This window comes from Equus asinus, chromosome 4, assembly GCF_041296235.1.
Source record: "Equus asinus isolate D_3611 breed Donkey chromosome 4, EquAss-T2T_v2, whole genome shotgun sequence".
Classification (NCBI taxonomy): Eukaryota; Metazoa; Chordata; class Mammalia; order Perissodactyla; family Equidae; genus Equus; species Equus asinus.
This window is the reverse complement of record NC_091793.1, coordinates 98,613,160-98,901,517: the sequence shown is the minus strand read 5'-3', so window position 1 is coordinate 98,901,517 and position 288,358 is coordinate 98,613,160. Positions and strand designations below refer to the sequence as shown.

General features: G+C 40.6%; 1 protein-coding gene, 1 long non-coding RNA gene and 1 other non-coding gene across 12 annotated transcripts; 2 read left to right on the top strand and 1 right to left on the bottom strand.

The window, feature by feature from the left end:
- The first annotated feature begins 61,778 nt into the window (after positions 1–61,778).
- Positions 61,779–61,883, top strand: LOC123285388 (U6 spliceosomal RNA). The gene has a single exon (XR_006527138.1). It is a non-coding gene; the product is annotated as a U6 spliceosomal RNA (small nuclear RNA).
- A 34,826-nt stretch (positions 61,884–96,709) lies between these two features.
- Positions 96,710–143,744, bottom strand: LOC139045111 (uncharacterized). Of its 3 annotated transcripts, none has more exons than XR_011502823.1 (4): positions 143,149–143,744; positions 142,465–142,551; positions 99,212–99,349; positions 96,710–98,979 (listed from the first exon to the last, which is right to left on the bottom strand). It is a non-coding gene; the product is annotated as an uncharacterized lncRNA (long non-coding RNA). The 3 variants fall into 3 exon arrangements; XR_011502825.1 differs by having other exon boundaries at positions 143,161–143,650; XR_011502824.1 differs by lacking the exon at positions 142,465–142,551.
- A 204-nt stretch (positions 143,745–143,948) lies between these two features.
- ACVR1 (activin A receptor type 1) lies at positions 143,949–266,496 on the top strand. Of its 8 annotated transcripts, XM_044768888.2 has the most exons (12): positions 143,968–144,096; positions 192,438–192,628; positions 193,784–193,971; positions 212,765–212,838; positions 229,958–230,221; positions 232,650–232,861; positions 237,335–237,434; positions 241,049–241,195; positions 248,204–248,479; positions 252,371–252,568; positions 264,358–264,488; positions 265,282–266,496. In XM_044768888.2, the coding sequence occupies exons 4-12, from the start codon at positions 212,772–212,774 to the stop codon at positions 265,414–265,416; spliced, it is 1,530 nt and encodes a 509-aa protein (XP_044624823.1). In that variant the 5' UTR covers positions 143,968–144,096; positions 192,438–192,628; positions 193,784–193,971; positions 212,765–212,771; the 3' UTR covers positions 265,417–266,496. The 8 variants fall into 8 exon arrangements, with proteins under 8 accessions (XP_044624821.1, XP_044624820.1, XP_070363910.1 ...); XM_044768886.2 differs by lacking the exon at positions 192,438–192,628 and having other exon boundaries at positions 143,949–144,096; positions 212,765–212,862; XM_044768885.2 differs by lacking the exon at positions 192,438–192,628 and having other exon boundaries at positions 143,949–144,096; positions 193,784–194,088; positions 212,765–212,862.
- Positions 266,497–288,358: the final 21,862 nt, after the last annotated feature.

The window sequence follows — 288,358 nt, the reverse complement described above, 5'->3', positions numbered from 1 at the left end:
TGGCCACTACCTGATGCCCTCTGCAATGCCAGAGCTGCATAATGTTCCTAAACCTACCTTCCAGGCACACCAGCCCCAAAGGATTTGATAAACAGGACTGTAGCCTGCAGAAGGCCGTCTCAGACCAGCTCCCCTGAGGCTGGGCTTTTTGAATAGTGTTTAAAGGAGACCCCAAAGATCTCTCCTTGAAACACTCAGCAGCTCTGTGATTTATTTGGAGAGAAACCAGCTGCCCCAGCAAGAGCGGAGAAATATGTGGTTTGCTAACAGATTTTATACATTAGAGCTTAGACCTTCAAAGGGGATTTTCCCAAGGGGATTTCTCTTCCCTTTCCTCAATGAGAAGCCACGAGCATTCAGGACTGCCTTAAATTGTGGTGAAACGAGGCTTTGAGACTGTCAACGTTTGGCGTGGGTCTTTGTGGACGGTATGCAGGAGATTTGCAGGTCTGGGCCTGACAGGAGAAGGTTCAGCAGGGGCCACTTTGTTGTAAGAGGACTTCAGGGTAGCAATCACTCACTTTCTCAAAAAGCATCTTCCCTAAAAACAGTATGGCGCCTCCTTCCTCTCCAGCCAGCATAGCAGTCTCTCCAGAGCCACTCTCTCTTTTTCTCTCTCTCTCTCTTTCTCTCTCTGCTTCCTCTTCCCACACACTGTCCTCTTCTGGAGGAAGAAGAGAACAAAGCACATTCTAAAAGATCTACCCAATTTCTCAGAGCACAAACCTCCTGTCATCCTAAGGTCTGACTGTGGAAACTGGGAGCAACCTGGTCAACGACGACACGACCAGATCATTTAAGGATCCCCTTAAAAGGCCTATTGTTTGTTTAAATTTCTGCGCACAGCTGCCTGTTTAGGAAATGTAACAAAAGCACCATGAAATCCTGTTTGATCTCAGCCGTATTCACTGCTAATCCCACAGGCTGGAAAAGTGGAGCTTGTTTCAAGATGGAGGAAGGGTGGCTTTTGTGATCATGACAAACATCAGGCACTTCCCCTTCCAAACATGTCAGGGGTGATATGGGTTTTGGGAGGTGCTCAGGAAAAGAAGGGGCCGCTCTTTCCTGGCCTGCTTATGTCTTTAATCATCAACTCTTCTTGCGGGCGGAGGCCTGAGAGGAAAGAACTCCACAGGCCTATATTCGAGGGCAGGGAGAGGGAGAGGCGCTCTTCCTGGACTGACGCTTTCCCTGCACGTGGAGAACTTATTGCGGTGCCTGCCCCACAGGAGCCTACTTCAAAATGGTCTTGGACCTGGCTCCTTGCCTGCAGAGGGAAAAGTGAGGAAACATCACTTGACCCTCCACTCATCAAAGAAACTTGGACACATCTTGCTCTAAGGGTATGTGGCTCCTGGAAACCCAGATTTATGAAATTGAGGTTAAGTCAGAGATTAGGTAGGTTTTTCATTTTACTTGAGGAACATCGAAGGATACCTTAAAATAGGATCTCCCGAGGCATCACAATCCCTGACTTCAAAGCATACTACAAAGCTACAGTATCAAAACAGCATGGTACTGGTACAAAAACAGGTGCACAGATCAATGGAACAGAATTGAAAGCCCAGAAATAAAACCACACATCTATGGACAGCTAGTCTTCGACAAAGGAGCTGAGGGCCTACAATGGAGAAAAGAATGTCTCTTCAACAATGGTGCTAGGAAAACTGGACAGCCTTGTGTAAAAGAATGAAAATTGATCATTCTTTTTCACCATTCACAAAAATAAACTCAAAATGGATCAAAGGCCTAAAGATTAGACTTGAAACAATAAGTCTTCTAGAAGAGAATATAGGCAGTACACTCTTTGACATCAGTATCAAAAGAAACTTTTCAGACACCGTAACTCCTCAGACAAGGGAAACTATAGAAAGAGTAAACAAATGGGACTTCATCAGACTAAAGAGCTTCTTCAAGGCAAGGGAAAACAGGATTGAAACAAAAAAACAACCCACTAGTTGGGAAAAAATATTTACAAGTTATTTATCCTACAAAGGGTTAATCTCCATAATATATAAAGAACTCATACAACTCAACAACAAAAAATCAAACAACCCAATCAAAAAATGGGCAGGGAACATGAACGGACATTTCTCCAAAGAAGATATACGGATGGCCAATAGACACATGAAAAGATGCTCATCATCACTAATCATCAGGGAAATGCAAATCAAAACTACACTAAGATATCACCTTACACCTGTTAGAACAGCAAAAATATCCAAAACAAAAAGTGACAAATTGTTGGAGAGGCTGTGGAGAAAAAGGAACCCTCACACACTGTTGGTGGGAATGCAAACTGGTGCAGCCAATATGGAAAACAGTACGGAGATTTCTCAAAAAATAAAAAATAGAAATACCTTATGACCCAGCCATCCCACTACTTGGTATCTATCCAAAGAACTTGAAATCAGCAATTCCAAAAGTCCCATGCACCCCTATGTTCATCACAGCATTACTTAGAATAGCCAAGATGTGGAAGCAACCTAAGTGCCCATCAACTAATGATTGGATAAAGAAGATACAGTATATATACACAATAGAATACTACTCAGCCATAAAAAAGGATAAAATCGTCCCATTCACAACAACATGGATGGACCTTGAGGGTATTTTGTTAAGTGAAATAAGCCAGATAGAGAAAGACGAACTCTGTATGACTCCACTCACAGGTGGAAGTTAAACAGATAGACAAAGAGAACTGATTGGTGGTTACCAGGGGAAAGGGGGGGTGGGGGGAGGGCACAAAGGGTGAAGTGGTGCACCTACAACATGACTAACAATAATGTACAACTGAAATTTCCCAAGGTTATAAACTATCATAATCTTAATAAAAAGTTTAAAAAAATAAATAGGATCTCCCATTGAAGAGTGTTTGAAATATGATCTGATTCTTAACAATTTTTTCCCAAATCAAATTCTTGGGAATTGGATTGTGTATAGTTTTAATGGGAGTAGAGGGATTCATTAGCTACAGCTATGCGGTTACAAGATTGGGTGGGAAAGCAAAAATTCTCAAGACAGAAAAAGATTCACTAATTAATTGACCACTTTTATAATTATTTCCCATTTAATCATAACTTCCCATTTTACTGGGTGTCTATCCTGACACATAGCATCAAGATCTTTGTTGGACACCCCCACGTGGTCAATAATACAATGCAAATCAAATGCAAATTGATCGCAACAAAGTAAAATTGCATATCCTGCAAAAGATGCAGGTTTTCATCCAACTTGGGTGAGGACACAATTTGAGCTTCAAAAGAGAGTTATTTAAATATCAGAGAATTAAAAAAGGCCCTTGGGAGAGTGAGTGAAGTCCTTTAATACTTTTGCAAAAAAAAGACCCATTCAATAATTGTGTGGCCAAAGTCAAATGTGAAGGTCCTAAAATTTTGTCAGTCAAGTTAAGCTAAAAGAATCAACACTTGATTCATTTTTTTGATTCCAAAACTTAGCAAATAATTATAATTATAAGATAAGATTCTAGTAAATATGTCAAATACTAACTTATTTTTATGTTTCATTTTTAACAATAAAATTCAATCAATACTTTAAAAAACACCATTGATGGTGAGATTTTGGTAGTTGTTTTAAGCGATTTCTCCTTTAATTTTTTAAACATCAAATATCCTCAAGTAATGAGGACCGCCTGTGGTTCTTTACCATTTCATGTATATTTCATTTAATACTCAGAGTCATCCTATCTGTTAGACTGAGCAGCTATTAGCACCATTTTACAGGAAAGAAAATTGAGGCCCTGGGAGGGTGATTTGAATAGCACAATATAGTAAATATTAGCTTCAATTACGTAGGCAGTGCAAGTATTCTTATTTTGTACATAAGAAAATTATGTCCCTAAGAGGTTTAATGACTAACCGTTGGCCACGTGGCTAGTAATATTAGTCACATTCGAATCCATGCCTTCTGACTCCCAGATAAGGCCTTATCTTATTGTACCACCAGATCTCTTTACAGATAAAAATAGCAAATCATGATATAACTAACATTTTGAGCACTTACTATCTACCAGGTACCATCCTAAGTGTCTTATATGTTCATCTCATCTAATTCTTACAATAATCCTGAGAAAAGTACTGTGCTTTATTTCTAATGCATAAATGAGAGAACTGAGGCACAGAGAGGTTAAGTGAATTGCCCAATGTTACACAGCTGGTAAATGATGTCAGCTAGAATTAGAATCCAAGTCTGTCTTTGCACTCTTTGACACATTACTGTGTACCTCCTCAGGAATACATCTATTCCACAGAATGAAGCTCAGGATCTTTGCCCTTAACAGTTATAGTCATGCCCTTAGTGTATAATACATTATATGTTCTGGGGAATATTGCCCTACGACTCTCCTTCCTCAGCTGGTTTACTGGAAAGGAGAAGCCGGAAAGAACGAGGCACAGGACAGTTAAGTTGTACTGAGTTAGTTGTTCAAGAGCATGGAGGGCAAATACGCTTCCACCATGTCAGATGGCAAACCCCCTTGATGGTAGAAGTTGCTAGAATGCAGCCTAAAGTCTAACCTGCGCTCTGTAAGCTTTGAACAAAGAAGTGGCCCACATGGGGCAACGTATTTCCCATCTTACCCTAGGGTAGAGGGCCGGGGAACGGGCACTTGAAGATTCAGTGAATTCATAAAGATTATATCCCCTCTTATTTCACACCACAGTGAGAGCACAGGCTGCCAGAGACGGCGGGAGGACGACACGACGGACGTGACGAGGACATAAAAACCGTCAAAACTCCAAATTCAAGAAAGAACCACTGCCTTTTGATCACAGGAACTGATCCCAGTCAGTTAATGACGACCCTGATTGGTAACCACGCTTCCGAAAGCCAGCCAATCAACAACAGCCACGCCCGAGTACCAGCTTTCCATGGCAGCAGGTCAGCCAACCCCTGAGCTCTCCCTCTTCTGAGAGGCCGCCTCTCCGAGCGGTGCTCCCCCACACCCCAGAGGAGAGCAGCCGTCTGGTTCTCCAAAAACATCGTCTTACGAACACAGTTGTCCCTTACTTAGCAAATAATGCGTTCCTTTCTTTGTTTCAGATAGTGAGTAGTGGTCTCTTCCTTGTCCAAGGGAAAGAGCAGAGAGGGAAAAACACGAAAAAGCCATTGTTATCCCGTCTGAAAAGGTGAAAAAGAAATTTTTATCCAACACACATAATGGAAGCACAAAAATCCCTAGAAATAAACACACATACGAGCGTGTCAACTTCTGCACTAACAATGTCACAGGGGAATCTCCAGCATATTCAGGAAGCAGGGCTCTGTTGCAACCTCCATTGCGAGGGAGGGACATTCGCTGTCGGATAAAGTATATGTTTAATTCATTTTAGATTGAGTTAAATTGGCACTTCAGTCGTGAATACAGCAGGCTATATTCTTCTTCTTCAGTGACCCATTTGCCCAAAGTACCACAGTGATTAAACACTAAGCAAATACACACATAGGTAAGATAAAAATAGCACTCAGATGTTGAAAACCTAAACTTATCCAGCACATTAAGCCTAGTGCGGCAAGCATATGTGGTATCTGTTTTTATTAATGGATTTCTATTTCTGGCTTCTTTCTCCCTTCCTGCTTTGGTAATGCTAGATGTATGTACAGAAATCTAGATATTTATTCATAAATTGGTACTTTCTACTGATGAGTTGATACAAACAATATAACTAGGGCCATTATAATGTTAAGTGAGTTTTGAACAAATACAGTTAGAAATCCAATTATCTTTCCATAGAAAGCTTTTGTGCAGAATCATTGTTAAATAAGGGAGGGAAGCCAGTGAGAAAGAACAGGAATTTCTCCTGCCTGCAAAAGGACATTGGAGAATTTCATCCTGCACATGCATTAATTCATTCATGATCCCCCCCTCCCCCCAACCCCCATGCAGTCAGCCCACAAAGATCTCTTCCGGCTACTGGAAACTTCCCTTTTTTTAGGATTTGATCGTTTTTTAAAAAAAACTGAATATATTTGACATATAACTATAATGCATAGTTTGACATATACATATAATTGTGTAAATTTAAGGTGAACAACAGGTTAATTTGGTACTTTTTAAATTTTTATTTTATTGAGGTCATATTGGCTTATAACATGTAAGTTTCAGGCGTACATTACTGAATGTCAGTGGAAGCTTCCTTTTGGAAGTGGAGCAGAGTCAGGAGCATTGACTTGGGTAAGAAATTAAAAGATGAAATGTAGATCCTTGCGCAGGCAAATGGCTTAGAAGGCAGAGCACCTCTTCTGGGACCTCAGTCTAGAACCTTCAGAGCTTATCAGAGGTGACGGAAACAGAAATCCCTTGCAGTGGTTCCAATTTGACTGGCCTTGGGTCAGCCTTGAATCAGTGCCTCTCAAAATTCAATAGGCACGTGAATCACCTTGGTACCTGGTTAAAAATACGGGTTCTCATGAATAAATTTGGAGTGAAATCTGAGATTCTGAATTTCCGAAAAGATTGCTGGTGATGCCCATGCTGTTGGTCTATGGACTTTGAGTAGTAAGAATCAAGATTATCCTAAACTTAGTTGGGGCAGAGTCTTCCACTTGACTCTCAGCAATGGCCATTAAAACTACGGTGGGGAGGGAGCTTAGAGATCCTCTGATCTTTGAAAATTACTAGCTACAGGACCTCCGGCAAGTTACTTTGCTTTGTAAATCTAAAATCATCTGACTTCACTCCTTCATTTGCAGATATAAAGATAAGTCATTCTGAGATGAAGAATCTTGCTCAGTGTGACACAGCTTGCTAGCGCCAGAGGTCCAGTGGGAACACTATCTCCTGACTTCTAGGCAAAAGCCCTTTCTGCCATTTAGTTAGAGCCCACTGCTAACTGAGAAGGCTGGCCCCGACGTGTGCCCAGCCCCCTTCCCTGCCCAGCCTCAGACACCCACAGAGCGACTGTGGCTTAACCCACACGCCCAAATATTTTTGCTACAGCCAGTCCTGACAGCTCAAGTCTTCTGCTGTTAATTATGAAGATTACCCAGATAATTGATTTAATTGGGAACAGAGAGTATCTCAGTGCAACCTGCCAAAATGGATTAGATCTCCTTATTGCAATATGCGGAACCCTGCAGCTCTCAAGGGAGAAGGTATTTTCCCTCTGGGGAAAATTACGGATGCCCCAGTGGAAACTAAGGTATAGACTATGCATAACATGAGTCTTGGTGACCTGGTCCCCAGGGATAAAGTTAAATCTAGTCCAAATGTTGGGCACATACAGTCCTCTCTTCTTCCCTGCCATCTTTATAAACTCTCAATAGAGTTCTTAAGGCCCACACTTGACAGTGATGTCTTTGGGGAAGTCAGAAAGCAGAGAGAGTAAGAAATTCTCTCCCAATGTGGTTTTGCAAATGGGCATTAGCCATAGGCTGTTCCAGCTCAATGGTGAAGAGTAGCACAAACTCTTTCATTTTTCTGCAGTAAAAGGAAAGAAATGACTTCTTTCTACAGCAGTGCTGAGATATGAATAACTGAACTGGAAAAAAATATTAGCTGTCTGTCTAGTGTTGCTGCATAATACAAAATATATCATTCCAGTATCTAATCCAGTGAAAAATTGCAAACACACTAGCAAATGCATGCTACAAGGTATCATCACTTTGGTTGTCCTCATTATTGGTGAATTCAAAATGGATTATCAATCTAGCTCTTTGAAATCGACTATTTTAATATCCACTTATCCTAAAGACATAACCCTTTTAACAAATCAGCCTCACATCACTTTTAACCTCTGTGGAATATTTGAGCCTTTGTATTTTAGGGGACTGTTGACACTCTAATCAGAGATGAGTTGGAAAAATAATGGGACAGAAACACTTCTATGCATTGTGGATACATTATTGGATGTCTTAGTTTCTTTCAAAGTCCCCATGAACCTGCCACCACAAATCAAACCTAAGATGTTAGCTTACTCAGTTTGTTAACCTTCATTATTTGATGGGGTCGGATAATTTCTCATTCCCTATTATGGGTTGGATGGTGTCCCATCACACACAAAAAATGTCAAAGTCCCAACCCGCAGTACCTCAGAATATGAGCTTATTTGGAAATAGGGTCATTGCAGATGTAATTAATTAAGACGAGGTCATACTGGAGTAGGATGGGCCCTTAATCCAATATTACTGGCTTCCTTATAAAAAGATGGCCATGTGAACACAAACACAGACAGAGAACACCATGTGAAGATGGAGGCAGAGATTGGAGTGATGTACCTACAAGTTAAGGAAAGCCCAGGATTGCTGACCATCAGTTCCTGAATGTCACTAGAAGCTAGGAGAGAGGGATTCTCTCTCAGAGCCCTCAGAAGGAACCAACCCTGCTGACACCTTGATTTTGGACTTATAACCTTCAGAACTGTGAGAATAAATTTCTATTGCTTTAAGTCACCCAGTTTGTGGTACTTTATTATAATAGCTTGAGGATACTAATATATCCCTCTTCTAAGGATTGTTATATTTCCATCCTCTATGTCAGGTTAGACCCTGGTTGACCCTCTGAGGTAAGAATGAATCTGAAATTCTAGGAAACAAATGAGCTTGAAGATAGGAAACTTTCCCAGCCTGATACAGGCTTTGGACTGAACCAGTATTTTGTCAGATTTGTGTCACTTTTTTTTAAAGAACATACGGATGACCCTTGGGTCTCCTGACTGTCTGTCTGGGATCTGTCAGTGTGAAGCAAAACGCATTTGGAAATGTGAAATTTGGACTGCAGTCCTTTCAACTGATCACCATTCTTTGATTCAGTCAATGAATATTTATCTTCTGCCCACAGGGACAGGAAACTGACATGCTGAGTACTTAGAAGTAACTGGTCTTATCTTCATTTGCCTTTCCATAAACATTTATATTCACAGCATCAGTGTCACAATCTATAGTTGATTGATTTGGAAGTTGTGTGTTTCTCTGAGCCTTACACTAGCTTGTGAACAGATAAGAGCTATCAAAATTTCTTCTCAGAGTCTTTACATAAATGTGAACCAATGGTAATAGTTTATGCTGGAAAACAGCTTTCATCTTGCATAGCACACAGTAGGCCAACAGTAATGGACTGGTAATGAATGCCAAGGCCAAGAGCTTTGTATTGAGGTCGGTTATGAGACCACCCCCAGACTCAGCAGGAACACGTGATGTCTATGCTTAGCATATGGAGGTACAGCAGTGGTGAATGGGCTGAGTGCTGCCCTGCTCTTCAAGCTCAAGTGGAAAGACTTAGGTTAGACCCTGAAAAGAAAATTGCAGAACACAAAATATAACTTTAATAACAGAATATGTGACACTATGAATCTTGGAGAATGGCTTAAGAAACTTGGCATGCACTTTTCCTAACCTTTCTCTAATGATAATGCATCTAATATCTCAGACTAAAGAAGTAAAGTTGGTATTTTGGTTTTTTGACGATCATTTTTACTTTCCAAGCTTGTGAGCCTGGTTTCTTTCGGGGTCCATGTTCAGGATCCTTCTCCTCCTGCCTGAGTAACTCACACGTCAGAGCAGCTACAGCATCTCCAAGTGCTTGGAAACTATTGGCCAACTATTTCACACAATTCTTGTCCTTCAGAACTCATTAATCTAGGCTTAATGTGAATATCAACTTTCTAGACATCCCCTATCTAAGTAGCTTGTAATGATAATAGCTACTTATCAAGAAAAACTAGTTTCAATGCCTGTGCCTTTGAACAACAGCATCCCGTGTATAATAAGAACATCTCTGGATCAGCCAATCCTTTCCCTGGGGAATTTCATGCTGGTTTTTATATAGTGTTAAGTATGTTGGCAGATCAAATATCATCAATCTATGGATTAGTTTCACTCCTTTGGCTGTAAGAAACAGAGAACATCCATATACTGATGCCAGTGTAGACTCTCATTAGCCAGCCTAGGTTACAATCCCCTCTCTGTGGTAGTGGGGTGTGGTGCTCCACTGATAACCCCATCAAGAGCCTATAAAATGGGGGAGGGGTTCCTCTGAATGGAACCAGCACAATAGGGATGGGATAGTATGCTGATCAACAACTGTGAATACAAGGCCACTTCAAGATCCTGATCCCCTCAAACTCAGGCACCCCAAATTATATCTCAATGTATCTCCCACAGTTTCCAGCACTGCACTTGAAAATAGCAGTCTTTCAATAAATTCTGATCAAACAAAGAGGATGTAGTGAGGTAAAGAGCTCGTCTCCACGCCTCTGCCTCACCTCTTCTAGAACCTGATCTGATACCAAGCCAGAAACAGGACTCCAATCCAAGGTATCACGGCTCCAAGGCTTCTGATTTGCACAGTTTTTTGTGGTGGAGGGTCACCTTGGTGTAGAATGGAGTCCACTAGGCTGGACTGCCTGGGCTCTTCACAGTTACCTCAGTTAAGGCCTCATTCAGGTTGAATGAGAAACCTCAGACTGGTTTAACATGCTTCCTCTAGGTAAGGCGAGAACGGAACTTGCTCTGTGGCAGTGAAATAGACAGCATGAATTGCTATCTGGTGCCTCGCAATCTCTGCCTTGTCAATCATCATGCGTTTCTCAGCCTGGGCTCTATAGCACAGACTTCCCAGGATCCTCAGACATGCAACAAATCTCTGCTCTTCTCTGCAAGAAAGTGGGCTTCCATTTCCCCTCCCTGCTCTCCTCTTCAGAAGCTCCACTACTCAAGGTCCTCCCGTCAGTCACTTTCCCTCTGAGGTCTTTGAACGCTAATCTGCTTTGGAAAAGAACACACTTGATTGTCAAGCCAGGCTCACCTCACATCTTAGAACTTACTGACACCTGCTGGACAGTTTCTCTCTCTCTAGAAAGCATCTGAGCAGAAGCCTTTGCTCTCTGTGTGATGGTCCTAGGACGTTGGCTTCTAGAACTGGGACAGGAATGGAGAAATTTCCATGCCCTGCTGAGTGCTGTGTCTGCTCAGTGAAAACGTGCCTCTTCCCCACAGAGAACAGACTTGAGAATCTCCAGCCAACTTCAAAGACAAAGACCCTGATGGTAAAAACGAATGCAAGAACACCAGGCAGAACAGGTCAAGGGTGAAAGGGTAGAATTGGTGATCATGATCACACTCTGGATTCCTATGTTTTTCCCTCCTGGAGAGACTGAATATAAATCTGGGCATCAAAGACACCCATTTCAAGGCATCGGCTTTATCCTGGCCTCTGGGTCCCCAGAGCCAGGAGATGCTGCTTGACTGGGTCTGTGTTGGCCCATGGTAAATGCTAAAGGAAGTAAATGTGACCCTCAGTGCTCTCTGTTCTCTCAATTCAAAACATTTAGTTGTCTTCGGCTGCTTCTCCAACTCCTAATGCTTTCAGGGCAGTGCACTCCTCTTATCAGGGAGGAATGAGCCAATAGAATAATTTATTGCATCCTGGTGAAACTGCATTTTTACAGAGAAACACCGGGTGAGATTATGCTAAAATGCAGTAAATGCATCATAATGGTAGCATTTTTAACCTTAAAGTGGGCTAATGTGGACACTATTGAGGGGCTTCCAGAGTCCCTCAAATTAGAATACGTTGGGCAGCTGTCTGCAAGCAGCTCGTGTACAGAGCAGGGTGGTTATTGCTGCCATCCTTGCCAAGGAATCACCCTGCGTAGACCCTGACTGCTGGACTTCCCACTTCCCAGCTTCCTCCCCTCCTCTCGGGAGACAGAAGTGCGTGCTGGCTGGTGGGCTGGCTGCTCACAGGCTCGCTGGAAGATCCCTTCTAAAAAGACTGCCCTTCAGCACTCCCTGTCTGAACCCTCCCTCCCACTTGGGGTAGCGGGTCACAGGAGCAGCCCTGAGTCTCATCTGAGCTTCCCTCCCAAGGAGCCCAGCTAAACGCAGAAAGAGGGAGAACAGGCGACTATGGTCCTTCACGGAGGCGGAGAGGCCAGGAGCAGACCTGCAGCTGGTGCTGAGGAGAGGGTGGCCTCCCTGGGAGTGGAGCTACACCCCTCCCTACTGGAACTCAGCCTGCCCAGGCCAACCTCAGAAACCACACGCCTTCATTTCAGGCAGGAAATGCCAACCTCAAAGGACCCCCACCTTTGGGCCCCCTCCCATCTCCAAAATGCTTCAGGCCAGAATTTAGGGAGAGCTCTTGAAATTTGAGTTCTAATAGCTGGGTGTTGCCTACACTTGCTGTTCTAAATGACCTCTGGCCTCCTGGGGGTAATTATACAGTGGGCTTTGAGGGTTTAGGGGTGGGTAGGCCGATACTGGCAAATGCCAAAAGAATGTACTATTTCCCTTAAAAGCCTGTTAGGGCTAGAGCCTCCAGTGATGAAAGGGGTCAGGAAAATGCCATGACATTCCTTGCCTTCTACCCTAACATTTGGCCTCTCTGAGACACTACATAAAGAAGCCAGCACTGCCTTGTCAAATATGAAAGGCATTGCTATTTGTCACTTCAAGGACAAGTGAAAGATTTACTGCAACAACCTAGAATTCAAGGATTTCCAGAATCTGGCCTCTATAGAGATCTCTAATTTTCTCTATGAGACCACTCTTCACAAGCCCTCGTCTCTACCCTAGGCATACTCATTGTTCTAGCACAATCCTTTGTTCACAATGTTCACTGTGGCCCCTGCTACACCTCTGGAATCTCCCCCACGACTTATCTGAGTCCCAGTCATGTTTCAGCACCCACCCCACAGCCCACCTCCTGATGAAGCCTTCCCCACCCACCATGTCCCTCCCCATCTGCAGCTCTCAATGTCGCCCCTAGTCTGTGCCATGTGCTTTCTGCATTGTTACTTACATGTTTACTTAGGCATCTTTTCTTCTGGAAGACAGTAGACCCCACGAAAGTATGTGCTTTGTCATACACCTATTTGTACCTCCAGTTCACACTCAAACTCTTTCACTGCAAGTTACCCTGGGAGGAGCCCTGGTATGGCATCCCTGAAAGATGCTCATCCCGTCTCTCCATGAACGTTTCTGGGGACAAAATGCTCATGAATTCATCCCAGCCCATTCTAATACTTAAGCTTTATTCCAATACAATAGCTTTAAGTTTTATTAAGTTCTTCTTTCAACAAAGCCAAAATGAGCCTATCTGGTCCCAATTCTGCATTACGGACAGCTGCTAGCTCTCAATTGTTTTTTTCAAGATTTTATTTTTCCTTTTTCTCCCCAAAGCCCCCTGGCACATAGTTGTGTATTTTTAGTTGTGGGTCCTTCAAGTTGTGGCATGTGGGATGCCACCTCAGCATGGCTTGACAAGCGGTGCCATGTCTGTGCCCAGGATCCGAACCGGCCAAACCCCGGGCTACCGAAGCAGAGCCCGCGAACCCAACCACTCGGCCATGGGCCTGGCCCCAAGCTCTCAATTTTTAGCTTAGGATTCTCTTCTCCAGACTAGAGATCCTCAGTTCTTTCACCTGTTCATCATTTATCATGGTTTCCACATCCAGTGTCATCCTGGCAACTCTCTCCTGGGAACTTTCTGGTTTCCAACAGCCCTCATGAAATGTGCTGCCCAGAAGTGAACGCAGCATTCAGCTGTTGAAGGTGTGCACTCTGAATGATGAGCACAATGCACCAGGCAGGAGGCACACGAGGGGGTTTTTGATGATAATTATGATGACCATGATCTGACTGGATTCCAACAGTCTTTGCTTAAAACAGGAGGGAACGCTTTTTAAAGAAAGAGCAAATATTTTACCCAACCAAGCATTTCTGGTTTTAAAGAAAACCAAAAGTGTAGGAATTAGAATCACCTGGCTTGTGGCAGACATAGAATCTATTTTCTCCAATTTATCTCATAGCCTTCTGATGGCAGAGTTGTGGTTTGTGTGAGTTCTACAAAGAAGTTCAGGTAAATGGTCATCCAGCTGTAAGTGTTACTAACCAGAAAGGTTGCTAGAGCAAGTTGGAGTGTGAAGGGTGCCAAAGTTCTAAGCCTGCCAAGCTGACCCTGGCTCGCTCTGCGGATCCTTGTTAGAAGGCAGCTGGTCAGCCAAGTGCCCTCGGCCTCCTGGAGGTGCTCCTACTCCCCGAGGCCCCCATCGCCACACACCTCACCCATCCATAAGCCTGCTCCTAGCACCTCAAAATCTCTACAGTTCCTTTAAAGGACCAAATCAAGAAAATGGAGTCATCAAATGTAAGAGGAAGGCCCCGGGAACACAGGATTTCTTTTTTCCCAAGCCACTCAACATACCAAGTAACGCCTGACTTTAGAGTTTGGGAGGCCAGATCATTTTCTTTAGTTCTTGAGGGCCTTGTATGCATCTGTATGGCCTTAAGTAAGTGAATTCTGCTCCCTGACCCTCCGTTTCCTTCCTACTCCAAAATCTATGAAACTAAGTGTCCACAGCTAACGTAGCAGGGAAGCCTAGTTCCCTTTTGTCATGGAAGCCTAAGAAGCCAGAGGATTTCCCTCCTCGCTCCAACCCACGGTGACCTTTTGTCTCCTTTTGCTTCTGAGATGTCCATTTTCTGTACCGTTTATGTTCCTCTTTCACTGTCCTTCTATTTTCATAAGATAAAAGAAATAGTCAACCCTGGAAGGAAACTCATGTAACTCCCTCAGAAAGTTGAAGAGATTTGCCTCACTTGGAGAGCTGGTTAGTACAAGAGCATGCCTTATCCACCCCAACTAGATACAAAGCTCCCAAGAGACCAGGCTGACACATCCTTCTTTCCAGATCCACCCAGTGGCTGGCTTTTGATAAATGTACCCCAGGCCACCTTAAGACCAAACTAGGTTAGGGTTTGGGTCTATGATTGAGGCTTCTTAGAAACACGTGATGGAAAGGAACTGCCACTGGGCCATTCAGTGTAGCCCTGAGAGGCTTCCCATTGCAGAGACCTTGGTAGTCATCTACTAACCTTTAGGATCTACTCCTACTCATGATCTCTTACCCCATGCACAGTGGCATTTTGGAAGACAGCAGGTGGGCTTAGGATAAAGAAGATGTAACTCACAGGTGCAATGTTTTGCTTTATCACCTGGAGTCCTGATGCATTTTCTGCCCAGACAAGAAGTCAAGGGGTCCCCTTATTCTCCCAGCCTTAATCCCAGGAGCCTGTCACTGCAAACCTACAGAGAACAGAAACCCATATGGTGATTACAACATATGCCTGGACATAAGCTGACCCCAAACACGAGGTGATTCCCCATAAGAAGGTCCAAAGGAAAGTTTTTGACCAATTTGAATATAAAAACTTTTAGGGACATGGTGGGGCTGGTCCCGTGGCTGAGTGGTTAAGTTCGCGCGCTCCGCTGCAAGCGGCCCAGTGTTTCGTTGGTTCGAATCCTGGGCGTGGACATGGCACTGCTCGTCAGACCACGCTGAGGCAGCGTCCCACATGCCACAACTAGAAGGACCCACAACGAAGAATATACAACTATGTACTGGGGGGCTTTGGGGAGAAAAAGGAAAAAATAAAATCTTTAAAAAAAAAAAACTTTTAGGGACATGGATGAAATATTCAAGTGTCTGCTCATAATATTTAATTTGTTAATTAAGTTATGTATTGATATTAAAAATCATGTATTACATTAAAAAATGCTTAATTTAGAATTTTTTCCACTCTCATATTCAGTCTCCACATATATTTTCCATCTTCATTGTCTCTTTCATCACAATGGCCGTTTTTTTTAATCTGCTACTGAGTTGTCCAGAGCACATGTCTTCATGCCCCAGCTGTTTGACATATAGCACTTTGAAAAACTGTATATGAGGATGTTGCTGAAAAATTTCTTCCAAGCCACAAGCTTTCATAACAAAAAGAGTTTCCATCCATCCTATAGGTTGATAGCACAACCACTTCCCATTCTGCTTTTTTAAGTGTTTGCAAAATCCAATGACTAAAATTTTGAGGGAACACCCCCAGGAATAATGACTAAATCTGTGTGAAATTTCTATGCCTCCTTTTTAGAACTCATTTCCATAGCTGACCTCTATAAAAATACAAAACTTGCGGTGATTGAACCATTTCAGGATGTCTTACCAAATAGCATTTTGTAGTTAAAAAAAAGAGAGGAATTTGAAGTGACCTAGAATGTGAGAAACTTCATGAGAACTTGAAAAATATTTTTATTTATATCTGCATCTCCCTCCTGTCTGTGAAATAACTTTGAAGAAGCAAACTTTGCCCTATAGGTAAGGAGGTCCTAGTCTGGACAATAAATTATATAGTTACTCTACTTATAGCAAGAAGTAGATTATATATTGTAATTCTGTGGCCTTGCCAAGGCATTCAACACATTGGCCGTTCTGTGAGTTTCCTGTGAGACTAATGTCTACGCAGCTGCCAGACGCAACTCAGAGGCACAGTAGTTGGAAATTAAAGTAATGCAGCTAATTATCGAAAGTGATATTAAAATGTCTAAGATCCTGGTAATTTCACTAACAGTCAACACAACATCTGCTTCCAAAGGAAACATTATTTTTTTAAATAACTCTTTAAAAAAAAGTCTAATTACAAGAAACTCAATTAGTTAAGAAGGACAGCTTTGATCTGAGAACAGTGCATTTAGCTCATTATTAGTTTAAACTAAATATTTAGTTTAATATTTTTAAATATTTGGAGGGAAACTGTCTTTATTTCTTATTTTATGGTTTAACCATTCATACTTAAAAAAGCATCTCATTTAAGGCCAAAGTCACTTCCAAGCAACTATCTTGCAAGTGAGTGTGTTGTGTGTAACAAGGGCTGTGGGAGCAGGCAGAGCAGCTGCTGAGAGCTCAGGGTGCATGAGGCCCACGTCAGAATGCCAACCCCTGTGCAAGCCCACGAGATTTCTTTGCTTTCTTTGAGTTGGCCTGACTGTCTGGACAGTACTGACGGTTATGCAGAGACTGAAGAGAAGAATATGGACAAATCCATGCAAATCCACTCCCACTCATCAGAAAACCACTCTGAGCACCAACTCTCCTCACCGGGCATCAGAAACCTCATCTTCAAACATGAAGTCTGCCATGCAAGGTGAAAACCAGCAAACAAACTCAAAAAGTTGCCTCTTAGAACTAACCTCCTTTACATTTCTCTGCTCCTGCCTCTAAGAGTTGACACCTGTGTTTAAGTAAATCAGCCCAAGTCAGTGAGACATATACCCCAGACAGAAGGCATTTATCACACTGGGTGTGGGATATGGGTTTTATTTAGAGGGTCATTGAATCAACTGCTTGCCTTTATAGCACTTACTGTATTTTATGTGAAACATGGCCCAGGAGGCTCATGAGAGTTGGCAAGATTTGAGCTCTTTTTGTGTGTTCAGCTTTGGGCAGCCCATCTCCCTGGATCCATGGATAATGCAACGGAAAAGGGGTCTTGCTGAGGGGGATGTCTCTTAGGTATCCTCTCTCCTCAGCCATATAAGCATCTCCTCCAGCTGCCCTGCAGCACAGGGAAGGTTCTCATGGGATACAGTCCTGGAGACACACTTGCTCTCTGGAGAGAACTTCTAGCCTCTCTGCCAGAGCTCTCCTCTGATTTTCCCTGCAGCGAGTGGGCCTGAACAAAGATGGCTGTCCCTCAACACAACCAGGCCCTCCAGGCCTTTGCCCTGGCCCCACGCTGTGAGGATAAGAGGGAAGAGAAAGGAAGAGAACATTTCTTCTCTCCTGCTGTCTCCAAATTCCTAAGAAAATGGCCCCCTCAGCTCTTTCTTCTTGACAAGAGTTTTCTCCCTCCTGCCATTTCCTATCCTGATCAAGAGCATGATGGGAGAAACCAGGAAAAGTAAGAGAGCTGTGGAGGCCTGTTCTACTTCCTCACAACCTTTTTTATCCTGGAGGCCCTTTGTGCCTCCTTGAGTGCTGTCCTCCTGCCTTCCAGGGTTTCTTTTTCCAGATGAAGCTAGAATGAGAGGGTAGGATGTGAGGCCAACTTTCCCAAGTGTTCATGGAAAGTGAGGAGGTGATTTTGACCCCTCCACATCCCCCTCCTACTGACTTCCCTAGACACATTTTTCTTGCATTCAAATGTGTCAGGGACGTGCTTACTGTGAGGCCCTCCCTGGCCAGGCACCGCTCCCTACACTAAGTGTGCACAGATGTGTGCACGTATGACCCAAAGCCCACTAAGTGACCAGCAATGCTGTCCCCCACACTCTCTGCTGGCCTGAGACCCTTGTTGTCTTTCGCAGCCTATCCCTCGGGAATGGTGCCTTGGCCTCATTGTAAACCCCAACCACTGGCATCTCTGTCCCTGAGGTCCCACACCCACAGTGACCTTGCCAATTCTCGGCCTTCCGGTGGTCTGAGGCTGTGCCGCTTGGCTCAAAATTGTGCTGTTGTGAGCCCTTGAGGCCTCCCTTCTCTGCTTTCAGCCCACTGGCTTCCTCACCTGCATCTGCCCCTCCGAGGGGAGAAAGGCTCAGGTCCACACCAGCAGAGCCGCTGCTCCACTGTCATTTTGAGTTCAGAACTGCCCTGGTGTTATTATGCTCATCCAGAGCTTTTTTCCCCTCTCTCTTTCATTTTCTGATCCTGACTATAGACCAATAAAAAGGAAATTTTACTGGATGATGATTTTCTATTTTTTAACGACCAAATTCCACCTGCTAGTTCTCCAAAAGACCAACTTCTCAGAAAGCTTTTAAGACACTTTCTTTGAGCGACATTTTTCATTTTGCAAAGACCACAGCCTTTTCTTAAACAGATTTTTATCTTTTTTCTGGGATCTGATGTGGAAATCTCACTAAATTCCTCCATCCGCAGCATGTCAGTATTTCATTGAAATGCGAGTTTGAAGCCTCGCCTGTTAAACCATTTCTCTTTGCATCCTTTTAAAATTAATGCACACTTTTAAAACTAATGATGTATTTAATATTGAAAATGTTAAATCTCAAGATAACTCGTAGAGCGTTTCAAATAGATGCAGAAGATCGCCACCTTGTGGCCACTGTGGAATCTGCCACTTAGACTTTTGCTGGTTTTTCCCAGGGTTTGGGGCCCTATTGCTAACTAAATGAAAGGACTTCTAATATGATCTTTTCCCATGCAGTTCACAGCCCAATCCCGCTCCTTCGAAGGTCAACTTGTGGAGATTTCCTGGCAGTTTGAGGAAAGGAGGCTATTCTAAGTGGTCTTAGTGGTTTAACTGAAGGAAGCCTTTTCAGTCCTTAAACTTCGTTTTTGTCAGGAGAAGAAACAACCTCTGCAGAGCCCGGGTCCTTATTTTATTCAAATCCTATATGCTCTTGCTCCTATATTTTTTCAAAATGTACTCCAAGAAGACACATGTATCAGCATCCTTGAGGAAGATATTAAAAACGCAGATTTCTGGGACCCCCTACCCCAAGACCTCCGAATTGGAATGTCTACGTATGGGTTCTGGGATTTGCATTTTTAACAAGTCCCTTGGGTGATTCTTATGCACACTGAATTTCTGACAATGCCACATTTTAATTTACCAAAGGAAGACATTAGACAGAAGCCTAACAAATTAAATGGGTTTGACCCTAAAGAGTCTCCCCCAGGCACTGGGAGGGAGGGGATCGGGCTGGAGAGAGCTCAAGAGACCAATGTGGCAAGATTCAGAAGCTCCTGCCAACCCGAAGGTTTGCTGCTTGAGCAAAATAGTCTCCACTACTGACCTCAGTGACCTGTTGACTTCAGCTGGACCCTCTAAACAAGAAGCCATCATCTACCAATAGGGTAACCCACTTGTGTAGGGCGCCTCCTTCTGGCCTACATAGGAAGCAGTGAAAGACAATGAGACAAAGGAGAGGCTACCCACGCTCACCATGCCTACCCCCTCCAGAAGCTCCTCGTCATGTAGTCATGGGGCGGCACCCAGGCATGAGGCAAGAGACCAGCTTCCAGGCCTGGCTCTCCCACTGACCAGCCCTGGGGACTTGGGCAGCTCACTTCAGTTGTCCTTATCTGTGAAATGGAAGCCAATGGGTGACCAGTACTGAATTTCTTCCCAGCATTAACATTCTGTGATTTCGTAATTCTGAGCTTTCAGAGAGCTTTCATGAAGAAGATGCTCTTCATGAGGAGTGATCTTGGGAGTCCTACATTTGTTCCAAGCTCAAGGCTAAGTCTTTTCAGGAATTAGTTCTTAGAAAGTGTCAAAAGGATTGACAAAATCCTCTGTCAACATGAAAATAACATACTTTTGCAATGTCACTTCTCTGTGGGAGAAAAACTGAGCAATGGGCTGAGAGCCCTCCAAATTTCCCCGCAACCCCATGAACTCATTGCTGCCTCTCCCCTCCTCCCAGTATTCTCCAAAGACTTCAGCTCGCCCTGTCATCACAGACTCCCTTCCCTGCCCACCACCCCCAGGCCTCTGGTCTATGGACCTACTTCCTACCCGTGAGCTTATTTTGGAGGGCACTGAGATGCCTGCACGAGACTGTCTAGTCAGAGACTTCACCCGGCCCATCTTTCTTATCCTTTCAAAGTCACTGCCACCAGGTGCCACCCTTCTGTGACTCCATCACTACCTGGCCATACCCAGCTCAGTTCTTAGCATATGACATTATGATCATCTATGTGTGTTCCTGTAGCCCTAGCTGTAAGACCTGTGCCTACCACATAGTGAATATTCAATAAATATTTCATTGAATGAATGAAACTAGGAATGAAAAAATGAATGAATGAATAAATTAAAGAATTAAGAGAATAGAGACTGGTTACCATTCAGAACCTTTACATCTGTTTTTCACACAAGGCTGGATGAAGAAAGAAGGACCAGGTCCAGACTCCATGGGCCCTGGAGTGTTCTGGGCAGAAGCTGGGAATGGCAGGCTCCGCTTGGGGAAATATGGTGACTTATCATTACACTGCCTGTCAAAGTGCAAGTCACAGCACATTAGAGGGCCATAAATCAATTTGGTGGGTTCAGACCAACATTTTAAAATGAAATAGAACAGAATAGAATAAATTAGAAAACATGTCTCTTAGACCAAGTACTATTTCATGGAACTTTTGTTTTTATAAACATATGTGTGTACATTGTGTCATGTATATATGTATATCATGATGCAAAAATATCTGTCTCTTCTACACACAGTGGTCAAAAAACTTAGAAGCCACTGATCTAGGAAATCTCATCCATATGCACTTCATTGACTCCGTTTGAAAAAAATAACTTACTGGCCTTATGGTATGGCTTCCATTTATTGACATGTGGTGACCCATTTGTAAGTAAATGTATATGGATACCATGACTCTTTTGAGATATCAATATATTTTCTAATTATATGACATAACTATCTGATCTTACCCAAATTCAGTTATGCTCAGAACAGGAAAAATCTTTTCTAGAGATTATTATGGTGAGAAATTTTCATTGAAATAGGGACTTCCCCTCTGTTTTTCCTTTGGTCTCTACCCATGTATTGCCTTTCTATGATGCTAGCATGACACTAGCTCTCCTCACTTTCCCATCAGGGTGAAAAATCTATTTTCTAAGAATTAGTAGAAAGAAGTGATGAAAGCAAATAAAAACCTTAAGTTCCAAAGCCAAACTTTAAAAAAGCTATCTGAACATCTCATTGGGGAATCACAGCGGAAATTGAGATGCTAAAATTAAAACCACAGGGGCCGGCCCCATGGCCAAGTGGTTGAGTTCACACGCTTCGCTGCAGTGGCCCGGGGTTTCGCTGGTTTGGATCCTGGGCACAGACATGGTGCTGCTCATCAGGCCATGCTGAGGCATCGTCCCATGTGCCACAGCTAGAAGGACCCATAACTAAAATAGGCAACTATGTACTGGGGGGCTTTGGGGAAAAGAAGGAAAAATAAAAAAATCTTTAAAATCACAAAGGGAGGAAAATAATGACTGACCTTGTCATGATCTTGAACCCAAGCACGTAGGAGAAATGTATTCTCTCTGCCATGTTTTGTCCTCTTCTATTGGACAAATGGCCATGTGTTAGGCTTCCCCTAGTTTGGCCATGACACTGTCCCCAGTCTTGTCTGTTGACATATATGGGACCATCGCTCTTCCTTGTTTACAGAGCATCTCCTATAATCTCTAATATGGAGGTTTCAAAGGGGTGACCAGCCGCCAAACCTAACCCAGGCATGTGCTTAGGTAGACTGGCTCAGTGTTTAAAAACTCATTATGCTGACACTTAAAAATCAGAAAGCTTCATTTAAAAATTTGGAACTTGGCTTCTCTTAGAAAATCAAGATATTTGGCATGACAAGGCCCATATTGCTGCACAGGGACACCTGCTCTTAATGTGGATCTCTGGGATCCTTGCACTTTGACATAATTAGTTTCCTTTGTAATCCCATGTATTTTATTTCATTTAAAACTTCATCCTGAGAAGGGAGCCAGAGGATTCACCACACTGCAGCAGGGCCCGTGGGCGAATAGAGGTTAAGGACCCTAGTCTATAACCAAGTAGCACTCTCCCCTTTCCCCATAATTGACCATAATTCTCATCATTCTTTAATTGCTCTGAGGCTATGCATCCATTTCTATTTTCCACTGCAGTGACGTTTTTCCTAGAGTCATGAAATATTTCCCTGTAATCATGTGTCTTTCAAACGTTGGAAAAAAAGAAATGAATCAAGAGAGTCTTGGAATTCTTACCTAAGCTGTCCCACTTATTTACACTGCCTTAAGGTGTCTGCCCCCAGGGGTTCTGTTCAACATCATTGAACATTGGTGGAGCATGGCCACCAACCAATCAGAATGGTTGCCAACTTTAAACAGACAATTCCGATGCATGCCATCTGAACTTCAGCCCTGCGCCTGGAGTCTTTTTCATCTCTGCTCCAATGGGCTTCTCTAGCTCTCCGCACATTATTCTCTGCTGCATCCTCCCTTCTTCCCAGGATATCAGAGTCTTTGAGTAGGGGGCTGTTTAGAGCATGTTTGGAAGTGTCAATGCTCACAGTATCCTGGGAAACTAAGAGAAGACCAACTTCTTTTCTAGTTCTCCTTTTCAGCAAAGGAGCAGAGATGGCACTTCGACCCTGCTGTCCAGTCTTTGGACTCGAGGGTCCACAGAGCTGGTCCCAACAATACCCATACTTGCATTGCCAGATGCAGTTTATACAGCTCTCCCCTTGGACCTCACCTGACAGGATCCTCATACCAGCCCTTCCAAGGAAAGGAAAGGCATTAACCCCACTTTGCAAAGGAGAAGCCCTGAAGTTCAAGGAAAGGGAGAAGCCAGGTCAGAAGGAGAGTACAGACCTCCTGAGTTTTAATCTGTTCGAACACCCTGAGGGAAAAACAAAACACCCACTCTTCAAGAAAGGTGACTTTTGGGGAACTCCACAGCAAGCATTTAACAAGTGTTGTTTAATTGGAGGCAGTTACGTTTTAATAGAGCAAGTCTGGACCTCTCAAGTAAGTCTGGTCTCTCTGCAGCAGCCACCTTAGCCTTTGTGCTAATTACGGAGAGAGAGAGAGAGAGAGGCAGAGAACTTGCAACTTATGAGGGAGCCGGGCTTTTTTTTTTCCTTGTGGCAGTAAAATGTCATATTTTATTTTACTTTTTAAAATTATAATACAGTGAAATTGACATTTTTTCGTTTGGTATATAGTTCTATGAATTTTAACATATGTGTAGATTTGTGTAACCACCTTTAGGATACAGATACATCACTCCGAAAAGCTCCTTAAGGCTAGCCCTTTGAAATAGTTTTTAAAATAATTACCCTGGTGTACACATAAATTGAAAGCTACGGGAATATTTGTAAAATAAAGTATGCATTTTGTTTGCAAGACAGAATTTCAGAGTGTGTGTGTGTGTGTGTGTGTGTGTGTGTCTTAGAAGATTTGATTTCCAGTTTGGAGGATTTAAAAATTGTTGAGAAATAACCCACACAGGCCCTTGTTAAAGATCTTCTTCAGTAATTTTTTAAGGCAAAATGATGGTTTGATTATTTTCAGATTGTGACAGAAGACATTAGAGAAGTACTGCGGACAATGGATGATGCCTAAAGAAAGATGCCTAAAGAAACAAGGCCTCTCCGCCTTCTCCCCTTGCCACCACCCAGTGGGGTCCCACCCTCCCCACCTCCTGAGCCCCCCACACTCCCAGACTCCCTCCCTAGCATTGGATCCTAGCATCTCTCTAGCTTCTTCCTCTCTGCCTCTCACACCTCCCTCCTGCATATCCTATCTCCTTGCTTCTTTCTTACCTTCTTTTTGCCGCTCTTCTCTCCTCTTTCCATCTCCTACTGCTCTGGGGAGTAAGATAGGAATGGAAAAATCTATTGACAAAACAGAAAAGATTTCCTTTTTCCCTCCCCCTAAAACTTCACCCTGGACAGACTTACTGTTCACCTAACATTACAGCATTCCCTGAAATAAAGGGCATCTGTCTGCACTGCCCACCTGCTTTCCAGCCAGAGAACTAAGCAGCACACTTCCCCCAGACACGTGGGAAACAACTGCGCCCAGCCTTCCAGCCTTGCAGCCCGCTCTTCTAAACTCAGTTGGCCAAGTCTCTTCCCTTAGAAAGAAACTAAGGCTGGGAGTTGAGAGAGAAGAGAGAAAGAAGAAATTGAGGACAGATAAAAACGAAGCTAATGCTCACACGATGGATTCCTGCTGGGAAAAAATGACACCATGCCATGTTCCCTGCCCTCTATAAATATTGAAACAGAGGATGTTGGTGTCAACCAAATGGTCTTAGCAAGACCCTTGAATTCTGTAAACAATTGCATTCTTACTAAATATTTTTGGAAGCAGATATTTCATGGGAGTTCACAGAAAATAGAACTTTCAGTCAATCAGTAAAACTAATGTCCTTTGGATAATGCTAAATATGGCATCACATAAAAGAAACTGTTCACTAAATGCTTTTCGTTGGTTGTGATACAGTCTAGTTATTGTACGTGACTACAGTGGGAAACAGAAGAAATAAATAGATGAGTCGTATTCTTATTTTTTAGACACTATTGTCATTATAGCTAAATGGGGCTGCACATACTGTATTAAGCTGAAGGCCATACTGTGTGTGTACCTATATGTATGTGTTTAAATATGTATGTAGTATATATATTTAATAGACTACAAACCTTCTCAAAGAATGTAGCTTAAAAAGAAGAAACAAAGAAAGGTAGAAAATGAATTGTTTGGGCTTCCCTGAGAAATGTACAGGAGCTTGACGTAATCAGAGAACTGCAACTCAGTGATGAAACTGGCAATAAATAGAAAGCATTTGAGTATCTTAATATCTTAATTAGTTTTTGGACTTAAATTTACTTCTCCTCTTTTGGAGAACTAATCAGCTTTTGTACGTCCAAAAACAACAACTCTAAACCAGGTGCTGCGGGTATGAACTTTTCACAATTTCAACACTCAGATATACAAATATTTGCCTTTCTCTAAGTTTCCATCATAAGCGGCCTTAGCTTTCGAATCTTTGTTCAACTTGGTGACAGAAAATTTGTTTGCCCCTTTGAAATACAATTCAGTCACTTCTGCAGTTAAAATCAGCATGTTTGGGGCAAATGGTCAATTCCAGACTCTTCCCTGTTGCCGCTTCCACCCAGGAGGGATGTAAGTGCCAGGACGGCTCATGCATTGTCTGGAGAGGGGCATTCCATAGCTTAAATAAGTTGTCCTATTATTCACAAGGTACTTCTGGGTCACCTTCACTATAAAAATGGAGAATATTTTTTAAACAAAGTTAGGGCACGATCCATAAAAGTTTTACAACTCACTTAAAATCATAGAAGAGCTGTCTATTTCCTGATGAAGATTTAAACTCTGATTATTTAGCAGGGTCTTGGGAGGCAAGAATTGCTGTGTCAACTAACGTTGTGCTCTATATTTCATTACTGCCTTTATGCTTTTTTAAATACCTCAAGAATAAAGTTTATTTAAAATGTCACACTTTGCCAGCAGCACATTATACCCATAGAATATACTGGTCCTATTGCATTACTCTTATTTATTACAGTAGATTAGTTATGGACCCTCTGCCATAATATCTTGGCTTATTAACATACTGCATACTAAAAAGTGTAATGAATGGCCCTGTAATGAGCAGTTATAAAGTCTAGTCACTCTTTCTTCCTTGGCCTTCCCTTTTGTGCAGAGGGAAAAATTGAAGAGGAATGGTCTTATGCCTGAAACATCAACCATCTGATTCAGCTTGCGAGGTGAGGAGAGAAGGGGACCATCCCAACACTTCACTGTTGAGAAATTCTTGGTCTCCCTTCAGGGTTAGAGATGAATGCTAGCAATCATCAAGGTTGCCTGAGCTAATCTCACGTTCAAATTCCACAGGAAGAGGAGGTAAACTTGGGGAATCCAGACCTAGACCCACAGCGTTTGTTTATCCAAGTCGGTTTAAAAGAACAAAATGGCAGAAGCACACTAACAGCGTAGAACTCCACAGCACTATCTAGTTCACAAAAACTGTTTTTGCTAACTTAAATTGCCCATCAACTTCTGCACAAGGTGAAGCCTTTAAGAGACAGCTCGATCCCCATAAGGTACTCAATAAATACCAAGGACACTAAAAGAGGGTCTTAATAGAAACGGCTGATAAAAATCTTTTCTCAATGGACATTAAAAAAAAGAGATCTGTCATTTAAAAAAAAATTGTTTTTTTTTTAATGACCATAATCAAGATGAATTACATGACACTCAGAAGATTTCTTATGGGGTAGAAATGCAGGTGATTTTATTATCCATACTGTTGCTACACCAAGTTTTCTGCCTCCTACAAATCAACTTGGCTAAGGATTCTGAAATACTCTTTCACCATAGAACCTAAGGATTGTTTTGGACTATAAGCATTATTTTCAAAAGAATTTGTGACTCAACAGTTACCGGGAAACCAAATTTCCCCAGGAAACTCAGTGGTTTGGCTGTTTTGTTGGGTTGGAGTGAGAGATCCAGAGGGATTTGGTGCAACTCTTTTCAGGGGGCTGCTTTTGTGTTTTTGATAATAGTGAATAACCATATCCATCAGTAGCAAATTATACAAGGCACATGTCTTCTGTTTCATTGCTTAGTTTTATGCTGTGCAGCAGCAATTTGCTAACCACAGTCCTGATGAAATATAGCTGTGCAGCAAAGGAAGCATTTATTATCAGAAACACATTTCTTTTCTGATATTAAGGGGGGGGGAAGTCCAAATTAACTGTACTTTTAATAAGAGATGGAGTGCTATTAGAAAACTGTTAAGGAAACAGTGGCTTTAGCTTGGATTCTGGGAAGCCCATAACAAAATTTTACTACCTTCCAGCTAAATACTGCAGCAAGGCCCGTTCTGCAGAGCCCACCACTGCTCGAGTGACTCTGGGGAGCACTGCTAGACGGCACTGTTCTACGAGAGGCGATCATCCACTGATGGGCTCCCCTGCTTAACTTTCCTAATTGATTCCACCAGATCCTCCTAGCAGACGAGTCTGTTCCCCCACCCCAGCCCAAATGCAGTCTGCTCCTAACGATGGCAAAGTCTTCAGAGACCACTTGCCAGTTCGGAGCTGGGCCTCAGAGCTGCAGTTCAGGCTTGTCAAGCAGACGCGTGGTAAAGGCTGCAGCCAAGTGCACAGCACATTTTCCTACGTGGAAAAACTGTGTTAGAGACAGAACATTACTTAACAGTAGGTGGGCAGTTCATTCCTAAACAGCTCAGTTCTTCCCCATCAGGGCCCCTGCAGAAGCACGCTTCCGCCGGCTGTGGGAGTCAGAGACAGCTCTTGGAACTGTTAGGAGCAGACAGTGGCTACAGAAGACAGTCTCTTGGGAAGTCCCTGTCTGTGATTTTCCTACGTAAACAACATAAAACAAAACCCCTGGGCTTATCTTTTGTACAAACAAGCAATACAAAACTTTCTTCACATGCATGTGCTAGTTTGCTGTTCTCCCTGTAGGTTTCACCGCTCCGCAAAGGTGTTTTTGTCCAGACACATAAAGATGCCTAGAAGACTGATGGGTAAGCACGCTTCCTCCAGAAAAAAGAGCTATGTTATTGAGTGCCTGTTCCATCCAGGGACTCTGCACCCATCATCTCATCTCTTCCTCACCAAATACATCTATTCCAAGTGAGTTGCCCAAAATCACCCTGCTGGTTCCCAATCTGAGGTTATGCTTCTGTTTTCATTCTACTAGACTAAGAGAGTGAAAGTCACAAATGGTGTGCTGTCTTCTCACCTCACTAATCCCCTCTGCCCCAGGCCTTTCCACATCTGGGACTGAATATCTGATCCTTCTCAGCTGGACTCACCCATAACATCTGTGGGGGCCTAGGCAAGAACTCAACCAAAGGCCCACATAGCATGTGTCTAAATATTTAAAAGTTATAGTGTACCCCTAAACATGAGCATCTCATGCCTGCATCAGATATATCCACCAAGATTTATGTCTAAGAATTATTTAAAATAGCATAAATTGGAAACAATCTAAATGTTCAACAATGGGTCATTTTGATTAATTATAGTATCCATCCATATAATAGAATAACTATTGGCCATTAAAAATAGTTAATAATATAGAAAAATAAGAATTACTGTTAAGCGAATAAAGATTATTAAAGTGTCTTGTAGTTACTCTTTTGTTTAAAGTACATGTATATATAAAAAGAAAAATACCCAACAAAATTATAATAGTTACTATCTTCCTATAGTGAGCTTATCATGAATTAGATTTCTTTTCTTCTGTGTATTTTTAGTATTTTAAAAAATGTTGCAATAAGGGAAAATGGAATAAATTTATAATAAAAAATATTCATATGCTTTAATATGATAGTCCTATTTTCAAGAATCTCTTTTAAGGAAAGTCAAAGATGTGGTTAGAGAACACAAGGGAATTCATCACAATGTTATTCTAAATATAAACAAAAACATAAATTTTAAAGAAAAAATATAAATTAAAATTCTAAGAACAGGGTAATAGTTACCTAGATATGGAAAAATGCAATGAAATATCATGAAGACTCAAGTTCATATTTTCAAAATCTAAGAAAACAAAATGCTCAAAGTAAAATGTTACAGAGAAAAGCAAAAGTGGACTTAAATTATATTAGCAACCTATGTTGCTTCAGTATTTAAATAAAATCAAAATAATGGCATGGGGAAAAAGTTCCTTTTGATTGTGTGCATCTCTCAAATTTCTTGAAAGGGAAACAATTCAGTAACATTATTGAACCTTTGAGACTTCCTCATGTATGTTATTTTTTATTATTCTTTCTATGCAGCAAGGAATACGGCGGTGGCCAGGAAAGTGGGCATGACACCAAAGCCAGAACTGAGGAGAAGAAAATACGCAAAGGATAAAGAAGGTATTTACTGAGTCAAGTAGAGAAAAAACAGGATTCTTGGTTTACCCTCTAATGAAGAAAGAAGAACATACATGGCCATAGCCAGGGAGGGGGAAAGGCCACAAGGTTTAATAAGGGAGGGAGACTTGTGGTTTCTTCAGCTCCGGAAAATAACAGTGCACCCTATCAACTTACACCTCCCCTGGGATCTTCTGCTCATCTAGAAAGTCTTTCACTTGTCAAGCAAATATTTATTGGGTGATGTGATAGACAGTAGGGGAAGGAGGGAATCTGTTTCAGGCAGGCGTGTCAAGCTATTCAACTCTTCCTTCTTTAGAGAAACTACTCCTTCTCTCCCTCCCTCCAGACAAATGTTCTGTGTTTTCACATGACCCTACAACCTCATCCATAGTGACTGAATGAGCAGTGGCCAACTTATCCAAGCTTAGCCTATCAATGGGTCTCACTCCCTTGGCCATTGTGATTGGTCAAAGTGTAGTCATGTGGTCCAAAAAGGTCAATCAGAGTTCTTTGGTTTTTTTCAAAACCTGGCTAGGAAAAGAAAACTTCTTCCCTCCAGTTAGAGAGCTGTGAAGATGTGATCCTGGAAGCCGCGAAGAGCCAGTTAAGAATCAGAGAGGAAAATGAGGCAACAAGCAAAGATCCTGCTGGCATTCAAATCCCTGTTTCAGATCTCCCTGAGCTGACTACCTCCTCTGTCCCTCTGGCAGTTTGGTTACATGAGCTATTACCTTCCTGTTCTTCTGAGGCTAGATCCAGTTGTATTTCTGCCAGGTGAGACCAAAGAGTCCTCCCCAGTGCAGGCTCCTGGCATTGCAAAGCTCCGTGTTAAGTGGTAAGGATACAAAGACTGATAAGAAAGCCTCCCAGGTCTGCTGAAGGAGACAGGTACGAGGTCAAATGCTTTAGCAGAATAATGAGGGAGCTGACAGTGCTCCCACTGGAGGGACCTTATTGCACTGCCTCTAAGCTTATAGCACAACTCTCCCTTTACTCAATATTAATTCAACCAGTATTGACTGAACACCTACCATGTATTGCCCTCTCCAGTCTGTGGCCTTTTCAACTGAATTGTTGCATGCTTGTTCTTCTTTCCTGCTTAATTTCATCCAGCCTACAGGGAAAATTAAAAGAGAGGATCCCACTTACGCCCATACCTACGAAAATGCAACACATCTTTAGTGGAAAGTCTACAAATAACCACAAGATGGGGCTGTCATGCAATGAAAGTAAAATTTTATGGGGTGCAAGGAGCAGATGCAATATTGTCCAACGTCCAGAACAGAATATTTAAATTTTTCATGACTAAAAAGCAATTTAAAAAAATTTTTCGAATGTATATCCTTCTAAATTTTTTATAAAATCAAAGCACTGCTTATAACTAATTTATAAAATACTCCTTTTAAAAACCTAGTGATTCCTTTTTGAGAAAAAAATACATGATTATTACATTAGATATTTTCCTGTCTGAGATTGTGCCCACATCAAGGTGGCTTGTCTTTCTCCCTGGTCCTTTCATCTTCATTCCTCTGTCTCTTTCAGTGCAAGGCCATAATACAGAATGGAAATGCACTGATTTATTTTTTTTTTTGTTACAGACTCCTATATCCTCTGTATTCAATTTCAAAAACAAATGAACGGCATTTGACATTTTCTATCAACATGCTCTTGTTTCCTGGCCTCCTCCAGCTCAATCTAAATTAAATCACTTTGACCTCACTTCTTGTCCCTTCAGGTTTACAGTTTGAAGATCTAGACAACTCTTGATTAAGAACAATAACATAAGGTCGCCACTCTCTCAGAAAATCCAAGAGATAAAAGGAGGGAGAGCCCCAAGGACGCCTTTGCCTTCTCAGATACCACCCTACTTAATGGGGCGAGGCGACCACAGAGGCGGCCCGCTGGGGAGTCCCAAACCACCCGCGAGACGCGTGAAGCAGGGAGTGCCCGGATGGAAGCCGGGGAAGCCACAGAGTGGAGCATCCCGCCTCCTTCTCCAGCACCATGCAGTGTGTGCTGCACGAACTCAGAACTGGGAGCGTCCTGTTGAGAAATAGAAAACCTAAAAATAGGCCTGCGGAAAGTAATTTGACCTTGACTTGAAAGGCAGCCCAGTGCTTTGACAAGAAAGACCTTTTCCATGAAGATTATGTTCTTAAAAGCCATATTTCATTTGCATTGCCGACTCCCAGTGAAACCACACTCAGAAAATGTGCATCTTGGCCATCCTTCAACGGCAAAATCATTGTATTTGGCTCTGGTTATACTGGACATTAGATGTCTGTGGAAGGGTTTCTTTCTGAAATTCCTCACACAAAATGTTAGAGGTTATTAACTGGATTAATAGTGACATTTAAGCAAATTTGCTATTACTGTATGTATTCAATACTTAATGATTTTTGGAAAGAATTCAAAGACAAAGCAAGAAAAAATGTTGCCTTCAAGTAGTAGAGAATGTACATGCTTCAGAATTAACTACAATACACTAATGACTTCTCCTGAAGAAATCTATCCAGAGTACCAAGAGAATATATACTTTTTAAGTTTTAGTAATTAAATCCAAAATTAGAGGGTACTGTCCTATAATTTCTTGCATATGTTAGAGTTATAATATTTGAAAATTTCAATATCAAAGAACTTCAGGGGACCTTGGTATGTATTCCATACATTTTTCAAGGATAACTCTTAAACCATGATTTTTTTAAAAAAAGCTATTAAACGGGGAAAAAAAACCACTTTTATATACTTAGGTAAGTTTCTAAGGAACAGCTGCCACCAATTAAACAACACATACTTTTTAAAGACTCTGGGGGTTCAGTGTTCCTTCAGTGTTCCGAAAAATCTGGAAAAATGGACTTCATTAGCTACTGCAAAATTATTGAAAGGATATTTGAAATGGCATTTAATACCTGCAAAGACAGGAACAATCAGTGGTTTAACGTTTCGCTGTAAAGATTGGTAAATAACACTGATTACAGGTCTTATTCAAACAGAAAATAATGAATATGTGATGAAAGGAGAATAATGATCCAAATTGCTCTTAATCTTGGAATTGTGCCTATTGACTGGCCAAGGAATAATAGTGCTAATCTTATGGTAGGAAAGCCAAACGCTTGAAAAGTCATTAACGTTGGGGGGAACAGAATACCCATTTCATTGTACTAGTACAGTATTTTATTGAGTAAAGCCTTACAAACTAGTACAGTATTTTATTGAGTAAAGCCTTACAAATACAAATAGTTATAGGAAAAATTCTAGTGTTAACCCAAGTCAAATAACATTCCTCTCCACTCCTCTGTAACTTGTAAAAGCTTTTTAGGTATTCTTTATAATTCATCAAACATTTACTGAACACCTACTGTATGCCTTGCACACAACAGAATCAAACAAGTTACTTAACATTCTGAGAGATAATTACTAATCTCACATTGGCTTATTTCTAAAAGCTGAAGAAGTAAATGACCTTCTCAAATGAGTAAATTTACACTTTAGACCAGCATTCCTGAAACACTGTAGCAAAGTTTCATGACCAAACATATTTGTAAGCAAGAAATCCTGTTAAAGAGACACAAAGTCTTTTTCAAAATCATAATTTCCATCTCTAGGAAAAAGCTCAAAGGATTTTGAATTTGAAATAGCCTTACTTCCCATCAACATTTCTTGAGGACCTATGCCTCCAATTACAAGCTAAATTTACCTTCTTTTTAGTTCATTTTTGAGACCTTAAATGTATTCTTAGATCCTGATCTTGACGATTGGTCACTCTTATTTTAATTTAAACGGTAACACATGAACATCTCAGTAACGAAAATAGAAGTGTACGAAAAAGGAATGCTCCTCCCAGCAAATGTGTGCTGACCAAAAAACTAGTGAGTGTTAAGGCTTGCCAGGTGGGGGCAGCAGAGAGCACTTTGCAAAGACGCTGGTTAGCTGAGGACCTCAAGACCCAATGGTTGCCAGGGAACCTCAGGGCACCAGAGAACTGGGCAAGATCAATCTGTTGTGGGGAAGTTAGCTGAATAGAGAGGCTGGTAACAGGAAGCACAAGCCAGGAGAAACAAGGAAAGGGAACAAGAAAGGGCTGAATACAAAGAGGAAAGAGCTTGGGCTTTGAAGTCACAAAAACCCGACTTCTGACACTTACCAACTGTGTCACCTCAGGCAAAGGACTTAATCTCCCAGGACTGGTGCTTTTCGGGTGCAAAATGGGCGTAATGATATTATATTACCACCTCACAGAATTGTTACAAGGTTGTAAGATGATGCATGTAAATAAAGTGCTTGGCACGTTGCCCACCAGTATACAGAGAGGGCTTAACAAAGGTTGCGGGCTATTATTATTATTTACTGCTGCTGCTGCCAGAGAGGCTGGCAAAGTGGAGCTGAGTGCCAGCCTCAGAGAAGGAAATAAATGGGTACCTCATAGAAGTCCAAGTTAGGGGGGTGAAGGAAACAAGGCGAAGGGAGCCAGGATGGTGAGGACTCTCCGCACTCTGAGTTGAGCTGATGGTCTTTTGGACACTAAAATCTTGTCTACTTAAATCGTTCCTGTGGTGACGTCTGCCTATTCCCGCCCTGTCTTAAAGATACCTTTTGGAGCCAGTCATTTGTAGTAGCTGCTCTGGAAAGCAAACCTAGCATCGCTTCTGATGGAGACCCAGTTATCTTACAAGTACATTTTTTTAAATAAGAATAGGAATAAGAGGCTTGTTCCATAAAAAGGCTTCTGCAGGTACACATGGTAAGGCATCCGTTGGAGATTATTTTTCAGCTTTTTTGCCAAAACGTCTGATTTATTAAAGTTGCTTTTCTTTCTTATTTATGTGAATGGTCCCTTTATTTGCAAAAAGGTGAAGCAGGTATCTCTCTCTTGTTCTTGGAGAAGACAGTGAGGTTTCCATACACCTGAGCACAGGTTTTGCAGTCTGTGAGCTGTGAAGTATTCTGCTTCATCATGGGAATTGTGGACGTTTTTAACTGGACTGTGCTCTTGAAGAATGCAAGAGATTTTTTCTGGCCATAAAATGTTTGTAAATGGACTGTCTGTCTACCGGCTGTACTTCAAGAGGGAAGAGCCCAGACTTTGGGAAATGTACTTTGGGGCATTTTGCTGATCGCGTTGGCTGGGATGGTACCTGAGCCATCCTCCATGTGCAGGATGATTTTTCCCATTCTTAATGATCTTGGGGTGGAAGATGAACACGCCTGAGAATAGAAGAGCAGAGAAAATGCTTTGCTCTGAGGGGACTGATGGGTTAGGCATGGGACTGAGGCTTGCAGAGCCCGGACATTTTGCAGGTGGGGTTTGAGCTGGTCCTGGCCATGCATAGGCCTCCGGGGCTAGTCTGGACCCCAAGGTTTGTTTAGGGCCAGCTGTAAGTCCTGGGAGGACCCACTGGTCCCTATAGCGTCCATCACTCAACTTGAGATAACTTTAGCACTCAGTAGAGTTTTAATTAAACGCCATGGGTTTTTCCCATTTTTAATGAATGGCACAGCCGTATAAATTTACCCAAATGTTCAAACTGAAAACTTTCCTATTCTTTCCCACTCCTACACCAAATCCATCAGCAAATCCTGTCTCTTCTGCCTCCAAATAGACTAAATTTCAAGCCCGTGCTGTTTCCCTTTCGTCTCTACCGCTCCAATCCAGCTTCTACTGTTTTCCAGTTGGGTTATAGCAGAGCCCCACTCTCTCTGCTTCTTCTCTTGACTCTTCTACCTCATTCTTCATAGAGCAACCTGAGGATTCTTTTTAAAATAGAAAGGAAGTCAAGCCATTCCCTTTTTAAAACCTTTCTATTTTCTCAGTGTTCTCAGGATAAAGACCCAAATATTCAGCATCTTCTGCAAGGCCAAGTTTCACTAAGTGTGCTTTGGAAAATTTAGTGTGAGTCCTGGCCTCTGGGAAGAGCTGCCTGGAAAACTCAATTATAGGGTAGTGCAAAGTGACCATTCAAAGTGTGGCCTTCTGGGTAGGCGACAAGAGACAATGACAGGTTTCCTGGGATTCTTTCTGGGGGCAACTCAATAGAAGAATAGACTTCCTAGACCTGTGGGTAGGAGGTGTGATAGGAGAGTGAAGGAAATGCAATTAATCGAGTAGGAACAGGTTAGTAAGGTCTGGGGATGCATCAGCGACACACCCAACCTGGAACAGGAAGCAACTTCGGTAAATCAAGCAACCCACCTTATCTTAGTTGCAAAAAGAAGAACCAAAAATCGTACAACTTACATATAATAATGGCTTCTATTTATGAAGTACCTGCCAGGGGCTGGCTTTATGCCAGGCATTTAACATATTTGATTATGACAACCTTATAAGATAATTATTATTATCTCCACTTTTGATACATGAAAACCAAGGCTCAAAAGGTTACTAAAAGTCAAATGATTAATAAGGCACAAACTTTTAAAAATTACCAAATTACCTTTCTTCATGAAGGAAAGGGACTGATCTAATGTTTAATTTATCACCAACTGATGTATCATGTAAGACATATGGTATAGACAGTGTCTGGGCACAGCTGTCCTTAAAAAGGGATTGGTCCACAGACTGAAAAAATGAATGAAGAAATGAATTTTGACAGCTGCTTTAATTACCCAGTGCTTTTGATTCAGAGCTTTACAAAATAGTAAAAATGTGTGAATATCCATGTGTCCATAGATTTGGTGTTGGATGTTTTTCTTATTCTCTCCACTAAAGAACTGCTATTAAAATACAACTATGCCTTGTTCAACCAGAGGTTTCCATTAGCAACAAGAATTAATTAAATTATGAGTCATCAGCAGATGACACACTAAGGCAGATTATCTCCCCACGATTATTGTTTTTCTGTTTTTCTAATTACAAGAGTAATATAGTAAAGAACACAAACTGGATTTATTAATTTTAAAAAACAAGGTATGTACTGTTATGAAAAGATTTTTAAAATATATTTTTAGTGAAAAAAACCAAGACGCAGATAGTGTTCATGATATGCTTTTATGCCAGGGGATAATAATAATCATTATTGAGAGCTCACTAGGTGCCCCGCACTCTATTATACCTGCTATGTGAATTATCTCATTTATTTCTTTTCCCCACATCATGTTGTTAGTATGGTACTTCCATTTTAAATAGTACTATTACCCCATATTAACAGATTTTTTAGTCTTTATTTTGAAACAATCCCAAAGTTAGAGAAAGGTTGCAACACACAAAGTACACACAAACACATATGTGTACATTTTACATCTCTATTTACTTCTATATCTCTGTATACTGAATTATGAGATCATACTAATATCTATAATTCAATTTTTTTTAAGATTTTATTTTTTTCCTTTTTCTCCCAAATCCCCCCAGTGCATAGTTGTATATTTCAGTTGTGGATCCTTCTAGTTGTGGCATGTGGGATGCCGCCTCAGCATGGCTTGATGAGTGGTGCCGCGTCTGCGCCCAGGATTAGAACCGGTGAAACCCTGGGCTGCCGAAGCAGAGCAGGAGAACTTAAACACTTGGCCACAAGGCCGGCCTCTAATTCAATTCTTATATCACAGAATTTTAGTTTTCTCTCTTTTTATGTGTGTGTTTCTCTTCTCCAATAATGAGAAGCCTGACTCCAGTTGTCCTCAATACATTTCTTATTGCATCAATCCCCCTGCATATAACCACTCTCCTGTTGCCTCCGCTGTCCGCATCCCTGGCAGGGATGTCTTTCTCGTTCCACCAGTCTCCAGCTCTCCACAGCAGCCCCTCCTGTGCCCACTCTCCACTCTCCCCCATCGTAGAACATCTTCCTCCCCCACTCAGGCTCCAGCACCCCATGCCAGCACAGAGCACAAAGACCCTCCTTCCTCTGTGCCAGGCTCTCCCTACTCCACTTGGGATGTGATGCTCCACCCCCATCTCACCCCAGCACGGCAGGGACAGCTCCCTTGCTCATTCAGGGATAGCAACAAGAAAACAGTTCTGGGGGTCCAAAGTTTTGAAACTGGGTCAAGCCTAATACATTAGCATCTTTGGTTACTAATTCTTGAAATAAAACAGAAGCATGGATAGCCATTTAGCCACTCATTTTCATGAGAATGAAACATGAAAAGTGAAAGGAAAAAAAAAAAGGAAAGGAAAAAGAAAAAATAATTGCACCAGTGAGGAAAATATTTCATGAGCTGAATCCCAAGCAGCAAAGTCACCACTGATGTCACAACAGTGTTGCCAGCTAATAATGGGCTGCTTCTTAACTGTCGGGAAATGCAAACAGCACAACATTAAAATGGTTCTATTTTTTCCCTCCCTACAATAGCAACACAGCAACAGAGTGCTGATCTCTGAAAGACAAAGGCTGTGAAAATAAACATGCACTTAAGCCAGGGGGCATTTGAGTTGTGAGCTTTCTTTTGAGATATTAGGTAATATATCCAAAATACTCGAACCACCACTGGGACCATCTCTTGAGGTACCAGCCTGAAATCAACCCACCAATCTCGATGGCTCAGCAAAGCTCTCACTCAGTGCAGGCCTGCCAGGCAGCCAGGCTTTCTCTTTTCCTCACTTGCCTTGGCTGAGTTGCTTCCGAGGTGTTTCAGAAAGCAAAATGCTGGATTCAAAATAAAGAGCAGACTTCTGGGCCAGGCCTGCATTTTCCTCTAACTACGTTAATCCTCAGCTGCTTGGCCTCTGGTTCATCTGCTGCAGCCAAAGCTGGACTAAGGCCTGCTCTTTCCCTCTAATTGCAGGATTGCCTGGGGTTCCCGAGTTGAAAATTTATCTTTAGTATTTCTTTTTTTTTTTTCTCCAGTAATTGTATTGAGCTCATGATGTTTTATAGCATTGAGTAATTTCGGGTGTACATTATTATTTATCAATTTCTGAATAGACGTCATTGTGCTCACCACTAATAGGCTAATTTTTGTCTGTCACCGTACACATGTGCCACTTTACCCCTTTTGTTCACCAGCCAACCCCTTTCCCCTCTGATAACCACTAATCCGTTCTCTTTATCCATTTATTTATCTTCCACATATGAGTGAAATCATGCAGTATTTGTCTTTCTTTGTCTGGCTTATTTCACTTAACATCATACCCTTAAGGTCCATCCATATTGTTGCAAATGGGACAATTTTGTCTTTTTTTATGGCTGAGTAGTATTCCATTGTATGTATATAACATGTCTTTATCCATTCATCCATAGAAGGATACTTGGGTTACTTCCACATCTTGGCTATTGTGAATAATGCTGCAGTGAACATAGGGATGCATAAATCTCTTTGGATCATTGATTTCAATTTCTTTGGATAAGTACCCAGTAATGGGATAGCTGGGTCATATGGTATTTCTATTTTTAATTTTTTGAGAAATCTCCGTGCTGTTTTCCATGGTGGCTTTACCAGTTTGCATTCCCACCAGCGTGTGTAAGAGTTCCCTTCTCTCCACATCCTCTCCAACACTTGCTGTTTCCTGCCTTGTTAATTATAACCATTCTGGTCAGTGTAAGATGTTGTCTCATTGTAGTTTTGAATTGCATTTCCCTAATAATTAGTGATGTTGAACATCATTTCATGTGTCTGTTGACCGTCTGCATATCTTCTTTGGAAAAATGTCTGTTCATATCCTCTGCCCATTTTTTGATCAGGTTGTTTGTTTTTTTGTTGTTGAGTTGTGTGAGTTCTTTACATACTTTGGAGATCGACCCTTTGTCAGATAAATGATTTGCAAATATTTTCTCCTAGTTGGTGGGTTGTCTTCTCATTTTGTTCATGATTTCCTTTGCTTTGCAGAAGCTTTTTAGTCTGATGTAGTCCCATTTGTTAACTTTTTCTTTCATTTCCCTTGCCGGGGTAGACATGGTATTTGAAAAGATGCTGCCAAGACTGATGTCAAATAGTGTACTGCCTATATTTTCTTCTAGGAGTTTTGTGTTCACTTCTTACACTCAAGTCTTTGATCCATTTTGAGTTAATTTTTGTGTAAGGTGCAAGACAGACGATGGTCTATTTTAATTCTTTTGCATGTGGCTGTCCAGTTGTCCCAACACCATTTATTGAAGAGACTTTCCTTTCTCCATTGTATGTTCTCAGCTCCCTTGTTGAAAATTAACTGTCCATAGATGTGGGGTTTTATTTGTGGGATTTCAGTTCTGTTCCATTGATCTTTGTGTCTGTTTTTGTGCATGTACCATGCTGTTTTGATTACTATAGCTTTGCAGTATATTTTGAAGTCAGGGATTGTGATGCCTCCAGCTTTGTTCTTTTTTCTCAGGATTGCTTTGGCTATTTGGGGTCTTTGTTGTTCCATATAAATTTTAGGATTCTTTGTTTTATTTCTGTGAAGAATGTCATTGGGATTCTGATTGGGATTGCATTGAATCTGTAGATTGCTTTAGGAAGTATGGACATTTTAACTATGTTGATTCTTTTGACCCATGAGCATGGAATCTCTTTTCATTTCTTTATGTCTTCTTCAGTTTCTTTCAATAATGTCTTATAGTTTTCAATGTATAGGTCTTTCATCTCTTTGGCTAAGTTTATTCCTAGATATTTTATTCTTTTTCTTGTGGTTGTAAATGGGATTGTATTCTTGATTTCTTTTTCTGCTAGTTTGGTGTTAGTGTATAGAAATGCAACTGATTTTTGTAAGTCGATTTTGTACTCTGCAACTTTGCTGTAGTTGTTGATTATTTCTAATAGTTTTCTGATGGATTCTTTAAGGTGTTCTAGATATAGAATCACGTCATCTGCAAACGGCAAGAGTTTCACTTCTTCCTTTCCAATTTGGATTCCTTTTATTTCTTTTTCTTGCCTAATTGCTCTGCTAAAACCTCTGGTACTATGTTGAATAGGAGTGGCAAGAGTGGGCACCCTTGTCTTGTTCCTGTTCTCAAAGGGATGGCTTTCAGTTTTTCCCCATTAAGTAAGATGTTGGCTATGGCTTTGTCATTTAATACTTCTTACTTTCTGTTTTGTTGCTACTTTACCTGTTCCCTTGACTTCACTTTTATCTGTATATTTTCCAGCAACTTGCTTTTACTTCATCTCTCTCTTTTATTGTTATCATTATTAATTTTCATTCCCCTTGCTCTATACTTGTGGCTCCCTCTCTAAAGACTTTTAAAAATGAGATGGACTTTGTGTCTGTGGAAGATGCTGAGAGGTGGATCTTTAAAGCCAACCTGAGTCATCTCCTCCCACAGGAGTCAACATAAGGTAAATGTTCTCCTTTATTGATGCAAATTCTCTCCAGTCAACCAGTAATGCTACTCCTTTCAAGAAATGGCTTGGTTTAGGGAAGAGCCAAGATGGCGCCATGAGTAGTCCTCTTTGTCTCTCGCCCTTCGAATCTACAATTATTTGGACACTTATCGCTTGACAAAGGATACCCAGACAGCATCTCAGGACGTCTGAGACACCCACGCGACTATGCATCGGAAGGCGGATGGACTTTCCTCCGGGAGGATGTGGAAATAGGTGAAAACTCTCCGACCCCGACGGGCAGCCTAGTACCAGCAAGTGGCTTTCTTCCAACGGATGCCCCCAGAGGATCCACACACATCTAGGGCAGGAGGGAGAACACAACAGAGGAGCGACGGTGGAAACAGGTGACCAGAACCCTACCTAAACCCCCTGCAATTACTCCTAAACGCAGAGGGAAACTTTGGAGTTGCACACCTGAGCCCGCGGGGAGAGTCTCTCCCCGCCATTGGCGGGGAGACCCAGCCTGGTGCTCGGGGCGCCCGGAGGGTCCCAGAGAGAGACACGGAGGGCACGGAGATCTCCCAGCTGCCGTTGCCCGCCCCGTGGGACTAGGGATTGCCGGAGATCTCAGAGAGGACCGGGCCCGGGGGAACTTTCAAAGGCCGGTCCTGCGACCCGGAGGGGAAGCGCCGGAGCTCCGCCCGGGCAGCAGACAAAACTCTCTGTCTGCCGTTAGCAGAGGGGCCACGCTGAGCATTCACGGCTCCGGGAGAGGCCCGGAGAGAATCCCAGAGGGCGGGGCGACCCCCAGCTGCCGTTGCCCACCCCGTGAGGCTAGAGATTGCCGGAGATCTCAGAGAGGACTGGGGCTGGAGAGTGTTCCAGAGACCCAGCTTAGTAGCCTAGGGGGAAACCCTACAGGCTCACAGCAGCCTTAGGGAAAGCCTCTGCACAGCACCAGTAGAAGGCACCCAGCCGCCAGCCACAAGGCTGGAAGACCCCAGGGCAAAAGCAGCATAGCTAGGTGTACTAACCACAGACTGTAGAAGATGCCAATAGCTCTCCTGCGACCCATAGAGGACAAGTGAGATTTGGTGGGTGCCGACAGCAACGGAGCGACAAATATAAGTGATCCCACCCCTGGCCGCAGGAAAAGCCCATAACACCGTTGCAGACCCCAAGGAGAGAGCACATCTAGGTGGGCTGCAACAGTAGGCACCTGGAGCCTGAAGCCCCCCTGTGACGGCCCCCACGGCAGAGGAGGGAATCCAAAGGGCCACTGTGGCTACAAAGAGGGGCCCAGGCCCAGTTAGCAACTACGGACAGGGTTCCTGGTTGGTGAAGTATAAACAGCTGCTCCCCCCACCGCAGCAGCTGAAACAAGTGAAAGGAGCAACTAAACTCTATCTCCATGCGGAGGCACAAATCAACAACATCAAGCAATATGAAAAAATACATTAACTCTCCAGAACAGAAAGAAAGCAACAAATACACAGAAAACAATCCCAAAGAAAATGAGATATATAACCTAAATGACGATGACTTCAAAACAGCCATCATTAAGATTCTCAATGAGTTAAGAGAGAATTCTGACCGACAACTCAACGAGTTCAGGAGCTATGTCACAAAAGAGTTTGATACGATAAAGAAGAACCAAACAGAAATATTGGAAATGAAGAACACAATAGAGGAGATTAAGAAAAATCTAGATGCTCTGAACAGTAGGGCCGATAATATGGAGGAAAGAATTAGCAATTTGGAAGATGGCAATATAGAATTGTTGCAGGCAGAGGAGGAGAGAGAAGCAAGACTTAAAAGAAATGAAGAAACTCTCCGAGAATTATCAGACACAATTAGGAGATGCAACGTAAGGATTATAGGTATACCAGAGGGAGAAGAGAAGGAGAAAGGGGCAGAAAACCTATTCAAAGAAATAATGGCTGAGAACTTCCCAAATCTGGTGAGGGAGATGGATCTTCAGGTGACAGAAGCCAATAGATCTCCAAACTTTATCAATGCAAGAAGACCAACTCCACGGCATATAGTAGTGAAGCTAGCAAAAGTCAACGACAAGGAGAAAATATTAAGGACAGCCAGGCAAAAGAAACTAACCTACAAAGGAACCCCCATCAGGCTATCAGCAGATTTCTCAGCAGAAACTTTACAGGCTAGAAGAGAGTGGAATGATATATTCAAAAATCTGAAGGACAAAAATCTACAGCCGAGAATTCTCTACCCAGTGAAAATATCCTTCAAATACGATGGAGAAATAAAAACTTTCCCAGATAAACAAAAATTAAGGGAGTTCATTGCCACAAAACCTCCTCTTCAGGAAATCCTCAGGAAAACCCTCATTCCTGAAAAATCCAAAAAAGGAAAGGGGCTACAAAACCAAGAGCAGAGGAGATAAGTAGAAGGACAACAACAGAGAGTAGCAGCTCTACATCAGAACAGATTAAACCATGGGACGAGAAACAAAGGAAACTGAAGAAAACCGGAAAACAAGACACAAAATGGGAGTGGTAGGCCCCCACGTCTCAATAATCACTCTAAATGTAAATGGATTGAACTCCCCAATCAAAAGACACAGAATGGCAGGATGGATCAAAGAACAAGATCCAACAATATGCTGCCTCCAGGAAACACACCTCAGCCCCAAAGACAAACACAGACTCAGAGTGAAGGGATGGAGAACAATACTCCAAGCTAATAATGAACAAAAGAAAGCAGGTGTCGCTATACTAATATCAGACAAGGTAGATTTCAAAGCAAAACAGATAAAGAAAGATAAAGAGGGACAGTATATAATGATAAAAGGGACTCTCCACCAAGAAGACATAACACTTATAAATATATACGCACCCAACACAGGAGCACCAAAATTTGTAAAGCAACTCTTAATAGAACTAAAAGAAGACATCAACAACAATACAATAATAGTAGGGGACCTCAACACACCATTAACACCAATGGACAGAACATCCAGACAGAAAATCAACAAGGAAATAATAGAATTAAATGAAAAATTAGACCAGATGGACTTAATAGATATATATAGAACACTTCATCCAAAAACAGCAGGTTACACATTCTTCTCAAGTGCACATGGAACATTCTCAAGGATTGACCATATTTTGGGAACCAAAGCAAACATCAATAAATACAAGAGAGTTGAAATAATATCAAGCATCTTTTCTGATCATAACGCTATTAAACTAGAAATCAACTACAAGAAAAAAGCAGAGAAAGGTGCAAAAATGTGGAGACTAAACAACACGCTTCTCAACAAACAATGGATCATTGAAGAAATTAAAGAAGAAATCAAATATTATCTGGAGACAAATGAAAATGAGAACACGACATACCAAATCATTTGGGATGCAGCAAAAGCAGTCCTAAGAGGGAAATTCATCGCAATACAGGCTCACCTCACTAAACAAGAAAAAGCTCACGTAAGCAACCTCAAACGACACCTAACGGAACTAGAAAAAGAAGAACAAACAAAGCCCAGAGTCAGTAGAAGGAGGGAAATAATAAAAATAAGAGCAGAAATAAACGATATTGAAACAAAAAAGACAATAGAAAGGATCAATGAAACAAAGAGTTGGTTCTTCGAAAGAATTAACAAAATTGACAAACCCCTAGCCAGACTCACCAAGAAAAGAAGAGAGAAAGCGCAAATTAATAAAATCAGGAATGACAGAGGAGAAATCACAACAGATACCAATGAAATACAAGAGATCATAAGAGAATACTATGAAAAACTATATGCCAACAAATTGAACAACTTGGAAGAAATGGACAAATTCCTAGACTCCTACAATCTCCCCAAACTGAATCAGGAAGAAATGGAGAATCTGAATAGACCAATCACAAGTAAGGAAATAGAAACGGTAATCAAAAACCTCCCCAAAAACAAGAGTCCAGGACCAGACGGCTTCTCTGGAGAATTCTACCAAACATTCAAAGAAGACTTAATACCTATTCTCCTCAAACTGTTCCAGAAAATTGAGAAAGATGGAGAACTCCCTAACACATTCTATGAAGCCAACATCACTCTGATCCCCAAACCTGACAAGGACAACACAAAGAAGGAGAACTACAGGCCGATATCACTGATGAACATAGATGCAAAAATCCTCAACAAAATTTTGGCAAACCGATTACAGCAATACATCAAAAAGATTATACACCATGATCAAGTGGGATTTATACCAGGGACACAGGGATGGTTCAACATCCGCAAGTCAATCAACGTGATACACTACATCAACAAAATGAAAAACAAAAACCACATGATCATCTCAATAGACGCAGAGAAAGCATTCGACAAGATCCAACACCCATTTATGATAAAAACCCTCAGTAAAATGGGTATAGAAGGAAAGTACCTCAACATAATAAAGGCCATATATGATAGACCCACAGCCAACATCATACTCAATGGGCAAAAGCTGAAAGCCATCCCTCTGAGGACAGGAACAAGACAAGGGTGCCCACTTTCACCACTCCTATTCAACATAGTACTGGAGGTGCTGGCCAGAGCAATTCGGCAGGAAAAAAAAATAAAAGGAATCCAAATAGGTAACGAAGAAGTAAAACTCGCGTTGTTTGCAGACGACATGATCTTATACATAGAAAACCCCAAAGAATCCACAGAAAAACTATTAGAAATAATCAACAACTACAGCAAAGTAGCAGGGTATAAAATTAACGTGCATAAATCAGTAGCATTTCTATACACTAACAATAAACTAACAGAAAAAGAACTCAAGAACTCTATCCCATTCACAATCGCAACGAAAAGAATAAAATACCTTGGGATAAACTTAACCAAGGAAGTGAAGGATCTATACAATGAAAACTACAAGACTTTCTTGAAAGAAATAGGCGATGACATAAAGAGATGGAAAAACATTCCTTGCACATGGATTGGAAGAATAAACATAGTTAAAATGTCCACACTGCCTAAAGCAATATACAGATTCAATGCTATCCCAATCAGAATCCCAAGAACATTCTTCACAGAAATTGAACAAACAATCCTAAAATTCATATGGGGGAACAAAAGACCACGAATTGCTAAAGCAATCCTGAGCAAGAAAAACAAAGCTGGCGGAATCACAATCCCCGATTTCAAAACATACTACAAAGCTACAGTGATCAAAACAGCATGGTACTGGTACAAAAACAGGTCCACAGATCAATGGAACAGAATTGAAAGCCCAGAGATAAAACCACACATCTATGGACAGCTAATCTTCGACAAAGGAGCAGAGGGCCTACAATGGAGAAAAGAAAGTCTCTTCAACAAATGGTGCTGGGAAAACTGGACAGCCACATGCAAAAGATTGAAAATTGACCATTCTTTTTCACCACACACCAAAATAAACTCAAAATGGATCAAAGACCTAAAGATTAGGCCTGAGACAATAAGTCTTTTGGAAGAGAATATAGGCAGTACACTCTTTGACATCAGTTTCAAAAGAATCTTTTCGGACACTGTAACTCCTCAGTTGAGGGAAACAATAGAAAGAATAAACGAATGGGACTTCATCAGACTAAAGAGCTTCTTCAAGGCAAGGGAAAACAGAATTGAAACAAAAAAACAGCTCACTAATTGGGAAAAAATATTTACAAGCCACTTATCCGACAAAGGGTTAATCTCCATAATATACAAAGAACTCACACTGCTTAACAACAAAAAAACAAACAACCTGATCAAAAAATGGGCAGAGGACATGAACAGACATTTCTCAAAAGAAGATATGAATATGGCCAATAGACACATGAAAAGATGTTCATCATCGCTAATCATCAGGGAAATGCAATTCAAAACTACACTAAGATATCACCTTACCCCCGTTAGATTGGCAAAAACATCCAAAACCAAGAACGACAAATGTTGGAGAGGTTGTGGAGAAAGAGGAACCCTCATACACTGTTGGTGGGAATGCAAACTGGTACAGCCACTATGGAAAACAGTATGGAGATTTCTCAAAAAGTTAAAAATAGAAATACCCTTTGACCCAGCCATCCCATTACTGGGTATCTATCCTAAGAACCTGATATCAGATATCTCAAGAGTCCGTTGCACCCCTATGTTCATCGCAGCATTATTTACAATAGCCAAGACGTGGAACCAGCCTACATGCCCAGAAACTGATGATTGGATAAAGAAGATGTGGTATATATACACAATGGAATACTACTCAGCCATAAAAAAAGACGAAATTGGCCCATTCACAACAATGTGGATGGACCTCGAGGGCATTATGTTAAGCGAAATAAGTCAGTCAGAGAAAGATGAACTCTATATGACTCCACTCATAGGTGGAAATTAGTATATTGAGAAGGAGATCTGATCGGTGGTTACCAGGGAAAAGGGGGGGTGGGGGGAGGGTACGGAGGGGGAAGTGGTGTACCCACAACATGACTAACAAAAATGTACAACTGAAATTTCACAAGCTTGTAATCCATCATAACATTAATAAAAAAAAAAAAAAAGAAATGGCTTGGTTTAGTTCACAAAAAATGAATAAAACTTCCTGTTATGTGGCTATATATTTCCAGTCATTTGCAACTGACCTTTTGCTTTCTTAAATACCAGACTGTGGCTAGCAATTTTTTTCCCCATTCTGGGTTATAGAAGTTCAGAATTCCCTACCTCTGGACCAGGGAAATCCTGAACGTAACCAGGAACAGATTGTTCTGAGAATATGGATGAAACCATGAATCCAAAGGGACTGGGAGACCAACAAATAGGACCAAGGTAGTTGTGATACACTTGACCAGGGAAAAGCATCCAAACTAATTCCAAGACCTACGATATGCTGGATATTTCCCATTTGTTCCTCTAGTTTACTCTTTTCCCTTTGCCACGCTTCTCTGTGCCCTAGGGAAGAGGCCAGCCTATTGGATTGTAACATCAGGCTCTTTTGTCCTGTGACTTCCTGTTGAATTCAGCTAGTGGGGAACACTGGAGATCAGGGAGAGGTAAAGGTCAGGATATTTATTCTCTGGCTCCCTCTCCATGAGGTCACTACAGGGGGGCTGAATATCCCAGCTCTGTCAGATGCCCTCTCTCTCCAGTACGAGTCACCATTCTGTCCTTTGTCCCTTCAGGCCTTGGAGAATAACAGTAGCTTTCTACTAGCCCAGGGTCAGGCACTGCCCCTCATGATTTCCTATAACCTGCCAACACCTTTGCTAATAATCCCTTTATTAAACTCTCTTCAAATTACTCAATTTGAGTGGACCATCTGTTTCCTGCTGCTAATTTGATACTTACACAAGATCTCTGCCTAAGCAAGGCAGAAACAGGTATATTTGAGAAACTGCAGTGGGAAACGATCAGGAATCCAGTTACTTGGAAACTGAGGCCCATAAGTAGGAATTTAAGTCCCTTGACACAGAGAAACTTCTTTACTGAGGATCAGTGATGCAGGAAAGTGAATAAATTTACTGACACCTGGAGGTACCACGCTCAGTCTATTGACAATAACATAAGATTTACAGTGCCTTTATTATAGGCCAGGCACTGTAAGCTCTTAATACATAATCACATTTTAGATTATTTTACTGATAAGGAAACTGAGTACATTGATTACTGCCATTTGTTTACTCAAAATTCCTCCTTCAACATCTTCCAACATCAAGATTGTTCTTTCCTGCAAGGAACTCATTTTACATGTGTTGAGTAGGCTGACTCTGGCCTTGCCAGTCAGAACAATCCACCTCCCATGTACAATATTTGGTTCAGTGATGGACATGTAACCCAAACAGGCCAATAAGTCTTCCTTAAGATGTGATATATAGACTTAGGGAAAAAACTAGAAGAATGATGATGCAAGTTGCCACTGCTTGGGGCCATGTGTCCCTCTGCTTGTAAGAAGCCATCTCCAGTAAGAAATCATACACTATCATGAAAAGAGAATGAGAGACAAGAGATAGATGGAGAAAGAGCAAGAGCAAGCACAAGAGAGATGACCTCATTTGCTTCTGCACCCACTGTCCTCAAGTAGGTTCTGTTCCTGGATTTTTCTTATGAGCCAACAAATATTTTTTTAATTTTTACTTAGTTTAAGTTGGGTTTCTGTGATTTATCATCAAAAATATCTGGTAAATATATTGAGGGCTACATAGAGATTCTTTAGCCGAGTAGTGATCAACACATGTGTGTGAGGAAACCACCCAGGGCTGGAGAAAGACACTCAAATGGAGTAAGTGGAACAATCCTCAGAGCTCATGTAGATCCTAAAATAGTAGGTCCCACAAGCCAGAATGAAAGACCTTGTAATATGTGAGATACCAGGTAGAGTGCTCAGAAATACATTACATGAGTACCAGGGAAGAAACAGCAGTCCTAGACTTTGTTAGTCCTGCATAACAAACCTTAAAAGCAAGCGATGAGGGGCTGGCCCCGTGGCTGAATAGATAAATCCATTCTCTCCCCTTTGGTGGCCCAGGGTTTCACCAGTTTGGATCCTGGGCACAGACCTAGCATCACTCATCAAGCTATACTGAGGTGACATCCCACATAGCAGAGCCAGAAGGACATACAACTAGAATATACAACTATGTACTGGGGGGCTTTGGGGAGAAGAAGAAGAAAAAACAAAGATCAGCAACAAAAGCTAGCTCAGGTGCCAATCTTAAAAGAAAAAAAAAAGCAAGCCTTGAAAGAATCAAACTAGTTCCAAGTAAATTAACTATATCCTAGAACAAAGCTCAAGAATAGGCATAGAAATATAAGAATATGCAGTATCTAAAAACGCTAAGTTTACAATTGCTAGCATCCAATCAAAAATTACTAGGCATGCAAAGAAGTAGGAAAATATGATCCATAATGATGAAGAATCAGTTAAAACTGACCCAGAATGACACAGATAATCAAAGGCATTATAAGTATAATTCACATGTTCCAGAAAGTAAAGGAAACTATAAGCATGTTGGGGAAAGAAATAATGGTATGAAAGAGACCCAAATGAAACTTCCGGAGTTGAAAAATACAATGTCTGAGGTGAAAAATATACCGGATGGAATTAAGAGCAGATCAGACACTGCAGAATAAAGCATTAGTGAATTTGAAGACATGTCAATAAAAACTATTCAAAATGAAACACAAAGAGAAAAATTACTGAAAAAAAAATTAACAGAGCATCAGTGAGCTGTGGGACAATCTCAAGCAGCCTACCATACATGTAACTGTAGTCCCCAAAGGAAAGGACAGAGAATGGGAAACAGAAGAAAACTTTGAAGAAATAATGGCTGAAATTTTTCCAAATTTGTTTAAAAACCTAAACATACAGATCCAAGAAACTCAATAAATCCTAATAAAAAGAAACATAAAGAAACCATACCAAGGTGCTGGCCTCATGACATAGTGTTTAAGTTCGTGCACTTTGCTTCAGTGGCCGGTGGTTCTTGGGTTCAGATCCTGGGCACAGACCTACACATCACTCAACAAGCCACACTGTGGCAGCATCCCATGTACAAAATTAGAGGAAGATTGGCAAAGATGTTAGTTCAGCAACAATCTTCCTCAAGCAAAAAGAGGAAGATTGACAACAGATGTTAGCTCAGGGCCAATCTTCCTCACCAAAAAAAGAAAAGAAAGAAACCATACCAAGGCGTATCATAATCAAATCAAGGAGTCCATCTCGATGGCAGCATCCCTGACAGTCATACCTGGCCTTCAAATGAGAGTAACCACAGAGTGTTTCAAAGATGTAGATATTCCCTTCACTAATGTATTTCTCAATGGCTTACTGAAGGTATTACATCCTGTGCCATCTAGAAGAACATAAGTGTGGGGATGGGTATGTTAGTTGCACGTAATAAATCCAGTCCAACATTATTATCTCCCTAAGCCTATGGATTCCCTCTCCACATCATTCCAGGGAAGCTCTGGCATGTCATCTCATTAAGTGTAGGCCACCCCTGAGTCCAAGTTTTGGTCAATCAACCAAGAAAGATGTCAGAGCCACCTCCAGCTACACAAGTTGACACATTAAATCCAAAATCTCTAGGAAGTACATCCATATCATTGACTTCAACCCAATCTACTGTTAAATCTTCTTTGGACAAATGCCCTTAGAATGCACCCTGTCAGATGTTCCCCAGGTTTCTGTTGGTATATGTTATTAGCAAGGTCTTGAAACTGTTTGGGAGTGTAAATTATTTCCTCCTGGATCATGGTGTGTACCCATTCTCCTGGAAAATGCCAAGAGTTGACCTGATCCACAGCTCCTGTGGTAAGAGGGAGTGGTTTTGCTAAGTCTTATGGAGAACGGACATCCCCTTTCAAGGCATCTGCCCCAGGTGAAGTTATCACAGAGTTTTCCCAGCAAAGGAAATGTAACAATGAACTAAATGCTTGTGGAATTACATGGTCTTACCACAGACTCTTTTGTTATAAATGGCTGGACTGTTTGAAAGCTGGAGTAGCTTACAGAGACTCACTTATGGTGACAACTGAGAGACAACAGCCTGAAAAGAAGGAGTTCTGTCTTACCAGGTGCAGTATATGCTTTGAGTCAGAGAACATTACATCTCCTCCATAGCTAATATGCATAGATCTGGAAATTCAGGAGTGGAAATAAAGGAGCAATCTATCCTCAAAAGGGAATTCAAAATTTTCTCTCTAGAGACACCAAAATTTGCTAACAATTTAAAAATAGCTATTTCCAGTCCCTAGTCATGCCTTCTCCCCATTACTACTAAGCAACAGGGCTCTAAAAAAAAATATTGGAATCCAATTTTAGCTACCTAAAAATGTGGGGATCTTTATACATGTTCAATAGTATGTTATAAAATGATACCCTTATAATAAAAGAAATGAGTAAAGATTCCCAGTAGAGCGCCTGGCAGCAAAACAAAAAATTGGAGGGCCAGAAACAAAATATTATGTGGTGTCCCAAATATGTTTTCCTGATTCCAGAATAAACTCTCTAGTTCCTCCTCATGGTTGATCTAATAATCCAACAGAGAAGGAATTCCCTGATGTTACAGGCAGACAAATTACCCTTAGAGTTTAGGGCAATATTCCAAAGAATTGTTATGAGAAAACAACAGGACTGGATTCCTACATGCAGCTATTCCTTCAGCCTACAATACTCTGCTACTAAGTGGTGTGAGGACACGCTGCTGAGGTCAAAAGTTAAAGGTCAAGTTGATGTTATTACTCTCTTAGTCCTTTAAGTGACTTAAGAGTATTAGTTGAGATGGATGCAATTAATGAAAAGAATTATGATTACTTTATTAGTATGCCTGAATAAATGTTCTTTCAGAATGCAGTTTATCACTCAAAGCATATCATATTGCCCTAAAATTACTTACTCAATTTCTGGCCAGAGAGGGTTTCTTTATAAAACTTCCCTAATAAACTTCACATTGGGGCCAGCTCAATGGCATAGCAGTTAAGTTTGTGCACTCCACTTTGGCAGCCCGCGGTTCATGGGTTTGGATCCCTGGTGTGGACCTACACAGTGCTCACCAAGCCATGCTGTGGTGGCATCCCACATACAAAGCAGAGAAAGATTGGCAGAGATGTGAGCTCAGTGACAATCTTCCTCAGGCAAAAAGTGGAAGATTTGCAACGAATGTTAGCTCAGGGTCAATCTTTCTCACCAAAAAAATAAAAATAAAAATAAATAAAAGGAGGAGGAATTCATCTTTTAAAAAAAACAAAAACAAAACTTCTCATTGATGTGGGCCCTGATCAATATGGCCTCCAGGAAAGCAAACCTACGATTTGGAAAGGTATCTGAGCCCCTGTGAGTAATGGCTGAGCTTACCCAAAAGGTTGATTTCCAGATTGCTTCTTCTCTGCTGAATTCAAGAAACCTCTAGAAGGATTTGATAACCATGCAAATCTTCAAAGAATACCACTCAAGTGTAAAAAATGGCTATCAGAGGTGCAGAATTTATTGAAAGAATTATTTTCTTTAGGATCTAATTCTTATTTACAAGTCATTTTTAGGAACTCAAAACTGGACAACAATATGCAACGACATGACTAATTCTGACTTCAGATTGGAAACCATCCGTTTATTTGATAAGGGGCAATATGTGACAGAATAAATTAATCATAAATGATTTAGCAAGAAAAGAAAAGCTCAGAGAAAATTAGAACCAAGATTTTTTTTAAAAAGTGTGTTTAGGGAATAGTTTGTCGCCTACCCAGAGCTACAGTCAATAAAGATAAAGCCAAAGCTATGGTCACTTATGAAGAAAAGCTCTTCTCTCCAAAGGAGAGAGAATTTATTGTCTCTCCAATCACGTGGGCATAGTGTGTGTGGTATATTGGCGGGACATCTTCTGCTCTCCCGAGGTTCACAGTACGCACATAGGTTTGACAAGCAATTAGGAGAATACCAAATAGATTTAGATCTGAACTTTAAAAAGAAGTTTATGCAAACAGGCATTCTTGCACTGAGCTGGGACTATACATTGGGAAAACCAATCTGTAGGGCAATTTAGCAATATATATCAAGGACCTTAAAAATGTATGTGTTTTTTGAATAGAATATTTCACTTTAGCCTAAGAAAATCAGACTTTTTTTACAATAATGATCTTCATAACAAACAAAACGTGAATAATTAAAATGCCCAAGAAAACTATTAAAGTGGTGTTTTTTCAAAATTATTAATGCTTAGTACTTTAATTAGAAAAAACCCCAGGTCACAAACCATGTGCCCATTATTTTCCATTTTGTAACTCTGTGTGTGTGGATGTGTGTATATGAAAGGATTAAGAATAATTTTTCTAGGGTCTTTCTTTTTGTATTTTCAAATTTTTCTCTAATTTTAAAAATGTTCTTTCTCAAAAAAGACACTAAAAGTAGCCAACTACCTCAAAGAGTATTATGAATTTATGGTTAAATAAGGTGATGGAAAATAAGGCACCAGTGCTGTTCACAGTGCTGTTCACAGTGCTGTTCACAGAGCACATTCTTCTAAAACACCCTCTTCCATCTTCTGTAATAGCTGCCTGCCTTTCAGTGGGCCTATAGCCTCAAAAAAGTTGTGAAATTATGCCAAGATGTGTTCCATCATCCCTTAATTATTCGTGCCAACTGATGGGAGCTGAAATATGGAAGACATCAAAAAGATAATCCTAAATTAATTTGTACTTGGACTTGGAATATGACCAGACACATGTGCTCAGACATGAATGTGTTTACCCCCTACCAAACCTCAGACCTTGTCCTCACCAATTCTTGGCCTGGTTCCCACTTCTAGCACTGGGGAGGTCCCCAGGAATCAAAAAAACCTGAGAAAAGATTGTTTGGTGATGGAGATTTGGATATTGTGGATATTTATACATAAAAATGCAAAAACACCCATATATAATCGTCCACATATTTATATTCCACTTACAGGAGTTCATTTTCCATAGTTCTTTGATTAAAAGGGAAGATTTATTTATGTAGAATCCTCCAGATTTGGTGAGTGGTAACTGGATTAATTGAAGGAAAAGATGTCTTGGCAGGACTAGCTGCATAGTTTAAAGGACCGAGTGCAAAATAAAAACGTGAGACTCTTTGTTCTAAAATGGTTAAGAATTTCAAGACAGTGACAGCAGAGCATTAAACCAAGAACAAAACCCTTCTAAGTACGAAGCCTGGTGAGAATGCACTGGTCACATGTACACGAAGCCAGTCCTGAGTCTTGGAGTCAGGTAGATATGAGATCAAATTCTAGGGTTTTCATTTACAAGCTGGGTATCTTGAGTAAGTTATTTAAACTTTTAAAGCTTCAGTTTTCTCATCTGTAAAATTGTAATAACGATTGTATGATATTCTCAAGATCACTGTGGTGTTTGAGAGACTGTTACAGGAAGCGCATAGCCCCATGCCTGGCTTATGGAGCCCGTCGTCTTCATCATGCAGACTACAGTTAGAGTTCATATCCTAAAATAGAAGCTTGAGGTTCTCTCCCTAAAATTATTCTGGGTTGCGCATTGTCTACAAAACACAATGAAAATGCATATTATCACATATGAAGACCTTTACTGTTGAGGTTTTATCCACTTCTCTAAACTTGCCATGTACCACTTTCCCACATGTATCAAGGTCTAATTTGTGGATATTGTCACTTTTCCTTAAGAGACAATAATTATAACAGACTTAGGTGTCATATGTTAAAAACAAGACAACAGGCCCCAAAAAGAATTGTTTATGCTAAGTCCGATGTCACCAAACTGAGGTTTAATTCCAGTTTTGGATCTCCCAGAAATGGAATCTTAAACCAGTCAGTCAGGAATCACCTGATCAGCACTGGTTAGGTTATCTGCTTGACACACCCCTGTCATCACCTAAAGGAAAGTGGCCTTGCAATAACCAACCTGCTTTTTTACCTAGTTTAACTTCCTTCTTCCTGCTCCCTCCTGCCCATAAAAGTCTTTGATTTTATACAGCTCCCCTGAGCTCCTTTCTATCTGCTAGATTGGATGCTGCCCAATTGGAATCAATTTTTGCTCAAATAAGTTCTTAAATTTTTTTTTAATTTCTTGCCTCACTTTTTTTTCCCACCTGAGGAAGATCCACCCTGAGCTAACATCTCTTGCCAATCTTCCTCTTTTTGCTTGAGGAAGATTTTCTCTGAGCTAACATCTATACAGATCTTCCTCTACTTTGTATGCGGGTCACTGCCACAGCATGGCCACTGATGAGTGGTGTAGGTCCACGCCTGGGAACTGAACCCAGACTGCCAAAACAGAGCACACTGAACTTAACCACTAGGCCATGGGGCCAGCCCTTAAAATTTGTAATATACCTCAGTTTGTCTCTTAACACAAACAATAAACATTTCTTTGTGTCAGACACTGTGCTAAACATTCTGTTGGAGGAATACTTATTCTCCACTCCTGATGTTTCCTCCCATGAGTGGGAGCTCCATGAGCTGTAACCCTCCTGGATACCTCCCACTTTTACCCAGGGGCAGGAGTGATTTAACTCATTGGTGAGCTTGGAAGAAACTGGATATTTGTAATCCAGCCTCTTCCTCTCCCTGTAGCAAATCTCCTCATAGGGAGCATGTGTTCCCCATTGATCTCAGGCATGCTATAAGTGTAGTAGCAAAGACCTTTGCCCAGTGGGAGACCTGTTGTCTAGAACTGCTCGTGACTAGGTGGTAAGTCTGTCTATATCAGTATCAGGAAGCCCATGCTCTCCTATGTTAGCTTTTTAATGATGTCTCTTATCTGCCTTACTCTTGTCTATTTCATAATTGGTTCAGAACTCGGGTGGGGAGAATGGGTACTATTTATTGAAGCTATGCAAATACCCTTATACAATCTACATCTATTAGCTCTCTTAAACCTTATAACTACCATATGAGATAAGCATTTTTGTCATCCAGTTTTTACAGATAAATGAGGACTAGCAATCAAATACGCGGCAGTCAAGATCTGTACTAGCTCTGTCTGATGCCAAAGATTGTGCCCTTAAATTTCCCATTTTGTTTTTGCATAAAAGTTCAATAATAAATGATAAGAACATTCAAATTTTGGATTGATGTTGAAAAGAAAGCTAACACAGTATTATATCTAGTATACTTATATTCTATTTGGCAGAAAAGTAAGCCAAGCTAAACTTAAATTCAGCAAATGCTGAATTTTATTTTAGGAAGAGCAAGCTGCAATCATAATAAAGAACTGTATTTACAGCTAACAGCAATACCCATGTTACTCTAAGGTCTTACACTACAAGCTGAAACTACATTTCATGATTTACAAGGTCTGAGATGTAAACAGTAAAAGGAATGTTTTTGGAGATTTCTCATTAGCAACCACAAAGCTAGCAATTTCGTGTGGAATTGTTTTGTCTATCCTTTCTCAAAGCATGTGCAAGACATCTCTTTGATGGTGAACCCATTCTGATTGAACTTCTGACTATTTTCAACATTCTGGGAACTCCTCCACACCCTGCCTATCTCTGGGAAGGTTTGACTCCCTACCACTTTGGTGAAAAGAAGGGAATTTAGAACATTTGAGGTAGCAGGCTGCCAGCTTATGACCATTTGAAGAATGAGCTCTGCCTACCCCAGTTCCTTTATGCAGGTACATGAGTGAGTCATCAAAAATTCAGTAATACTTCAATATTTTATGCTGATGGCAGTTGTGCTAATTAGAGAAACAACAAAAGGGTGCAGTGCCCAGGAAGTTCTAGATCAGGGATATTTAATGCATCCACTTATATCTATAACTCAAGTCCTTCTCCATATGATCCCAGTTATTGCATTCCATAAGAATTCCTACCAAGGCTCTACCAAGAAAACAAAACATACAAAATACACCCAAGCATTAACTACTTTTTTTTACATAGATCTTCCTACGTCTCCCATATATATTGCCTGACCTGACTCCCTTTTTTAATACAATGCTTGCCACTCCTGATTGTCTCTTTAACATTCTGTCCAAAATTGCAACTGGAAAGACAAAGAAAACAGAAGGTGAAGGAACGTAATTTGTACTCCTCTTAACCTTCGTTATTTATCAAATATACTTTTTTTAATAACCACCTTTGTAGCACTTCAAGACATGCCTAAAAGCCAGTATTCACTCTTTTACAGGCCAAGTGAATAATGGAAAGCCTGGAGAATCTTGGCTTGCAAAAGGCAATCAATAAGGTTAGTTTGAGCCTACTCTTTTTTGGAGGAATTACTTTTTCATTGAGAGAGAAGGTGACGGATGGCAACCCAGAAGAAGCTCTAGAGAACAGAGGGAGCCCGAAAACATGGGTGTTAGTTTGCATGGGTATAGTACCTTGTTTACAAAAAGGCCTCACTGATAGTCTTATAACCTGGGGACGTAGGGAGTATTTTGTCCACTTTTTTAATTGATAACTTGAGGAACAGAGAGGTAAATGACAGGTCCAAGAGCTTGTAAAGTGTGATCCAGTAAGTTTCAAGTTAACTTTGAATCCAAACTCCCTTCAGTAACCTGATGGTGAAAAGGACTTGCAATTCCCAAATTTCCTAAAGTGCACAATGTAGAGAATTCAGGAGCATGGCAACAACTTGCTTTGTCTTGCTGCATAGAAGGATATCCAACTCGAAGTTGAGAATTCCACATCAGAGTCTACAGGCCTTTTACTCTGCCCAGTAGTCTTTAGGTGGCTACCTTCGATCTTTTCCTGCCAACAGCAATTCGTACCTCTCTGGTTTAATCGGGCAGTTCTAAATAGTTGTTGTTGGTTACCGTGGTAACAGACGCTTATGTTTCAGCTTCAAATGCCCCTTTTAATGAGGCAATTTCAAGAATATCTGTGATAAATTACCAGACCACAGACTTCACTGTGGGAAGTTTTGCTTTGGAAAAATCTAATAAAAAGAAAGCAGAAAGAATGAACAGCAAATGCAGTAGAGAAAATGGAGCCAGATTTTGAGGGGCAAATGGAAAGGATGCCAGGTCTGACTACCAAAAGCCAAATCAGAATCAGTTCAAACCAGAGCTTTAAATTATAAATGGTCCTGGAAGGGCTACCTGCCAGACTGGGCCAAGATTCCTCGGAACCAAGAATGGTGAAGTGAGAGGTGGAGAGGGCAGGCATTGAGTATGTCCTACAGAAGGCTGTGTATTTTAAAGAGCTTCCATTTTCTATTTTACTACTGACTAAATGTCAGCAACAATCTTCCTTTTGTTTCTCCATTTCAGCATTTATGAAACCAAGAGACACTGCGACCTGGAGAGGACACAATGAACTAGAATGTGGAATTTGGTATAGGTGAATTTCACAGCAATCTAGATTATCCACAAATCCCAAAGACGTAGCAGTCCTGATAGTGTTCCAGGATTCTGTCATTAACCTCTTATCTATTCTAACCACTAAAAATTTTACAGAAAGATAAAAGGACTTTAATACATTGCTACGCTATTACATGGAAAGAAACCTTTCATAATTACCCAAAGGAAGACATGTCAATCATCCTGGTTATGTTTTAATATAAAGCATGCCTGATCTATATAAGATGGCTTAAGTTTATGCTTGGTTGAAGGCAAGAGGATAGCCTAAAAGAGCTTTCATGGACACTTTAAGTTTCTGGCAGGGCTCCTTAGGTCCCTACAGGAACGTCTTACTTTTGCTGCTCAAGGAAAGCACCAAAGAACAGATGCCTTACAGTTTGTGACAGGAGAACAGCCTGTGGATTCCGCCTACTCCCTCCAGTCCATCTGGGAGGTGGGTGAGACAGGGAGCCCACAGAGAGGGAGGCTCTCCTGGGAATCCCTCGGGGCATCATGGCTATTGGTGCTTTATTTTCAGTAGATGGCACTGTGTCTATTGAGATAAGCAAAAGGAGTCTACATGGGAAATCTAATTATTTCTAGAGAAAGCACACTGCATGTGAGAATGCATGGTATTTTTTTGACTTAGTAACTTGATAACGCAAATATTATTCAGTATTCATGTTAGCACCCTCTCTGGAGTTCAAGGAACTTTATGATTTATTATTCTGGCTCAAACACAAGGCTGTGGTGGAGCCCAGGGCCATTCTATGAGGGATATAGTTGGGATAAGAATAAATCACTCTGAACGTTCACCCACTTTATAAGCCAAACACACATATCAGCACATGTACTCCATCTGTGCCCTGGATTTCCACACTGGATCCCCCCTACCAGACAAGGAACTCTGACATCTCAGTTCCTGCCTAGCACACAGAAATCCTCACACCTCTAGAGTCAAGGCAACCAGACCCATTTCTTACACATTGGTGTTCCTGTGTAGCGGATACTGTTACTTGCCCATCCACCCTTTTTCCTTTTTAATGGACATCCAATTATGCTTTCAGGAAAGTAGACCCCAGCACCAGAAGACAAATCAAGTTTATTTTAAGTCAATTCTGGTCTTTTAAATGAGAGAAGGACCTCAAGTTTGCTTCTTAGAAAATGAACTCTAAACACAGTGTGGAGGATTGGGTAGATGAAAGGATGCCCTGTGAGCCAAGCACTGTGCTATGCACTTAATAGAATGCTCTCTTTTATTCCTCACATAATCTTGAGATAGGTACATGTTACGCACTTTACAGATGAGAAAACAGAAGCTCAGAAAGTTTAAATAAACTACTTAAAGTCACCCTTGCTATTGATGAGGCATATGATGAGATTCTGACTGTTAGAGGAGAAGTCTACTATGGGACTTCTGGGAAAGGGACATGCAAAGAGAAACCTCTCATTTCTGGCCCTTGATATTACCTTCTGAATACAGCTCCCAGGACTGCAGCAGTCATCTTGAGACAATTATAAGAGCCAACCTAAGAGAGTAAGACAAAAGCCTGAGGATGGCAGAGCAGAATGGTGGAAAGAATATGGGACCTTGATGATGCTGTTGAGCTAACCTTCAAACTTCAGATCTATGTTTCAGCCACTTTGAAATAGACTTCTGTTACTTGTAGCCCAAAATACCCTAACTATTACAACCTAAGACCCTAGACATAGATGATTAGAAAAAGAATTGGTGCCTGAGCCAAAAGCTTCTACCTGTAGGGTGACTGCCAAGGGAGTCAGAATATGAGAGTCCACTCATGAGGGCCTCTATATTGGGTCATGTCTAATGAGACAAATAAGATCCTTTCTGGGGGGCCCTGAATAAGATAACATTTTCTCCCATCTCCTGAGGAACCCTCCATCAATTAACCCATCTTTTTTCCGTATCTTCAACGTTTTCTGTTTATACTGGCACCTTCTCAAATATCATTTAAATTTTCCGTATTAAAAACTAACATAACACCTTTGTCCAATACAGACCTTCTTATATATACCACTCTAAATAGCTTCTCTTTTTTACGATCAACTTATTAAAATAGTTGTCTCCAGTTCCTATCCTTCAAGTCACTCTTCAACCCATGGCAATTTACACCTACAGCCCCAACAGGACATTGTCCCTTATAGATGTTACAAAAAAGTAATAAAATAGGTTGTCAATTTCTGATCAACAAACTGCTCCAAAACTTAGTCATTTAAAACAGCAACCACTATTATCTTCCATGATTCTATAGATTGACAGGGCTTGAGTGGATAATTCTATTCTGCATGGCGTTGACTGGAGCTGTGGTCATCTGGAGGCTTGACTGGACTAGAACATCCACTATGGCTCATTCACGTGGCTGGCAGGTGGTGTTGGCTCTTGGTTGGGAGCTTAGCTAGAAGTCATTCCTTCTCCTCATGGCTCCTCCATATATGAGATTCCCACATCATGAAAGCTGGGTTTTTAGAGAGAGTGTTCTAAGCTTGTGAAAGTAGAAGCTGCCCAGTCTCGGACATTAAACAATCTCACTTCTGCCACATTTTATTAGTCAATGCAAGCCAAACCCAGTTCAGACTCAAGGGGAGAGAAATACATTTCTCCTCTTGATGGGAGGAATAGTGAAGAATTTGAAGCTTTCTTAAATATGCCTCTGTTATTAATGGTCTTCCTTATTCCTAAATCCATTGAAAACAATACAGTCCTTATTTTATGTAGTATCTCAATTTTTGAAATATTTTCTTCTTTCAACTTCTATGACAACACACTCTTCTGGTTTTCTTGGTACTTCTAGGGTCACTCTCACTTTCTCGTGAAGAATCTTCTTTTCCTCAAACTCAAACTTAGGATCCCATCCTTGGTCCTCTTCTATTATCACTTTATAAACACTTATTAGATATTCTAATGAACTCTCAAGATTTGTATTACTATCTACATATTAATCATTCTCAAATCTTTACTTACAGCTTGTATTGATCACTTAAGTTCCAAACCTAGATATTCCATCTTTACTGAATATCTCCTATTTCCTTTTTTTTAAAAGATTTTATTTTACTTTATTTTTCTCCCCAAAGCCCCCTGGTACATAGTTGTATATTTTAGTTGTGGGTCCTTCTAGTTGTGGCATGTGGGATGCCGCCTCAACGTGGCCCCACGAGCAGTGCCATGTCTGTGCCCAAGATCTGAACCAGCGAAACCCTGGGCCACCATAGCAGAGCGCACAACTTAACCACTTGGCCAGGGGGCCAGCCCATCCTATTTCCTTTTAATTATCCTACAAGCATCACAAATTCAAAATGTCTAAAATCGAGCTTATCATATTTCCTCCCACAGCTCCTACTTCAATGTTATCTCTCTCTGTGAATAGCACCATGATTCCCTCAGTTACAGGATATAGAGAATTAATCATTTTGACTCTTTTCTTTTGCTCAACCCTACATCCGGTCACCAAAGCCAGTTAATATTATCTCCCTAATATCTTTCAAATTTGTTAAGTTGTCTACGTCTCTTTTCCAGTAGTCTGGTACTGAACTCTAATGCAGACCATTATCATCTTTTACCTGATATATTTCAGCATCTTCTATCTAGTCTTCTCACCTCTAGATTGGCCTCCTGTATGATTCATTTTCCATACTGAAACCAGAGCAGTTTTTAACAGCAATATTAGATCATGTTGTGCCCAATTTGGCAGGATATATACTAAAATTGGAACAATACAAAGAAGATTAGCATGGCCCTTTTGCAAGGATGACTTAAAAATTTGTAAAGCATTTCTTACTTTTTCTGCTTTGATGGACATACAATCTCTAAAGATGCAATTTTCATGACAATAACTGCACATGTTAGGAAAGAGAGGATGGAGCCATATAAGAGCAAAGTTTTTATATACTACTGCAATTTAATTGGTATTAATTTAAACTAGATTGCTATAAATTAAGATGTTAATTGTAATCCTCCTAGCAACCACTAAGAAAATAACACAAAAAATATAGTAAGAAAAAGAATAAGGGAGTTAAAATAGTACACTGGAAAATATCCTTTCAACACAAAAGTAGTCAGTAATGGAAGAAGGATCAAAAATAATAATAAAACATATAGAAAACAAATAGAAAACGAAAAACGTAAATATGACCTTATCAGTTATTTCATTAAGTGAAAAGGGATTGAACTGAAAGACAGAGATTAGCAAAATGGATTAAAAAACAAAACCCAACCATATACTGTCTATAAGAGACACATTTTAGATTCAAAGGCACAAAGAAGTTAAAAGTAAAAGTATGGGGGTGTCGGCCCCGTGGCCAAGTGGTTGGGTTGGCGCACTCCGCTGCAGGCAGCCCAGTGTTTCATCGGTTCGGATCCTGGGCGCGGACATGGCACTGCTCATTGAGCCACGCTGGGGCGGCGTCCCACGTGCCACGACTGGAAGGACCCGCACCTGAGAGTATACAACTGTGTAACAGGGAGCTTTGAGGAGAAAAAGGAAAAAAATAAAATCTTTTAAAAAAAAGTAAAAGTATGGGAAAAGATATAATAGGTAAACAATAACCAAAAGAGACCTAGAATGGCTATTCTAATATCAGACAAAGTAGACTTTAAGATAAAAATTGTTACTAGAAACTAAGCATGACATTTGTTAATAATAGAGTTAATCCATCAAGAAGATATGACAATTATAAACTTATATACACCTAACAACCGAAACTCATGAAGCAAAAACTAATAGAATTGAAGGAGAAAATAGACAATTCAACAATAATAGTTGGAGATTTCAATATCTCACTTTCAATAATGGATAGAACAGCTAGACAGAAAATTATCAAGCAAATAGAAGAATTGAACAGCACTATCATCCAATCAACAGAGACTTATACAACACTCCATTCAACAACTACAGAATACATATTCTTCTCAAGTATATGTGGAACATTTGCCAGGATAGAACATGTGTTAGGCCATAAAACAAGCGTCAATAAACTTTAAAAGACTGAAGTCATATGAAATATGCTCTCCAACCACAGTGTAATGAAATTAGGAATTAATAACAAAAATAAATTTGGCAAATTCACAAATACATGGAAATTAAACACAATAATAAATAATAAAAGGGTCAAAAAGGAAATTAGAAAATACTTTGAGTTGAATGAAAATGAAAACACAACATACTAAACCTTATGGGATGCAATGAAAATAGTGGCTAGAGGGGAATTTAGAGCTGTAATTGCCTACATTGAAAAAGAAGAAAGATCTCAAATCAATAACCTAACACTCCACCTTAAGGACCTAGAAAAACAAGAGCAAACTAAATCCAAAGCAAGCAGAAGGAAGGAAATAATATAGGTTGAAGTGGGAAATAAGTGAAATAGAGAACAGAAGAACAATAGAGAAAATCAACAGAACCAAAAGTTGGTTCATTGAAAAGACCAACAAAATTGACAAATCTTCAGCTAGACTAATCAAGCAGAAAAAGTGAGAAGACTAAAATTACTAAAATCAGCAATGAAAGAGGGGACATTACTACCAACCTTACAGAAATTTTTAAAAAAAGATTATGAGGTGTTATGGACAGAAAGTTTGTGTCCCCCAAAATTCATACACTGAGGTCCTATTGCTCAATGTGCTGGTGTTTGGAGGTGAGGCCTTTGGGAGATAATTAGGGCTATATTAAGTCATGAAGGTGGGGGATTTCATAATGAGATTAGTGACTATAGAAGAAAAGAAAGAGAGATGGTGCCAAGATGGCAACATAGGCAGACTCCCTACTCACCTCCTCCCAAGGACACAACAAATTTACAACTACTCTTGGAGAAATTACCCCTGAGAGAGAAGTGAAAATTGGATAAAAACAGCCCACACACTAAGAGATGGTGCTGACTGAGGTGGAAGAGGCAGAAATTCCCCTCTCGAGAGAAAAAAGACACCTTCGAGCTGTGGCACCTCATGGCCAGCTGGGAGCAATCCTAAGGTATGAAGCGTTCCCTGAGATCTGAGATCTGAGCAGGGGAGCATTACCACACTAAGCAGCTTTTGGACTCAGCACAACTGAGACAGATGCTATAATATCTGGCTTTGCTGGCTATTAACTACAACAGGGAATACCCCTGGAAGATCTATCAGACATAAGGGGGAAAAAAACCTCCTCTTAAAAGGCCCATGAACAAATTCACCTATTTCAGAAAGCAACCTAAAGTCACCAGAAAGAAAGGTGCACAGTCCTTTGGTGAAAGGAGACTCACTTGATAGGCTCTGGGTGCATCTCAGTGAGAGGTGAGACCTGCCAGGGACTGAGACATTGACAGCAACCATTATTGTGACCTAGCACAGGCATGCTGAGAGAGACACTGGCAGACACCATTGGAGTTCTTCCCCTGACCTGTTAATGCAGGGGTCTGCCCCACCCACTAGAGCACTGATTTAATCCAGCTCAGCCAGGGCAGGCAGCCTGCCCTAGGGACTGGCCCCACCCAATAGCAATTTGTGGGCCCACATAGGCAGTGTGCCTGGAACCTCTGCAGCTGGGTGAGTGGGTCTGCCTCTGCACAAGGGGCAAGCCTGTATTGGTGGATTGTGTGGAGCCTCTGCAGTGAAGCAACTCAACCCACTTCAGTGGGTTGGAGCATGCGCATGGGGCAGAAATGTGTTGACAGGGTTTGTGGCCCGCAGATGGTGGCACTTGTCAGCTACAGCAAACCTGCGCTTCTCAAACAGCCACATAGGGGATCTGTCCCATCTTCCAATGCCTGAAACAATTGAGTGGTCCCATGCCTGGGACTGGCTCCACTCCACTGCAATCCTGAAAGAGCTGAAAACAACCTTGCATGCTGGAGGCCCACAGCAATTATAAGCCCCTAACTCTAGCAATCAGCCATACTGGGGCCTACTCACATAACAGAAAAACTGCAACAGGAAAGTGCTATTAGACCTTTCAGCCAACTGTGCTGGGGCTTCCCACAACCAATAAAGTGTCTGAAGGATCCCTAGCAGCCACACAAAGCTGAGCAATACAACCAGCCAGCCAGGGGGACACCCTAGCCTCCCTGGGCACCTGCAGCAAGAGCAACCCTGCCACAACAGATGGACACACATAACCCACACACGAGATTCTCCTAAAACATTTGGAACTGGTGATGAGAGGGAAGGACACTGCTGGGCCTTATAAGACATCTCTTACATAAAGCTGCCTCTCCAAGATCAGGAAACATAGCTGACCTACCTAATACATAGCTATAAGTACAGAGAAAGAGGCAAAATGAGGAGACAAAGGAATATGTTCCAAGCAAGAGAACAGTATAAAACCCCAGAAAAAGCACTAAACAAAACAAAGATAAACAATCTACCTGACAAAGGGTACAAACTAAGAGTCTTAAGGATGCTGATTGATCTTGGGAGAAGAATGGATGAACTCAGTGAAAACTTCAACAAAGAATTGGAAAATATAGAAAAGAACCAATCAGAAATGAAGAACACAGTACTGGCAATGAAAAATTCACTAGAGGGTCTCAATAGCAGAGTAGATGATACAGAACAGATCAGTGAGCTTGATGAAAGACTGGAAGAAATCACCCAAGCTGAACAAATAAAAGAAAAAGAATTAAAAAGAAAGAGGACAGTCTAAGGGACTTCTGGGACAACATCAAGTGAACTAACATCCATATTTTAGGTGTCCCAGAAGGAGAAGTGAGAGACAAGGGGGCAGAGAAACTATCTGAAGAAATAATAGCTGGAAACTTTCCTAACCTAAGGAAAGAAACAGACTTCCAGGTACAGGAAGCACAGAGAGCACCAAACAAGATAAACCCAAAAAGGTCCACACCAAGACACATTATAATTAGAAAGTCAGGAATTAAAGATAAAGAGGTACATAAAGATAAAGAGATACATACAAAGGAAATCCCACAAGGTTATCAGCTGACTTCTCCACAGAAACCTTACAGGCTAGAAAGGAGTGGCACAATATATTTAAGGTGCTAAAAGGCAAAAACCTACAGCCAAAAATGTTCTACCTGGCAAGGTTATCATTTAGAATGGGAAGAGAAATAAAGAGTTTCCCAGAGAAGCAAAAACTAAAGGAGTTTATCACCAAGAAACCAGCCTTACAAGAAATACTAAAGGGACTTACTTAAGTGAAAAAGAGAAGACTACAAATAGGAATAAGTAAATTATAAAAAAACAATAAAGGAATAAAATCACGGGTAAGGGCAAATATGCAATAAAGGTAACAGATCAACCACCTATGGAGTTAATATGAAGGTCAAAAGATAAAAGTGCTAAAATTAGCTATTTCCAGGAGAAGAGGGTAACAGATACACACGTACAAAAGAAGAGGTTAGATACGATATCAAAAACATAAAATGTGGGAGGAGGGGAGTAAAAGAGTAGAGCTTTTGGCAAGAGGTCAAACTAAAGAGACCATCAACTCAATATAGATTGCTATATATGTAGGTTATTATATACGAACCTCACGGTAAGCACAAACCAGAAACTTATAATAAATACACAAAAAATTAAGAGAAAGGAAGCCAAACATAATACTAAAGGAAACCATCAAATCACAAGGGAAGAGAACAAGAGAAGAACTACTAAAACACCCAGAAAAAAGCAACAAAATGGCAAGAAGTGCATACTTATCATTAGCTACTTTAAATGTCAATGGACTAAATGTTCCCATCAAAAGGCATATGATGGCCAATAGGATAAAAAAACCGAGACCCATATATAAGCTGCATACAAGAGAGACACTTCAGACCTAAAGACACTCACAAACTGAAAGTGAAGGGATGGAGAAAGATACTCTATGCAAATGACAATGAAAAGAAAGCCTTGATAGCAATACTTAAATCAGACTGTAAAACAAAACTGTAACAAGGGGCTGGCCCCGTGGCTGAGTGGTTAAGTTCGCGTGCTCCACTGCAGGCGGCCCAGTGTTTCGTTGGTTCGAATCCTGGGTGCGGACATGGCACTGCTCATCAAACCACACTGAGGCAGCATCCCACATGCCACAACTAGAAGAACCCACAATGAAGAATACACAACTATGTACAGGGGGGCTTTGAGGAGAAAAAGGAAAAAATAAAAAATCTTAAAAAAAAAAAAAAACTGTAACAAGAGACAAAAAAGGACACTACATAATGATAAAAGGAACAATCCAACAAGAGGATATAACACTGGTAAATACTTATGCACCCAATATAAGAGCACCTAAATATATAAAGCAATTATTAACAGATGTAAAAGGAGAAATAGACAATAACACAATAATAGTAGGGGACTTTAACACCCCATTGACACCAATGGATAGATCATCCAAACAGAAGGTCAATAAGGAAACATTGGCCTTAAATGACGCATTAGACCAGATGGACTTGTAGATAAATACAGAACATTCCATCCAAAACCTGCAGAATACACATTCTTTTCAAATGCACATGGAATGTTCTCCAGGATTGATCACATATTAGGCCATAAAACAAGTCTCAATAAATTTAAGAAGATTGAAATAGTACCAAGCATCTTTTCTGAGCACAATGATATGAAACTAGAAATAAACTACAGGATGAAAACTGGAAAAGCCACAAATATTTGGAGATTAAACAAAATGCTACTGAACAACGATTTGGTCAATGAATAAATCAAAAGAGAAATAAAAAAATATCTGGAGACAAATGAAAATGAAAATATGACATGCGAAAATTTATGGGATACAGCAAAATTGGTTCTAAGAGGAAAGTTTATAGCAATACAGGCCTACCTCAACAAAAAAGGAAAATCTAAAATAAACAATCTAACAGTGCACCTAAACAAACTGGAAAAAGAAGAACAAACAAAGCCCAAAATCAGTGGAAGGAAGGCAACAATAAAAATGAGAGCAGAAATAAATTAAATGGAGACTAAAAAAAATAGAAAAAATCAATAAAACAAAGAGTCAGTTCTTTGAGAAGATAAACAAAATTGACAAACGTTTAGCTAGACTCACCAAGAAAAAAAGAGAGAAGGCTCAAATAAATAAAATCATAAATTACAGAGGAGAAATTACAACAAACTCCTCAGAAATACAAATGGTTATAAGAGACTACTATGACAAACTATATGCCAACAAATTGGATAATCTAGAAGAAATGGATAAATTCTTAGAATAATACAACACTCCAAAACTGAATCAAGTAGAAATAGAGAATTTGAGTAGACCAATCACCAGTAAGGAGATCGAAACAGTAATCAAATCCTCCCAAAAAATAAAAGGCCATGACCAGATGACTTCCCTGGTGAATTCTACCAAACATTCAAAGAAGATTTAATACCTATCCTTCCCAAACTCTTCCAAAAAATTGAAAAGGAGGGAAAGCTTCCTAACTCATTGTATGAAGCCAACATTACGCTGATACCAAAACCAGACAAGGACAACACAAAAAAAGTAAATTACAGGCCAATATCACTGATGAACATCAATGCAAAAATGCTCAACAGAATACTAGCAAATCAAATGCAACAATTATTAAAAAGATCATACACCATCATCAAGTGGGATTTATTCCAGGGATGCAGGGATGGTTCAACATTTGCAAATCAGTCAACGTGATACACCATATTAACAAAATGAGGAATAAAAACCACATGATCATCTCAATAGATGTAGAGAAAGCATTTGACAAGATAGAGCATCAATTTATGATAAAAATTCTGAATAAAATGGGTATAGAAGGGAAGTACCTCAACATAAGAAAGGCCATATATGACAAACCCACAGCTAATATCATACTCAATGGAGAAAAAGGGAAAGCTATTCCTCTAATAACAGGAATCAGACAAGGACACCCAATGTCACCACTCTTATGTAACATAGTATTGGATGTCCTAGCCAGAACAGTTAGGTAAGTAAAAGAAATAAAAGGGATCCAAATTGGAAAGGAAAAAGTGAAACTGTCACTATTCGCAGATGACAAGATTTTATGTATAGAAAATCCTAAAGAATCCACCAAAAAACTTTCAGAAGTAATAAACAAATATGGTAAATTTGCAGGATACAAAAATCAGTTGCATTTCTATACACTAACAATGAAGTAGCAGAAAGAGAAATTAAACATAAAATCCCATTTACAATTGCAACAAAAAGAAGAAAATACCTAGGAATAAACTTAACCAAGGAGGTGAAGGACCTGTACACTGAAAACTATAGAACATTGTTGAAGGAGATAGAAGACACAAAGAAATGGAAAGATATTCTGTACTCTTGGACTGGAAGAATTAACACAATTAAAATGTCCATACTACTTAAAGAAATCTACAGGTTCAATGCAATCCCTATCAAAGTTCCAACAATATTTTTCACAGAAATGGAACAAAGAATCCTAAAATTTATATGGAACAACAAAGACACTGAATAGCCAAAGGAATACTCAGAAAAAAGACCAAAGCTTGAGGTATCACACTCCCTGATTACAAAATATACTACAAAGCTATAGTAATCAAAGCAGCATGGTACTGGCACAAAAACAGACACAAAGATCAATGGAAGAGAACTGAGAGCCCAGAAATATACCCACACATCTATGGACAGCTAATATTCGACAAGGAAGCCAAGAGCATACAATGGAGAAAGGAAAGTCTCTTCAAGAAATGGTGTTGGGAAAACTAGACAGCCACATGCAAAAGAATGAAAGTAGACCATTATCTTATACCATGCACAAAAATTAAATCAAAATGGATTAAAGATTTGAATGTAAGACCTGAAACCATAAAACTTCTAGAAGAAAACATAGGCAGTATGTTCTTCAACATTGGTCCTAACAGCAAATTTTCAAGTACCATGTCTGACCAGGCAAAAGAAAGAATAGAAAACATAAACTAAAACACATCAAACTGAAAAGCTTCTGCACAACGACAAAATGAAAAGACAGCCTAACAATTGGGAGAAGATATTTGCAAACCGTTTACCTGATAAGAGGTTAATATCCAAAATATATAAAGAACTCATATATCACAACAACAAAAAAACTAACAACTCAATTAAAAAATGGACAAAAAGATCTGAACAGACATTTCTCCAAAGAAAGATATACAGATGGCCAACAGGCACACAAAAAGATCTTCAAGATCTCTAATTATCAGGGAAATGCCAATCAAAACTACAGTGAGATATCACCTCACTCCTGTCAGAATAGCTATAATTAATACGACAGGAAATAACAAGAGTTGGAAAGGATGTGGATGAAAGGGAACCCTTATATACTGCTGGTGGGAGTGCAAACTGGTGCAGCCACTATGGAAAACAGTATGGAGATTACTCAAAAAACTAAGAACAGAACTACCATATGATCCAGCTATTCCACTGCTGGGTATTTATCCAAAGAACATGAAAACGTGAAGGCGTAATGATATATGCACTGCTATGTTCGTTGCAGCATTATTCACAACAGCCAAGTCTTGGAAGCAACCTAGGTGCCCATCAAGGGACAAACAGACAAAGAAGATGTGGTATTTATACACAATGGAATGCTGCTAGGTCATAAAAAAGGATGAAATCTGGCCATTGGGGCCAACATGGATGAACCTGGAGGGTATTATGCTAAGCAAAATAAGTCGGAGGGAGAAAGTCAAATACTGTATGATCTCACTTATAAGTAGAAAATAAAAACCACAACAAACAAACTCATGGAGACAGAGGTTGGATTGGTGTTTGCCAGAAGAGAAATGGGGAGGGAGGAGGGCAAAAGGGGTGATTAGGCACATGTGTACAGTGATGGATTGTAATTAGTCTTTGGGTGGTGAACATGATGTAATCTACAAAGAAATCGAAATATAATGATGTACACTTGAAATTTATATAATGTTATAAACCAGTGTTACTACAATAAAAATAATAATACAAAATTTTTAAAAAACAGATTGAGAGGAAAAAAAACAGAAAAGAAAGAGAAGAAAGGTCTCTCTCTCTCTCTCTCCCTCTCTCTCTCTCCCTTCTTCCCCACCTCTCTAGTCCACTTCAGGTGCATGCACCAAGAAAGGGACATAATGAGGTGGCTGTCTGTAAGCCGGGAAGAGAGCTCTCACTAGGAACCAAATTGGCTGGCACCTTGATCTTGGACTTCCCACCCTCCAGAAGTGCAAAAAATAAATTTCTATCATTTAAGCTACTCAGTCTATGGTATTTTATTATGGAAGCCTGAGCTAAGACAGATTTTGGTAGTGAGAAATGGAATACTGCAGTAACAAATACCTAAATATGTGGAGGTGGCTTTGGAACTGAGTAGAGGGTGAAAGAGTTTTGAGGTGCATGCTAGAAATATGGCCATTTAGGGAAATTCTGGTGAGGCCTCAGAAAGAAAACAGGAGAGCTGGAGAGAAAGCTTGTTCCACCTTCTTAGAGAATACATAAGTAATCATGAATAGAAATTTGGTAGAAATATGTACATTAAAAACCTTTGGTGAGGTCTCAGATGGAAATGAGGAACGTATTATTGGAAACTGGAGAAAAAATGATCCTTGTTATAAAATGGCAAAGAACTTGGCTGAATTGTGTTCATGTTTTAGTGTTTTATCGAACTTAGAACTTGTAAGTGATGAAACTGGATATTCAGCTGAGGAGATTTTAAGCAAAGTGATGAAGGAATGTCTTGGTTCCTGCTGACTGCTTATAGTAAAATGCAAGAAGAGAGAAATGAACTTAAGAAGGAATTGTTAGGCAGAAAAGAACCAGAACTTGAAAATTTGGAAAACTTTCAGCCTATCCATTTTGCAAAAAATTAGGAAGCATGTATTGAAGAGAACACCAAGGGTGTGGCTGGACAATCACTTGATAAAGATTTTATAGGATTATATGAGCAGAAACACTGACAGTTTGAACTGAAGTGAAGGAAGGTGAGACAAAATGAAGAAAGACTACGGGACTTCATGGATTTCACGGGAGTGAATGATAGTGCTTTTTTGCCACAACGTGTGCTATTCAAGAAGAAGAAAAAGTGACCCTGAAGTTGATTCAGAGATCCTCAGGGCCACCACCTTGATTTCAACAGACCAGATGGCCTCTGATGGAGGCCTTGGGGCTGGGACCACTGTGCAGAGCTGTGGAGCATTGGGGGCATGGCCCCTATCTGGTAGAATTTTCGGAGCGCAACCCCTGCCCAACAGAGCCGCAGAGCAGGACCTCCGCCCCAGCGGTCCAAAAGGGAGAGCATCAAACCGAAGATAGTTATTCTCAAACCTTAAAGATCTGATGGAAATCGCCTTTCTAGGTTTTGGACTTGCTTAGGACCTGTCACCCTTTTCTAATTTCCTATTTCTCCCCTTTGGAATGAGGATGTCTATTGTATTTTGGAATACCTGTCCCACCATTGTATTTTGGAAACCCATAATTTGTCTGATTTCACAGATTTACAGCTGGAGAGGAATTTTTGTCAAAATGAATCATACCTCAAGTCTCACCTATATGTGATTTAGATATTTAAATGACTTCAGACTTTAGACTTTAGAGTTGATGCTGGGATGAGATAAGACTTTTGGGGTTGTTGAGATGGGAATAATATATTTTGCATGTGAGAAGGACATGAATTTGAGGGAGCCCAAGGTGGAATATTATGGATTGAATGTTTGTGCCCCCAAAATTTACATGTTGAAGCTCTATCCCCCAATGTGGTCATATTTGGCGATGGAGACTTTGTAAAATAATTAGGATTGGAGCAGCTCATGAGGATGGAACCCTCATGACAGGATTAATGACCTTAGAAGATGAGAAAGAGAGCAAGAACGATCTTTCTCTCTCTCTTCATGCATGGACTGAGGATAGGCCATGTGAGGACATAATGAGAAGACAGCTGTCTGCAGGCCAGCAAGAGAGCTGTCACTGGGAGCCAAATCAACCAGCACCTTGATCTTGGACTTTCCCACCTCCAGAACTATGAAATAAATTTCTGTTGTTGAAACAACCCAGTCTCTGGTATTTTGTTATGGCCACCAAGATGACTAAGGCATAAAGGTACAGTGCGCATTTGTAGGCCAACAAAGCAGATACCCTAGATGAAATGGACAAGTTCCTAGAAACATAGAAACTACCAAAGCTGATTGATAAAGAAATAGAAAATCTGAAAAGACACATAATAAGTAAATAGCTTAAGTTCGTGATCAAAAATCTTCTAGCAAAGAAAAGCCCAGGACCATATAGCCTCACTGGTGAATTCTACCAAACGTTTAAAGAAGAATTAATGTCAGTTCTTCATAAACTTTTGCAAATAATAAAAGAGGAGGGTACACTTGCTAGTTCATTATTTGAAGCCAGTATTTCCCTGATATCAAAGCAAGGCAAAGGCATCAAAAGAAAGAAAACAACAGACCACTGTCCTTACAAATATAGAAGCAAAACTCCACAATCAGACATTGGCAAACTAAAGCCAGCAAAATATATAAAAGGATCTTATACCATTACCAAGTGGGATTTATTGCAGGATTGCAAGGTTGGTTCAACAGATGAAAATGAATCAGTATAATATACCATATTAATAGAATAAAGGGGAAAAAACCCACATTATCATCTCAATAGATGCAGAAAAAACATTTGACAAAATCCAACATCCTTTCATGATAAAAAAAAAAAAACGCTCTGCAAATTAGGAATAGAATGAACTTCCTCAGTCTGATAAGGAGCATCTACAAAAACCCCATAGCACACATCATACTTAATGATGAAAGACTGGAAGTTTCCCCCCTGAGAACAGGAACCAGACAATCACCCTCCCGGCTGATATTACTTTATAATTTTAAAGTTATGTGTTGTAGTTAAAAATACTTTTTCAACAGTTGATCCAATTTTTGCTCTTTAAATAAGTACATACGATGCACAGAAATGAGTTTGGAAGTCTATGCACCAAGATGCTGGCAATGGTAAGCTTGGGATAGTGGCAATACTGGTGATCTTTACATACATTTTGTTTGTTTGTTTTTGTTTTTTATAACAATATTATTGAGATAGAACTCATATACCATATACTCCGTCTATTTATATGGTATATGAGTTCTATCTCAATAATATAATTCAATGGTTTTTAGTATACTGGTGCAACTATCAATACTATCCAATTCCAGAACATTTTCATCACTCCAAAAATACCTCATATGTACCCGTTGGAAGTCACTCCTCACCTCCTCCTCCCCCAACATTTGCCTATTCTGGACATATATCATATAATATGTGACTTTTGTGTCTGGCTTCTTTCATGTAGCATAATGTTTTCAAGTTCTGTCTATGTGGTAGTATGTATCAGTGTATTCCTTTTTATGGCTAAATACCACTGTTTCAATATACCACATTTTGTATATCCATTCATCAGTCGATGGACATTTGGGTTGTTTCTATTTCTTGGCTATTATTAATGTTGCTATGAACATTCAGTTACAAGTTTTGGGTAGACATATGTTTTCATTTCTCTTGAATATATAGTAAGTGTGTGTTTAATATTGTAAGAAACTGCCACTTTCCAAAGTGTTTGTACATTTTAAATTCCCATCAGTAATGTATGAAAGATCTAATTGCTCTATATCCTAGCCAACATTTTGTTCAGTTAGTCTTTTTGATTTTAACCCTTCTGATGGATGCATAATAGTATCTTGTTGTGATTTTAATTTGCATTTTCCTGATAACTAATGATGTTGAGTGCTTTTTCACGCGCTTCTTAGTTATTAGTGTATCTTCTTTTTTAATGTGCCTTTTCAAGAATTTTGTCGATTTTGAAAATTGGATTATTTTTCTTTCTGACACCGATTTGTAGGAGTTTTTATATATTTTGAATACAAGTCCTTGGGAATATTTTCTATCAATCTGTGGCTTGCCTTTCCATTTTCCAACATTGAGTCAGGCTTTGCTATTAGACTCCATAAACTGGGCAGGCCTTAAGCTTTATCGGTCCCCCATGCCCACTTCCTATTAGACCATTAAAAGTGAAATATCAGGATCACCAGAGTTTGACACGAATGCTTCAGGCAAAAGCCATCCCTAGTATTTCCTCACCTCCTGGGAATTTACTTTTGGCTTCTTAGAATCTTTACTTTCTTGGCAGCTCAGTAATGTGTTTGCAAGTCTTTGTTTGTTTTCTACATTTTATATGGCAGTGTTCTTGCTTTCAGTGGGAAGATCGTAGCTTCCCTTGCAGCCGGCACTAGCCGTGTGACACAGGTCTGGCCAAGAAGACAGAAGAGGAAGTCTACTAGCTATGATCCTTCCCTCTTCCTTCCCCTTTTCTGCTTTGAAGACAGATGTAAGACTCGGAGATACTGCAGTGATCTTGAATTTACAAAGTGGTAAAATGACAGATTTGCCAAGCATGGCAAAAGGGAAAGAAAACAGATCGGCACAGATAATGACAACATCATGAGCTGTGGCACCAGCCCTGGGTGGTCTAACTCTAAACTTCTTAGTTGAAAAAGATGTTATAAACCCTAATTTGTCTAAACTACGGTTATTTAGGTTTTCTATTACTTGCCATCAAAAGTTAATTATTTTTGGACATAGAATATCCATACATTCATTCATCCATCCAATCAATAAGCATGTATTAAACACATACTGAGTGCCAGGCACTGTTTAGAGCAGAATTTCTCAATAAGGGTGATATTTGAGAGCATTTTAAACATTTGTAGGAAAGTTTTTGTGTCATAATGACTGGGGGCTTCTAACATTTAGTAGGTTTGTACTGGGAATATAATATTTCTTAAAATGCATGGAATCGTCCCATGCAGTAAGAACTGCCCCACATTCTGCATACATTTGACATCCACCAAGACATGTATTTAGGAGAAAGTAGTGTTTTTAATCATCTGAACTAAGAACCTAACTCCATTTTATAAATAAATATCAAATATTTTCTGATTCAAATTTTTAATAGATTCAAATTTTCTAGGAATATTTTATTAGAAATTTACCATAAATTATTTAACAGGAAAATCACAGCACAAGTAGCAATACTCCATATGGTTTTTGAGTCTCCAGTGCACCACACCTGTATCTGTCTACATTTATAGCAGTCTCATTTACACTGATTCTGCATATAGGTACAAGCATCTGACTATGTTATTATGTCTACTAGTCACACTTAGACATTTACATGTTGAAGAACATACTACTTTATTATAAACAACTTTGCTTTTATTACTTCTTTTTTACAATTAGGCATTGTGTTTTTTTGAAATTATGTCCATATGTAAGCTATGTTAATTTAAATATTAATTTAAATATTAATTTAACCTATTAATTTAATCACAGAATTGTAAGTGGATCTTATAAAATATTTATCATAATAAGCGAGTTCAGGGGCTGGCCCCATGGCCAAGTGGTTAAGTTCGCGCACTCCGCTTCACCGGCCCAGGGTTTCGCCAGTTCGATTCCTGAGGGCAGACATGGTACCGCTCATCAAGCCATGCTGAAGCAGCGTCCCACACGCCACAACTAGAAGGACACACAACTAAAAAATACCAACTATATACTGGGGGGCTTTGGGAGAAAAAGGAAAAAAAAGGAAGTTGGGCTTGATATAGTTAAGAATGACTGGTTTTAATAGGAATCCCATATCTTTAAGAAATTGTTAAATAGCATTTAATATTTTTTACTAAGATGACAAGAAAATGTCTAAAGACAAAGAAAACCCTTGGTTGTTTGGAAAACTAGACCCTCAGCAAGGACTCCTTGCTTGTAGGTTTTGAGTATCTGAGTTTATACCATCTGGCCATTTGACTCAGATCACAGTAGTTCCTGCCTCTCTACCAACTGCTGCCATCCCTCGTGCCTGGTGGGGAGGGTTTTAAAATCATTATCCAAGAATTTGGATTTATTCTCTTGAAGTGTGACATCTTTTCTTTGAAAGGGAGAATACAAGTAAGGAGAACCTACTGACTTAGAGAAAGAACGACAGGAGAAGTGTGACTTGTCTAAGATCATGTAAAAGGTAGGAGTGTTCAGAGCTAGCCCGCAAACTCAAAATTTCTGACTCTTGAGGTAAACTAAGTTTTAATCCACTAGTGTATGTTTTATATGTTGGGGGGAAAACCCAGGAGGGATGCAAATATCTGTGTATTGTGAGGAAGATCTCTTTCCTCTTTGAGTTAATAACTTAAAGAAGATGGCTCACACTTCCATGTGAACCTCACCCATTGATTCTTGTCTTTTTCTAAGTAATTTCATGTGCATGAGTTCCTTTGCGCCTCACAAGAATCCCATTATACCACTTTGTAAGTGAGGAAAGTAAAGGAAGGAAAATTTCCAAGCTCACAGAAATATTAATTGACAAGGTGGGGACTCAGCTTGCTTAAGTCCTAGCCAAACTTCTTTAATATAGTAAAGGATTTATAAAGGAAGTCAATTTTCACCTCTTATCATGACTTTAAAATGTCCTTATTAGCCAATTGTACTCAGTGCCCTATGCTTTTGTCACCACTCCCCACTTGTTCACCTTCATCTCTCTTACTGGGTCCATGAAGGTTTCCTCCCTCTTATACCAGGATCTTTCCATTTGGCTCAACCAGACAAGTTTCATCTAAGCAAATAATCAGAATTCGATGAGAGATTTCAAACACAATGTGACACTTGGATTAGTCTAAATCTTGGGCAAATGTCAAAGTCACCATACTCCAGTTCATCATGGCTTCATATCTGCTATTATTTGTGCTTTATAAATACCCACGAGAGGGCCAGCCCTGGTAGCCTAGTGGTTAAATTCCATGTTATCCATCTCAGTAGCGTGGGGTTTGGTTCCCGGGCAAGGGCCTATACCACTCGTCTGTCAGTGACTATTCTGTGGCGGCGACTCACGTACAAAGAGAGGAAGATTGGCAACAGATGTTAGCTCAGGGTGAATCTTCCTCAGCAATAAATAAATAAATAAATACCCACATTTATTTGTATAAATAAATAATAAATAACATAATATACAATACAATATAATAAATAAATACCCACCAAATAAATATCCTTGATATTAATTGAGCTCATGAAGCTACCTGTAATTTTAGGTAGAGGATAAAAGGAAACAGAGACAAGTCTGGTTCTACTGGGAATCCAACAAGGCTTTGGCAATGTGGACTCCTTCCTGTGTTGCTTGTGGAGGTGGTTCAAAGCTAAAGTAAGAAAACTTGTGCAGGGAATGGGGTGAAATACAAGGCAAAAAGGTAGAAACTAGCAAAGAATAAGAATATATGTATTACACATTTTGCAATTAATAATGTAAAGGGGAGTGCTCAAATCGTATTGCCATGAAACTACTCTGCCACTTTAGCAAATGAGATAATTTTGGCTATAAACGACAGAAAACTCAACCAATGGTGACTTAACCATTAGGACAATTCTTTCTCACTTGGGAGTAATCCAAATGTAGGTGATCCCCAGTTGGTTTGGAAGCTCATGGTGTAGTCAAGGCTCTAGGTAGGCTTTTCCCATCTTCTTTCTGGGCCATCCTCAGCATGTTGACCAAGTCTCTCATTTTGGTCATACAGTGGCTGCTGGAATTCCAAGCATAAAGGTCTCACACATCAGCTTCAATGAACACCTAAGCAGGAAAGAAGTGGGAGTGGGCAAAAGGACACTTTTTCTTTTCATGTCTTTCTCTTGTCTGAGAGGGTAGTCTTTTGCTAAATTTCTCAATGGATCATAACTTGGTGACATGCCCCTAGACCAATCACAGTCAAAGAGAAATGAGATTGCCGTGATGGTTTAAACCAATCATAATTCATGTCATGGGATTAGACATATTACTGTGAGAAAAGGTAAAAGGGCCAATGGGTAGGCAAACATCAGAGTCTGTCACATAAATAAACATACACACACACGTGCATACATACACAGATTTGTAAATATAAGTATAATAATGCTTATTTTATATATTACCTTCACTCCCAATGTTCTTTTAAAATAATCTTAATATACTTTGTAGATTTTTGTTTCTGTTTCAGTACATATAGAGCCATCTCTTTTTTTAACTACCACAGAGTATTCCGTAGTATGAATGTGCCATTGTTTATGTAGTCATCCCTTAACTCGTGGGCATTTGTGTGACCATTCCTTTTTAAAACCTCCCCTACATGGACACTGCCTGCCCCTGGCCATGATTACTGTGTAAGCTGGGTAATTTAAGCATGCTTCATACCAACTGTGATTCCTTTATTCGGTTCAGTTCAATTCGAATGTATTCGAAAAACATTAAATGAGTAACTACTATATTTTAGGTACTGGACTTAACATGAAGAGTACAAAGATTAGTAAGACACCATCCCTGCCATTCAATAGCTTACAGTCTTACGGGGAACACAGATTCCTAAATAACTAAAAACTAAAATAGAGACGTGTACAGCATTCAGAAGAAGAGGATTTAGTACAAACTGGGGATTTAAAGCAGGCTTCCTGAAAGAAATGACATCTGAGCTGAGTCTTCCTGAAGGTGAGTCCATGTTAGTTAAATCAAGAAAATGGAAAGGAATTCTAGACAGAAAACGCAGCATGTTCAAAGTTGCAAGACTTGAAAAAGTATAGCATACGGTTCTGTTAAACAGCCTGCCCCGTATATTGTACTCTGCTCATACCAACCTCGCTGGAACTCGAGTAATACCTCTGTACAGAATAGTGCCCAGCTGTACATAGTGTAAGGCAGGCTATCACCATTACCCTGTAATATTGTACCGGAGTACTAGCTAGCTCTGTAAAGAACAATAACAACAAAAAAAGATAAGAAACATAGGATTTCAAAAGAAGAAAAAAGATCTGTCATTTTGTAGATGATATGATTATCTACTTAAAACAACACACACACACACAAACAGAATCAACAAACTCTCAGGACTAATAAGGAATTTTGGCAAGGTTGACAGATACATGACTGTACTAAAAATCTATTGCTTTTACTCTCAAAATCCAAATAAAAAATATATTTTAAAAGATGCCATTTTTTTATTGCAACAAAAAAAATCTTAAAAATAACCAAGACATTTTGTTAAAATTAAACAATTGACCAAGAATACACAAGACATCTATGGAAGAAATTTTAAAATCTTAATTACTGGCATAGATATGATTTTAATATATGAAAACACTTCATGCTCTCAAACTTCATATTTTAAAGATATAATTTATCCCCAAATTAAACAATGGATTTAGTGCACCTCATCAAAATTCCAGGTGGATTTTGTGAGAAAATTTATACTCTAAAGTTTATATGGAAAGATAATATCCTTGGATATCTATATTGCCTTTTAAAAATAGAATAGGGTCTGGCCCGGTTGCGCAGTGGTTAAGTTCTCACGTTCCACTTCTCGGCGGCCTAGGGGTTTGCTGGTTTGGATCCCAGGTGCGGACATGGCATCACTTGGCACGCCATGCTGTGGTAGTCGTCCCACATATAACGTAGAGGAAGATGGGCATGGATGTTAGCTCAGGGCCATTCTTCTCAGCAAAAAGAGGAGGATTGGCAGTAGGTAGCTCAGGGCTAATCTTCCCCCCAAAATAATTAAATAAAAATAGAATTAAACTTGTAATATTAAAACATTAAAAACAATGGTAATAAAGAAGAGAACAGTATTTAGATGAGTGAGGAATTGAAAAGAGATGCAGAGCCTCTATTAGTAGTATAGAGTAATAGATTACTGTTAGACTCAATGCAGTTATGGGAGCTGATGGAAGAGTCTATGCAGATGTTACACCCACATCTAGTGTTGAACCCAAAGTCTCTATAGGTCAGACAGAGCAGCAGTTGGAAAGGAAAGCTGGATGTGGATGAGAGCACAGACAAATTGGAACCAGTGAGACAAACTAAGACTCACAAGACAAAGTAGAACCCAACGTCTGTCTCTCACTGTCTCCGATCTCAATGCTATGAGTGATCAACAAAGGCAGGCATCACTTTCCACCTTGGAGCTCCCCACCCACTTGAGGCAAAACTTGGGGAAGCTGTAGGAGATTTGACAAGAACTGGAGGAGCTGAATGTCTGGGTTGACCTAACCTGGTGAGCTAGCTGATCAATGACAAGATGTGCAAGATACCAGTGTACCAGTGACCTTCAGAGCATTAAAAAAAAAACCAGGGGCTGGCCCCGTGGCCGAGTGCTTAAGTTCGCGCGCTCCGCTGCAGGCGGCCCGGTGTTTCGTCGGTTCGAATCCTGGGCGCGGACATGACACTGCTCGTCAGACCACGCTGAGGCAGCGTCCCACATGCCACAACTAGAGGAACCCACAACGAAGAATACACAACTATGTACCGGGGGGCTTTGGGGAGAAAAAGGAAAAAATAAAATCTTTAAAAAAAAAAAAAAAAAAAAACCAGAAAGCTGCCGTTTCACTTACTACCTTCCAAATATCACACAAGACGTTTCTCGTGGCCAATGCTCAGTTAGAACCTTACAGAAAAGAGAATTATAGAAAATGTACTTTCAGCATAGCTAATTTGACGCAGTACAAAGCCACCAGAGTAATAGTGGTTTGGTTCAAGAACAGAGACAAAAAGGAACAGAAGTGAGTGCCAGGGACATATTTATATGGGAACGCAGTAGACACTAAAGGACGACTGGCTATATGTATGCAAATAAAACGGGACCTTTACATAAAACGACAAAAAAGATGGACTCCGGGTAGATTTGAGAATAAATATGAAAGGTACAACTATAAGTTAATAGAATAAAATATAAGAGAATATCTTTGTAGCCTGGGTCTGGAAAAGATTGCTTATGCAAAACTTCAGAATCACAAATCATAAGGCACAAAAAAAAAGGAAATGAATTTAATTATAGCTAAATTGAGGCTTTCTGTTGAACACAGAATACCTTGGATAAGTTAGAAGATAGATGACCAAGTAGTAAGTCTAAAAATTATAAGGAATTAATATCTAGTATATCTACTAGATATGCTAGTATACCTAGGACAGTCATGCGTCACACAATGATGTTTTGGTCAACGATGGACCGCATATACAATGGTGGTCCCTTAATATTAGTACCATATAACCTAGGTATGTAGTAGGCTATACCGTCCAGGTTTGTGTAAGTACACTCTGATGTTCGCAAAATGATCAAATCACCTAACGGCACATTTCTCAGAAATTATCCCCATCATTAAGCAACACATGACTCAATAGATAAAGATCACCCATGAATCAAAATGAAAAGATAGCAAGCTCAGTGGAAAATAGGACAATGAGAATCATCATAGCATGAGTTTCCCCAGAAGTAGAGCCTGAGATCAAGATTTATGTGCTACTATACTATTAAGGAGTTCGATCCCACAGAACAGAAGTGAAGGAAAGGTGAGTAAAGAAAAAAGAAATGGAGGGAAAGAGAGAATATTTATGCATATAGAGTCATAGTTTCCTATTTTATTCAAAGGGTTATAATCCTTTACACTCATTAATTATTCTCATGCTTAAAGTTTTCCTAATTTGGCCACTAAGCACCCCTTCAAGCTGGCTTCTGTGTCATTTTGATACATCTTTATCATTCTTTGAGCACAGTTGGAAGATAATCCATGGGTCTCATATTTCTGCACATCTTGTGAACAGAAACACTAACTGGGTTTTTGTTCTGGGTGATCTTTTCAAGGATATTTGTACAGCAAAGAGCTTGGAAGATAGAGTAACTTCCTCCAGAGCAGAGGTCAGTTTGCTTACCATCTACTGTCATAAAGATAATATCTCCCTCCAGGGCCAACGTCAGGCAGGTTGCTTACTGCCTGTTATAAAATTCAGGTTCCCTAAGGTGAGGGTTTCTCATCCGTGGCACAGACTCACTGTATGAGCAGCATCTACCTCTGCATCGTGCCCCCTGGGCGTTGGGAGGCAAGACACAAACATGAAGCTTGCTGTGCCATGACTAATAAGGAGTTTCACGTCTTCTGTGAGCACCGATGAAACCATGGCAGGCTAACTTGTTAGTTTGCAAGCAGGGCAAACCCTCTGACTCTTCACAATTCTTAACAAACACATGCTTTCTAGAACAATGTGTTTTATGAACATCTTGTGCTTTTCTTGCCCCAGCTCTAGAATCAGCCACTTCTTCAATAAGCCCTAGTCCTTTTGAGTGGAAAATGGTATTTAAAAGCCACATCTGAGTCTTAAATGTGCTCCTTACTATTAGCATGTCACTGCTCCCAGTCCCTCTCAGTGGACACAGCTAGCTATACACACACACACACACACACACACACACACACAGTTGCATCTATTTTTTTGTTTTATATCTATGTATATTTAAGGGTTCACACCAGTGCTTCCAATAATCCAAGATCAGGAGTTTATGCTAATTTTCTCCTTTTCTGTGTTTATATTTACCTTCTTCAACAGTGAGAAAATGGGCTTCTACTATCTTTTAAATATCTTACTTGTTTGGATAATTCCCCTGTATCGTAAATCTCCCAACTCTGCAGTCATCCTCTCTTTCACATACATGCTTTCCTCACCGTGATCAACTTTTACTCCCCATTCCACACTGGTGCATTGCACACTTTGAGGATACTCTCCTCACATCTTCAGAGTAGGGGATTAGGGGTGGGACGATAGGTATGATAGGTTGAGTTCTCCAGAAGCACCCTCTGAGTTACAGTTTAATGTGAAGGATAGCTATTAGAAATCACCACTCATGGAAAGAAAGGGAAGGAAATATGATTGGGCAGAGGGAAAAGTTGAACTACAACGAAGCTCTGGCAAAGTCTTAACTAACCCCACTGGAACAGCTGAGACAAACTCTGCAGGAGCTGACAGGGCAGCAAGTCTTTCCTGGAAGGAGGATCGCTGTAGTTCATGTCCATGTGCATTACAGTCCACTCTGTGGATTCCTCAGATACGTTTCTTCAGGTACATACACATATATTTGGAGAGCTATTCTTCCAGGATTCTGATGATGTACTTCTCTTCCCAAAAGAAACTTAGAAGAGAAAGTTTAGTGGGACAAATTACAGCTGTTACTACTAGAGCTGGTCTTAGGACCATAACTGATATTTATCATATTTCTTCTCCAAAATCCATTCCAGATTCCTCTTACCTCAGCACTACTTCTGCTGGTTATAGTGACTTATCTGGTGGTGCTGCCCAGACCCTCATACCTGAGGGATATGAGCCCCTGGACACCATGCCCTCTTGAGGCCAGGGTTGCTGACATGTTCATTTACCAATACAGTTGAGCAAAGGAGTACAAAAAGCACTCAGGTGAATTAGCTGAATGTCACACATGTTTATCCCTGTTCCCGTTGTGTAAGAGCAGCTCTACTGCCTCCTGATGATCAGGGTCCATTATCCCTGCCAAGATGGTCACTCTTCTCCTTGTCTGCCATTCCTTGGACACAAGGAGCCTGAAGTGTGTAGGTGGCAGTTGTAGTCTACATTTCAATGGGACACTTGCTGAGTCCCCCAGCAAAAGTATGCCCCCTTTGAAATCCAGCAACTCTAACCCTATAGAGTCTAGGATTGTGGGGACAGAAAAGACAAAGTCCCCAGTGGGTCTTTGACAGAGATGGTAATTTGGATCACTCCTACTTCCATCCCTGATTCCTGGACCTGTGTATTAATCTTATTTGGGGATACAGTGTCATATAAAATTTTTTGATTCCATCTTCTGGAGGATGGATGCTTTTTCTTGCAAAGCTTTGCCTCTAAGTTAGCATTTCAACTGTGTCCTCAGCAGGTCACTTCAATGTTCTATCAGGTAGGTGTCTTCTGAGTAAAGTGGCATGTGATATGACCAGTGGATCCAATGGTCGTAGGCCCACTCCCATATCTCCTTTGCTGTAAAGGGCTCCTCACTTTGACACAATGTTGTATAAGATCCTTCCCCAGAGATAAAATATTCCATAGGTTCTTCAATAGTTATGGTGGCTGAGGCATTGCAGGCAGGAGAGCAAACCCATTCCCAGAATATGTGTTTATTCTTGTCAGAACAAGTCTCTGGCCTTTCCAGGATGAAAGAGACTCAATGTCATTAACTTGCCATCAGTGGTCTCCTTGAGGAATAGTACTATATCAGGGTTCAGCATTGGTGTCTGCTGCTGGCATGTTGGGTATTTGACGGCAGCGACAATTATATCAGACTTGGTAAGTGGGAACCCAAGCTGTTGGAGCCATGTGGAGCATCCATCTCTCCAACCAGGGCCACCACATTCATATACCCATTGAGCCAGTACTGGAGTAGCTGATGACAGGGACTGGTGGAATAATCTTGTTGACTTGGCCGTTTAGATCTTCCTCCGTGGTTGATGGTCTCTGGTGGGCATAACATACGTTACAAAGATTTTCCTACTTTGCTTCCACTCCCACATGTTCCTCTACCTCCTTGTTCTATTCTTCCAATCTTACTATTTCATGGGAACTTGCCCATGAGTCTGGATATATTGTGACCTCAGGTCACTTCTTTTACACAAAGAGGATAAACAGATGCACTACCCAAAACTCTGCCCATGAGAAGGATTTTCCCTCACTACTCTCATTCAAAGCCACTTCAAAAAGAGGCTGCAGTGCAGCTGCTTCCATTTTAAGCACCCACATACTAAGCCATTCTATCTGTAAACCAAGCTTGGAGTTTTTGCTCTTCCGTCAGCTGGTGATAAGAGATTCCTGATACGATCATAGTGAGCTGAGGGAGAGGCACTGGTGAACAGTGGGGAAGGTCATGGCAGTCTGGGATACATGCTTAAGCAGCTTATTTTTTGCACTCTAGTCCTTCTCATGCTTGGAGGTCACTTCATCTTACAATAAACTGCTTCAGGGCTCTATGAGAACCCAGCTCTTGATGGGCAGTTCTGAAGATATGGTCATTTGCTGTCTCGTGGTCAGGCATTCCGTTGCTACCAATACCCAATAGAATGCCCGAAGTTGGATGTTTTTAGTATATAATTCTCCTTGTGCCAAAATCTCAGGAGTCTGCATTACTATTCTCCCTGGGGCTTGCTGTAAACCCTGCCACCACATTGCGTCTTTTCCTGCCACTTACATCTCTAATATCATAGGACCTACAGGGTCTTGCAGCCCAAGCAGCAGGGCTGCTTGCATTATTGGTAGGATTTGCTGCAGAACTCTTTTTTTGCACTGGGACCTACGCAAAGCTGGCAGCATTTCTTATTACCTGGTATATGAGCTGGAGACGTATTCTTTGGTGTGGAGTATACTCTCTCTAGAACTGAGACAACAGATCAGGAATAGGAGTTCCTTCTTTCTCGTGGGAGGTACGTGATAGAATTGTCTGTCTTTTGTTTTGGAAGGTATGCTCTGGCATACCCCTGACTACAGGGCTACAAAAGTTACTTATGTGTCAGGACCTCTGATTCTCTGCAGGGTTTATCTAGCATGGAGCGTGTGTGTCTTACTAATACCTCCGGTGTGCTAGCCACTTCTTATTCACTAGTCCAGAATAGCATAATATCACTGATGTGGTGGATCAATGTGAAGTGCTATGGGATGTCCAGATGGTCCAGATCTCTTTGGACTATATTCTTATAGAAAGCAGAGAATTAACATAGCTTTGGGACAAAACTGTAAATATGTATTATTACCCACTCTATGTAAATGCAAACTGTTTCTGATGCTATTTTTTTTATCAGAATATAAAAGAATATATTTGCTAAGTCAATGGCCATGTATTGTGTATATGAAATCATGTTAATCTGCTCTAGCAAAGATATTAATCATATCTAGTACTGTGGCTGCAATTAGGGGGACAATTTGTTTAAGTTTGCAGTAAACTCTCATTTTCCAAGATCTATCTGGTTTCTTGAGAGGGTCAGATTGGCAAGTTAAATGGAGATATGACAGAGTCCACCATCCCTGCATCCTTTGTATCCCTAAAGGTAGCACTAATTTTTTCTATCTTCCTACCCTGGCATTGTGATCTTGGTTTTGGTCCTTGGACGGGATTAGAGGGATGATGGAGTATTTTCAGAGGCTTCTACTTGGACTTCCCCACTATGAGAGCCCTTACCCCAAGGCCAAGAACCCAAGGTTGGAGTTATGTCAACAACTACACAGATCAATCCCAGTTATATGTTTGGGAATCATGAAAATGACCACTTGGTAGATCAACAGATCCAGCATGTTCACCATAAGCAGGACCTTGGTCAAGACTCCATACACCTCCATTCTCAAAGGGAGACCATGATGATACTTTAGGTCTCTGAATATCAATATCAACTCAGACCTTTGTTTCCCATGGTCTCCAAAATGTTCGGGACACATAACTGTAAGTGAATATTCAGTCAATGGCTTCTGTAACCGAAAACAAATTCAGGTCCAGGAGCTGAGCAAGGGATCATAACATTTCATTGCCGTCAATCTAGCAGTCATCCATCTTCGATTTCTTCTGACAGTGCAAGCTGAGTTGTACCGTTGTGGGGTGCCCATCTATTTTGCCCCTAGGGATACTGTGTTTCATTAACCATCTCCATTACTCCCTGCAGGTCAGGTCCCCCAGCTATCTTATGACTCTTCCATTCATTAAGGAAATTATATCCACCTTGCTTCTGGCAGTTAAGTGCTACTACCTACTCTATTGTTTTGGAGTCCTAACATCCCCATTGCCATCATTGAGCCTAATTCTGTAATAGCCTCTCCTATTCTTAACCCTGTCTTATAAAGAAGCTCCCTCACTGAACTTTTTAGTGAAGCTTGTACCTCTCTTACCAGTGCATTTCTTATGGCCTTGAGAATGATGTGTCAAGTAGTCCATCCCATGGTACATAGCCATCTGGCATCTCTTCCAGTCTTGCATATATATCCACTTCAGCATGCCCATTTTCCTGAACCTTTTAATCTCTTTCTCCACAGTCTATCATAGTAGTTCTGGAATTTCAACTTCATTTGGCATGAGCCATCATTTTTCCCATGCTTCTAGGATCCATACTAGTGGTGAGTTCACACCATCACCTCAGACACTTGATAGAGTGTTAAATCTTATATTTTAAGAGAGTGTCCACAAATCAATAAACTCTCCCCTATCCAATATATTGTTCTAGTCTGCTTGACGGATTAGCCTCAGAATCCAATCCCTATAACGCTCCTCCAGCTCCTACCAGCACATTCTAGTTAGGTCTTGCAACTCTTTTAGGTAGAGTCTCTTTCCTCCCTTATTAGGCTCAGGATGTCCTCCTAGGAATATAACCCTAGGTATAGGGCTGATGACTAGAAAGGGAAATGGGGGCAGATCATGGAGAAGATGCATGCTTCCCTTCAGGGAAAGGCCTCTGTGTTGTCTTCTAGCAAGGAAAGAGCGCTGGCCTTTAAAGGAGAGGGGTGCTCACTTCTGCAGGCCAGGAGGATTCAGAGAAGTCCAGGGTTCAAAATCTTAAATGGCGTCAACCCAGATGTCCTCAGCTAAAGTGTCAGTGTTCTATTTTTCCTAATCATGGCCCTGATCTTGGCCTAACAGGGTTGCTTTGATTCAGCATTTAACCCTTTCCCATTATTGTTATCAATTTAAAACAAAAAGCCTCTGTGTCTGTATGTGTGCAAGTGCACACACAGGCATGTACATGTCAATGGAGTGTACCAGCATTTAAAGAAATTTCTGGAAGGAAACATCAAACTTTTTAACAGTGATTAAATATATGGAAGTTAGTAAAATGGGAAGATGTGGAGAGAGGAACTTGAACTGTTTACTGTACATTCTTCCATGTTGTCTGACTTTCTTTTTAACAAACGTTGGTACAATATTTTCAAGTATTAGAGAAACTTAAATGATCATGGCCTAAGGGGGAGAGAAATGAAAGAAGGAGGAAGACTTTAACAATGTTCTTGATTTTCCCCCAAGAGGTTTGACCTCACTTGACCGCATCCCACGGGGAAGGCAGGGATGGGTGAAGGCCGTTGTGCAAAAAGACCAGTCTCCTGCTCCTGGAGAAGGTAGAAATGAGGGGGAAGGGCTTACTATCTGATGGCAGCCGCACTCTTTCATTCCTCCTTCAGAAGGCGCCTAAGGGCTTTGGGATTGCAACTCAGATCCAGGGGCAATGAAAACTGTGTGCCTGTTACGGAAGGGTGATTCTATTGGGGGCGGTATGGGAGCAATACCACAGCAAGATTTGAATCTGTGCATTAACAATTCTTCTCAGCTTTTCGGCAGGATAAAAAAGGGCCAAATAACCTATATAAATAAAATACAGTTTTCTGTCTCTTCCAGCTTTTCGTTGGACAGATTTTCAATACATTTGACAAATGTATTTAGGATGGTGCATTAGTTTCCTGCAGCTGCTGTAACAAATTACCACAAACTTGGTGGCTTTGAACAACAGAAATTTATTCTCTTACACTTCTGTAGGCCAGAAATCCAAAATCAGTTTCACTAGGCAGAAATCAAGGCATCTGCAGGACCACATCCTTCTGGAGGCTCTAGGAGACAATTCTTTTCCCTAACTCTTCCAATACCTAGTGGCTGCCAGTATTTCCTGGCTTGTGGCCTCATCACTCCAGTTCTGCCTCTGTCTTTTTTTTTCTTTTGTCCTTTTCTTTTCTTTTTTTTTTTTGTGAGGAAGATAGGTCCTAACATCTGTGCCAATCTTCTTCTGTTTTGTGTGTGGGATGCCACCACAGCATGGCTTAATGAGCAGTGTGTAGGTCCGTGCCCAGGATCTGAACCTGTGAACCCCAGGCCGCTGAAGCGGAGCACACACTCTTAACCACTATGCCACTGAGCCAGCGCCCTTGCTCTGTCTTCACAGTGCTTTCTTCTCTGTGTGTGGGTGTAATATCCCTCTGCCTCTCTCTTAAAGGACACTTGTGATGGCATTTAGGGCCCACCCAGATAATCCAGGATAATCTCTCCATCTCAAGTCCTTAACTAAATCACATCTGCAAAGCCCTTTTGTCCTTATAAATTAACATTTACAGGCTCCAGGGGTCAGGACCTGACATCCTTGGGGGTCATTATTCAACCTACTAGAGATGGACTGATTTAAAACATGAAATACATATGAAATCAACTTGGTGGGCTCTGGCTTTTCAAAGAGTAGTCTGCTTCTAGAACCCCAAATAGAGAAACATTGGGAGTTTCACATATCTGCCAATCAGAAGAGAGCCACCATATGGATTAAGACACCAAGGATGGAGAAAATAATTGGTGGTTTCAAATTTGAGCTCTAGTCACCCCCTCCCCACCCTAGACCTACTGATTCAGAATCCGTTCATCTGATTTTTACCCTTACTAAAGGCACTAGACACTGGTGTATAGGTTCCAGTTCATAGTCAAGCTGCTTCTCACATGGGCAACTCCATATGACTTCCACGTAATAAATATGGATTTGTTTAACCACATGGGATCCATCAAGTAGGAAGTCAAGTTGGAGTAATAATACTAGCTAACATTTATTAATCACTTTGTTGTATTCCCAGTACTGAGCAAGTTACCTCACATGTATGGTCTTCTTTAACTCTCAAAGCTAACTTTTGAGGTGGATTGATTCATTAAGGCTCTTACGTTCTATCCTATATACACAAAAAAGATTTACTGGAAGTCCTCTGAACTGACTCATGAATCAGAAGAGCTGCACAAACAGCGTTAGAAAAGACAGAAAGGACGACAGCTCTGAGGCACCTTGTCGCAGCTCTTGGCTCGTTCCTCGGTCCAGGGCACTATCGTCAGATGACTCTCTAAACAGCCTTCTACCTCTGCGGGTTTTCACTCACAGTTTAGATTCCAAGCAGCACTAATCTGACTCTGCTGGGACAAAGGCAAAATCACTGGCCCTGCCTGGACAATGCCCACCTTAGGCCAGAAGAGTAGGTTTAATTAGGAAAAAGAGTGAGGCAGAGGAATGGAGCAGAGCAGAGTGATAATTGCTTCATAAATAATGTTACCCTCATTTTACAGTTGGAAAAGAATTGAGCCTCAGAGAGTCTGCAGTTTAGTAGCAAGTTGCGAAGCCACAATTGGAACCCAATTCTGCCCAACCCAGAGCCTGAATTCTTAACCACTATTCTCATCCTGATATCTGCTACAGCCTAGGAATCAAAAAAACACAGATTCCAAAGCACTTTCCTCATGAAGTTACCAGGAAGGGTTGTATGATTTTAGCCAATTTTGAGACCCAGAAAAGTAATTGAACAGTGAGAACTCTCTCTGTTCATTCATTTGGTGAATATTTTGTGAGCAGCTATTGACTGCTAAGCACTGGGGATCCAGTGTTGAACAAGATGGACCTGTTTCATAGGTTAAGTCTGGTTGCAGGAGGCAAAAACTCAATTCAAACAAGCTGAAACCAAACAGTATTTATTGACTCAAGATAACGAGCAATCTAAGGGAGAAACAGCTTCAGCAAAACTAGATGCAATGCCAACAAGACTTGTCCCACTCTCTCTAAGACTTCAGATTCTATTTCCTCTGTGTTAGCTTCACTCCCAGGAAGGCTTCCTCCCTGTGAGGCCAAAGATGGCTGCCAGCATCACCAACAGCCAGCAACAGCGAGGAAAAGAATCCCTCTTTTCTTTCAGCATTCGTGGCAGTTCTGAAAAAGGATTCTGCCTGGCCCTTCATGGGTCTTGTGCTGAACGACAAGCAGACCAATCACCGTGTCCAGGGAAATGGTGTAGACATTCTGACCTGCTCCTCTAACTCCTGTGTCCATTCCTATGGTGGGATACATGGGACCTCATGATTGACAGACTGGCCAGGATCACACAGAGTGGACTAAAAGCACTTTCCAAAAATAAAAGAGAAGCACTATGCCAGAAAAAGGGGAAAAGGATAGCAGGCAGGAAAAAAAATTACATTATAGACAAACCATGGCTTTCTGCTCCCATGACCTAGAGATTCTTTCTTCTCAAATCTTTTTCTGTCTGCGCCAGTCAGAATCACAGGTACTGGAAGTGCAAGCTGATCTTCCATCTAGACGAGAAAGTCAAAAGGTAAATGAAACCCTTTCTACAGATCAGCTAGTTGGAAAGGCCAAAGAGCTAATCTATACCAGCACATTCAAAGGGGAAGCTACCAACTGGTGGCAACATCATCACCTGGGAGACTGTTTGAAATGCAAATCCATGGGCCCATTTCACCTAGTGAATCAGAAGATTTTCATATGATCTTTACGTGTGCTAACTTTGGTCTATACTAGTCTGCAAAATGAAAGGAATTCCAGGAAAGACACTGAGGAAAAATAAGGTTATGTGGTGACAGAAGTAAATCAAAGCCAGGATGAAGAGTAGACAATCAAAGAATGAAATAAAGGGGAGAAAGAAAAGCAAAAATATACACAGTAGCAGAAGTAACATTTGGATGGACAAGGCACATTCTGAGAAGTCAGACACAGCTCTGGAGCCTCGAAGCAACTTTACCTCATATCTCTGAGAGGTTTTTGTATAGAAGAGATGACTTCTATAGTATGATGGCGGAAGATATATGAGGTAATGAGGCATGTTGGGCTTTGTGAATTTAGACAGTTACTCATCCTGCCTGATCATCCTCTCTGAGATCAGTCTTCCGATCTGTAGATTGGGGATTGTGACATCTTCCTCACAGGATTCTCCTGAGGCTTGAGAGAGATAATGTATGCCAAATACCTAGCAAAATAGTTGTTCACTGTATTAGTTGCCTTCTATTTCTCTTAATCCTTTCTGCAGAATTCAGACTAAGAGGTAGAAAGGATTTAGGAAGACACAGACTTGGGATTCATATGAAGCAGAGCTTTCTAACAATTTAAGTCACCCTACAACCCAATGAGCTGAGACCTCCTTGTTATGCACTGAGTGAGTCCCCTCAAAATTCATATGTTGAAACCACAACTCCCAATGTGACTGTATTTGCAGATACGGCCTTCATGGAGGTAATTAAGGTTAAATGAGGTTATAAGGGTGGAGCCTTATATTATAAGGATTAGCATCTTTATAGGAATAGATACCAGAGAGCTTGTTCCCTCTCTGCCATGTGAGGACACAGCAAAGAGAGCTCTCATCAGGAACTGATCCTATGGGAACCTTGATCTTGGACTTCCTAGCTTCCAGAACAGTGGGAAAATAAATTTCTGTCATTTAAGCCACCCAGCCTCTGGTATTTTGTTATCACAGCCTGAGCGCACAAAGATAATCCCCTCACTGGAATCATTAAAATGAGCTGACAGCCACCTCTCAAGGATACAGAAGGACTTTCTGCAGAGGCCAGTGAAGTGAGAGCAAACTATAAACCTATCCCAGGGCTTCTCAACCTTGGCTGCACATTAGAACCACTTGGGGAACTTTTTAAAAATACTGATGCCCAAGCTCTCCCTCCCAGACCAATTAAATCAGGATCTTGGGGTGTGTGCATTTTTAAATAACATCCCAGGTGATTTGAAAGTGCAACCAAGGCAATCTGGAGGATCACTCCCTTAAGAGATCTGAGACCCTTTTCAATGTGGAGTTATTACTAACTTATCGAGACTTACATCTGGTGACACAACAAAGGAGTATGTATCATGAACCCCTTTTTGCAATTATGAAAGAAGGAAGAGAGAGAATTGTGAAGTTAAGCTCCCCAAGTCACTGAGCAAGCTGATAGTGAAGCTCTTTCACATCAGTCTGTGACCTTTGGAACTCTCAGACATCTGTTGTGTTTGCTAGGCCAGCATCCTTCTCCTTGTTTTGGAAGCAGCTTGTCTTTGGAGGGACTATTCCTTCCCAATTCTGTGTACTCTAATAGGACTGTCATCACAGGGCCCCCATGTGACCCAAACTAAGCCAATCAGACTCTTTCTTCAGGGAGAATGGCAGAGGCACTGTAGGTGGGTAAAGCTGCATTATTCCTATGGCAGTATAAAGAAAGAAGAAGTATTCCTTACTAAGATCCTGTAGTTTCCTGCTTCCTTTTCTTCCCAAGACCTGGCTCTCTGGGTTTCCTTTAATTCTGTGATCTACAGAGTATGCTTCCAATAAAGTCCTCTTTCCACCTAGGTGAGTCAGAGCGTCTTTCAGTTGCTTGCAGAACTGCTTCAAAAATTGGTACCTGGAAGTGGACACTGCAAGCAACAGACTCTCAGCCGTGGAACTAGCAGGAGTAGGTCCAAGGCAGTGAAAATTCCCAAATTCAGTCAAGAAAGTTGAAGCCTAGTTTTCTTTTTCTTGAAATTCCCAATTTTCACATACACCAATACATTTCCCTTTCTGCTCACTCTAGTCCTGATTAAATAAAGTACTTATGCAAAATGCAAAAACTTAACACTACTAAGATGTTCCTGTCTCCGCTCTTATTTGGGGCTGCCATTGGTTGTGCCTTGTAGAGATTTTTTAACCCTTTTGCTGTGACAACCCTCAAACCAATAAACAAGAACTGGAAATTTAGGTACAGAGAGAAGTACCTGACCAAACTCTCCATCTTTCTAAGATGATTGTACTAGAAAGAGCTCATGGAAAGCAAAAAGGCAGAGCACAGGAGGCGAGCGTCACGATAATGACAATGACCACCATTTGTTAAGCCCTTACTATGTGCTAGACGCTGGGCTATTATGTTGTTTAATCCTAAAAGAACGATACTCTTATGTTTTGTTTTATTTTGTTTCTAAGGTTGAGCTGCAGATGCACAGAATTGAATTGATTCAATCAGTCATTCTTTTCCGTTACTGGCATGATGTAATCATCTGTCTAGACATGACCCCTATTTTTTCTTATCTTCTTTATCCCTCATCTCTGAGTGTATCTAATGCATGTCCCTTCAATCTATTTTCCATAGACTTACAGATTTACAAAAATATGTAGTGTAGTGTCTGCTTTAAAAATGTATATAAATGGATCATACTGCATGTCTCACTCTGCAATTTGCTTTTTTTATTCAGCATTATGTTTCTGAGATCCATCCATGTTGATATATATAGAGAGAGCTAGTTCATCTGTTTAAACGGCTCCATTGTATACTACCATGTCTATATACTCTAGCTTACCTATGTGTTTTCCCCTGATGGATATCTAGACAGTTGCTAATTCTTTCCTCTTACGAAAAGTACTTCAATAAATAATCTTGTACATGTCTTTCAGTGTATTGGGCAAGAGTCTTTCTAAGATTTACCTGGAAGTGTCATTTCTGGGCCTGAGGCTTCATGCATTTTCAGTTTTAGTAAATCCTGCCTAATTACAAAGTAGCTTTACTATTTACACTCCCACCAACAGTACATGAGAGTTCTTGGGGTAGATACTATTGCAGATGAGGAAACACAGAAAATGTCCAAAGTTAAGCACTGTATCTGTCTGAATCACGTCTCTAGCTCCAGAACTACACTATACAGTCATGCACCACATAACATTTCAGTCAATGACGGACCACATGTACGACGGTGGTCCCATAAGATTAGTACCATGTAGCCTTGTTGTGTAGTAGGCCTCACTATCTAGGGTTGTATGAGTACACTCTACTACGTTTGCAGAACAATGAAGTCACCTAACAATGCATTTCTCAGAACATATCCCCATCATTAAGCAACATATGACCGTACAATGTCACTAAACAATATACACTAATTAACAGTTGGAAATACGTTCAGCTGCAAATGACAGAACCCCCTAACGGTGGCTTAAGTAGTATGGGCATTTATCATCTCACTTAACAAAAACACTGGGGTGGAGGTGGGGGGGTGGGGTGGGGGGTGGGGGAGGGGTTCAGCAGGTCAGCTGTGTCATCAGCAACATGAGCACATTTTAGTTTTTAATTTCACCATCCTCAGCTTTTGAGTTTTCACCTTTATTTCATCTCCTCTCAGCCCTAGATGGCTGACATTGCTCTGACACCATGTCTGAGTTCAGAGCAGGAAAAAGGGGCAACAGTGGCACCAGGAATCTCTTTTCTTGTTCTTGTTGTTTTTATAGGAAAAAAAAATGCCTTCATTGAATTCCCACTCATGCCAACCTACTTCTCTTTTTTTTTTCTTTTTGTCTCCTTAGTCAGAATCCACTATTAGATCAATCTACACGCAGAGTGGAATGAGATTATTATGTCTGGTTTAGATCAACCACAACTCAGCCACTGGGGAAATAGGGAGAGTTCACATTCCTGCATCTCAAGCCATCTCCAGGTCTAAAACCTGTTCTGTCAGCAAGAAAGAAAGGCAATGACTGTTGGATAGCAACTTAGTTTTTCTTCCATCTCTCTGACCTTTTCTTCTCAGATTTTTTTTGCTGGCTTTTTCTCCCCACTCAGTTGTTAAATATTCGAGGTTTTTTGGGCTTCTCTTCCCAAGATACTTAAGAGAAGACCAACAGATGGCCAACAGGCCAAATTTTAGTTTATGACTCCTGCTGTGTACTCTCTCCCTAGGCTGATAGCATCCATTTTTATTGCTTCAATTACCACATACATATTGATGACTCCTAAATTTGTATCTCCAGCTTCCTCCCCTTTCTTGAGCTTCAGATCCATATGTATCATTGCCTTTTTAGATATTTGTAAGACACATCAAACTCAACATGTCCAAACTGAGCTTTTCACTTCCCACCCAAACTGACTCTTTCTTTTCTGGTGCATCCCGTCTCAGTAAACAACACCCCTTTTCACCGAGTTGCCAAGATCAGAGACCTGTGAGACTTCCCACACAACAGCTCTCAAATTTGTCTGCTATTCTTCATCTCCATTGCAAACACCTTGCTCTAAAGCTCTGTGACTAAAGCATTTGTGGTGTGGACCAGCAGCATGGCTATGTGGTGTTTTGTTCAGGGCAAATTATGCTCAGAAACCAAGGTTGTCTTTGCCAATAATTTATTTAACACAAGCTTGCTACAGGAATTATAATTTCTAGTTATAATTTTTTCACAAGCCAGTGGCATACAGGATAATGTCTCTTAATAAGTCAATAAAAAATAACATACTCCAAACCAATGATAAATTAATTACACTACTGTTCCAGGCAAAGGGGGATGAAAGAAGTAAAGTCCAAACTGAGTTGAGGTGTACCTTTCTACGAGTTGGTTCTCAGTAGCGTCAACCTTTCCAACCAAAAGCTGGGCTTATCAGCTGCTAGCTTAGGTCCTTCACTCCTGGGGCACATAGCTGGTGGGCAATGGTGCCAGTGTTGGCAGGCAAGGTGGGCTTCTCTGAAAGTTATTACTCCAGGGATGGTTACACAGCTTGTGCCACTGCCTACGAGGAGTAGCCTCGCCAAGGCAGGAACAGATGTCCCATCTCTTCCTGAGACTGCTGCATTGTTTAACACCAGTGCTAACCAAGAGTAGCATGGCCACACCAGGAGCAAGTGTCTCCAGATCTTCGGAGAGCTATTTAGATCAGCAAAGAGTAGCCTTGCCCAGACCGAATGCTCTTGAGTTGCTGGTGAAACTTCATCAAAACTAGTTATCCAAAACAAGTTCAAACCACAAACAGCTTTGCCCAAAACAAGCTTTCAAAATACAGATTTGAAATCACTAACAAGTCAGTACACAACTCTTGGGTAATAAATGCAGAATCTCTGGCCCCACCCCAGACCTCCTGAATCAGAATCTGCATTTCTAACAGGATCCCCAGGCAACTCATTAAAATTCGAGAACTTCTCATCTTGACTTTTGACACAGCTTGTTAACTGGTCCCCCCGCATTAGTCTCTTGCCCCCTAAAACTCTCTCTCTACATTGCAACCCTCCTAAGTTACTTCCCTCATTAAATCCCATAACTAGCTCCCCATTGCTTTGGAGATAGAAAGCAAAAGCCTGCAGAATACAAAGCCCTGTGGAAGTTCCCCTCCTGCCTAGTCTCCAGCCCCATTCTGCCCTCTAGGCTCCAGCCACGTTAGTCTTCTTCCAATTCCTGTGCCAGGCCATATTTTTTCCCAGTCAGAGAGTTTTTGCCTGCTGCTCCCACCCCCACCCAGCAGAATCTCAACTGCCCTGGCTCACAGCTAACTCCTACTCCTTCCGTTCCTGAAAGAAACCCCCTCTCTTACAGCCCATGTGAAGTCGGCCACTCTCATGTTAAGCTCTCTTGGCACAGTGTGCTCCTTCAAATATTTATCACTGTTGTACTTAAATAATGAAGTGTGTGTTTCATTGTTTAATGTCATTCTTCTCCCATTGAATTGAAGCTCTAAGACTACAGCCTCAGCTCTCACATTGTTCCATCCTTCCAGCGCCTAGTATAGTGCTTGTTACCCGTTCAATGATTACCTGTTGACTTGATGAATATAAATGAACAATCATCACCAGGGAGTTGTCTTGGCTCAGGGTGGCCCTGCTTTCTTAGTGCAACTGGAATCAAGAATCTGAAAAAGACTGAAGAGGGCCAAGCAAGTATAATTTGACCACCAGCAAGCTAATCAGGGATGAAAATGTCCAATTCTGACAGATGTACCCCATGCACGTGCTGAAAGGAAAACAGAAGCAGCCTGCCCAAGAGTGATGGTAAACATTTTGTTCCCTGGCCAGTGCCTTCCTCCTCAATACACTCCCAAACTGACCTTTAGAGGACTTTTGTATAGTGGGAGGTCTCTTTTAACCTCCCCTGAATAAGGGTGTGAAGTGATGTTTGCTTTTCTCCCTTTGTTCTCTGGCTGAGTAAAGTCTGGAGGCGGTTGAGTGAGGTTTAGTAATACAATTGCCTTCCCTTTCAAATGCTAAAGAGGGTTTTTGCTCCTGGTTTAGTATAATCTGAAAGTTGTAGAGGTCTGGAAGGGATCCACTCCCCTTCCTTTTGGCATCGCATTTCCTGCAGGCTAGTGACAACTTCACAGTTAAAAGAAAAACCAAAGCTGTAAAAATATACTCCACATTGCCCACCAAGCATCTCTGCATGGTGGAGAGATAAACGTTAAATTTACGGGGAAGGCCACCAGGAGAAACGAAGGATGTATAAAGTTCCACAGTCCGGGAGCTGGCCAGAGATCCTAGTGTTTGTGGTGTTCTCTTCACCCAAGAGAAAGCTGGAGTCAGGTTGACTTGCTCAAGGCGGCTCTTATCGCAGGCTTTTGATTCCCACGCAGGCATGGATCCGGGTTTGGGAAAGCATGAACAATTTGGAGGATGCTCTTTAAGAAAGAGAACACAAAACTATGAATAAAGTCAGATTCAGGGCTTTGGAAAGAACAACTGAGGGTCTTCATTGGCTTCATGATACACCCACCTCTGCCCCTAGCTGAGTGTACTAGAAAAGCTACTCCCTCCTTAGAGCCTTAATTGGGTAATCTGTAAAATGGGACCCTCTAACTCTCCTCCACAGAAATGACGGGAGGTAAAGGCACATGAGACAAGAGAAAGTACCTAGTATTTGATAGGAAGCGTTCAATAAAAATGTCATTTTGGAGACATCCTTCCTGGGAAGTTACAGATCCATTCTGGGCTAACTTCTCCTCCTCTTCAGCATCTCCTTTAGCTTTATTGAAGTTTTTGCGGGTATTGCTGTAATACATCCAGAATATATATTATTACTTGGAGACAACACAGGTTCCCAAACTGATAGCTGAAGTCAACACATTTTTTTGACCATTGGAAGGATTTCTAATACATTTAATTTGCTTTACTTTTTAAAGAGTCAGTCCAAGGTTTGTTTTCTTTTCTTTTTTTTTGTTTTGTTTAATTTGATGTGTTATTTATTGGCAATAAATATGATATTTTATGGTAAGGTGTTATTGCCACTGTGCAAAAGGTACTCCAAAGGTCAGTGTGGTGTGGTGTGTGTGCGCCTGTGTGTGTGTACAGGCTGAGAATCATATTGTTTACCATTCTTAATGTTTGCCATCCCTCACCAGCTCCACGTTTATAATCCTGAAGGCATCTGAGTTTATAATAAATCAAATCAACTAGTAAACCTGTAGAGGAATGGAACAGGAAGAAAGAACATAAAACGACAATAATCTGAAATCATAGGGAGCAAGTAGGTCAATGGTATTGAGGTTAGTTGGGGAGCTTCTGGCCTTGTACTACTGTATTCAGCTCCCAGCTTTGCCACTTACCAGTTTTTGACCTATAGCTATATTCATTTGAACTTTCTAAATCTCACTTTGCTCATCTATAAAACTGGGATATTTATAGGACTTTCCTAAGAAGTTCACTGTGAGGATTAAATGAGAAAATCCTCTCAATGCACTAAGAACAGTAACTGGAACAGAGTAAACCCTCAATAAATGTTAGTTATTATTATTTTTTTTTTTTAAAGATTTTTATTTTTTCCTTTTTCTCCCCAAAGATCCCCGGTACACAGTTGTGCACTCCTCGCTGTGGGTTCTTCTAGTTGCGGCATGTGGGACGCTGCCTCAGCGTGGTCTGATGAGCAGTGCCGTGTCCGCGCCCAGGATTCGAACCAACGAAACTCTGGGCCGCCTGCTGCGGAGCGCGCGAACTTAACCACTCGGCCACGGGGCCAGCCCCAATGTTAGTTATTATTAAGACACCTCTTGTAGCCTGTAGTGAGCCTCATATATGTCACCTCATGTTCACAACACTGGGAGGTTAAATGACCTGCCCAAGATGGGGAAATGTAAGAGTTTAGACAAGAATCTAGTCTTTGTGTGTGGGTTTTTTTTTTATTTAAATTTTATTTTATTGAGGTCATAATAGTTTCAATAATTCTTTCATAATAACATTGTGAAATTTCACTTGTACATTATTGTTTGTCAGTCACCATATAAGTGTGCCCCTTCACCCCGTATGCCCACCCCATAACCCCTTCCCCATCTGGTAACCACTAAGCTGTTCTTTGTCCATGTGTTAGCTTATCTTCCACATATGAGTGAAATCATACGGGGTTTGTATTTCTCTGTCTGACTTATTTCACTTAACAAAATACCCTCAAGTTCCATCCATGTTGTTGCAAATGGAATGATTTTGTCTTTTTTTATAGCTGAGTAGTATTCCATTGTGTATATATATATATATATATACACACACATATACATACAAACACACACACACACACATATATATGCCACATCTTCTTTATCCAATCATCACTCTCTGGCCAGTTGGGTTGCTTCTCCTTCTTGACTATTGTGAATAATGCTGCAATGAACATTGGAGTGCATAAGTCTCTTTGAATTGTTGATTTCAAGTTCTTTGGATAGATAACCCTTAGTGGGATAGCTGGGTTGTATGGTATTCTATTTTTAATTTTTTGAGAAATCACCATATTGTTTTCCATAGTGGCTGCACCAGTTTGCATTCCCACCAGCAGTGTATGAGGGTTCGCTTTCTTTACATCCTTTCCAACATTTGTTGTGTTTTGTCTTGGTGATTATAGCCATTCTAACAGGTGTAAGGTGATATCTTAGTGTAGTTTTGATTTACATTTCCCTGATGATTAGTGATGTTGAACATCTTTTCATGTGCCTATTGGCCATCTGTATAACTTCTTTGGAAAAATGTCTGTTCATATCCTCTGGCCATTTTTTGATCGAGTTGTTTGGTTTTTTTGTTGTTGACTTGTGTGAGTTTTTTATATATTTTGGACATTAACCCCTTGTCAGATACATGATTTGCAAACATTTTCTCCCAGTAGGTGGGTTGTCTTTTCATTTTGTTCCTGGTTCCCTTTGCCTTACAGAAGCTCTTTAGTCTGATGAAGTACCACTTGTTAATTTTTTCTTTTGTTTCCCTTGCCGGAGTAGACATGGTATTTGAAAAGATCCTTCTAAGACCGATGTCAAAGAATGTACTGACTATATTTTCTTCTAGGAGTTTTATGGTTTCAGGTCTTACTTTCAAGTCTTTGATTCATTTTGAGTTAATTTTTGTGTATGGCAAAAGATAATGGTTTACTTTCATTCTTGCATGTGGCTGTCCAGTTCTCCCAAAACCATTTATTGAAGAGACTTTCCTTTCTCCATTGTATGTTCTTAGTTCCTTTGTCAAGATTAGCTGTCCAAGAATCTACTTTTAATGAATCTCCATGTACTGGTCTTCACTAAATCAAAGACCCATGGATTTGTAAGGTGAGTGCCTATTTCCAAGTATTAAAATGTGTGTGTGTTGGGGAGATGTTTCTCAGGAGTGAAATATAGTAGTGCTCTTTCCACTACACTACATCTTGCACCTCTCCCCCAAATTTCCCTTCATTACAATTGCTAAAAGATAAACTGAGGCATATTAAAAATTTTGAGAGATTGTTTGAGCAAAAATCAATTCAAATTGGGCAGCAGATAGAAAAGACCTCCAAGGAGCTGTACAAAATGAAAGACTTCTATAGGCAGAAGGGAGTGGACCCTTTTTACTAGGCAAAAAAGTAGGTTGGCTATTGCAAGGTTACTCTCCTTTAGGGGATGGCAAGGGTCTATCAGGCAGATAACCTAACCAGTGTTGATCAGGGGATTCCTGACTGACTGGTTTAAGATTCCATTTTTGGGAGAACCAAAGCTGTAATTGAGATTCAGTTTGGTGATGTGGGGCTTAGCCTAAGTGACTCCATTTCGGACCTTCTTTCTTGTTTTTTTTAACAGCATGTTGTCCATTTCCAGCATTATTTATTAGCTGGATTACATATAGAGACATGAGTTTGGGGTCCTGTAGAGTGTTCATTGTACCCTCCATTGTCATCATTTCAAAAGGTGATCCAGATACTTGGCAGATCAAGCCAGGAAGGCCATCCTTTTTCCATCTAAAGAAAACTACTGGGCAACTGCATGCTGATGTTCAAAATTGTATCCTAATCCAAATTTTGAGTGGACATACTCTGTAGGACACTTAGCTGAGGCTGGGGAGACCTGGCTGTGGAACTCCCCTGTGGGAAACACTGTGATGTAGGAAATAAACTTGTTTGGTATGGAGGACCCAAGTCTAGTTGCAACTGCTTCAGCACAAGTAGCTTTGCGACTTTGGAAAAATGACATCGTCTATAAAATGACACCAACAATCTCACACTGCCTACTTCTGAACATCAGAGTGAGGATCCAGGATATAACTCATGTGAAATGTAATGTGTGTCAAGGTGTTGTACAAATGTCACCTTTATTAATGAACTTGTTAATTGCTATAGCTTGTTATTTTCAGGGGAAATGAGATAATGGAAGTTGGGCAAGTGACGTATAGAAAAGATACAGGCATACATGATTGTGTATGTATTCTGAAAAGTCTAAGAGGGTAGATGCCAAATTGTTTACTGTGGTGGAGCTTTCATATTGACTTCTATATTTGTGGATTGTTTGGATTATTTTTACAACAAGAATGTATTTTTATAATATCTTTATTTCAATAAATTCCTCTAAAAACAACAATCCTTGTGCTAAAAAGAAGTTCTTTCAAAAGCTGTGATTTGGTCAAATTGAATCCATTTTAACATATCTTATGCCAACCTCCCACCCCACCCCCAATATGTTATCAGATCACATGAAAAACAGCCCCTATTAACCCACTTCTCTTTAAATTCTTTAGCTTAATATTTAGTTGTTATTGGTTTTGGTTAGATACCTGCATATAAGAATGGAACATCTCTTTTGAAAGAAAAATGATTGATTTTCACATGCTAATTATCAAGATTTGTAAGCAAAAAGATTCCAATTTGAGCAGAGAATCAGTAGTTTCCTCAAGTCAGAAGCACAACATCTCAGAAATTAAAAGTTTCCCATAAAAATTTAAAAATAAAAAAAGTTACCTTTTAGGGAAATTAAAATAGGTAATTTCACTCGGTGGCCAGTCTTCGTCTGGCTCTTTTGCTAGTTGGACTTGCTCCTCTCATCTTAGAAAGTGGTCACATGTTTATAGCTCTGTCCTCAGACCAACCTTCTCTCTAACAGACTCTTCTCTGGAAATCCTCTATTCTTCTATTCCCCCTGCATTTAGTATCATCTCTTTGCATATAATTTCCCAATATTTTTCTCTAGTGCCAGCCACACTTTTCATTTCTATAAGGCTTTTCAATTATCAGCTCAATGTGGGTTCAATGCTAGTATCTCCACCCAAACATGCTCAAAGCCAAATTACTCTTTTTTTTGTATGCCGTAATTCTCCCCAGTCAACCAGGGCTGGCCAAGACTGCCATTTTATCTTTAACCTCTCCCTTCTCTGGGTCTCTCTTCCCCACAATCTTTTGCTTAGATTTTTATCACATCCTTTGCTTCTTCCCATGTCTATTCCCACCTCCCTGGTTCAGGCTCTTGCTTTCAGAAAAAGCAGCGTGAGGGAAGAGAGACAAGCAATGGGAGGTCAGAGAAGCTCTCACAATGGCACTAGCATGTGACTCAGAACTTGAAAGATGTTCTCCTTAAGTGGAAAAAGTTATTCCAAAATAATGGAACAGCATCCATAGAGGCACCCCAGGCATAGAAATGCCTGGCATCATTAAAGAAAGACAAGGAAGCTGGTGGGGCTTTTCAGGTTGGGGATGTATAGATATTCTCAGTGATTAGGCTAGACAGGTATGTTCATTCCTGGAAGACTTTGAATTTCATTCTGTAAGTGGTGGAAAAATACAGACTTGTGTGGCAAGAAAATCTGTCGTAAGACTATGATAGTTAAAGGAACAAATCCTGCAAATATTAATTTGTGGCAATAGGAATTGATACACAACATATACTGCTCTTAGAATCAATTGTTTTAGTGACAAGTTGCTTGTGGGAGCAGGAAAGGTGAGAGATGACACTGAGTTTGGTAGCCTGGATGTTTAAAAGCATGATTAACCTTGAAGAAGGAACACAAATTAAGCTTTGTGTTTGTGAATGACAGTAGAGTTTAGTTTTAGGCATGCAGAGTGTGATGTGTCAGTGGGATATACAGGTGGAGGTGTCCAAAACACACTATTACCTCGGAGAGGATGATCTCCTAGGAAACCTATTCCCAGCTCCCTGTTGGCTTTTATTTATATATTCCATCAACACAAAGACCACCTGTCTAGCCCTGAACCCATCATGATCGCCTCACTACAAACCACCTTCACCTCTCCACTACTCCGTTTTGGTTAATGGCATTTTCATTTCCCAAACTCCTTGTCTACCACCTATGGGTTGTTTCTAATTCCTCTCTCTCCTTGGATGCTTGTATTTACTTAGGCACCAAATCTTATTGATTTTTTCCTTTCCAGTGTCTCTCACTCCACATATCTTCTGCTTATTCTAACTCTGCTGCCTAATTCTGGTCCTTATTTTTTATAGCTTAATAACCATCTTCTAATGGATTCCTGCCTCCTGTCTGCCCCCTAACAACCCATTCTGTCTACCACAATAAGGTTAATCTTCCTAAAACCCTAAATTGATCCTGTCACTTCCTTTCTCACAAACTTTCATTGACTTTCTGTCATCAATAAGAAAAAGTTCAAATTCGTTAATATTATAAAATTCATAATATATCTACTCTAGCATTCTCTCCAGCCAAACTGATCTATTTAGCATCTGGGAACTTACTTTTCTCTCTCCCAGTCTTGCTTCATTGCCTGAAATTTTATTGGAGTATGTGGAGGATAAAAGATGAGTTTACAAAAATCCCTTAAAATGTAAGAAGAGAGGGGCTTGGTATCTTGGCAAAGTCTCAGATGGGACTCCATTGAACACACTTGGCTAACCTGCCGTACTAGGGGGCTCCAATTACAGACCTAAAGTCTAGGGAAGGAAAGGAAAAGAGAAAAGAAGAGGAAATGAGGAAAGGGAAGGAAGAGGATATAAAAGAAAGAGAGGCATAGGAGTTAGCCCAGAATGACACAAACATCAGAGTTCTAAATAACAGTAACTTCAAAGTGATTATCCTCTCGTCTCTGTGCTTCTTAAGGGCAGAAACCAAGTCTTGATCCTCTTTGTCTCCCAGCACCCAGCACAAAGGCTGGCACATAGATGGTGCTCAGTAAACAATTCTTAAATGAATTGTCAGCAATTGACTTGTCTTCTTCAATGAAAAGATCTCAGTTCCTTCATTATCCTCTCAGTTGTATTTTGCAATCATGAAGATTTCCTTTGCCCTCTGCGTGCCTTTTCCAAGATGTCCAGAACAATACTGAGGAAAAAAACACAGCACTCAAAAAAGAGCTTTTATAATATAGTATATAATGGGAAATTGATTTACCCCAAGATATTCTTATTTTTTCAGCCCATTTCCAGAGTCATTCTTGACTTTCTGTCTCATTTCCAGCTTGTGAGCAACTTTAACCATTAACTCTTTCCAGCAACAATCATTCATTGTTAGTCACTGCCCTTGCTATGCTGGTGTATGTTTTTTCTCTTAATAAACAGATTACTCTCTGCTAGTTGCTAATGAAGTTCATTCTTTTTGCCTCCACCTCTTCTCCATCTTGCCAGACCATTTGGAATTCTAATCCTGTCCTGGATGCTAGCCTTCCTAACTGACGATGGGTGTCATCTGCTAACAGCATGTATCATCTGTCAGCTTTAGGAGCTTATTTTCTGTTTTATCCATGTAAATCATTGATGAAATATTAAAGAATCATTCCCAGAATGGAGTCCTGTGGAATACAATTTCTAATATCCCTGAGTTTGTCACGAGCGCCATCGATAACGAACTCGTTGGGAGACTACCGACCGCAGAGCCACATTCCCCCGGTGTGTTGATTGAGTGTAGTCTTGGGGAAGATAATCAAAAGTCTTTCCGGGGCCAAATAGCTATGGAAAAGTTTAGAGGGAAATCTAACAAACTGACTGTCCACTTTTCTGCTGGGCACTATACTTATGTTAATTGAATTAATCCTTCCGTAACTCTATAAGGTAGTATAGTATAGTGGTTAACACTATAGATCCTAAGGGTGGACTGCCTGAGGTTGAATTTTTACTCCATCACTTTCTAGCCATCTGATCTTGGCAAGATACTGAAATTCTCTGTTCTTTAGTTTTATCATCTGAAAAATAAGGAGAATAGAAGTCATCTCAGAGGTTTGTTTTGAGGATTCCGTTGCATGTAAAACACTTAAATGGTGCCTGGCACAAAATGAATCTTCTACAAATCTTAGCTATTATTTTTATCCCGTATTAAAATTGAGGAAACTAGGGCTGGTGTGTATTGGAGCCAAAATTTGAGATCCAGTGGTGTCTGATTCCAATTCTTAAGCTCCTCTACTCTGCTGTGCAGACTTTAAAATTTATATACCATGTATTTCCAAAGGAGACTTCAGATGAAAATAGCCAGAGCAATCAGATGCATTAGATTACAGCGAAACTTCATAATTTAAGCCAATATTTTGGTGAGGAGGTATTTATATTTGATTAAAATTTTTTCAAAAACAAGTTATATTATAGGGGAAAAAAATCAACCTAAATTTAAAATAAAAATCATAGAACCTTAGGTCTGAAAAACCATAGGGATCATATAGTTTAAGCTACTAGTTAATAAGAGACTCTTCGGGAATTTTTTTTTCTTTTTACCTTTTCTTTTTTTCTAATTACATAAGTGGTAAGTGCTCAAAGTAGAAAACTTGGAAAACCTTGAAAGGCCCAGAAGAGGAAGATCACCCATAATTCAAACACTAATGATAATCACAATGAACGAGTTCATGTACACACTCTTTAGTGTTATTTTTCCATACACAAATCTTCTCTACAAATGGTATCAATGTATATGCTCTTTTAGTTGCCTGCTTTTTTCCACTTAGTAGTAGATTATAAGCATTTCCCATCTCATTATTTTACTGATTTTTAACATCTGTAAAATCTGTAAAAAGTAAATCATACGAGAGTACCATAAATAATTTAGCTAATCCCCTATTGTTGGACATTTAGGTTGATTCTATTTTTCTTTCCTACTATTATAAATAAGACTGTTATGAAGAGCCTTGTATTATGTTGTTGCATAATTCCCTCATTATGCACAAATCCTTTTTATCCTTAACAGATGGTTAGCCAGCCTCTGTTTGATCACTTCCAGTAACAGGGAGCTCACTTCTTTGCCAGACAGCTCATTCCATTTATGGATAACTCTAATTGTTAGAAAGTTCTTTATTTTTAACCCAAATCTGTTCCCCTTAACTTACACTCATTGATTCTAGTTTTGCAGTCTGGAATTACCCAAAGCAATCTTTCCTTTTTGTACTTGGCAGCCCATCAAATACTTGAAGAAGGCCATAATGAAACTCCCTATGTATTCTCTTCCTCAAGCTAAATATCCATGCTTATGAGTCTTATGATAAAAAAAGGATGAGGAATTGGTAGCAGTAGGGGGTTCCTCATGAAAGATATAAATTTGGTAACATCATATTTCCCTTTTTGCTTTGGCCTCCTGGAAGCTCAGAGCCTAATTGGTTGCCCCATCTTTAGAACAGTATAACCTTATCACCTGCATACATGTGCACTGTCTTTTCCCTTGGGTCTAATCATCCTACTTTGCCTATGTTTTTCCTGGCTATTATTTTTTCTTAAAAATTTTTTTTACTGACGTATACCTCTGTAAGCTCTGTACTTCTATGGTACAAGATATATTATAATCAAATAAGTTTCTCTATTTCCTTTAGCAATCCTTCGTATGAAATTAGTTGATCATTTTTGTTTCTTCACACCATTTTAGTTTATATGCATGTCTTTTACTCCCAAAAGTGGTCAAAACAATAGAATAGTTTTAATTCCCCATCCTTTTTCTCTGGCAGAGAAGCTTAATGCAAGGAGAGGATAGAAAACATAATCTCAATCCTCCCGCATCATGAATAGTTTCTATCAAATTGTCACAATCCCCTCTGTCATCCAGCAGCACTACTTCTGGTCTTGAAATTAGAGTGCATAGCTCCCCAGCCCTCAGGTCAAAGATTAACATGCATGTGACACTGCAGGTTGACAGACCTTTCCACACCCAGGAGAGGATGGTAATCCTCCCCACAGCACCTCTGAAAGGATGGTACTATTGTCCTCATTTTACCCTAAGGGAACGGAGGCACAGAGAGGTGAGACTTGAACCCAGGTCCTCTCACTCTGAATCTGAGAGTCCATCCTTGCCCCTAAATGCACAGACTTCAGAAGCGTCTGGACTGAGCCAGGCCACAAGGATGCCACTACGGTTGGACGAGAGGCAGGCGACTCTGCATGTTCCTCCTTTCATTCGGGAATCCAGCTCTGATTATCCTCTTCCCACAGAGAGAAGCGTGGTGGCTGCCAGTTGCATATGGCTTGACGAAGATAGGAGAGGACATAAAGGCGGCCCCCCTCCTCCCTGTGCTCCCGGATGAGAATCAAGCAGATTGTTTCCTATTTGGAGGAAGTAGATGTGAGAAACCTAAGGCAGCAGGCAAACCTCGAATGGGTGAGAATAAAAAATACTCCCCCGACCCCCTTGCGAGGTTCTGCCTAGAGGAGCCAGGTATGAAGGCACCGGAGCTATCTGTGGGCCAGAGAGCTAGAATGTTTCTGCCCCAGGAGCTTCCTTCCTAAATATCCCCTCCTGAAGAGAGGCTGCGATTGCCTTCGGCCTCCCTGGAAGACCTCCGCTGCTGGCAGGCTGGCCTGGTGTAACAGCTCAGAGTTGAAACCCTCTTAAAAATAGCTCTGTTCCCTTCTGGGTTTAGCAACTCACACTTGAAAAGCTCTTTATTCTTTATAATGAATAGAGAGCAGGGACTTTTCATTGAAAAAGAAGAGCTATAACACAAAATAAAGGCAGACTGAGGGTAGTTATTCTTTTGAAGCGGTGGACAGAGAGAGCTTCGGCACTCAGCTTTCACAGGTATCGGCCCTTTCCTTGCATTATTCCTGGAATAGAGATGTGGAGAGGCTTTTGAGAAGCTCTTGCTGTCAAAAGCACGTGTGTGGCGGGCAGGATTTTAGGTGACAGCACTAGCTAGAGACCAGCAGAGCAGCCTGAAGTTGAAATTTCAATCTAATTAATTAACTGAAGAAGCAAAAGACCTGAAAGAAAGGCTTAACTCTTTGCTCTCCAGACCTCTATGGCTCGTGCCCAAACCCTGGAAGGACGGAGAAGGGCTGGAAATAGAGGGATGGGAGCTGGGAGTTCGGGAAGCTGATGCCTACCTTGACGGAAAGAATCACTGTGAGGTGTGTGCTGGGGAGTCTTGTCTGTCAGAGAGGCCAGATTCCTCAATTGATGTCTTTTCCAGAAAGAAAAAGGAATTCAGATGGAGAAATGAGGTAAAACTCTTAGTCTACAATGTCAAGCCTTGTTTCAAAGTAATGCATTTTCCTTAAATCAAATGAAATGCAACTCTCAGGATCCCACTGAGCCCGTGAGAAAATCAATCTCAGCTATTATTTAGATCTCCTCCTCTACTCCAGATATTAGCATTTAGTGGGCATATGTGTTGCATGGGAAATGAGGGTAAGAAATCTGAATTAGACAGGGTCATTAAAGCTAGTTATTAGGCAAAAAATCCCTCCAAAAAACAGTGTCTTCAGATGAGAAGTTTATTTCCTACTCACACAAAGCCCAGTGTGGATGTTCCAGGGCAGGAAGTCATCCGGGCAGCTCTCCTCAAGAGGCAACTCAGGTGTCCATGCTCCTTCCATTACGGGCTCTTCCGGTCAACCTCTTGAGCTTTGAATCCTTTGCTTGCTGCCGCTCAGACCAGAAAGGGATTGGAGGTGGCAATAGAGAGAGCTTGAGGACATCTTTAAGGCCAGGCCTAAAAGTAGTGTATATTACTTCAGCCTCCATTCCATAGCCAGACTCAGTCACTTGGCTCCACTTAGTTGCAAGGGGGCTGGCGGAGAAATAGAGTTGACCTGTGTGCCCCGGGAAGGAGAGGCGAAATAGATATTGATGAAACTTAGCAGCCTCTACCAAAGTCCCTCATCTTCAGGCCACATGGTTTTTTCTGTTATTCTCTCTGTCGACCCCACATGGTCCATAGAAGCCTGGTGCTCTCTGTTGCAGTGGCATTCACTGAGGCTGGAAGACATACTCTCTGGTCTTGCCACTTCTCCTGGTAAGGCGCATCATGGACCCATCAAATTCTAACCCTTCTCTGTCTGGGGAAAATCTCTTTTTCTCTCCTTCTCTCTGATCTTCGTCTAGAACTCCTAATATAACCTATTCAACATACTCAGCCTTTCACAGAAGATAAGATGCAAAGTTACCTTAAACAGCTTCAGCTTCAGCCAACCAGTGGCCCAAACACCTTCTTGGAATGAAGGTTGGAGAAAAATACAGAGAGCACAATACCAATCAGTATTTCAATAAATCATCATGCCACCAAAATGCATGAGCCTCCTGGATGCATGAGACAAAATGCATGTCTCCTGTCATGAGACATTTGACTCAAGACCTTCACAAACTACCAAATTTAAGAAGGCCATCTTCTCTTTTAGATCTGTTTTACTTTCATTGCAATAATATGAGATAGCTTTTTTTTTCAGCATCATTTTCAGAAAGATGGAGAAGTTATAATCACTGTGATGGAAAAAAGAGTCAGAATACACAGTTGAGATGGGGATGTTGAGCAGTTGACTAGGCTGTCAATAGCTAGGCAAGCTGATGCCACCTTCCATTATGAGAGTGGGCCAGAGCCAAATGCCTCAGCAAGATAACAAATTGTTACTGACCCTGGATCTCTGAATCTCTCATAGATAGTTGTAAACTTGGAATGACAATTACCATAGTTTGTTTTAATTTTCCAAGAGACAAGATTTGGTAAGAGTTCACCTGGTGGTTTTTATGAGTTCAAGTCTCTGAACCTTGGGACGTACATTCCATGGACTGGAGGAAATTCAAGTGCCATTCAACAGCCACAGAAATCTCAGAGGCTTTCTGGCTCACGGGAATAGCTTCAAAGACAAGACATGGAGAAGAAGTCTGATTTTCAGAAAAGAGAATTACGGAAACCATAAATGGGTGACTTGAAAGCTGATTTGTTTTAATATTCATCCAGATTTTACTAATCAACAGATAATTTATAACTTTTTAAAAGATCATAATAATTGCTATGGACTGAAATGTATGTTGAAACCCTAACCCCCAATGTGATAGTCTTTGGAAATGGAGGCTTTCGGTGGTAGTTAGGTCATGAGAGTGCAGCCATCACGATGGGATTAGTGCCCTTATAAGAAGAGACACTGAGAGCTTGCTTCCTCTCTCTCTCTCTCCCTCTCTCTCATCCTGGCACCGTGATCTCAGACTTTCCAGCCTCCAGAACTGTGAGAAACAAATTTCTGTTGCTTAAGCCACCCAGTCTATGGTAATTCGTTACAGCAGCCCGAACGGAGACAACAATCATTTCAAATTACGATGAGTTCGCTCAAAATAAGTCATACCTTTTCCCTTCTTAGTTGGACTAATAAATTGTCAGATTAGGAGGAAGATCATAGACCTACTTTAATCTTGATTATGTTGAAGCCCTCAAAAGTAATATATTTTGATGGATTTGAAGCTGTTGAACAATCAAATGTAGAGTGTTGTTTAAGATTGAGTTTTAGGAACAGTCAATTCCTAATAAATTGCTCTTACCTGTCTAAATTCTGAAGCAATGGCTAAATAAACGCAGGTGTCAACCCCATGGAGAAAAAACCCTCAGCTTTGTTTTCAGTAATACTGATGGGAGAACTTGGCTGGTTATGTGCCCACAATCTGTCCTCTAATATTTCCTAATATTCCAACCCTCACACAGTTTAACTTCCCTATCCAGTCATGGGCATGGCTGGACCACTGCGGGCCTCCCCCTAGGGGGCAGCTCAGCGCTTGGTGGAGGAGGAGAGTTTGTGTGTCCTGAGCAGAAGCAACTTCAAAGAACTCAGAGAGGACTCAGTCAGGCACTTTCAGTGGCTTCTCCAAAATTCACCATTTACCAAGCATGGTTGGAGGGAATGGACTAGAAGTGGTAGAAGTTATGATCCTGACATTTCTGGAAAAGCAGACGTTCTCATTCTACCAGCCAAGTTAGGAACGCATGGAGAGGGATGAAGCGGTTACTTCTGGTAAACAATGAGGAAACCTAGAGGCACTCCTCTCGTCCTGCTGCTGTTTCAGTCAACATTTTGCTATTTGATTCATATGAAGATATAGAAGGAATGTATATATTTTTAAGTTCACATAAAATAGGAAGAATCGCTGACATGACAAGTGAAAGGACCACAATTAAAAATTATCTAAAGTGACTGCAACCTAGGCTGGAATCTCCTAGAGACAACGGAATAGCAATAAATATCAAGGCCTTTATTTAGGTTAAAAAATTTTAAAAGAAAACTCCATACACAATGCAAATGTTCAGATACAGGGTAGAGACAGACAGTTTTGACATCAATTTATATAAAAATGTTCTAGGGGTTTTAGTTCATCTGAACTTAATGTGACAACTATTATGTGTCTGCTAAAAATGTTAATGCAGTCTCCAGCTGCATTTGTTCAACAAATGATTGCATAGAGTGTACTCGATGGCAGGTACTGTGTTGGGTCCTGGGAGTTGATGGCAGCACGGTGTGTGGAAAGCTCTGTCCAGTGAAAGGCACACACTTAAAGAGAAGCATTAATGAATTAAAATGGAGCATTAGTGGGTGCAGACTTAGTCCTATTTCTTCAGGTTTCCATGAGGCAGCTTCTACTGACTCATGGGAACAATATTTGAGTATTTTATTGGTAGAAATTATTTTACCTGGAAATGTAGAAACACTGACATAACTAGCTTAAACAATAAAGAAATTTAGTGTCTTTTGTAATAAGAAATAATCCAAAAGTAGAGCAAACATGTTACAACTGGAGCCGGGGATCTATTTCTCTGCTCTTCGATCTCATCTGGCCTGTAGGCAGAGCCTGCTTCTTCAGACTGGCCCTCTTGTGGTTAGAAGTTGGCTACCATCAGTCCTGGGACAGAATGCTTCCTCGTTAGAAAATCTCTCCTCCAACTATTGAACACAAGTTCTCACCTTCAGTCTAATTAGGCTAGTTTGTATCATGTGCCCATCCCTGGTCCAACAGCAGGCTCTGAAATAATGCCATGCATGGATTGGCTTAAGCCTAAATTCTGGAACCAACCACTTGCAAGGGGATTGGACTTACTATGATTGACTTGACTTGAGGATAAGGTCAGCTTCCTGAGACGCTGGGCAACATAGAAGAGGGGGCTTTTGTAAACAACATCAGGGTTCTGTTTGAAAGGAGGAAGATAGTGGGGATGGATGCTAAATAGAGGACCAGAGGAGAAGGAAGCTCTTATTGGATGGGTGAGTTTAAAAGAAGAAAAGCTAGGCAGGTTTTCTTTCTCTTTTTCAGGAAAACTTGTCCTCTCCTAGGGGTGGTTCCTTTCTTTATATGGTAGTAGCTGTAACTCTTATGCTCAAAACCTTGTGTAGTAGTGTAGATTCAATTATCCTGCTTCTCTTTATCTGACTGTGTCAGATAAATTCAATTAGGTGGGGGTTAGTAGGAAGGCTGATTGTGGTCAAGGTCCATGTTCTCCTCTCTAATCTACGTTTATTGGAAATAAGGCTGACCTATTGATCTTCATCTGTTGGATCCTGTGTCTATTTCTAATTAATTCATAGCCAATGGGAAGCATAATTATCACCCCTAAAAACCTCAACAAGTGTGCCCTCAGGAGCAAGCCAGAATCTAGAGGATTCTAAGGACTCTCTCACACAAAGAAAATCTAGAGTTCAATATTGAGACATTCAGCTGCCCTCAGATATCTAGATATATCAGACACTCAGAAAGTTCAAAGGGTAAGAATTTTCATAGGCAGAGCTATGGAGAAAGCTGCTGTGCTAGTAATGAGAACCTTGTCATTGGAAGTATCCACACACAGACTGGGTGGCAATCTTTCAAGTATGCTTTAAGATGGAATTCTGCACATTTGGGAAGTTAAACACAGTTATTTCTATAGTATAATTCAACTTTTAGTTCTCTGGAGTCCTGTTTTGTAGATATGTTAGACCTGTGGTTTTCAAAGTGTGGTCCCTGGAGCAGCATCAGCACCTGGGGAGTTGTTAGAAATGCAGATTATCAGGTCCCGCCCTAGACCTCCTGTTATAGATTGAATTGTGTCCCGCCAAAAAAATACATTGAAGTCTTAATCCCCAGTACATCAGAATGTAACACAGGGTCATTGCAGATGTAATTACGTAAGTTAAGATGAGGTCATACAGGAGTAGGGTGGGCCCTTAATGTAATATGACTGGTGTCCTTACAAGAGGAAACAGACACAGAGACACCAGATACATGAGAGGAGAACGCCACATGATGATGGAGGCAGAGACTGGACTTGTGCAGCTTCAAGTCAAGAATCACCAAAGATGGCCAGCAAACCACCAGAAGCTAGGAAGAGGCAATGAAAGATGCTTCCCTACCTAAGGAAGGTTTCAGAGGGAGCGTGGCCCTGCCAACACCTTGATTTCAGACTTCTAGCCTCCAGAACTGAGAGAGAGAATAAATTTCTCTTATTTTAAACCACACATTTTGTGGTAATTTGTTATGGCAGCCCTGGAAAACTAATACACCTACTGAATCAGGAACTCTCATATTGATGCCCACCACGTTATGTTTAATAAGCCTTCCTGATGATTCCAGTGTGTACTAAAATTTGAGAACAACTGATTTTTCTTCTAGAGCTGGACCAAGCCTCTCACTTTGACATGCATGTGAACAAATTAAGGATTTTGTTAAAATGCAGATTCTGATGCAGCAGATCTGGGATATGGCCTGAGATCCTGCATTTCCAATAAGCTTCCATGTGACACCATACCACTGGTCCAAGGACCAGGCTTTGAGAAGCAAGGATCTAGATCAGTACTGTCCTGTAGAACATTCTATAATGATGGAAATGCTCTGTGTCTGTGCTGCCCAATAAGAAAGTCACTAGCCACATGCAGCTAACATCCTGAGTGAACATCCACGTCAGTCTTCCTCTATTTTGTATGTGGGATACCTCCGCAGCATGGCTAATGAGTGGAGTAGGTCTGCGTCTGAGATCTGAACCCACAAATCCGGGCCAGCGAAGCAGAGTGCTTAGAACTTTAACCACTCAGCCATGGGCCAGCTCCCTAAATTTTATTTAATTTTAATTGACTTAAATTTGTGTAGCCACATGTATTAGTGCAAGTTATCATCTCCTTGTTCCAAGACTTAAATGCCATGTTTTGCAAGGCTCTCAACTTTTATTCTTTTGAATTTTCCATAATTTAGTAGCCAGGACTGGTGCTGGTGTGCCCTATGCAAGCCTATGTGTGCTCAATAGTATATTGGGAGCCACCAGAGAACAAAAAATAAGTAGATTACAGAATCTTTGCCCTTAAGGAGCTTCCTGTGTAGAAATGACTCTCATTGTTTCTACCAGTTTCTGCCAAGCCTGAAAGTGTTAGTTCAATGTTAAAGGGGGGAAAATTAAGCAATAATTAGAAGAGATGATGCTTGGCAGAGGCTTTTTTATCTCAAGGCTACCAGATTTTGTTCATGGAATTTGAGAACATGAGTGATTTGCATATGTTGCATAAATTTGCATCTTGTATTCAAGAGACCCGACTCCAAGTCTATGAAGTACAATTTAATTAATTAGTGGAACCTACTAGCGTTGTATTCAGAACAGAATTCAGGGCATAATGCACATGAAACAGCTAGCTGTTGACAACAATTTGGAAGATTCCAGACCAGGTCAGGAGACACCAAAAAAGGAGAAGAAGAGGTTCACAACTAAGGGGAAGCGGAGTTATCAGGGGCTTTGTTATCATCCTGACCTCAGCCTTTATACACCTCGAGCCTTACACCTCGAGCCTTTGTGTATGGGACTGTTTATTTTCCACAAATTCACTGGGTCAGACGAAGTTCCACCAGGGAATGGAATTAGGCCTTTTGTGCCAGCTAGTGTCTGTTTCCTTGTCTTCGGCACACCCCACCCCTCTTGTCTTGCTTCTTTGCCTATGAGGGGATTCTGCGTGGGTGTTAGCAGATAGTTTTAAAGAGAAAAGATAGAGTGAAAGAGAGGATGGTAGGCCTTGGGGATAGAAAGTTAAATAACACAAGATCCTTGTCATGAAGGAGCTCAACACTGCAGCAGGGGAGATGGCCATCTGAGGGATCACTGTGTATAAAAAGAAATGATGAAGGCATGTCCTAGGAAGAGGAGGGTCCAGAGGAGACGGAGACAAACTCTGCTCATGTGGGGTCATGGATTCCAGGCAGAGAACAGCATGTGCAGAAACAGAATGGTGTGTTTAGCCAACTGTGAGCATCACTAAATGCAAAGGGGAGGAGGAGGTCAGGGAGAGGTACAAAATCCAGACCAGCCTATAAAGGCTTTGCTAACTTGCTTTCAAGAGCAAGGGGAATGTCACTTAAATAGGGCACTTTAGTCCACTGTACTTATGAAAACATACCAGAAATCCAAATAGAGAGGCTAGAAGATCTTTCTCCTAGAAACAAAGTCATCCCCTCCTAGCGTCTCCTGACCTATGTTTGCTGTAAATCAGCTCTTAACATTCCCTAGACATGCCCCTTTCTGGGAGAACCGGAATTCTTTTATGACCCAAGTTGACTAGAAACAAGCACCCATACAATATAAGCTCTGTTTGCTGCCCTAACCAAGTACAGCCCCTGCCTGCTGGGCAGCCTATAGCGTCAGTTAGACAGAGCTGAAGGGTCATCCGGAAATGATCACGATAACCACCTGAAGATTCCCCTCAGATGATCCCACCTCTTCATTGTGTTGGTATTTACTCCCTCTTCCTTTTGGAACCTCAGAATCAAATATGGCACCTGAGGCAGCCCCAGAGATACTGTAGATTCATCTGGTTGCCCCAGTGGCCAAATCTGAGAGCCGCAGATTTCCCTCTTGCTGCTGACCCAGCAGGAAGGAGCAAGGATAGACTAAGTCAAGTTCCTCCCCCTGCCTCGCCCATGTAACTCTCCTCTCTGGGAGGACTGGCTTCCGTATCTCATTGGTTTACTAAATATTTTAGAAAACCGGAAAGCATAGAGTGTAAAATAACTAACACTCATGTACCTGCTCCTCAGTTTAAGAAACAAACATTTCAAGATCAGTTGAAGTCTTTGTGTATCCCTCTCTAACCACATTCCTTTCCTTCCTCTCAAGAAGTAATCACTATCCTGAGTGTGGTGTTTATCATACTGAATACTTGTCTCTATATGGTTACTATGGTATACTGTGTCGTTTTGTTTTGTTTTGTTTTGTTTTGTTCTGCTTTTTCTTCCCAAATCCCCCCAGTACATAGTTGTATATTTTAGTTGTGGGTCCTTCTAGTTGTGGTATGTGGGACGCTGCCTCAGCATGGCCTAATGAGCGGTGCCACGTCTGCACCCAGGATCCAAACCGGCGAAGCCCTGGGCCACCAAAGCGGGAGTGCACAAACTTAACCACTCAGCCACGGGGTGGGCCCCTACTGTGTTGTTTTATATATTTTAATATTTATAAAAATATTATCCAATGGCATTCTGGTAATGTTTAACAACTGACTCTCCAATGAGGAAAAACGGAGACCTGCTGTAAAGCATCTGCCAGTTTCCATGGTGTCCCCACCGTGGTCAATTTCAAGCTACCACGCGATGTCAGTGATCAAGGAATTGGGAAGAGATGAGTCCAATAGGTGGGAGCCAGCTCCAGCACGACACTGATGTGTTATATTGCTCTATACGTCCTTTGGTAACTTGACTTTTTTGTTGTTCAACATTACTATACTTGAGATTTATTCATGTTGTTACACGTATTTCTAGGATTTTTCACTCCTACTACTGTATAGGGTTAATTGTATGAATTGCTAAAATTTATTTTTCCTTTTGATTGACATTTAGGTTTCTCCAATTATCTTAAAAATAATGCTGGGGCTGGCTCCTGGTGTAGTGGTTAAGTTTGCGCACTCTGCTTCAGTGGCCCAGGGTGCATGCGTTCAGACCCTGGGCATGGACCTACACACTGCTCATTAACCCATGCTGTGGAAGCATCCCACATAGAAAACAGAGGAAGACTGGCATGGATGTTAGCTCAGCAACAATCTTCCTCAAGCAAAAATAAGAATATTGGCAATGGATGTTAGCTCAGGGCCAATCTTCCTCACCAAAAAAACATGCTGAAAAATCATTTCTGAAAGCACTTCCTGGTGCACTGGTGCAAAGACTCCAAATCTCAAAGTGGAATTGCTGGGTACCTGACTAGATTTTGCCAGATTTTTCTCCTAAGTAGCTATAATGACTTATCCTCCCAATAGCAGTGTATAAGAGTCTCATTACATCATTTTCTCCTGCTCTCAGTTTTGACAGATGTCATGAACTGAATTGTGTTCCCCTAAAATTCACATGTGAAGCCCCAATCCCCAGTTGACTATATTTGGAGATGGAGCCTTTAAGAACGAAAATAAGCTTATAAGGGTGAGTCCCTAATCTGATAGAACTGGTGTTTTCATAAGAAGAGGAAGAGACATCAGAGCTCGCTCTCCCCCCCGTGCACGGAGGACAGGCCTTGTGAAGACTCAGCGAGAAGGCGGCCACTACAATCCAGAGAGCTCTCACCAGAACCCGTATTTGCTGGCACCTTGATCATGGACTTCTAGCTGACACAACTGTGAGAAAACAAATGTCTGTAGTTTCAACTCCTCAGTCTGTGGTATTTTGTGAAGGCAGCCCAAGCTGACTAATACAACAGACTTTAATCGTCGCCTTTGAACAGACGCAGTTTTCCTTTATTTTGTTTTGAGAAACTCTTTGTTTCCTCCTATCAAACCTCAACTCTTATGTAGTTTGAAGAAACTCCCAAAATGACTCCTTCGTTAATAATCCATCTATTCGCTTATTCCCAGTTTACCCCTCTGCTCCACTCAGGCTGATTTTCTCAGATTCCTCAGACGTACCATACTTGTTCTCATCTCTGGACCTTGCCCGGAAAACGCTGTCTTCTTCCCCAAGCATGGCCAAGTCCTACCCATTTTTTATTACACAATTTGAACCCCACGCTCTAAGAGGTAGGACTCTTGGTTCAAATGGAGGAAACTCCAAACCAAACTCCTGTAGGTGCAAAATAGAAATCTGCTTTCAGGAAGAACAGAAGGGATGCAGGGACCCAAACAGCGCTGTTAGGTCCCTCTTCCGCTGTCCAGTCCCCACCTTCCCCTGCTTGAACTGATTCCTTTTACAGATATCCTTCTCCTGGACTGAAGGGGCTGATACCAGGCCACAGAAAGCTCCAAACTTACATCATCCCCTCTTATGCATAACCCACAAGAAAAACCTTTTCTTTCTCCCCCTCTATTTATAATATGTCGGGTGAGATTTTTCATTGGCCTGATTTGGATCAAGTGCCCTTCCTTTGTTCAATCCTTCTGGCTAGCAGGATGGGCTACTGTATTGCCACGGCTGGGGCATATGCCCACACCTGTAGCCAGAGAGTTGCTCCAGAGGAGGTTTGCATTGTGTTATAATCACACGGTATTGTGGCTGGCAAACCCGCTAAAACCACGTGGAAGGTAGAAGGTCAAATCTCCTCAAGATGGATCTTGATAAACACAAACAGAGGAGTCTACCGCAGGCCTGCTCCATGAAGCCACCCCTATTTCTCTACCCTCATCCCTCCTCTCCATGTCTGAACTGATGCTGTATCTATAGTATCTATCACTTAATTATCAAATATCTTGTGTTTCATGCTAAAGTATATTCTTGTTAAAGCTAGGGATCATGTCTTCACTTTCTGTGTATCCTTTGTAGCCCCTAACAGAGAACCGAGCCTGTATGAAGCATCCGATAAACACTCATTGATTCTTAGAATCTGTAGCCTGCTATTTCTAATGGGAGCTAGTCTTTTAAACCCATTCCTACTGACTTCAGCAGTAGTTTTAACTCAGATTAGAGTTTTGAAATTATAGTGAGATTCTGGAGATAATAACTGCCAAAAATGTGTATAGTGTGTTGCAATTTAGAAAATACTCTCACATTCTGTGATCCTTACAACTGGATAGAAGGCAGGTGCTTGTCCCCATTTTATAGACAAAGAAACTGAGGCTCAGTGTGGTTAAGTGTCTTGCCCGAAACAGACTGGCTGTCAAGTGGCAGAAACAGATTGGCCACATTCTGACTGGTCTTTGGGAGCAAAGCTTTCTATCACAGCCCCTCACAAGGGCTGAGTGCTGGAGGAGGTGTGATGAGGAACTCCTCTGGAAACGGCACCCTGGGGGGCTGCCCTTGAGAGCTTTGATCGCCTCTCCATCATGTGGAGGGTCCGTGAATGGATCAGCGTATGGAAACTCTACCTACATTTGGGCACTCGCCGCCTGGAACATGTGTTTGAAGCCTGGAACCAAAGCATCTCTGTGGCCCCGGACATTACTGAGGAGAGATGCAGCCCACATTTAAATGCCAGATGATAGAAGCAAGTGGCCAAGCAGTGCAGGCTTTTTTGCCAAGTTGGAATGGGAGCAAGTGTGACTAAGCCAAAGGGACTAGAGGTGGAAACAATTCATGTCTGGTTGGAACCAAGCACTGTGTTGGCGATAACACTTCCAGAACAAGCAAGGGTGACCCTAAACCCGTGTTCCAAGGAGCCCTGTAAAGGAATGAGCTGCACACACTTCTGTTATTTAACAGAAATTCACCAATGGGGCCCATCCTTTAACCTCAGAGCAAGAACAGAAATGTCAGCAGTGTCATCGCAGGCCCCCTCTGCCTGCTGCTAGCCCTGCAGAAGCTTGTAAAGGCAGAACTTCAGGGCCCAGACGTCTTGTTTCTGTTGCTTTTGCCAAAGAGTTGCTCCAGAGGAGGTTTGCATTGTATTATAATCACATGGTTTGCAAAATGATAGTTAAGAGTCTGTTAGCATTTCCACCCCAAACCTCATATTTCAGCTGCTCACAGTGACTCAAATATAAGAATTCTCTTTAGGCTGAAATTTGGCACACAGGGTCTCAGGCCCAGCTGGGGAGCAATTTCAACCTTTTTTGGGACCGGATTTCAATAACATCCATTTGGCTGTTTTTGAATAACAGCAGAAGCACAACAGAAGAGAAGTTAGCATTTTTATAGCAAAATGTTGCCATTATGTGACTCAAAAACTGGTATTGGCATGGGGGTTGGGGGTACCCACCCTAGCTACTCTCAATAAACCCTGGCAGGTGATTAGGCTTTGAGTGGACTAAGCACGCAAACTATTTTCTTAAATCTTTATTGAAAACCCAACCGCTAGTCTGTTGTTGAGAACAGAGGAAAGATTTTGTTTAATAGCATATTGTGTTTTTGAAAAGCTAAGTTGACTCAGGAACAATGACACATACCAGTGGATATTGAATTTCTACTACACCCACTCCTTGGTACAATTGGGGCAGTGGCAAATTGTAGGATGCAACTGAGTTCCCAAATGTAAAGGCAAAAAATTACAAGAGGGCAGGGGACAGGGAGAGGAAGGCAGCACCAGGATTGCAAAGCAAGGAGGAATATTGCTGATGATCGAAGATCAGGGACCCAAGATCTGGTCCTTCCTTCTGGAAGGAAGAAGACATCAGAACTCAGATATTCTTCTCCACCTCCCTGCTCACTAATAACGACTCATCGAATTAAAAATGACAGATTCCAAAAAAGCAAAATGATACCAAACATTTTTTAAGGAAATATTTTAGAGAAAATAAAGGCATAGAGTATAATCTAACACATACCCATGTACCCACCACTCGGCATACGAAATAAACGTTGCAAATACAATTGAAATCGCCTCTGTATTTATCAGCTTTTTTGATGATTTCCTTGCTTCTTAATATGAAGGTTTATTATTGTTCTCTTTATAGAGGATGCTATGTCTCCAGTTTGTATTTCATCAATATAATTATCCATGATTCCTCTTCCTTTTCCTTCTACATTATTGAAGTTTATCTAAATTCTGTTTAAATTTGTGCTTTTTTTCCCAGAAGTTCCTGGGTTCCACCACTGAACGGTAGTCGTGCATCAAGGTCGAGAACTTGAGATTCAAAGCACCTTTCTTGGTTAAAGTCAAAGGAAAACAATTCTCCTCACCCTCTGCCAAAATGATGCCCTAACAAACCTTAAGAACTTTCTGGCTGCTCCATTGTAGGAACTGATGCCCAGAGCCTCGAAATTCCAGCCTTCATCTGCTTCCTGCCACATCAAACTGCCTCTCCTGCAGTTCAGGAAAATTGCCTTTTGACATGGCCATCAGCCCCACCCTTTCTGTACTGATCAACACCTTTGCAAATAGAAACCTTGATTTACAGGCACCTTGATTCTGTGTGAGCTACCTCAGGTTCTCGCCTGACCTTTTAACCATGACCTTGGGAAGAGCTTCTAACCAGACTATAAGTAAACTGGTCATTTCTAAGACTTGGAGATACATTGATCCAAGAAGTCCCAATGCAGCAGGCTGTAGAAGTCATGGTCATTCCCTCTCTGGAAGCCATGGCTCACCTGTTCCTGCCTCATAGACCCCTAATTCTGTTCAGGCGTCAGGGAGCCACACGTGTGCGGGAGGCTAGACTCCCCCCCACCCCAGCACAAGGGCAAGAAGCAGCACCTTTACACCAGGTGGGTGTCTGGGCCCATGATTCCCTCATTTGTAGTTGCATGACTTTAGGTGAATTACTAAAACTGTGTGTCTCAGTTTGATTTCTCTTGTCAGAGATCGTTAGAGCTGACGTGCTGGGTTTGGCGGAGTTTAGAAAAAACTAGGAACTTGCTAATGTTGTTGAATCAGTGAATTAACCAACCATGGAACATAAGCTCCCTGAAGGCAGGGATTTTTGTCTGCTTTATCACTCAAACATCCCCACCATCTATGGCAGTGCCTGGTACATGGTAGGTGCTCAGTAAATGTTGGTTGAATTGACTTGTCTTGAATCTCAGGCTCACCAAATTTCAGGTACGACTTCTTGTTATAAGAGATAATAAATATCCCCTTACTTGTTGCCAAAAGCATCTTGATACACGGATATCATTTGTCTAGTCAGTACCATCCTTTCCTAGAAACAGTCCCCTCACACCTATACAAACATAGTTATGATGGGAGCTAAGTTAATACAGTGTGGTTCTATGGCCACAGTTAATTCATTCAGTGTTGGGTACCTGCCTGGGCATAGTTCTTCCCCAGAAATTTGGAATTCCACTAAGACATTCAAGCTCAATCTTGCTGCTTTTTGAAATGGAAGAAATGTGAACTTGTAGCCTGTTGGCAGTTGTATTTCCTGTATGTTCTCATGAGCCCCACAAAGAGGTTAGCAATCAGCAAGAAGAAAGAGTGAAACAGATTGCTGGAGAAACAAAGGCAAAAGATGGACGAGAATGTTCATGGTATTTAAGCGTGGTTCCAGTTGTTTTTGAGGCCCACCCACATCCCAGTACTTGGGATCTGGGAAGCACATGAATTTTCTTATAATAAAGTCTTCTTTTTTCCTTAGGCTATTTTGAGTTGGGATCCTGCTAATTGCAGAGAAAAGATCCTAAGAGTTTTTTGTTTAATTATAGCCATGAATTCTGAGCAAACTACACCTTACTTCCTATAACTTATATGCACCCATGAAAAGTAAAAACTTCGTATAAAGTAGAAACACTGAAGGACAAATATAATCCAAACATAACCATAAATCTCTGGAAACTCACACCAAGAACAAAGCCTATGAGGCCAATTGTCTCAAGTCTTCCTTTAATGCATCCTTTACAACCCTTCTAACCCAACCCTCTCTCTTTGTCCATACAAACATAGTGACCAATCTGAGGTTCTTCAATGTTTACAGTGCTGTGCTCCACTACTGTCCCTTGGTTTTTCCATGTGGCACCCTCCATACCTGGGAACTATTCTATTTTAGCTGTCCACTACTTTAAAAACTTCTTTTTTGAGTTGGCTTCAAATAACTTTATGATTTTGCTTGTATTTTTCTTTGTGGTTTCAACGTACAATTCCAAGAACTAACTATCTCTATCAATCTGAAACTTTGCTGGATTCCATGTCAATAATTTTTTACTGGACCACAGGGGCCATCTGGTTGAAGGCCATGACTCTGTTTGCCATTTGTGCAGCTGCCTTCACATCTGTACGTTCTGATGCACCCCTTTACTATTGCCTGCTTTCCATTGCATGTTGTCAAAGGCCTGGGGACTGCATCTGTCTGAATTTTGTTTGTAGGGCTCTGAGCATCGAGCACTGTGTGGCTTAGAACACAGAAAACATTAGTCTCAGCAAACTAGATTCATGAAGAGTCATGATGAATGGAAATGATGAGACATTTGAGCCTAGGAACAGGAACTGGATTCTGTATTCACCTCCTGGCTAAAAATGGTTATTTTAAATGTTCCCACACCGACCTACCTAATCAGTTTTTCTAGCTGAGACCTGTTTACATGGTGGTTATTTCCTTGGAAGTACTTGTTATTTAGTTGATTTAGTTGTTAAATATTAAGAGTTTTTATATTGGCTCTTTAGAATTGATCACCCTACATTCTTTAACTTGTATTCTCCTATACTCTCTCTCTTTTTCTCCCCCCCGCCCCACCCCTGCCTACATACACACACACACACACAGACATAGACACACACAGAGGTGTTCATTTGAAAACTCAGGCCTTAAGGCTGGATCTATACTTGGCCAGCATCTTCAAGGTCACTGGTGTTACTTCTTGCCTCTGCTGTGTGGGAGCCAAAGAGAGTGACTCATCAGGGTGAATAATGCCTCTGTAATACTACCAGATTGTGTTTGTCTCCACTTCAAAGCTCTTAGTTTTAATAGAATAGTATTTCTCCATCCCGCCCACCCAAACAGCAGTCTGGAGGGCTGAAAGGCAACAGTTAGATGAACAGTAGCACCACTTCTGTAGGATAGACTATGCCCCACCCCAACCGTGTCCCCCCAAAAACCGAGCAGCACCCCTTATGGAACTTCTCAGGCCAAATTCTAGTCAGGCTTTGTTGACTAGAGATCATCTCTCATCACCTCTTTTTCTCTTCTTTTCTTTCTTTCTCTTTCTTTCCTCCCTCCCTGCCTCCTTCTCTCCTTCTTTTCTCTCATTTCTTTTCTCTTTCTTCCTTTCTTTTCACCTCACCTAGAATTATCCTTTCTTGATCGGTCTTCAGCCCCTTGCTGTCATTTCAGCCCTTTATTTTCTTTTCCATCCAAAAAAAGAGTTTGTGACTTTGAGTTTGTCATAAGAAGAAAGAAAAATAGAAAGAAAGAAAGAAGGAAGGAAAAAAGAAAGAAAGAGTAAACAAGAAACTCTTTACACTTTGGAATCTATTCCCATTTCCACAGCACCCTCTTGACTCCTTCTGCAAGGACTCTATTTTAGAAATCACGTGTCTTTGGTGGAACTACGGCACAGAGTGGCCATGATGGAAGGAATAATGGCAGAACTACCATTATTGAGCCCTTAACCATGGTGCCAGGTGCATTATACACGTATTTCATTAAATCCTTACAACTGAAGTAAGGCTTGTTATCTTATTTACACGTGAGTAATGTGAGGTCCAGAGATATTAAATAACTTGCCCAAGGTCATAGCCAGGAAGGAGAAAGGTGGAAAATATCTAACTCTACCTGGTGCCAAGATCCATGCTTTTTTTGCTCAGCTGCTTGATTGAGAGGGGAGATATTAACCAGTCTAGAATTCCTAGTTTTTCTATGCCCTCCCTTTCTTTTTTTTTGAGGAAAATTAGACCTGAGCTAACATCTGTGCCCATCTTCCTCTGTTTTATATGTGGGATGCCACCACAGCATGGCTTGATAAGCGGTGTGTAGGTCTGTGGCTGGGATCCAAACTGGTGAACCCCGGGCCGTCTAAGCAGAGGACGCAAACTTAACTGCTACGTCACTGGGCCAGCCCCCATGCCCTCCCTTTCTTGATGCCCATTTGTGGAATAAAATGAAAAAGTGTAATTTTCTTTTATCATTCCTAAGTCATTTCAGCCCAAAGCACCTCCTCACTGTTGCTGATGGTATTTAGGCATATCTTTCCTACACTAGTGAACGATATATTTTAGACATTTTGCCAGTCCTCATTCATGTCCTACATGTGCTAATCAAAGTTCCTCTAACCTAAGGTAATGATATAATTAATCATCCAAACTGGGATACTTTTGATAAGGAAAAGGAGTGCTATTAAGTATTCTGGGCAACCTAGGCTGCCCCAGGCACAGTGGGATGTATGGCCACTCTCTTAGGATAAACTATAACCAAGTTAATGTCTCCTATGGACAAAGAGAGTATGGATAGTCCAGGCTTATCTAAACACTATGCAAAACAAGAGAACAGAGGTTGGGAGGGAGGAGAAGCTGGAACTACCAGCCCCAGACATCTGTCTCACAAGCAATTGCTGCATTTCTGGGTCTGGCTGTGTGTGGTGGGAGACAGAAGGTAGCTGGAAATGACTTAAAATTAGAATTATCATTGTTCCTATTTCTCAAGGAAGGGGTTTGCAAACTTCAGTGTGCTTGAGAATTACCACTGTTTTTATTTAAATTGAGGATCCCTGAACTCTGTACCTTAGAGATGTTGAAAATATAGTCTGAGGTGGGCCCGGTAAGCTGCATTTTAACACCCTCCCATAGGGATTTTGATCTAGGCAATTTATGAACTACCCTGGGAAGGGAAACAATGTTCTGTGATGCAAAGTCTTTGCTTCCTTTCTCCACAAAGGCAGGCACAACTTCAGAGGATGTTCCTGCCGGACTTAATGACACAACTGTTGACAACAGGAAGACTTGTTCACAGATATTGTTGGTATGACCTGAATCATCCTTCAAATCAAATAATTTAAACCATGTTAACTTTATAATTACTTTCAACATAGATTCTCAGTATCTTTACATTGAATTCAAAGAAAAGAGAGAACAACATTTTCTATGCTTTCTGATAATCACAGTAATAATAGTTGCCATATATTGAGCAATGCTCTTGTGCCAGGCATTTACATATATATGTTACTTTGAATATAAAAACCCTCAAAATAAGTCATGTTAGCTCTGTTTTATAAAAGATGGACCCCAGGCTCAGAGAAGTTAGGGGACTTGCCCGAGATCTCACAGCTGGTAACTGGCAGAGCTGCCATTTGAAAACAGGTCAGCTCCCTCACCATTGAAATATTTAGTGAACTCACAAGCACCCTATGAGTACGGGAAAATACTTGTTGGAAGCCCACATCATGCAGGTAAGCTAGTATGACCTTTCTAGTAGAATAATTCCTAGACAGAGTGGAGACCTGAATGGTGACTTGGAGAAATGCTGAGGCATTTCTTTGGTATAAAAAGGCAGGATAAAGCTGATTATCAGTTAACGTTTGGGAAACCTGGGGGTACAGCTAACCATTTTCCAGGCTGGCCTTTGGATTTATTTCTTTTTTGTTGGCTGTGCTGCTGCTACGCTCTTTATTCATATTTTCAAGGAAACACAAGTAAAGCGACTGTTCTCTAATTGCGCTCCCTTCCTGCAGCCTGCCTGCTTCTTCTGAGTACCACGGGCTGGTTCCATACGCAGCACGTCGTGTGGAAGGACTGGTGGCAGCTGCAAGTTGGTGTGTGACACATTGAGTAGTCATATTTCTCTTCTCTGTGGCCCTCCAAAGCCCTTTCCAACATAACTTTTCCCCATCTGTTCTCGTTTGCACTGCATAATAGGGGACAGGTTTTGGAACTTGGGATTCAAAAAAAACATTAAGAGAAAATAAAAATGAGATGGAATTTGAGTAGAAAGAAACTCGCTGGCTTCCCCCGCCCCTCAGTTACTGGGATCATTACCAGAGTATTAAATCGATCAAGTCTTCACTCTAGTCTAGTTGATTCTCTTTATGTGGTAGTGGGGAGATGGGAGAGCATTTAAAAATCTCCTTAAGCTGTCTGCACAGCAATAAGATAGACAGCGCGGCCAAGTCATTAGCAAATAGAGTTGCCCGATACCTGAGTTAAAGTTTTCCACGTTTGCTTAGAATCTCTAATAAGTTACGTTAATTGCCTCATGCCTCAGGTTCCTTCTCTACAAAATGGAATGCGTGATGTGAATTTTAGAATACTTAGAGGATTTTCCAAAGTGCCGTGAGCCCACCTCTGTGCGTGCGATGAATGATTTTGGAAATGACACAAACATCTTTAAATTTGAAAAGTAATAAGTTTCTTCTCATATATATTAGGAAAAAGACTGCAAGTGGCACAATATACTCATGATTTCATAGATATTTTTGCATAGGATGAGGCTAAACTAGGCATGTAAGTTTAAAAAGTGAACAGATTTAAAGAATATTCAGTAAATAATAAAAGTGAATATGGGAAAACAAAAACAGAAGTACGAGAATGGCGGCTTAGAATACAACTATAGCAGAGCAGTGGTTCTTTTATTCTTTCTTCACATTTTTTTTCAAGTTTTCTTATGGGCCTTAGTTTCCCAGTGTTGAATGAATCATAATCCTTGGGTCACAGAACACTATCATCATCAGTCTAGCAGCGGCTTACAATCCTTTTGAGATCACAGCCTTCTTTGAGAATCTGATGAAAGTTACAGAGATTCCCCAGAAAAATGTATATTCCCACATACAAACTAACTTCTGCATATAATTTCTGGGTTTTCAGGACCACTTGGAGTCCACCTGTGAACTGCTGGAGATTTCTGGTGCATCAATTCAAGGTTGTGTCCACATGCTCGGCAACCGCATTCTCTGCTTTCTTAAACTCCTAGGTCAGCAAGTGAGCCTTTAAGCCTCACTTTCTATCTTTCTGCAAGGAATGCCATCTTCTCTTACTGCCTACGCAGGGCAAAACCGCCCCCCCCAGTTCCCCCACCCCCACCTGCAATCTCTTCCCTCTCCCTTTTTTTTTTTTAATCAGAAACACTACCAGAAAGGTTTGCAGTTGGGACCTGTTGAAGTTTGCCCAGCTCACTTCCTTTTCTCTTGGGATCTGTTCCTCCCCACGCCACTAATGTGGTACCTGTAAGAGCTGACACTTACGTGGCTGTCACTGACTGGCACAGAGAGAGGCTCCTGCCCCAAGCCAGACCAGTCAGTGTTTTTCCATTTTCCACCAGAACTTGGAAAGAGAGGTGCATGATGTGATACTCAGGAGAGGGCACTTATTTGTTATTTCTGCAGAGAAGAGCACCAGGTGCAGAGAGGTGATCTATAAATGCTTTTGATGATATCGATTCCTTCAGCAGACTCCTATGGAGCTGAAAATGCTCTGGTTTTGCTTCCATAACTCCCACTGTCATTTTCCACCCTCTTCCCCAAATACAAAGTTATTTGTGAGAAAGGTGGTGGTAAGGTTGATAAGAAGAGTAAGGGTAACTGCTATCACTTACTGAATATATCCATGTACTGTACCCCCTCCACTCCATGCTGTATGTGTGCCCTCATTCAATATCCTCAGGCCCCTCATGAGGCAGGCAGTAATTTCTTCTCTACTTGTCAGATAAAGGAACCAAGGTTATAGGGTCAGAAAGTGCTAGAACCAGTATACAGAACCAGGGCTGCCTCACTCCAGATGTAGCAATTTTGTCTTCTAAACTGTGAACTTTTTCCTATTCAAAGTAGTGAAACATCTTACCCTTGTCCCTGCCTTTCTGTTGTTTCCATCCTCCCACCCTGCTCTCTCCAAGAATTTTTGTCCAATTATACTAGCCAATATAGATATATCTCTCTTTCTTTTTTAACTCAATGATAGCATCTGATCCAATTTCCTAAGATTTGCCTTTTTTTTCTTCTACTTATCGCTACATTGAGGAGCTGAGTTCATATCAGTACATTAATAACTTCCTCATTATTTTTCCTCATAGTGTTCCACTGTAACCATATGTCATAATTTAGGGACTCAGTATCCTATTGATAGACACGTAGGTTGTTTTCAACTTTCTACGTATAGTGCTGCAATGAAAACCTTGTACATATATCATTTCACAATTGGGTGAAGTACGTGCAGAAAATATTCCTAGAGTGGATTTGCAACGTCAAAGGGTATATACATTTGTAATTTTACAAGAGAATGTCAAATTGCCGTCCACAGATCTTGTACCAACTTCCACTATGACCATAGTGGCATGAGAGTAACTTGCAGTATTATTGATGATTTCCAGTTCTTGTTCTACTCCCATATCTGAAAGTTTCATCTTCTCTAAAATGTCTCAAATTGCTTTATTAAAAAACAAATCGTAAGACTTCCACTCAGTTTCTGCCCCCAGTCGCATACATACATATGTAGAATTTCTTCTGTTGTGTATTTTCACCTACTTTGCTTAGAGCTCCCCCTAACTTCCAAAGGATGCTCAGAGGATAAACTGCAAGTCAGTCTTGCATAACCACTCACCCAGCAGATGGTTGATCCCCAGGCCATTTACCACTAAGCCTTTCATGGGGATTTTCAATAACATCTTCCTCCTCCCTATCCCCGACCCTCCCTCCCCTCAGTCCACTGTCAGACTTGCCCACCACAAAGCCCCTGCCTCCAACCTTCCTAATAGTTTGCACCAATTACATCTTTGCTGCCACACCACTCTATTTATTCTTCACATTCTTTGGGAGGTTAATGACTGTGGAAATCTAAAACAGCCCCTCCTCAGGAAGTGGTAAAATCTCTTGGAATAACAGAAACAAGTCTTGAAAGAGCTCTTGAATTCATCGACATTTTCAGTTAATTAAAAACCCCAAAGAAGTAATGATATGCATTAAAATTGAAAATGATATAATGAGCAGCGACCAAAACCTGGTAAATTAATATGGATACTGGGGCCAGCCCGGTGGCGCAGTGGTTTACACATTCTGCTTCTGCGGCCTGGGGTTCACCAGTTTGGATCCTGGGTGTGGATCCTATGCACCATTTATCAAGCCACACTGTGGCAGCACCCCACATATAAAGTAGAGGAACATGGGCACGGATGTTAGTTCAGGGTCAGTCTTCCTCAGCAAAAAGCAAAGGATTGGTGGCAGATGTTAGCTCAGGGCTAATCTTCCTCAAAAAAAAAAAAAATAATATGGATACTGTCTGTTAAGTATGACCAATCAAAAAATACCTCAAGGAGGAACAGAAACACCTACTCCATCTCTCTTCCTCACAAGTTCACATCCCTTCTCCTCGTTTAAGTCATTTTTAGATATCACTTATTTAGCAAAGAAGAAGTACCAGAATCAGTCTCCTCCATGTGGTAATAAGGCTTTGTCTTCACAGGAACTCCAGTTCAGTTCGGAAACTTTCAAATATGGTTTTAAAGGCTTTTGTGAGTCAACTGTTAGTGAATCACACAAAAGGGGCCTTTATTAATAAGCATATTCTGTTCATTATAGAGAAATGAAAGCCTCAGAATAATTCACCAAATGTTTAAAGAGAAAACAAAAAACAATGTGGTAAACATATCAGGACTTGATGAGCTGTCTAGGTAATTGGTTGTTTCTGTGCACCTGGTTCCAAAGACAATATTTAATGTGTAATCTGTTTCATTTTGCTTGGGGAAGTAAGTGTAACTCTACCCCCTGGATCACATCTGCATTAAAATTAGGGGAAGCAGAGTTTTGTTTCAGTGAGTGGAAATTTATGCACATGAGTTGTCTTTTACATGGAGACAGCAATTATACCCCTAGAAATGCAGTCTGTGGGAGAAAATGACATATTCAACGCCGGGGAACAAAAGCCTAATGCTAAGGGGACATTAACAAGGTTGGGAACCCCCTCCCAACAATTAACATGATCATTTACAAAATCTGCAATCTATAAAATTATTTTAAAAACACATTTTTCCAAACAATGTTTTTTTCTCCTTCTTTCTCAAAAAAAAAAAAAAAAAGATTCAGCAGCAACCATGCAGAATCTATTCTACTGTAACAGATAATATTTCTAAATCTCTTCAGATATATTTAAGGACCGACAGAAACAAACTCCAGAGAGTGGTAGGTGACCCTGGTTTAACAGCCTCGTAAGGACTGAGGGGAAAATGTGGTCAAGAATTTTCCATTTCTATGTGAGGAAGTTGTGGTGAGGAAGCAAGAATTCCTAATCAGAATTCTAGAACACAGGGAGATTGCATAGAGCACATGCAAACAAGAGTCTCAAGAAGCTAAAACTGGTTTAAAAAAATGATTTGTTAGCTGACTTGTTAGAAAGGACAAAGTTGGAGCCATTGAAGTGGATTAAGTTTTTGTTTCCTCTCCATCTTCTCTGGAGACTAAGAAACAGATGAGGAAGGCTGTGTTTTCTGCCCTCATTTCCCCTGTGTCTTCTCCACCTTTGTGCTTGCTGAGAACACATAAAGTACAAATGACCACACTTTATTCCAAGTACTAATTGTATCACCAATAGAAAAATACAAGCCCTGCTAAACTGAAATAGGTTACAGTAAGTCCATTTGTTTTTGAGCTTTTCAAAGTTTTTAATGTTTGATCTTAATTTTTTGTAGATGTGTGTGTGCATTCTTGTTTGACTAGTTTTGCTTCAAATTCTGAGTGAAAAAACTTGTACTTTTTATTGATCTGCTATGAGAGTTTTTTTGTTTTGTTTTTGGGAAACTTGAGTTTTTCAATTAATTTTGGTGTATTTTAGAAAGTAACATAAATAGAGTAACTTCAATGGGCCAGTCTCTGGGGAAAAGCAGGCGGCAAACTAAATCCTGATTGGTTTTTGGAAAATACTAGGAATTTTAAATGTAAACAAACACGGAAGAAGTAGAGTTTAAAATATTCCTAATAATTTCTGAACCACCAGAACGCTAAAATCATAGATATTATAAAACAGTGGCTTGATAATACATGAGAAAGGGCATGATAGGATGGGATTAGGAGGCCTGAATTCTACCCTGTATTCATTAACCACGTCTTTTGGGGGAATTCGCTCAAGTTCTTTAAGCCTCTATTTCTTCAACAGTTAAAAAGTAAAATGGAAACGGGAGCCCACTGACCTGATTTCATCAACAAATCAGTGGCATGATCACCACCACACCACCACCAACAATAACAAAAATGGGTGGGATTGGGGGAGGGGTGGAGGACTAACTGACCTCAAGCTACAGGAGACTCAATAAAAGCCGAAACAGCCAAATGATGTAAGCAGTCATTGTCTGGATCCTGATTTGCTAAGACTTTTCTGAGAAAATCTAGGCAATTAGAATCTGAACGGGGGATTGGATGTACCAAGTAATCATTAACTTTGTTAGGAATCATTAATTTTAAGTGTCATAATGACATTATGGTTGGGTAAGAAAATGTCCATATGTTTTAGAGATGTTTGCTGACAGATGTAGGAATGAAATGACATGATGGCTGAAGTTTACTTTTAAATAATTTCCAAGAAAAAGGGAGGTATGAAAAGGGGGATGGGGAATAGATGAATCAAATCCTCCTAATCTTGATCATTGTTTAATTTGGTGATAGGTATATGGGGTTCATTATTCTATTTGTTCTCTTTTTGTCTGTTTGAAATTTTTCATTAAATAGAAACCCTAACACTATGAAATCTTCACAAAAAAAAAAAAAGGAAAAAATGTGGAGGCTGTATTAATTTACTTCTAACTTCTCTTCAAAACAGAAAACTCCGTCATTCTATTTCAAAGGCTGAATACTGATGACTATAAAAATGTAAAGCAATCTTTGTTTTGATTTTCAGAATCAAATAGTATCTTATTAAGGCTGGGTTCTGATTGTTAAATTCTACTAGTTCCTGCTCATAACCAACTGAAAGTCAAGGGGAAACAGACAATTCACAGTGGAAGAATTTCTTTTGAATACTTGATTTGTCCACAAACCTACACTTGATTTGTCAACAGGGAAGCCCGACCTTTAGCAGCAATAGAGTGAGCTTTTCCAGATCGAAAGCTCATCGCAGCTCTATGAGAGGTTGTGTGGAATGGCCTTTGCTGTGTGGTCACCCAGATCAATAAATTCCCTTTTTCCTCTCTCTTTGCACACAATAGGTTATGTAGCCATTTTCTATCCAGGAATAATCACTGTCATCAACGCTTTTTCCTTGCTGTTTGTCTATTTCTTTTCCCTTCCAAAGTCCTTTCCGTATGAAGAGATTCAAATGTTTTCACCTTTCACATTTTGAAACTCCATTTTCTTAGGGAATGTCTCTTAGAGATCAGTACAACATCTTTAGCTGTGAGAGAGAGACGTTTACTTCCTTCATTCCAAATTGGATCTCTGTGTTAGAAACCGGAGGATTCGGTAACATTTTGTAGTCTGTGGTGGAGCACTAGGAGGAACTCAGTCATAGTTAAACTTCAGAATGTTCATTGGCTTAAAAACTCCTGTTTGTGAAAGAGAGAAGTGAAGTGAGGCTTGGGTGCGTTTTACACACCCTGGTTCTCTGGCCCAGTGTTATAGGAAGGAACGACTTGAGTTGAATACAACTTATCTGTCTACTTAGGAAAATCAGTTTATTAAGGCAGCTTTTATTTATTGGTAGTAAAATACAATATTATTTTGGGAGCTTTCGAATGAAATGGGCGAACAACTGGTTTATCAAAATACTTATAAGGAACGTCACAGACCGCCCCCTCCTTTATCCCCAGTGATTTCTTCAGTACAATAGAAATGAAGAGTCCGCCTAAAGAAAGGCAGCCAGTCCCACAGCAAAGATGTGGGAAATAGTAAGTGGAAACCAAGTTAATCTTTAAAAGTTGTTTATAGATTGGAATTTCTACTTGGTCAGTGCTTGGCGGGAAAGAAAAAAAGAAAGCTCTTTTTATACTCTTATCAATAAAAGTAATCCTAACATTCCAATGGAATAATAGGTAAAGGGGCATTAACTGAAAAAAATTAGAAAAATACAAATAGTTGATGTATTTAGGAATAAGGTGTAACTTTGTTAGCAATCAAATAAATGCAAATTAAAACATAAAATTTTTAAAATTTCCAAATTGGCAAGGATAATAGAGGGTACGGTGACAAAGACAGTAATGGGTGTGGGGGGATGGACAAGCCACTGCAAACAGTGAAATGACTTACAATTGGAAATATGATCTAGATTCCCACTTTTAGGAATATATCCTAAGGAAATAACGAGATGCTATCAAAAGGTGTGGTACATTCATAGGTTTAAATCAGTAAAAAAAACCCCATACTCTCAGAGAATATCTAATGACTTGGGAAAATGCTGATAATATAACTAAGAAGAGTAAGAGAAAACTATGTGTATTTATACATAATATATGAATATGCACAGAAAAGACCAAAAGAAAATTATCCAAAATATTATATCTATTTTTGTCAGAAACAGTAAAATTAAGTGATTTTACCTTTTTGGAAATACTTTTCTCTATTTCCTCTGCATATTTATTTTTACAGTAAATATTGCATTATTTTAATTTTGTTTCTAATAGATTTATTTTTACCATAAAAGTAACAATTACTGCAAAATTCTTAGGAAATACAACACAAGAATAAAAAGTATAAACTTAGTGAGCTAATGTGTACAGGATTTCTCTTGGGGGTGATGAAAATATTTCAAAATTGATTGTGGTTATGGTTGCACAACTCTGTGAATATACTAAAGCCATTGAATTGTACACTTTGGGTGAATTGTATAGTATGTGAATTATCTCTCAATAAAGTTGCTATAAAAAACAAAAAAGTATAAAGATCACCTGCATTGCCACCATCCCAAAATTATCACTGTCAGCATCTTGGCGCATAGCCTTCCAAACTCATTTCTATGCATCGTACATGCTTATTTAAAGAATAAAAATCAGATCATACCATGCATACCGTTTAAAAAGTATTTTTAATTACAACGTGTATAACTTTATAATCAGAAAGTATAATCAGATGGAAGGATAATTAGGACAACAAAGTTCCAGTTCCAACCTTGTGGTTTTTTTTTAAAAAGAATTTTATTTTTCCTTTTTCTCCCCAAAGCCCCCTGGTGTTGTATATATTTTAGCTGTGGGTCTTCTAGTTGTGGCATGTGGGATGCTGCCTCAGCATAGCCTGATGAGCGGTGCCATGTGTGTGCCCAGGATTCCAACCTGTGAAACCCTGGGCCACCGAAGTGGAGCGCATGAACATAACCACTTGGCCCTGGGGCCAGCCCCACCAGCCTTGTCTTAAGGAGCTGTGAGCCCCTGAGGAATCACATGACTTTTCAGAGACAAACTTTCACCTGTACAAGGCAGGGCTGGGACTAAAGGAGATTTTAGTCCTTTTCAATTTTAGAGTTCTGTGAATCTATGCTTTCCTTAGTGAGGGGACCATAACAGTAGCAAAAACTTGGTGTTATAACATTGTTGTGATAGCAAAGACTATTAATCAATAGGGACCGGTAATCGTCAAGATACACTGTTATGTTGATAAATGAAGAAAACAATGGATAGAAGAGTGTGTATGTCATGCTACTATCCGTGTTAAAGCAAAAGAGAATACACGTATAGTTTCATATGTCTACAACATTTCTGTACAGATACACAGAAGCTGGCTTTAAGGAGAGGGAAGTGGGTGGCTGGGAAACTGGTGGTTCTGGAACTTACTTTTCACGATGCAATATATCCTTTAGTATTTGCAAATTTTGTGTCTTTTTTTAAACAATAAAATAATTATTAGGAAAAAAATCTTGTTAAGGAAGAAATATAGAAGTCTTGGGTGTAATGACAAATGATGTAATGCAACCTTGCCACTCATTCCCTTGCCTAAACCCTTTTAATCACTTCCCTTGCCCGATTCTTGTGAGACCTGCATGATTGCATCAAGCCACCTTAGTCCTCCTCTATGGCCATTTAGCCACATGTTCCTTTCACTCCAGTCACACTGGCCTTCTATCAGTTCCTAAAAACTTTAAGCTCTTCCTCCCTAAAAATGTCAAATGTAGCATCAGCAACTTCAGATAATATGCTTCTTAGGAATTCCAACTCAAGTTGTGGAATTTCAAAACTGAGAGACCTCTGAAATGGAACTCACCCCTCACTTTACACTGGAGAGAAGCTGGCCTCTACAATCTGAGGTCACACAACTAGTTCTCTGCTGTATGTAATTAACCTTAGCAGCTGATCTCTGGAGTTTCATTAAACAAAAGTAGGTTAATAAAAAGGAAGCCTTTGGATTTTAGATTTTGGTAGAGTGAGGCTACACTAGGACTTGGAAAGTTAATTTGATTTCTTATCCATGGAAATGTCTTCACAATGCCAATGCTCAGAGGGACTAATCAGGCAAAAGAATGCTCCCTAAAAATGAAAAGCCACTGTGATGCTGGATTCTACCAAGAACCACACAATTATGTTAGAAATATATTTGTTTAATTTGAGGAAGAAATGAATTTGATCATCCTGAGGACATTCATCCATGGAACTAGCTTTTAAAAATCCTCATCTCCACAATGTGGCTAAATTAACCGTAGTTAAGTAAATTAGAAACTCAAGCAGCTTCAGAATGTGAGCAAGACCTTGGACAGACCTGATGGGCATCTAGCCCTCAAGGTTGCAAGGAAATGGATCACCAAGAGACTGAGATGCAGGCAAATGACGAGATAAGGCTCTGAGTCCTCTGGGAAATTTTCTTCTGAAAGAAATGGACCCACCAGCAGAGCACAAAAAGGCCTAATCTGAATTCCATTCTCTACACCCTACCTCCCACTTCACAAGTATAAATCTATATACATTCTTCTCCAGTTAGGTTTTGTTCTAAGATTGTCAGACTCTTTAAAATATGTTTTTATTTTTATAGTTTATTATTTCTGCTTATAAAAGTCATGTTACAGAAAAGCTGGAACATACAGACATGTGTAATGAAGAAAATAAAAGTCAACCATATCCCCAACCCCAAGATAATTACTGCACATCCTGCACTATTTTCTTCTACTCTTTTGTCTTTGTGTATGTGAGTGTGAGGGAGTCATGTGTTTATAAGGGTAATGGAATTGGAATATTACCTTTGTCTTATATTTTTTTTCAACTTAACACTTTCTTGTTAGCATTTCCAAAATTATTAGATGATTATCCTTTTATACAAATCTTTGTGTGACTGTTGATTATTTTCATAGCATAAATTTCTGAAACGACATTATAGTGTCAAAAGGTATGGATATTCTTAAGGCATTTGATACATATCATCTAATTATCTTTAAGAAATTGTCTTCCAGTTTACACTCTCCATAGCACTGAGTGTCCTTTATAAAGTCAGTCTTACCAATAGAGAATATATATGTTCAATTGCTGACAAATTGTGTGAAATTTTTTATGTTTTGTTTGCATTACCTTTTCCTCAATTTTTAGAGTAAACCTTTTTCCTAATGTTCATATGTAATAATTTTATTTTTCTTTATCTATTCATGACATCTGCCCAACTTTCTGATAAAGGGTGCATTTTGTTAATCTGTAAGAGTTTTTTTTATATATTAAAGATTTTAACCCTTTGAGTATATGTCGTAAGTAGCTTCACTATTTGGCCCGCTTCCCCCTTCTATTTGATTGTTCCCTAAAAAAATTTTAGGAAAAAATTTTACCTAGTCAAGCCAGCCAATCTTTTTTATTTTTCCATAGCTTTTATTTAGAAAGTCCTTTTCTCATCCAAAGATAAGTATCTACCTATATTTGCTTTAATTTATAATTTTAAAAAATATTTAATTTTTTATTCCCTCTGGGAATATTTTCAGGAAGGGTGTCAGAAGAAGCAGTAATAGGATTTTTTCTAAATGCCTCAACATTGTTTAATAAATAATCTTTCCTTTCTGAAAGGTTTTGTAATGCCTCTTTTGTCACATGGTTGGCCCATAGCCGCGTATTGGTTTGCACGTAACCTCCTGTGTGAGGAGTGACTGGATTAACTTTCCCAAGTGGGAAGTAACTGTAGGCAGTTTGAAGACTCACTGTGTAGCCCCTACAGTTCCTAAAATCTGGTGGCTATTCAATAATATTTAATTTAGTCTTGTATGAAATGAACAATTACTGAGTCATTCACACACCTGGGAAAGTTTAACTGGAAGATAAACAAGTGTCTGTCCCGACTGGTTAAATGTTTACCTTTTGGGGAAAAGGGTGCCAGGCCTGACAGGATTTTTAGTGACTCTTTCAAGTTAAGATTTTCTCTTCCACCCCCTACTATGCTGATCCAGTTACTTTGATCTTTGGAACATAATATTGGTTTGTTATGGGCCTCAGGATTAGGACTAAATTCCAGATCTCAAGGCCCTTTAATTCATCATTCTCCAAGAAAAGTTATGATGCCACTGGGTATTTTCACACTTGAGTAAATATACAGACACCTTTAAAAGGAAAAAAATTCCCATGGACTTTTAGTGATGCTTTAAATTATTTTTATTAAAATATCATTTAAATAAACTGCATATTCTTACAGGTACTAACAGAAAAGGTATTGGGGTCATGGTTGCATGGTAGACATTCATATGATCCAGAATATGCATCATATTAATTTCCTTAAAAAATACTGTAACTGAAGCAAAAGCACAAATTTCATGGATTTCGTAGAGAACTTGGAGATCCCCTAAGAATATGTGTCCTACTTCCAGTCTAACAAAACAGAAATGGGCGAACCACTTGACCATAAACCACGCCCAACCCTCCAGCTTTGCCCTTTTTCCAGGCAGTTTGTCTATCTACTCAGTCTTCAAGGCTCAACTCAAATGTGAACAATCACATTTAACTAATCTAGATGTAAACTAATGTAACTGGTGTAACGAACCAGATGTAAACTAATCTTCATACGCCTATAACCATCACACAACTATAAAACCAAAACTAGGTAGGAACAAAACTATAAAACTAAAGCTTCAAATAACTTTATCTTAATAAGACAGATGATAATGTCTTGTTGAACAGAATAGTTTGCTCCTCTCGTCAACGTGGTACAATGTTGGTTCTACGTGCCCTTACGAAGTGAACAGACATAATTTACTCATTTCTTCAACCATTAATCTTTATTTTTCTTCAAGAAACCTTTAGAAATTGAACTGCAGCACATCAATCCATCAGGATTTTCATCAACAGCATCAGTTCTCAAACATCCCACCAATATTCTTCTAAAGAATTTGCTTCTAGAAGTTGATATGTATAACTAAGCTGATTTTTGCTTTATAGGTTTTAATAATCCATGTTCTCTTACACCACTGTGAAAGGAAAACTCTCTCTGGAACCAAAAAGAAATGGTTTCAAGATGAAAGGAAGTCACTCAATGTAGTTACTTAAATATTTTAAATGAAATAATTTCTAAAAATTAAAATTTATATTCTGTATCACTTACAATCAGAGTGGGGAGAGGCTGTGGTTACTGTTTGTAAGTCTAAGAGCTTAACTATAACAGAAGCTTTCTCAAAATTTTATGGAATAAATTCCCCAAATTTTATAGGAAAATATTGTACAGGAGTCTTAGGTTGCTCAAGACCTTGTTTCCTAATAGTTTTTGAAAGCTGTTGACTTTTAGAAATGAACATGTTGATCTGGGCGTAAAGGAGGAGGATATGCAGAAAACAGAAGAGATGCCAATTCACAATGCAGCAGGCAATTAATTAACAAGAGTCGTGCTCCTTGAAACATACGATGGAGGAGATCTGAGAATCTTAGAATAACAGAACATGTTATTTCCTCCAAGTGACTTTACTGGTGTGATTTTTCCACCAGAGTTAAATCAATAGATTAGACCTTGGGGTAAGGCAGTGGCTCTCCATAGGGGGTGATTTTGCCCACCAGGAGACATTTGGCAATGTCTGGAGACATTTTTGGTTGTCACGACTGCGGAGCGAAAGCATCCTATTTGCATCTAATGGTTAGAGGTCAAGGATGCTGCAAAACATCTTACAATGCACAGGACAGCACCTCACAACAATTATCCAGCCAAAGATGTCAATAGTACCAAGGTTGAGAAACCACGGATTAAGATGTCCAACCCAAAGAACTGTATCTGGGCTGCATCCCTGTGTGCATAGGGCTTGTGTGGAGGGCTGTAGCCTTGTGTATCCTCCTGCTCCACACACACACACACACACACTCAATCAATTTATCTATCTTACAAGGCAACAATCAATCAATCAATTTATCTATGTTACAAGGCCACAAGAACTACCCCGAATCCTCCCAGATAGTCTCCTGGAACACAAGTTAGTCACAGGAAGGTTGAGTTAGAGGATTTTGCATTGAGCCAACCACACAATAAGACCACTACTGAAGGAAAGGATAAAAGGAACAGTGAAGAGCATAACAGGATTCATCAGTTCATTTGTTCACTTATTCAGCAAACCTTTATTGAGCACCCACATGTGCCACCCTGCTAAGCATGATAATACACGGTCAACACAACCAAACCTGGTCCCTGCCCTCATGGAGCTTACAACCTAGAGGAGACTATAAAGGTTACCAAGAGGCCAGGAAAGTGAGGACTCAATAAATGTACCTGATAGAGGGACTCTTACGCAGCAGCTCGAGAAGCTTCCACATCTGTATAATCTCATTTGAACCACAGAACAAACCTCATGAGACAGGCTATATTCCCTTCTTAGAGAGGTTAAAAATACGGCAAGGTCATCCAGTTTGTAAGTGGCAGGGCTGACACTTCAGCCAAGTGACACTGAGGTCCCTGTTACATTGTTCTACAGAGCAAGGGTACATCTAGGCACTCTTACTTGATTGACCTGGAATTTCCTCCCCCTATTCCCACCAATCAATCATATAGGTCCAAAGCCCTTCCCTTTATGAAAAAGTGTCCCTAGCCTTCTCCATTTCTTCCTTATATAATACCTGGATTATTTTCTAGCTGTTTCATATATCTACACATACATATATATATATATATATATACATATATATATATGCCTTGTGTTCCTAATTAGATGGGAAACTCCTGACCTGCAGGGACCAGATCTTCCATTTCCTGTGCAACCTTTTGCAGTACTGCAGACAGTCACCCAATAAATGCCTGCTGCATGAATGAACCTGTAGAGATAAAAATACTTTACTGTATTCCCATTTATTGGTTTCATGCTTTTAGTTTGCTTGGTGATAGGACTGTACATTCTAAGCTTCCAGAGGGCAGAGAAAATGGCTTGGTGCTTTCCTTACACTTAGTAGACACCACGCAAAATTTGATCCTCGCATGCCTTTTTGATGCTCTGGATAACATTAGCACTCTGCAGTGTTTTTGTGCATCTAAGGACCGAGGTTGTTAGCCTCTCTGAGGCGGGTTATGTTCCTTCCTTGCCACTGTGAGCGCCCACGGCGCCTAGGACAGGGCTAGATTATTGTAGAAGCCCCCCCACGCATATTTTTATTACTAAGGAGGCCGACTGCGAAGGTGGCAAGCTTTTACAGATCCCCAGAGCTTGCGAGGAAATGAGCAAAGTGGAAGGGGATTTGAAGGCAGGTCAGAAAGGGCCTGGATGAGACTGCTGAGGCTGCTCTGGGAGAAGCCAGCCTAAGTCGGACAAGCAGGACTGCAGCCGCGCGCCGCCCGCAGGCCCGGGCCCGGGAGGCGGCCCGCCCGCCCGCCCCGCGTGCCCCGGGAGCTGTCCAGACGGCCCCGCCCGCGCCTACCTGGGCACTCACCCGCGCCGCGCGGCCTCTCCTCCTCCCACCCCGGCCGCGGGAGCCCGGCTCGGGCCTGCCCCGCCGCCTCCCCGCCGCCGAGGAGCCCTGCGGGCGGCGCGCTCGCGGCCTCCGCCGGGCCAGCCAGACAGCGCGGGGCGCGCCGGGGGCGGCCGGGTCAGGCTCGGCGGGGCTCGGCGGGCTCGCCCCCGGCCGGGAGCCTGCAGGGGGCGCGGGGCCAGCCCCGCCCCGCCGCCTTCCCTCTCCCTCCCGGCTCCCTGGATCCGCGCCGGGAGGAAATGATGTGTTGCTGCCTGGTTAATCACAGCTCCAGACACTCATTGGCCGAGCGCTCCGCAGCCACTTCCTTCTCCTCCTCCTCCCGCTCCTCCCGCTCCGGCTCCTGCTCTTTGCAGCCGCCGCCGCCGCCACCGCAGCCTCCCCCTCGGCGCTGGGGGAACTTTGCGACTCTCTGTGACCGTCTCCCCCGCCGCCCCCGGGCAAGCCCGCACCCGGCGCGCCCGCCCCGCCCGCGGCTGTCCTCTCAGCCCGTGCCGTAGCGCCTCGGGAAGTTTATTCCGCCCGCCCTCCTCCCCTTCCTTCTCCTCCTCCTCCTCTTCACCCCGCCTCCCCGCCCTCCCCCGGCTCTTTCCCCGGGGTGGCTGCCACTGCCGCCGCTGCCGCTGCCAGGCTGCTCCCCGGCCAGCCGCGCCGGCCCCAGGGCTGGAAAGCCCCTGGGCCCACGCGCCGCTCGGCTGCAGCCGCCGCCGCCGCCGCCGCTCGGGGCCGGCCGCCGGCCCTCGGCCCCGCGGAGTTCCGGGCTCCCTCGCCGGCTGCACCGCCCCGCCCCGCCCCGCGCCCGCCGGCCGCCCGCCCCGCGCCGCGCCGACCTGCAGCGCCCGGCTGGCCCGCACTCCGCCTCCCCCGGCTCAGCCCCCGGCCGCGGCGGGACCAGAGGTGAGGGCAGGTCGCCGGCTGCGCCTGCCGGAGCCGGGGTACCGAGGGAGGAGGGAGCCTAGCGGGAGAGAGGCAGGCATTGGGGGTGGGAGGGTGGGCGTCTGCGGTGCCTCCCCCTCGCTTTCATTCCTTTCTCCCCGAAGCTTGATCTGCTCTCGGTGGGGGAAGCAGCCGCGGAACAAAACTGTCTTGCTTTGGGCCTGAACTGCTGGTGGGATATGGGAGCGGGCAGAAGCATGGGGGCGGGAGGGGTCTTCTGGTTTGCAGTGTGTGTGTGTATTTGTGTGTGTGTGTGTATGTATATGTATGTATGTATGTATGTAGTGAACTCCTTCAGGGTGTGCGCCTCCGACTTGTAAATCGATCTGGCCGCCCGGCCACGGGGCTCACCTTCCTAGCTGAGCTTGGTGGAGAGTAAAGGGATGGGCGAGTCACCCCCACCCTCAAAATATCCGTCTCTTCCAAGAGGAATTTTCTGCTGGAGAGACAGCCAATAAACTCTGCTCAACTCCCTCCCTCCCTCCGTTCTTCCTAGCTGCAGTTTTAAAAAGCTTCAAAGCCAGGAATGTGGGATTCATCTTCCGATCCCCAGAAGGCAAATGTGGTTACAGATGTTGCACGGTGCTTTGCCAAGTTTAAAACCCTTCCTTCAACACTGTAACCAAAACATTGAGGCTGGAACCTTGGGCGCGCTGGGGAGAGATGTGGGCCTCTGGGGCCGCTGGATTCACTAACTTCCTTCGGGTTCTAGACTGGCTCTGCTCTGTCCAGTTTGTGCCAGATAAGTCTCCCACTGCTCCCTCCCCCCTTTTCCCTGGAGTTTTGAACGTTCCTTGCATGGGAGAGAAGCCGCAGAGGAAGCTACTTAGGGAATAAAACATTCCACTTAGTAGAAGAAAAGTCATGGAGAAAAAGTTGTGATTAATTTGGCTGTTGGAGCAGAGTAGTACAATGGATGTCTTAATTTTGTTGGGGTTTCTTTTTTTTTTTGAGGTGTGTATGATGGGAGTTCGACTACGAGAAAAAGGACTTGCCTCATATATGTTTTGTATATTTTTGAAAAGAGGCTCTCAAACTGAGACATAGACATAACCCAGTGGTTTTCAAGAATCCTGTCCCAGAGATGCAGACTGCTCTGACAACCCAAGGGAAGGCGGTGGCAAAAAATAGACACCACCTCCCTTTTCCCGCAAAAAAATTCTTCCTGGAAAGGTGATGGTAAGAAATTTCAGAGATGGGCTGATCCAAGTGGCGGGCCTTAAATGGAAACACTATAGTATGTCCTGGCACTTGTCTGTGGAGGTGGGTGGTTGGCTAGTGGCCCAGACTTGGGCAGCCAGCAGACGCTAGACTTGTGCTGACCTCAGACACTGGCCTTGCCCTCCAGCTTTACAGTACGCTTGAGTATGAAATACTCATTTCAGTGATAGGAACAGGGGTCAGGAGGTTATCTTCTGCCTCGACAGGAGTTGGATCACCCGGCTTCTAAGACCAGTTCACTTTTTTTGTGATCCAGTTGTTTCTGTGTTCTGTCCTGAAATTAAAGAAACGGAAGTCTTTTGAAGCTGAAATGTATAGGCCTTAAATTGATGGAATTGTGTGTTGGAATAGCATTTCTACGGTCACCCCTCATGCAAGTCCTCAAAGGGGGTGAATGATGTTGCAGTAAATTCTGGATAGATGGCAAAATTCAAAGGCTGAGATGGGTATAGATTGGGTTCGTGCTCTCCTTTTCCAGCAATATGGGTGAGTTTTACTTGAAAGGGAGAGAGTGGTTTTAAATAAAACTTGATTTAGGTAGTAGTTTTACAACTTTTTTTTACCTTGGAAGAGAGTGATCATTTGAGTCCGAGTAAGTTTCTTGTTATGTCTCAGTATTTTAACAGAACGTTAAGGATGCGTACTAAAGATGGAGTAGTATCCCATATTCAGGAACGTAAGTAATTTCGAAAGTGGGGAACTTAACTCCATTGTAGCGATTTTTTTTTTCAATGTAGTGGTTTACCAAATTTTGTGCATCTGTCCATGGAACACATAACCATGATTGAATCAGTAAATAGAGACCGTGTGTCTGTCTTACCCTAGATTGTACTGAACTAGTCCTGTGATGGTCGTGATAGGCTTCTAGGAAAGGCTGGATTGAATAGTCCAGCCTTCTGGGGGAGGGAGGGACAGGACAGAAATGGATTTGAAAAATGATCCTGCTATTCAAGGTCATGAGGTGAAGATGGAATCAATGCATATATATGGTACTTTAGGCAGAGGGAGCTGGGACTGAGAATTGTCCTCTGCTTTTTCTGCTGTTGGATCCCTGCATCTTGATTTATTTATTTATTTATTTTTGAGGAAGATTAGCTCTGAGCTAACTACTGCCAGTCCTCCTCTTTTTGCTGAGGAAGCCTGGCTCTGAGCTAACATCCGTGCCGATCTTCCTCTATTTTATATGGGACGCCTACCACAGCATGGCTGCCAAGCAGTGCCATGTCCGCACCCGGGATCCGAACCAGCGAACTCCGGGCCGCCAAGAAGCGGAACGTGCGAACTTAACCGCTGCGCCGCCGGGCCGGCCCCTTGATTTATTTTTAAGTGAAGAGGTCTAATGCACAACTTGTTAGAAATTAGGGAGAAGTAAACTATCGATGGCGGCAAAACCCTTTGATATGTTTTGAGTGAATTTAATGACATATGATGATGTGGGGAGCGGGGGACTGGATATGTACCAGGCTCTGTGCTCAGCTCTTTACACACACTTTTTCATGGCATTTTCACAATAACTGCATGTTTTCTTATTACTTCACTGTTTTACGATAAGAAATTGAAGCTTGGCAAAATTGAGTGAGTTGCCTAAAGTTGTAGAGCTAGTCCGTGGTGGAGTGGGGATTTGGACCAGGAGTTTGTGGGACTCCAGGACCCTTGTTCTCAGCCGCTTTCACCAGTGTTTGCCAAGTTTCATTCATTCATATGCTGTCTTCAAGAGTTTACCGTCGCTAACTCTTGCTTAGTCTATTAGTTAATCAGTATTTTTCTTTAAGGCAACAATTCACCTTTAAAAAACAAAAACTTAAAGACATCATCACTGACGAGGAAACAATCTATCACTGTTAAATTTGGGAAAGCCAAGTCAGTTGTTAGGAATAGGAGGTAATCATTAAGATGTATTCATATTTACATTGAAACCCCAATTCAGGATAATGACTATGGGGCGGGGGTGGGAGGTGGGTGGGGGAGGTGTCTGTGTGTTTGTTCCAGGGACCTGGGGATAAGGGGGGAGGAGGTAGGTAGATGATACAGTATTGGTGATATTCTGGTTTTTGGATTGAGTGATGGGTTCATGGGTGCTGATTTTATTTTTATACTTTATAACCTACATTCACGATACATACTTTTTTGTAAAAAGATAAAGAAAATTAAACACGTAACTATTAGCATAATGATTACTTGGGGAATATTTCATTGCGCTGTTCTGACGATAGACTTCGCTTGGTGCCTGTGTGAAGTAGGCACACAAGAACTATTGGTCTTGATTGACAAGACCCCAGGTGATAATTTTGAAGCAAGCTATTGTCATCATACCTGAATAAGATTGAGGTATGTCCCCTCCTTTATTTTCTCCTGCTTCCACTCCCATTTCCAATATTGCATGGGCTGCAGCGCGGTTTCTCCTCACTGGATATGGGAGACACAGGCTGGGCTGAAGCTGGCACTTCTCAGCATCACCTCGTCTTATGCATCTAGTGCTCAGGATGAGGCAAAGAATGCTGTCATGAAGTGTTAAGAAGCTTTCGTTTTTACCCAGTGGTAAGTGTGACTGTTCAGACAGGGAAGTCAGTATTTAAGTAAAAGCAATGCCTGAGTAAAATGTTAACAGCGTTAAACCAGCAAGGCTGGCAAATAAAGCCATAGAGATTTTAATTGGAGTCCACATCGTTTCTTGTTTTATTTTCCCAAGCAAGTATTGGGCACTGTGGCTTTATTCCTGGAAATGAGGATTTGAATTGGGTTTCCTGGTACAAAATGCCTTCTTTGATCTCTTGGAGTGAAAACTTTGTGTTTCTTTCTGTGGCCAATTCCAGCTCTCAGAAGAACCAAGTGGAAGGTTTACCTCTTCTTTTTTAGCAGTTGGCTGTAGAGTGGTCTTGCTTGCCACGCTAGTTTAAAAATCAGAAGTTCCAAACCAGGATTTGTCTGTTGGAAAGGATGTTTAAATTAAAGACTCCTTTTGAAAGAGCTTCATCAAGTTGGTGTGGCTGGCACATCATGGCCTTTGGTTCAGACGGGGGTAGTTTTGCTTGAACTTACACTCTCAAAATTAACTAATAAGAGACCCAGTAGCTTCCTCTTTGAAGTTACAACAAATATTCCTCTTGCCCCAGTATTCAAACCGACTGCACAGTTGAATAATATTCCTGTGCTCTTCTATGCATTTTTGGAAATCTGAGCTTGTTTGTGTGCCTGAAGACTCTTCTGTGATCCCTGAGAGCTTTGTTTTCCAGAGCCGCCACCACTCCGTTGTTTGATTTTTGGGTTTCAGTCTGTGACCAACATTCCACTTTGCCCATTAGAGTTGCTTCATTGTTTGCTCTGGGTATTTGGCCTTTATTTCTGTGACTGGGAAAGTGACTTTAACTTTTAGTCTTTCCACATTTCATGGATGTTCCTGCAGTAGAGGAAGGTTGCTTTTTGGAGGGTGGGGCGAGCTCAGGGGTCTCGTTTAGCATAGGCATCCTGATGGTTCTCCCAGAATTCAGCTCTCTCATCACATGGCCAAGTCTTGGTGGGTCTGTTCCTTTGCATTGCCCTTCCCCCACTTTTGGGGCGAGCCAAATCCTTCAGTGCTCAGAGTAAGCTCATTGCAAGCAAGAATCCTTCCCAGATTTTGCTTTTTGACATTCTCCTAGCATTTTATCGTGTTCACTATTCATTCTGTGACTTGATTGATCTCTCTGAAAGCAAGGACTCCAAGTTATTCATTCCTCCATTTATTTGTTTGACACAATTCATCTCCCTTCACCCATTTAAAACCTTTCAAATTCTCTCACTGGGCTCCTTGAGGGCAAGGACTGTGTCTTATTCATCTTTTGTATATCTTTTGCACCTAACACAGTGCTTGGCTCAGACCACACAGTCAATAAATCGTTTTTTAATTGCTAGAGAATGAATGGATGATTGCACATTAGGGGAGCAAACAAACCCGCTACTCCAGGCAAACAGGGAGGCAGAATCAGAGAAGGTGACACCAGACGCCATAGTCCGTTCTTAAGGATGAGTTTGGGAAGCAGGGATGAAAGGCACTCTAGGTAGAAGGAGCTGTTTTTGATACCCCTTTTTTCATGCTTGATTTGTAACTTAGTGAATTCAACAGGCATCTATGGTGTTCTTCACAGTATATGCTTCCTTTTTTGATTGTTTTTGGATTTAAGGGTGACAACCTCCTTTTTGGGGAAGAATATCTCAACTAATATTTTGTGTCCCACAGAGCAAGGAATCCTGCGGTACTGTGTGTATGGCTGGGACTCAAACACTTGGTGAATTGACTCCTTTACCCTGACTTTCTCCTGTCGCGTATGTTCTCAGACAGTTGACTGTGAAAACAGTGCTCATGTGAGATGGTGGAATGTGGATGACCTCTTTGGAGAATGGGTGGAATCCAAAGTAAGCCCCTCTTTTGATAGGTTTTAAGGGCTGATGGGAGTGGGCACCCCACCTAGACCTTTTCCACTTGCATACTTGATGGCAGGGTGTCTTGCTTGTCTATGAAAGCCAGGAGAGGTCATTGCTAGCCACCATGCAGTGTGGGTGCCACCTTGTTTCTTTTTCTTTTTTAGCCAATTCTGGAAGAATTATTAATTGAACTTCTAAAAAATAACCTTCAGTTTGATGAGAAATGTACAGAGAGGATGAAGGAAGGTAGGGATTGTCTTGGACAAAGCTGGATGTTAGATATGGGTGATATGTGGAGGTTGGAGAGGGGGTCCTGAGAAAATTATGCAGTAAAAGAACTTGAGGAGAAGCATTTCTAGTGTAGTGGGGATGGACTGAGGAGATATTTTAAACCAAGTTCTGAATCTTCCACTATTATAGCTGTTGATGAGTGGTGTTACACGCCAGGTGAAAATAGAATGTGCTTGATCATTTTCCTTAAGTGGTAGGTTAATGCTTATAAGCAAATACCGCTAAGAGAGCCGGAGCTTATGGCCTTGTAACTTGATTCAGGGACTTAAACAAGATAGAAATATACATAGGAACAACCAGTAGGAAGAAAAAGTGTAGGCGGTTATCTAGAGTGATCCTTTCCTTCCTTTTTGGGAATAAGGTAAATGGTAAGGAACAAGTGTGCCAAATGGTTTTTGTTTTTTTATGAGGAAGATTCGCCCTTAGCTAACATCTGTTCCCAATCCTCCTCTTTTTTGGTTTTACTTGAGGAAGATTAGCCCTGAGCTAACATCTGTGCCAGTCTTCCTCTACTTTGTATGTGGGATGCTGCCACAAGCATGGCTGATGAGTGGAGTAGGTCTACACCCAGGATCTGAACCTGTGAACTCCAGCTGCTGTGTGTGGAATTTTAACAACTCTGCCACAGGGCTGGCCCCAGCCAAATGATATTTTTTACATTCTGTTTGAACTTGAAGAACGGAACTGTTGTGCACAACAGGTAGAGAGAACAAATATTCTCTTACTTTATGAGTATGGCCTAGTAAAAAATGGAAAATCTCAGTCCCCAGAGATTATATAAACATTAATGTTCTATTTCAGTGTTTTGAAAACACTTTTGATTCTCAGCAATTCATTTTACATCATGACTGGGTAAACACACATACACAAATGCATATTAAAAGTATAACTACAAATTTTATAAAACAATATTGCAGTGCTTCCTAATTTCTTTTCAATTTTTACTGAAAAAAAATTCTGGTCTCTATCTACTAAATTGATTTCACAACTTGCTAATGGATTCTAACTAGCAGTTTGAAAAAAACTGTTCAAGGTATTATGGAAATCAGCCTTACGTTGTTTATTGAACAGTTGCTAATCTGGATGAGAATTTTGTTTTTCTTTTTGTATGAGTCTCGGTCATTCTACAGATGGTCCACAGCCCTCTGCTCCCCCACCAGCCCCCCACTCCACTGTCTTTTCTCTGTGCAGGGGGTCTTTGCTTGTTTCTCCAAATCAGATTAAAGTGACTAATATGTGCTTTGGACCAGTTCCAGGAGTGCATCATCATCATCTTGATCCTAATCAGCATCAAAGGTGGGGCTAATTAATTTAAACTGGTGGCAGGAGCCACTTAGCTCCCTGTTTATTTAGATTATATTTGAATGAGATGGTGATTTTCAATAAAAAGAGCACAGCAGGAGTCCTTTTGCAGGTCACCTGTACAAAAGGATGGGACAGGTGAGGAAGATGACCCCATACATTTATATTGAAACACAAAACAAGGTTAGTAGGGGCCATAAGTAAGAGCTTAATTGGTGGCAGCAGTCATCACTGTCATAGTCCTTATCATTAAAATTTCCCTGCCTTGCTGCTTCATCTTTTCCCCTCTTCTTCATCCTTCATTCATCAAGTCGTCCTGTCCTTGGGGCTGGGCATGAAGAGTTGGGTAAAACCAAGTTGATCTTAAGGTGCACTTGAGTAAGGGACTGAAGAATTACGCATCTAACTGTAAACAGCAGAACGCCAAGTATCTTGGTCCCAAGATACAGAGGGATAAGGATCAACCAACACCTTTGAGGAAGTGGCTATTTGGCTGGCCTTGGAAAGAGGTACCATTTTGATGTTATCATTTAGGGAGGTATCTATATGGGTGTAGGTTGTGGAATAGGCAGCATTCCAAAACCAGGGAATGAGGCAAGTAAATATGAGGTAGTTGGCTTTTGTTTAAGAGCCAAGTTGTATAAAACATAGTTACATGTATTATAATCACTAGAAGCAGACTCAGTGCCTTGAAGTGTAGCTTCTCGGAGAGGCATCAAGACCTGAGACAAGTGGAAGGGACGGCAGATTCATGTCTGGTTTTGCGCTAATTCCAAAGCAGAAGTGTCCTGTGTAGAAAGGCCAGGACTATTGACATGGTTATATCACACACCCTCCCTCACCTTGTTCATTTCTTTTTGCTAAGCATATATGGTAACTCCCGGAAGTTAAAAGCTCTTTGTGATGTGACTCGACTGTACAGAATACATTAAGATGAGCACTGTAGAAGAAAGCTTAGAAAGGGAGATTTAGGTAATAACACATGTAAAGGAGGCTCTGATCAGGCCCTTTACTTGCATTCTTTCATGTAATGCTCACACCCACTCTATGAGGAATCTTCTCTTATTATCCCCCTTTTACAGGAGGAGAAACTGAGACCCACAAGGGTGATGGAAAATGTCTAAGGTTGCACGTCTGAACTTTAACCTAGGCTGTACATTCCCAAGTCACCATGCTCTATAGCAGAGGTTGAAAACTGGTGGCCCCTGAGCTGAATATACGTGACTTGTGTCCTATTTGATTTTGTATTTAAAACGTTTTTTTTTAAATGGTTGCCATCATTTAAATATGAAGTTTCCCATATAAAGTCCAAATTTCCACCTGCCCCTGCAAAATTGAAAGCTGTGGCAGCACAAGGCTCATATTCCTGCAGGAACCTGCCAGAGCTCCTGCTGAGTGTGTCTGAGGGGACAAGGGTGCTGTGTTTGCCACAGTCCCGGCTCATCCTGTTTTTTCCTGGGCACTGAGGCCCAGCGTGGGTTGCTATTTATTCTTTGCTTATTTCTTTATACTTCTAGCCTGTCTCACCCCTTACATTGTCCCTACTGGCATGTGAGTTTGAGATCTCTGTTGTATAGACTTCTCTTGGCCACGGATGAATCTAGTGGTGAGGGTAGATGCCCAGCAGCTAAGGGGAAAGGAGAGTAGATGGGATTAGGGTTTTGGCCTTGGGCTGGAGAAGCCATAGGGTGAATAAATCATTTTTGTGAAGAGAGGGAGACATGGGTGGGGCGCGGGGGCAGACATATCTGACTTGGAACCTGGATGACGGGGAGAATGGTTTGATCTTAGAAAATGGAGGGTTATTAAGAGGAGCTGGTTTGAGATAGGGCATGGTATTGGGGTTGAGGTTCTGGTGGAACAGGACATGAAAGAGGGTTTACTTGAGTCTAGTGAGGAGCTGGAAATGTGGCCCTGGAACCCTGGAGATAACGGCTTAGAGCTCTGGCTTTGTATTGGTGACTGCGAGGAAGGAAATGCCATCCTGGAGCATTTGGATCTGGGAGAGAGATCCCTTTTGGAAATGAGAAGAAGTGGGCTAAGGTCTGAGTGATAAAATGAATCAGCTACAAACAGTTCAAAGTCTCTTATTGACCTTTTTGGGTCAAGTGCCCTATCTTGCAAATAAATCAAACTTTTATCCTAATAAAAGAGTACAACAACAGTCATCAATTTTTGAACATGGGAACTGATAAACATCTGCTCAGAATCAAAGGCAGATAGACTGTTTGATGGGTGACGTCTGTAACTTATGTTTATGCCTATTTCACTGAGCCTTATTTAGGTGAAAAGGAATCTAATGTTGATGTTTTTTGTATCACAGGTGATAAAAAAAGTGGAAGCCGTATTCCTGAGATGGGGAAGAAATGCCAGAGGAGAATGACTTTTCTTGGGATTTATTCTTGTCTTTAGCTAGTTTAGAATGGAATGCCCTTTTCAAATTCAGATAAGTTTCTTTTTTTCTTATCTTGGCTTGTTTAAAATCCTCTCCAACTTATTGTTACTTAATTAGGTAGGTCCCCCTCAGCTGTTCTTCTCCTACTTGGTTCCTTTTTGATCCCTAAAGGTCTTATTGTTTCAGGACATTCTAAGTATAGATGGAGTGAATCTTTCTCAGATGTGAGTACTGAGTGTGGAAATCTTCCAGGAGGGCATTTCTTTTGTTCTCAGAGAGATATTTGTCTTGGACATTTCAGTCTCTTTTTTTGGGCCATATGACTTTCTTCTTCTTTTTTTAAATTCAAATTGGCATTTTTCTTTCTAATTCATAGATAGCTTTATTTCATTACATGTGCATGTTAATATGGGTTCCTGTAATTTTTTCCTTAAAATACATTTTTATTCGTTACGCTGTTTTGTATTTAGAAACAATATTTATATTACCTGTGCTTAATACAAGATTTGAAGTACAGGAAGGGTACGTAGTGAAAGGTAGCTTTCATCCTCCAGCCTTCTGTTTTCCCTTCCTGGAGAAAAACCATCATTGTAACTAATAGTATATCCTTCCAGTGGGAGTCTTTTCATTTATAAACATACACTAATGTGTTTTTCCTATATGTATTCTATCGTATTGTGCACATTTCAGTTCTATGCCTGGCTTTTTTCACTTAACCATTTTATCTTGAAAGTTTTTTCCTATCAGTATGAACAGAGTTTCCTCACTGTTTTGAAAGATATTCCATTGTGTTGATGTATCCTAATTTATTTCATCAGTCTTTTACTTGCTATTTTAGGTAACATTATGTGTTACAATGTTGCAGTGGCTATCTTTACGTATACTACTGTATTTACTTATTGATTTATATATATAGATGTATAGGTAGAAATGTCTATCTCCTCTATACCTGGGGATAAATATCAAGGGTTGGAATTGCTGAATCAAAGTGCATTTACATTTTAAATCACAGTATAGGTTGTACCATGAATTGGTTTTTTGGTTGTATTAGTGAAGCGTTGTATCCTGGTGGAAACGAGAAAGCAACGCAGAAGACTCAAGCACTAATCTGTTCTCTGGTGTCAGCCAATTTTGTGGCCCAGGAAAATCACTTCCCTAACCTTTTTCTTTGTGGTAGTTTTCTTTCCTCATCTGTCAAGAAGGGCATAGACTCAGCTATTTCTAAAGTTTGGTAATTTGTTGACTCTCTCATTCTCCCTCCTTTTTGGTCCTTCCAGTAAATGGAACTTGATGATTTTTTTTTTCTTGTGTAAGTTTGAGTCTGTGAAGAACCCTGAGCTTTGGAATCCTTGCTAACCACAACTTTACTTTGATTGTTTTAAAGCTCTGTGTCTGGTTTGTGCTTTATGTTAAAAGCAGAGCTTATATAGCCGATTATCTTTTTTATTTTTTTAGTACGTTGAGTGGTAAATAGGCATTTAGTGACCAAGAAACTCATATAGTCAGCTTTCTGCTATTGATCAAGAATAGAGGCAATGGATTTTCAGACTTATGGAAAAAGTTTTATTTTTATAATAGCTTTAAAAAAAGCAATGAGCATATGATAGACAGTCTTTAAGAAACAGCAAAATTTTGTATATGACTTTGGAGCAGAGCAGAACACTAGTCTTTTGATCTTTTGAAGTATTCTGTGATATGTATAAGGTAAAATAGAGGATTATTGGAAATTTTGAGGTATTTAGCTGGGTATAGTTTAATAAGATGGTTGGATTTCCTGGTGGTTACCAAATTAGATGTGTTTAAAAATTCAAACCCCAGTAAATAAAATTTAATGTAAAATTCATGTTTATTCCCTGTACTGTATTTTTTGCTTTACAACTGGCTCCTTCCAAATTAAGCAACATGCTTGGATTTTTCATTTGAAAAACTTGGAAATTTTGGGCTGCTAATATAAATGTAATTTTCCTGGAAAAGATTTTGAGCCCTTGGGGCCAGCCTGGTGGCACAGTGGTTAAGTTCGCATGCTCCGCTTTGGAGGCCTGGGGTTCGTGGGTTCAGATCCCGGGTGCAGACTTACACACCACTCATGAAGATATGCTGTGGTGGTGTCCAACATATAAAATAGAGGAGGATTCACACAGTTGTTAGCTCAGGGCCAGTCCTACTCACCAAAAAAAATAAAAATAAAAAAATAAAAATTTGAGCCCTTGGTTACAAGCACACACACACACACACACATATACACAAATCACTTATTAAAGCTTTTTAAGAACACACATTTATTTGTCTAGCTGTAGAGTAGCAAAAAAAAAGAAGAAAAATTGGAAATATGTTCTACAATAACCTATAAACACACGCACAGATATTAATAAAATGGAATATTATGTAATCACTAGAAATATTATTTCAGATGAGTTTTCAGGGACAGGTCTCATCCGAAATGTTAATCTTCTCAAAGAGGGTTTTGTTGGCTATTATATTTAGTTAGATCCTTCCTTCTTTTCTGTATCTTGCATTTAGTACCATGTGTATATTGTACCTGTGGGGTGAATACCAAGAGAAGGGACAATGTCTGTTTGTACTCTGTGTGTGTGTGTGTGTTTGCATCCTGTGCCCAGTGCTTTATCCGTATTCGTATTATGCACACAGAAATTTTTGGAATGAAGAGAATGACCACGGAGAGTATACAAAACAACATCACGTAGACAAAGCAGGACACTAAAACAGTACAATTCCATACACAGAAATTATGTACAAGTCCATAAATATAAACAAACATAAAATATAGTACAATTCTAGATTCGTAGTTCGGTACGTGTGGATATGGAGAAAAAAAAACTGGTAGGAAATAAACTGGAATATGAATAGTTATTGTCTCTGGGCTGTGGGTTGTACATAATTTTGAAGAGAAATTCTCTAAATACAAATGAATGAAGTAAATATTGGAAGATTACTCACCTTGATAATGTATTTTACCCTTTCAGCGTTAAAGGTGGTCACCTCACCTAAAATGATGTATTACAATACTGTGGCCTTTTCTCCTCTTGAGTAGAGTGTATTGTATCTCTGTAGTGTGACAGGTTTTATGTCTACTTTAGAATTAAATTATGATCTGAGAGTTGCACTTTTAAGAAACTGGTTTTAATTTCACATCAGTTGAAGTTAAAGGGTAGTGAAAGTATATTAGATCTGGTACAAGTGTCTAATTATAATTATTGACACATTTTCAAATACTCTCTTAAGTGTGATACATTGCCCGTGATTTTGACAGCCGTGACTACATTAAACCTGCTGGAGTACTCTTCACAAAGGTTTGTTTAAACTTAGAACTGTCAGAAGGATTCTCTGTAAAGTAGATGGACACAGATTTAGAGGTCAAATAGTGTTTCATTTTCCACTGTGTCTGGTGGTTTTAGTTGTTAAATGTTAATCAGTAGATTATCTAGATTTAGTTTTCATTTCAAGAAAACTTGCAATTTTATTTTTTTGTATAGTATTAAAAAACAGATGATGATATTTCTTTGTGATTTGACTTTCTGCAATGTTAACATAGATTCTACTTACTTGTCTTGCTCAAGGTCTCAACCATAATCCAAACTTGATTCTGAAAATAACTTTATTTTCTAAAAGTCTCTCTAGACCAAGTTCACACATTATCTCCTTTGCGTGGCTACTCCTTCCTTTTTTTATAGATTTGTTGAATGGCTACCATGTGCCAGGCACTGGGCATATGAAGACAAAAAGGCTGTCAGAGAGCTCAGCTTGGGAGAGGCAGAAAAATAAATAGCCAAGCTATAGCACAGCGAAGCATCAGAATGGAGCTCTAAACATAAAGTAAAGTTGGGGTGTGCAGTTCTGTTTGAGAGGGCATCAGAGGTCATCTTCTCAGGGGAATGATGATGCTCTTGAGCATCTTGAAGATTGCGTAGGAACTTACCGTTGGGAAAAGGATCTTCAAAGCACAGAGGCATACAGGAAAGACAGCATCCTTTAGAACTGTATGTGGACAGAGTCCTGCTACTCAAAACCCTGTGGTCCTTGGATGAGCAGTAAAGGCATCAGATGGGAGTGAGTGTCACTAGAAATGCGGGGTCTCAGGCCCATCCCAACCCTCGTGAATCAGAATCAGCATTGCGATGGTATCCACAGGTGATTTGAATGCTTCTAAAAGTTTGAAAAAGATTACATAGAACATAGGTAAAAGATGCGAGCACTAAGAAAGTAGACAGATCACCTCCTAAGGACTTTGGACTTTTTTTTAAAGCATGGGATTGATGATGAAGAAGTAACATGATCAGATTTATATTTTCCCAAACTTGTCTGGAAGTACAAGTGAGGAGACATTTAACAAGGTTCCTTGAACCCTAAATCATAAAAGCTGCACAAAAAAAGAGCTTCAAGTAAGTTTGAGAAATGCAGGATATTCTATCCTTCTCTCCGACAATGTAAATTACCACAGTGCATTAAAAGTTCTGAGAAGCTGGCATTGAAGAAAACCATTAACTTAATCATTTATCCTGGGATATCCCTGGGGTCTTTCAAGTGTATTCCACAGTGGAACCCTTTGTAGCTGCACAGCTGTTAACACCCCAGGGGGAGTGGATAGCATTTGGCTGAAAACATTTTGGGAAAAGGTAGCACTCATTCCCAGCTTTGGACATTGCCTTATCTGAGTGGGGTGACCGACTGTCCGGGTTTGCCTGGGACGGAGGGCTTTCCCAGGATGCTGACTTTCAGTGTTAAAGTCCCGGGCAAACCAGGGTAAGTTGGGCATCTGTTTACCATACCTTTGACTATTTACTTCATTTTCCTTAGATGCGCTCAGCCTTAAATGCCTGTTTCTGGCTCATTCTAATGGAGTCGTTCCTGAATTTGTCTGCGCATTGAAAGCACCTGGGGAGTTTCCAAACCTGATATCCGTTCCCATCCCACCAGGTTGTGAGTTAATTGGTCTCGGATGTACCCCAAGTGATGGAATTTTTAAAGGCCTCTAGGTTATTCTAACATGCATGAAAGTTTGTTCAAAGGAATTTTACTTGTAGAAATGTTGTCTTGATGTGCATTTAAGAACTTATTTAAAAATGTAATAGAAAAAACATTAACCATTAAAAAAATAGTTTAAGAGCCACGTAGCATCATGTTGGGGGACCCCCAGTAGGACATGTTCCACACTTTGGGAACCACTTGTGTGGAGGCAGGGGGAGCAGGCAGTCTGACCAAGAAATGGTGACAAAGTGGCTGGAGAGGATAGTGGAGATTTCAGAGCTGTTCAGGAGGGTGAGCTGGTGACGTGGTAAGTGATCTGATCTGTGGGGTTGGGTAGAAGGAGGGGAATCTCAGGGTACTTGAGGGGGTAGACGGTGATCACATAACAGAAGAGGGAGGAGTGGGAATGCAGGAAGGTGACGGGTTCAATTTGACAAGTCCTGTTTGAGAGGCCTTGGGACATCCAGGCGGAGCTGTCTGATGGGTAGTCAGAAGAAAAGAATTAATAGCTTAACAGAAAAGGGCTAAGCTGGAGGCAGATGAGAACATCTCCAGGTCCAGGTGGCAGTGAAGTTCAAGGTGGGAATCAGATTGCAGGGGGAGAAGGGTTGAGAGGGTCCATGGGATGGGTGCAAGGAGAAGGACCCTGAGAGAGGAGTCTGGGAACAGCCTGAGGAGCAGGAGGAGCGCTGAGGAGAGCGTATCTTCACCCACCCCAAGGAGCGTGGTAGTTCTGTGAACCAAAGAGATAAGACTTCTAGAGGGCAGTTTGTTTTGGCAATTTAGGGCGTCATTAGTCATGTTTGTGTAAATTTAGCACGAGGGAGGAAACTTGCTGGAGCAAGTGACTCTTTCTAGAAGTTTTAACTGAAGAAAAGCCTGGATAGTATGGGACCCTAGGGAATCAATGTGGGTTTGTTTGAGGAGTAGTCATCTTCTGGTTACTCATGGAAGTTATTTCAACACAGAATAAAGATTACAAGGAATATTCAGATAGTCTCAGAAAAGTTGCCAGAGCCCTCTGGGGCTCCATAAAACTGCTTTAGTTTCAAACCATAACCACTCACCTTTCCTCCCCTTCTTCTCTAATTATTCCCTGGACACAACAATGTCAAGTTCTGAATTTATATGTATATTTATAAATGCCATTAAAAATTTTTTTATGGTGATAAGGCAGCATGTGATTAAGTATTCAACCTTTGTCCCCGTGTAGCTCACATTTGTGGCGGGCTCTGCAGTTTATCAAAGCAACACCACATCTTATGTGTGCTTCTTCGTAACCTTTGTACAGAAGGCAGGGCCAAAAATAGTGTTACTCCATTTTACAGCGAAAAAAAAAAAACAAAACAAAACTCTGAAGTTTAAATAGATTGAGGAGGACTTGTCCATGATTAATGACTTACTGATGGATCCAGGATGGAATCCTGGTCTCCTGGCTCAATATTTCTTCCATTATATTCAGGGAGAGGTAGGTGGTGGAGAATGTGCCCATTTTTTTTTCAATTAGTTTGTAAATTCTTGAGGGTGGAGACTATGTTTTCATTGTTGAGTTGTTTATTGATTCTTTCCCCCATTGCTATGTAGAGACCTTGGGAAGTGCTGGTGGGCAGGAGGGCCCATTCGCCCAGCTTCCCACTTACAAGGGGCTTCTTGTTAGTCTTGACATTACTTTTTTTTTTTTTTTTTTGGCTTTAGGAAGATTATCCCTGAGCTAACATCTGTGCCAGTCTTCGTCCACTTTATATGTGGGTTGTTGTCACAACATGGCTGATGGGTGGTGTAGGTTCACACCCAAGATCCGAACCAGGGAACCTGAGCCCAGAAGTGGAGTGGGCAGAACTTAACCACTACAGCTCCAGCTTTCGAATGATAGGGCCCCAGAAATATACCAAGAGGATTGAAAGAGGGCATCATGGATGATACAGCTTTGAACTTGTGTCTCATTACTAGACCATGTAATTATCTTGAGACCAGCCTAATAATATTGCCTGACATGTTTTGTAAATATTTAAAACATATGCAGTTTTTGTTGCACTGTTTTGGCATTTCTTCAGATTTTAATGCCAGAAGTCATCCACAGTGGAAGAGGCCCAAACCTCTCTGGACTTTAGAGGGGCCCTCCTCTGTGTATGAGATGCTCTGACGAGCGGCCTGGAGGGACGTGAGAAATGCGTCTGCCCTCTCGCAAAGCTCGCAGTCCAGCAGAGCTGATCTTGGTTTGTGACCCCTACATAATGGCCCCTCAATAAATACTTATTTTGGGTCAAAGGAGATGAGATTTTGTGTTACGCGATCTCGATTTTATCACAGTGGACCACTGTCGTGTTTTTTTTTTTTTAAATGATGTTTCCCATGGGTCATTAAAGATACAGTGTTAGGATTTGGGGAAGGGCAATGATGAAAGAGAATAAAGAAATGGGATCAGCAAGTTTTAGGACAAGAGAGGAGAGGTTTTGAGTGAGCTGTGCAAAGTTGAAAGCAGGAAGGAGTCGCTCAGGGGAAGCTGCAAAGATGTGGAGGGGCTTTTAAAAGAGCGCCGAGAGGATGAGAGGGAGTAATTCAAATCTGATGATGTCTTAGACGGGAAAACTGAAGGCTTTTTTCAACCTTAATTACAGCCACAGGACAAAAGCACATTGTAATTCTTTTTTTCTACCTCTAAGGGCTGGGAGTATATCATCTCTTTTGTAGGGTCATGTCTAAGAATCTGTACTTTAGACTACATTAAAATTTATTATTTTTTAGGGTGCCATGGGTTGAGGAAGAGGAATAAAAATTTGACTCCCTTACTGGTATTGACATTGAAACTTCAAGCTACTGGTTCATTATGAAGCGAGGAACTTTTTAGTCACTGAGTAGATTTAGGCGGATGAGTTAATGTTCTTAATGTTCGGTCATCAGAAAATGTGCTATTAGCGGTTGTTTCTCTTGAGAGGAGAAAAGGCAAAATATGAGTCAGACGGAGCATAAAGTCATTTCCCTCCTCTTAATTCAGCCACCCTCCTGCCGAAGGACCATCGACCCGCAAGAGTAATTCAAACAGTAATGACCGCTGGCGTTCGTAGCGGACTTTACAGTTTATAAAGCCTTTCCTCAAGACCACTCGCGGTTTCGCCCTGACTCCTGTTGACAGAGTTGGCGCTTCTGAGGAGTGGGGCACAGGCATGTTGTTTTTCCGGGGAAGATGCTTCAATTAGTTTACAACCTAAAAGTGCCATCTTCAGAATGGGGCAGACTTTTCCTTTGTGAGGGGCCCATCAGTTGTTCATTGCATTTGTGGAAAATGTTAAAAGGCAGCAAACTAGTCCATCACATTGGGAGAGTATAAAGTTTCTTCTATGGATAAGTACTCTGCTGTACATTTTGTATTTGCCATTTCTGTGGCAAAGCGCCATCATTGTTGCCCTCTCTTTCTCTTGATCTTTCAGTGATTTCTATGTTGTCTTCCATTTTGCTGATGATTGAGATAATCACCAAAACTTTGTGTGAGTTTTCTAAGTAGAAATACATCTATGGGAGATGGATGTGAGATGTTAGGACTAAAAAAATACTCTCATTTTCTTTCTTTTTCTTAATTTTCTCACACTCCTTTATGGTCTATTGGACTCATGCTTGTATCAGTTCAATTTTTTTTTTTTAATACCAGCTATGTGTTAGGCCCTTTGCTGATGTGTGTTGGTGACACAGGAACCAAAGGTGCTATTCCTGGCCTCAGGAGAATTCACAGCTTAGTAAGGGAGACTGGAGAATCGGCAGTTATAGGACAGCTCAGCAAGTGCTGTCTGTCACAGGGGTGTGCGGGAGGTGCAGCAGCAAGTCCAGAGGAGGAGCACCTAACCAGCCGGATCTAGAGGGAAGGATGTAGAGAATGTTCTGACCCAAGGAGGTATTAGATACACACTTTAAGAATAAGTGGAAATTAGCCTGGCAATGCAGGGGCAAGGTGTTCTAGAGTAGGGAAGTTTCCCTGTAAAGGTAGAAGGCGTAAGGAGAGCATGGTGCATGCTGGGAACCACAGGTAGTTTAGGTTAACTGTAGCTTAGGGTACCCCTGGGAAGTGATGTGACATAAGCCTGGAGAGGTGGGTAAAGGCTACATTATGAAGACTCCCTATTCTGTGCTGAGCAGTTCAGATATTACTCCCAAACTATGCTAGCTGTTAGAGAATTTTGGGTAGGAAAGGGATCTGATTAGATTTGGATTTTGGAACAATCACTGGCAGCATTTTTTTTTTTTTTTTAGGAAGATTAGCCCTGAGCTAATATTGCTGCCAATCCTCCTCTTTTTGCCGAGGAAGACTGGCCCTGAGCTAACATCTGTGCCCATCTTCCTCTACTTTGTACGTGGGACGCTTGCCACAGCATGGCTTGCCAAGTGGTGCCATGTCTGCACCCAGGATCGGAACCGGTGAACCCCGGGCCGCTGAAGCATAACATGCGCACTTAACTGCTGTGCCACCGGGCCGACCCCTGGCAGCAGTTTTGAGGATGATCTTTCAAATTTTATCCATCTATCTGTACTGTGGACTGAATTGTATGTGTCCCCCCCAAAATTCATATGTTGAAATTTTTTGACCCCCAGTGTGATTTTATTTGGACGTAGGACCTTTGGGAGATCATTAGGTTTAGATGAGGTCATGAGGGAGGAGCCCTCCTGGTGGGATTAGTGCCCTTGTAAGAAGAGACCAGAGAGCTTGCTGTCTCTCCATCATGTGAGGACACAGAAGAAGGCGGCCGTCGGTAAGCCAGGAAGAAAGTCCTTGGGAACCGAATTGGCCGGCACCTCGATCTTGGACTTCCCAGACTCCAGAACTGTGAGAAAATAAATTTCTATTGTTTAAGTCACCCAGCCTATGGTATTTTGTTATGGCATTCTGAGCAGACTAATACAATCTATTCATTATTTGGGTAATTGTGAAACTAGAAATAGGAAGGATATTACAGTAATTCAAGTAAGTAACAATCATTTGGCTACTCTAGTTTGTTTTGAAAAATATTTGAGCATGGAACTATTCATTTTAACTTAAAAAAATCTAGTTTTGAGATATTTTTAAGACACCACTGCTATGAACTTTCTCGAACATCTCAACATATTACCTTTTGTTAACCCACTAATGCCTTGAGTCTTTTTACTGTCTTTTATTCTGCATATTGATGCAGCCCAATGATCAGTACCTAATGCCTGAGGGTTATATCTGTTAGACAGCCCTCCCTTGTTTCATCTCATTTTGATACTGTGACATTTAGACTGTTTTAAAGGAATCTTGACGTTTTTATGGTTTTAGGAATTCCATGCAAGCTGTATTTACTGGGAATCAATACTATTTGGAGAATCATGGAACTATGGCAGACTGTGATGTTTGTTGTAAAATTGGTACCTATCTTGTGTGTGTTTGCATAACTATTTAAGAGAATAAGTTTAAGTACTTCTGTTTGTACATGTGAGGATGTATCTTAAACATGTTATCTGGCACTTAATCTGTGCCAGATATTTTCAAGCTGAAGTCTGGTCTCCTTTCCCAAGGTCTTGCTCTTTATTTTTTCTCTGCCTTTTCCCCCCAACCCTCTCCAATTTTATCCTCTTTGTTGGGTTTTTCCCTTGAGCTTAGAAATAGGCTTCCGTCTTCTTTATCGTTAAGCAAAATGTTTTGAGCCCTGCGACTTTCCTAAGCCACTTCTTGAGGAAGCATTTCATAAACAAGTCCACGTTCATTGCTGCTGCTGCCTCTTCGGCCCCTAGTCGTCGTCTTCAAATCATAACGTCCTGTCTTTCTCTCCTCATTCTTCTAAAGTTTCTCCCATTCGCTAAATGTTTAGAAAGTGCCAGGCTGGGGCAGATGCGAGTGTCTCAGGGATGTTGCTGACTTCCTCAGTGGCCTCTTCTAAGTGGGAGAGTCATAGCATTGGGAGGGGTCATTTAGTCCAACCATCCAGGGCCTGCAGTTGCTCTGCATTGTGCCCTCTGAGAGAACCCCCAGGCTTTGCTAAGTTCTGCATAGTTAGGGGATGCGGTACCCGCTGTCAGTCCACTCCACTTTGAGACAACACTAGCTGTCAGAAGTTCCTGTTTTCTGGATTGTTTTGGTCTATAATAAATGCAGCTTCTGTTTATCCCTTGGACATAGTTATTCTTTTTTTCAGCTATAAGGAATAGAGTATAATACTATATTTACATGATTAGAACTATCATATTCACTCTGGATATTCTTTTATCTGAGCAGAATCTCTCCAGAGCTTCCTGCCCACCTTGTTGCTCATGCTTCTGTTTGATTGAAAATCTTTAAAAATTGCTGTTTAGAGCTGATTGCAATATTCCTGACTGGATATTCTCTCCTCTAATTTTTTATCTTTCAGGCTTGTACTAAATTGCAGCCAAAACTGCTGTATTTCAGATGGCCACATTCTCCTACTTACTGAGTTGACTACAGCAGAATCTCTGAATTTCTCGTATAATATCCGTCTCCTATCAGAGATGCTGCTGCTAGGTCCTGTTTCCCTGGCATTCCACTTGTGTCCTTGTCTTTTATTTCCATTCAGTTTGCCAGTTCCCACCCATAGCAATAGCCCGTTGAATTTGTTAGAATCCATTTCCGTCACTGTAGGAAAACATGAATTCTGCCTAATGCACCCTTTGAATGCAATAACTTACAAATACATCTGCCTATCTTTTTATCCATCTTGACCACAGATACTTCCTAAGAGACTTTGTCAGATGCCTTGCTAAAATCTAGACGTGCATGTTTCCTTGAACTTCGAGTTTCAGAATCTTATTGAGAAAGGAAATTAGGTTAATCTTGTATGACCTGCTCTTAGTATGGGGGTCCGCAGGGATTAACACTTGCTAAGTGTTTAAAATCCAGTCTCAAGTCTTGTGTGAAACTTTGGTCTGTGTCTGTAGTTTATTGATGTTACCCCCTCATTTTTGTTTTCCAAAGCATCTACTAATCACTTAATCCTTTCTGACCTGGTTCTTTGCTGACTTCCTTGTTCCTTTTCCCTCAGAGTTTAGAATTTTCTGAGATAGCATCTTCCTTTCTTTTACGGTCTCCATCCCCTGAGATTCTCGATACTTGCATTGTCCAGTAAGGTAGCCACTAGCCACAATCTACATAGAGATGTTATTGGCTCTAGGGCATCTACTGACTTCAAGCTGAAAGCCAGAGTAGGAAATGCTGACACATGGAGTAGAAGGTTAAGGTTGACTATTCTGGGAATCAAGAGAGGAGTGTGAAGGAGAGAAGTGGTCACGATTTAACCAGTCAGACTTCCTGGTTGGTATTGCCAGGTTATATGTATATGGTATGTTTGTGGCCGTCTGCTGCAAACGAAGAGTCATTTTGCAAATAAATATGAATAAATTTATGTGTAGAGTATTTTTTAATAAAACCCTAGTATAGTGTGCCAAGAGATAAGTTTGGAAGCAAAATAAGTTCTTAAATTGGCATTTGTGTGTGTGTGTGTGTGTGTGAGACGAAGACTGGCCCTGAGCTAACATCTGTTGCCAGTCATCCTCTTTTTGCCACAAGAAGATTGTTGCTGAGCTAACATCTGTGGTGATCTTTCTGTATTTTTTGTATGTGGGACACTGCCACAGCATGGCTTGATGAGTGGTGTGTAGGTTCATGCCCGGGATCTGAACCTGTGAACCCCTGGCCACCGAAGCGGAACATGCAAACTTAACTACTACGTCACTTGGCTGGCCCCTTAAATTGGCAGTTTTGACACGTGATTTTGTGTAATGCTGCTAGCCTTGCTAAGTTATTCAAATACTATACAATAACCTTTGCTGTCATTTCCCAGTGTTTGAATATTTTCTATGCGCTTCAGTTTCTGTGACTACTGCTAAACTTAATGTTTTTTTTATTTTTAGTTGTTTAATACAATTTTAAAAAGATATTCATAATATTAAAGAGTGAAGAATGTTGAAAGTATTTTAAAAACAATTTGTGATTTCCAGAATTCCCTGGAATTCCAGTTTCTCATTCCCAAATCCCGAAGATTGATGTCTTTAGGGAATTTGAAAGCAATAGTTCTGTAATAGCAATCTGTAATGTGATTGGTACAGAAATTGAGATTAGTGTTTAGAAACTGTTATGGCAGTTTGACATTGTCATGACTAAACATGTGATCAGTGGACCCAACTCACTGGACAGGGTAGTTTACAAAAGTGTTAGTCCATTATGGATGGTAAATTTAGTTGGATAAGCACTGGTCTAGGTGAGAGAGAGTGATGGCTTGGACCAGGCTTGGAGGTATGAGAAGAGGTTGGCTGGAATGAGGATATACTTTGAAGATACAGCCAATGGGATTTGCTGCTGGATTAGATGTCAGATTATCCTAGATTATCTTTCCCTCTCAAGCCCTTCATTTGTAAAATGGGGATAGTTAGGAGATCTACACACAGGACTGTTGTATCTACATCAAGTGTTTCTCTGAGCTTGCTGGAAATCCCCCTTGTATGCTGCTGATATAATCTTCCTAATTCAGTCATATAATTTCCTTGACCTTCAACCCATCAACTGCTCACCATGGCATAGAGGAGAAATTTTAAATTGCTTAGGTTGACTTTAAGACATGTGGCATCTTCCTTCAGACTTTTCTCCATGGTTATCTTTCTTCTACCATGTCCTCTTATACTCTTGACTATGTGGTTCCAGTTAACCTACTGCTGCACAATAAACCACCCCAAATGTAGTGGCATAAAATGACAACCATTTTATTATGGCTCACAGTTTTGTGAGTCAGGGATTTGAAAAGTGCACAGCAAGGACAGCTTGTCTCTGTTCCACAATGTCTGGGGCCTTAGCTGGGAATACTGAAAGCTGGGGGCTGGAATCCTCTGAAGGCTCGCTCCTTCACTCACATTTCTGATTTCTGGCGGGTGATGCTGGCTGTCGGCTGGAACACCTACATGTGGTCTTTCTGTATGGGCTATTTTGAGCTTCCTCAGAGCATGGCGGCTGAGTTCCAAGAGCAAGTGTTGCAGGAGACAGGAAATGGAAGCTGTTGGTTTCTTAAGGCTTGGTCCTGGAAACTGTTACAGTATCACTTTAACCATCTTCTATTGGTTAAGCAGCCAAAGAGCCCAGATTCACGGGGAGGGGATGTAGATCCCACCTCTTGATGGGAAGAGAGGCAAATAATTTTGGGGCCATGTTCTAAATCTGCCACAGTCTACTATTTGCCTCCTTCCTCTGTACTCTGCTGTGTCCAAGCCCCTCTATCTGTCAACTGCTCTCCCCTTGTACCCCCTCCCCAGTTCAAATGCCATTTCTTTGCCATGCAGCCTTTGTCGTGTCTCATCCTCTGGCTCAAATCTGTTTCTCTTTCCTCAGTGTTCCCACAGCATTACTGTTTATAATTCTTCTGAAGTTATTTTTCAGTTTTTGTCCTTTATTGGTAGATTATAAACTCTTCGAAGGTAAGGACTATATCTTGTTTACCTTTGCATGTTTCTTAGCTGATAGGTTCTTTGAATTGAACATTCAGTGTCAAACCGAGTCTCAGATTTGGGACCCAGATGGGTTGGAATTTGGCAGGGGTTAAGTAGAAAATTTTAATGAGAAAATTAAAAAGTTTCCTTTTAATACAGATTGTTTCCTTTTAAAACAAATTGTTTCAAAGCTTTTTGTTTTTTTTATTGGCGCTCTCATGTAAAGTAGAGCTTCTAAACTTTTCACCCCTATAGCCGTAAAATGAAAGGAGAGTAGCCTTTTGATATTATCAGCATCTTCCTGTCCAGTTCAATCTTTGCTGCCCATGCCTTATTGTTTGTGCAAACTGTGGGTTTCAATCTGCGACTGGATCACTGTAGTGAGTCATGCTCAGCGTTAGAAATAAATGGAAATAAACGTTTTGAATAAAAACTGGTATGTTGCAAGGGTAAGAATTGCTTCATGAAATTTTGTTTCGGTTTTATGTATGTATGTGTGTTGAATGTGAGTTGTGTACGTATGTGAGTTGAAAGGTAAGATTTTTTTATAACAGTTGGGGGCCAAAGAATTTTGAAGGGGGCTCTCCTATTCAAGCCCCTTCTAAACTCTGAGCGTTCTAATTCATTTCTTCTTTTTCTGTTTTTAAAGTTTATTCCTTTTGATGTCCTTTCCAAGGGCTTATCGGCAGATCCCTTCTGGGGACCATGCACACAGATTTTATGCTCAATCTTTTCTTCAGCCATCTAGTCTATTTTTTTTTTTTTAAGATTTTATTTTTCCTTTTTCTCCCAAAGCCCCCCAGTACATAGTTGTGTATTTTTCGTTGTGGGTCCTTCTAGTTGTGGCATGTGGGATGCCACCTCAGCATGGCTTGATGAGCAGTGCCATGTCCATGCCCAGGATTTGAACTGGTGAAACCCTGGGTCAATGAAGCAGAACATGCGAACTTAACCACTCAGCCATGAGGCCGATCCCAAGATTTTTTTTTTTTTTTTTTTTTGAGGAAGATTAGCTCTGAGCTAACACCTGCTGCCAATCCTCCTCTTTTTGTTGAGGAAGACTGGCCCTGAGCTAACATCTGTGCCCATCTTCCTCTGCTTTATATGTGGAATGCCTGCTACAGCATGGCTTGCCAAGCAGTGCATAGGTCTGCGCCCGGGATCCAAACTGGTGAACCCTGGGCCGCGGAAGCGGAACCCGTGCGAACTTACCCCCTGAGCCCCTGGGCCAGCCCCTAGCCTCTTTTTATAATAAACCTCAGTGTCCCAGTGTGATATATGTCACTTCCCACTTCTCCTTTGGAGACTTTAAACCCACTCTCCTGCCCTCAAGAGAAGAGTAGAATCAGTTTATTCTTTTGTTTTTTTGTTTATGTTTTATTAGCACACACACAAATCCTAACCATACAGCTCAATGAATTTTTACATCTGTATTCATCTCTGTAAGCATCATGCAGATGAAGATATAAAACATTTTCAACACTCCAGAAGGGAAACAGCTTATTCTTAAATCCTTTTTGGAACAAGGTGGGTGGGTGAGTAAATTAGTAGATTCTCTCCAACTCCCTTGTATGGCGTATGTAGGTAATAATGTTGCGTTTTGAAGAGCACCAAGGTCTAAAGCAACTGAGTTAGGAAATGTTAAAACAGAGGATGTCGAATGTGCACTTTGGGATAAAACAGGACCAGCTTGGGTGAGCCAAGAGAAAAAGCAAGAAAGAATCATTTTGGGAAGAATTCAGGGGAAGAAAGGTTTATCTGAATTTCAGAGGAGAAAACAGAACACTTAGTTTGCTGGTGCCACTGTAACAAATCATGACGAACTTCGTATCTTGAAACAAATTTATTCTCTTACAGTTCTGAAGGCTCTGAAGGGAGAGTCTATTTCCTTTGGCTTGTGGCTCCTTCTTCAGTCTTCAAAGCACATGTCTTCAATCTGTTCCATTGTCACACTGCCTCTTCTCTGGAGTGAAACCTCCCCCTGCCTTCCTCTTAAAAGGACACTTGTGATTACATTTAGGGGCCGCCCAGATAATCCAGGATAATCTCGCCATCTCAAGATCCTTAGTTTAATCCCGTCTGCAGTCTTCCTCATCTAAGGTAACTGACAGATTCCAGGCGTTAGCATGTGGAGACTTTGTTTCTGCTCTTCAAGAATCTTTCTTCACAAAAGCAAGGTCTGCTGGATATTTGCTTCTAGTTCATTCTCCTTTTTAATATTAGATTCATTTTCCTAAAACACTACATTGTACATTGTATTCCCTTGCTCACATGTCTTTGGTGGCTCCGCTATTAGCTAATAAAATTAATATGACCTAGATAGATATTCAAGTTGCTGTTTCACCCCGAGTTACGTTTCAGGCTGTTCTGTCTCTCTTTAGTCTCTAATGCAGCAGTGTGCGTTTCCTGACTGTCTTCCATCATGAACAAGCCTCTTCCTTATGTGCACTCTTCCTCTTGCCTTTGGTGTCCTGCACCCTCCCTTCAGAGTCTTCCTCTGAGATCTGTTTTTCCCTCCATCTGTGTTAGTTTCCTAGGACTTCCATAACAAATTACCATAGACTTGGTGGCTTAAAACAACAGAAATTTGTTCTTTCATAGTTGTGGAGACCAGAAGTCTGAAATCCAGGTGTCAGGCCTGGCCCTGCTTCTCTCATGGCTCTGGGGTGGGATCCTTCTCTGCCTTTCTCAGCTTCTGGTGGCTCCAGGGATTTCTTGGCTTGTTGGCTGCATCACTCCAATCTCTGCTTCCCTCGTTGTGGCCTTCTCTGGTCTCTGTGACTCCTTTGTGTGTCTCTTATAAGCACACTTGTCATTGGATTTAGGGCCCACTCAGATAATTCAGACAATCTCGTCTTGAAATTCTTAATTTCATTACATCGGCAAAGAGCCTTTTTCTAAATAAAGCCACCTTCACAGGTTCTAGGAGTTGAGATGTGGGTATATCTTTTGGGGGGTCACCATTCAACCCACTACACCCCCTCAGCCAGCAGTCATGGTTTATTTCTTTGACCTTTTGACGTAACTGGCATCACTAAACGATTTGGAACCCCTCATCTCTGTCCTGTCATTTTGCCCTTTAATGGACAATTTGGATAATTCCTGCCTCTTTGAGCAGACGATAAGCCTTGAGGGCAAGAGGGCTTCTTTTGCTATGCAACCCCTAGCCACGGGGTGCTTAAGAAACTGATAAATAAAACAAAAGAAGGCATGTAAAAATCCTAGCATGGTGATTATCAGGGTACTGTTTTGAAATATAGCAAGTAATCTTTCTCACTGCAGGTTGTTTGTTTATTAATTTCTGGTAGTCATCTTTTTGGGAGGCGGAACTAACTGCTTTTTATTTCTCAGGAACCTGAAGTGAGTAGCTGGGAGGGAGCAGAGCTGACAGTGGAATTGCAGAGCGGAGCGTCAGCAGGGAAGGGCAACCCTTGGTGGGACAATGGGTTTGGAGGTCCCCAGGTAAAGCGTTGAGGCCGATTGGCAGATCCATCACTGATTGGCAGATCCATCACCGTGTGGGGAATCTGTCTTACCTGGTCTCCTGGAAGTATTTATCTTCGCTGGAATCCTTTCTAGTGGATTTTATAAACTTAGAAGACAGTTCTTGTAGGCATCTGAACTTGATCTTCCTCAGCACAATGGAGGGCCGTGCCAAGGGCAGCCCCTAACCTGGTTTTCTCTGAGGAGGTGGCATCCCAGTGTCATTTGCCCTACAGGCTCCCGCTGCTTGGCCTGCCCTGTAAGCGTGGCTGGTCTTTAAAGCTTAGCAGAGAGCACAGGTCTTAGGCTGTTTTCCAAACAGTTTTTTTTCTTCATTTGTCTTAATTTCAAGGTTAGCTGATAGTATCTTTTTTCTTTTTCTTTAGTCTCAGCTTTTCTTGGAATGGATGCTGGCAGTCTAACCCTATTACAGTTTAAGTGGTGCTGATTTTTTTGTGCTAAGCATTTGAAAGTGACTGATTTTCAGCCTTTTTGGTATTTTCAAGCTGGTGATACCTTCATTTGGAGTTTTATTACACCCATGAATCCTAATATAACTGCTCGAGTCTGTGAAATGTAACCATTGCTTACAGCGACAGCAAAGTTGTTCCATAAGGTGCTTCTGAATCCTCTCCCATGATATCATGGCTAGAAAGGAATGCAGAGAACTATATCATAATGGGAAAGAATGGATAATGGTGCCAGGCAAGTGTGGGTTTGAATTTCATTCTGCCATTCTAGCTTTGTGATATTAGGGAAGTTATTTAACCTCTCTGTGCTTCCATTTTATCATCTCCAAAATGGAGACAATAATTCCATTGTACTGTTATTCACGTTGGGAGGATTAAGTGGTAATGTGCATGCAAACCTCTAGCATAGCGGTATCTGGTACCTGGGAAGTGTCCAAAAAGTTGTGGCTGCTATTATTATTTATTTTGTAGGGAAAACTGGGGCACTAGCAATATTAAGGAATGTTTCCAAGTCAACCACAGTAAGATTCTAACTTGCAGGATTTAGTAAACAGAGCATCAGCGTGTTGTGTAATGCGGTGTTGAATATGTCAGTCATTACAGTGTGGCTATATGGTATTTATTTCGTTAGTTTGTAGAAAGATAGAAAAATGACATGAATAAAAACACACTTATTGACTACATGCCTGAGCTGAAGCATTTATCATGCTGGCTCTAGAAAGCTATACTTCTCATTGGTTCAAGGCCTCTACCTCCAAACTCAGTGGGAGGATAGAATTTAGAGTATGGTTTAATTAGTGTTATATTTGTATTTTTAGGAATAATTTTGTGACTGTTCAAGTCTGAGAGGTTTATTCTGTATCACTCGGCTGTTATAATAGAGATGTGATTAAATACGTTGTTTGTACTAGGAAACCTTAAATTCATACACTGCCTCCCTGGTTTTCAGTTTGAAGGAAAAAAATCATAGTGGGTGAGCCTTACAGCAGTCCTCGGCCCAGAACCAGCATTTTGGACTAAAATTACTTTCCCTAAGCCCCTCTGTGTATCAGATCATTTTAGGGGAAAGAAAAAGGGCACCAATTGCCACAAATTGAGTAAACGTGGCCATCATCTGACATTGACTATTGTGTTGTGACTGGCTGTTGAAGACTTGCCAGAGTTAATTGGTTCAGGAGTTGAAGAATTCCTGATGTACATTGTTCTTACGATGGAGGGAATCGTCTCAGATTTAGGGCCTATAGCAGGAGACATATGGCTAGATGTATGAAGGAGCTTCCATGTGAAGTTTTCCACCTGAATGTAAACTGCATGATGGTAGGATCTTGGTTACCTTTGCTGTTATACCTCCAGGGCCTAAAACAGGGCCTGGCTCATTGTCTGTGCTCAGGACGTATTGGTTCAGTGCAGGAATGACAACACAGAGGAAAGGCAGTGAACTTAGGAGGGTCTAGAACACCGTTTGTAGTCTGTGCACTTTATTTCTGGGTTGGCCTTTCGTAAGGGTCAAGAAGTTGGTAGAAGAGACATCCATCCACACTGGAGACAGTTACTTGTTGGGACACCAACTGTTTGCCAGCTTGCCAGTGCTGTGCCAGGTGCTGGAGATGAAATGGTATAAAAGACCGTATCCAGGGTCTTTCTGCAGTGTTTGGGTAGTTGTGGTTTCCGTTTTGCAACAGTGGCTGTAACGAGGGCTGTCTCCCTAGAAGACCCCTCCTCAGTCCTGGGGTGAACTCTGGCTCGGGGGATTGGGTGGATCTTCAACCATTAAGCCTAAGTCAGTCCTGAGAATTTTGGTCCATTTTATTGTCCCTGAGAAGCAGCTATGGAAATGGGGTCATTTATTTATTTACATGATTTCCCTATCTAAGCAGTTCTAGTGGCCTTCGTGTGCTTCTTTCTTCTCCCCACAAGTGAGAAGTCAGGGCAAGTTCTCTGCCCACCCATCCCGCTTCCTTACATCCTCCTGTCGAAGAACGAGTGTGAGAGTTTGGAATTCCTAATGACTGTCATGATGCAGAGGTTGAGAGTGGGCTGATCTTCTTATTCCCTTCTTCCCTCTCTTCCCTGTATTACAATTTTGAGCCTGTGTAGTCTGCAGTGTTTTCTAAGCACCAAACTGAGATCTTATTTATATGATTTTCAACCTTATAGTCTCTTTCTGATCTTTGGGGATCAGAAGCCAAGTATGGCCAAGAGGAGAGTAGGAAACAAGGCTTGCCAGTGCATTGAGCAAGCTCGTATGCACATTTCATAATTTTTGCTATACCTGGTTGGTTGTGCTGAATTTCTTGGGGGAAAAGGCCTGCAGTTCTATTACCAACAAGGGAGCAGAAATTGTGGTTGCTGTTGGGCCAGCAGCCAGGAGGATATTTATAGTCGTAGTGAGTGGCTGTGAGCCCACCATCTTTCTGGATATGCCTCCTGCCTTAAAGTTCCTGGTGTTCTTGAACCGAACCCTGCCCTTGTTGGCCAGACAGTAGTTAATGATAAAGCAGACGGCTGCAGGATGTGGCGCGTGATGTCCTTGGCGGCTCACAGCCTGCAGGTGCTTGAGCTTTGGCTGACCCGAACTGCCAGTGGAAGAGCAGGTGTCCCCCTCCCTGCTCTGGTCAGGGCTGCGATGGTTTCCTGGCCTTTCTCTGAGTTGGCTTCATTGATATGGTGCTCATGGACTACTTGCTAATCAGAGTCCATTTTCGCTCTGCCACGTGGGCCAGGTCGTGTTAAGATTTATTTATGGCACCAAAAGAAAATGCAGATCATGAATTTAGTTTCCTCCTCTCTCCTTGAATTCAGGTTAGATATTTAGACTTGCCTTGCAAAGGGGCCAAAGTGATGCTTTGCATATTTTAGCTCACATTAGGGTATAAGGACTAGAAGAGAAAAGTTAAAGAGTAAGTTCTCACAGTAAACAACCAAAAATGCAAAAAATTTTTCTTGTTCACATGGCAAGATATAACGTGTGTTTGTGTTAACAAAGTGGGTGTTTTTAGGATGGAATGATGGCTCATCTGTTAGTTTGTATTTGCAAGTGACAGAAAACCCAGACTAGCCTTTGTAAGGTGAGAATCCAGAGTCTGCCATACTGGGGAGTCGAGAGTTGGACAGATTTTAAATCTGGCTGGAACCACAACTCAAGCAGTGTCCCTGGGACTCCATTTTTTCCCCTAATTCTTCTTCCTTTGTTGTCTCCATTCTCAAACAGGCTCTCCCTTTGAGGTAGCAAACTGGCTGTGGCATATTCTCCCAGGTTCAAGTAGAATGAGAAAATCAAAACTTTCTTTTCTAGCAGTTCCTGTAAAATCCCAGGAGTCATTCTGATTGGACCAGCCTAGGCTACATCCCACCCCAAAGCCGAATGCAGTGTGCTGATTGGTCTAGTCCCTCTACTCCAGCATTCACTCAGAATGGGAGGGGGCATATCCCCACCCCAAAGTCAGGGGTTGGTGCTGGAAGTGGGGGATGGTGTAGATAGAAGTTTGGGAGGCAAACAGTTCCTACAAAATGATTCTATAAAGCACATATTGGGGACCCTTGCTACTGTGAAAGAGTATTGTTCTTGGACCTCCTGGATTGTTGCTTGATGGTTACCACCTTGGTTTTCAGAAAGCAGTGAGTTCTTGGTGTGTTTTCTAGGTGAGTCTGGCTTCCCTTAGAGGCAGAGGGCCAGTGATTTTGCTGATGCCCTGGGGATGCTCTCTGCAGGGTATCAGATTACGGTAGATCTTAATGGATGCCATGCTCGGTGGCTCTATGGTGTGACATTAGCTCCATTAGCTTTAACTGTATGCCATTACATCAAAGATTGTAGCTGGACAGCTATTCTTGACATATGTTTTGTTTGTCCCAGAAAACACGTGTTCTGTTTCTCTCTGGCCATTCAGATCCATTTTGGGTGACTGTCTCGTCAGCTTGGGGCTGGGGAGAGGGGAGGACAGGCTGCATTTTGGCAGCGCTTCAAGCCTGGAGCAGCATCCTGCAGCCAGCACCATAAGCTGTATAATTTGTCCACGGAGGCCTATGCATTATAGAAATGAAAATTCCTTCCCTGACAGCGTTCATTGCTTAGCACGCAGCAATTTGGCTGTCAGAAACAGCTGGCCCTGCAGGGTGGGACAATGGAAAGGCGAGACCAGAGAGAGGCCAGTGCTTACTCAAGTCTCCCACTGTGCGAGGATCAGGTTACTGAGACTGTCATTAACAACAGACTGCAAGGAGCTCGAAGGAAAAGCTTCCAGTGAGCAGGAGCCTGTGGCTTAGACAGTGATTTTCCCCCATTTTTGCTGAATGGGGCAAAAAGATAAATTAAAAAATAAACTGTTAACCTTTGCTGACACTCAAATTTTGGCTTTCCCTAAATGTTCAGTTCTGAATGTGTCTTCTGCTTGGTGATGAGCATTTCTGAGGAAGTAAATCCCTTCTAACCTGAGTAGAGTTGGTGCATTTTAGAAAACTCAGAAAGGAGTGGAGATGAGGCGCATGCGAGATTGCTTGACATCTGCATATTTGAAGTCTGTAACTTTTACGTTCTGCTTAAACAGAAGTAATGCTGAAAGGACCAGCATTGAGGACCCCTTGAGGCATGTTTGAGCATGACGTAGAAAGAGTGTGCCTTTTCTCCTGATGTATGTGCTGGACGGGAAAGGGACGGCGGAGTTGTGTGGTTTGAACCTGCTCTACTGTGTGGATCTGCAGTGTGGCTGGCTCTCTGCATTTTCCTGTATTGATTCCATGATGCACAGAGCATGATCTAAGCAGAAAGCACACTTAAACTACAGAGGAGACAGCTGTCTGTTATGGGAGGACGTATTTTCTGGGTTCAGTGGCGCCAATTTTTCCCTATTAGTTTGTACACTAGAGATAAACTCACTAGTAATGTCTCATAAAGAGTATTTTTTTCCTTTTTGATACAAATGCATTCTTTTAAAAATCACCCTTTAAATATAATTCCTGACTTTTATTTCACAACCAAACTTCCCATCTAGGAAAGCAGTAATAACATTTCATTTGTTTAAAGCTGCCTGTCAGACTGGGATTTTTTCCCTGTAGCAAGGGTCTGGAGGAGGTTTAAAGCAATGCGGTGGAAAGTACCTTGCCTTTTTGAAGTGAACAGCATTTCAGAGAGATCGGGTGGCTCAAGATAAGTTGGGCTGTTGGAATCTGGTTGTTGTTCAGCGTGGCTGGAGCTGTATTCCCCCTGCCCCCCTTCCCTCTAAATCTGTTTCCTTTTTATATGATAGAGGCTGAAGTTCCCAGATGTTGTTTGGATTAAAGAGTATGTGTGGGGAGGGGGAAAAAAGCTTTCTTAATGATAATAACAGAGTCAGACTGGCTGGTTCTGTACTGACAGGAAAATGGAGAGATAAAAACTCCATTAATGGTGTGTGCACTGCCTAAGTAGCCAATAAAACAATGCTGTCCTCACTGGAAGCCGGTCCTAGACTGGCAGCGCTTCGTGCCAACTGCAGGAGACAACAGCTGCCAAGAGGGGCCGAAGTATTCAGCCAGGAGTCTGCGTTAAATGACTGGCTTGAGGGGCGGTTCTTTGTTCCCTTCCTTCTCCTCCTCCTCCTTCTCCTCCCACTTTTGCCCATTTTCCTTGATGAGCCCTTCTTAATGCTCGCTGTTCCAGAAATTGAACCACATCTGATTAAAACTTAATGGTTACTCACAGGATGAAGTTGGCTGGTAGTTTTCAAGCCTATTTATCTGGGTTAGTTTGGGTTTGTGACAATAGAGATTGTCAATTTATATAAAATATATTCAAGGGTTACTGTTCTTAAAGTTGGATAGTTTTCCTTAAGAACCAGGAGAACAGTCACTTGTCACAGATGTCACACTGTAGTTTCCCCCAAATATCTTTGAAGTTCCATGCTCAAAATTAGTAGCAAAAAAAAAAAAAAAAAATTTTTTTTTTAGACGTCTTGTTTTGGAGAGTGGCAAAGGCTTGGTTTGGTCTCATTCATTCTGTGTCTACTAGAAATTCTGAGTCCATTCTCTGAAAGCCCTCTGCTCAGACGCTGGGCCGGGCCAGGCTGCGTGCAGGAGACCTCACTTGGGGAACTTCTATCTCAAGGCCAGGGAAGCCCTGAGGTCTCCAGAGAAGGGAAGGAAAGAAGTGCTATTCGAGGGGTGGAGAAAAGCTTTGAAAATTCAACAGAGAGGTGAGCCAATGACCTAGTCCTGTCTGTTTCTTGTGAGTGTGAAATCTAAGTTCCTTTGAGTTTTTAATGTATGGTCTATGTCGGGGTGGGAACAGATATTTGAGTGCCAAGTCCTGCGCCACAGACTTTACCTCTATTAGGAAGTGAATATCTGTAGCCTCATTTTACAGGTGAAAGAGAGGTAAAGCTTGAAGAATTAACTTCCCCAAGGCTGCAAAGTCTGTTTCTCATGTTCTTGGTGCAGCTGGAATGAAACAAATTATATGAACTGCTGTATGGTCTTTATTGCGCATAATTGCAGTGGGCCTCCAGAAAGGGAGGTGGGTGTTCTTTCTCTAGATCCAGCAGAATACTGGCAGTGGGGGGAGGGGCACACACTGCTTTTAAATCCTGGAAGGCTCCATGGAGGAGGAAAGACAGTCATTGATTTTTCACACACTCCCTTGTGGGCGTACCCTGTGTGAGGCACCCTGCCAGGGCCTGAGGACTCAGAGCTGAGGAGGCCAAAGTCCTGCTGTGAGAGGGTGGCCTTCATTTCCTGGTGGGCAAAGCCAGGGCAGTGGAAAACCAGGATGGGTGTCCTGGCACCCTGGGGGAAGTGAATCTTGAGAAAAATACCTGGTTATGGCTTGGCTGGGAGTGAGGGTTGTCCGGGTTACGCTCCTGAAGTGGAGGGCTTTGATGTTGGATAAGATGTGTAGGGAAGAGCAATAAGCCATGATTTTAGGTGCACCCTGTGCTTCCCTTTTGGAAATTACACGTGGGTTGTGAATGGTTTTATGGTTCCCGGCTGCATAGCTGTCCCTTCCAGGCCACACCAAGTGGCCCGTGGCCGTAGTATCTCAAGCCTGGTTTCTTCTCTTGTGACTAAAGATGGCACAGTAAGGTCTGTGGACAAACCATGTTCTTTTAGATAAAACCTGTAGGTGAGGCATTTTTTAAGAAGTATGTGGCCTTTCCTGGGATGGTTTTTATTTAGATGGCAAACTAGAGAGACTGTTCTAGGAAATACGATTCCTTAGTGATTAATATTAGGTATCAAGTGACCTTTAACATGTCATGCTTAATACTACTGTGCAGCTTGTCTTTTTCTAAATGTCAGAGCATCACTGTGTTAATTTTGTACATTTGAAGAACATGGGTGAGTTTCAGATGTGACACCTTAGTTTTCATTTGTAGATTTCATACTATAAATGCCTCCTTAGTGTCCTTGATAGATGTCCGTATATGCATCCATATTGATAAAGAATAGTACCGGATATTAAATTAAAAGTGGCGTTGGCTCATTGGTTGGTGGTGACCTGCTTTCATTTTCTCCTTACTAGATAACCCTTAGGGGATGGCATCTGCATACTTACTATCAGTGTGAAGGTTTCCTTTTAGTCTGTCAATAAACTCTACTGGTTAAGGGATCCTTGGTTATACCGTTGGTTTTTAGTCCTGCCGTGGGGAATAGCTACATTGCAGGTCATTGTGAGAATTGCAAATAATTTATTATTTGTAATTGACATAAAGAAGTTTTGACATACTGTAGAGCCAATTCAGTACCACCCTCTCCTATGCATTGTTGTGTCTTCCAGAGTGAGAAAAGAAGGCAATTCAAAGACAAGTCAAAGTAACTGTATTTTTTAGTTGTTAAAAGATAAGAACTATTAAGAAAAAGAAGGGAATGAGTTTCACGGAAGTCAAGATTAAGCTTCTAATAATAACAAGAGCATCAATAACAATAATGGGCTATATACATACCAGGTTCTGTTCTGAGTGCTTTACATATATCCTCTCATTTAATCCTTATAATTGCTCTGTGAGGCATGTACAACTTTTTTATCTTAATTTTGCAGATGAAGCACATGAGGTACGCACCTAAGGCCCTAAAGGTAGCAAATGGCAGAGCCTGAATTCTAACTCGGGCCGTCTGGCCTCAGTTCGGGTTTTCACCACAATGTGGGGGAGGAAGAGGGTAGTGACTGAGGACACCCTGGAAGGGCTAGGGCATGGAGTGCTGGTTTTTCCTAAAAAGAAAATAATAATTAGGGCCTTTAGTTGCATTTTTAGTATACATGGATTGAATATATATTCATGTAATGTGTTACATATGTATATATATATCTCCATGAATTCATACTATATTTGAGAAATGGCAGTAAATGTGTGTGTGAAATACTTAGTTTCCTTACCATTCTTGCAGTTTGATGTACAATAAACCCCAGAGTTGGGAATCACTCATCTCCCTCTAAAGAAAGAACATATTCACATATGGAAGTTATGGAAGCTTTTCCCAATCCTGGCATGTCCCTACTTTCATGGAATATTCATATTTATTTGCCTTTTTTTCCCCTGAATTACCTTATATATTGGCTCTTGTCTTTGCCAAGGGCATTAGGAGTTGACTATGACTCTGAAGTCGAAGTTAAAGCATGTTTGTGTGTGTGTATTTGTGCTAGGAAGGTTCATACAAAATTATGTTTAAAATAAGATAGCTTCTAGGCATCCATCTGACCCACACTTAGATGTCCAAAGTGAGAAATGATGGAAGGACACCTCACCTCAGATTTAGACTTTATTAAACGAGTCTAAATTTGGTTAAAAGTTCTAGGAGACCCAATTGAATTTATACTAGAATGTGTCATCTGAAAAGAAACCTGACTGCACAGCAATGCTGGTAGAACCAACGAAAATGCTACACACGAAACAACTAAAATGTTAATCAAAAGTTATTATCTAAGGGTTCCCTCCCCCAATACTTAATGCATTCAAAATTAGAACTAACGGAAGCTAGCGAGTCTTTTCATTCTTGCCAACTTTAGAAAATAAGCCATTCTAAAACTTAGAGAACATTATCATTTCCCCCTGGGATTTAAAAAGTGAAAAAGCAAAATCAGGGCAACGAATGTTTATGAAATGGATGAGCGTTTGGTGACCTGAAACTCAGTGGAGTTTTTCTCAGAATTCTTGACAGAGTGAATGGTAAACATAGCCAACTGCTTAATGTTTCTATTTCCTTGTTATACTTGTGTTGGACTTTCATGGTCCTGTCTTCCTATTGAAAGAAGCTCGTCTCAGTGATATTCAGCTCACTCTCCAGCTCCATCGGAGAGCAATCTCCAGGCGCTTTATTTAATGTGCAGCCCAGAAGGATTAGTTTGTTAACCCGTTGATCTCTTGAGGAGCTTTGAATGAGAGAGTTTAGCTGGCCGTAGGTTGGCCTCTACCTTGGGGAGGACACGGCTGGCAACTTGCTAGTCTTTTTAGCTCTTCTTGAATTTCTTTTCAAGGGTAGAAACGTGTGGCATAAAGTTTGTATGTTTATATATATGTTTGTATGTATATATATGTGTACATACATACGTATTATATATACATATTATTATTTTATTATTTTTTTTGGTGAGGAAGATTGGCTCTGAGCTAACATCTGCGCTAATCTTCCTCTTTTTTATATGTGGGATACCACCACAGCATGGCTTGATGAGCAGTGTGTGGCCTGTGCCCAGGATCTGAACCCGCCAACCCTGGGCTGCCGAAGCAGAGTGTTTGATCTTAACCACTATGCAAACAGGACAGCCCCTATATGTATTTTTTAAAGGTTAACTTTTTTTTCCCTCTAATTGTTGCTTGGACAAACAGAGCACATTTTGAATGAGAATACTGTTATTAAAACCACTGTGTGGAGAATTAATTTCACATTAGAAATTCTGGCCCTGTTGGGAAATTTGGGTTATTGATGGTAAATATAGATTGTTTGTTTTAATTGCTTCTTAAGAGTTGCAATGTCACAAATGATCGAAAAGCTGATGTTTCAACTTGTGCTGATGTAAATTAATCACAGGTGTGGAATCTTGAGGCTTGAGATGAAAAGCCTGTTAACACAGTCAACTTCAGGCATGTTTTATTATATAGAAATAATCTATAAAAAAATGAATCCTGGTGCAAAACTACGTGTTCTAATTAATAGCAACCCAAATCAAGAGGTTATAATTCCATCAGTGGGCAGAATGCTTAATGACACTTGAGGAGATTAAAAGTATAGAAAATGTCTCTGCTTTGTGGTTACTCATATAAAATTACTTAAGTGTGGAATCTAGAGATTTAGGTATCGTAGATTATGTAGTCTTGATAACAGCACTTGCTTCTGGGAGCAGGCCCATTCTCACACTCTGACTCCATATCATCCCCATTCCAAAGCATCGTTGAAACCAAAAAGGGGATTCCAGAGGAGTGTACCCTGATTCTGGCTGGCTTTGGTCCTGAATCTCCACTTGCCACGTCCTTCCTTCTTTTACATCTTCCCTTTTATTTTTCTCCCAGCACCTGACACGTCCTTTTGTAGAGTCTGTTCCATTTTAATTTTCTGCCGTTTACCCCCAGTCTGAGCGTGGTGGTGATTTGCAGATTCTCAGTCTCCTCATCTGATAGGTAGGTGGCGTCTGCCTGTTTTAGAGCTGGGGCTTGGGGCTCAGAGAGTAACTTGCTCAAGATCCCCGAGCCTGGGAAGACCTGGGTTCAGTTCCCAAGCTCTGTGATTCCAAAGCTTCGGTTCTTTCCACAAAAATGAATTGGGAGACAGAGTATGTCCATGTAGTTAAACAGGCACAGCATACATTCAAGGTCTAAGTTGTATAGAACAAGGTGTGAGAGCTTTCAGACTGATTTTTAAAATAACAGTTTTATTAAGTTAGTTCATATACTGAAACATTCACCCTTTTATGGTATACAATTCCGTGGCTTTTAGTAAACCCACGTAGTTGTACAACTGTCACCACTATCTGTTAGAACATTTTCATCACTCCCAAAAGAAACCATTAGCGTGTAAGACTGATTTTAAAGATCAGTCTAAGATCATTGAAGTAGAAGTCAAAGGTCGGGCTGCCAGTCATCATGTGATCTCGGTGAGGATAGAAGCTGAGTTCATGGGCCAACCTCCCAGGGGACACCAGTGTTTCTTCATTGGTCACAGAATCCTCCAGAACAGTAAATACTCAACATTTTTCTAAAAACTTCTTTATGTTTTTGATTTTTCTAAAATATATCTGCCACCCCGTTATTTTGATTGGAGAATTACCTGCATCTCGAGATTTCTAGGTCATCTTCATTGCAGGTTTGCTTGAACACATTAAATGAATCAATACAGTTATGATCTGAAATGACTCATGCATTAAGCAATTTCATGTGTAAACTCCACGTGATCCCAGCCAGCGAGTGCAAATAACAGGCCAGTTTATTCCTTGGATCTTCCTTCTCCTTATCATTCAACTTTGGCCATTGCCTCCTTGCTGTTACCTTCTTTATGCTCATTAAATTAAGTTGAATACATTATATAGCAGTTTATGTATTTGTTCTTTTCTTCCCACTATGTGGTCTGAAAAGGTTGGGACTGGGAAAATGAGTGGGAGTGGGGGCGGGGGGAGAAGTATTAAGAAGACAGCATTTTCATGGTAAGAAGAAGAGCTCATCTTTTTCCCATTCTGGCCCCCAGCACATTGAAGATATCTGGAAGGAGGCCAGTGAGTGAGAGCCTAGCCATGGGAATTTTATGGTGGCCTGGCTCCAAGTGACCATCTCGGGAATAATTTTCTGGGAAAAAAATTAACGTTGTTCTTAGAAGATGAAGCATCTCCGTTCTTATATTTTACTGACATCTTAATTTCCAGTAATATTACAGTTTTAGCATGGTATTTGAATGTTGCTCTCAAGTTACTTTTCTGTATATATATATATATATATATATAATTTAGAAAAAGATTATGTTCTAAAGTGTTGGAGTAGGGAGTACTTCCTTGTTTTTATATGTAAATCAGTTGGAAGCTGTGTTTTAGTGTATGCATTTGGTTTACACGTTGTCTTTTTGTATGAAATAAACACTTGAGTTCTCTTTTAGTCTCTATAATTTAGGATTTGGGGGAGTTTTTTTGCTTTGAATTAAAAGCTATGACAACACTAAAAGTGAATTCTGGTAGCCCTACCTCCTTTTTTGCCGTTAGCATTTCTCAATTTTTTTTTTTTTTAAAGATTTTGTTTTTACTTTTTCTCCCCAAAGCCCCCTGGGACATAGTTGTATATTTTTAGTTGTGGGTCCTTCTAGTTGTGGCATGTGGGACATCGCCTCAGCATGGCTTGATGAGTGGTGCCATGTCCGTGCCCAGGATCCAAACCAGTGAAACCCTGGGCCGCCAAAGCAGAGCGCGTGAACATAACCACTTGGCCACGGGGCCAGCCCCTCAATTTTTGTTGTTCGTATTTTCCTTGGAGAGTTCCTCTTATGTTTTGAATCCATTATCAGGGTTCACTCATTCACCTATCAACATTTCTTAAAGCCCAATTGTTTATAAGACTATAGAGATGAAAAAATACTACTTCAAGGAATCCACAGACTTACTAGGCAATGAAATAAAAAAAATTGAAATGCACTTTTTAGGTGCCATGATAATTACATCTGAGAACAATAGATGAGGGTGCATGTATCTCAGGGTACGGGCAAGGGGGCTTCAAGGAAGGCTTCCATCAGGAGGTGATTCTTGGGCTGATCCTGAAGCATGGGAATTTGCCACATGGAAAAAGACATTTCAGGCGGAGAAGTGCAAAGACAAGAGGTAAACAAGATCGTGGTGTAAGTAAGGTGCAGTTAGTCAGAGTGCCTGTGGGGTGATGACTGGATGAGGTTGGAGAGGTCTCAGGCCAGGTCATGGAAATCAGGAATCTGCACATGCTAAGGAGAGCCACTGACGGCTGAGCAGAGGAGAGGCAGCTCGGTGGCCATTGACTGCACTGTAGGCAGGTATTTACTGGAGATGGCAGAGGGGGCAGCTGGAGTGCTGCTTGTGGGAGACAATAAGGGCGGAGACAAAGACAGGGGTGGGGTTTATCCGGTAACTCCTCAGTTTCCAACTTGGTCTTCAAGGTTCATTGATGGCTCCATTGCATGAATAGAACATAAAGAAAGATTAGCAGGTTTGAGTTGGTGGGTGAGGTGGACGTGCTGACTTTAGTTTTGTGAATCTAGAGTCCATGTTTTGGAAACTGGGCATATTCTCATAGACTGGTCTTGATAGACTCCCCACTGTTATTCTACTTCTTTTTTGTTCATTTTCTTACTCAATTATCTTTCAGTTGGCAAACAAATTATTGGTACCAAATTAGATTAAAAGCAAACCTCTGTGAGTTAAGCAGTACATTGCTAAATCAAATGAAACATGTTATTTTTACTTTTTTTTGAGTGAGTGGGTTGGGTGCCATCTCAGTACAGGAGTAGTTTGGAAAACCATCTTTAATTAGAGAGGTAGCCTTTCCCGTTAGCCTAATTCTTGAGGAATCATGCTAGCAATTGTAAACGAAATACCTAAACGGAGAATCTTTGAGCTGGAAGGAAGCTTAGCAACTTGGGCCACCACTCTCAATTTATAGTCAGGAGAAATGGATGCCAGAGAGGGTAAATGACTTTCCGGTGTCACACAGCTATCGTGCAGGGGTGCCTCTAGCTCATTAGTTCAGTGTTTTCTCCACTGCGCCTTGATGACTCCCTGCAGTAATCCCATCCAGATGATATGGTTTGAAGGGCTCAGATGCTCAAGGCTGCTCAGTCAGTGGTAGGCCCAGAGTCCCCTGGATACTTGCCTTTAATCTTACTTTAAATTAATCTCACTCTTCACTAGTCAGCAAATATTTGTTGACTAATCCGGAAGCGATGTTACCCCAATTATTATAAAACTAAAAGATAAATAAGAGCCTGTTTTTCTCTTCAAGAAGTTTGCAGGTTAATTTTTCAGATAACACATTACAGGACTGGCAACTACTTCTTATAAAATGCATAGGTTGTCTGACATAATTATGGATATGTAACACACACACATAATAACAACAACAAGAAAACAAAGCCATACAACATGTTGTTCATTTTTAATTTTTTTTTTTTTAACTTTAGTGGGTCTTTTTTGCTTGGTTACTTGTTCTCTCTGCACAGGCGGCAAGCAGTTTCAGATCTAGGCTTGGAAATGCCTATATGCCTGTGGGCAAATAATACATTAAACCAAACACTTAGAAAAAAGAATGTCGATTGACTTTTATTCACTTTATTCTCCTTAGAACTTAATTAGGGAGAGTGATCTGGTGAGAATTTTAGCTTGGTAACTGACAAATATTTGCAAGAGGATATTGCAAGAATGGTTTGTAAAAGCTTTAGTTCTCTGTCCATTTATTTTGGCACCCCTCTTTTGTAGTAGCCCCTTTCAGTGTTTCTGGAAATCTCTGAAGATACAGTTTTGAAAAACTTAACCTTACCGTGGTGTAGTTGTTTAGTTAATAAGTGTGCTAAGAAAACTTATTGCCATACTAAGGGGAAGACCGCTTTTATGAAATAGTACATTTTCTATAATTCTTTATATATTTCTTTATGGTTCTTGTGTTAACCTATTCCACTCAAATACGAGTATTTAGTACTTTTTGCACTGCTTTGAATTTAAGTCTGGGGTAGAAATTTAGCCATTTAGTGATAGAGAAGTTTTCTTTACCAAGTTTATGAGCTTGAAATTATTAATGCTTTTGATTTTTCTGTAGTTTTAAGCTTCATTCATTCCACAAATATTTAAATAAATCTCTCATCATGCTAGACTAGACCAGGCATTGGAAGATACACCAGGACGCTGGATACAGAGAGTTCCTACTTTCTAGAGGCTCCCCATTGAAGTTTTCCTAGTATCTGTCTAATGAGGGTTTTATAGACACAGGAACCCCAGAGTAAAGCTTAGGAGAAACAAAATGCCAGACACCCCATTAGAAAACCAGAACATCTGGTTCTGGCCCAGGTGGGTGGCATCCCTGTGAACTCTTGTAAAAGTCCTTTGAGATCATCAGCTGATGAAAGGCTCCATAGTATTATGTGCGAGGGTAATTATCCAGGATTACCACATTACTGAGAGACAGCAGATAAAACCCGGATGCCTCATGGTAATCGAGAGTGCTCAAGTGCTGCAGGAATGGGATTTACATACATGAAAGCTGGACCCAACAGACTAAGAAAGGCCATCTCATTACCAGTGAAGTCTGATTCTGTTTCAGAGGAGTGGGTTGGAAGGATGGAAGAAATGACACATTGCTGCTTTCATACCTTTGCCTGTTCTTCCTCCCTTTCTACACCAGGTACTCTAATTCCTCACTCAGAACCTTTTTGAGATTTAGATATGCTGGAATAGAGCTACTTAGATTTGGGCTAGTGGGGTGTCTTGAAACTCAGATCTCATCCAGAAATTGACATGACTCCATGAATCAACTACAGACCCATTAACTGGGTGAGGACTAACAGGATTTGAAAAAAATTAACACCTATGGTATGAAAGGAAGATAGAAAAATAAGGGGGAAAATGTGACGGATCCACTGGATTTCTTTATCAAGCTACCAGCTGTTCTGCAAGGCGTACTGAAAGGCTTGCTATGTAATCGGTAACATCAGCTGACCAGAAATGCTGTTTCCTTCCCAATCTGGTTAACAAAGGACACCATTGGCCTTGCGTGGGGAAAGAAAGAAAGAAAGAAAAGGAGAGGACAGGAATGAAGAAGGAAGAGAGAAAATGAGTGAATTATGTGGCTACCTAGGAGAGAGGCATGTATATTTCCTTGTCTTTCTATCTGCCTGTCTTTCTTGGAATCTTCTCTTCCCTGAAGTCACACCTCCTATCTGGTGAAGAGTTGACTAAGGTGTATTATGTTTTAGTCTGTAGCCTTCCCATCTGGTGTCTGCATTTCTTCTAAGCTGCCACCAGTGGGGGAATGAGTATGAGGTATTAGTCTTTCACGTTCTCTCCTTTCAGGCTTCTCTGCAGAGCCCTTTATAATATTTATTTTAAAATGGCTATTTTTATGAGTCAAAATGGTCAAATTTTGGCAATTTCTTATGATTCAACCTAATAATTCAACTCTTGTGATTCTCAGTATTTCTCACTTTCCTCTTCTTACACCTGCTCCTTAAATATTGAATTTATAATAATAGCTGCCATTTATTAGCACCCTTCATATGCCATGTACTCCCCACGCGGAAGCTCTGCGCAAAGTCCTGATGCCTGTTTTGCCAGTGGGAGATGGCAACTCAGACACTTGTCCCAAGATTACATGTCTAGTGATTGGCAGGACAGGGATTCAACCCAAGAGTCCTTGGTTCAAGCCTAACCCTTTGATGCTGCTATATCCCACTGCCTTTGTTCCCTGAGTTTTATACTTCATTCTTTAGCCTTACATTTTTGGCACAAATAAATGAGTCTTTGGCGGACAGATAAATGGGATTTTGGTGGGCCACCAAACTGCTTCAGATGAGGGTGTTTGAGGTTATAAATTTTAAGCAGGTTATCTTCAGAAATATATTCTGATACTTAATTACATTCACTTCTGGCCACTCCACAGCGGATGCCTCTCATCTCAGCCAAATTATAATTTAAATTCTAGAGGAGAAAGGTGCTCTGATATTTGGGCTTTAAATCCATCCCTGGGGCCAAAGCATTAAGAAATCTAATCTTCATCCTGTCTCCACTTCGGCTGGTCTTCTCTCTGGGCTTTGAGACAGACCTCAATCTTTTCCATAAAACATTCTGGAGACTTGCCTGCCTCTTCTCCCCAACTCTTTTCTTCCAGCCTTTAAAAGTCTAATGAGTTTGATCCCTACTCAGTACCTAAATATATATGTGGAGAGAATAGTGTTTCCATGGCAGAATTTCTTCCCAGGATTTCTTGGTAAATTTGTGTTTTTCTAAATCCTGAAAAAAAGCAGTTAAGAGATCAGGTAAATGGGAAAAGGTGTTGGAATTCTCCTGTGAGAATGAGACAGTCAACATAGAGACATTAATAGACTGAAGGAATCCACTGATGTCAAGTTGAAAGCTAACCTGCAGAGTTGAAGGATAAAATTGACATTTCCCAGAGCCAGGACAGGATAGGGGCACAGAGGAGAGACCGGGTCACGATTGCTTGTAGCTGTTGCTATGCTATAAATGTGTTTGTGGCCCTGTCTGCTGCTACTGGTGAGTCATCCTCGCAAATAAAATAAGTATAAGTTTATATGCATGGCATATTGTATACAACGCCTGTGAGTGGTATTCCAAGAAATACGTTTCCGAAGCAAAATAAGTCTTTAAAATGGCAGTTTCAGCATGTGATTCTGTGTAGCGTTGTTAACCTTCATCTTAAATCCAAATGCAGGTTATTGTAGAGGTCAACAAACTTTTTCTCTAAAGGGCCAGATAGTAAATATTTTAGGCTTTGCAAGCCATATGGATTCTGTCACAACTATCAGCTCTGCTGTTTTAGTGTGAAAGCAGCCATAGACTATACGTAAAATGAACAAGTGGGGCTGTGTTCCAGTAAAACTTTTATTTACCAAAACAGACTGTGGGCTGGATTTAGCCCACGATTGGAATACAACCCAATAATGTTCACTGGCATTTTCCAGCAGTTGAATATTTGTTATAGGCTACAATTCTTTGTAAATACTGTTAAGTTTATTTCTTACTTACTTACCAGATTTTTTTTTAGATATCCAAAATAATGAGTAAAGAATGTTTGGAAGTACTTGAAGAGTATCTATAATTTTGAGAATTCTGGAGAAATTCCTGGTAATTTTTATTTCTCATTCCCAAATCCCAAAGATTAATATCTGATGAGAATTTGGAAACACTCGGAGAAGAGGATTTGCTGTATCTCTGTGTTCCTGATTCGATCAGCATTTATCTTTTCAATTCTCAACTTTATGTAGCTCTTCCTGTTCTTTCTGCTCCATGGCGTCCCCTGAGTTTATCAGTTGTCTAGAGCATGTGACCTATTTTTGTTCCACTGGGAGATTGGGAATCCTGGGAACTGGCTGAAAGCCCCTTTCTCCAGAATTAACTAATAGATCATACCTGTGTTTCCCACATATTGAAGCATCTGGGATTATTCTTCAAGGATACTCGACATTTATATGTTTGGGTGTAGCAATATGATTTTAGAACCAGGACAAGAGGACCTTTGGAGTACCGTGCAGATGATTTGTGCTATTGTTGGGGGTTGGTGTGCTTTATGCTTTTCTACCATGCTGCTTTAGCACTTCTGTTATTCTAAGGGATGGAAAGCAAGGAAGGGAACTAAGAATATTTACTATGAGCATTCACTTCAGTTCTTACAAACTGTCAAGGTGCAATTTAACGTACTGACAATTAAGAACATAGATTTTGGAGTCAGCAAAATTTGAACTGATTTGCCACATTAAAAAAGTGTGACCTTGGACAATTTTACTTAACCTCTCCAATAGTATTTTCTTATCCTTCAAATGGGATAAGAATACCTTTCTCTCAATTTTTGTGTTGTTAGGATTAAATCAGATAGTGTAAGGATGTGGTTAGCACAGTGCTGGAACTAAGGGTCACATAATGATAGCTGGCGTTTATTGGTAACTCTCAAAGGTAAGAAGTTTATACCATTTCATGGAAAAGGAAACTGAAACTCACAGGTTAAATGATTTGTGTAAGATCACATTTAGTAGATTGGAAAACTGGGTTTAGCTCTTTTCTAAGTCCATGTTCTTGCTGCCATATGCTGCTGCTTAACATAATTTCAGTTAACAATCATTCTATAGCAAGATACACCATGGTTTATTTGTGTTATGGGCCTGGGTGGATAGACAGGGAAAGTATGGGATGATGTCTTTTTTTAAAATTGAGGTGTAATTAACATATTACATTATATTAGTTTTAGGTATACAACACAATGATTTGATATTTGTGTACATTGCAAAATGTTCACCACGATAAGTCTAGCATTCGTCACATACAAAGGATGATGTCTTGAAAGGGCAAGGATTTGCAGTATTTGGAAGCTGTAATTTCTAGAAGCCAAGGAGATAGTTATAATAGAAAAGTTGCCCTGATTTTTTTTTTTCTTGTTGCTTAGCTGCTTTGTTGATTGCCAAGAACTGGTTTGATTTTAAGTATCTTTTATGCTTGCCTGTTATTCAGGCCCCATCATATTACAATGACTTTGAAGAAATTATGCATGTTCTTTTCAATTGGATTAAAGAAAAATGTACTTCTCTGTTAAGTCTGCAATTGGAGTTAGAACATTTTGTTGGATTTCTCTTTTTCCCCTTCCTCACACTCACCCTCCACCACTTCACAGGAATGTGCCTCTAACCTTTATGGGTCAGATTTTCACGTGGCACGATTAGCTGCCAGTAATTAAACCTCCATAGCCAAGCAAATGAGTTGGCTAAGGTTTTGGAAAAAAACTCAGCTCAGCGAAAGTTTTGTGATGAATTGCTGGAGTTTGCTATATAGATATTTATTTCATAGCTCTGATTTTAATTGGTGCATATGTCTCTTTTTTTCTTTTGCTTTTATTGTTTTAATCACTCGAGGTTTTGAACACAACTACTTTCCACTACCTTTCAGAATCTGCCAAGCTTGCTTATTGGCATGAAGGGTATTTGTGGGGAAATGAATCCTGAGTAGAACATTTGAAGAATTAAGTATCCAGAATTTGCTCTCCACTTTAGCTCCCATTTTACTAGCCTGTTCTTCCTCGTAGTACATTGGTTTTGACTTCAATCCATGGGTTGTTTGAGAACGTGATGAATTTTAAAGCAAATATTAAATTATGTTTAATTTGAAGACTTGATCAGTAGCTATTAATATGTAATATTAGAAATATGATGTATTAAATATATAATACATAATATATGTATATTATATAACATAATATAATAATTGTAGTGTAATTACTGGGCATGTTTGTCCAGTAACTCTTGAATACCACCTGTGTGCTAGGTACTGTGAAGAAAGGATATAGCAGAAGAATAATAGGTGATCCCTGCCTAGACTTAAATGGGTTTTGAGTCAAACCTAGTTCAAGGCAGAGGATTAAGTGCCAGATTGAGTCATATAGAATATAAATATCAGAGGAATTAGAATGGAAAGATATGGAAAATATAAGACTCATTAGAGAAGGCCCAACAGAGGCAAGGGAACCTGAGCGTGGTCTTGAAGGAATTCCATGCCATGATGGTGATAGGGCTGGGAAGTTGGAAGGGAAATAGGAGCACCTTTGTAATTTAAAAAACAAAAAAAAATGTCACTCTCTGATTTTTAAAAAGATTCAGAAAAGTATGCACCAATGTTTCCTTATTTTCTTCCTTGTCTTAAGCTTCCCTCCAAAAAGTACGTCTAAGTTAAAGACATGGTTGGCCCTAGCAGGGCAGCCTAGTGCTGGCCCCTCCTGAAACGAGTTAGTCCTTGGCAGAGGGGAAAGCCGCTTCAGTGTGAATCCGCCAAAGTTCCCTGGCCCCAGGATCTCGGAAAATAGCAGGATTTCAACAGTTTGTCCTGAAACTCAAGGTTTGTGGATGCTGCTTAGCTGATGAGTTTGTTTTTAAGGATATCCACTCTAGAAATGGATTTTTTACTCTTTAACTTTGCTAAATGATTGCTGAAAATGTCAAATTTCTGGTTGACCTTTCTGAGGGAGGGGGTTATTTTTGTGTGTCTTGTTTTTCAGCGTGCCTTTTGCATGTCTAGATTTTCTTTTCAAATTGATTGTGAGCCTCAATTTAAACCAAGCGAGGAAAGGTTTGATATTATTTATAAGGCATTTCCCTTGAATTTCAAGGTTGATGTGATTTTCCTTCCAAATAATTAGGAATGCTGTATTTTGGGTTTGTTTTCTGCTTAGATTTATTTACGTGAACGTTTTCTTGGCAAAATGTTCCTTGAGGTTAAAAAAAAAGGGGCTGTTTTCCAAAAGGAGTAAATTTTTCAGTGTTTTGTGTTACTGAACTGTTTGAATGGGAAAGTTCGGTTCTAATAAAAATTTCCTCTTCCTTTGGCAAATGTTGATGTTTTTAAGGAAAAAGGAACTTGGGTGGCTTTTGTTTTTCGTGTCAGTTATCTAAAGCCCCCTTCCCTTCTGCTGCGTGCTCCTTCCCCACCATTGTTTCATGAGCCTTTGAACTAGATCTATCTGCCACTGAGAATTGTGGTTGAAAATGGACCAAAACCAGATTATTTCTGGGTGGATACACAAGAAATTGGTTGCTCTTGTACATGGGGTGTCTCTAGAAGTAGTGGGGGTCTGGAGAGAGACTTTCGTTCTATACTTATGTAGTGCTTGAACTTTTTTTTTTAACCAGGTACATGTAATAATTAATATATGCAAAGCCATTGTTTTGTTTGTTTGTGTGTGTTTTTATATGGACTAGAGTACATGGTATATGGGTTTTCAAGGCACTTGATTTTAAAATTTACCAACTGCAGATCTTACTCTGTTTTGTATCACTTAGAAAAATATTTAAAGAACAGTATGGATCTGTGACCTCAACATACTGCATTTCACTATTTTTCAATAGTGAAATACTTGCCTCACTTATAAATCGGCCTTAGTTTTGTGGTCCCAATTGAAAGGCTTGTCAAGTGTACACTTCCTTTAGCCAGCACATTCACAACTGCAGAATTTTCTTCTGCTTAGCTGGTTTTCTTTCTTCTCCCCTTCTGCAGCCCTGATCCGCTTGTGAGCATCACGTTGCCAGATCCAGAGCTACTGGAGAACTTCTCATTATTCCAGGAGACTCCAGGGGCCCCTCTCCCATTCCCCAAGTCTCCGGGTGAAGGAGGGAGCGAAGCTCTGAACAAGAGCACACTGCTTGAAGGACTTCAGGAAGCTATGACCGGGAGCCAGCTCTAAGGTAGCCTAGTCTGCTCTTCCCCAGGAGCTCTCAGAGCAGCGTTGCCAGCGACGGCAGTAGAGCCATTTCAACAAATCACCTCTTTTAATGTTCTTTGGCAGAGATCAAATCTACACGGTAAATTCTTAGCCACAATAATCATTTTATTGGTTTATATGAATCCAATCTAAGAAAGTTAGGACCCAGCCTAATAGTTCTTAGTTCTTGCGTTGCCTTGAAGGTAGACTTTTTTTGGTGGAGCTGCTCAGTTATTCTTTAACTTTGGCCAAGTTGTTCAAATATTACCAACATTTCCCTATGTATAAAATGCCTCTGCCATTCTTTTCACCTTATAGGCCACTACTATTTTTCTATTATTAAATAGACTACGTTTTAGAGCATTTTTAGGTTCACAGCAAAATTGAGCTGAAAGTACAGAGAGCTCTCACATAACCCTGTCCTATATATGCACAACCTCTCACACTATCCATATCCCCTTCCAGGGTGGTACATTTATGACAGTAGTTAAACCTCTGTTGACACATCGTTCTCACCCAAAGTCCATAGTTTACATTAGGATTTGCTCTTGGTATTGTACCTTCTCTGGGTTTGGACAAATGTATAATGACATGTATCCACCATTATAGCATCATTCAGAGTAGTTTCACTGCCCTAAAAAGTTCTCTGCACTCCTCCTATTCATCCTTCCCTATTCCACTCCCTGGCAGCTGCTGATCTTCTTCCTGTCTCCATACTTTTACCTTTTCCAGAACTACATTTTTATAATGTGCTTCCTATGGAGTACTTTGAAATCTGTGTAAAGAAGTCTTGCTATCATAATGAAATGCTGTTAATGTTGTGTTAAGCAGTGGGGGTAGTACAAATATCTATAAGATGCTTCTGTGAGAGGAGGCCTGACGGGCTGAATGTTAGTGGGTGTGTCTGGTTTGAACTTGTACATAGAGACAGAAGCTAGTGACTTAGGATTAAGGGTTGCTAGGATTGGTCTACTCAGCCTCCTTAGGGCCAACACGTTTCTGGAAGGTCTCTAGTAGCTGTCAGGTGCTTTCTTTTTAAGGAAAGTCTAATTTATTATTTTAAAACGCTTTAGTCTTTTTATAAAAGTTCATTTTTGATTATTTAATTTCAAATAGTACAAAACAGTGTAAAGTACGGACATATTTAAAGATAAATTTCCTCCCTTCTCTCTTTCACCCATAGCTAATAATTTGGAACACACACTTTTTCATGTACAAATCTTTTTCTGTACCAACAAAATATGCATATTAATTATGTTTAAAAATCGATAGAACATGACTCCACACTTTGTTTTGCAACTTGGTTTTTCCTTCCACTTGAGATGTTGTGGGCATTTTCCCTTTTAAGCAGAATTTTTCCTTTTCAGCAGAATCTCAGCCTGTGAAATGACTGCCTGGTGTTCCTTATATGGCTGTAACATAATAATAACCAGTCCTCAAGTGAGGGGTTAGCCTATAATTTAAAGGGGGATGTGGGGGGAGACCTTTCCCATTAGGGAAAAACAAAAGCCATGACTGTTGACATTGGACTTCTGTCATTAAGGATGTGCGTTTTTATTTTCCAAGGCAGATGATGCACAGCTTTGGGCTGTTGCCGAGGTGTCAGTTATGTCACATTTTCATCTTCTGGATGCCTGGAAGCGACTTCTTTGGCACTAGGCTGTGTTAATATATTAGCAGAGTTGTTAGTTCTGGCTACCATCCTTGGAGCATTTTGAGATATTTTCATGCCCGTTTAAGGTGGCATGAGGTAGAATTAGTTTTAAGAGGCAGTAATGAATAAAAGGGACGGAATCAAGAGACTGGCTTTATTTTGCATATATGTTTATTCGAGGGAGGAGGAGGAGATGATGGTGTTAGTTACTTGCTGACCCTGTTTTTCTTAATTATGAAACAAGGTTAAAATTATTAAGTTCAGTAGTTTCCTAGTGTGATTGACAGTGAGACTCAGCAGCGAAGTTTTCAGATATCTGGGGTTGGGAATGGATATTTGTATTATTCTTATTTTATAAAATATTTACTTTTGGGAAGGTAATATAATCAATGTTTGTACGATTAAAAAGGTGCAAAAGAGTGAAAAATAAGTCTCCCTCCTCCCTCTGTCTCCCTAGTGCCCAGTTACCCTTCCTAGAGGCAACCATTGTTACCGATTTCTTGGGCATTCTTTCAGATTTCAGGGCATATATAATATACCAACACATAATACACTATTTTGTACCTTTTTTCATTGAAATAATGTTTCCTGGAAGTTTTTCCATATTGCTACTACATTCTTTTTTAATGGATGCCTAGCATTCCCCTGTAGAGATGTGCTGTAATTTGTTTAACCAATACTATGTTGATGGCCGTATAGATCATTTTCAGTTTTATTATCATGAACAATGCTAAAGGGAATAACCTGGTATGTCTATAATTTTAAACATGTTCATGAGCGTGTCTGTAGGATCCATTTCTAGTAGTGGAATTGCTAGGTCAAGGGGTAGTACGTACATTTTAATTTTGGTAGAAATTTATTGCCAAGTTGCTCTGTTCATAGAGCTTGCAAAGTTTTAGATTTCACCAGCAATGGATGAGAACATTGCTTCCTCATAGCCTTGCCAATCACAGTATGATTGTCAAACTGATAGGTTTTTTCCTTTGCCAAATTGATAGGTGAAAAATGACAGTTTAGTGGAGCTTTAATTTGCATTTTTTCTTATTTTGATTGACATTGAGCATCTTTTCATAAGTTTAAAGGCCATTTGTATTTACTGTTCTGTTCCCTCTATGTCGGTGTCCTTTGTCTATTTTCCTATTGGGTTATTTATCGTTTTATTATCAGTTCATGGGAGCGCCTATGAATTAACAAAATTAGCCCTCCCTTTTCTCTTTGTGATATGTGATATTTATATATGGTCATTTGTGTAAAAATTATTATTTTGCTGTGCAGATTATTTAAAATTTTCTATACTTAAATTTACCAATTTATTTGTTCAACATATATTTATTGAATGCCTCTACGTCTTAGGCACTTGTTCTAGGCAGCAGGTTATACAGTAGTGGAGAAAACAGCTTCCAGTTCTTGCTCCATGGAGCTTACTCTAGTAGAAGAGACAGTCAATAAAAGATGTTCAAAGTGGGTTCTAGAGATAAATATATAAACAAACATTTTGTGGCTTCAGGATTTTGTATTACAGTTAAAAGACCTTTTCCATTCCTAGAGTTAAAAACCTATCTCTTGGTTCCCTGTACTGTCATGTGGTTCTCTTTTTAGATTTAAATCTATGATCCATCTGGAATGTTAGGTATGAATCCAACTTAGTTCTTCTCTAGGGGCTCTATTAATTAGGGTAGGGCTGAGTTGCTGTAACCAAGGGACTGAAATGGGGCTGTAGTTCAAAGAATGTAGAAGTTGGTTTTTCCCTCACTTAACAGTCCCAATGTGAGCAGGACAGCCCATCTCCACTGCTCAGTGAGACTCAGCTTCCTCTGTCCTCTTGCTCTAGCAATTGTCACTGCAGTTATCTGCGTAGTCATAGCTGAGTTGCTACCATATCTGGGTTCCCTCAATGTGAAGGACAAAGGAGAGAGTCCAGGGCAAGTGATCAGAAGTTACATACGTCCTTTCTACTTCCATTGGTGGGAACTCAGTCATGTGAGCTGCAAGGGAGGGTGGGGAATGCAGCCACGGCTGGTCAGCATGTGCCCAAGAAGAAGTGAGGAAGGAATTGTCGTGGAAAATCAGCAGTCTCTGTCACATTGGCTAGTCATTTGAGTTTTACTGAATAGTCCCCAACTTTTCTCCTTTGATTTCGTTTGTGTTGTAAATTCACATATACATTTTTGTCTATTTCTGGGCTCTCCATTTAGTTTCATCGATCTCCCTGCTGATGTGTGTACCAGGATCACACTCTTTTTTAACTTTTAGAGCTTAATATGTTTTTTTCTTTTTGGTAGGGGTAGTTCCGTTTTACAGAATTTTAATATTTAAAAGTTGCCTTTCATAGAATTTTAAAGTTCCATTTTACAGAATTTCTTGTTTTTGTTTATGTGATTTTTTAAAAAAAATATATTTATAAAATATATTTTAAAAAATATATGAACTTTAAAATAATCATATAAATATATGAAGTTTAAAATCACCACTCCTTCTCCCCTGAGAAGAAAACCTGTTTATCTTGTTACCCGGATTGTGTTACATGTATAGATAAACTTTGTGAGGGAGGGTTCACGTCTTTAGGATGTTAATTTTTCGTATTTGGTGATATTGTTGCATGGTGTTTGGGAAACGTTGATCTGGACTCTGCAATCTTTCTGTATCCTTGACACATGAAACTTAAATAATTGAAGTAAGAGAGAGGAAGAACCAACTTAGCATAATATGTTGTGTTAATTTTTTTTTTTAAAGATTGGCATCTGAGCTTACAAGTGTTGACAGTCTTCTTTTTTTTTTTTCCTTCTTCTTCTCCCCAAAGCCATCCAGTGCATAGTCGTATACTCCAGTTGTAGGTCCTTCTGGTTGTGCTGTGTGGGACGCTGCCTCAGCATGGCCTGATGAGTGGTGCTAGGTCCATGGCCAGGATCTGAACTGGTGAAACCCTGGGCCACCAAAGTGGAGCGCACGCACTTAAATCACTCGGCCATGGGGCTGGCCCCTGTTGTGTTCATTTTAATACTTGATTTCTGATTATGACTAGGTAACTGATGTCTATTTCTCTATTAGCAATTAATAAACTTGAAACTTGAAAAAATAGTTTTCCTGTTTGAAGGTAAAAAATAGTTGATATTTCCGAAGTTTATTGCATAAATTTATTCGTAACATAAACTTGGGCAAATTTTTGCATGTGTACATGATATGCAATGCTGCTACTTCCTCGGTGTGTGCGCACGTGTCAGTCTGCACCTTTTTTTAACAACACACATTCGGCTTTTCTTTCCTCCTTGTTACCTTTTGGTATAAAAACACAGATACAGATGTCCACACAAAGCATACATAGCTTAGTTAATTATTATAAGGTGAATATTTTCTGTGACCCCCACACAGGTCTAGAGACAGAATATTAGTGGCCTCCCTAGAGCCCTAGCACATCCCATGTCCGTCATAGCCCCCTCTTCCTCCAGAAGTAACCATTTTCCTAACTTCTCTAGTAATTGCTTCATTTTCTTTTTTATGGTTTTATCACCCGCGTGTGCGTATCTAGCCACTGTAGTTTAGTCTAGTACATCTAGTACATTTGTCTATTTTTTTTTTAAGGAAGATTAGCCCTGAGCTAACCTCTGCCAATTCTTCTCTTTTTGCTGAGGAAGACTGGCCCTGAGCTAACATCCATGTGCGTCTTCCTCTACTTTATATGTGGGACGCCTGCCACAGCATGGCTTGCCAAGTGGTGCCATGTCCACACCCAGGATCCGAGCCGGCGAGCCCCGGGCTGCCGAAGTGGAATGTGTGCACTTAACCACTGTGCCAAGGGGCTGGCCCCTTTTTGTGTCTTTTAAGTCTCTAAAACCTTAGATTCCTCCTCCAGCCCTTTCTTTTCCTTGCAGTTTATCTGTTGAAGAACCCAGCCATTTGACCTCTACTTTCCCTCTGGCTGGATTTGGTGATTACAACCTCTTGATTCACTTCAACTTGTTCTTTTTCTTTTAGTGGGAAATACTGTTTTAACACCACAACCTGGGCACCAGGAATGTTCACTGCCGCTGGGCAGGTCATTGTTTCTAGGCCTTTTTGTGGACAGAGGATAAATATATATATAAAATATGTTATGAGTTCATACTGATACTTCCAATGCAAATTCAGTTTCTGAAGTTCTTGCCTAACCTCTTCTGCATTACATCTGTATCTCCTTCATCCCACGGAGAGAGTTCTGGTTCTCCAGAGTAGCAGGGGAGGGTAGGATTTGAATTTGCAGTGGCTACTCACTTGCTTTCTTCTACGTTAGACACACAGTATTCTCAATACTACCACAATCCTAACACGGCACGACTAGTTATGATAGCTGAAAAGCGATAAAAACAATTTCTTTTTGGTATGCCACTCCCGTTCTCACCACAGTTTTCTTGGGGGGCTGTGGGGGGATGTTTATAGCTGTCGAAAATTGGGCAAATTTAAACACTGATTAGCTTTTACATGATATTTGGAGGAGGAATACTTTTAATTTTGTTAGGTGAGATGTTGGTTTTATAGTTGTGTTTATAAAAAGTCCTAATCTATTAGAGAGAATTTGTGGGTGAAAGGATGTAATATCTGAGATTCTCATTAAAATACCTCAGGAAGAAAATGGGCAAAATAGAGGAGATGATTGCTTATTTTTGAAACTAGGTGGTGAGGTGTTGTTCATTTTTGAAACTGTGAGGTCAAAAATAGAGTTTATTATACTTTTCTCTCTATTTCTATGGAACTTGAAATATCTGTAATAAATAAATTTTTTAAATTAATTTTTTTGTGTGTGTATGAGGAAGACTGGCCCTGAGCTAGCATCTGTTGCCAGTCGTCCTCTTTTATGCTTGAGGAAGATTGTCACTGAGCTAACATCTGTGGCAATCTTCCTCTGTTTTTTTGTATGTGGGATGCCACCACAGCGTGGCTTGGTGAGTGGTGTGTAGGTTCATGCCTGAGATCTGAACCTGCAAACCGCTGAAGTGGAGTATGCACACTTATCCACTATACCACCAGGCTGGCTCCTTTAAATTAATTTTATAAATAGTGAGGAGACAAGGACACATAGTAGGGGAGGAAGAAATAGACGGGGGGGGGGGGGTAGGGGGGGCGGAAATGAGTAACAAATGGGCGATTCCATTCTTATCCTTGGGGTTTGGTGTCGCCTCAGTGACCCTGAAGCTAAGAAACTGGGTAACATCTTGAGTGAGAAGAAGAGAAAGCTGAGATATGGCACCTTGAGGAAAACCAAGATTTAAGGGATGAGTAGCAGAAGAGGAAATCCCCATCCAAAGAAACTTCGAAGAAGGAAACCATAAAAGTAGAGACACCTGAGAGAGTGGAGCCTCCAAATCCCAGCCAGGGAAGAACCCAGGGGAAGAAGGGGGTCATTAGCCCCGCCATGCTATGGAATGGACGATTGAGTCCACTCTCAGCATCACTTGAATTGCTTGGGGGCTGGGGGATTCCTAGGCCTCATCTCAGATCAATCAAGTCAAAATCTCCGGAGGTGAGGCTTGGGAATCTGAGTTTTGAGGAAGCTCCCCTGCAAATCTGAAGGATAAGGTAAGGCCTACAAAGAGTTAGAATCTTAGCATTTCAATGAAACACTGGATGGAGGAGAGGGAGACTTGTGCAGATTGCTTTTTCTAGAAAGTTTTCTGTGAAAGGATGAAGAGGGTAGGTATGTGAGGACTTGGGCCTGAAGGAGGTGGTTGAAGTTGAAGTAGTTGTTGCTGAAGAAGGTAGTTGAAGTAGTTGTTGCTTACAATAATATAAGAGAGGCTTGCCTTTAAATGAGGAGAACAGGAATGGTTCCCCATGACTGAGTAGTCAAGCTAAGCATGAGCTTAGGCTCCCTACCACCAGAGAGATTATTTTTCCGGGAAGAACTTGATTTTTGATGGTTCAGGGGTAGCTTGGAAACGGTCATCATGGATTAGGTGTTCTTTTTATTTATTGTTCTTTTGGGTTACGTATTAAAAGAGGAATGGCACCAGAGTCTTTTCAGTTCCTCTGCGTCTCAGATTCTGACTGGGCTAATGGGCCATCCCCGAGGAAGAGGAAGGAATGGGGTATGCAGGGCTCACATAGGCACTTTCCTCTTATTCAGTGCTCCCCTGCCCGTCTTCACATTCTCTTCCTCTGTTTCTCTGTTTCCTTCTCTCCTGTCAAAGTAGCGCTGTCATGTGTAGAACCTCCAAAAGGGGTTGTCTGGTACGGGGTGGTGTTTTCAGTTATTTGCTTTGGGACCAACGACTGGAGGGATTCCCACATTTTCATGATTTCGTAATCACTGTCTTCGAAGGTTCTGGAGAGAGGACTGAGGTGAGAATCCTGTTCCTCTTGTTTTCATCTGCCTCAAGGTCTTTGTTTTGTTTTGTTTTTAATAACGGATTGGATTCATCCTTTCTACCCTGTAGGCTTTCTACCTCTGTGTACTTGGGAGCATCATTTATTTCCTAAATTGTTTCATTCTCCTCACTTAGTAGAGCGCATTTATTTTTACTTTTAACTTGCCATTAATTTCTTTTTTAGGTCAGTGAGTGTTTTGGGTTGGGTGGCTGGATTTTGGTGGCATCAGTTTTCTGATCTCGTTCTCCCTGGTATGCAGAACCTCTTCCTGCCTCATCTGCCCTCTCTGTGTTTTCTGTTGTGGTTACTTCCATGCTAACCCGTTCAACTTGGGCACTGACCCTGTGTACACAGCTCATTTTCTTTCTCATGATCGTATTTATACTTTTGATGGATATATTTAAATGAACAGCTGTGCATTTGTTGAGTCATACCACAATTATCTGATTCTGCTTTAGCTGCTCGACTGGCAAAAGCGTATTTCAAGCTAAGTTGTGAGAGAATTCCATTAATCACATTCTAGTTGGGGGAGGGGAGAGGAGAAAGACTACCAAGAAAAGTCTTTTTAAACATTAATGTTGATTTAGTTATTCCATTGTTTTAGAGTAGATGGATTTGCTTGCTATTTAAGGTGTCACCTGGAGAAATTTTATAAAGGCGTAAATAACTGTAAAGGTTTAATGATAGCCTTGTAGGCAAAATCCCCCTGAATCATTGATGTGCAGATAAAGTTAGCTGGTGGTGCTCGAGTGTTTAAATAGATAAGCGGTCTTTAAAAGAATTCCTTTCTGTAAAGACCAGTGTTCTTGACTCAACCTTCCTTGAATTCATTGGCTAAGTGTTTTGTTTTAAGTCTTCTGAACAGATAACATATGGATACAGAGGATGTTACAACTTTCTTTTTCTTCAAATGTATTAATTGCTAATTGCAACCTCTGATTGAGTCTTTGGCTTCCATCAGCCAGATCTATTTTTCTCTTGACACTTCCTCAGGGTTCTTTCTGAAGGTTATTAATAGGCATGGAAGCATGGCTTTCCAAATAGCGTCAATAGCTGTTAGGAGACTGAGGGTGCGGGGAGATGATATGTCAATTTCTGACTTGTAGGAGATGTATTTTCAAGCTACAGAAGCTGTCTCAGAGGTCACTGGGGATGGCTCTGGGCGGATCAGCTGGTGTCTGCAACTGGAGATCCAAGCAGTCCTTTCCAAATGGGATATTGTCCACCAGGGAGTTGTCTGGTATACCCAGTCTGCCAGCCGTCTTTCTGTTTGGCTGCTTCTCTTGGATGGCACCCTTGAAAACTGAAATCCAAGTTACAAATGATATCTTTGAATTGATCTCAAATACCTGGTTGCTACTATATTAAATTGAGGACATGGAGCCCCCTCCTCCCCTAGTCATTTCCTTACCAGGCTGTATAAAATTCCTTAAACCTCATCTTCCTCTCCCTACCAAAACCAAAGTGTAGCATAGACTAAGAAGTTAAAATTAATGTGTTTGAATTTATATCTAGTGCCTCGTATGTGCCAGGCATGGGGTTGTAGCCACGAGCTGGGCAGAATTCTTACTCTCATGCTGCTTATATTTTGGTGTGTGGAGGAAGGAAGGGTGGGAGAGGGGGAAACATAATAAAAATCAACAAACTGGTCATAAATGACAAATTTCACACAGCGTTAAGTGCCGTGAAGAAGACGAGGGTGGGAAGGCTGAGGCAGGAATGGGCTTGAGTGTGGGGCTGGAGTGTAGATGAGAGGAAAGCTCTTGTCAGGCTGGTGTACAAAAGGTGGTTTTTCTCTCCTCCACAGAAGTATGCTCTAGTGTCTCCCATTTCAAAAAAAAAAAAGAGAGAAATATACCTCTGTTGACGTCCCTTTCATTTTATTCACTGCTCCCTTCACATTATTATAGGTTAAACATATTAGCCTTAGAATTGGGACGGTTGTGTCAGATGGTAGGTGCCTGCAACACCATTTGTTTGGTAATGGCAGCGATAGAAAGGTCTGTTGTTAGGTTAGAGGGGACACTTCAGGCATAGAAATGAGACAGAGGGCTGAGACAGCATTCTCTGAGGACTTCGGGAGGAAGTGAGATTTTAAATGGACTCCACAGTTTTGCATCTAAGAATTTTGTTGGGGAGGAATAACGGGGTCCTTCCTACCAGTAGGTAAAAAATAGTGTTCCCGTCATAGTTTGTAAACTGGAGGGAGAGGAGTGAGCCCTGAGCTGCCTAAGAGACTGCAACAAAACAGCTGGGAGATGATGGGGTCCTATCAGTTGAAACAAAGCAGGAGAGCCATGGCTATTTGATACAGAGGGAGTGAAGTGGAAAATGAGAGACAGTTTCCATGTATTCAAGTGTGTCGAAATAAAACCTAGCCTTGAGATACCAGGAAGTAAAAGTGGGTGATCAAAACACTGGCATCTCAGAAGCTTAGCGTCATTATTATCTGTATCTCTGGTGGGGGTGTAGCAAAGTCAGTTTCATTTTGTATACAATTAAAGTGAATTTACTGGGGATTCTTTGGTTCTTACTTGGTAGCCTAACTTAAACCTTTCACTTATTTTCATTCAGTTAAGCCATTTCTTTTCCTCCCTCTTTTTCCAGATTATATTGTTCTTTCCCCTCCTTTCCAAACCATATCTTGGGTCCATCTGTCACAGCTGGAATGTTTGTAGGGTAACTCTTTCAGTCAAAACCCTTTCTTTTCTGAAATAATCTGTAATTATTTCCTCTAACTACAGGATGAACTGATCCAGGGGCTGGGTTTCAGTTCTGTAGAACTTGTCCAAGAAGCTATTTGTGTTCATCTATCTCGAAAGATCAAATTACATGCTAATATTCTGAAAGTAACACCCCACCAGAAACCCTCCAGCAGTGGTGAAGTCTATATAAAACCAAGCCCTGGCAACTTGCACATTGCCAGTTCAGACAGAGTGTGGTGTTAAAAATATTTCACAGGTCATTTGTGAACTGGAGAAAAGACCCTGACTTAACTTACTTAACATATGGTTCGGTGGCTTCAGTTTATCCTTTCTTTACACTGTAACTGACAGCTCATGTCTCTTTTCACCCCTCCTAAAGGCCGAGGTAGTTTGGGACAAGCTGCCCTTGGGTTATCTCTCTGCCTGTTGAGCATAGAAGAGACATAACTGTTTTTGCGTAATGGCTGATTTTAGTTCCACTTGGAGGTAGTTGTAAGTATACCTTCCCTCAAAGTTTTATGTCTAGAAGTTGTCTTACTGGGTCCAACTTTGTCCCAAAAGGTGCCTGACTTACCCTGATTTCAGTTTTTGAGATGTGAGTTACAAGAGAACTGAGAAATTGAAATCACTTTCTGTACTATCAAGACAGCTCATTTTTTCCTTTCACGTCAAGATCTTTTATCCAGGGGCAGGGGGAGAAAATCTGAGGTTACGGAGTGTATGAAATTAATTTTGAGGTTACAGAAATGGAAAAAGGGCACGATTGAAAGGTGGCCTAAATAACCAAGAGTAAAGATTGTTTTCTAAGGGAAAAATCAACCTGGTTAAAGCGCAGTATGTGTTAAGGCTTGGATAAAATGTTAAGGATGACAAAAGTGGACAAAAGCGGTTAAACTCTGGCTAACTAGTTTAGTGAAGGTTGGGAGAGTGGTGGCTGATTAAGACCTGAACTCTGGTCAGATCGTCTTGGGTTTGACCTTGCATCCTTGAGCAAGTTGCTTCTACCCACCCATTTTCTTATCTGTAAAATGGGATTAATATGAGTATTTAATTTAAAGTGTTTTGGGGAGAGATTGAATGAAATAGTACATACGATCCCTAAGCACTGTGCCTGGCTGGTTAGTAAGTGCCTCTGCATTAGGGTGGTAATGATGTAATATTGACAGATAATTAAGAGAAAGCAGAATTACTCTAGTTCTTTTTCTCCTTTGCCTTTACCTTTTATATTAAAAAGAATGATTTTTTTTTCCTTATTGAAGGTGTAGCATAGATTGTATGAAGAGATAAAAGAAAAAACTGTCATGGAATAGTAGTGACAACCCTCACCAATGGTGAGTGAGTGACTTCACGTGGATGGTGTCATTCAAAATAGGGATGGGTGAATGTACAACCTGTCTTTCAAGATTCTTTCTGACTTGGAGATTGTTAGAAGTTGAGTTGAGAAGAGTAGCAAGAAAATCCCTATTGAATGAGTAGGTACTCAGTAAATTATGTGTTGAACAAATGGACAAACCAAATGAGTTTGTGTCATAGGCCAGACAAATGAACATTTTTGTAGACTTTTCTGATGGGAAAGAATCTTAGAGTTCATCTTATAACTTTCCCTTCATCCTCAATATTATGGATAACAAATTGTATGCTGTTCATAAATCTAGGTTTTAGAAATATCTTTTATTCCTCTGGCAGATTATCAACCAGATTGCTTAATATGAGTTCTAAAAGTTGAATATGGAAGTGTATTATTCTCTAGATTATTCTGTGACCAATATCAAAATGCTTCATGATTTTTTTTGTACTGTACTGCAGTATATCTGTGGCTTTATCCAGCTGTAAAATTGTGATGAGCAGAAGTGCCAAACTTGGTCTCAAGCCCACACATGTTAGAAATTGAGCTAAATGCTAGCTCCCTAACTGGATATCAGTCTGACCTATAAATGGAGTTTGAAAAGTACTATGGGATTTGGGAAGCAGTTCTGTTCTGCCCTGGTGATATGCCTGTTTTTAGCAGAACATCATGGGAATGTTCCATCCCCAAGAAGGTAGTCCTGAGATATTGTAAGAGATGGTACTGATTTAAAGAGGGTACCTTAATTAAGATGGGAAGTCCCTCGTCTTGTTCTGAATAGCTATTTTCCTTGTGCCTGAAGTATTTAGATAGTTACCAGGGATAGAGGACCTTATTCAAGAACAGAAAGCAAGTAGTATATACTAGAGGCAAAAATTCATACTCTGAACCCCTCATATAATATTCTGTAATCCCCAGTAGCCTATGATTTTTCAATTAGGGATTTTGACCTTAGAATATTGCATAAGGATTTGGTCGAACCTAAAGGAGAGGAGCAACTGAGTATTTTCTTATCACAACTTATGTGTCATTTTAAAAATATTTAGTTGTGTACGTAAAATGTTACTCCTACATTTAAAAAAATATCTAATACCTTCTTCCTTGACCATAGATTTGTTGATTTCCTTGATGTTAGAGAGGCTAATGAGATTTCTAAACCTGTGGAACAGTAACATTTTTGTCAGGTATTGAGTAAATGTTCAGCCTAAAATATCTGCTACCATCTGATTCTCTGCTATGGTAGAAGAACTGATCATTTAAGGAGGAAGGCAGTGGTTCTCAAAGTGTGGTTCAGAATCCTCTCGAGTATCCAAGACTGTCTCAGGGAGTCCTTGAGGTCCTGCCTCTTCCGGTGACATATATGTGCAAGGCTGGATTTTCTATGTTTACTTCAACCAATATAACATATCATAACAGATTGAATGCAGAATCGTATATGAGAATCCAGTTGCTTTCTACTAAGCCAAACATTATAGAGATTTGCAAAAATGCAGAACAGTGCCACTTTTCTCACTATATTTTTTTGGAGAGAGTACAGTTCTTTTTTTAATGTATAAAAAATGGGGTACTATGTTTATTGTTATTTTAAAACATAGTATTTTTTTTAAAGTGGCCATTTTAATTTCTAATAGAGTAAGTATTGGTAGAAATAGCTCACATAGACAAGCTCCTTAGGGTCCTCAGTAATTTTCAAGAGTATAAAAAGATTCTGAGACCAGAAAGTTTGAAAACCACTGGAGTAAGCCATCACTGAACTGTTGAATTACTGCCACTCTCTTTTTCCACCAGTCCCTCTTTTTTGCCAACCCACATCTGAAACTCCTTAGCCAAAGATACTTGAGAGCAGGGGAGTTGAAATTTTACTCTTAAAAACAATATTTTCTTTTTAGTGTATTTTAAAATTGGAACTAGATCCTTGGAACTTCAAGGTGGGACTTTAGCATTTTGATGTTTTTTATAATTAAAATATGATTAGGAAATTTATTCCAGAACATTTTCCTTTGTACATTCTTTTCCCCCCTTTCCTTTAGGAGGTGCCATTTTTCATAGCTGGATTAACTGGTCAGCGGCAACCATCCAGACGCTGAACAAAACGGCAACCAATAAGCGATGCAGACTTTTTTTTCCAAAGATTTCTGGCGGATTTTGAGCCATCAATCTATAAACAGTAGATTAGCTTGGAAGACTGAATTTATAACTCTTTTTTTCTGTTTGCTACTTATAAACCTACATTAATGTTTTAAATTTGCTTCCACAGTTATGATCTGTTAAAAAGTATTTTGGGGAATGGGCTTTTGTTGGCTTTGTGACAGGAAAAAAAATCAGTGGTGATTGTCTTTTAGATTTTTTTTAATAGTGAAAGGATTCTTGATTTTAAAGCTTGAAGCTTGCGGACTGCTGACTTTCAGTATCACCCAAACAAAATTCTACAGATTGAAGTGACAGAGATGGTAATGTCTTAATCCTACCATTCCTTTGCAAGTGTGGGTGCTTGTGTGTTGGGGGTGGGGAGGATTGCTAATTTTTTAGAATTTGAGTTTAAATTCAGCTGATTAATTCAGGGAAGATTTGAATTCGATAAGAATTAAATGTGCAGCTCCTTAGCTCTGATAAGGATGAACAAAATGGACTAAAAGTTTTGCTACCATGAGCTTTACAGTCTAGTGAGGGAGACAGATGTTCAAAAGCACACACAAGTGTGAATATATAATTATCAATTATGATAAGTGCTGTGAATGAAATTTAACAAAGTGGTATATGAGAGTATAACGAGGACCTATGAGAGTCTAGGCAAGCTTCTAGAAGGAAGTGACATTGAAGTTGAGACTTGAAGGATGAGTAGGCATTTGCCAGGTTGAGATCTGATAGAAGGGCCCAGTCACAGGGAGCATCATGTATATAAAGGTCCTGAGATGGGCGGGAAGCTGGCTGGTTGGAGTGTTTGGGAGAATGGGATGTCAAGGGGTAGGCTGTGAGGACTAAGGGAAAGGGGTCTTGACGGCCATGAATATGGAGAGGTCATATATAGAGGGCTTACAAGGGCTTGCCACGCCTTACTAAGGTTCTGATCCTGGCCTTCCTCTCCAGCCTTCTTAGATTTTCTCCTCTTGCTTCTAACTCTTCTCTCTAGGCTCCCTGTGTCCTAGCCTAGTGTTTTTTTTCATTTCTGAAATATGTCTTAAGTCCTTAGGACACACCATGCTTGCCCAGGCCACAGGGCCTCTATGGAAGCTGAGAAGCTGTGCCTTTTTTCTTTTCTTTTCTTTTTTTTAAAGATTTTATTTTTTCTTTTTCTCCCCAAAGCCCCCTGGAACATAGTTGTATTTTTTAGTTGTGGGTCCTTCTAGTTGTGACATATGGGATGCTGCCTCAGCGTGACTTGATGAGCGGTGCCATGTCTGTGCCCAGGATCTGAACCAGTGAAACCCTGGGCCGCTGAAGGGGAGCGCGCGAACTTAACCACTCGGGCCGGCCCCGTGTGCCTGTTTTCTTAAATCCTACTCTGTCTCCACCACAGACTGCTATTCACCCCAGCACGCGCACACACACACACACACACACACACACACACACACACACACTCTCTCTCTCTCTCTCTCTCTCTCTCTCTCTCTCTGTCTCTCTCTCTCACACACACACACTCTCTTTCTCTCTCTCATCCTTTTTCTGGTAGTTCCTACTTATCTTTCTGCTTCCTATTTAGATATAACCTCCCCAGGAAGCTCCTTTGCCCTCCTGAAAATCTCAAGTTGTTTTGTTAACAGTCGTATTTAACCGTGTTTCTTTCTAACATTTAATTCAGTTTTTAATTATGTGATCATTTGGATGATTAGTTGATTACCCACATAAACAGATCTTGTAAGCTCCATAGTAAGAACTGTGTTTGTATATCTTTATCATTTTAAGTTTCTAATGTCTAGCACATAGTAGGCTCTCAATAGTGATGGAAAGAAGGGAGGAAGGGAGAAACAGAGGGAGGAACAGAGGAAGGGAGGGAAGAAAGGAGGAAGGGAGGAAGGAGAAGAGGAAGGGAGGGAGGGAGGACAGACTGGGAATTCAAAGATGAGACCAAGATAGTCCAGTTATTTTCAAAGGCTTTTGATGATATATCCCACCAGTTAAACAGTTTTTGAGCTTTATAAAACTTAAAAATGTTTTATGTACCCTCAATGTGTATGTTGGCTATAATATTTATAGAAAAGAAAAACTATTTATTATAAAACATACATAAAATAGAAATTTAAAAAAGATTAAAGGGGAAATATCTAAGTTACTGCTAATGGTGATGACATTGGATTATCATTAATGAACATCTCAAGTCACTCAGAATAATGTTTGTTGTTTGTGATACTAGGTGCAAATCCATGTTTCAAGTATTTTTTAATCTTGAGTTTGGGGAGCCTGCTTCATGTCAGATTGAACTGAATGTTAGTTGCTTTTCTCTAGTAAAGTGATTAATGAAGAGCTACTAGCAATAGAGATATCAGCTCCACCATTTTCTTACTCTTCTCTGGTGCTTTCATTAATAATATATTCAATCTGTAGTTTCTTTGATGGTTTTAGAACACTTGCAATTTGGGGAGGGCTCGTTTCATTACAACCAGCCAACACAACCTGTAATTCTACTTAAATGGGCTTTCAAAGGTAAAATATGTGGCTGTACTCTATAAGCAAACCATGTCCACCGTTTCACATTATGTAACCCCCACTCTTTCTGAAAGATACCTCTTGTACTAGACTGTCATAAAAAAGAGACCAAATAAAGGCTCAAGTTATTTATTGCTCTATTAGATTAAAACATTTTTTATAAGATAAAAATTTTAGTATTTTCATCCTATAGGTCAATGAATTGTCTTGCATGATCCTTGGACTTCCATCCCCCTTTTGGAGACAAGTGGGCTAGTGCTGGAGACTGACATAGACAAATAATTGATTCGAAGTGGTGTTAGACCAGTGCTGGGGGGTTGAAATCACTGCTGATGGAGAGATGTTTCGGCAAGCATTTGCCTTTTGAACTAGATCCTGAAGGACAGGAGAAGGGAATTGGGTAGGAGAGGGGCGGAGGAGGAGGCTCAGGGCCTTTGAGGCGGAGGGGACCAACAGTGTCTTCATGCGCAGAGGCACAGAGATGAGATGGTGTTGGAGGAGTCAGCGTCTGGTTGTGAGGGTCCTGGGGGCCAAGATGAAGCGGTTTGTATGTCAGAAATAGGGGCTTGCTATAGAAAAGATCTATGTGAACATGGAAATAATAATAAGAACAACAACAACAGTAAAAGGGGCTCACTCAAGTTTCATGTACTTGTAAAAATATAGAAGAAAAGTACCTAAAACTCTCCTTTATCCCCCTCCCTCACTTTGCTATTAGAGAAGGGGTAGGCTGAAATACAGTTATGAAATGGGGGCTGGTAAGGTAAGATGAGGGTGTAGGGAGTGAACAATCAGACCACCAACCAAAAAATTCAATTTTAAGTGGAGTCAGGGGGCCGGCCCCGTGGCGCAGCCGTTAAGTGCACGCATTCTGCTTCCATGGCCCGGGATTCACTGGTTTGGATCCTGGGTGTGGACATGGCATTGCTTGGCAAACCATGCTGTGGCAGGTGTCCCACATATAAAGTAGATGAAGATGGGCACGGATGTGAGCTCAGGGCCAGTCTTCCTCAGCAAAGAAGAAGAGGATTGGCAGCAGATGTGAGCTCAGGGCTAATCTTCCTCAAAAAAAAAGAAAAGTCAGAAAGTATCCAATCGAAACAGCTTAGTTAGCAACAAACTTTTGCTCTTTGCTTTGAATCTGTAAGACCAAGCTAGCACACGAACCTATTCACTAAAAAATTTACCAATTTTCTTTATTTTACCATCTAGACAATCTCAACTAGTTAAAGGTTTAATTTTTTAAAATTATTTCTTATAATAAAAAATTAGTAGAACCAAACTCTCATTATATTCTTGAAGTTTTTTAGGAATTATTCAAATGGAAAAGTTCTTTGTTGTAGTCCTTTGACTCAGAAAATTGAGCTTCTGCCAATGTAGTTTTAGGGAGTATCAACCTAAAATTTATGTCAGGTATCTTATTTTCTCTCAGTTATAGTTTCATATATTGCACATTTACATGATTTCTTCCTGTCTTGGTTGAGTCTATCTTTTGTTAAATTTGAGGTCAATGTAAGAATGCATTGTTTTGCCATAGATGAGGGATAAGTTGTAGTTGTTTGTTTTTTTCCTTTGGGGCTGTATTATGATGTAGGCTGCTCCACTTCTAATCCTTTTAAAGGAGAAGTAAGGCTCAAACATAGTAATTTGGCTTGAATTATTCAGTCGCTTAAGCTTGAACATCATGTTAGAACAATCTATTCATGCTTCTCAGAGTTCTTAATTTAGTGTCCATTTGCATTCAATAGGATAAGGTAAAATTCAAACCTAAAACCTTTGGGAATGCCTAGTGTTATAGCTAGAATTTTTCACGTCCCTATTGAATTCTTCATAAGAGGGCAGGTCAGAGCAAGTCCCCTTCGAGCGGCCAAGTAGGAGGTAAATCTGATTAACTCCTTAAGATGATTTGCTTAGATCCATGTAAAGGGTATGTGTTTAAATGTCCTAAGAGATAAAGCAACATATGTGAGGGGGATTTGTAAGAAAGGCCTTGAATGGGAGTTTAAAAGTGGTATGCTTGATTTAATTTGTCATCCTGCAGTTAGATTTTTTTGTTTTACTTATATCTTTTTTTTTCCCTCCGCAGTTCTACGATGGTGGATGGAGTAATGATTCTTCCTGTGCTGATGGTGATTGCTTTCCCTTCCCCCAGCATGGAAGGTCAGTGGCTCACAGCTGTTTGGGGTAGGATGAGTACACTGTGTATTATTACTTACTGTAAACTAGTTTGTTTTTAATTCTGTCAGACGTAACACTTCTCTCCTCCTCTCCTTTTTTAAGACTTTATTTTTTTAAAGCCGTTTTTTAGGTTCACAGTAAAATCAAGAGGAAGGTATAGATTCCTTTTTTGCTGCTTACCACCCACACATGCATACCCCCCAATTATCACCAGCCTCCCACCAGAGGGGTCCATTTGTTAAAATTGATATGTTGTTATCACCCAAAGTCCATAGTTTACATTAGGGTCCACTCTTGGTGGTGTTCTTTTTGTGGGTTGAACAAATGTTTAATGGCATGTATCCATCATTGTAGTATCATACAGAGTAGTTTCACTGCCCTACAAATCCTCTGTGTCCTGCCTATTCATCCCCACCCTGTCCCCCTTAACCCTTAGCAGCCGCTGATCTTTTTACTGCTTCCATAGTTTTGCCTTTTCCAGAATGTCATATAGTTGGAATCATACTATATTTAGTCTTTTTAGATTGGCTTCTTTCACTTATTAATGTGCATTTATGGTTCCTCTATGTCTTTTCATGGCTTGAAAGCTCATTTCTTTTTAGCACTGAATAATCCTCCGTTGCCTGGATATATAGTCTTATTTATCTGTTGACCTACTGAAGGAACATCTTGGGGTTGTTTCCACGTTTTGGCAGTTATGAATACAATTGCTATAAACATCCATGTGCAGGTTTTTGTGTGGACATAAATTTTCAGCTCCTTTGGATAAACAGCAAGGATTGTGATTGCTGCATCGTATGATAAGGGTTTGTTTAGTTTTGTAAGAAACCACCAAATTCTCTTCCGTATTGGCTGTACCATTTTGCATTCCCACCAGCAATGAATGAGAGAGTTCCTGTTGCTCCCCATTCTCGTCAGCATGTGGTATTGTCAGTGTTCTGGATTTTGGCCATTCTAATAGGTGTGTAGTGGTGTCTTGTCGTTGGTTTAAGTTGCATTTCCCTGATGACATATGATGTGGAGCATCATTTCTATGCCTAATTGCTATCTATACATCTTCTTGGGTCAAGTGTCTGTTAAGATCTTTGGCCCAGTTTTTAATCAGGTTTGTTTTCGTATTGTTGAGTTTTAAGAGTTCTTCCTGCATTTGGATAACGGTCCTTTATCAGATGTGTCTTTTGCGTATACTTTCTCCCAGTCTGTGACTTGTCTTCTCATTCTCTTGACATTGTCTTTCACAGAGCAGAAGTTTTTAATTATAATGAAGTCCATCTTATTAATTATTTCTTTCATGGATCGTGCCTCTAAAAAATTATTGCCATACGCAAGGTCATCTAAGATTTCTCCTATGTTATCTAATAATATTACATTATGTAATATTCCATAATGTGGCTTACATTAAGTTTCTGTTGGATGGTGATGTTGTAAACCAATTTAGGTATCTATAGTCTACATCTTGCTTTAAGCAGTGTTGTTAGAAGCATTCCACTAATACTGCAATCATTTTAATTAGTGTCAAGAAGATTTGAAATAAGGATCCTGTGTGGCAAGGTTAAAGGAATTGGAGGTTTTTTAACCAGAAGAGGGGTTGAGTCATGGGTTGAAGGAATTAATAAGAAGAAATAGGCTGAAAAGATTTGATGGGTTAACAGTAGTTCTCAGCTGGGGACTATTTTACTCCCCAGGGCACATTTGACAAGGTCTGGACACATAACAGGCAAGTTTCTAGGATTTTTCTTCCTCGTTTTAATTGCCAAACACTATGATCGCTATAAAAATACTAAAGAATGGTGTGGAATAAAGTCCCTCCAAATTCCATGCCCTTCCCAGGTAGCAGTATCAATTCTGTATGGTATTAATCAGTTCCTTTGGGTTTCATTTGATGGCATGGGTGGACCTGTGGTGTAGGCACAATAGAAAAAAAAAGAGAGTGGAAGAGAAATTTGAGGTGGAAATGTAGTATGGCTAGAGAAGGAGAAGGAGAAAGAATGGGGAAAAGGGCATTTATGGAACGATATTAACAGCCATGCCACTGGTTGTTTTTTCCTGCTTTTAGCTCTTAAGCTGCCCAGAGAATCCAGCAAATGACCTCTTAATGCCACAGTGAAGATATGTAATGAGACGAGTTAGTCTGGCTGAAATGGAAACGGATTGCCACTGAGGTTTTGCTATTTAATATACCACCATCACTAGGCTGTTTACAAGTAAGGAAAAGAACACATCATCCTTTAGTTCAAATAGCTTTTTCATTTTTTAAGCAGAATATCCAGTGAGTGCTACAACCTAGAGTGCTCTAAACATAATAGCAGTTGCCTTAGTCCTGTCTTCCCTCCATGACTCAATTCCTTGTTAACCACATATTCTATGAAAAGACTCTTTGTTTTTGTATATTTACTAGGAATTTAAAAAAACCAAAAAACCACGGAACCACTGAGAACCCCTAATTGTAATACACTCTAACATACTCAACATTAGTCATAAAGCAAATGTTAAGTAGAAAATACTTGACTAAAAGAGGTAAATAATAGGGCAGATAACTAAAATCTTTATACTAGCCCATAGATTGTCTAATGCACAGCTTTGGACGACCAAGTTTAAAAGGAACTGGAGCCGTGTTTGATCTTTGCAGAGCAGCCACAGCACCTTATTAACTGTGCTTCAGTGAAGCTAGATGGCATTTTGGACATAAAGAAGAAAGTCAGAGGTTTTTGTTCTAATACATTTTATTGGGTAGTGTACTCTTCTTAGTCTATTAGAAGAAATAACTTCTTCCCCTTTGTCTCCCAAATTACTCCCAAATATCTCTTAAATATTGATTAGAAATAGTGATAACACTTCAAATGATAGGGTCCCAAACAGTGAGTTTGATAGAATTGACTAGTATGAGTGTACTTTAGAAAACTTTTCAGGGCCGGTCCCGTGGCCGAGTGGTTAAGTCCACACACTCCACCTCGGCGGCCCAGGGTTTTGCCGGGTCGGATCCTGGGCGCAGACATGGCACTGCTCATCAGGCCATGCTGAGGCAGTATCCCACATGCCACAACTAGAAGGACCCACCACTAAAATATGCAACTATTTACTGGGGAGATTTGGAAAGAATTAAAAAAAAGATTGGCAACAGTTGTTAGCTCAGATGCCGATCTTAAAAAAAAAGGAAAAGAAAACTTTTCAAGTTCTGTGGAACCCTAAATGCTCAGGGCCAAAAAGGACCCAATAAGTTTGGAAAGTACGGCCTACTACAACTACCTCTTTGATGATTATAGGTAATATTTGTTGAGTGGTTAATATGTGCCAAGCATTGGGCTAACTGTTTTATACGCATTGTTTCCCATAATCTTCATGATTACCCTAATGTGATAGATTTTGGGAGATGTGCTTTTGAACTGCTTAAAACTCTTGCTTAAGGTTAATACAGACAACAAAAGGTGTGATATACTTTGAGGATGGTGTGCAAGAATTTCAGTTATTATCAGTCCTCTTAGAATTTTGTGTTTTTTTGGTGTCCTAAATTAGCGACCTCCACATTACATCTGGTGCATGCTAGAATCCAGCTCAATCCAGTCTGTCTGAGAGGCAGAGACGAGAGCTTGTAATAGAAAATGATGAGGCCCCTTCACCTGGGTTCGTGTTTTTTATTTCTCTTGTCTCATACCAGTATTCATTTTTCATGTTCATTATATATACAACTCTAGCTGCAGGAAGCGTTTTATTTGCTCTCACAGAGAAGAGCACTTGAGTCCTAATTACCCGTATATCCTTCCTTTTCCTTCCCATTAATAAAACTAATCATGCTCTAATACCGCTGTTATGCCTCTGGGGAGAAGTCCCTTTTTATTCCAGAACCTCCATGTTTGGCTTTTCCTTTGTCCCTTTGAGCATTTGCAGGGGAAGACCATGACACAAATACTTAAAATGGAATGTTGCTTCTTCAGAAATATTTCAAAGCTAAGATGACCCACATTTTATGAAATTTGCAAGCCATAGTTAGACTTTATTGTAGTAAGGGAGGCTGGACTTCTGTAGAATTTTGTTGCAAGAGATTTTGGCCTGTCCTAGAGAAGGTTGCTAAGTCCTCAATTATTTTCTGGGTTGACTTGATTTTAGTATTTCCAAAGCCATCCCCACTCAGACTTTCCAGCCCAATTACCCAATGAGGGAAGAAGGGGATAACTTCAATAGACTATTTGTTAGGGTCCACAAAGGTGCCCCTCTTTGCCACTGGGGGGAAGAATAGAATAAGCCTTTCTTTGAATTTCTCATTATTGAGGATTCAGGAAGTTCTTGAAGGGGTGAATGAATGTAAGAGAAATGTCTCAATATTAAATTTGTTGCCTTGTTTCTCATTACTGTAATTTGTTCCTTTTTTTGGGAGTAAAATCTTTTTCATTGACACATCATCAATTGAGAGACTTTTGGGAGAGAGATGAGATGCACTGAGCTATTTGCCACTATTAAGACATAAAATATGTGATGAAGCCGCACACTTGTAAGATATTGCTTGGTTTTTTTTTGCCAAATTTTCTTATCTAGCAAGATGTTAGTGTATTGGTTGATGCAAGGTGAGCTGCAACAAAGCTTTCTGTTAGCCTTTCCTCCGTGGAGAATGTTTGTTTCTTCTGTGGATCGTTAAACTAAAGCCACGTGCATTTATATGAGGAGGGGGTAGCAGTGGGGTGTGGAGGGGACTCTAGAAATTCAAAGTCAAGTATTGAACAAACATGAAAACAAATCCAAGACCCTGGCCTATTAAATAATTTCTTTGTGGTTAACAGTGAGTGGGAGTGCAATAGCTTCTAAGCTTCTCTTTCATAAAGATAGGTCTCAAGAGCAAGAGGCTAGATGCCGTCTTCTCTTTATGGAAAAACTAGGGAAGCAGGAAATTTGTAGGAACGTCATATATGAAATTTTTGCTCTTGGGGAAACAAACACCAAGGAAAACAAACCCATGTAAAAATTAATTTGCAACTCCCCAAACACTGCTCACTGTCCCCTGGAGCTTCCCTCTGCAGCCCAGCATGACCCCAGGCAAGCTTCCATAGAAAATTATTGTATGAAATAGTCATCATTACTCAGAGCTCATGTCGACTCCTAGTCAATGTAAGACACAGGGCGGGGTGCCTTTCAAACTTTTCACCGTGACTCACCGTAAGTAGCATTTTAGAGTTGGACCCTGCGCATCTACGTTTAGAAACATTTTACAGTAGGCCCCACACACGTCTGAAACGAAAATTTTGTGAAACGGTGATTACTCATACTATGTTGAAGGTACTCTTATTTTTTCCCTTTCTCGTTCTATTCAGTTTAATTTCACTTATAAAGAAAGAAAGAAACCTCATCTTGAACCACTAAAACGATTTCACTGCCCACCAATGGATCAGAACTCATAGTTTAAAAAAGACCCCTCCAGTCTGGTCCCAAGAATGCCCTACCCAGGACTCCCTGCTGCCCCCAGATGAAGCTCTGACAACTAACCTTGGGTCCTCTGGTGTTTTCTCTGACAAAGCTGGCCTAGAACCTTTTATTTTGTCACAACTTCATGTAGCCTGACCATCCTCTCCCTCCAAGCAGTGATTTGACAGGAAGAGGAAAGTTTACATTTGCGCCTTCTCAGCCTCGGACATAACACTGGAACAGCTGCTGCCTCAGTCTAATCAGCTGAATCTGAGCTCTGCCGAGCAGGGTGTTTCCTAGATCCACCATAATGCTACATTTAATTCTTTGTTATGGGTTACAGTAGAGCACGGCCTTTCCGAGGATATGTATATTTGGGGGATGTAGGAAGGAGAGAAGGAATAGGAGGAAGAAGGAGAAATTCCTCTTGAGAAGAGGGTGGTGAAATTCACCTTAAAAAAAAAACCCAACTCTGCCTGTTTTTTTTATTCAGATGGTGATGGGGGTTGTGGCCTCTCTTACTTACTTTTTGCTGCATTTGTTGTACATTCTGAATTCTGGTACCTACACCAAGCCAGTTTGAATGAAAGAAAAATCAGATGCATTCAGGAAAGTTGTATAGTAGAGAATGGAAAGGAAAAAAATACCCTCGGTCCAGTTTAGACTTTGACTCCTGTGATGTATATAATACTGCAGGACGCCATGCGGATTTACATGTTCATGGCTTCTCTTTATCCTGAGCATCATGTCCTGCCTCCTGTGCTTCACAATGTCAGTTCTGTGAAGGGTTAGTATAATTTTCGCTAGTCAAATGGTGTTGCTAGTCAAAGTCAAAGAGTGTCTTCTAAAGAGAAGGCTCTCAGCCGTGCATAGCAGTCAGGCCTTTCTCAGGAGTGAGACAAAGTCAGACACCATCATGAGCCAGCTTCTTCCTTTTTACTGTGTCTCTGTGTGTGTGTTACCTCCCCTCTCTGGGCCTGTTACCGCAGTGGCATGATGGGGACTGTAGCAGGATGGCTGTGAGGAGTCATGGGGAATACATGAGGTGAGTCCTGGGGTGTGAAAGGCTGGGACCTGGTTGTGTCCGTCGTTTTATCCCTGGTGCCTAAGACAGTGCCTGGCATGTAGTTGGTGCTCAATGAATATTTGAGGAATGAATGAATAAATAATGTTGGCTACAATAATAATAATAATTGTAATAAAAAAGATAATATTATAAGAGACAGAGGGACTGATCTGGGTTGAGGAGATGATAAGAGAACACACCTTTTCAAAGAATTTATTCTGAGTTTGGGAAAAGAGAATCAGTTCTAAGACAATCTCAAGTTCTTCTAGTCCCATCCACGGTGGTAGGCACTGGTCATGTCAAACTAGAAGTGGTTCCTGCTGTCAAGGAGTCTCAGTCTAGTTGGATAAGACAAAGGTTAGAGTACAGCACTGGGAGTATCGACAGGAAGGGCCTCATAGCACACTGGGCTGGGGTTGGGGACAGCAGCCCAGGGAGGTGGAGTTTGGAAGGATAAATAGGCAATAACCAGCAAAAGGAGTGCGGAGGACTTTTTAGGCAGCAGAAGGGCTGAGCCCAGAGAACTGGGGGGATGGAGGACACCACCTGGACAGGCCAGCATGGCCTGAGCGGTCTCGAGAAGGGACTTGGTTGAGTCAGGCCCTGCTAGCCTGGTGGAGAGTCATCCCTAAGGTGTTTCTTGTGTCATGAGGGCAGTGAGAGCCATCGAAAGATTAAGTAGGGACAATTTGTGTGTTTTCAAAGAGTTGTGTGGTGGAAGTGAACCAGAGAGGATGGCAAGATTAGAGGTAAGTGGATGAGAAAAACTAGTCCTCCTACAGTGTGGTGGCAGGCAGGACCCCATGCTGCATTGTCAAAGGCATACCACCTATAGCAACTTAATGGTGGCAAACAAAACTAAACCAAACCCAAACCTTAGTTCAAAGAGTAGACCTTTGTTACAGGTGGTTCACAAATAATAACAGCAGTGGCAAACAACACCGATCTAATAATAATTCCACTGCTACTTTTATCGTGAAAACAGAAGCCTGAGCTGCTGACTTTTCTAGCAACTTTTGTGAGACACTTAAATCCCTCTAGCTGGCCCTTTGTTCCTGTGTTGCCATGGAGTGTCAATAAGCCCAGCTCAGAATAGCCCAGGCAGTGAAATGAGAGGTACGGCTTGCTCACTGGCATGTTGGCTGGCCAGGTTACACTGTTTTCGTTGCTCCCGTCTTGAGAGGAGCACTGGGCAGCTGGTTGGCCTGGCAGCTGTGGAAGGTGTATGTCTCTTGGCTGACCAGAGTTTGAAATGCAACCAAAACTTGCCTGCCTACTGAGCCTATGCAGCTCCCGACTGAGCTGATAGCAACTGAAATAGCCCACTGAGCACCTGTCCCTTGGACACTGGCCCTTGACCGACTGCCATTGAGGACGGTGTGGACTCACTTGGTGGATAGATGAGGGGCTGAGCGGATTTTAATGATTCTTAGGAAGATCTTGAGAACTTTGACCCTAGCTTAAAAGGAAGAAAAAGACCAAAAGCCTATCTGAGCAGTGCATTTGGCACTTCTGTGGTTCGCGGGTAGCCACCGCGGCTGTATATGTACAGTATGTGCTCCATGTAGTTCTCCTGGCTCAGCCAAACTGTGGGCCAGTAGACTGAGAGGTGTAAGTTTTCTCTTGGAGGGAAAGGCTTTCCTGAAAAACTCCTGGATGGCAGCCATCCATGGTTTATGCTGCCTTAGTTTTAGAAAGGGGAGGCGTTGAATTAAACTATTTTATTTAATTTTCTGCCTGCTCTGTAATCCCCAGTGATTGTCAGGAGGTCGCTTCTACAAGGTGTCTCTTTGCTAGATTGTTCTTTCTCAGCAGTCCAAATGTGGGCACAGAATAGAATCACAGCATGTTAGGAGCTGTCTGTTCCCCTTTGGGACTCCTTCCATTTCCTTCTGGGCTTTCATCTCTTCAGCGGGCTTGCCATTGTTGGGCATGCTTGGCACGCCAGTGTGGATGGAAGCAGACTCTGGAAGGAAATACTTCTGAAATGACTGGTGGTATTAAAGCTACTATTTAAAAGTGACCCTTCGTAGATACTTGGGTTATCTTTAGGCCGTCCGGGCTCTGCAGCTACAGGAGCCAAAGGGAGACTGTGGAAACTCTGGCCTGTTGCTCTCGCCTTGATTTGTGTTTAGATATTCTTGCTTCCCAGCCAGTGGCCTCGTGACACATCTCAGATTTAGCTGTCTTTCTTCTGCCAAGGCCCAAGATTATTGTGGAAGCTTAGAGTGGTGTGCTGTGCTGCAGAGATTGGGAAGGCGAGAGTGTGTGTTTGGAAAGCCAGTTCTGGTTCATGGCACTCTGAAGAAGTGCCTTTAGTTTCTACCTTGAGTGTAGATACCTGGAGCCTTTCTGTGGGCTCAGGAGTAAAAAAGGAAGCTCAAAATGAGCCAAAGTTGGGGCTGGCCCAGTGGCTTAGTGGTTGAGTTCACACTTTCCACTTTGGCGGCCCAGGGTTCGCTGGTTCGGATCCCCAGTGTGGACATGGCACCGCTTGGCAAAGCTGTGCTGTGGTAGGTGTAAAGTAGAGGAAGTACTATAAAGTATAAAGTAGAGGAAGATGGGCACTGACGTTAGCTCAGGGCCAGTCTTCCTCAGCAAAAAGTGGAGGATTGGCAGCAGTTAACTCAGGGCTAATCTTCCTCAAAAAAAAAAAAAAGAAAGACCCACACTCAACCATCTCTTGATAACTGTAGGATCTTTGGTCTATGACTAACAAGCCAATCTTCTTAAGTGTGTTGAATTTGGGAGTTAATGAATTCTTGTGGACCATATTAGTTAGACTGACAGGTGAAAGAAGATATGCAAAGTAAAGATCAAGTTATAAAGGCTGGAATACAGATGCACAAAGCATGTATTCATGGGATCGAAGATGTAGGACTCCTTTCTTCATTTACCTTTCATGGAGTTCTGGGCCTGGTAGGACTTTGGGACATGAATTGGGAAATTGCGGGTAGGGAAGTAACAATATCAGAAGCTTAGGCTCTGCCCGGTTTTTCACCACTGGATATTTTTGTGTGTATGTGAAGGAGATTGTCGCTGAGCTAACATCTGTGCCAATCTTCCTCTGTTTTATGTGGGATGCTGCCACAGCGTGTCTTAACAAGCGGTGCTAGGTCCGCACCTGGGATCCGAACCTGTGAACCCCGGGCTGCTGAAGTGGAGCTCACAAACTTAACCACTATGTCACCCTGCTGGCCCCACCACTGGATATCTTAATCTACTTGGCTTCATCTGGCCTGGAAAGAAAATGATCTAGAAGTTACCTTTTTCCCTCTGTGCTTTTCTCTGGGGTAGGGTAGGGTAGGGAGCTCAAGAGGAGGAATTTAACTAATTCTAGACATTTTCACCTTTTGCTTTGGGTGCCAAAATGCCTAGGGGCTGACGGTCTAGGACGTATTCAACAAATTGGAGCCCTGCCCATCTTTTGAAGGATTTATCTCTGTGGTTTGAAAGCTTCCGGAAAGGGTATGGGGGTGTAGTGATGGCTTGCTGGTGGAAGCAGAGGAAAGACTGACAACCTTGGAGCCCGGCCCCTGAATCCCAGAGATGGTCAAATAGGGTGTGGGAGGGAACTAGAGGTGGGAGCTGGGTGCCGAAGCTGCCCCGCAGTGCCTGCTCCACTGTCCTATCCCACATAGAGCCCTTGTTTAAGATTTCCTGTGAAAACAAAATTTTCCCCATAGAGCCTGGGTAGAAAACCCTCACTGGAGAGCCATGCACTCCCTAGTTAGCTTCGGAGGTGGGGGTGGGAACAACCAAAAGGACTCAGAACCACCTCTTCTCACACTGTGAACAGAGCTTGTAGCCTGAGACATTGATAGATGGTACCATATCTCCCGCTCTCTTCTGAGTCGGACCCAGGAATGATTTCCCTGAAATGTGTATAATTCACTGGGGTTTTTTTTCCCTCTTCCTTCAGGCTGTGATACTCTGTTATTCTCCCTGTAAGTGGAGTTTCATTCAGACATGGGCATTGTCCCTATATGGAGGTGGGGTGGGGTATTTTCTGGTCTCTAAAAGCATTCCCAACTGGATAATTTCCATTAGGCCTTGTAATCATTTGTTTCTCAGAAGCAGAGATTTAAGAAGTTTGAAATAAAAATGAAGAGAGAGGCCATCATTATTTTCCCCCACATTAAGGAGTTGCTTCACAGACATGATGGATATATTAAAGTGAAGTCTGCTACATTCAGGGAATCATAAAAAGCAAAAAAAGTCAGACCAACATTGTCTTAAGTCAGTACCCCACAGTGTTCTTTAACTTGTTAGTCACTTAAACCCAGACGGAGTTTTTGGCTTTCAAATAGAAGGTGTGGCTGCTGCAATAGGTTTAATTTACAGGGATTATTTCAGAGACAAGGAGTCAGCCCAGACACAAAATAAACAGATGGCACTTTTTTTTTCCCTCTCTCAGCTTCAGCAGTTCAAATGCAGGATGACTTAGGAATCCTTATCACCTTCAGCAAAGCAAGAAGGGGAAAATGATGTAATTCACTCTTCCCTACTCCCTGCTGGAAACACCATTATTTTCACTGATAGGAGAAAATGTCAGCAAAGACCAGGGGCATCTTTTTCACTGCTGAGCAGGCAAGTCCTCCATGACCCCTCTAAACTGACTGGAGTCAGGCACTTGCTGTGTTTTGATCATCCTGATCACTGTAGCATCCTAGTAGCCAGAAGTCCTCAAAGCAGCCATGCAAGGAAGGACCACCCATAAAAGCCCTGCTGTTCCAATAATGCATGAAATAATTCCTTGTTTTAGGAACTCTTGTATTTTACCCCTTTCTTTTAACAAACAAACAAGCAAATAAAAAACCCACCACACCACCACAAGCATTAATTTTCCACACTCATAAGCCCGAGAAGGTGAACAGATGTGATGCTAGGGCAAGCTCCTCTAGGAAGAAGTGGTTTGCACAGACATGCTGGCTCGGTGACTAAGCCTTGCCTTAAGATCTGCTGACATTTAAAGACTTTATAGACTCAGTCTGCTCTGGAAACCAGCATCATGTCTCTTCCCACCTCTAAATCCTTTCTGTGAAGAGGAAATTCATTCTGAAGCAAATATTCGTCAAGCTTGTACTCCTGCCAAGTACGAAGGTTGTTGGTGGGCTATGGTGAGCAAAGGAAGCTCAGTTCCTACCCTCATGATGCTCACAGTCTAGAGGAAAGACACGGACGTTGAACAGCCATACAGGCACACGTATGTGAGTGTATGCAGATGGTTCCAACTTTAAATTATAGTGTGCGAACAAAGGCTTCTCTGAGGCTATCGCATGTAAGGTGAGGTCTGAGGGGAAGTTAGGCTAGCTGGCCAGGTCAGGGGGAGTGTTGGCAAGGAGGGAAATGAGCATTCAATTTGGAGGGAATTCAAGAGTAAAGGAAGCCAGAGAAAATCAGGCTTGCACATCTGGATGGGGATGCCATTTGCTGAGTTAGGGAGCCTTGGAGGAAGGACACATTTGGAGTGGAGGCATCATGAGTTCAAAATCTTGGAAATCCTAAGACCATTTCTTTCCTGTTATTCTAGTTTATATGTGATCTCATTCAAATGTGTTTATTTTCTCTCTTAACTCCTAGAATTTTCTTCTTGGCTTTATAACTTTTCCAAGTATCAGTTTCTCTGATGAGAAAAAAAAATGTGATTCAGGTTCCCTAAACGAATGTTCTCTAATGAGAGCATTTAGGCACTTGGTGTGTTTTATCCCTGAACATGTAGCCTGCCTTCTTGCCAGACCGTCAGATGCCCTTCACGAGGCATTCCGGACGGACCTTTGTGTTTCTGTCTTAGGAGCAGACTTGCTGGCAATGATACCTGGCATTGCAAAATCCTTCCTTAAGCCTTTGTTTAATGCCAAAGATCTCAAATGCTTTCAGATTCTGGAGAGGTGCCAAACTGCACTCTCGGATTAGGAGACGATGGAAGGACTCCCATATTTATAAACCTAATATAAGCTGTCATTTCAAATGAATGAATCGTTTATACTGTTGGAAGGGGTCCAGGGATGTTTGGGGTTCCTTTTTTAGCCCATAAAGTCCTGAGCTATTGGACTTTTATAACAATAGTCTAATAACCGCATTGTTATTTGTGCTACATTGAAGTGAGCCGGTAAGAAATTCAGCCTGTTCCTTTTGCTGACCCCTGGGATCATAGCTACAGGCTGGTTTCCTTGGAGCACTTTCTCATTTGTCTTTTGTGTCAAAGACTTTAGTGGGAAGTGTGGGGTTTGGTGCAGTATTTAGAATGATAATCAGTTTAAATGCCTTAAAGCATTATAGAGTGCATGACTGGGCAGGTGGGTGGGAGAAGGTTGGGGATAAGTCCATCCTGTTGTGCCTAGATTGCTCAAGTCCCACTTAAAACATAAATGTGAATACTTTTCTATGAGGTACAAGATTATCCCAAACCGTGGAGAGTCTTAAAAAGTCCATGATGCTCTTTGCTCTGCCTCTTCCTCTGCCAATCTAGGATTAGACTACAAGAGTACGTGTGTCCAGATGGTGAAATGAGTATTCCCCAGAACAAAAAAGTCTTTTAAAAGCTTTGGCTGTAGTGAACGCCTGGGTTTCCAGGCCTGCGCCTCTGGTTGCGGAGCCAGCCCTGGATCCTCCCAGGGGGTGTCCAGAACTCCCTGCTGCTCCAAGTGTGTTCACACTGGCCTGGTTCTGGTGATACAAAGGGCAAACAGTGCCAGCCATAACACTGAGTAATGCTGGGAGGTGCCTTTTAGAACAAACAATGTGGGTGAGCTCCACGGAGAGGGAATACCTCTGGCTTGACATTTAAATTACTAAATTATTGAAATGAATGTCAATTAGGTGGAGTAGACTTGCTGCCTTCTGCCAGGGAACTTCCTGGTTATTTGCACAGGCAAGTGTAAAATACTTCATATCAGATATGGTGCTTCCTGTCTGTGCTGTTGAAAATCACTCCCAGAAGGTGATTATCTATTCCTTGCTGTGTTCCTTGATGTGTACTGTATTTATATCAAGATCTGAGAGATTCAATGTTCACACAACCTTACCTGTGACCCTAAAAGGGATTTGGTGATAATTCTCTAACCCCTATTCCCTGACAATCTCACTCCAAATAAAATATCACAGACCCACATATGTGATGGTTATTCCTAAATGTCAACAAGACTAAAACAGGAGTCAGGGGCATTTTGGGGCCTGCTGTGTTCCTTAGGATTGTGGATATTAAGATCTGAAAATGCTACCACTTTGCTTTTAGCTTCCTTTGTTGAATTAGTAATCCTAGCTCAGAAAATCCTTTTGGCAGCTCTTTGACTAATCTGCTCTGTCAGATGAAATTGCCAAGGTGGCATTTAACTAACGTGTGTGCAGGCGTGTGCGTGAGTGCGTGTGGTCATTCTTATATTCTTAAGAATTTAGGGTCTTCATTTATATTTGGCTGTCTATAGAAAATAGATACATGACAGGCTCTGCTAATTAGTTATTTGGGAATATACAAATTAAGAAGATTAAATGTTGGTGAGAATCAAAATAGGAAGAAGTCGGTGAAGGTTTTGTCCATTAGCTAACTGCTGGACTGAGTTCCTGGTTCCACTGTATCAGAGATTGAGTTAATTATTACATATCATTAACAGCCGTCTTTCTTCCCCATTTTTCTTTGTCCTGATTGTGGAGGAGAGGATATGCTAACCCCGGTTTTTGACATCTTACTGAAAAAAATCACCAATTTAAAGGTAGTAAACCCTGATTGTAAGTACTCAACTCTGAGAAGGATGTAAAGATTCAAGGAGAGTGTTTAATAAATGAGTGAATCCCTTTGGCTTGGATTATGACCCCACAGGATAAGATCTGATTAAGTTCGATACTCTGTTATGCCTGTGTGCACTGTGTAGTTGGGTATATAGTTAGTTGAATTTTAGTAAGGATGGTATTTACTTGAGACTGCTCAATTCTGGCAAAATTCTTGAGGTTGCAGTCCAAACACCTGCCAGATGTTCCCTTGTCCTGTCAAAAACTAGAGACCTTGGAAGGGCAGTGTCCCTTCTTGCCGTCTGTGGACCTAGAGTTCAGTTTGGGCTGGAAATTTAAAAGCAGATTTCACTCAGAGCACGTTAGAAAAATTATTATTATTGTTGTTATCTTCTTTTCTTAAAATTTGACATTTTTTTTCTTAGAACTACAAAATGTCATTAATTCTTTGGCATCCTGGACTATCATCCATTGCCATAGGATCCATGGTGACCGAGCCCTCTAGGGTCTGGGGTAACTTGTTTGTAGTAGTTCCTAGTGGACTGTAAGTACAGCGAGTTTGTAATTCATCCTCCTCAATCCATTATCCATCCAAAAGCAGCTAACCTCCTATTTTATTTTCATTTTATCCATTCATCCTAAGACTAATCCCTCATTGCCAACCCACTGTCAACAGGCACATCCTCCTTAATGTGTTGTGTATGTATCCTTGGATATCTATTACCTTTAAAAAATATTTAGGGTTTTAAAATAAATGTTTGTTTCAAATAAATTGCATTATTGCAGTTTTTAAATATCATCTTTTTAATTCCCTGCCGTACATCACAAACAAATCAGTATGACACCATTAACTCCCTTCCTTACCCCGCCCATCTGTTTCCTTCCAAAGAATCATCACCTGTTGGGCGGCATAGTTGGCAACCCTCAGCCCAGCTTTGTGCCATTCAAGAGTGGCGAGCATGTCTAGACTCCCTAGAAATATTATCTTTCAACTCGCTTTTGGCAAGTGTAAACTTTTTGCTGGATTATGTCAACAGATATGTATGTTTCTCATCCTCATAGAAATAGATTGGTGCTGGAATTTCTCTTGGATTTCTCTAGGCAGGGAAAATGAAGACTATTTCTTGGCTCATTAAAATTTTTGCTCATTAAAAATGTCTGAGGGCTCTTGATTCTCAGGGGTGAGACTGGTGACATACATATACTGTCAGCGGCTATTTTGGATTTTCTGCTTTCAGGCATGTCTTTGCTCTTGGACGAGCCCCTTGTGGTTTTCAAAAGAACTAACAAGTCAATTATAAATAGAAGGCTTGTGTCTGTGTGTCTGCATGCACTTACTCTGTGGGACGAGGCACCCACATTACAGTGGGCAGTGAACTATTTTTCACTTCTTTGAAGAGGGAAGAAGAAAGATTAAGAACGCTTTTCTCTTTTTGAGATAACTCATCTCTACACACACCCACACAAATCTGTGTAAATGAACTTGACATTTTCAAAGACCTTACCTTAAGGTCTCCTCTTGAAAGCACAGCCACCCGACCTGTTATTTTAAGAAAGAGGCAGTTATCACACAGACCTGCTACAGAGGGTTCAAGGATTAGAAGGCAGCCTGTCTGTGCCATAGGCCTTCGGAGGGAGCTCTGAGAGCTGAATTTCCTCGTATGAACAGTGCTTTAGTGAAAGTGACCTCAGCTAACTCATCAGTGGCCTCTAGGACTTGGCTATTTACATTCTGTTCTTACTTTCCTTTCCCACTAGTGGAAACCGTTTGGAGCAGCAAGTCTGAACTAATCATCATTCTAACAAGGGAGGGGAAAAGAAAGAGTGATTTGAAAAATGAAACTGCTAATGAGCGTTTTCAGAAAGAGACAGTTAGGAGGTCTGGTTAGGTGTGCTTCACTGACGATGCGTTTCTGCCTCTTTCCCTTGCACCTTGGACCCACCAGGTGTGGCCTCCTCCTTTGGTCCCACCTGTTACCTTATTGTGCAGACATTGTTCTATTCCTTTTGTCTCCTTGGGCCCTCGTCCTCAATAATTGGTGCTAAATTTTTTCTGCCAGTTGAAAATGTGTAAGCAGCTATGAATTCCCATTGTAATCACTGTAAAAACTTCAGTGTTACTACTATTGAAAAATTAGTCTAGACATCTAGCTGAAAATATTGATAGTATGGGTTTGTAATTGTAGACTGTGCATCGTTATAAACTCATATTAGACTGATGTATTTCTGAAGCAGACAGGTAACGGCAGGAACATCAGCATTCCTTGTATTACTAGTTGATGGAGATGTGTATGGAGCGGCCATATATTAAGGTAATGAGCTTTATGTTCTGGTAAATCATTTTATTTTGATGCAAGAATTGGCATATGAGAGCCCATCAGGCTGAAGATAACATGAAAACAACAGTGGGGGGCTGGCCCTGTGGCCGAGTGGTTCACTTCATGCTCTCCTCTTCGGCAGCTCAGGGTTTCACTGGTTCGGATCCTGGGCGCGGACATGGCACCGCTCGTCAAACCATCCTGAGGCGGCATCCCACATGCCACAACTTAAAATATACAACTATGTAACAGGGGGCTTTGGGGAGAAAAAGGAAAAAAGAAAAAAAAAGAAAACCACAGTGTTCATTTTCAGAAGACTGTGGACAGGTGATAACCATTCTTTGGCCTACTATGATCTAAAAGAATACACAGCCTATATAAATGCATTCATACATTGAGAGGGGATTATTATTTGGTGGTTGGTTAAGTGAGAGGTACGAGATAACACAATGTGGACATAATGGCCAATGGCAGTGCTTAGCCTGACTTTCTGTTTGGTTAATGTGTTTGTAATAGTCTTGGAGAAACTCTATTTTTCTCCCAATGCGGGTGAAACCCATGCAGTGATTTTTCTCCCCACTTCCTCTCTCCTTTGCAGATGAGAAGCCCAAGGTAAACCCCAAACTTTACATGTGTGTGTGTGAAGGCCTCTCCTGTGGGAATGAGGACCACTGTGAAGGCCAGCAGTGCTTTTCCTCGCTGAGCATCAACGATGGCTTCCACGTCTACCAGAAAGGCTGCTTCCAGGTGTACGAGCAGGGGAAGATGACCTGTAAGACCCCGCCATCACCTGGCCAAGCTGTGGAGTGCTGCCAAGGGGACTGGTGTAACAGGAACATCACGGCCCAGCTGCCCACTAAAGGTTCCCATGGACTTTTCTGTTTCTAGATCAAGGGTTTCTGTTCATATTGTCCTGATTCTGTGTGGGTTAAAGATGTAAGTAGCCACAAGGCTTTCCTCCTACTCTTTGAACCAGAGGCAATGGGTGACGAGGAAGGTAGCTCTAGATGAGGAAGAGAAAGACACAGCTTTTTGGAATCTAAAAGGAGGGTGGACATTTTTGGGAAAGTGAGCGAGGTTCTGTCCACCTTTAGGGTGGCTTGGCTGACCAGATCTCTCTGTAGGCATGAGCAGTGAACAGCTCCTCATACCCTTTTCTGTTAAGGAGCCATGATGTTATAATTTCTGAAACAATTTTGCTCAGTAAGTACTCATCTCTATGTTCATTATATAAGGAGGAAAATGGAACATAGGACTTCATTGCCTAGGTGGAATACCTTTCCTTCTTTATGAGGAAGGGGACAAAGAAAGACTCACTAACCTTTTCTCCCATATCTGGTTCCCAGTGATCTATCAGAGAAACTTGAAGGTTTCACCTGAACCTTGTGGTTTATGTACAATCTTCCTTGTGTCGTATTCAATATGGATTCCATATCCAATGGAAGTCAGTCCTCCTCTGAAACTGTTTCCCCATAAAATGAGCCCTAAATTGCTATCTTAAAGTCCTTACAGGGGCTGACCTGGTGGCATAGTGGTTGGGTTCACATGCTCCAGGGTTTGCTGGTTCTGATCCTGGGTGTAGACCTATACACCGCTCATCAAGCCATGCTGTGGTGGTGTCCCACATACAAAATAGAGGAAGATTGGCACAGGGGTTAGCTCAGGGCCAATCTTCCTCAAGCAGAAAGAGGAAGATTGTCGAGGGATGTTGGCTCAAGGCCAATCTTCCTCACCAAAAAGAAAAAGTTCCTACAAATATTAATGTACCTTAGTCTTTGTAGACTCACTGCAACCCAAATTTACTTAATATATAGTACGTTTTTAATAGACAAAATTGTTTAATTTTGTACTCACGAAAGAAGAAACAAGCCAAAAAATGGAGTAGGAGAGTCTACTAGGAGCATCCACTGCCAGAAATGTCAGCCAGCAAGGGAGGAGACAGAAAAGTGAAAAAAAATTGATACAAGTGTTAACAGCAATTTCTGAAGTTATAGTGATGACCTTAAGGTGTATAGAAAAGATTAAATTCTGATAAGCAAATAGGGTTGAATAGTAAAAGAAGATTTTAAAAAGAGAGATCAAGTATTTAAATGGTTAAAACTAAAAGAGTACTTGATGGAGTAAACTAAAACTTTGTGAGTTAAATGTTATTAATAGAGTGAATGGACATGAAGAAATGTCTGTATTTGCACAAAAATTGTGTCTACAGTACGGAAAGTTTCTTATCTGCAGAGCACTCTGCTAGACTTTGTTGTAATAGAAAATTTATTTTCTTAAGGAATTTCTCATTAGGGAGGCACAATATTTATAATTTAATGTTTTATATAATTAGTTTTACACTTTATCGTATAAGTGACACATATCATAGAGTATTACGTGCCAAGTCGTTGATTAATTTGGATTTGGAAAGTTAAAAGAAATGTATAAAGGAAGTTAGGCTTGAGATTTGATGGCTGAAGGCACCAGGCACATGGAAAAGAGTAAGGCATGTGTGAGGAAGAGCAGGGCTTGGTGACATAATGTCATGAACGGGTCTGAAATGCAAAGATGATGATTGTTTCGGGACCTTTTTATTATGGACCATCACTATCCAACTAAGAAATTTTGCTTTTCCTCACTAGGCAGGTAGAAAGTCTTTCTGAATATTTGCTTGAGTGAGATGTGTGTTTGAATGAATGCACGAATGTTTGAATGGGTGATGTAATAATGTCTAAAGGAAGGGGTGAATGAGTGATTAGGAAAGTGAGTGAACCAGGGAATGAATGTTGACTGAGTCAAAGAACAGATGAATGAGTAGGTTCCTAGGCAGAAATCGTGATGTAAAAAGATCAATGAGAATTCAGCGGTAGGCATCCAAGATACATTGAAGAGAGAGACCACAGGTTGGGTAATTCAGTTTGAATTCAGCAGTTTCTCATGGGGATATTACAGCACCATGTCTGTCTGTAAGGGCTTGATGATCAAACATCCTTACAGATCAAATCCGAGTTCATAAGAGCAGTATTAGAGATTTGTATAGTACTTTATATTTTAAAAGCTTTTTCGCATACGTGCATTAATACAGTTGGTCCTCAGTGGAATTTTTCAAACTCCAGGTGTGTCTAAATGAATAATGATTAAAATGACTGGGCTGTTGGCCAGGTGTTAGGAAGTATTTCAGTTTTAAAGCTTTGTGACTTGTGAGATTTTGTGGTCAGGATCAGGAGCTACTTGTTAGGGTACTGGTTATGCTAAATAATACGTAAATAGTGTTCCTTACAGCCAATTACCCTTTTCTCCCCTATCTCCAGGGAAATCCTTTCCTGGAACACAGAATTTCCACTTGGAGGTTGGCCTCATTATTCTGTCCGTGGTGTTTGCAGTGTGCCTTCTGGCTTGCATACTGGGAGTTGCTCTCCGAAAATTTAAAAGGCGCAACCAAGAACGCCTCAATCCCAGAGATGTGGAGTACGGCACCATCGAAGGGCTCATCACCACCAATGTTGGAGACAGCACGTTAGCAGTGAGTTTGTGACCCCAGGGAATCCCAAGTGTAATGAAGATGGCTGAAGACACTTTCTTCTTTTCCGGCATGAAACGCTGCCCAGTCAACGGGTGACTGGACAGTGTGCACTCATACCACTGGTCACTCACGTCCTAAGGAAGCATATGCTTAGTCTCCCCTGTGTGAGAACATTTATTTTAGACAGACATTGACATTAAATGAGGGAGGAGATTTATTTTAGTAAATTCTTCGTAGTTATTTTTTTTGGGGAGTAAGGGAAAAGGAACAGAGAATGGCTGCCTATAATTTTGGGGGGTGGTGTTAGAGTTTATGGTACTTAGTTGCTCTATTTTTAGCAATGAAAGTGCTTTCCAAAAAAGCACTTTTTGCTTAATATTAAAAATCACTTTCCCTTCCAGATTAATTCAGCACCCTGTAATTTAAAACTAAAACTTGACATCCAAAAAAAACAGCTGTTTAATTTTTCCTGCTCCTGTGCTGCCCCCTTGTGGAGTGTAGTCATTTGGTTAGACCAGAGCTGTCCAACAGAAATTCTTGTGCCACATTTATCATTTTAAATTTCCTAGCAGCTACCTTAAAAAAAGTCAAAAAATAAAACCCACAGGTGGTATTAATTTTAACAATATATTTAACCTAATATAATTATTATCCTTTCAATATATAATCATAAAGAATTATGGAGATATTTGCATTCTCTTTTTTTTGAACTGAGTTTTCAAAATCTGGTGTGTGTTTCACACTTAGAGCATCTGTCAGTTCAGACTAGCTGCATTTCATTTGCTCAGTGTCAGCATGTGGCTAGTAGCCGCCCTAATGGATAGCACAGGGTTAGAAACCATTGTATTTATATATATATATATTTTTTTTTTTTTTGAGGAAGATTAGCCCTGAGCTCACATCTGCTGCCAATCCTCTTCTTTTTTTCTGAGGAACACTGGCCCTGAGCTAACATCCGTGCCCATCTTCCTCTACTTTATATGTGGGACGCCTGCCACAGCATGGCCTGACAAGTGGTGTGTAGGTCTGCACCTGGCATCCAAACCGGCGAATCCCAGGCCACCAAAGCAGAACGTGTGAACTTAACCACTGTGCCACCAGGCTGGGCCCTATTTATATGTTTTAAAGTTACTCTTTTGCATATTTTAAAAGAATGAAATCACATGAAAAAGTGGCCATCTTCCTTTTTTTACTTTTTAAAATTGTCAAGTGTTTTTTTTTTTTTTAAGATTGGCACCTGAGCTAACAACTGTTGCCAATCTTCTCTCTTTTTTTTTTTCTTCTTTTTCTCCCCAAAGCCCCCCAGTACATAGTTGTGTATTCGTGTTGTGAATGCCTCTGGTTGTGCTATGTGGAACGCCACCTCAGCATGGCCTGATGAATGGTACCATGTCCGCACCCAGGATTCGAACCGTTGAAACCCTGGGCCGCTGAAGTGGTGTGTGCCAACTTAACCACTCGGCCACAGGGCTGGCTCCTCAAGTGTTAACTTTAAAGAAACTTTGAATGAGAAAAGGGAATCACTTACTATAAATAGGTTACCATAAAGGTGGAGAAGAGAAGAGTACTAACATTCTAAAGGGATACTATGCTGGGTCTGATGCCTGCGCTGAAAAAGACAAAGATTAGTCAGTGTTAGAGAGATGTTAAAGATTTACCAATACCAAATCAAGACTCTCTCTCTGTCATAATCTGATGAGTGGAAGAACGATTGACGTAATAACTTTGTCATGTGATTCCATGCTATTTAATGCCATGACCATGTACTGCATAAGATCCTCTTTATTAAGTCTTGTTCTGCTAGGTGACAAGCTTAAAAGTAAAAGTAGTCCTGCAGTTAAGCCTGCCCTGCGACTTCCTTGTTGCTGGGGAAGACTTGTCCTCACCAGTCTCTGTTGCTCTGGTGCCTGGCGCGTTGTTAAAACATTTGGTGGTGGCCCATACAGGCTGGGCAATAGTCCATTCCGCTGCTTTCCCCCTCCCTGGGCCACCCGTCAAGTGTCCTTTTTGGTATGCAAAAGGGAGAAGGAATCTTGTTTATCTTCCTTTTACCTACCTGTTTAAATCGTGTACGGTGAAACGGGGAAAAGATGGAACTAAGGATGTTTCTGTTTCAAAAATTAGAGAGTTTTTGCTAGAAATGTACTTAGAAGTTTATTTCAAGTTTTAAGGAAAATTAAGCAAGTTTATTGAGTTAGTAGCAAGAAGATCTAAGTCTGAATCCTGACGAAGCTTTAGTAAAGCAAGATTCTAAAACTTCGTTCCTCAGAACTGCTAACGTAACTGATTATCATGGGCAATAATAAGAATATCTAGTGTAAATTACTGTTTCAATAGCTTCTATTACTTTGAGAGAGGAATGGGAGTGCCTGCTCAAAGAGTCTTCTCAGCTCAACCGTGTTAGATGACAGTATATCAGGGTATGATAATGCAGTAAAGAGGACTATTTAAGACACGTTGTCATGCCAGCCCTGATGGCCTACTAGTTACAGTTTGGCTTATTCTGCTTCAGCGGCCTGGGTTTGGTTCCTGAGTGTGGAACCACACCACTTGTCTGTCCGTAGCTACACCGTGGTGGCCCCTCACAGAAGAACTAGAGGGACCTACAACTGGAATATACAACTATGTACTGGGGTTTTGGGGAGCAAAAAAAGAAAACAAGAGGAAGATTGGCAATAGATGTTAGCTCAGGGCAAATCTTTCCCAGCAAAAAAACTCCAGAAAACAAAATCATGTTGTCATTATTGGTCTATGTACTTGCTTATTTAAGCAATATCCTCATTTACATGATTCAACAAAGCGTACCTTACTGAACAGCTTTGCTACATTGAAAAAGAAGCCTGGAAGCCCAAGAGTTGAAGTAGATGTTTGTCAGTCTTCGGTTGACTCCCCTCTCCCCCCATTAAGTCTATGAACTAGGTTTATTTATTTATTTATTTACTTATTTTATTTTTTTGAGGAAGATTAGCCCTGAGCTAACATCTGCTACCAGTATTCCTCTTTTTGCTGAGGAAGACTGGCCCTGAGCTAACATCAGTGCCCATTTTCCTCTACTTTATATGTGGGACGCCTGCCACAGCATGGCTGCCAAGCACAGTGTAGGTCCACACCCGGGATCTGAACCAGCTAACCCTGGGCCACTGAAGCGGAACATACAAACTGTACCACTGCGCCACCAGGCCAGCCCCTGTGAACTAGGTTTAGAACCAGGATTATACAATTTGAATAAACAACACATTAGTTTAACTTTCAGAATTATTCTCTCAAAAATATTGAAGGAACAAAGAGTAAAAATAACAGCAAAAGAGAATGGTTAGGGAGATGTGAAACTACATGATCTATATTCAATTTCTCGTTGATTATCCATTTTGTGATTTTTAAGGATTCTAAATTTACTCCTTTGGATGTTCAGATTTTGGTAATTTTGCTGACCAACAGTACTTCACAGTGGTGCTCAGAGTAAGAAAAAGAAGATGAAATTTAAACAAATCAGTGTATGGCTTTCCCAGGCCAGCTAAGCGTTTGGGAAGGGATGAGCTTTGGCGAATGTTAGGTCAACATTGCCGCAACCTTACCACCATCACCATGGGCACCATATTGTTTGTTCTCGACAATCCATTCCTGATACAAAAAGACTTCTGCTTCTTGGCTTGCACTGAGAAGAAGAAGGAAAACTTTATGAATGAACTAACAGGGAATCTTTTTTACAGTATATTCAGTTTTAGAAGTAGATTTGGGACGTGGTTTTATGTTTCTAATGAAAGTTTTATTTTTTTCTCTTTCTGATTTGTGGGTAATTTCATATCAAGAAATGACTTGTACTTGTTAATTTTTGTGACCCTTCTGTTCCTCCCCGGCCTGAAAGGTGACCTCCATCCAGGTAGCCCCTCTCTGCTTGAGTATACCAGTTGGATGACCCACATGGCCATTGGAGGCTTTCCCTACCAATGATATTAGAGTTGTTTGTTCTTTATTCCTAATTTGTCTGTTCCTAATTCGAGTTCCTTAGCTGGCATGTCTGCTAAGTGGATCCTTTGGTGGATATTTATGAGCAGAGCAGAATATGGTCCGTTACACCCAGCCTTTCTACTTGGAGGCCCTTTCTCCTCTTTTTGCTTCACTTACTCTTCTTTTACTGCTTCCCCTGTGCTCAGCCCTTGCACTTGGACTTTATAATTTGCATCTTCAACTTTGTCCACCTAGCTTCTTTTTTTTGGTATATTTTTTTCTAAAACCCTGGATGCAAGAAAGGACTACTTATCCCTCAGGAAAACCTGTCACGTATTAGGGAAAGGGCCAACTTCTGGTTTTCATAAGAAATAAAATCAGTCCTTCCTCCAGTGGGGCTTTCCATGCACACTCACGGGCCACGTGTCCAGGATTGCCGCCTCTGTGCGACTGACATGCCTGCTCTTACTCTAAACTGGGAGCTGTTTTCTCACAGTTTCCTTTACTCCTTGTCTTGACCCACAGGATTTATTGGATCATTCGTGTACATCAGGAAGTGGCTCTGGCCTACCTTTTCTGGTACAAAGAACAGTGGCTCGTCAGATCACTCTGTTGGAGTGTGTCGGTAATTCTTTTTTCCCTTTCTTTGAAGGTTATGTACAATGTTAGATGGGGTTCTAGAAGTAGGATGGAACTTGGACAATCTGCGTCTTGTTGTCTGTTGCTTGTTAAATGTCAGGAGATGCGGGGCAGCCGTGTCATATAGCTATGTCTCTGTTCTCGGGGACTCGTGTTGAAGCACCTGATCTTTTTGAACTTCTTGTCAAAGGAATCTGTCGCTCATTAGTGTAGAGAATCCCTCGTCAAAAGCTTTCAGCTGCAGGTAGACCCTTTGGGATGATGGAAGTGCTTGAAAATGAATTAATATGACTGCTCCTGACTGTAGGCATTGAGTGATCTGGAGTAAGTATTTGGACAACAAAGTTGCTAATTACAATTCTCTAATCCCTCTCACTCTTCCTCTGCTTTAAAAAAAAAATGAAGTAAATTTGCTAAAGCTACCTTTGTAATTGCTTTATTTAAGCAAGAGCTATATACATTTATCTATGGCCTCTCACATTTTCCCCTTATATCAAGATATTTATATGTAAATATAATCATAGTGTGTATATCATTTGTGTCCCTTTTAAGCCTACACATATTTCAATATATTTGTATACATCATACATATTTTAAAAGATTGTATAATAATAGTCTATTGAATATAGTTTAACCTTAACAATACTACTTGAAAAAGTTTTTGCACACATTGCTTCTTTCTTTTGAGGGCTCAGAATAAATTCCCAGAAATTGTGGTTCATGGGTCAAAATTTGTGACTTTTTTATGGTTTGTTTTTATATATTGCCAGATTGTCCTCTAGGAAGATGGTGCAAAATGCTTTTTATAAGTCCTGATTTTGATTAGTTTTACTTGTACATGGCGGGTATTTGAGAGCCATGTGGTCGTTTTCTTTAATTTCCCTTGTAGATGGCATGCAGGGATGGCCACAGTAGTCGAATGGGTTGGCGACGTCTCCGTGCTCTCCTAGCCCTCCTGCTTTCTTTGGGCTGGACTTTGAAGTTTTTGGGAGGCAGCTGGCTATCACAAGCTACCTCTATCACTTAGCTGCTAGCCTCTGGCTTTTCTTACTGTTTTCATGGAAACCAGGGCACCCCTCCCCCCCAACGCAATAGTGGAAAGGGGAATGGGCGGAGGTAGTAAGAGCAGAGACTGCCACCTCCAGGCACAGAGGCGGCCAGCAGGAGCCTGTGGCCTTTTCTCTAGGTCTGCAGCTACTGTGACTGTTTCTGAATGCCACTTCATGCCTCTCCTCCATAGTGGACTGTGAGCAGAGAAAATAACAATGGAAAAGCCCCAGATGTGCTCGTTGCATATAACCAGGGTCCCTGGTTGTACTGGCTAGCATCCTGTTTGATTATGAACAAGGGTGTCTGGAAAGTGGTAAGGAGGCAGCGAAGGGGGGACATTTACCTGTCTTGCTTACCCCCCACCCTCCTGTCCCGTGGCCACTGTCCATTCACAGAGCAGCAGATCGCAAGATCAGCCCTCAGAGACTAACCCCAGTGTCCAAGGGCAAAATAATATGGCAGCTTTAAAAATATGTACTGTTTCTGGTTGTCTAGATATTCATCATTTTTTGAAATAGTGTAAATTCAGTTGTAGCGTTTCGTTGGTGTAGTGCTAAACACTTTAATAAAAACGGTATCTTTTCAGTAGCTTGTAGTTAGTGTTCATGTGGTACAGCCTTGAATAAAAACGTATGTGATGAACTGCCTGGAGATATGTTATCATTTTTGGTTCAGAAACACGGGAAGTTGGACTAGATCAGTTGTTAACAGATGGTGGTCAGTGAACCCCTATAATTCAGGTACCTTAGGGATCCCTTTTTGGGCCTCTATGGCCCGGACTTTTGGGTAGCTGTGCTTCTGTTGTTAGGGACTTCTGCATAAGGCTGCATTTACAAAAAGTATTTGACAACTTAAAAACATTTGAAAACCATTAAAATAGGTTTCTATTTTAATTCTATCTACGTACCCTGACATGTATCTCTGTTTTCTTTAAAAAAAGGGTTTAAGGCAACTTTATAGTAATGTCCACAATTCTCTAGGATATTTTTCTCTCCTTCCTAATGGCAATATGAGGAGAAAGGGCAAATAAAGATGCAGAATGGAATCAAAGGCAGGAAAAGATTAGCATACCATTTTCTAGCAGCTGATTTTTGTAGCATCTTAGCACCACCTTTCATCTTGAACTTCAAATGCTGGGCAATTGCTATGACTTTATTAAAATTAATCCTGTACTAGATTTTATTAAAATTAATCCTGCACTAAATGCTCTTTTTGTGACCTGACAGTGGCCCACAATGACCACTGACTGGCCACATTTAACACCCGTTTAGATGATTTGTTGGTATTTAATGGGGACATTGTTTATCCTAAGGGAATCCAGATTGAGTGGTTTTTGATTGTGTTTCAAGACATAATCACCTGGACAGACATGCTTTCTCTCTGCCTGTTTGGGTTCTCAGTGGCTTAGTTTTTCAGCAAAGAGCTGCGTTCCTGTCTATGCAGGTGGTGCTGCAGCTGCTTATTACAAGCAGAGATTCCCAGCAGCCACTGGCCTTGGTAGAGAGCCCTGCTGCCCTGCACGTTGTATTTCCTGCTGCATCGTTATCTAGGTGCCACAAATGTCTTTACCCTTGGTTATACCCCGTGCTGATCCCCATAGTCTTGTGGTAATTACCTCCTCCCCCCAACCTCCTTGATCACCCCTACCTATAATTAAAGAGAAGAATGGGAGAGGGAGCACGTAGTTGAGAGGCTGACAGTTGTGGTCTTGCTGTAGGAGGGGGCATGCACCCAACAGATCAGATCACAACTAATCGCCACGTTTGTGAAGATGTCTTCTCCAAGTGGCCTTTTCAGTGTAGCCCACTTGGGGCATCACAGGGGCTGTCTAACAAGCAAATACCCATGACCAATGTCAGAAATCAGAACTGTTCTGGGATTATGTATTTAAGACTTTGCAAATCCTCTTTTGAAATACATTCTCTGCCAAGAAATCCTTTCGGAATGGCAGTGGCTGCTTGTCAGTCTCCTACACAGTATTGTTTTCTCTGTTGTTGGTGTGTGTGTGTTTTTTAAAGTCCTTCAGAACACACATGTCAAACTTCATAGTCTCTTTTGTGAAAAATATAAATGCATATGTAAATTCACAGATCTGGACTCTTAGAAAGTGCCTATGTTGATCCTGTCTGAAAGGAAGGAATCAAGTAAGCCAATTAATTTAGCCACATACACTTTTTTTGGCTTTCAACACAACACTGAAGTCTAATAATCTATCATTATCTAAGTTTCACTAACTTTCATGTACTTTTAAAAACCATATGCATTTCATACCTTTTACTAGAGGAATTTAAATGTCAGCCTTGTAATTAGCAGTGAATTGTACAATGGAGATACCAACGGTGTTTAATTTGTTATCACGATGGGGTGGATTGTAGGGGTAGGTTCCACTTTATTTTTGTATGTCTTTACAGGCAAAAGGTTGTGGTATTTATACCCCCGAACTGAGTTTTTCAGAGTAAACAATGGGAGGGATTAAGAGTTGCAGGCATGAAGTTTATTGGCCACTTCTGTCCTCCTGTCCAATGTCGCCTCTGTGTTGCTTTCCAACAGGGAAAGGCAGGTATGGAGAAGTGTGGAGGGGCAGCTGGCAAGGGGAGAATGTCGCTGTTAAGATCTTCTCCTCCCGGGATGAGAAGTCATGGTTCAGAGAAACAGAATTATACAACACGGTGATGCTGAGGCATGAAAATATCTTAGGTAAGTACAAAGATAATCCCCTCGTTGATTGTATCTAGAAAGAAATAATTGCCTGCCGTTGCCCTCTCTGATTTGGTATATGTGAATTTGCGAGTCTCTCCTGAAAAGCAATATAGGGATCATCAGCATTTATATACTGTTTAATTTCCTTTGAACACCAATTTCTTATTTAAGTCTGCAAAGAAGCTAAGTTTGAAGATTCTTTGGATGATGAAAAGGAAATCGTTACTGCTAATTCTTATTCTGCAGGTCGTTATTTAAACAACAAAAATTTGCCCCATATTGTTCACTTCAAGGCTTCCTTGGTTGTGCTACTCACCCCACCCTTTTTGAATATTTATTACTTGAATCAAACTAAGAAAGATCTTTGGACGATTTCCTAGAGATTCACAGCTCCCAGGGACATCGTAATTAAATGCACATTCCCTCAAACTAGGCATCGTTTTTAAAGCCCAGATTTACAGAGGGATTTAGCATGCATTTTAATTTGGAAACTAAAGCTCAGAAACATTTGTGAAATATGCGAAGAGCCCATTGAAATACTGCTATATATAAATATAAATATAAAAGGTGAGAATATTCTTTGTGCCCATTGACTTCTATATTTTTGAAAAGTTTCTCTAAATGTGTTTATACTAATACATGTATGATGAATGCTGGAGCAGTAGTTCTTCAATAGCAGATAGAAGGTTTGTATAGAATCTGACTCTCTGCAGGATAGTGTTGGCCACTTCATGGCTATTGGATTAGGTTTGGCTTATAGGAAGGGCGTTGCCAGGGTTTATTTCTATTCCAGTACTGTCACTTTAGTATTAAACCTGAGTCAAGTTGTCTGCAAATAATGGTTTGACAGTCATCCAAAGCTTTGCTTCAACAGTATGGTGGTATGTTCCGGCTCAGAATTGTCCCAGTTTCTGCTGTTGTTTTCTCCCCTTCGCTTACTCCTTGGGCCCCAGCCATTACCTCACTTGTGTTGTTGCTGTTGGCCTCCCCGTTTCCAATCCATCTCGCCACACTGAGTTATCTTCCGCTGGGGAGCTGAGATACTTCTGCTCAATGTGTCTTTGATGACTCCCACATTGCCTGCAGCGTTTGTGACTTCTGGTCCTGGCAATCCATACTCTCTCTATTTTGGGGTCTCAAGGAGTCTCTAAAGCTTCCTCTACAGATATGCCCATATGCAGCCACTTCTGATATTTACCGTTCCTTGGGATTGCTATGAACATTCAGATGTCTGTGCCTTTGTTCATGTTGTTCTTGATCACCCACTGTCCCTATCCCTTCCCCCAACCACCCTGTCCTTAATCAGAATTTCTCAGTGTTGGGGCCAGCCCCATGGCACAGTGGTTAAGTGCGCACGCTCTGCTTTGGCGGCCCGGGGTTCGCCTGTTCGGATCCCGGGTGTGGACATGGCACCGCTTGGCAAGCCATGCTGTGGTAGGCATCCCACATATAAAGTACAGGAAGATGGGCTTGGATGTTAGCTCAGGGCCAGGGTCAGCAAAAAGAGGAGGATTGGCGGCAGATGTTAGCTCAGGACTAATCTTCCTCAAAAATATAAAACAGAACTTCTCAGTTCCCTTCCAGTTTCGCCCAGTGGATTTAACTGTGCTTTTCTGCACTCCCTCACTGTGTACCTCTGCTATGACTCTTACCACACGCAGCCTTGTGTTGCAGGTAGATGCATATGTGTAACAACAATAATGACCTGTTAGTATGCAGCCAGCACTGCTTTAAATGCACTAAGTGTGGTTTCTCATGTAATCCTCACCACGACCATAAGAGGGTAGATATTCTTATTTTCCTACTTTTAACTCATGAGGTAACCATGGTACAGAAAGGTTAACATCACCCGGCAAGTTAAACAGTGGAGCTGTGATAGACTCCAGGCAGTCTAACTCCTAATCACGGTTCTGTACCCAACATGGTAGTTAGCTATAATGGAATTGTTTCTTAGATTCTGTTGTCAGAGTATGAGGTGAAAATTCATCTGCAATCAAAATTACCCTTAAATGTCCTGATTTTTCCGCTGACACTGGAACAGAGTGAGGTTGAGCAAGGGATAAAGCATTGGTTATGTTAGAAGCTGTGATGTACAAGAAGTACTTATCTTTAAACACTAGAATTACTCTTAATGGGCAGGTGCGCATACTCTAAGAAGCATGTGGGATCTGAGACTCATTGAAGGAAGGGCATGTTCAGGCAAAACTTCTCATACTCAGGAGGCCCCCAGGTTCATTGAGCAAAATGCTCTAGATATCACTGTGCTGTGCAGGTAATCACTTTATCCATGCTCCTGAGTTAAATGACCTGGAATGATACACTCCATTGTACACAGAGGACAAGAATTATTTCCACTGTTTTTGGTTTCATACTCAGTGCTGATGACAGTACCCCACACGTGCTGGGTGCTCAGTAAATATTTATTAAATTAGATTGAATCACAAGAGAAATTTGAAAGTCACCTTTGCCGTATGATTCATGTGAGGGAAGTTAGGTTCCCTCAGTGTGATCACACAGGGTAAAACATTGTCCACTTCTTAGTACTCGTGCTCCATGGAAGTTCTGAAATCATGAGATCTTTCCACCCTCATCATAATTATAGCCATATGGATTGATCTTACCATGTAGTCCTTTTAGTGGGGAAAGCTCGTAGAAATGCACCATTAGAAATTTGTTAGAAATTTGTTAAATTTCTTTCCCTGCTTTACCAGTTTTCTGGAGGTAGAGACTTTAAAGTTTTCTGTGGTCATTTTCTTTTCTATCAGAAGAGCATATTGTTTTGAATATCAGACCATGATTTCCTCCCACCCTTGAGTATTGCTAACTCCAGCCTCCCAAAAACATAATTAAATTACATGCACACACACGTGGACACACACACACATATACATACATACCTACCTATATGCATACATATAAAACTCTGGGCCCTTGTTGTTTATCCTCCTAAAACAATATCTCGCAGACAATTAGTTTGGATTTCCATTGTTCCTTCTGCTGTCTGGTGTAGAAGTCAACAGATAAGTGAATAATGGGACGCTCTGTTGTGTGGTGGCAGGAGCAGTGGTTTGGGAGTTTGGGAAGCTGGTTTCTACTCAGCACCATTAGAGGCCCACTGTGTGACTTTAGGCCAAAATTGTATGTTTCAAGCATTCTTTTCCTCATCTCTAAAACCAAGGAATTTGAGTAATGTGAGAATTTTACTCCAGAGTCTCGTCTTACGTTCTTTTTTAATAAAATTGTGGTAAAATATACGTAAAGTTTACCATTTTAATCATGTTAAGTGTACAGCTCAGTGACATGAAGTATGTTGACATAGTGCAACCATCACCACCCTTTATCTCCAGAACCGTCTCATACTCTTAAAAGGTACTGCTGAACCATTTAATTAGTCAGAGTTTTTTGAGACCAGTTGGAAGGAAACTACTTGCAGAGGATACTAAGTTACAAAATTGTTCTGGTTTTAACTGAACCCTGAGCTATTTTAAAATACAGTCCTGCCTTGCTTAATGACAGGAATATGTTCTGAGAAATGCATCGTTAGATGATTTTGTCATGTGAACATCATACAGGGCACTTACACAAACCCAGATGGTGTAGCCTACTACACACCTAGGCCATAAGGTGCTAATCTTATGGGACTTGTTGTGTAGGCGGTCTGTGGTTGACTGAAACGTCGTTACGCGGTGCATGACTATATGATAATAACCAACTCTTCTCGGACACTTACTGTGTATTACGCATGAGATGGAGCATTTTCCCTAATAACTCTTTTATTTTCACGATAACCTTGGACATAGATGATGATATTATCTTTATCTTACAAATGAGGAAACCAAGGTGGCAGTTTTACTTGACTTGTGTGAGATCACCTGCCTCCTGAAGAAGAGCTCAGGCAAGTCCTTCAGGAGGTATTCTCGAAGACAGCATTGTCATAGGAGATGACAGCATTGTTATCATAGGAGATGACGGCATTGTTATCATAGGAGGTGATGGCTCCGTGCATGTTATTACCCCTGAAGACCTTCAGTGGGACAGGACGTGGAGGTGGAAGACAGTGATATTGACGATCCTGACCCTGTGTGGACCTAGGCTAATGTGTGTTTGTCTTAGTTTTTAACAAAAAAGTTTAAAAAGTAAAAAAAATAGAAAACTTATAGAATAAGGATATAAAGAAAGAAAATATTTTTCTACAGCTGTACAACGTGTTTGTCTTTTAAGCTGAATGTTATTATCAAAGAGACAAGAAGTTTAAAAAAAATTTAAAAGTTTATAAAGTAAAAATGTTACGGTAAGTTAAGGTTTATTGAAAAAGATGTTTTTTTATAAATTTAGTGTAGCCTAGGTGTACAATGTTTATAAAGCCATTAGGCGTGTACAGTAATGTCTTAGGCCTTCTCATTCACTCACCACTCACTCGCTGACTCACCCAGAGCAACGTCCAGTTCTGCAAGCTCTTGTTCATGGTAAGTGCCCTATACAGGTGTACCATTTTTTACCATTTATACTATATTTTTACTGTACCTTTTCTATGTTTATATACACAAATACTTACCATTGTGTTACAATTGCCTACAGTATTCAGAACAGTAACATGCTCTACAGATTTGTAGCCTAGGAGCAATAGGCTATTCCATATAGCCTCGGTATGCAGTAGGCTATCCCGTCTAGGTTTGTGTAAGTACACTCGATGATGTTCGCACAACAACAAACCCACCTAATGATGCATTTCTCAGAACATATCCTTGTCATTAAGTGATGGCCTGACTATATTTTAGCTCTCGAGGAGCCTGGGAGGATGACTTTGGCTGTTAATATAAGAGGCTTCTAACCTAATCGCTTTCTCTGCTTCTTATAAACATAGCCAATAGCTGTGCCTGCGTTCCAACTTATGGGTACCTATTCAACCTTCGCTGACAGCAGAGTGCTTTGACTCAAAGTGCAAAAATCCTGTAAAAATGCTCTAGCATTTTGAAGCAAGTGTAGTTATATAATACACACTTGAGAGAGAAACAGTTTAAAAAAATCCTGCTTATTTGAGGTAATTTTTCCTGAAGGTCTAGAGCATAATTAACAGGACAGACAAAATCCTTCTCTAAGACCTAGGGAGCTTAGGGAAAGTGAGAGAATAAAAATTTATGTATTTATTTAATCAGAGACTATTCTCCCTTGGGCCGAGAAATCAGTAGAGGCTATAGAAATATACAACTATAATTTAATTTCTTTTGAGTGGGATATTTATTTTTGAGAAAGTCATTAAAGATTAATATCATTTGGCTTAAAATGATAAAGCAGGAACATTTTCTTAAGTAAGAACAACTAATGTCTGAGTACACATTTTGATTCATACTATGGCCGGCTTGGGGCTCTACGAGAAACAGCTACAGGGAGAAGAAGACAGAATGGAGAGTAGGGAAGAAGCGAGAGACGAAGGCTGGCTGTGGGAACTGGCTCAGAAGAAGAGGGAGAAAGAGGTAGGGGATCAAGATGTGGAAATGTTATTCAGTTCACTCTGCAGATGTCAAATTGTCTTTCTCTGAGGAGGTCAGCTTGTTTGAGGGCAGAATGCTATAGTGGGTAAGAGTGTGTGTGCTGGGGACCATTACAGACCTGAAAGTCGAGGATGTAATCTACCCACATCATGTGGTCTTTTGGAGGATGGCATGTGGAGTGCTTGGCGCATTGTTAGTACTCAATGGTATTAGCCACTTCTCTTGTTGACAATGATGGTCAGATAGGGGACTTTTATTCCCAGAGCCTTCCTGTGCAAGGCATGACGTGCCGGAACAGCTAGCCCCAAACTTGGAGCTGGGAGCAACTTAAAAGCTGTGTGATCCTTGGCATCTCCCAGCAGCAACTTGATTATTTGCAAAATGAGTACAGTGATCTTTATCTTACTGGTCTATTGAGAAAAATCCCGTGATAAAATATATGTGAAAGTGACGTAAAATTTATATAAAGTACTAAGCAAGTGTAAGGCATTTTCGTGTATTTTCCTTTTACATTACACTTTCACAAGTTATTTAATTCTTCCTCAAGGCATATCTGTTTTTCTTTTAAATTTTCTTTTCTATTTATATGTCCCAAATTTCACTGTCCATAAGGTTCATATGTATATATGTATATATATTTATAGTTCTATACATATATATATATATATATATGAATAATGCTAGAAAATCTCTGTAGCAGAAAAGGCAAGCACATACATCAGAATTTATTTTATAGGTTTGGAAGTGCCTCTGACTTCCAGAGTTCTTTCAGTGTGCTCAAAAGTCCCCTCAGAGTGTCTAGAAAAATCTCTGGGCTCATGTTGCCCTTTGCAGGTATATGCTACAGTACTGTTCACATTATATTGTAATTTTTCCTTTTTATATCTGTCTTTTCTAGCCAACAAACACTGTCATCTTGGTTTTCCTGTGTGACTGACAAAGAGCGTCATAGGTGCTTGTTATATTTGATTGGTTCCTTTTTTTAATTTGATGAATCAGTTAATCACTTAATGTAAACTCACCCCTTTGTTTTACATCTGAGCAGAGATATTCCAAAGAGCCTAAATGAGTTGCCCAACGTTACACAGCGAATCACAGGCAGAGTCGAGACTAGAACACGGGTGTCCAGGTTCTAGGTTGTATTCTTTTTGGGTGGTTGATGAATGATCTGTACTTGGAATGTCAGCATGATGAAGACTTTGGCACCATCATGAGCAGGCACAACGATATTACTCCTGTCTGAATCTTAATGCAATGTAAAATATTTTTTTAAAGGATTATTTACAATGGAAATGAATATGAAAATTTCCTGTTCATTAGCAGTGCCATTTTATTGAATAAATACTATTATTTTTCTCTGTTGATGCCTCTGTAGACCACCTTTTATAGTAGTTGGTTAGTTTAATTATTTTTTGTTACAGATGATATCTCCTGTATGGGTCACTATTTCCATCCTAAAAGTTACAATGTGGAATTCTCACATGTCTGTTCGTTTTGTTCTTGCTCTCTCCAGGTTTCATTGCTTCAGACATGACGTCAAGACACTCCAGTACCCAATTGTGGTTAATCACACATTATCATGAAATGGGATCATTGTACGACTATCTTCAGCTCACTACTCTGGATACAGTTAGCTGCCTGCGAATAGTGCTGTCCATAGCTAGTGGTCTTGCACATTTGCACATAGAGATATTTGGGACCCAAGGGAAACCAGCTATTGCTCATCGAGATTTAAAGAGCAAAAACATCCTGGTTAAGAAGAATGGACAGTGTTGCATAGCAGATTTGGGTAAATTTTTTAAAATAGTTTTTAATTACTGTTTTTATTTTTATTGTATTCCAATGTTTAGCCAGATTGCATCCTTTTTCTCCCCTAACATTTCAAGCATACAGACAAATTGAAATAACTTCACAGTGAACAACTGTATATCCACCACCTACATTCTCCTGTTAACACCCTACTGTTCTTAAGCTTTATCACCTGTCTATCCATCCTCCATTCCTCAGTCCATCTTAACCTTTGATACATTTCAAAGTAAATTACAGACAAAAGAGTTCTTCCTTGCAAAGACTTCAGCATGCATACCACTGTATCATTCACTAGAGTTCCTTATTTGTTTAGTTTTTTCTTTTCTGGTAAAATTTCCATTTTATGTGAAATGCACAGATCTAAAGTATACAATCTCAGAATTTTGAAAAATGCTATAAAATTCAAATCACAATTGAAATGCTCACCTTCCCATTACCCTAGAGAGTCACCTCGTGCTTGTGCAGCCAGTCCCTGCCTCAGACCACCTGCAGAGGCAACCAGGACTGTCGCATTCTGATTTCATAAACTTTTAGACGAAGCAGGTACACAATTCAACAAACTATGGAATGAGTTGGTCTTAAAAATTGTTTCTAAAGTAGTTGTTCTGTAACCAAGGCAAAATTGTCAATCGGGAAAGAGGAAAAAAATCCCCAAACTAATTTACCATTTGTCCTGCTGGGATAGCTCATTCTTATGGTGTTAGGGTAATGCTTAGTGTAGCTTTAATTGCATTATAAATAAGATTATTTTCATTTATAGTGGCATTCTATGTAAAACCATATTCATTTTAGACCCCTAGAATATTGGCTGAATAATTATGCTGATAAGAACTGAATTGTAATTTTGGGTATTCATTTCAGTGGACTATTGAGAGTCCTCACTCTACTTGATTAAAAAGTGGTTTATCTTGTATTCATATCATAGTGGTTATTGTTTGATAAAAGTTTAGACAATATTAGCTCTAATTATATAAATGATAAAATTTATTTTTGTTGGTGAACACAAGGGATTTGACATGTCAAGAAAATTTATTTCTTTTGAATCCCTCTAAAGTCTGTGTGTGCATGTTGAGATATTATTTTACAGTATTTTTTTTCCAAGTATGAGAATGCATGGCCCTAAAGCTTTTTGCAGGCAGGTTGAGTTGTGGTGTAGACTTACGGCTGTGCTTTTGGACCCGGGTGATTTGAATTTCCCAATTATATACTCAGTATTTCTGTGCAGGTCTTTTTATCTATCTACTTACCTGCCCTAAGAGCTGCCCTGCTTATACGTAGGACAAAGGTAGGGGGCTCAGTAAAGGGGACTTCAGTGTTTGACACTTCGCATTGTACTTCTGTATTGTTTGAAACTTCTATAGTAGCACATTTATGTGTTAATCATGTTACTAAAAATCAATTATGCCCACCTTACAGGATTCTTATAAGATTGAGAGATTATTATAAATGCTTGGTAAATCATTCAAATGGTAGCTGCGGTTGTAGTCCAGTGGTCCAGGGAAGATGGACAAAGGGAGGCAGCTGTTGGCTTTGGTTTATGGGACTTGGCTGGAGTTTTGCAGTAAGTCCCACTGATTAATTCTTCAACTACATTTCTTTTGGCCTGCAGCCTTCTGATTGGATACATGGATTTGTGCAGAAGTCTGTGTTAAGGGGTCATCATTCAGGGGAGTAGATTGGTAGTACAGGAGATAGCTGCTGGAAGACCACAGTTTGTATGTAATTTTTCACTTTATACCCAGAAATGAAGGATCACTTGTTAGAAATCATGTTCTGTTATTAATACTGCAAAAATAGCAGTATTTTAGCAGAAATACCTATTTATTATTTATTCTATTTATTTTTCTAACTTTTTATTATTAAAAAAATTCAAAACATACAGAAAGTTTAAAAGAATAATAGAAGAATCATTCATACCCAAAATACCTAGATTTAACAATTCTTAAAATTTTGCTGTATTTGCTGTATCTCTATGTGGCTGTGTGTACATATTTGCTAATTCATTTGAAAATAAGTTGCAGACATCACAACACTTTACTCCTAAATACGTCAAAATGCATCCCGTAAAAATACTTCAAAATATATCTCCTGCTTAATCACAGTTTATCACACCTAAAAGTTATCAGTAATTCTTTAATATCATTTAATATCCATTTTCAAACTTTTCCAGTTTTTTCAAACAAGAATTCAGCCAAGGTTCACACATTGCATTTGGTTGTTTCGTCTCTTTAGTTAGTGTAATAATTATCTATTGCTGGGTAACAAATTACCTCTAAAACTTAGCTTAAAATAGCACAAATTTATTATCGCACACATTCCTCTAAGGGTCAGCAATCTTGGAATGACTTAGCTTTATGCTTCTGGCTCAGGGTCATGGGGGTGACAGTCAAAGCTTGAATCAGGGCTGGAGGAATTTCCAAGATGGCTCTCGCACATGGCTATTGACAGGAGGCCTCAGTTCGTCATCATGGCCCTTTCCACAGGGCACTTGAGTGTCCTCATAACATGAAGAGTGAGCCAAGAGAGAGCAAATAGGAAGCCAAAATGCTTTTTGTGCTCTAATTTTGAGATACGCACTTACTTCTGCCGTATTCTGTTCAGTAGTCCAGCCCATACTCAAGGCATGAGAGTTGAGCTTCACTCCTTAAAGGGAGAAGTTTCAAAAGACTTGTGCCCATATTTTTAAACCACCACAGCTAGTATCTTAATGCTCTATTTAAATTACACCTTTTTAATATTCTGTTATTTTGATTCTTTGGTTCTGGCAATGTTGGAGGGGCATATGTGGTTTGGGAAATGTACACAGTAGCCTTAGAATCTTGGGGTTGATTATACAAATAAGGGGAAGAGGAACCAGACTGATTTAGTTGAATGCAGTTGCCAATATCTTTGCTAATTATGAAGGCTGAGATGACATATGTGCTGTCTCCCTGGCATTATACGGAGTCCTCATCCCATACATTCAAAGCCATAGAGTGAAGGAGAAGCATGCTCCTTAGATGGCTTGAGGGATCCCCAAAGGATCATTGGGTTGCAAACGTTTATAGGGACTGCTTGCTCCATTTTGGCATTTTTCATTATTTTGAGTGTGACAAGAATCATTTTCACTTGGTCTGCATATGCATCAAAAAGTAATTCTACTTTCAAATAAACCATGCACATATCTGCCTATTCCTCCCTGATCTGTGAGGAATGCCAGCTCTCTCTAATTGAGTGAGGAATTCCGAAATGAGTCATGGTTTCAGAAGGTGCTTCAGAACCATTTAACATGAGAGTTGTGCTTTGAATTGAGGTCCAGTTTAGTGTTCTCTGGACATGTGACTGTGGAGAAAGGCCTGTGGCTTTGGGCAGCGTTATTGCTCAGAGGAGCAGCTCTTCCCTTAGGGATGGAGCAGTTCCTGTAGCAGTAGCCGCTTTATGGAGTGATAAATTACCTCAAATTCTCTGTCTCACACTGTTTGAAATTTGTCTTCGCAGACTAGTAGGAGTTGGGGTGCAGCCTGAGAGCTTAATTTGCTTCTTGTTAAGATACTTTGAGGCTCCCGTTTAACCTGTGTGTCTGTTTTCCTGTGGACTTCCAACACCGGCCTCATATTGCTTTGATGGATTAGTTTATTATTTACCTGAAACTTTTTGTCTCGGAAGTTCATATGTTAACCTAATAGCCTCAGAGTGTTTCTAGCATTAGTCCTCCTTGCTGCTCTCACAGAAGTCATCAAAACAAGCGTTCCAGAGATCACTGTGGGTGTAATGCAGCAGTGACCATGGATACCACAAGAGGGTGCTTTTGACTGGGGTTGGTTTAAAATTCTTCAGCAACCCTCTATGAGTATGAAGTGAGCTGACTGACACTGTTTCCCCTTCCTTTTAGGCCTGGCAGTCATGCATTCCCAGAGCACCAATCAGCTTGACGTGGGGAACAACCCCCGTGTGGGCACCAAACGCTACATGGCCCCCGAAGTTCTAGATGAAACCATCCAGGTGGATTGTTTCGATTCTTACAAGAGAGTCGATATTTGGGCCTTTGGACTTGTCTTGTGGGAAGTGGCCAGGCGGATGGTGAGCAACGGTAGGTATCTGATCTAAGATAATATTGTCCTTGTCGCAGCCTCTTGATTGTGTTACCTTTAAAAGGGCAGAGAGAATCTTTAAGTCCACATTGGTCCATGAATCATAACTTGTCAAGCTATCAGCATTTATATTTGATTTATTGCTTTTGATTTTGATTTATGATTTATGGTAGGTAGAATGTAATGGCACTGTGTTTTAATTACACTGGAGGAAATAATGGTTGAAAAAGAGTATTTCCGGAAGAGACTAGTTATTCTTTGTTTTTTTTTTTTTTTTTGATTGGTCTGTATTTCCTTCCTTCCTTCCTCCATGTGCGTAGTCTTTCTTCCCAACCTCCCTCCTTTGCTCTTCTCACAGGTAAGGTTTAACATGAGGAGAAGGCTTAAGTAGCTATTAGATATTTTTACTTCTTAAGTTTGGATTTTTGAAAAAGGCTCAGGTTGTACCTTCTGAATAAGTGAAGTTTAAATTTAGGACGCCTTGAATAGGTGGCTTGTGCTGGTCCTCTTATCAGTGGGTTTTATGAAATGGTGTTGCCTTAGCAGTTAGGGAAGCATATGTCAACCCTTTTGAACAATAAACTCTCTTGTCTCTCATGTATCCAAAGCAGCCACAAATACATTGTTGAACTTTACTGTAAGTACTTTGTATTCTGGAAGCACTAGGTATTCCCTTTCAAATTGCACATGCCCCCTCTACCTACAGAGTGGCCATCATACCAGAATCTCTTGACTTGATTAAATCAAGCTTTTCATATCTTCAGAACTGGAAATCTTATTTCACAGAGGTTGTGTCTGAAATTGTTCCAGAAAAACAGAAGGAAATGCCATAAAAGGAGAGATTAATATTCATTTACACAAGATACTTTGCTCTCTTAGGATCCATTGGAAATCTGGATTTGAAGTATTAAAGAAATAATGAAGTCTCTAACATCTATGCACCATCCTACCTTCCACTGATATTTTCTTGTAAGGATTGAGATTCTTAGGACAATGATAATTTTCATGAATAACACAGCCGGAGAATGGGAGGTTCTGTGAGAGAAGTGAAATCGGGGTAATTTAAGATAGTCTTAGTGTGCAATAATGAAAATTGGCATGCCTTCATGGTAGCTTTTTTTTTCCTAACACCAGAGTGTTTCTGCTTTTAAGAAACTCTCTAAGGGTGTCAAAGCCAGTTCCAGTTAAACATAAACACACATGCATTGTAACCTGACAGTTCTTTCAAAGTAAAGTCCTTTTTTTATTTGATGGAGTCATGAACATTTTCTTGGTAATTGTTTCTCAATCACTGGGAACTGCTGACTTGCATTTTGTGCCATTCAAGCGCCTTGAGAATTGTTTGCAACAGAGAGATTGTTTTGGTGATTTATAAAGTTATGAACTTTGCCTGAAATTGCACATCAGCTTCATTTCCCCCTTCCCCTCCCCTGTCATTCTTAAGCACCTTGGAACTGAAAAAATCTAATTCTAATTAGTTTATCATAACAGAAACTTTAGAGAAGGATTGGTGTCATAATACACCATCTGATGAGGAACTTGTCCCAGACTAAGAGGAAGCTCATAGTCCAAGGCCAGGATGGTAGCAATCCAGCTGTGGGTGTGCTGGAGTGGTGCCAAGCGAGTCTGTGTGATGAAAGCCAAACTTGGCAAAAACTTGGGATCTGAGGCTTTGTAAGAACTCATGTTGCAAACTAGTTCCCTGTGTTATGGGCATAAACCCAATTGGCCTTTAAAGATCAGCTGTGATTAATAGCAGTCAGTGTGAAATTGGAGTCATCAGGTTAAAATTTAGCATCACAAATGGTAGTTTGCTTGATCTGTCCTGTGTTCAACATTACTTTTGATTAAATCATGAAGGATAGAGGAAGAGAGAATATTTCGGTTGTTTTTTGATTGATCCCCCCCTTACATCATCATTTAGATTATTTTCTAGTTCCTAACACTTTGTGGTTGAGCTTTTGTTCTGGGGTGTATGTCATGTCTCCTTTGAAATCCGCTGCTGTCCCTTGGCAATGACTAATTTGCTGTTTCCCCCTTCTCTTTACTCCTTCTTCTTGCATTAATATTCATGTGCTCACATGCACACAAACACACACACACAGAAATGTTTATTGAAACTTAAACTTGATGTGTTTATTGCTGCTTGCAAACCTATTTTATTAATATTAACATTTTAATCATTGCTCCCCCAAAACAGAAGAAATGAGTAGAAAGAAAAATAAGAGAAATTGTGCCTTTACATTGCAATGTTCTTGTTTCTTTCCACTTCTGTAAGCCTCCACGTATCTATTTTTTGACGTAGTTGTAATCATGGTATAGATACAATTCTGTATCATCTTTTTCGTTTGTGTGTGTTTTTAATGTTAAATAGTCTGTTTTTATTTTAAGTGGTCACATGATATTTTGTTAACTTACTATTTCCATATTATTAGATCTCCTGTCTCCTCCATTTGGGGCTTATAGTAGACATCTTTGTTCATAAAACTTTTTCATTTGGGGAATTAATTCTTAATCTGAAAAGGAGTAGATTTAACAGGTCAGGGAGTTTGGGTGTTTTTACGCCTTGACACATATTGCCAAATTGCTTTCCATGAGAGTCGTACGAATTTACAATATCCCCTCACCCCAGGGTGTGATGTACCTATTTCGCTGTCTTACCAGCTTTAAGAACTGTCATTAAAAGAATATATTTTTTTGAAATTATTGCATATAAAATGTACCTCATTTAAATATATGAATATCTTATCTTAGGAAGGTCATTACAGTTATGCGTCCTTTGAGTTTCTGAGCCCATTATAAAAATTGATGACCAGATAGTTCTCCTGGAGCAATATGATCCTCAAGTGAACCATGAGTATAAAAATATGTTGCATTTTGTATTTTCATTGGAATTTTACATTTATTTGCTATTACCAATAAACTCCATGCTGTTTCTGTACAGGAAATGAGAGTTAAGTCTATTCTCGCAGCTGAAAATTTCTGAAGTGTCTTTTGGAATTTACTTTTTGTGTTTGGTTTGACACTGAATCTGGAATTGGTAGGAAAGAAAACAGTTTTCTCACCTTTCCTTTGTGAATTTTCTATATGAACTTAAGGCAGGGGTTCTTACACTGGAGCGCATGTGAGAATCACGTAGAAACGCAGAGTGCTGGGCCCAACCCCAGAGTTTCTGATTTAGTAGGTCTAGAGCTGGACCGAGAATCTCCTTTTCTTAGAGAGCCCCAGGTGATGCTGACACTGCCGGGTCAGGGACCATACTCTTGAGATGTCATGTTCAAATGGGGTATGTTCACTCAGTCTCACCTAGACCAGGAAATAAAGACTGCCCCAGGATGTGACAGAGCCTGTCCAAGCAGGATGTCCATGACTTGTGTCCTCATGTGTCAGGTGAAACTTGCTCTATCTTCAAAGCTTAAAAAGGGGTCCACTTCTCCTTGAAGAGTCTGGTATCTAGGCCTCGCCCTTTCTTTTTAGATTTTGACTACTTCTCTGGCGGTATTCTTTCTTCTCCTCCTCCTTTTATAGCTCTGCAGACAAATTTGTTTCTGGTTACCTAAGTTCAGTGCGCTGTGAGGAAAGAACTTTATAGGATTCTGTAGATAAGTGGGTACATCATAACCGTGGGCTCGTGCCGTTTAGCTGTGGTCTGGTCAGAAACCTTCCCTAGCCCCTTCCAGGTATCCTGCAGCTGTTCCCTCTTGAGTTCAGAAGTCCTTTCTCTGGAGCCTTAGCCCTCGTGTTATACCTTGTTTGGATCCCTGAATGCAGAAAGTCCATAGTTGGGTTGCTCTGATACTGTGGTCATCTGCTTAAGGATTTGAAAACTAAATAAAATAATCTTCACTGTCCATCCTCCAGCACATCTTTGACTATAGCATCATCTGAGCAGCACGAGCCTGTGTTACCTTCATGGGGCTCGCAGTCTACTGTCTATTTTAATAGACACACAGTTTTCATCGTGATTTAAATGTCATATAAATTTGTCATTTATGTGACAGGCACACCTCACTATCATCAATAACCCAGTTATCTTAAAAGTACCTGGAGATTAGAACATGTGGTACCAAGGTCCCCATCAGAATACGCACCAGAATTTTTGAAAAGGCAGCGGACCCAGATGGAACAGGGAAACACATTTAGAAGACAGGACAGACATGTTCCTTTATCGTGTTTGGTTGCCGCACACCTTGTTGTGATGTATTCTCTTTTTTTTTTTTTTTTGAGGAAGATTGGCCCTGAGCTAACATATGTGCCCATCTTGCTCTATTTTATACGTAGGACGCCTGCCACAGCATGGCTTGATAAGCAGTGCATAGGTCTGCACCCAGGGTCCGAACTGGTGAACCCCGGGCTGCTGAAACAGAATACTTGAACTTAACCAGTATGCGACAGGGCAGGCCCCTGTGACGTGTTTCTTTGCTTGCTGTGGCTCTCCTCGGGCCATTACACTGCACATAGAAGTCCTTTGTGACAGGTGGCACCGTCTCTGCAGCTGTGCAGTGCTTCTCCTGGGCCCGCCAGAGGCAACGAAATGTAATTGTTAATATCTCAGGCTCTGAAATCGTACTCTCTGACTCGATCACTTAGAACAATTTCATCATCCAAAAAATATTGATAGTAATAGTATTTAAAGAGTTCTGATGATTAAGTGAGATAATGTATGTAAAGCATCTAGTGCGTGTCTGGCTCTAGTAAGCGATGCATATCACAGCCATGGGTGTTGTTTCCATTCCATTCAAAATGAGTGATGGAGGCCACTCGTGTGCTTGCAGATCTCAGTTGCCTTTCCCCCCGCATCGTTATGCTGACCCTTCACCCTGAGTCTAAATACGTTTCCCTTGTCGCTGCCTGTAAGAGGGCTGTGTGGACTCGCTCTTGTTTCACTGTTACTGGCTTTATTTTGTGATGGAATCCAGTGTTAAAATGTGTCAAGAAGTATTCATTTCTCATAGAAAAATCCTTGCTGGCCAGGCTGCATCTTGTGGGGTGGGGACTAGGAAATACTTGTTAGAATAAGCTTATGTTTGGCACACATACTTTGGAAAACTCCTTCTAATTAATCCTTGGGCTTGCCAGAGAACTGCCTGTGCTTCCGTTCCTAAGCACAATGGGTTGTGTACAGAAACCATGACAACTCTTATTTTCTTCAAGTTAATATCCACCGTGTTTCACGATTTTAGTTCACTACTCTAGTGTATGCTAAGGTTTGAACAAAGAGAAAAATCATCATATTTGGGAAAATTTTTTCGTATTCATTAAAGTGATTTCTTTCCATTTTTTAAAAAAGGCTTTAGGTAAGTGGCTGGGGGCAGGAATATAGAGGTGGAACAGGAGGGGAGGATTTTTGTCCCACTGATTCCTGGAATTTCATGTCCCTAATGTAGAGATCCAGACCAAAGTAAGGCACAGTCGACTGACCTCATGGTAAAGTCACCTGAAGCTAGCAGAATTTTATTGGATGCTGTTCACTGCTTATAGTCTCTTTTCCTTGACACCCCTTTAAGAGCAGCCCTCCATTAAGACAAATAACAGTATCTTAAACCTTGTAACAGGCCCACCATTCAGTGAATGATACATTCTTCTTCTCATGAGACCTCCACAGCTGCCAAATGTTTGGAACTCTTGTGGGGCTTCTCTCTCTAGGTTTTGGGGGTATGCCAGGTCTCAGGCATCTTGTCCATAGCTTAACTTAGAGCATGGCTGTGCATCTCTCCTGGGGCTTTTGCCCTCTCCTCTGATAACTGTAGCGTTAATAAATGTTTTTAGTAGGGTCTGACGCCACAGCAATCTATGAACAATTTACTTTGGCTGTGTTACATTGATGAGAAGCCCAATAATAGAAATTACTTTTATAATTTTAACAGATTTCTGAAAATGTGGTTAGTCTTGACTTTGAGTGATGTGCATGGTTCCATATGCCCATGAATGGCGGTGGGGATGGAGGGATGAGGTCATAGCTGCCACACAGGTACTTTACTTAGCAGGGAACAGAGCCATCCTTCCAACTTAATTCCAATTTCCAAAAGGAGTACCTGCCATGGGGTAAGGCAGGGCTTCCCAGCAAGTGTACTCTGTTGGGTTACAGGAATGCCTGAGGTACTGATTCTCTTAAATCTCAGGCAATGAGGCAGGGCCAAGGAGGACCAGAACCCCCTGAGCTCTCGTCACCTCTGCTGGGAGGAACCTCATCCGTTTATCCACTAATTGTTACTGATGTGGTCCATGACATGAAAAAATGTTTTAAAGTCCTCCTCTGAGAAATGTTAAGCGAAGTAACACAAAAATGGGATACACCTTGTTGAGTCCTGTCTCCCCAGGAAGAATGCCTTTCTTCCCAAGATTTATTCATATACATACTACCTTTATGATTTTTTCCATAACCAAATGCCACTTGTACCATTATTTTCCTTTAAGTTGGCTAACCTTTTGTAAACTTAATTTTCTTTTAAAGGGAAATTAACATCACTACTGGAAATGGGAAAACCAGTATCACGTGGCATAAAGTAGAAGATAACTATACAAATAAATATGCAGTTGATAAGATGGAAGTTTTGTCCATGAACCACATCACATTTTCTCACATGCCACCCCTGAAGGAAACACTATATTAACTGAATAGTCCTCTCCGAAGTCAAATGTGAACCATTCTCTCTAATCCTCTCTAACATAGGTTTACTTGTAATGTTCTAAACCCTGAAGGATTTCAGAATTTCCGTAGGAGTTAACTGTTAACAGTAGCTCTTTGTGTGGATGTAGATGCCAGGGATTCTATTCTCCTAACCTGTTTCCTGGATATCAGATGTGATGACCTAAGTTGGAGGACAGTGATGAGAGATAGCGTAACGTGAAGTGAGCACGCTGTGACATGAGATTGATGCAGAGAAAGGTATATTCATTATGTCACTGTTGGCTTGTTGGGAAGAATTCTAGAATATGAACAGGGAATGAGGTTCTAGTTTAGCTTTGCCATTAATTAGCTGTGAACTTGGAAAAATAAGTTTTCCTGTGTGGTCCTCAGTTTCTTCTTCCAAAGGAAACTAAGGCTGTGATCTACATGATTCTAACATCCCATCGATGTCTCTTCACCTCACCTTCAGATTATTCAGAGTGTAGCCAGGACCACAATCCCTTATTGCAACTGAGCTTTGAAACCCAAAAAACACTTTTATAACTTATTTGTCAGAACTCACTTAGCAGTCAGACCTGATCTGAACTGACATGAGTCTATTTATATCCTTTATTTATCCCATTTTGTGTGACTGTTCATATATTTTGCTGCAGAAGTGTGTTTGGCTGTGGGGTGTTCCTCAGACTCTGCTAGTGTGTCACATAAAATATGGTGTGTGCCACTTAGTACTTTTGTAAAATGTTAAAAAATTTCCAAATTCTGCAAACACATCTAACCCCAAGGGGTTTGGATAAAGGATTGTGTACACATAATTAATACTCAACTAATTTGTATTTAGTGTCTATAACATGAAAGGTATTCTGTCAGGCTCTGGGGAAAAGTTGGGCAAAAAAAAGAGAAATATATAGTTTAAAGGTGTTGACATTTTAGTTGAACAGACAAGTTATTATAAATTAATAGATTAAGCCATTATGGCTGAGGTATACAGGGAGGTGACTTGAGTATAAAGTAGACACTGAACTTTGTCTAGGGGCCTGCAGTTGTGGCAGCAAGGTGGGTCGGTCTTCTTAGAAGAGAGAAAGCATGAACTGAGTTGTAAATGAGATGAATAGGACCTCTCGGTTGGACAAACTTGGGAGGATATGCAAGTGGGAAAGAGAAATAAAATCAGACAAGGATGACGATTGGGATCCCAGGCGAAAGGAAGAGCTGTAGGAAGTGGTAAAGGTGCCATATTGAAGGAACAGCAAGTAATTCCAGTGTTGCTGATGGCCAGGTATGTGAAGGAGGACAGTGGTGGGGAATGGGGTTACTGGGGAATGAGCATGATCCATGGGTACCACAGATGGATGGAATACACGAAGAAGGGACATAATGAGCTTTTCCTCCCTTTTTTCCTAAAGATCTTAAGGAGGCAGTAGGATATGGTGGAGGGCTACAGGGGAGGACTTGAAGCAGAGAGACCCGTAAGTCCCAGATGCAACTGTCAAGAGGGGAGAAGACTGGGGCCCTAGTTGAGGCATTGGTGGGGAAGATTACAAGGAAGCCCTTGTTTCTGGAGACTTGCATTTTAGAAAGACCACTCTGGCGTGTCATGCTTTTTGAAGCACTATCTAGGGCATTCTTGCTGATCTGCATGCCAGCTCTGTGATGCATACTTTAAAGGTGTTGGAACTAAGGCATGGCAACTAAGGGGTTTACTCAGAGTCATGCAGCAAATTAATGGTAGAGATATTGGTTGGTAAAGATACATTTGCCCCAGAGAAAACTTTCAATTAGACATATACCTAGGAAAGAATGATTGTATAAATCAGATACACATGCCAAAAGTTGTGGGGGAGTAAGTTATGAATAATTTATTTGATTTCTTTCTCGTGGCCCTTTGAGTCACACCAGCCTGCTTACATAGAAAGCAAGGCCTGGCTCAGACCATCCTTCCACTATTTGAGAGCTCCTCTTCCGCTGCATTCCTGTATCCTTTGTTGTTTGTACCACTCATTTGGCACTCGAAGTACTTTGTATTTTTAGTCACTTTTCCTGAATTCATGCTGTCATCCTTGCTGGCTCACGATCTGGCAGTTGCTCATTGGGTGCTGTCTTTAAAGGACTTCGAGTTCACTTTTTTGCCTGGCCACCCAGATTGCTTGTCGCTTTCTGTCAGAGATGAGGAGCAGTTGTTAAGTATAGTAACTTCCTACCTTGATAACGCAAGTCATTTCACAGCCTAGCCGCGACATCCCACTCTTCCCACCACCACGTGCACTTGATTTCAGCCATGGGGAACTTCCCTCCATCTCTCCAGTATGTGAGGGTCATTTGTAACTCCTTGTCTTTGCTCTGTATCTCCCAACTCTGTCAGGAATGCCTCTTCTCCTTGGTGTTTTCTCTTCTGCATCCTCTTCTCTGCCTTACAAACTCCTTATCTATGTCCACTCAAGCCCTAGCTCCTGGAAAGCTTACTTAGGCTTCTTGGCACCCAGTTCATATCTGGTACTTCACCAACCACACAGATGTTTTCTTCTCTGAGACCTGATGAGTACCACGTCCCTCACCCCTTCTCCCTGTCCCTACCTCTAAGGCTAGTTTGTAATGTATTTATTTTTTCTTATCTCCCTTTCCCATTATTCTGCTCCTCATTACCAACATCCCATTTTTTTCATTTTTGTATCTCTAGTGCCAAGCACAACCTCTGGTATGCTCAGTTTAAGGGATCAAATGGTTATTGAGTAAATTTAGGAACCAACAAGTAAAAATACAGTGAGAATTTCTAACCTATCTTTGCCTTTCAAGATATAGAGTAAGTAGTGAGGTGAAAAACATTCTTGAGGTTCTTTTAAACAAGATTTCTATTATCTAAGGGAAAAAGAAAGGGGCTTGTTCTCATCTTCCACTAGATTTTGAGTTCCTTGAAAATCAAGAGCATGTCTTATACTTTCATCATCCTCAATATTTAACAGTGTTCCACACATAGTAGGTATGTAATGTACTTTATGTTGATTGAAATAATTGGTTTCCTTGACCAGAGGGATTTCCATATGACTGCTGGAGTTTAATCCCCGATTTATTTTATTCTGGAAAAGCATAACTTGTGTCAGATGGAAACAATCAACAATTGGCTGATGGTTGAAGAAAGAGAGGCATGACTGGTTCCAGGTGTAATCAATTAAATGGTTTTTCCTTTTAAACGTGATTCCTTTTAAAACACGGGACATCTAATAAGATTAAAATATGGGCAAATAAACACAAGAGAAAACTCCATCTTTGTATAGTGCAATGTACTGTTCAGTATCCCCAGATCCTATGTTTTAAAAATCCAGCCATGTTTTCTTTTGCATTTATAGAAAAATCAAAAAATCCAATGTAGTATTACTGTTGACAATCATATAACCCTTCCTGAGCTAGCCAGGCAAATTACCCCAAATAGCTGGCTATTGCGCTAGATTTTTAAAGAGTTAAACCAAGCTACTAAAACTATTCTTTCAGAAAAATTGAGAGGTGGCAGAGGGCACATCTCTTCCTGTTTCCTATAAATTCATGTGGCCCTTGAAAAGGTATAAATTATCTTGCAGGTTCATGCCCAGTTGTATTTTATGTGGTGTCTCTTAGTACTGAAAAGGATTAAAATATTTTTGCTTGAATGCTTCCTGAGATCGTTAACAAGAGAAGTAGGGTGGGCCTCAGTGTTGGGTGTCTCACGTTGTCTTCTGAGAGCAGTGGTCTCTGCCTAATATGAGCTGTTGATGATTTGCTTGGAAAGGTTTTAATCCATCAACTAATACATGTTACAGGTGCAGTTATACAATGTGGAGAAGTTATTTAGACTAGAATAGCAACTAGAAATTTTTAAAATAAAATTTAGACTATGTTCTACTTTTAAAATAAACTTAGTTGAATGTGAAGTTTTGAAAAAGATCTATAGTATTTCTTTAACGTATGCTCCTTATCATGGCTAATTTTGTATATGTTTGTATTTATATGGGATTTTTAAGAATGGGTTCTCACTCTTAATTTCTTTGATAAATGAAATGGGGATTGAAGCTTTTCAGATGGCTAGTAGGAACTATGAAAACTTAACTACAACTTTCCTCACGGCCTCCTCTCATCTCCCCCAACAAGCTGTTAGCTGTTTAGGAATAGAAGAAAGTTACATGGAGGAAGGAAGGAGGATGTCAAGCTGAGTAATCCACTGTCCTCATTGTTGAAGCCTTTGATGATGAAAGGGAAAGAACAGATTTTCTTGGTTTCCTCTCTATAAGGGAAAGAATCAGTTTTCTAATTTCAAATGATGAAGTTTTAAGTTTCTCTATTTGTGGAATTATTCTTTGTGAAAAGTAAGGAACTGATGTAATTTTGGTGAGAAAAAAGGTGTTTAAGGCATTGGAAACCATGCAGGGGCAGAAGCTGAAATTAGCCACTTTCATATTTGCTTGGGAGTAAGGGAAGAGTTCATTCTTTTTAACCATCTTCTGCCTTCCCAAATGTATCCTCCTCTACATTTTATTTTCTGCCTTCAATCTGAGAGTAAATAATAGAGCCATCAAACAGACAGCTGCATCTAGCAGAGGGGACTCAGTGCGTGTAGAATGAATGAATGAGGAAGTGACTATTTCATACTACGTTATCTGCATCCTCTCAGTGGGAGGGATTATTTTATATTAATGGTTGTTTCCCCCTAATCATTTTATAACAAAAAGGGGTATTTTGATGATGCTCTTGGATTATTTGTTTGCCTCTAGCTCTAGTTTGTGAACAAGTTTTTATTTTTATTTATGGTCTGAAAACACTAGATTCATGGACCTTCTTTCTCGTCTCCTTTTGATCACCAAACGAATTTCTGTTATGGGTCTCCTGTGCCATATTGGGCATTATGCAGTTGTTTATAGACGCTCTTACAGAGTTTTGTTAATAATTGTAATTATATGAGAAGTAGTCACATTTTCTTCTAACATTCGTTCTTCCTCCAGTTCTCTGCAGGGCTTCTATGTAATGTCCTGTTCTGTTTTTTTTAAGACCTACTTGTAGCTTTCAGAATCACCTTGCAATGTGAGGAAGGTGATCACTACTTTTTCCTGTCACATTATAACCTGTGACACCCATCAATAAAACCCTGGGGGAACCCTACTCTCTTGTTAACACAATTCTTGTTCTTGTGTGCAGGTATTGTGGAAGATTATAAGCCACCATTCTATGACGTGGTTCCCAATGACCCGAGTTTTGAAGATATGAGGAAGGTGGTCTGTGTAGATCAACAGAGGCCGAACATACCCAACAGATGGTTCTCAGACCCGGTAAGAATGTCACTTTCCTAGTTTTAGAGCTATCCTCGCTTGTTTATTTACTTGTTCTTGAGTTTCAACTGGTATTGTTCTTGAGTGATCTGCTTTATCTATTGCTTTCTCTCTCTATTTTATGTAGAAGGGTCTTAAACCCAGCTGGGTAGGTTCAGAAAATGGTCTCTTTCTTGGAAGAGCCATATCTGATAGATCTTGCTAGTGAATGACAGTAGTCACAGGAATTTCTACTACTGAGTAGCTCCAGAAATTGGGAGACTCCTTACTCTGCTGGAGGCCCTATGACTGCAGTTTCATATGTAAATCAAGAGGCTGTGAGTGATGCTTTTAACCTCTTTTCCATCTCTGTGTACCTGAAATTACAAACATAAGCTGTTCAACACTGAAGATCCTTATTGCTGCTCTTGAGTAGTAGCTAATCTAAGACATTGAGAAATGACCCTTTCTACAAATTTCAGTATTAACTCTGGATTAGGATAATAATGGGTTACACAGGATAAATATGGGTGCTTTTAGCATCAAGAGGTCTAGCCTGGCCTATGTAATTTACCAGATAACATCAGTTGGAAGCATTAGGAGTGCAGAGGACAGAGTTCATGAAATACAAGAGTGGCTTCTTTATCAGTGGCTAAGGCCTTGATTATTTGTTTAAAGAAGATGGCGATACCACCACTTTAACTTGACAAGACCTGCAGAGTTCTACAAAATGGTTGACATGACATCTGCCCAGCTTCTGGGGCCACTAAAAAAGCCACTTATTCACTGTGGTGTTTGTTCTTTCTCTCCTCAGACATTAACCTCTCTGGCCAAGCTGATGAAAGAATGCTGGTATCAAAATCCGTCCGCGAGACTCACAGCTCTGCGTATCAAAAAGACTTTGACCAAAATTGATAATTCCCTAGACAAATTGAAAACTGACTGTTGACATTGTCATGGAGTCAAGAAGGAAGATTTGATATTGCTGTTGTCCAGCTGGGACCTAATGCTGGCCTGACTGGTTGTCAGAACAGAATCCATCTGTCTCCCTCCCCAGAGGCTGCTTTGACAAGGCAGACATCTTACCCAGCCATGTGTTGGGGAGACACCAAAACCACCCTAACCTCGCTCAATGACTGTGAACTGGGCATTTCACGAACTGTTCACTGCAGAGACTAATGTTGGACAGACACTGTTGCAAAGGTAGGGAACTGGAGGAACACAGAGAAATCCTAAAAGAGATCTGGGCATTAAGACAGTGGCTTTGCATATCTTTCACAGCTCTCCTAGACACTCCCCACGGGAAACTCAAGGAGGTGGTGAATTTTTAATCAGCAATATTGCCTGTGCTTCTCTTCTTTATTGCACTAGGAATTCTTTGCATTCCTTACTTGCACTGTTACTCTTAATTTTGAAGACCCAACTTGCCAAACGTTGGCTGCGTACTCCACTGGTCTGTCTTCGGATAATAGGAATTCAATTTGGCAAAACAAAATGTAATGTCAGACTTTGCTGCATTTTACACATGTGCTGATGTTTACAATGATGCTGAACATTAGGAATTGTTTATACACAACTTTGCAAATTATTTATTACTTGTGCACTTAGCAGTTTTTACAAAACTGCTTCGTGCATATGTTAAAGCTTATTTTTATGTGGTCTTATGATTTTATTACCGAAATGTTTTTAACACTATACTCTGAAATGGACATTTTCTTTTATTATCAGTTAAATTCACATTTTAAGTGCTTCACATTTGTATGTGTGTAGACTGTAACTCTTTTTCAGTTCATATGCAAAACGTATTTAGCCATTACCCACGTGACACCACTGAATATATTACTGATTTAGAAGCAAAGATTTCAGTAGAATTTTAGTCCTGAACGCTGTGGGGAAAATGCATTTTCTTCGGAATTATCCATTACGTGCATTTAAACTCTGCCAGAAAAAAATAACTATTTTGTTTTAATCTACTTTTTGTATTTAGTAGTTATTTGTATAAATTAAATAAAATGTTTTCAAGTCAAAAGTGAATTTTTTTCAACATATGAAAAGATGTACATAATATAAAGCATTTTCTTATGGGAACAATGGAAGCACAAAAGTAATCTTAAATCGAATTGGCTTTTCAGTCTTAGTAATAAACTCGAGGGTTCTAGGAGGATGTCTTCCAGCTTGAATTTGGTATCAGAAAATTTTAATTTTGTTCCTTTTTTTAGCTGTGATTTTATTTTTTTCTTGGTTGGTTTCCCCAACTTCGAAGTGAGGGTAACAGCCCTGTCTGACCTGCCTTCCTCACAGCGGGGTTGGGGTTATAAATGGGAAGAAGAATGTCAAAGCATTTTGCTTAGCATAAGGTCCTGTGTGAGTGGAAGGCGGTCTTCTGCATCTCACCTTGCTGCTTGGGGAAGATCCTTGTTGGCCTTTTTCACTTCTTGTGTTCAACAGAATTGAAAAGGTAGGGTTGAGAGTAGCCCAATAAGAGGTGTGAAAATTCTGGAATGTTCACCAGAGGTAAGTTAGTAATACATTTACTTGGAGGTTATATGTCAAAAGTCTCATTTAACTTTTTAAAAAACTTGTGGTAAAGTACATATAACATAAAATTTACCATCTTAACCATTAAAATGTACAGTTTAGTGATATTAAGTATATTCATCTTGTTGTGCTGCCATCTCTACCACAGAACTGTTTTCATCTTGCAGAACTGAAACCCTGTACCTATTAAACAGTAGCTCTGCATTCCTTACTGCCCCAGTCCCTGGCAACCATAATTCTACTTTCCGTCTGTGAGTTTGACTACTCTAAGTACCGCATGTCAGTGGAATCATACAGTATTTGTCCTTTTGTGAGACTGGCTTATTCACTTAGCATAACGTCCTCAAGCTTCATCCCTGTTATAGCATATATCAGAATTTCCTTCCTTTTTATGGCTGATAATATTCCATTGTATGTATATACAACATTTTGTTTATCCATTCATTTATTGATGGACCCTTGGGTTGCTTCCACCTTTTTGGTTATTGTGAATAACGCTGCCATGAATGTAGTGTATAAATGTCTCCTTGGGTCCTTGCTTTCAATTCTTTTGGCTGTATACCCAAGGGTGGAATGGAGTCACAGTTAACTTTTGTTGAAGTATTACCTATATATATAGAAGTCTACAGCTTGAAGCACTTCTATAAGTTTTTATAAATTGGTTGCACCCATGAAAATAGCACCCAGATCAAGAAGCAGAACATTGACTTCTCTAGAGTGACGTCAGCATCATGGCAGCGAGAGTCGTTCCTTTTTTCCCTCCCCTTTAACTTACAGCTAATTGGACATCCATAACTGAACAAAACTGCCTCCTCACATTACACCAGGACATATGGGTGATTTCTACCCACCTGTGTACCTGAAGGTAGGTGGATAGGGCCTCAGCGGGGGCTGCAGAACTAAGGGAGTTGGTGGTCTGCTCCTGCCCCACTTGCTGTGATCAGGAAAACAAGATCCTGGAGAATGCCAAACTGGGTGGACACTCAGGGAAGATAGAGATTTTGTAGAGGTCCAGCCAACCTGACAGGAGATCCCAGCACACCATCAGAGTGTGATAGAGATGAGTTTGAAGGCACAGGAAAAGGGAACCCCCTCCCCACCGCAAGGCACCCTCCCTCCCCAGGGTGACAGTGCAAAGCACAGTGGATACTTCTCTGCCACAGGAAGTGGAAGTGATGAGTGACAGACTGCCTGGCTGCTTGTGTTGCAGCTGGAGGGACCCATTTCTCACAGCAGCACCTGGATTACTGAGGAGACATCTTTGTAACTCAAGGAGGGAGAGGAAAGGAAGGGAGGCAGACAAGAATACCAAAGGGCATTGAAGGAACACGTTTCTTGCTGTCTGCTTTGGGATTTCAGCAGGAGGTCTGCCTATGGGCCTCTGGGAGTACCCTACTTGAGAACTGTCCTGTTGGGTTGCAGGCATCCCCAAACCCCCAAGTGCTAAGCCCACACCTCCCCACAGGATGCTTTCAGCTTTTTCAGTGCTCTCAAGAGCAGCCCTGAGAGCCAGCCCTGGTGGGAGAAACCAAAACTTGAGCTATAGTGCCACCTTCTGGAACACAAAAGAAGGGTTTCTAATTCTCAGTCTGCTGAACTGTAACAGCCAAAGTAAACAAATCCTTCGCTAAGGAAAGTGTTTTCTACTTCAAATGTGAAAGCAGAGGCACATATCTTAAAACACTGAAAAAAAGCAAGGAAATATGGTATTACAAAAAGAAAATGATAGTTCTCCGGCAACTGAACTCAGAGACTCAGAATATTGTGATTTGATAAAGAATTCAAAGTAACTGTTATGAAGAAATTCAGTGATCTCCAAGAAAGGCATTCCAGTGAACTCAGGGATAAATTTAATAAACGCAAGGAGTTCTTTGCAAAAGAGATCAAAATTTTAAAAGTGAACCAAATTCTGGAGCTGAAGAATTAAATGAATGAGATGAAGAATGCATTAGAGAGCATGGGAACAGGGTGGATCATAGGAGAAAGAGTAAGTGACTTGGAGGATAGAAATTTAGAAATGATTCAGTTAGAAGAGGAGAGAGAACTAAGATTTTAAAAAAGTGAAGAAACCCTATGAGAGCTATCAGATTCAATCAGAAAAGTAAATATAAGAACAATTGGTGTACCAGGACAAGAGAAGGAGAAAGGGCAGAGAGTTTATTGAAAGAAAGAATATCTGAGAACTTCCTAGACCTGGGGAAGGAATTGGACATAGAAGTCCACAAAGCTAATGTAACACCCTATTATCTCAATGCAAAAACACCTTTCAAGACACATTATAAAGAAATGGTTTAAAAAAAGAGTCTTAAAGCCAGGGGAAAAAAGAAAGGAACCTACAAGGGAACCCCCATTAGGCTATCAACCAATTTCTCAGCAAAAACTACAGGCCAGGAGAGAGTGGAATGACATACTCAAAGTGTTGAAAGATAAAAATTGACAGCCAAGAATACTTTATCCAGCAAAGTTATCCTTCACATATGAAGAATAAATAAGGGCTTTCAGACAAACAAACTGAGGGAGTTCACTGCCACTAGATTTGCCTTGCAAGAAATGCTGAAAGGATTTCTTCAAGTTGAAATGGAAAGATGCTAATTGGTGACAAAAAACATACGAAAGTACATAATACTCTGGTAAAGGTGAAAATTAGTTCAAAGTAGAAAACTGTAACTATATTAGAAGGATGTGTTAAAAGTTAAAGGAAAAGAGTATTAAAAATAACTATAGCTATTATAATCTGTTATCAAATTCACAACATAAAAAGAGGAAAATTGTGACATCAAAAATATAAAAGGGGAGGAGAAAAGAGTGGACTCTTTTTAGGTGAATGAAGATAAGTTGCTATCAGCATAAAAAGGACTAATTTGTCTACAAGATGTTTTATGTAAGCCTCATGGTAACCACAAAGCAAAAATCTAGAATAGAGTTATGAAATGCAAAAAAAGAGGAGACTGAGCAAATCACCAGAGAAAACCACCAATTTACCAAGGTAGACAGAGACAGAGGGAAAAAGAAACAATGGAGATACAAAACAACCAGAAGGCAAACAATAAGATGGCAGTAGTAAATCCTTACATATCAATAATCATTCTAAATGTGAATGGATTAAACTTGCCAATAAAAAGGTACAGAGTGGCTGGATGGATTAAAAAAAACAAGGCCCAACTATATTCCGCTTACAGGAGACTCATTTCAGCTCTAAGGATACACGTAGGCTCAAAGTGAAGGGATGGAAGAAGATATTCCATGCAAGTGGAAACCAAAAGAAAAGAGGATGATCATACTTATATCAGACAACGTAGACTTCAAGCCAAAATTGTAACAAGACAAAGAAGATCATTATAAAAGAGTCAATGCATCAAGAAGATATAGCAATCATAAATATAAACACACCCAACATTGGAGCACCAAAATATATTAAGCAAATACTAACATATCTAAGGGTGAAATAGACAACAATACAATAATAGTAGGGGATTCAATACCCCAGTCTCAGCAATAGATAGATCATCCAGACAGAAAATCAAGAAGGAAATGTTGGAGATGAAACAAACTTTAAAACAAATGGACTTAACAGACATTTATAGAACATTCCATCAAACAGCACCAGGAAGCACATTCTTCTCAAATGCACATGAAATGTTCTCCAGGATGGATCTTATGATAGGACACAAAACAAATCTTAGAAAACTTAAGAAGATTGAAATCATATCAACTATCTTCTCTTGACCACATGGTATAAAATTAGAAAACAAAAAGAGGATATCTGGAAAATCTCCAAATATGTGGAAACTAAATGACACACTTCTGAACAACCAAAGGGCCAAGGAAGAAATCAAAAGGGAAATAAAAACAAATGAAAATGGAAACACAACATATCAAAACTTATGGGATACAACACAAGCATATTGGAAAGATCTCAAGTAAACAATCTGACTTTACACCTGAAGGAACTAGAAAAAGTAGAACAAATTAAACCTAAAGTTAACAGAAGGAAGGAAATAATAAGGATCAAAGCAGAAATAAATAGAGACAAGAAAAACAATAGAAAAGATCAAAGAACTAAAGCTATTTAAGAAAGGATGAGCAAAATTGACAAACCTTTAGCTAAACTAAGAAAAAGAGAAGAATCAAAATTAGAAATGAAAGAGGAGACATTACAACTGATACTACAGAAATACATAGAACCATAAGAGAATACTATGAACAATTATATGCCAACAAATTAAATAACCTAGACGAGATGGATAAATTTATAGAAACACGATCTATCATGATTGAATCAGGAAGAAATATAAGATCTGGAAAAACCAATAACAGAGATTGAATCAGTAATCAAAAACCTCCCAACATGGAAAACTCCAGGACCAGACGGCTTCACTGGTGAATTCTACCAAATATTTACAGAATAAACACCAATCCTCCTCAAACACTTCCAAAAAATTAAGCAGGAGGGAACACTTCCAAACTCATTTTACAAGGCCAGCATTACCCTGATCCAAAAGCCAGATAAGGACACCACGAGAAAACTATAGACCAATATCCCTGATGAATATAGATGCAAAATTCCCAACAAAATATTTGCAAACCAAATTTGAGAATACATTAAAAGTATTATACACCATAACCAAGTAGGATTTATCCCTGGATGAATGCAAGGATGTTTTTAATGTATGCAAAACAATAAATGTAATACATCACAATAATATGCAAGAAAAAAATCACATAATCATCTCAGATGCAGAAAAAGAATTTGACAAAATACAACATCGTTTTATGATAAAAACCCTCAACAGAATGCGTGTAGAAGAAACGTACCTCAACATAATAAAGACTATATACAGCAAACCCACAGCTAACATCATACTCAATGGAGAAAAATTGAAAGCTTTTCCTCTAAGATCAGGAACAAGACAAAGATGCCCACTCTTACCACTCTTATTCAGTATAGTACTGGAATTCCTGGCAAGAGTATTAGGCAAGACAAAGAAATAAAAGGCATCCAATCAGAAAGGAAGAAGTAAAATTATTTGCTGATGATATGATATTGTACATAGAAACTCCCAAAGGCTCACCCATAAAACTGTTGGAACTAATCAATGATTTCAGTAAACTCTGTTGACAAAATCAACATACAGAAATCAGGTGCAATTCTACATACTAATGATGAAACATCTGAAAAAGAAAGAAAGAAAACTATCCCATTCACAATAGCATCAAAAATAATCAAATAGGCACAAATATAACCAAGGAAGTGAAAGATCTGTACAATGAAAACTACAAGACTTTGCTGAAAGAAATCAAAGAAAATACAAATAAATGGAAAGACATTTCATGCTCAAAGGTTGGAAGAATTAATATTGTTAAAATGTCCATACCATCCAAAGTCACCTATAGATTCAATGCAATCCCCATCAAAATGCCAATGGCATTCTTTACAGAAACAGAAAAAACAATCCTAAAATTTGTATGGAACCACAAAAGACCCTGAATAGCCAAAGCGATCCTGAGGAAAAAGAACAAAGTCAGAGGTGTCACGCTCCCTGATGTAAAGTTATACTACAAAGCTATAGTAAAAACAATATGGTACTGGCACAAAAATAGACACATAGACCAATGGAACAGAACAGAGAGCCCAGAATTAAAACTCTGCATATATGGTTGATTAATATTTAACAGGGGAGCCAAGAACACCCAGTGGGGAAAGGATAGTGTCTTCAACAAACTGGTGTGGGGAAAACTGGATAAACACATACAGAACAATGAAATTAGACCCTTATCTTACACCAGTGACAAAAATTAACTTGAAATGGATCAAAGACTTAAACATAAGGCCTGATACTATAAAACTCCTAGAAGAAAATCTAGGGAAGAAGCTTCTTTCAGTTGGTCTTGGCATAATTTTCTGGATACAACACCAAAAGCAAAAAATAGGTGGGACTACATCAAACTTAAAGCTTCTCTATAGCAAAAGAAACAATTAACAAAATAAAAAGGCAACCTGCAGAATGGAAGACAATTTTTGCAAACCGTATATGTATATCGCACAAGGGGTTAATATCCAAAATATATAAAGAACTCAACTCAATAACCAGAAAACAAAATGAATAATCCACTTAAAAATATGCAGAAGAACTAAATAGACATTTTTCTAAAGAAGACATCTAAATAGCTAATAGGTACATGAAAAGATGCTCAGCATCACTAACTATCAGGGAAATGCAAAGAAAAACCAAAATAACTGTTAGAGTGGCTATTAGCATGAAGTCAAGAGACAACAAGTGCTGGCAAGGATGTAGAGGAAAGGGAACCCTTGTACACTGTTGGTGGAAATGCAAATTGGTTGAACCACTATGCAAAACAATATGTAGGTTTCTCAAAAAATTAAAAATAGATTTACCATATGATCCAGCAATTCCACTCCAGGGTATATAACCAAAGGAAATGAAAACAGGATTTCAAAGAGAGATTTATTGCAGCATTATTCACAATAGCCAAGACATAGAAGCAACCTAAGTGTCCATCAATGAACGAATGGATAAAGATGATGTGGTATATATATAGAGAGAGAGAATATTATTCAGCTGTCAGAAAGGACATTCTGCCCTTTGCAACAACATGGATGGACCTTGAGCACGTTATGCTGTCAGATAAGACATACCAATGCTGTATGATATCACTTGTATGTGAACTCTAAAAAAGCCAAACTCCTAAAAACCAAGAGTGAAATGGTGGTTACCAGGAGATGGGACAGATGTTTAAGCCTACAAACTTACAAGAGTAGCAAATAAGCCCTAGAGATGTAATGCACAGTCAGGTAGTATAGACGACAAACTTGCTAAGAGACTAGAACTTAATTATTGCAACTGCTAAAAAAAGGATAATTATGTAATGTGATAGAGGTGCCAATTATTGCAACAATGGAAATCGTATTACAATATATAAATGTAACAAATTAACATGTTATACACCTTAAATTTACACAATATTATATGTCAAATATATTTCAAAAAAAAGAAAAGCAGAACATTAGCAGCACCCTAGAAGCCTCTGTTCTGCCCCCTGTCATTCCCTGACCCCAAAGTAATTACTATCCTGACTCCTAACAGCCTAGATGATATTCACTTATTACTGAACATTTTATGAAATCATACAGTATATATGCTGGTGGGTATGTATGCAACAGTAGAATCACTGGGTTATAGGATTTGGCATATGTTTAGCTTTAGTAAACATTACCAAACCATTTTCCAGAAAGGGTTGTTCAGTTTATATTCCCATCAGCCGTATATGAGAGTTCTGGTTCTTCTGTATCTTCAAAAATACTTAGTATTTTCTTTTTCATTTTAGTCATTCTAGTGAGTGTTGTACACATATTTCAACAAAGCAAAGAAACAAACGGGATAGAGTAAATGATACCATTTAAATGTCTCTTGCTCTTCTCCTCGGTGACTAGAGAACCCATGTGAGAGCAAATACTAAGCAGTCAATATGTAGATCTCAGTCCCCGTGCTGGCTGAGCGTGAGGGTGGCATTTAGCGATACACGTTATTTTTTATACAACATGGGCCTCTAACAACCTAATGACTTCATCTGGTACTCACCCATTGAAAGAGTCGTTTCAATTCTGGAGGATAATCTGGCTGTGCAGACTGCTAAGTTATACTTAGGTCTCAAAATGGTCTATTTCTAAGCAATTTTGATCACATCTGACCTCCTCCTTATTTGCTGACCTTGAAACCTAACCTCACTTCAGATTTATGCATTTGAAGGGGGCGGGGGAAGTGGGTGAGGTGAGAAGACAACAAAACACACTAGCCCCTCTAGAAAGGTTTACATAGACTCATACTATCTTGGTGTCCAAAATGGAAACTGAGTCCCAATGAGGTTTGCTGGTGTGTCAGGCCTAGATCTTTTGACTCCAAGATCAGTGTAAGCTTTCCTAGGCCACTTGTCAGTCCACAAAGGTAATCTCTTCTACCCTCATTTGCACTGGGTCACATTCTCTGAGCTGCACAGCCACTGCTGAAAGCTTTGGGGTGAGGACACATTTGGTTTGCTCATTTCCTTAAAGCAGGCCCCCTAGTTGTTTCCTAATGTATGGAGATATCCTGTTTCAAACGACCTGCAAGAAAAGACAGACAGGCTGTTACGATCTCTCTCGTGGGCATTGTGCAGATATGAAGCTATTGTCTCCCAGCTTAAATCCCACCCTTTTATACGCTAGTTTGTGACGCTTGGGCTGCGAGCACACCAGCTTGGCTCTGCTCTAGGCGGCATCAGACGGAGACTGGAAGGCAAGAGGAGAGAGCAGGGGAGACTTGCTGCTTCTCCCACGCTTCCTAGTCTGTCCGCATCACTCCATCACTCCAGTCTTCCTTCTTAACTCCACCAGTCAGTGCCATCCAGTAGCAACAGGTGAGTCCAGTTTGCAGCTGTTCTAATGTTTGCAGAAGTAGCTTTATTGTACCCCCACCTCAAGATACCAGCACCAACTGACAAGCCTTCACTCTTCAGAGGGTGGAGTCCCACTTGCACGGGGCTCCACCTCTAAACTCAGAGCCACTCCGGGCCCAGCACCAGCCCACAGCACTCCCTCTTCTGAGATCTGAACGTCAGCTCTGTGGTCCTCCCCCTTAAACCTCCAAGCTCAAACAATTCCACCCTCTTCATAGTGTTGCTCTACCCATGGGGGTGTAGCTGCTTCCTGTAGTTGCTTCTTCCTTTAATGTGTCGTTTTGGCCTTTTCAGTTACCCTATTAAAAATTTGTTATACCTAGTTAACTATTCTCTCTACCAAAAAATAACAAAAATCTGGCGTGGTCTCTGTGTTCTGACTGAACTCTGACTGCTAGAAGCATTGTCCCATTACCTCTTTCCTGATTCTCCTTGAGGTAGAGCAGCTGTTGCATCCCCAATTTACAGATCGGAAAACTGAGGCAGTAGTGGAGTATGATTGCTCAGCTAATTAGTAGCAGAACTCAAAGAGGATTCTGAAGTTTTTAGGCCAGAGCTCTCTCAGTTACCCTGGGACTCCTTCACACCTACTCCCATCCTGGCCCCCCAGTTATCTTTCTTCCTAGGAGGGGGATTAAAAAAAGGAAGGTCATTTGGCCTGCCGTTTTGTTGTTTTATTCTTACTGTGTACTCGTTCTGCAGGAAGATCAAGTGACACATGTCCTGGACTAATCTTTTTTCTAAGATATTAGCTTCTCCACAGATGAGCTGTTCTTCCTGTCTCCCACCCACAAAATAAATGAGAATTTCTCCCCTTAAATTGGAATGTCCGGAAGGATTCTTTAAATTACGAGAGGTCTCTATTACCTCTGAGCACTTCTTGGGGCTCCAAGCTTTCTTTCCAAAGCTTCCTGCCTCATATTCTTCTCTCAGGGACCCAAGACACAGTTTTTCAAAACCTAGTTATTCAGGTATTTCAGGAGGTGTCCTGCTATTTGCAAAACCTATACTCAGAGTTCACAGCAGCACTCTGATTTTGACAGTTTCCACCAGCTGAATCACCATAAATAGTTGTCACCTTCCCCATACAATTCTTTCTTATTCACAAAGTCTGATAACATCACCGAAATCAGTTCAGAATTCCTCAGGCCTGCCGTTAAAGTGTGTCCAGGATTCACTTTGACAGGTAGACAGTGACTGTCCACTAAGCCTCTCCAGAGAGCAGGGCCCCTCCCGTCCTCACACCGATGACCCTTTGTGTTGGCTTTCCTTACAGCCCTTTCCTCACCCTGCTTGGTATTGTATATTTTTGTGGTGTAAATTTTACCCACTAGTGGTTATTAATCCTAATAATTTTAATAATAATAAACATTTCCTCAGCGTTCACTGCCTGCCGGGCGCTGTGCTCACTGTCTTACAGGCACTCCTCACAGCAGCAGTAGCAGGTAGGCAATACTATTACTTTTATTGGACAGTAAGAGAAACTGAGGTGCAAGGCGGTTGTGACGGTGTCCGTCCCACAACCAGAAAGCAGTAGAACTGAAATTTGGACCCACGCAGACTGACTCCAGCACTTGTGCTCTTAATTAATACATGTGCTGCTGCTTGTAGAAAGAAATTACTCATTTTTTTCTGCTTTCATTTTTCCATGAAAATGATGTTGCTGACTTTTTCTCGGTAGAAGATGCATGCTGAAATGCTGTACCACGTGTGGTGAGAGGTTGCTTTTTTTCCCAACAAATAATTTTTTCCTCGTTTAGTTTCAGTGTTTTGTAAAATGAATACAAGACACACATTTACGTGCCAGTATCAACTCAGTTGTTGAAAAAAAAAGCCTAGAAAAAACTTTCAGGTTATACAAAAATGTTGACAATCATTATCTTTAAGTGGTGCCACTCTAGGTTATTTATTCAAATTTGTTGTGTTTTCCATTTTTCTATAATGAGAACGTATTATGGAATGTTGAAGGAATGACAATTTTGTGCTGGTTTGGGAGGTTCAGGTCAGTCTACTGATTACCAAGAGACTTAGTGGGTGACGACTGATTATTTTGGTGAATTTGTAATTTTAACATTTTCTAAGTTATATATATGATTGTTTAAAAAGATTAATAGTTCTATAAGGTTTATAATAAAAAGTATACTTGCAGAGTGACGTTACCAAGATGGTGACATACGACATTCCTGACTTGGTTCCCTCTCACAAGAACATTTAACAACTATTCATGAACAAGACAGCACTGAGAGAATCCTAGAACACAAGGGTGAGGCTGAAGCCCCTCTGCACCATAGAGACCAAGACAGACCGCGTTAGAAGGCTAAGAGGATTGGCCACATGCTGTCTGCTTCACTCCTCTCCAGGCTGGCCCAGCACCACATTGAGAGGTCTCCCCTACAGTTCCTCCAGCAGGAAAAGAAAGCCCAGAATGGACATCCAGCTGCCTCAGTGTTGTGGATCACATCTTGGGAGTCCTCACTCTGATCTTACCCCACAGGGATTGCAGGAGAATCTGTGGGGCCCGTCCACTGGGGATCAGATTGTGATGGAGAAGCGGGGAGGGGCTTGCAACAATCAGCACTCAGATCTTTCAGACAGAGTTCCTACCTGCAGCTTCCAAGTAGTAATCTCAACCGGCAGCTTTGGTCACCTGCACAACCAAGTCAATGGTGCAGTCTGACCAGGGAACCCAGCAGGATGCAGATCTGCCTGATTCAGGCCCTAAAGAGATTTGCCAGCCCTGGAGCCTGGTTTGCCCCCATCCAGGCAAGGGAGCTGAGTCATAGCCTGACCCACTGCTGAGTATAGCTCCCAGCCCCGTCAGACCAGAAAGGCTGGCAAGAACACCTGTAAGCCATATAGCCCAGCAACACTTGAACAAAGAGTATAGTAGGCAGAGCTGATAGTCTGAGAGCAAAGCCAGTGGTCTTATTTGGCTAGGAAATTTGGGGCACAGATCAGCCTGGGTCAAGACCATAAATAAAGAGCCTTGCTGGTCTTGAAGCTGGTTCTCCCACTGCACCTAGGCAGGGAAATTATTTGTAGTCCCACCCATTGCTGAATACCAAGAAACCTAGCCAGAGCACATAGGAAGCTGCATAACCCATCCGACAGCCTTGCTTACAGGGGCATTTGTACAGAGAACACAACCCGTGGCTTTCCTCAACTGCATAGCAAAACCAGTGGCCCTGTCTGGCCAGGGAATTCAGGGCACAGTCTTGCCTGACTTAGATCCCCAAAACAAGCCACACAGGCCCTGAGACATGTCCTGCTGACCCACCAGCAGAAAGCTGATTCCTCACCCACCTACTGCTGAGTATAGTACCCAGTACTGGCCATCTAGGAAGTCTGACTAGAGAACCCAGGAGACCATGGAGCCTATCTTACAGCCTTGCTTGGGCAGGGAATCAAGCCAGTAGCCCTATCCAACTGATTTCAGCCAGTGGCAGCCTGCTCCCCTGACCTCAGAGCTTGAGCAGTGGCCTCACCCAAAAATAAACTTTGATAGCAAATACCACCTGCTCTAGGACTTTACCAGCTAACACATCCAGAAACCAAAACTGAGCTGACTTATGAAGAATTTCCCTGCTAAAGTAAACCTGTTAACTCTGGAAGAGAAAACCCCTTATGTGCAGAATAACTAACCCTAAAGAAACAGAGATATATGGACTATCAGACAAAGAATTCAATATAATCCTCATAAAGAAATTCAGTGAACTACAAGAACACAAAGACAGACAACTAAATGAAATTAGGAAAACAATGCATAAACAAAATGAGAAGTTCAAAGAAATAGAAACCATCAGAAAAATAAAAAAGAACTAAATAGAAATCCTAGAAGTGAAAAATACAATGACTGACCTGAAGAACTTAATAGAAAGTTTCAAAATCAGACTCGACTGTGCAGAAGAAACAACCAGTGACCTAGAAGACAGGACATTTGAAATGATCCAGTTGGGGTGAGGGGGGAGAGAGAGCGAGAGAGTGAGAGAGAGCGTGAGGGAGTAGAAGGGAGAGAGAAAGAAAGGAAAGAAAGAAAGAGAGAGAAAGAGACAGAAAGAAAGAGAGTTAAGAAAGCCTATAGAATTTATGGGACATAATCAAAATAAACAATATCCACATTATGGGAATTCCAGAAGAAGAAAAGAGAAAGGGACAGAAGATACATTTAAAGCAATAATGGCTGAAAACTTCCAAAACCTGAGGGAAAAAATGGACACACAGAGCCATGAGGCCCAGAGGATCTCCTATAAATTGAACCTGAATAGGGCTACACTGAGAACATTATAATTAAATTGCCAAAAGTCAAAGACAAAGAAACAATTTGGAAAGAGCAAGAGAAAAGAGAGAAGTTACATACAAGGCTCCATAAGACTATCAGTGAATTTCTTAACAGAAACTTTTCAGGCCAGGAGAGAATGGGATGATATACTCGAAACTTTGAAAGAACAATACTTAACCAAGAATTGTATAAGCAGAGAATCTGTCTTTCAGAAATAAAGGAGAAATACAGACTTTCCCAAGCAAACAAAAGCTCCAGGAGTTCATCATTCTACATCTGCCTTAGAAGATATGCTAAAGGGGGTTCTTTGAGTGCTAGTGAAAGGATGCTAATTATCATTGTAAAACTATAAATAGGTAGTGTAAAATTCACGGGTAGTGGTAAATATATAATCAGAGTTTGGTTTTGTAATACAGTAATGATGCAAAATTCACTTACAACTTAAGTTTAAAATTCAAAAAACAAACATGATAAAAATACCCATAACAATAAACTGTTATTAGTTACACAATATAAAAAATATCTAAACTGTATTATCAATAACCTAAAATGTGAGAGGGAGGAGTACTAAAAGTAGAAGTTTAGGAATTCTATTGAAGTTAAGTTGTTATAAGTTAAAAATAGGGTGTTATAATTTAGATATTTTATGTAAGCCTATGGTAACCACAAGGGAAAAAACCTGTAGTAATTACACAGAAGAACATGATAAAGATGTCAAAGCAGACTTGTAGCAAAAGACATCAAGATACAACAAAAGACAGCAGGGCAAGAAACAGGGAACAATGGATCTACCAAACAGCTAGAAAACAATAACAAAAAGGCAATAGTAAGTCCTTACCTATCAATAATTACTTTAAAAGTAAATGAATTAAATTCTCCAATTTAAAAACATAGAATGCTGAATGGATAAAAAATAATGCCAATGATATGCTGACTACAAGACACTCAGCCTTAAAGAAACACATAGACTGAGAGTGAAGGGATATTTCAAGCAAATGGCAATCGAAAAAAAAAAAAAATCAGAGGTAGCTATACTTACATCAGAAAAAAATAGACTTAAAACTAAAAATGTAAAAAGAGACAAAGAAGGTCATTATATAATGATAAAGGAGTCACTCCATCCAGAAGATATAACAATTGTAGATACTTATTCATCCAACACCATGGCATGCAAATATATAAAGCAAAAGCTAACAGAACTAAAAGGAGAAGTAAAAAGCAATAATAGTTGGGGACTTTAATATCATACTCTCAACAATGAATAGATCATCCAGACAGAGAATAAATAAGGAAACAGCAGATTTGAACTACACTATAGACCAAATAGATCTAAAAGACAAATATAGAACATTCTATCTAACAACAGGAGAATACACATTGTTCTCAAGCACATATGGAACATTTTCTAGGATAGTTCATATGTTAGGCCACAAAATAAGTCTTAGCTGGTTCATGAATATACCAAGTATCTTCTCTGACCACAATGGTATGAAACTACAAATCAATAACAGGAAGAAAACTGGAAAACACACAGACACACAGAAATGAAACAATACTGTCCTAAACAACCGATGAATCAAAGAAGAAATTAAAGGGGAAATAAAAAAGTGTCTTGAGAAAAACAAAAATGAAAACACAAGATACCAAAACGTATGGGATGCAGCAAAAGCAGATTAAGAGGGAAGTTCACAGCGATAAATGCCTACATTAAGAAACAAGGAAGGGGCTGGCCTGGAGGCTCAGTGATTAAGTTCACATGTTCCGCTTCTTGGTGGCTGGGGTTCTCCAGTTTGGATACTGGGTGCGGATATGGCACCGCTTGGCAAAAGCCATGCTGTGGTAGGCATCCCACATATAAAATAGAGGAAGATGAGCACGGATGTTAGCTCAGGGCCAGGCTTCCTCAACAAAAAAGAGGAGGACTGGCAGTAGTTAGCTCAGGGCTAATCTTCCTCAAAAAAAAAAAAAAAAGAAACAAGGAAGATCTTAAAACAACCTAACTCTATGCCTTAAGGATTTAGGAAAAGAAGAAAAAACTGAGCCTGAAGTTAGAGGAAGTAAGGTAATAATAAAGATTAGAGCAGAAATAAATGAAATATAGAAGAGGAAAACAATAGAAAAGATTAATGAAACTAAGAATTGGTTCTTTGTTTTGTTTTGTTTTGTTTTGGTGAGAAAGATTGGCCCTGAGCTGACATCAGTTGCCAATCTTCCTCTTTTTGCTTGAGGAAGATTGTCCCTAAGCTGACATCTGTGCCAATCTTCCTCTATTTTATATGTGGGATGCCACCACATTATGGCTGATGAGCAGTGTGTAGGTCTGTGCCCAGCATCCAAACCCACAAACCCTAGGCTGCTGAAGCAGAGCACACAAAGTTAACCACTACACCACCAGGCTAGCCCCTAAAAGTTGGTTGTTCGAAAACAAACAAAATTGTCAAGTCTTTAGCTAGACTAACCAAGGAAAAAGAAGAGAGGACTTAAACCAACAAAATTATAATCAAAAAGGAGACATTATAACTGACGCCACAGAAATACAAAGGATCATAGGAAGCTACTCTGAACAACTATACATCAATAAACTGCACAGCCTAGAAAAAATTCTTAGAAATATACAATCTACCAAGAATGAGTCTGGAAGAATTAGAAAATCTGAACAGACCGATTACTAGTAAGGAGATTGAATCACTAATCAAAAGTCTCCCAATGAAGAAAAACCAAGAACCAGATGGCTTCACTGGTGAATTTTATCAACTGTTAAAGAAGAATTAACGCCAATCCTTCTCAAACTCTTCCCAAAAATTAAAGAGGAGGGCACACTCCCCAAACTCATTTTACAATGCCAGCATTACCCTGATACCAAAGACAGAGAAAGATACTACAGGAAAAGAAAACAACAGGTCAATATTCCTGATGAATATAGATGCAAAAATTCTCAATAAAATATTAGCAGACCAAGTTCTGTACATGTTAAAAAGATTATTCGTATTCACCATGATCAGTTGGGATTTATCCCTGGGATGCAAGGATGCTTCAATATATGCAAATCAGTCAACGAAAGACATCACATTAATAGAATGAAAGAAAAAAAATCATATAATCATCTCAGTAGATGCAGAAAAAGCATTTCACAAAATTCAACATCCATTCATGATAAAAACTTTTAACAAACTAGGTATAGAAGGAACATACTTCAACATGATAAAGGCCATATAAGACAAGCCCTGGGATAATATCATACTCAATGGTGAAAGGGTTTTCCTCTAAGTGAGTAAACCTGCAGGATACAAAACTATGTACAAAAATCAGTAGTGTTTCTACACACTAACAATGAAAAAGAATAGCATCAAAAACAAAATACTTAGAAATAATTTGAATGAAGGAAGTGAAAAATCTCTACAGTGAAAACTATAAGACATTGATGAAAGAAATCAAAGAAGACAAAGAAATGGAAAGGTATCTCATGTTCATGAATTGGAAGAATTAATATTGTCAAGATGTCCATACTATCTATAGATTCAATGCAATCCCTATCAAGATTCCAATAGCATTTTTTAATAGAAGTAGAAAAAAAATCCTAAAATTTATATGGAATCACAAGACCCTGAATAGCCAGAGCAACCCTGAGAAAAAAGAACCAAGTGGAAGGCATCACGCTTCATGATTTCAAGCTATATTAATCAAAACATTATGGCACTGGCCACAAAACAGACACAGACCAATGGAACAGAATTGGGAACCCAGGAATAAACCCATGCCTGTATGGTCAACCCATATGCAACAAGGGAGCCAAAAATACTCAATGGAGAAAAAACAGTCTCTTCAATAAATTGCACTGAGAAAATTGGATATTCACACGTAAAAGAACAAAACTAGACCCCTATTTTATGCCACTCACAAAAATTAACCTGAAATGGATTAATGAGTAATGTAAGACTGGAAACCACAAAAACTCCGAGAAGAAAAAACAGGGAAAAAGCTCCTTATCATGAGTCTTGGCAGTGATTTTTTTTTTTTGATATGACACCTAAAACATAAGAAACAAAATAAAAAATAAACAAGTGGGACTACATTAAATTAAAAATCTTCACAGCAAAAGGAATCAACAAAATGAAAGACAATCTACAGAATGGGAAAAAATATTTGCAATCCATATATCTGATAAGGAGTTAATATCCAGAATATATAAGAAACTCATACAACTCAACAGCAAAAACCCCAAATAATTTAATTCAAAAATGAGCAAAGGACCTGAATAGACACTTTTTCTAAGAAGATATATGAATGGTCAACAGTTACAAGAAAAGATGCTCAATTATCACTAAATAATAAGGGAAATGCAAATCAAAACCACAATGAGTTATCACCTCATGCCTGTTTGAATGGCTAGCGTCAAAAACACAAGAAATAACAAATGCTGGCGAGAATGTGGAGAACGGAAAACGCTTGTGCACTCTTGGTGGGATTGTAAATTGGTGCAGCCACTTTGGAAACAGTATAGAGGTTCCTCAAAAAGTTAAAAATAGAACTACCATACGATCTGCAATTCCGCTTCTGGGACTATACCTGAAGGAAACAAAAACACTAGTGTGTGTCAATTCATATTTAAAAGTCTTCTTGATAATTTCTTGTCTTTTGGCTAACTTGCTTAATCCTGTTTGGTAATCATGCTTTTACCTGATAATATAGCTGATGCATAACATACTAAGAATAGGAAAAGTGTTATCTTCACCATGTTTTTGCTCATCTTTGCTTGCCTTATTAGTATTACATTTAACCTGAACTTGACTTGAATCAAGCCTTTTAAGTCAATTGTCATGTTGTGCCAGTTAATTTGGCTAGAAGTATATACATAATTCACAAATCCACTTAACTGGATAAACCTTAAGAGCAATTAATTTCAATACATTGCAAGCAAACAAATGCTTGGGGGAGGGGTGCTTTGTCAGCTCTTTTACGTTGGGGATCCTCCACGCTTCTCTAATGTGCCCATTCTGCAGTGCCCACCCTTGGGTTAGTATTAGTAATGCTTAAAATCTTTTTTCTAGATGTAAAATAAGTACATGTACACATAGAAATTCCTTCCCACCCCTCAGTGGATCATGTTATGCACCTTTGTGATGTGTGGACTCTAGAGTCTCCTCTTTTGGAAACTCCTTTCTCATCACCACCGGGCCAGTTAACTCAGATTCTAGGTAATTGGGAGGCAGTAGTTAGAAACCTACCTTCATATCAGAGTTCTTTGGTGGTAAGGAGCTAAAAAATACAGATTCTCTGATTAAAGTACCAGATATATCATTTTGGCCAGAGTCCAGGAGTTTGTAATTTTTGACGTCACCTTAGTGATTTAGAGATAGTTGTTGCCATACACGTTCATTTTGGAACCACTGGTAAGGAAAGAACACTAGATAGGGAATCAGGAGAGCCAAGTTCAGGTACCTGCCTGCCAGGCTGCTTATCTGGGCAAAGCACTTGACTGTGCCTCATGTCTCTGTTCAGTGAAATCCAGGAGACTGGATGAGAGAGAGTCTAGTTTAAGGTCTTCCTCAATGCTAACATTTCATTAATTAGCCACATCGCAGAAGTTGTCCTTTCTTTTTCCCCTCAATGGGTTGAAAATTATTTATTGAAATTAACATTAACTTTTCCATCTCATAAGACATTTGAAGCAGCAGGTGATCTCTATTCTTATAGAAACTCAAAAATTGAGGTCCAGAGAAAATAGTCCTTAAATGTTAACTAGTGTGTCAATCCATAGTCAGGAACTGAACCTAAATTGAATTTAGTGACATCAACCTTTCATAATCCAATAGTAGATTTTTAAAAAGGTCAGTCAACAGGTGTTTTATTTACACAAATACAACAGTGTACATTGACAGTGACGGGTCAAGGCAGTGCCTTTTAAGCAGAGCCCTGAATGAACCACCTGCCTAGGAGAACCTGGAGAAGAAAGAGGGAAGAAGAATTAAGTATAGAGACTTCGAGGCTTGTTAGACGAACAGAAATGTGCAGGTGGCTACAGTGAGTTTGACATGCAGGTGAGGTGAAGTTAGGAAGAGCCCAGTCAGCAATGGCAGGGAGTTTATGCTTAATAACTGGAAATAAATTCAAAACAACAGGGAGAAATCATATACCCAACTGGGTAGTGCTATAGTACCTTTGAAGTTCGGTTCTGGGCCTGATCCTGCAGAGTGGCAGCTAGACTCCACAGAAACTACGTTGAGGGTGCATGTGCAGGAAGGGGCTCATAAAATACAGAACCCTGAAGCACAGATAATCTTTGAGTCGAAGGAACCCTTAACTGCTGCCATGCTTCCCAATGGTAGATTTTTTAAGTCAAACAGTCATGAAGCCAGACGTAACACATCTTTGTAACCAATCCGTTTGCTCTGATAGATGCTCTTTGCCAACTACAATAGAGAGAAGAATGGTACTCTTTGAGGACCAGCATGATTCATGAAATCCTTTTCTCTCTTTCTTCTTTGCACCTTGTATTTTTCTTACAGAATAGCAGTTTTATGAATTTTTGGTTTGATTCTTAGAAGAACTATGATTGAGCTTAGAACTAGGAAGGACGCAGTGGTACATGGTTGGGTGGTCAGGATTACGAGACACTCAGAGGCTCTCTCTGCAGGCAACTGCCTTCAGGAAAGCAGCTGCCTTCTTGGGGTTTGCCGATCATTTTGATCATCTTTAGTTTTTCTCAGGCTTCAACTTCCAGCTGTTACAGCCACAGAGGACAAATATCTATTTCACCAAGAGGAAAGGAGTAAACTTTGTTCTCACATTCTTGCTCAGCTTCAATGGAAAGTGCTTGTATCCTAAAGCCTTCATTTGCAAACCATCTTCTTACTAGCATCTTCTTTCACACTAAAGTATCCTTCTTAGGACGGTTGTTCTTCTCCTGCCATTGGATCCACCTCTATAAACACTCTAGCAAAAAGTTCTATAGGCACAAGCTAATAATATGCAAAGGTAAGCACATCTTAGGAAAGAGCCCCAATAGATTTTGGGGCTTCTATTAGAAAAGGGGCAAATGCTGCTAGGTGCAATTTATTATTGACTTCCTGAGGAAGGGCAAAAATAGGCATCAGGGCTAAGAATCTAACAAATAAAATTTTTAAATGTGAAGCCTGGGTACAAACCAACATGTGAAATTAAAAGGAAAAGAATCAGTGGATATAAAACACATAACATCTAAATGTTCCCTTTTATAAGCATCCTTGTTACTAAATGGAAAAATTTCAGATCCTATACTTTTCCTCCTTTTTATTATGGTGAAATATACACAACATAAAACAATTTTCTCTCTTTTCAAGTGTAGAATTCAGTGGCGTTAAGTACATTCATAATGCTGTACAACCACCACTGTCCATTCCTGGAATTCATCAACCCAAACAGAAACTCTGTACCTATTAAATAATAACTCCTTATTCCACCCTCCCTCCAGCCCCTGGTAACCACTATCCAGTAGTATTCTTTCTCTATGAATTTGACTATTATATGTTCTTCATAGGAGTGGAACCATATAATATTTGTCCCTTAGTCTGGCTTATTTCATTTAGCATTATGTTTCAAGTTTCATCCATCTTGTAGCATGTATCAGAATTTCATTCTCTTTTTAAAAATTATGGTAAAATATACATAATACAAAATTTACCGTCTTAACCACATTTGAGCATATAGTTTGAGAGTATTAAATACATTCACATTATTGTACAACCAATCTCCAGAACTCTTTTTATCTTGGAAAACTGAAACTACATTAAACAACTTTCCATTCTCCTCCCCATCCCCCGTCACTGGCAATCACCATTCTACTTTCTGTCTCATAAATTTGACTACTCTGCGTACCTCATAAGTGGAATCATCCAAGTATTTGTCTTTTTTTGACTGGCTTGTTTCATTTATCATAATGTCCCCAAGGTTCATCCATAGTTTAGCGTATGTCAGAATTTCCTTCCTAAGATTAAATAATATTCCATTATATGTATATACCACATTTATCAATACATCTGTTGATATACACTTGGGTTGCTTCCACCTTTTGGTTATTATGAATAATGCTGACCCTATACTTTTAGAGTATAATACATACCTGTACTATTTGGCTCACTCCACTTTTAATATTTTGTTTCTGAAGTTGCCTTCTCAATGGAGCATATTGTCAATGTCACTTATGACATGATATAGAAGACTGAAATTCTGACTAGCCAGATGTGATCAAGTATGGCTTTGTTTAGGCTCAAAGGAAAGAAATATATACTACAGTTGGGAGGTTGGTTATTGTTCGGGCAAGAAAATGGTAACAATGACTACTTGGGTTAATTTGACTACAAAGCCTATATTCTTAAAATAAAGCACTTTACTGCCTATCAAGGATAGTTCCTTTAGATTTGTCATTTTGTAATGTGTAGAACTCAGGATAGGCTGGGCAAGTCTGAAGGGAACTATGAAGAATCAGGAGACAGACTGAAAGAGGAAATTTCCTGCATACAGAAGACTAGGATTATTTCTAATTATAATGAATGGTTAATGCAATTCTGGCTATTTCTGGGGAGGATGGAGATCCCAAAGAAACCCTTAAAAATCCTCATGAATGATTTGTCTTTTGTTTTTC

What these genes read in the sequence shown, in the direction of transcription:
- ACVR1 (XM_044768886.2), top strand. Translation starts at nt 212,772, where the DNA reads ATGGTGGATGGAGTAATGATTCTTCCTGTGCTGATGGTGATTGCTTTC. An exon ending in CACTCTGTTGGAGTGTGTCG is followed by an intron (nt 237,435 to 241,048) that starts GTAATTCTTTTT and finishes GCTTTCCAACAG; the next exon opens with GGAAAGGCAGGTATGGAGAA. An exon ending in CAGGCGGATGGTGAGCAACG is followed by an intron (nt 252,569 to 264,357) that starts GTAGGTATCTGA and finishes TCTTGTGTGCAG; the next exon opens with GTATTGTGGAAGATTATAAG.